The sequence below is a fragment of the Xiphophorus maculatus genome, chromosome 13 (assembly GCF_002775205.1).
Source record: "Xiphophorus maculatus strain JP 163 A chromosome 13, X_maculatus-5.0-male, whole genome shotgun sequence".
Lineage (NCBI taxonomy): Eukaryota > Metazoa > Chordata > Actinopteri > Cyprinodontiformes > Poeciliidae > Xiphophorus > Xiphophorus maculatus.
The window spans coordinates 22,137,675-22,389,249 of NC_036455.1; the positions used below are offsets into that span (position 1 = coordinate 22,137,675).

Here is a 251,575-nt window from a genome sequence, read left to right on the forward strand (position 1 = left end):
GCCTTGGAAGATATTTACAACTGCTAGCAAGAGCTTTGTCGCTAAGAAAAAAATGGCAGATATTTGAATCTCTGTGAGCAAATCTGGTAGAAACTTACCTCAAAAATAGCAGTATTTACATCAAAAAGTGGTAAAAAGTATTGATATAGGGTAGATTAATACACTTTCACTTTTCTTCCCCTTTTCATTTATATATTACTTTGCATTTGTGATTTTAACAAGGAGAAGCATAAGGGACGAGAAGCCTTTGAATGGTCATTCTTTCGTTTCAGTTTCAATCAAAAATTGAAAGTTTCCTTAATTTTGCACTTGTCTTTAATAGTTCTTTGTGCCAAAAGTCACCTGCTACCTTTCTAGCTGGTGATCTACTTCAGTGAGTCAGCTGGGGTATTACCTAGAAAAAGGGTCCAGTTTCCCTATGACTACATGGTCAGCTCAGGGACTGTACGAGTACACAGTTGCATCAGGGAAATATAACCTGGAAAGAAATTCGGAGGAACCTTTGAGTTATGGTGCTTCAGTGTGGTCTGCACGGCACACACAACCGCAGGATGGCACATCATTTCTACCTTCCCCTGCCGCAGCCCTGGAATCCAGGCTGTGTTATTCCCCTGGGTATACATAGACACGATGACTAAGAGTCCTTGAGACTGGTGACCTCACTCCTTTACTCTCCTTTTCTTTCTCAAAGTGAAGCTTGGAGTTGAGCCAGGCATCTGCTCTGATGCCCTACACAGAATAACAGCAATACGATACAGTGCACAGCGGATGAAGAAGGACGGAAGGAAAAAAAAGAGAAAATCAGGGACTCTCCATCTCCAGGGGGGGGAAACAGAACAATGAGGACAACAGATATATATCACAGCTTTCCGCTTTCACTTTCACTATGTTTGCCAAGGGCAAACAATTAGGTCATTTCAAAAGATAACAGGAGCAGTCAGTGGCAGATGCTCCTACGTTACTCACCAAAAATAAAACAACAGTTTGAAGTTGTTTAAAGGGATATTTTTAAAGGGTACATGGGGGAGTTATTTAACCCTCCTGTTATGTTTGTTTCTGATGTACAGCAATAATGTTTGTGGGTCAATTTGACCTGAGGAGTGTTTAATCATGCAATAGTGTCAGAAATCAAAAAAATTCCTCCAAAACATTTTTGTATATGATTGCTAACTCCAATGCTAACCATTTCAATCAATATTTGTGCAATGATGTTTATTTATTTTTCACATATAAAGGATCAAAAACGACAACTTACTCATTTACTCATTTTTTTAGTGGACATAAAAAATGTAAATTCCATTTTTTATGTCCACTAAAAAAAACCTACAAACAAAAAAAATCTATAATTTCCTTGAAATTGATCTTTTGTAAAAAAAAAAAAAAAAAACAAACAAAAAAAAACTTTTATATTACATTTTCAAATTTTTTTTAAGGGGTGATCTTTATAATTGACCTTGAGACACACATACTGTTCAGGGTCAAATTGACTCGCTGATTAAAATCAAGACAAATGAGTCATGCAGAGAGTATTTATGTTTTCCCCCACTTCTGCTGAGTGTCCACTCAGTGTGGGTGGAGTTGGTCCACAGGAACGTCAAAAGTTGTATGAACACCTGCTTTCTCGCAGTTTTCTAGTGAAGTCAAGAGAATAGTGAGAAAGTGGGCTTGTGTGTGTACATGTGTGCAGGCGTGTAGGTATGTAGGTGTGTGGTGTGTGTGTTGGGGTGTGTGTGTTGAAATATGGTTCATAGCTGAAAGGAAACATGTAGAATTGGACATTTTTTTTTTGTCTTCTTTACCCTTTAACTTGACTGCTGGGTCAAATTGACCCGAAGAGTATCTATGTAAAATGTAGACACAAGGGGGTGTTGCAAATGTGTAAAATGAGCCATTTTCAATTAATATGTATAGTGCACATATTAAGACAAATAGAAAATGTTTCATGCAAAAAAAAATACTACCAACTATTTTAAAAAAATAAATTAAACTTTAAAACAGATCAATTTGACTTGCAATATAACAGGAGGGTTCACATTGACTTTTATGAGCTTTATGTAATGCTATAATGTTATTCCTTCATCAAAATCATACCTGGACTGTTGCTTTGATTCTTTCATGCATTTTTGAGAAATCCTTTGATCTCCAGTGGGAGGTGCCTAGACGCTTACTCGAACATAAATCACGCAACTCCTCCTTTTAGCTGCAGTCTCTAAGCCGAGCTTCCTCCTCACAGAGCTCCCCTCCCAATCACCTTCCTCGTAGAGCTCCTCCAGACTAGCGGCAGCAGCAATTAGCAAACATCTGGTGGAACTGTGCATCTGCTGAGCTCATCATATAAACTGCTTCCCAGTCCTAAGAAAACGACATCAGGGAAACGCATTGTTGTGATGATGCGCTGACAAAATAGGAGCTTCTTAAAGAGCCAGAGGCCAATTTCAAGCTGTCAAATTGCAAAGTCAAATTTCTCATTAAAGCTATGTTTGATGCATACAGCATGACGAGGAAGTCATAGTACCAGGAGAAAACACACTCATGTTCTGTGAGAATAATGAAAACAACCGTGCCACCTTGCAGACCAAATTATACACAACGAAACTCCTGTAACGCTTCTAATCTCTATCATATTTATCTGATTTAGGGTTATTTAAGTTGGCTGAAATGTAATTTAGCGAACAGTGACTTAGCAACAAAGTCTTTAAAGGTGTGTCTGGCCTCAAGCCATTGCCCTCTTTGGTGTAGGATAGGAATGAAGGTATTTATTTAGTTAGTGAAATATTTATTGTATTCTCATAGGAAAAGGACAAAACCAATTGCACAAAACTATGTAAGCAATATTTGTCTCGAGACGATATGACATTTCTATGTATAATCAATGTAAAAGGTTATAATAAAATGCATGTGACACCTAACAATAAAAATCCTCAAAGCGTTCAGTCTGGAGATTGTGTGTTACTGATGACTGGAGCTACATTTTATGAGGGAAAGAGATAAAAAAACATGGCTCACTGTGGTCTTAGAGGGTAACTTATGTGCTGGCAGTCATGCTGGTGGTTGGGATAAGGGTAGGTGTGTTTAAACTGCTGTGCATATTTCTTTCCACCACACTGCCACGGATGGTCATCTTAACTGCAACGTTGTCATTGTCTGAACCGCGGGGTTTCCTAGGTTATGTCCAGGAAACAGCAAAACAATGTTTTCTTAAGCGTGTGATTTCAGGCATCAGACCTCAAAGGAAATTTTTGATGTTGAAACGACAAGCATTCCTGACTTTATCAACAAAAAAAGAGAAGTTTTTTTTTTAAATTGTGACCTTGTGGAATTACAAAATTGAACTTCAAATCAAATCTCTGTTAGGGTAATTCATATTCAATAGTGATTTGCTAATAACATTAAAAAATGAGGAAGAGAAGTTGACTCAGTTGTGTTTCAGAGTTTATTTTTAGACTTCAGCTGACAATAATAGTAGGTTAATTCCCTGGCGACTCGTCGTATGTTCGAATTCTTGTAATTGAAACCTCATGTTGCTGTCAAAAAAAATCAACATGCCATAAACTATTGATGAAAGTGAAAAAAAGGGACAGGAACTGGTTTTATCTATTGTCGCTAAAACAGCAGTCACAAGTCACTGTGGTTGTGGTTGCTTTCAATAGTTCAAGTAAAAATAAATTCTCATGCAAACGCTACCGCTGAGTTCACAGGGGGATTTTTTTATTTTTGTATTTTCTGTTCTTTATCAGAGCGTCAGCTTGTATTAATACTTTTTGAACTGACGTTTATCGGAAATTTCAATACACAATTTACAACTGTGGGACATTTTCAACTTGATTCTACTTCTCAGTGCAACAAACACACTTTTGACATAAATTTTTTTTGTATATGATTAGCTCAGTTTAGGTGTATATTTCTACATCTTTACCAGACCTGTCAGTTAATGTAAAGGCTATTGTGTATACTCTCTGAGATGTTGTTTATAATGCATCATGTTTCAGTGAGAACATTTGGTCGAATCGTGTTTATGTTTTGCAGATGCAGCATCCAAAAGGAAGGGTCAGCAGATATTATAAATTTTATATGGAAATTGTTGCAGCTGCATGATCCCAAAACAGACATAGTGATGACGAGGGCACCACATGACGAGTGAAGAATGAACTAAAAATATTCTTCAAACCAAAACATAGAAACAAAGCAATTGTGCTTTGAGGAAAGCAGCAGGTACTGCAGGGCAGCAAGCCACGCAGGCAAATACAAGGACACTGAGTTATTGCAGCAATGTAGTGACTTCAGCAAATTGCCAAATGGTTGCACATTAGTTGCTTTCATTTAGAAAAATACGGGCACCTCAACTTGCATTTTGTTAACTTCCCCATCAAACATTTTACTATTGAAAATAAATGATGAAACTTAAAATTTTGCAGCTTATAAGCACATTTTTGTTTTAAGATTAAGAATTTACTTAGACGTAAACTATTGAAACTACTTTGAATAATTAACTGCGCTTACTATAATGCTTGACATCCGTTAGATTGTACGTATGGTAGAATTAAAAAGATAGTTTGTATGAAGTGCCTTGAGACCATATTTGTTGTGAATTGGCTATGAATAAATAAACTGAAGTGAAATTGAAATGAACCAAAAGTGCATAGCACATTCATTATGTGATTATTAAATAGGCACTTTTGGCTTGGGTGCTGAAAATCATTTATCAGATCAATCTGATTTTCTAAGCCTCCTATCTGAAACTTGGCAGGAACGTATATGAAGTCTGAATTTCTACTGGAAACTTTGCCGCATGAAACTAAATCAAAGTTGCAGCTACAACCTATTTTTAGGATTTGATTTGGTTGGTATCTACCTACATACATAGCTATGGAACATATCTATTTGAGAGCATGTACATTGTGTATTTAAATGCATGAAATCTGTTTTTGGCTTTTCTTGATGTTAGTCGACTAAAGAAATGAAATGGCAAATTCAACCATTTTCCAAATTCTCCAATCTCCACAATGATGGAAATGACAAAATGTTGATAAATGACACAAAGTAACGATATAAAGCACATTTCTTTATCCTAATCTATCTGCTTTGACTGGATAACAAACAACCTTTGTTGACATTAAAAGCACATCATATTGGCTTTGATTCAAAGTAGGAAAAAAGGACTGAATCCTGTTGGATATGTTGAAATGAGTTAAGTATCCAAGATCAAGCTTATGTAATTATTCACTCATGTTAAGAAAAACGGTGGACTCAGTAAAAAAAAAAAAAAAAAGGCTCAGATGAGCTAATGGGGCTGACTTGTTACGTTTAAAGATTTCAGTTCTGCGTTCGGTTTCCACCGACGGAAATCTCTGACATGCAGAAGAATGCCATTTGAGGTTCTCCCCCTCAGGTGACACAAACCTAGACTGAAAAAAATAGGCTTCGTGGTAAAGAGTGGGAGGGAGATGATATTTTGATTTTCAAAGGGGATTTCAAACTACCGGTACTTTATAACACATATTGACATTTGCCACAGCAGGGGAACTGAGATTGCTGCGTCTGTAACGGAATCACAGTGAAAATGCCCGTCTTTAAAATTATATTTATACAAAACAATTGTTAAATGTTAAAGTCACTGTGTGTGCTTGCAGCTCTTAGATTGCATCTGTGTTTGGGAATCCCCATTAAGGTCATGTTTCACCTCTGACCCCTGCTTTGTCCCCACATCAGTTTAGCCAAAGAATGGGAATCCAAAGAGAGGTTGAGACTCTTGAAAACCACTGAGAAGAGGGAACTTTGAGGAGAGGTTTGGGGGAGGGAGAGCAGGAAAATCGGGCAGGTGTTTGGTTGAAAAGTGGGTAAGAACTACTGTGGTGGATATGTATATTTTTGTATGGGTGTATATTTGAATGTGTGGTTGGAAAGCGATGAAACCAGACCAGCGTGATGGAAAGTCAGGCCAACAGCTAAGACAAACACAAGGAGGGCAGAGTGAAAAGAGGTGAGGATGAGGGGGAGAGGAGTGATTACAATGGAGGAGTGTTTTGTGTCAGGTTTACATCGGCTGTCATTAGGATGCTGATACTGACCAGCATTGACAGAGGTAGGGATCTGTTTACACTAGAGTCCATTATCAAGTTTGCACAGCAGAGAATTCATCCATATTTTGCCCTCCAGCGCCCTCCACCCCCTGCCTCCCCCGTCATCCAGAAGAGGACAAAACCTGGTCTGGAATCCGGATAAAGACAGTCTGTGGATTTCACAGGGATCTTTCACACACTCGGAAAACAGTGTGCTGTGTGTTTTCTTCATTATCATAATTGAGAGTGACTGGTAGGACCGTGGACTGGGAGGTGTTCAGCTCTCCCCCAACCAAGTAATCCTCATTTGCCAAATGAATAATTGAGAGGAGAGGCGTATTAGGCTCTGCTCCAGACTCCTGAGGGGCAGATGGGGTCAAACATGGTAGATAAAGGCTGAGGGGTAAATGTGAAGCAAATTAAGTAGCTCTACCCAAGAGAAATGATCCCAAATAGCCAAAAAACAGAGGAGATCAAGCCCACTGATACTTGCTTCTAAGAGATACTATTCAAAGTTGTTTGGCAGTATAGAATATTTCAAGAATTCACCAGTATAGAATGAAATCAAAAAAATTAGATGTGTGAACACCATCAGACACAACTTACAGTAACTATGTTCTAGTCTTTGCCTTTATTTGTACTCAATGGACATAATATTTGCAATTAGCCATACAAGCTAATTGCATTTTACAACCCGATAGTGAAAGCATCTATACACTTAGGGACAATTGTATATACACACTTGTGCTTGTATTATTGGGAGGGTCTCGTTTCTATTTCCAGGGGTCATGTGGTAGGAGCAGAGGTATTTCCTGGACAGGTTGTCAGCCACATGAACGAGATACAAACTCCCATGAGTGCAAACTCAGGGTTTGCCACTGCTGCTGTCAGCCATATTGAATTTGGAGATTGGGGTTGGTGAGAAACAACCCTTTTCCATCTTCAATTCTGACTTCAGTGGGCTGTTCCTGTTTATTTTCCCAACTTTAATTTGTACAATGTTTTACTTCAAAACATGTGAACAACTTTTCCTAGTCTTTGCTATTTTTTAAGACCTCAGTTTTGAAAAATCGTTGCTTAAATTTGTCATTAGGGCTTTCCATGTCTAAAACAATGCCCAACTCTTCCAGACTGCATGAGTTATGAACAAATTCTGTGGTATTTAAAGTTTTGTGCTTTTTCCCAGTTATTTAGACAACTGGTGAGTTGTGACTCCCAGACAATAACAAGAATTGCAGGAAAAACAAGAAAATACAACAACAGGACAAATTTCCCTTGGTGGTGAATATATGTTTCCAGTGGAGATTGTGGTCTGGAACCAGACGCCTTGCAAATGTTTTACTCAGAAAAAAAAAAAGTCTTCACATCCTGCTTGCATGCATGACATTTTAAATATAAACGCACAATCGCTTATTGCATCACTTTTGTGAAAATGTACATTTGTAGACCTGACACCTGAGTCATTTCTTGTGCTCTCAGGAGACCCCTACTGGTTTTGGGACAGGGTGGCTAAGGTAATGATTAGCTTGCTTATGTCTAGGGCTGGCTGTGCCTGTTTTGTTGGGCATACTTATAAAAGAGTGGAGCACGATAATACCACGAGGCGGACAAGCTATTGTCCTCTTGTCTGTTTTGCTCTGCCTCCAAATGCTGTGTTGTTTCAGTGAGTATTTGGCTGGAGCTGAGCTGAAGAGGAGAGGTTACTCAGAGTCATTGGAATCCCCGCACAATAGACACAGACCCCCACCTCTTCTGCCTGGAACTCCAGGTTGTGAACCCCACTGCAAGAGCTCTGGCTACATCCTCCATCATTCATCCACCCACCAGGCTTTAGGCTCTCCCCTCCAACACAGGAGCTCTCAGTGCTGCTAAATGGCTCCCCTAAGAAGTAGCATAAACACCACCGTTCAGTCCAAGGCCACGGTTCACTCTGGAATGCACCACATCACAACTCCTCGTAGAAACCACTTTATCGCCTATCTCTCCCTCCCCTCTCTCTCTGCTCCCTCCCCTCTCGGAATAAACGCGTTGCCATGCCATCGGCAGTCAGTGCAGTGGTTAAAACGCGCTCGTTCTCCTGGATTTTAGTGCGTGATGTGTTCAGTCAGCAGCGTCGGAGTGCGCGGGCTGAGCTGAACGAAGCGGCTCCTTCGTTGTGCTTGTCCCCCGGGGGCCCCCGCTCCTGCACCCCCGCTGCGGACTGAGACTTCCACCGGGCAGCCGAGAGACAGACGCGACAGCAACACCTGGAAAATAGATGGAGGGACCTGAGCCGCAGCTGTCGCCGCAGTCCACCTTTCTCCCGTGGTCCGAGGGGGGAGGGCGCTTGTAAGCTCATTTGAGTCGGGGTTTGGGAATACCTTTCCGGGATTAGAAGGTTAGTGTGTGAAAGACAATGTCCCGCAGCTCGCTCTGGCAGTCCCGGCTATTGTTGGCGCGGCGGCGGACGCACAGAGCTCAGTGTCACCCGGTCCGCCCCCACCTCCACCTCCAGTAGCAGTTCAGGCTCTCGCGTCTCGGGCGTCCCGGAGTGTGAAGGATGACTTCCTGGCAACGCAGCCGTCCTCTGCGTGTCCTCCTGCTCTGCTGCGTGGCGTTCGTCGTCTGCGCAGAAGCCTCCAGCGGCGGTGAGTCGAGGCTCATTAAGAGCCAATTACATAATATCACAGCAATTAGTGCTGCCGTCTCAAACAGTCACTGCACAGCATCAAGTCTGGACGCCGTCTGTCATCTCTGTAGGGGAGTGATAAAACGTTCACATTTCTTAAAGATGTGAATTAAACACATTTTAATTCAATTCCATTCAATTTTGTATGTCAACAGATACAAGCTAAAGGTGCTTTACACTATTTCTCTTTTCTAGGTAGCCTAAGTTTACCAATACAGATAGTGCAATCTCAGAGTCAAGTTCATTTCCAGTTACATACAGGGCTATGTGATCTTAAATATTGTCCAGTATAATCAGATTCAGTTGCTTAAATAATGTCATTTGGTGAAAAGTTGTCCACGGAAATCTGAAACAGAACATACAAACTTAATACTGAAATATAGCAAAAATATGAAATAGAAAAAAAAAATCAGAATTAAACAGAGAACCCTTAAAATGTGTAAAGGAGTGCAAGTTAGCAAAAATTAAGCTGCTGCAATCACAATCAAGTTGAATCTAAGTAAAAACCCAACCGAGTCTCCACTGGACTCCTTTACTGCTGAGCAAGCATGTGGTGACAGTGGAAAGGAAGAAGCTCCTTTTAAAGGGAAGAAACATGCTGCAGAGTCAGACTCAAAATCAGCAGCCTTCTGCCCTGACTGAGTGACTGAGTGACTGGGTGTTGAGTGGAGACAACAGACACAGTAAAAGACAAACGCTCAGCAGTACCAATTCTGTGTTGTGTCTATGTTGAACAGAAAGAGAGGACATAGACGCGTTCACATTAGTTCCATCAGAAGCTTTATATACTGGAGAAAACACAGATAAACAGAGTAAAGCTGAGGCAGAAGTACTATATATGGTCAACATAGTTAATGGAAGCTTTTGCCCCTTCAGTGACTCTACAGAGATGTGATAAGAGAAAATCTTCTGTGAAAAGAAAAACAACTGCGAGAGGACATAAAGATAATGGCAGCAAATAGGATGAGAAACTCCAGCAATTACTGTTCATTTCTGAATGGAGTGGGCCAAGTCTGTCTAAATAAATTAAATGTACTGGTTTAAGTGTCAAAAATACTTCGAAATAGGTGACAGGTACACTGCTGGATGCTCAAACTGAACAGGGACAGTGTCTTGTCAAAGTTTAGTACAGTTTATTTCAGTTCTGACTGTGGGAGCTGACCAGGTCAAAATCCACACCCTAATAGGAACAAAAAAACACCTGGACATACGTAGAAAAAAAAATGGGTGGGTCAGATTTGTGTTACAAAAAATGGACTGTTATGAGACAAAATCGCTTGGCCTCAATAGACTTATTTCACCTGCTCACGGGCACCTGAGCGGAAATCCCCAAACTCTCAGCTGCAACAATCACATCGGCTTGAGGTGCACAAACAAAAGTCTGCCAGAAATTTAGGTCGTTATAGTTGTTAAAATAAAAGAAAAGCACCTTTCAGATTAGATTTTAAAGAAATGTATCAGCCAGGAAAAGCCTGATCTGCTTCGCTTCGCCATCCATCATTTTGGATGAACAGTTAAATCATTGAGGGGGGTTTAATTGCGGTCAAAGTGCCTAATTGGGTCAGAGCCTGTTAATGGGTCTGCTAGTGATGCTTGGAACCAACATTCTTTCTCTGTCCCACATTACGGCTCTGTAACTAACATAAATGGCTCTGGGAAATTGGATTTTAGTCGGTAAATTACTCTAATAAATCATTAACCCCACTACAGGAATGACGAGGTGAATGATGGGCCTTTCATCACTTTCTATTCCAACATGCCTGTTTTCTTTCTTTTTCCTTTCTTTCTTGTTTTCTTAAAACTACTGTCTAAAGTTACTTTGTGTGAGTGTGTGGGAACCACTCCAACAACTCCGGCACCTGTTCCCACACTGCTGTACACTTGCTAATTTGTGCTGAATGGCTCGGCGCGAGATGCCGAGTGGTTCTTCCCTCATCATGAGTGGATATGAGATCCTTCACGTCTGCACAGATTTCGCCGCATGACTAATGAGTATTGACTCGCACGTTTCCTTCATATGCTAATCGCACATTCTTCCCTGCTCCTTTTTGTTTCCGTCTATCCGCAGGAGCCAGAGCGTGTTGGTCGCCCAGCATCACCTCTTGCGCAGATTGCCTACAACGTGGACCACAATGTTCTTGGTGTTTCCAGGAGGTGGGAATGTGTACACAAGTGTGTGTGTGTGCTCTTGTCCGTAACAGACAAAACAGAAATAAAGCAAACAGTGGGAACGTGGCAGCCTTTCAGCAGCATTCCTTCAGATGACACGCACCAAAGCTTTCGTGGCATTCGCAAATGAGAATATAATGTGTATGTTTGAGCCCAAAGCGGTCTGCGTTGTGTGACCTGTGTGAGCGCGTCAGCCTCTGTGTGAACATTTTCTCCGAGACGGAGCCACACTCTGTCCGTGTGTTTAGTCTCCGTGCTCACGCATATCGCCGCATCTCCCCCTCTGTTTGTCTCTATCTGTCTTTTTCTGCCTCCCTGTCTTGTCTTTCTTGTAAAGAGCCCACCCCTGGATCAGCTTTGAGAAATTCCAAACCCTCTCAGTGCCACACCAGTTGCCACACACACACACACACACACACACACACACACACACACACACACACACACACACACACACACACACGTGCAGTGACATCACAGTAGAAGTATAATGTCAGCAAGTGTGTGTTTGGACGCTCCCATGCCAAATTTCTTCTGAATGCATGTTGTTGGGCCGAGTGCCTTCAAACATCATCTCCAAAACCTCCTACAAGCTCACACAGCCACGCTCAGACAAGCACTAAAAACAAAGCGTTAGCGGCTTTTATGTAAATCCAAATTTGTGTTTACGTAGGCAGTTACAACCCTAGCCCAGAGAGGAAAGTCCCAGGAAGTCCGTCAGAAACGTCTAGGTGTTAAAGAGCTGGTCAGTGATAGCTAAAAATAAACAGAAGCGAGTCTGGCTTTCAGGTTCAGCTCATGGCCATGAAGCTAGAAAGAGTCTCAACTCCTGTTGTAGACTGGCAGACGCTTCGCTCCGGTGGTTTTTTCTGTCTTGCATTAGTAGAAATCCCCCAGTAATTAAGCTGCTCCACTACACGCCTGCACAATCTTGTTGGTCTCGTCACACGCTTGAAATCAGACCCATGGGAGGTTAATAACTCACTGGGAACACACACACACACACAGCAGTGAGGTTTTACAACTGTGCTGCCACTGTACTGCATTTCCATGCCTCAGTCAACAAGTACGAAATATTAGTAACTCGTTCCAAAGCTACGAGTCGTGACACTGTTGGACTGTGCAGTCAAGACAACTAACAATTAACCTTTTTACTCAGTGTTTAGGTGGTCTCTCACCTTATTTTTTTTTTCAAAAGCTTAAATAATTGTTATATCTTTATGGAGACATGAGAGATTACATATTAACTGGCAGTACTTCAAGAGGGGAAATTTAAGGGCTTAAATAATGCATGGTCTGTGGTTTTCATGTCTAGTCTCTCTGTCTCAAATCAATACAAACAGAATGAAACGGCTCAAAATAGAAAATGAAACTAAGGTAAGTGATAGTAAAAGTGGTTTCAGTTTTCCATCACCAACGCACCTTGCAAACACCAAAGGTGAAGTGAAACCACATCCTGTTAACGGTGTGTTCCTGTGCCACTACTGCTATGAATGGGCGAGGAGTGAAACTGAGGAAAGACTGACAAAGAAAATGAAAACTGTTCCACCTCACTATGACAGCTTTTACTCCCGCTTAGTCAGATTAGCCCCACTAATACTGGACGTGGTTCTGTCAGTCCAGTCTTCCATCTTTGTATGTATCCATTGTCATGGATTATGTTAGATCCACTAGGAAAACCCAAACATAAATTTCTGCAGCAACTCGCTCCTGCTCATTAAAAGAGATAACAAGGCGTTCTTTGTTCTGAAAGATCTTTGCTTTTTGGCTTAGCTTGTTCTCCATCAGCAAATGTAATATTTACACATTGAATAGTCATACTGGATAAAAACTGAAACTTTTAAAAATCTTTTCACACATTTGACACCTAGGACTATCTGCACGGGGCTGAGCAGAGCCGTCGCTGCGATCTGCCGGACAACCTTCGCAGGAGAGGTTGCAGGCCTGAGTTCATGGAGCGGTCGGACGTCAAAGTGGAGGTCGATGCCACGCTGAACAGCACACAAGTGTCCCCACGGGAAATCAGCATCACCCTCCGGCCAGGTGCACAAGCTGAAACTCGGGATTTTGTGTCTCATTTAAACCGAAGTCACTTCACGGTTTTCTCACCATTTGTTGCTGTGTCTGTGTGTGTCCAGGTTCAGAGGCCAGTTTTGTTGTCGCCGTGAAACAACTGGAGCGCTATCCTGTAGATCTCTACTATCTGGTGGATGTATCAGCCTCCATGCAGGAAAACCTTGATCATGTAGGCTTGGCTGACTGTCAGTCGTTGTTTTATCGCTGCCCTTGGGTGGGAAAAAAATGATTCATCACTAAAATTTGATTTCAAAACTGAGTTTACACAAATTCCCTGAAAAATAAAAAAGAGGAACTAGGGGAAAAAAATATTGTTCTACTTCTTGTTCAAGCTTTTCCTTCCTCTTTGTCTACTTCATTTTTCTCTATTGTTCTTTTTGATCCAATAATATCTCCTTCCTTATTCGCTTACGCTCTTTTCCTTCATCTTTTCTGACCTGCAGCTCAAGACAGTGGGCGTCGCACTGTCCCTCCGGATGACGCAACACACCTCAGACCTTTGGCTAGGTTTTGGCTCATTCGTCGACAAACCTGTCTCCCCTTTCATGAGTGTCCATCCCTCCAAAATCGACAACCCGTGCAGGTACAGAGGAGAATGTGTCATTTGTCTTATATAGTAATGTCTCACTTCAAAATTTACCTCATTATCCCACATAGCAATCATATTTTCATGATAAAAGGAGAGTCATGCAAGGTATCCAGCTATTAATTCCTTGCACCAAATCTAGAGGTGCTCAAAATATAGATAAATATTTTTTTATTACAGTAGCGTAATCTCTCTCTGAAATATTTTGAAAAAGCACGTCTTAATTTGAGTACATTTGTTCAGTGGGAAAAGCATAAAGTGTTTGTGAAAGAGGCCAAATTCTCCTAATGAACTCAATTCTTTGATTGAGTTCAAATAAATTAAATATTTTATTATGTTCACAAGTAAATGTCAAATTAAAAATGTCATGTCAAGGCACTTTACTAGAAAAGAAACCTCCAAGTTATGAATAGTTTTACTGATAATCTTAACAAAATCATATTCAAACTAACCAAATCAAATCATATAGATGTTAGATCCAATGTCCCTGTTTTAATTCACTGATTAGGTTTTATTGATGGACACTGCGTTCCTAAAAGTTGTAAATAAAAACTTGTCTCATTGGGGTTTTTTTTGTTGTTTTTGTTTTTTTTTTTGCCAGTGATTACCACATCCGCTGTCGTCCAGCCCACGGTTTCCACCACGTCCTCAGCATGACCGGCAACATCAGCGAGTTCACGCGAGTGATGAAGCGCCAGCGCATCTCCGCGAACGTGGACACGCCGGAGGGAGGACTGGACGCCATGCTGCAGGCCGCTGTCTGCCAGGTGAATGACGCATTGAGCCACCCGTCTGACGCTGAGAATGGCATTTGTGCTGGAACAATTGGGAGCATTCTGACTCAGCGCTGCGTGTTGCTGCAGGAATCCCGTTTAAGTAATGACACCACTGCACACAGTCACCGAGGCTCACAAAACGACTGCAGGGGGGCTTTGAGTCACATCATGTGAATAGGGGCAGCAGAAGGCAAGATTTCAGTCACCTCGGTGGTGGTCACGTTCAGAAATAGACTCTCCATTACATCATGCATACTATAAACTCAGTGAGTTTCCCTAAATACACAAACGTGCACACATGGTCCCATTTTCTCACACTGTCTCTGATGATTCACAGACATGAAGAAGGAGCCACTCTGACTGATAAAGGGGGGAATTTCTGCTGCTTTTGCTTAAATTTGGCATTGCAGCGAGGCCCGATCATCGAGGAAACTAATGCAGTTCAGATGAATAAACTGCTTCAATATGCATTTTTTTCCTCGACCGCACTTGTAAATCCTTAAAATAAGAAGCCTGCAGAGTTTTCCACATCAGTTGCTGTGACTGTATCGATAAGGAGTGATTTAAGAGTTTTTAACAATGGGGGAAATTTTGAAACGGCTTTCCAGAAACAGAGTTGACGTAGATTTGTGGTGGTATTTGTCATAAAGCAATCACATTTCCAACAAAAAAAGTTGTGGTGCAGTGTGTCATAGCCCCCATACAATCATGTATATGAGTTATCTCACATCCAATGCAGAGATTTCCTCCAAAGAGTTCTTTAATTCTGGTGATGTGACTAAATAGGACCTCTTTTTCTTGTTCTATGGCAGCGTGCTGTTGGTTGGCGGCCAGAGGCAAAGCGCCTCTTGCTCCTGATGACAGATCAGCCGTCCCACCTCGCCCTGGACAGCAAGCTGGCGGGGATCGTAACTCCGCACGACGGCCGGTGTCACCTGGACAACAACGTTTACACTGGAAGCACAAAGATGGTGGGAACGTCATTTTTTTAAATCTGCAAATCTGTAAATCTGAATATTTGATTACGCTTTGCTTCACCAGGATCACGGGTAAACTCCATGCAAACATCTCCTTCACAGGACCATCCCAGTTTAGGTCTACTGTCTGACAAGCTGCTTGAAAACCATATCTACCCCATCTTTGCTGTGGAGAAGATGCAGTACCAGTGGTATGAGGTAATTAATGAATCAATACCATTTACTTGTTTTTATTTTGAAACAGAAACTTAAGAAAAAAATGCATGTGTGCATAATGAAGCACCTTTTCTCATTTGGATAAGAAATGACATCCAGCTATGTTTCCTTCTTTAGGAGTTGGTGAAGCTGCTGCCTGGAGCAATCCTGGGAAAGTTGGGCCTCTTTCAGGCACCGAACCTTATAGATCTGGTGGTAGATGCATACAAGGTAAAATCATCCACCTGTGGTTTCTCTTTAAAAATCCCTTTCTTCTTTCATTCATCAAAGGAAGATGCAAGTGCCATCGAGAAGAGCAAGAGCTTCACATTAGAAAAGCTTTTGTAATGCCTGTATTTTTTTCATCTATTCACATTTCAGAACTTGGGAAATCCGATAAAGGGAGAAGTTTGTGGTTTTGTCTGGGCAGATGAAACAGAAAATAAAATAAAAAATAAAAAGACATAAGAAGAAGACATGGTTAAAACATGGTTAAAACATGGTTGATGGGGTGTGCGTGTGTGTGAGTGAGAGTCTATTTGTGTGTGTGAGACTAGGAGGTTCAACTGCCAGTAGCCTCCGGGCTATAAGCTCGCCTGCGGCAAAGCAGGGCATTGTTTGCTCCGAGAATCTGTCGAATCCACAGATCTGGGTGTTCTGTGATGCATTCAGGCACACACACACACCTACACGCACCCACACACACACACACAAGCAGCGATGCCTGAACAGAAGCTTCCATTATAAAAGCTATCAGATCCCTACAGAAACCATGTGTCCTAATCTCGGACAGACACAAAGATGCTATTTTTAGCCCCACCTTCTTGTCCTCAGAAGTCTTTTAATGAGACGGAAAGCAAGGAAGGAAAAAATAAAAAGAAATAAGGAAGCTTTCACAGTTTGTTTCTTCTATCTTAACCTTGATTTAAATCATCAAATTAACTTTGATTGTTGAACTTAGGACCTTAACCTAATGCTGCCGGTTCATCTGTTTTTTGTTCTCCACAGAAACTGTTGTCTGAGGTGGCGGTGTCAGTGTCAGTGGAGGACAAGGCAGTCAGCAGGTACTGGGTGTCTGTTTCTCCTCTTTGTCCCCGCGGATCCACCGCCAAGGACCAGAGCTGCTCAGGGGTGCAGCCAGGCCAGACGGTAAACACAAAAAAACAAGCCATTATTGTGTAATTAAAGAAAAAAATTCTAAAAAGAGGCATCCGGAGAGTGCAGGAGACATATCGGATTACTTTGGCACATACAAACACATCACTGAGAGCTTTACGCGACAGAAGAGATTTGGTAAATAATCCGAATTGAGCGGATTATAGTATGTATTTAACAGGAAAACATTCCCATGTGATTCCATGACCTTTACTTTTCATAACCCTTACCTTGCTCAATATGAGAGCATTAATGTTGGCAGGTAGAGCATTTATTTATTTAGAAACAGACTCCTCTGGTTACCAGTTCCAACTCAGAAAGCTCCTTTCAGTACTCTACTACAGTAGCTTCTTGCTGCAGTAGTTTTGAATGCTACTGTCAGAAGAAAAAATACATTTTTTTTATATCCACTGAGAAATCTTCTGTTCTTCTACTTGCTCCCTAAGATTTGTTCCCACCAAAAGATTTGGTGTTCTCTGTCTAACACTGAGGTGCTTACTCACTGCCACATAATTACTCCTTTGTGCACAAATTAATGCCCTGCATTTTCATCCATGGGCGGATTACACTGTATTATGGAAAGTACCGACATTTACCAGAAGGTTGATGAAAATCAAGAGAGGTTGACTGTAGATTCAAATCTTTATGTATAGTCAACAGCAGTATAATTATTCTGAGTCTTACTGTTACTGTAGTTGGATTTTATTAAAGACTTCCAGTCAGTGAAGCATTAGTTGTACACTGTGCTAAACATCCTGTATTCAGAATTGTCTTCAGCCAAAATCAGCAAGGGAAAGTTTTGTGCTGTCCCGAATCAGCTTTTATATTAGCTTATTTGTTAACTGAACATTATACCTGATTGTAGACTTTAAAAAACAAAATAATTTGAGAATTTCCGTTTCATTACATAATTATTCCAGGCTTACAGTGAAACTGAATTGGTGTATAGGTGAACATGTTCACAATCGGAGTGCTAAGATGTTTAACCAATATATCATTCAACAAAACAACTTTATTCACAAAGATATTAAAGTTATAAGTCCCCAAATGCCTCGTTATGTATTATATGTTGTTATGTTGTCCAGAATTGTGTTGTATTACACCGATATAATATGGTGTCACATCATATCATAGCATATAGCATCATATCGTCATATTTTTATATGTCACAGTTTTATCACTTGTGTTGTATCTAGTGTGGGCTGCACAGTGGTGCAGGTGTTAGCACTGATGTATTGCCTAAAGAATATCCAGCAGCATTAATCTGTCCCATGCAGACATCTTTTGCCCACACTATTTGTGGAACACGCAGCTTATAAAATATAATCTGCATCAGCTTTTCTGCTCCTTCAGAGCATCAAGACATAAAAGAGTGTGCTGCCATAAAAGTTAAATTATTTGGTATGACCCCACAGCTCAATGTCTGCTTTTCTAAAGGATATTTTAAATCTATATTTTATTATTTTAATATACTGTTCTTTTAATGTTCCAAATAATTGACAAGTAAAGCCCCCTGTCATTGCATTTCAGCCTCTCTCTTGCCACAGTGAGCACAGATATTTTTGCTTGCCAGTTTGCACCTGCTTTTCAGACATGCTAAAATTAGGTGCAGAAGCAGCATTCACAATTTAGTTTATTTGTTGCACATGCTATTCTTCTCATTTTGCTGACGCAGTCCTGTCTGCGTGTTGTTTATAGATTTGGTTTGTGTGAGCTTTCAACCTTTAGAAACCCTTAGTCATTTTTCATGTATCCTCTGAATCATCAGCAGCCCCCAGATCAATCTATGCTTCTTCTCCTGTTCTGCGGTTTGTAAGTAAACTGACAGGGCGCACAGACCTTTGTTTATGATGCCTCTCTTAAAGTACTGCCAAGCTCTATATTGCTTCTGCCTTTTAGAATATTGAAAAACATACATAACTCCATTAGTGAGCAATCAGACACTTAAACGTCATTCAGAAGGTGTTGAGCCAGCAAATAGTAAATTGAGGGATGTTACTTTTTCCTGCAGGTCTACTTTAACATCACCGTTGGCCAACACTCCTGTACTGATGATGGTGAAGATGAAGATGTGAGAATGTTGGTGCATCCGGTGGGCTACAATGAGTCCACTGTCGTCAGTATCCGCTCTAAATGTCAGTGCAAATGCGGACCAACAGGTCATTGTGATGGCAACGACCAGTCACCCTGCAGGGGAAGCCACCACGGTGTCAGTCAAGAGCAGAGGCCAGATCACGGACATATGAAAGACTCGAGCTCAGATCCAAATAGAAATTGCAAAGCAGATGGGTCAAATGTGAACTGCAGCGGCAGGGGAGTGTGCGAGTGCGGAAAATGTGTGTGTGAGCAAAGCAGGCTTGGGACGGTATACGGGAAATACTGTGAAATGGATGACTTCTCCTGCCCATATGAGAAGGGACAGCTGTGTGGAGGTAAGGTTGAAAAACATTTCATTTCCAGTTGAATCACAAATACTTTAAGACGAGGCACTCCTCCTTTAATGCCTCTGAGTTCTTATTGAGACTCTTTTTTTTTTTTTCAATTTCAGGCCGAGGTGTGTGTGTGTCAGGCGAGTGTGTGTGCGAGGTCGGCTGGACAGGTGACAGTTGCAGCTGTCCCACCTCCAAAACCAGCTGTCAATCTGCAGACGGCATGCTTTGCAGTGGCTGTGGAGAGTGTGCGTGTGGCAAGTGTGTGTGTACTGATCCCCAACGATCTGGAGACTTCTGTGAGAGATGTCCTACCTGCCAAGTCATCCGAAAATCCTCCTGGTATTTAGTCAATTACTACTTAAATCCTAAATGCACAAAATAAACTCTTGTAGCATTTTTTTTTCAAACAGTTTTAGCATTGACTTGGTCATTTGTTTTGTCTGTTGTTTGTTTTTCTTTCTCTTAGTAAGAATGTGGACTGCCATCATTCTCAAGGTCTCTCCCAAAAAGAGGCAGAGCTATGCAACACCACCTGCTCTCTTCATATCGGCTCCAAAGCAGATTTTTCAGGTACAACAAGTAGAAACTTGGATTGTGAAGAAATGTTTAATGCCTACATGCTAACAAAAATGAACATATTTTAAGTTGAGATCAGTACCCATGGTTTTATTTAAAGGTGCAGCTCAGCACAGCAAAGAACTTATAATTTCCCCTCATATTTCTATAAATAGCTACAATAACCTAAGATGGGCTAAAAGAAGAAGTTAGTGCCACACAATAATTGTATTGCAAAGTTATGACAAAACTCAGATACATGTGGATTGGGTAGTTGTTACTCTGTACACATTAGGACATGTTTTTTTTTGTAGTTTGTTTTTAAGCTAGAGCACTGCAGTTTCAAGTTACAGTGTCAGCAGAACAATCCTAAAACTCTGAGGACTTCATGGACTTCAAGCTATTTAGTGTTCACCTCACGTGTTGTTGTGCTTATTGGCTTTTCTGAACACACAGCTCAGTGGGACGATGTTCTGGGTTTGACCTGGATAGAGCAGCATTGTTTTGTGTGCACACATTTCAAAAGATTTCCTATCTAACTGACCTTCCTCTTGATATTAGAAACAACAACAGATACGGTAGTGCATCTAGAGCTATTGAAAGATAGTCACAAAATTTGCACAAAGCTTCTGGACATACATGGACCATAAACAAAAAAAAATCTGTGATTAAGAATAAGCTATCATGCTGGAATTGAATTGAAGATAATGCTGGTGAGAAAAAGTATAATTCTTTGTATCGATTTCCCAAACCAAACCAAAATCAATCATTGTTTATTTGGACACAGAAGAAAGAGTTCTGCTGCAGATTTAATAAGTAAGGTTTTTATAGGCGTAACTGTGGCAACAATACCTTGTTGCCACGGTTATTCGTTATACCAACTTTCCCTAAAATAGAAAAAGCGAGAGCAAACATCCTTCCAGCAACATGACCCAAATCCGGAGGGAATAGCTCTTCAAAACACAATGCCTCGGGACAAAAAAATTTACGAACAAAAGTTTATGAAGAGAACGAATCAAAACTAACGTCACAGAGCCACTCCGACATCCTCCCACCATGAGCAGCGCAATCCTAGAGGCAATCTAGGCGCAGTCTTACTGGAGCAACTCTGGCTGCCCTTCACACTCGGAAGGATTTTATCGCAATTTGGAAAATAATGTAGAATCTATCTTTCTACAATGAAAAATATCTCTCCCAAGTGAAAAACATTCAAGGCAGCTGCCAGTCTTTCCAGAGGTGGATAGCCATACGAGTTCATCCAGAAGTCGAACAGTGGAATGGAAATAGACGTTACAAAAGAGCTGCGTGTCGGAGCATGAAATCCAAAACTGTACAGATGTTTGAGAGGTTTTACAGAAGAAAACAACCAGCCACACAGTTTAGGTTTTCCATTTGCTTTTACACCAGTTCTTTACATGGACAACACCAAATTAGAGATGTTTCTCCTCAACACAGAGTGCTAAGTTTAGCCTAAACACATCGCATCATCTCAGCACAAATGTGTGACGTCAGCTGCCAAGCACGGTGGTGGAAGAATGATAATTTGGGGCTCGCTTTGGTGCAGCGTGACCTAGATAATTTCAGATTTACCATTTGCAACTCTGAATTACATTTGGATTCAATTCAATTCAAAAATATGTTAATGATCCCAAGGTGATAATTAAAGATCATCACCAATCATGACTCCATTTATCATGCAAAGGCTTGTCACAATAATCAGTAAATCAATTAATGATAAATTAAAACAAGCTCAATAATTTCCATTGGCATGGTTTTTCGTTTCATTAAGAATTAATCATTCTTGCCTTAAAATCATCTTCTTTAAGGGATCATTAAAATATCTCTTTGGGACACTTTAATGTATCCCAACTATCTTTATTTAGTACCTCATGTAACACGAGGCACTGAAATTTTAAAATGAAAGAATGCTAAGTTAAGCTACATTTGCTAAAGAGGAGCTATTACCAGTATCTCCAGTATTTTCAAGATAGTGAAATCTATTGTTTATTTAGTTTTTCACAACTGTTGTCTTTTTCTAAGTTACTAGCAGCATTTTTATATACCAAGACTTTCAAATTGACTTCAGGCTTGTTCTTGGTCTGAATCTTTAACATGTCTGAGATTTGAATTTGCTCGGTAATGACAGCTGTCAGTGTCGGTTTCAGATCAACTCGCACTCCGGTCAGGCTCAGCTTCACATTAGCAAAAGACCAGAACAATGTAAACACACACACACATGCTTTCCTGCGAGGTCACTTCCGTTGCTACCACGGCTGCTTCAGTACACCCTGGTGGATTGGAGTCAGCAGGCCGGCTGTCAGTGCTACAGCTGTATTTTACATTTTCTTTCAGTTTCCAGCTCACTTTGTTAGTTTCTCATGCACAAACACTCACCTAATCTGTGCCGGTGTGCGCGCTCACACGATGTTGCACATCCAAGTGTTACAGTTCATCCCCGCCTTCCAAATTTTTGGAACAGGACTGTTCATTGTGCGCCCCCTCCCCGTCCCCCTCTTTTTCCCCAGCCCGACGGGACACTTTCTTCCCGTTCACACCCACTGCTCCCCGGGTGCAGCAGGAACCAGGTCTCTATGGAAACACAGTTACAAAATGTCAGAGCGCTCTTTGGACTCTTTGTTTGGAGCGATCAGCTCGTCATCCGCACATGCTCCCCAGCAGACACACGGCCAGCTAAATGTTCAGCAAAACACCACTGGCACAGCTGCCTCTGACTGAGCACTATGTGTGTGTGGGCGTGGGCGCGCATGTGTGTGTGTGTGGTTTTAGTTGTATATGGGTGTGTTTAGTGTATCCCTTTAGGATTTATTTCAGTTATTTGAAAGCTCACAAAAATGTACTAATTTAAATGCAAATTATTAATTTGTCTTCATAAAATGTATGATCCAGATGCACATATGTATGAATAGATGTGCTCTGGGATATTTATGTTGCATCTTATCAGGATAAGATCAATATAATGCAATTCTCCTGATACTTTTTCACACTGGCTTATAAAAATTATGCTTTTGCCTAGCAGACTCAGTTTTAACTTCTGCTCTAGATAATCAGAAACAGTGGAATACAAGGCCTTTTGTGTTCCTTATTTGTTAGACTTTCACAGCTAAGAACACTGAACCAGCTGTCTAGTATGGTGGTGGTAGATGATGCTTTGGGTCTGCTGAGCTAAGCATTTAAAAGGTTTTATGGAAAAGTCTGGAATAGAAAGTGGTTCAGAAATAGTGTCTTCTTTGGGATAAAAGGCATGAACTTTTTAAAAGCAGTGAAGAGGAAGAGGAAAATTTAACAACTTGATGTTTAATCACTCTTGGATTAATCACTTGTAGTTGTTATGGAGCAAAGAGGTTGTAAAGCATTAGAGAACTGAAGCTATTTTCAAATACAGCTTTTCTCAGAAGTATGATGAGGAATTTCTAACCTTATAGATATTATGAATCAAACAAGTTATGTAGCCACAAAGCACAATGCTGTCTGAAGTCTCAATAGTTTGAATGTCATATTGGTTTGGGGTTCAGTTTCAATGAGTTTTAAAAGCAACTAGTCCTTTACAAGTTTAAATTTCAGAGGTCTTTCTTTATCCAAACAAGTTTAAAAGTATATGTGCAGGCTCAAATGTATGCCTCTAATATTTGGATAAATGCCCCCCCAAGAAAGTTTTGGAAAAACCCCTCACCATTTCTCATTGTCCATACATTTGGAAAAGCAGTTAGGTCTGAACTATTCCAGTACTGTTACTTAGAGTTGCATTTTGCTTTTTCTATTCAAAAACTAGCTTTGGTGTGTATTTGGGATCGTTTTCCAGCTGAACACCGTGTTAAAGTTGACCGGAGGTTTGGCAACAGCCCAGAAGTCACTAAGGCTCAAACCTATCATAAACTGGAATATTCTGGATAAAAATATCCAGAATTATTCCAGAATGATTTCAGATACTTGTTGGTGGGTACAAAAAGTGTTTGTTTTCTCTTCAACTTGGAAAGGGACATTTAACCAAGTATTAGTTGGGGTGTTAATCCAATCCTTTTTGGATCAGTGAAAAAATCCAGCAGTAATTTAACCATGTGCACACTATTCTTGGTTGTAAAGTTCATCAAATAATCATGGAAAAAAAGTACACTATTAAAAGATCAAACTCAGTGAGATTCATTTCCAGAAATTGTAAGTATGTCTATACTGTAAGCATTTATAGGCCAATGAGGAATGCATTTCATTTCCATCTTTTTGCTAGTGCTAGATCTTTACAGTGAAGCCATTTGAATGTTAATGTGCTGGCGTGTCCCTCCACAGAGCGAGTCAGCAGCGGGCGGCTGGTGGGAACGTTCCTGTGTGTGTGCGCCCTGACGGTGCTGTGTGGGCTCGTGGTGGTGGCCCTGTCACGGTTGCTGCTACAGAGGAGAGTCATGCCACGAGGGGGCGCTGGTGCAGATTTAGGCTACCATTGCTCTGGAAAGGTTAGTCCTCAACTGTCATCTCATGAGCACCGCAGGATTTTAATTGAGGGGAAGCCCTATGTCCCTTGAGTCCTGAGAGGCGTAAGGGAGTCCTTCAATCCAGAGAAAATGTATGTTAACGAGTTTTTCTCTGCTGAAGACTGAGAAATTCGAGTCTGCTCTGTGGGGCACAGCTGTTTTTAACATTTCCTCCCAACTCCCTGCTCCACATCTAAAGTTCCCAGATTTTTGACCCTACACTGACATACAGCACCTTTGAGGAGCAAGGGTTTGAAGAAATATGGAGATGCAGAAGAGATGTGTTGTCAGGATGTATGGGCTAACATTGCTCAGCCTGGCTCAAGGGAGATTTGAATCATCATGTTTATACCTCATAACAAAACTGCAAAACAGTTTAACGGAACTCTCTGCTTTGGCCTTTAATGCATATACTTGTTTTGGTAATATTTGAAACCTCAATTTGTTATTTTAATGTTTAGTTGCTCTCAAGGGGAGTTTAATTCACAGCACTGATGGTGTGTTAAGATTTAGTCACTTCGATATTGTATAATACAGAAAATTGATATTCTGAAAGTTGCTCAAGTCCACTTCAATGAGGCTGCTGTTGAGTAGACAGAGAATCTACATCTCCTGTTTTTATTATTAGAAAAACATACGACAAAACCTCTGAAACGCAGACAGCAAAAGCTTCAAACAGGAAGCTAAAAAGGTTGTTTCATTATTTGCTCCATTTTGCATAACCTTTTGAGAGCAGTACAACACTGATAGAAAGCATCATGAAGAAATGACATTTGGTGGAATTGTTAAAGCAAAATCTCAAGACATCAGCCAGGAAGTGAAAACGTGGGCACAGATATGTCTTCAAAGAGGACAAGCATACTGCCAAATGAATTACAAAGCATCTTAAGAGAAACTCCGTTTTAGAATTGTCATCACAAATCCCTGATCTTTATATTTGTTGAAGGATTTGTGTGAACATAGCGGTCTACAAACTTGACCCTGCTGTACCACTTCTGACATGAGGAACGGGGCAACATTCCAACTATTGTGAGAAGTTTATAGAAAAATACCCAAAGTATTTGACCCAAGCCATGCAGTTTAAAAAGCGTTTCTACCAAATACCAAGTATGTTTTTGCAATCCTGTCAGACCTAAAAAATGAAAGCTGTAGTCTGATTTAAAATCAGTGAGAAAAAAAACTGGTTTTGTTTTTTAATGGAGTGTGTTGAAATATTTGACTACAACTGTATATTTTTACCAGGTAGTTATCTCTTAGTATTCTATATGCAATATAATACATATAATTAAAAAGTTAAGATTTTAGTAAATTTTTATGCTGGAATGGCTCAGTTGAGGTCCATTTATGGTAGAACTGATATTTATAGATGACCTTCATTCAATCTGACTGACCAGGAACAGTTTTGTACAACAGAACGGTCAAAGCAAATCTTGATATCTTGATGATTAAAGCTGGTAGAGACATTAATATGATGCTCAGGCTGTATATCAATCAATCAATCAATCAAATTTTATTTGTACAGCACATTTCAGCAGCAAGACATTTCAAAGTGCTTTACATCATTACAAACACAGAATCACAATGCAATATAGAATCAATCATTAAGTCAAGTTACATCAATAAATTTGTAATTGATTACATTTCAAATACAATTCTAACTAGGTGGGTTTTCAGTTGAGATTTAAAGGAAGTCGGTGTTTCAGCTGTTTTACAGTTTTCTGGAAGTTTGTTCCAAATTTGTGGTGCATAGATGCTGAAAGCTGCTTCTCCTCGTTTGGTTCTGGTTCTGGGGATGCAGAGCAGACCAGAACCGGAAGACCTGAGAGGTCTGGAAGGTTGATACAACAACAGCAGATCTTTAATGTATTGTGGTGCTAAGCCGTTCAGTGATTTGTAAACTAACAACAGTATTTTAAAGTCTATTCTTTGAGCTACAGGGAGCCAGTGTAGGGACTTTAAAACTGGTGTTATGTGCTCTATCTTCCTGGTTTTAGTGAGAACGCGAGCAGCAGCATTCTGGATCAGCTGCAGCTGTTTGATTGATTTGTTCGACAAACCTGTGAAGACGCTGTTGCAATAATCAATACGACTAAAGATGAACGCATGGATGAGTTTCTCTAGATCTTGCTGAGACATTAGTCCTTTAATCCTGGAAATGTTCTTCAGGTGATAGAAGGCCGACTTTGTGACTGTCTTTATGTGGCTCTGGAGGTTCAGGTCAGAGTCCATCACTACTCCCAGGTTTCGGGCCTGATCGCTGGTTTTCAGTTGTATATGGTGCATCTATAAAAGGGAGCTAAATACAAAAACACTATTCTGTTATTTCCATTTCACGATACTGAAGGTTGTGGTTGTACCGTAACGAAATGAAAATGTTTAAGGTTCACCAATACCTCTAAAAGGCACTGATTGTTTGCTGGAATGTGGGACTTTTGCTAACTGTGTGTTTCTGTCATCTGCCAGGATCGCTCATATTTTCCTACAACCAATGAGAAAACAGTGACCTACAGGAGGGACCGTCCGCCTGACCAACCCGTGGAGATGCACATACAGGTTCCCAAGATGCCTTTTGATGATCACTGGTAGTTCTAAGCAGGGCACAAATGTTGAAGTCTGAAGGAATGCGTCAAAGACAGAAAGAAGAACTGGACTAGAAACTTCTTTTCTGCTCCCTACACTCCCAGACATCAAGAAATCTGTATTTGAAGGACAAGGTGATGCTGAACTTGACCCCAAAACCTCAATGGAATTGGACTCTTTGAAATGAACTAGCCAAACCATGGGAGACTTTTTGACTACAGTGGCCAGTATCTTTTGAATCAAGATGAAACAAAGTCGCCCACCTCTTCTTCCTCTGCAGCATAAAGAGGCCACAGGGTAAAGAGGTATTGTGAAGGTTCCTCTTTTCTTAGATATGCAGAGCAACTTATCTATCATATGGATGAGTGAGAGAGAGTGTCTGTGTGTGTTGTGCCTCTGGTTGCGTTTGTGCTTTCTATTTATGATTTTATAATGTAACACTACATGTTTGAAGTTGATATTTGTTTTAGGAGGCAACATTCCGCCTCCACCGTCTCACTGTCTTTGTCTGCCCCCATGTGGTCAACTCCATGTACTACAACCTCTCTAAAAACACAATCGACCTCAGCTGCATTAACTGTTCTGCCAATGACTGTTCGCTTTTACTAACCCTTTTTTAGTCATATGTAATGGATGATTAATTTTGCTCTGTGTGTTGACCTGCTCTTTACAGGATAGATTTGCACTAGAAAGCTGCGTTATACTACTGAAAACTGTGGGCACTCTGGGACAGGAGAGCTGTGAACTTTGGGCATTAGAGGTCGTCTTTGTGCATTCAAAGCTGATGTAACAAATGCACCCCAACACTGGAACAAGAATGACTGAGATTTATATTTAAAATATGTGTAATCACAAAACAAAACGGTTATTTATAGCGATGTAACATCGGACACTTGAGCACGTGAGCTCTACATCACAGCCATACTTTCCTGCTCTTGCTGAAGATCTATTTTCCAAAACCTCTGGACAACTTGAGGCTTTAAGGTACGAATGGGCTCAGATGGCAATGAGGACAGCAGCGGAATCTATGTAAACTTTATGCACTAGTAGAGATTTCCTGAGACTTTTGCTTTTGCTCAATCCTACTCAAATTTCTAATTTTTCAAGTAGTTTTTTTGCACTGTTTTACGTTTTCTGAAAGTTTAAAACACTATTAACTATTTATTTTTGATCAAGTTATAGGAGATCAGGAGATCTGTAACTCATAATAGTGCTGCACAATAAGACAGATATTGTAGTTTTTTAAGTGAACTGCGGAAGGTTTCAGCAATAAGTAGCATTATTAATAATCTCATCTAATATGGTACTGAGTTTTTACATGAAAACAGCACTTTTTGTTTGGTAGATTTGTTGTAAGTTATTGTCTGTGACTGTTTTTACCACAATAAAATGTGCAAGATTTTGTGTAGTTATTACTTGAGTCATTGTATGTGTATGAAACAACATAGCCTTATATAAGTAAGTCTTTACCATTTAAATATCTGAATGTAAAATATAATAATAATGACCATCTTTTGATTTTAATGTTAGCATCCAAATCCAATGAAGTTTCTGTTAAAGTAGGTGTTTGATTACTGCAAAAAATAAAAATAAAAATTGCAAAAATGAGTACGGTAATTCTATTTGTTTTTCAAAATAAAACATGTCTGTTGAATTAACTTGTTCAAATTCTTTGTGAGAGGTGCAGGACACAAGTGGAATCATTTTACAGTCTTTATGAAGCAAAAGATCTGAATAAAAACTGCATGGCATATTATTATTAATATTTCTTTTCAAGATCTGCAAGGTAACCATAGTTCAAATTATGGAGAACAATATGTCTTGCCATCCAGACTTTGAATGGCATCTGAACACTGATGTATCAGAAACGATTAGAGGATGTCAACTCTGCGTTTTACACAACTGATGACACAGAGAGAGCAGAAACGTGGGAGAGAACTTCTGCTTCTTTTTGATAATTTTGTCTTTTATAAATCTGAACAAAAATTTGGCATGTGGGGTTCCTCATGGTGCCGTTGTAAGACCATTTCTATGCAATATCGACATGCTCCATCTAGTTTAGTGGTTTGCGAGCTGTGGCTCAAGTGGTTCTTAAAAATGTTTAAAAACAATTTTAAAAATTTGATTTTAGAAGCAGGTGTTTGCTTTTTATTGGTGGAAAAATTGCATTGAATGTCCACAACAGAATGCTACTAAAAGTACCAGTGATATTTTTATGTGTGCGTGCGTGCGTGGAGGTGTGCGTGTGTGTGTGTGATTATGGGCTAAAAACTGCGCATTTATGTTTTACATCACTTCCTATGACTAGCAACGCCTCATTAACGGAAATGCATCCTTCCTCTTATTTCTAAAATTTCATGTTGTTCTTTATTTTAAAGTCCAAAACTGGAAGTGAAATTGTATTTTTAAAACTTACAACAGCTGTCTTACACGAGAATTCTATAAAAAGAACAAGAAAGCAGATATCTTTTTATTTTTTTCAAAAGGTAATGTAACATTGCCAGTTCTAAACAAGTTTTATTGCTCGTTGGGTTGAAGAGGTTGCAACACAACCCTGCCTGACCTCAAGTTATGAAGTAGTACTACATTGTTCACATGCCTAAACTAATGAGGAAAGAAACTTTACACTTCTGTGCAGTCACAGAATCTGTTTGTTTTCATTGTCATGTAGTGGATAGATCAGAATATTCTAGAACTACTTAAAATTAATTTTATTGTCCCAGAATTTGTGACATTTGTCTCAGCTGGGACTAAAAGCTGCGTGGCATGAATGCAGGTGCTCAGATTTCAGCCTGCTGCAATCTCCGATTAAATGTGTGTCATTGGCACAAAAATAACACACATGAATTGGGCATATTATTTTTTGGTAATAAATAATAATAATAATAATCTCATTCACAGTACTGTTCCTGGCAAACACCAGGAAAACGAGTCGCATTATGAATGACATCAGTCTTTAACTCATTGTGTCTACAGGAAAAAAAACTTTTTTTTTTCTGTGCCATAATAAGACACAGAATATCTAAGACACAGATAGATTATAGATGATGTCAATAATCTATAAGGTACTTAATGAAATTGTGTCGAAATGCATCTTAGAGCTACTTAGGGATGATCCCATTCAACCTGCTTACTCAGTGTTCCCAAGACCAGAGCTAAACAAGACGAAGCAATATTAAGAGTTTTTTATGGTTCTCACTTTCACATCAAATTCTGCAGAGTTAAATCAACACTATGCCGAGTCTATTTGGTCCTTATCAGAATTGGTGTTAATTTAACTCTTACAGAGTTATTTCAACTATACTTATAACTCTTTCAAGTGTTAAAATCACTCATTTTCTTGGTGTAATAACTCTGAAAAGAGTTAAATTAACACCAATTCTGATAAGGACCACATAGACCCGGCATAGTGTTGATTTAACTCTGCAGAAAACCCTCCACAGTTTTTCAGTTCACTTCTGGACCTGAAAAACGGTGACGTCCAGAAATGTTTGGATTGAAAACATTATAACTAATTAGAAAATGTCGTCTATTTATTTGATCAGTTTTGATTATCATGTCTTATTATTATATCATTATACCTTAGATTTATTTTATACCTAACAAGTTTTTCTCAACTTTTTTCTTCATTTTTTCCCCAATGATGCACTTTAAATTGCCTTAAGAATACATCAAAAGCGTGCCTTTCCATAATTCAATTATATTGACTATACCATTCTGAACATATTAATAATACGATAAACAGTTCGACATAATAAATCTTGCAAATTTCTCCTGTTTTATTCATTTAACACCAGGTACAAGCAATGATAAATTATAACAATTTAGTTTTGCAAAGTAAGATATTTAAGAACATAAACTTAAATACGTGCGTACTTGTCAGATGCATCAGGCTGATTCAAAAGAATTATTGAATGTGAAAAGCACGTATAATAAATTAGGCGCATGTATCAAACGTGACCAAGAAACTGAAGAAAACATTTCTTTTAAGGCTGCGACGATCAGATGAGGTAAGGAAACAGTGTTCACACAACTGAAGTTAACCATAAAGTGCTAGTTCAGTCTTTCAGTGTCCAAAGAAAACCCGTTTCAGCCCTGCCGTCATCAAATTCCTACTCGTTGTGACTGTTTTTCCGCCGGTCTCTCGAGCTTATCGCCCTTTTCCAGGCCCGGTGATTCTCCCGGGCAACTAGAGGCGCCTCTGTCGGTGCCGCCGCTTCCGTTCTGGGACCCCGGGTCCACGCAGCCCTCGGAGCCCTCAGCACTGTGCGTCCTCAAGTGTTTGCTGAGATGGTCGGAGCGCATGAAGCGCTTCTGGCACATGTTGCACTCGAAGCGCTTCTCGCCGGTGTGCGTGCGCACGTGTCGCTGGAGCTCGTCCGAGCGCGTGAAGCGTTTCCCGCAGAAGAGCCAGTTGCAGACAAACGGCCGCTCCCCGGTGTGCCAGCGCAGGTGCGCCTTCAGGTGGGAGGTTTTGCCGTAAACTTTTCCACAGCCCGGGATGTGACAGCTGTGCACGCCCCTCCGCCGTGGACTCGAACCCCCCTGACCGAGGCTCTCTGCCTCCTGACAGTTTGGACAGTCGCAGGTAGCTCTACCAGCGTATTTGCGCGACGAAGACCGGGAGGGGCTGGGTAGAGGAACAGCAGGGGTCCCGGTCGAAGGAGGAGGAGGAGGAGGTGGTGGTCGTGCGCTCGTAGACTCCGTGTAGGCAGGTGGCCGGAAGCCGTCAAACATGTGCTGCGCGCCGGGGAGCAGGTGCTGAGACGCACCGGTGCTGAAGGCGGGGCTGTAGTCGTTACTGTAGCCGCTCAAGGCGCACTGTAACCCGGCTGAGTTCTGTGAGTCCACCCAGCTGGTGCCCGTGTCCCACCATACCGCAGGCCCGTTGCTGACCTCTCCAGCTGGCTTTCTCCAGGAATCGTAAGGATTCATCCTCTGGTAAATCCCTGCTATGCCTTCCACCGAGGGGGGAAATTTTGGCATGAACACCGGGCGCTGAGCGGACGCGGAGTCAGAAACATCGTAATCATAGGACGACACGGCGCTGTGGTAGAGCGAAAAATCACTCCCTGAAGAAGAGCTTGGAAGTGTCACTGAGAAGGCGCTGGAGGCCTCTGATGTCAGTCCTGCACCATTATTCCTGGGGATCCCAGAGGAAACTGCGATCGCGTTGCTGTTGGCCTGGAAAGTCTTTCTCCAGGGATGAAACCCTTTGGCGAATGCCGGGACTCCATCTGACACAGCAGGGGAGCAGGAAGGGGTCGGGTCCCCGATTCTACTGCAGGTGGCGGCCAGCATTGCCAGCGGGGTGCTGCCCAGCCTTGGTTCTTCCTGCAGTAAGAGGGGGGGGGGGGGGGGGAACAGCAAAACAACCTTTATGGTTAAAGTTTGATAGTCTTCTCTGCCTGAAAATGTAAACAGTTTTTTTGTGGCATATTTTTAATTGCAACAGGTTAAAGTGAGTTTTGACACTTAAATCAACAAAGAAAGGGGGTCAGATTTGGATACGAATAAAATGTTCCCTAACACTGAACAATATTTAAAAAAAAAATCACTGAGTTACACCAAGTAATATTGACTAAATGCTACATAAAAGATTTAGAAATTAAAAAAAAACAGCTTTTTTTCTGCAAATACACCGAACTTACGCCTAACAGTGCAGCCATAAACTGAGCGGTGATGCCTTCCTTTGACGGGGATCAATGTGTTTGTCTCTGAGTGTGTGTGTGGGTGTGTGTGTGTGTGTGTGTGTGTGCCCTGACTGGATCCAATCAGTCTGAGGTTTCGTCTCCGTTCCCTTTACCAGTTGTAGATCCTTTGCGCCTTTGAAGTGCCTTTGGGAACTCCCGGGCCAATCAGAGAGCAGCGCGAGCCGTCTCCAAACTGCGCGCTAACAGGCTCGACGTCATCATCAATCCGACAGAGTCAGCTCTCGCGAGCGAGTTCACTTCAGCAGCTTGAAGACAAAAAGTCCAGCGCATAAAGCTTGAAGACAGTGTTTATAAATATATATTTATGGCACTTGGCCAATTTTATTTTGTTTTGACATGTATATAAATTTTCCATAAAATATATCAGATTAGACAAAAGGGCATATTGCGTCTTAATTTCCCTCTGGGATTAAGAAAGCATTTTTGAAATGAAATGAATTAATGTCTACAATAAAGGGAAATAGATTGAGGTGTTATCGATGCAATTTATAATACGGAATAATTGATTTTGTTTAGCAATTTATGGTTTATTTCTAATTGATTTAACTGAGTAAAAAATGAATGCAAAACAATAATTCTGAGAATAAATGTACAATTTACTAGTAAAACAAAGCAGGACGAGTTTTGTGAAACAGCAATGAACCTTCACAATATTCGCTAAGCTTGTAGAAGTTGTAAGCTTTATTAAAAGTTTCGCTTTCATCTTTCCTCAGGTGGGATTGGGGGGACGTGACAAGCTGATCAACCAATCAGATGTGGATTTTGGGACTTATAAAGCTATATCGCAATAAATACCCTTTAAGGAAAATGTAATATTTTATCAGCATTCTTTCAACTCAAAGTGAAGAAATTTAAATGACCACTGTAGATACTGTTATTTATTATATTATTTCCCGTGATATTTGCTTTTCATTTGAATCATACAGATTATGTCACATTAGAGGTGGAAAAGTGTTTAAATGTTTTTAGTGCGTATTCTTTTCTTGAATTAAAAAAAAACCTGGTTTCCACAGAGGTCTGTAAACCTTTGAAATCCATTATGTACATCTGTATGTTTTAAGACACTTTCTAAATCTTAAATGATTCTTTTGTGTGTGTGTGTGTGTGTGTGTGTGTGTGTGTGTGTGTGTGTGTGTGTGTGTGTGTGTGTGTGTGTGCGTGCGTGTGCGTGTGCGTGTGGGTGTGTGCGTGTGTGTGTGTGTGTGTGTGCGTGTGCGTGTGTGTTTTTCCGTGTAGACTGGCTTTGTCAGAGAACGCTAAAACCTTTAGGCTTATACTTTTCTTTTCTTTTTTTTTTCCCGGATGTGAGGCCATGCAGAAGAAGAGGCTGATAAATGAGAGGCTGTGCCCATCCTGTCCCTGGGGCGTTTCCAGCCTGCCCTGGGGGAGGGAAGGAAGGACACCACCACTACCTCCGCAATTTCATCTCTTTTAACACCAAACAAATGTCTTTTAAACTACAACCCTTACTGTGCCTTTCTAAAGCTCAACTAGTCTGAGGATTTCATCTCACCTCTTGAGTGTGAATGAATAAATGGGAAATCCCATTCTTAAACTGAGCACAGTTGACTAAAATCTCCCAAAAACCCTGGGAAATCAGTGAAGTCAGCTGGTCTCATATACCCTGAATAAGTCAATTACTGTATATCTAAAGTACCAAACCACTCCTATGACCAGAAAGCTTACATGTTGTAGAGTCTAAGAGTAAATCTGAAAAATATTATTTAACAATTATCAAAAAATGGTCAAAAAAAAAGTTCAACAAATGATAATATAATTTAATGTTTGCAGCTATGTAGAAGCAATAATGCTACTGTACAGATGTCTACTTTTTTCTTTGCTACCAAGGAGGCAGAATGGGGCTCAGATGAAGACCATTGATTCAAATTCAGAAACAAAAAGCATTAGCAGAGTTTCAGAACAGAATTGGGCCTATTTGAGTTCACCATAAAATCACAAAACCAGCTCTAGAACTTGCCGGACCTAGCTGCATCTGGCCGGACACTCCCTCCAGCATGTCGGACCACACGCTGGTCTTGGCTGCTCTCTTTACATTTATACCCTAATATTCGTCAAGCACACATGCATGTTTACTGGACTGTCAAAAGAAAACCGCTCAAGCGCTCGGCTTGTCAATACCAGCAAAGTCACAACACATATTGATGGATTGCTCCATGCTGCAGAACCAACGAACCCAAGACCCAGTCCATCGTTTGTCTGTTGGTGACCCGTGCAGCAGAGCGTCGTTTATACACCGCATCCTACCTGAGTGTTATTTCTTACAATGTCTGTCTGTTTGTGATCACAATGTGCCCATCTTCTGCAAATTTATAGAGGAAGTTCATGCCTCTACTGGGACATCCTTAGTGGCACTGTTAACACTTGACCTCCATGCTTCCATTTTCCTATGTTTATGCCCACTCTACACAGTATGCTATCTCCAAATCCAAACAGAACAACAATGACAAAGTGGTGAAATTTTAGAGAACCACTAGGACTTGCACAAAAAGTCCTAATCCATAAAAAAGAGGGCTTAGACATTTTAAAAGCAGTGTAAAGTTGCACAGTACTGCACACGACGCAGTAAGTTGAGTCTTCGCAGGCATGTTTCTATAATATTCTGAACATTTACTGCAGATTTTACAATCTACCCAATCTAGCTATCAGAATGCAACAGATCATGGCTGAAAATGTAAAATTGAAAATAAGAGATTTTGAAAAATATTTTAAAGTCATTTCAACAAGGTCCATTATTCTGACAAAATGACTGGCATCTGCTGTCCTTCGCGGCCTGAGGCACGGCTGTGTGCACAGGTGGACTTTACAGTAGGCCATCCTCCCTTTAACCTGATCGCTATCCTCACACGCAAGCCCAACAGCTGTCCCTCTCTTTTAGAGGCATTCTTTTCCCACACTGAAAGTGTGTGTGAGACTGGGCATGTGTGCGCTTAAAGGGCACCCAATGAAACCCTGTCCAAAGCCTCAACCTGTTCCTTTTGGCGATGATAATGACCACATTATCACGCGCCATCGAACGTCGACAAAAAAAGATTGTTGGGAGCTTTCCAATCACTTTGTGGGCGCTGAGACAGAAAGAACAGAGAGAATAGAGTGAAATAAAGATCTGGCACTTCTCAGGGAGAGGGGTGGGTGAAGTATTTTATTTCCTCTTGCTGCTCCCCCCCTACTGTCCCAGTCCCTTGGGGTGCTTTCTGCAGCTACCGTGATCGGCTGTCCCGCTGAGACAATTAGCAGGAGAATTAGAAGAGTCAAAAGACAATCTGCTAAACCTGACATAAAAATATTCAGGGTGGCCAGGTGTTTGGCCAATCTGTCTGTGTTTGAGAAAGAAAAAAGGAAAGAGGGCAATACAGTACCTTGCAGAAGTATTCATACCCTGTTTCCACGTTGTCCCATTAGAAACCCAACCTCTGTATATTGTATTGGCATTTTATGTTCTACACCAACGCATAGCAGCGAATCAGAGTTCAAAATGTGAGGCATTCATTCTCTTTTCCTCCGACGCTCTTAATAAAAGTCCAGGGGAACTGATTGCTTTCAGAAGTTGGCTAATTAGTAAACAAAGTTCAGCTGTCTGAGCGGCTCGGAGGTATGTTAGAGAAAATTAGAGGACAAACGGCATCATGAAGACCAAGGAACACAGCTGACGGGTCAGGAGTCAAGTTGTTTAGAAGCAGGCTTAGCTGATGAAGGAATACTCAAAGCTTTGGACATGTGGTATGTTCTGCAGTCCTAAAATGCCACAACTGTAAACCTCCTGAGACAATGCCTTCTACCTAAACTGACGGGCCATGCAATAAAGACATTAATCACTGAAGCACACAAAGGACCCAGGCTAACTCTGCAGAGAGCCACAGCTCAGTTCTGTGAATGGAGAAAGAAAGAAATAGAACAACGGTCACAAAAACAATTTTCAGGCTGCCACGCAGCAAATAAGTAGAAAAAGGGGCTGCTGTCAGATAACCTTTGATATTTAACTTTATTTACAATACCTTATATGTTTCAGAAGACATATAGCATTGGTAGAAGCTGTGGAGATGCTTTTCTTCAGGGAATCTGGTCAACATTGACGGAGAAATAGATCTAAACACACGACAGTCCTAAAAGAAAATCTAAATGAGTTGGTCAGAAAGGTCAAAAATTGCAGCAAATTTAGAGCCTGGTATATCAGAGTCAATTCTGAATGGCCCGGTCAAAGTCCAGACCTAAAATAGGATTTGTGGCAAGACTGGAATATTGCTCTTAACGGATGCTTTTCACTGATGAATTACTGGAAGAAGTTTCCAAGTTTTCTCCAGTTGCTTGCGTGGGTTTTCTCCAAACACTCCAGGTTCCACCTGAAAACATGCCTGTTAGGGCAACCGGGCACTTTTGATTGCAGTTGCTTATCTTTTCTTTCTGTGTTGCCCTGTGTAGGAACTAGTGACATGTTCAGAGATTAAACTACCGCCGATCTAGTGGCTACTGGAGTTAGGCACCATTCCTCCCATGACCCCACAAGGAGCAAGAACATATAGGTTTTTTTTACAAAGACAAACATTTCAATCTCTGTTTTCAGAGGAATGAAGACTTGCAAATGTAGTCACAGCAAAAATCAGATAGACAGGCTGAATACAAATGCTCTGCACACGTCTACATCCACATATCAGATTCTCTCCACTTTGCAAGAATGCAACACTCTTTGTAGGCATCACATTAAAACATGACGAAATGTTGAAAAACTTCCAGGAGTCTGAACAGAATCTGTTCAGACCTCTTGTGACAGCCGTTGGGTGTGAAAACAAGTTTGAAGAGGTGCCTCCGGTTTATCTAATTTGTCTTTTCGTTCCCATAAACTTGTAAGACTTGAAACAAATTGATCTGGTTTAAGAGTTGAGGGAAGTCATCCAGGTGATGCTTGTGCCAGGATGTGCCTGAAGCCGCTCCTCCTTTGCTTCCTGTAATTACGGCTCTGCGAGGGCTTGTCCGCCTACGGTCAGGAAAGGGCTGATAGACGACTGTCGCAGTCGTTGCTCAGATCGAACCATGAGATTCCCATTTAGTTTGAAATCAAATGAATCTCTGCATAACGTTTTCTCTTATAAGTTCATGGTGTTAATTGCAGGAGCGCATTTATTTGCTCATATTTTGCTCTAAATCTGAGAAAGTTTCTGCTCACGGCACACACATGCAGGGGTCGTTTAGCACATTTCTTATTCGTCTATGAAGGCGGGAGGCCAGTTCAATCACTCTGCCGAACCGCTTCATTCACATTCATGTATGCAGCACATCCACCTGTGTACCAGCAGACGCAGCCAATCATATAAAAAGAGGAAAAAGCGCAGAGTTAAAAACCTGCAAATTTGGGGCTGGATGTGAATTCAAACTGCATTTCAACAGCAGTGGCACTTTTATCCCCCCCAACACACCAGCACACGCTTTGGTGTGGTGTTGATGGATGCTCTTGGTTTGTTAAGTCATACATCACAGAGGTCATTTAAGCTGCCAACACATCTGCTGTCTCTGCCCTCAGACGGAGAGGAAGAGGAGGAGTGAGGAGCGAGATTTATCAAGGCGGGGGGTAGAATTATGCGGGGCCGGAGAGAATGAGACTGTGATTAGTAAGTGGAGTGGATGAAAAGCTCTCATTCAGTTTCTGCCACACACACATACACTCCAACAACACATACACACAAACACGCAAACACATACACATTTGAGGTTCAGAGCTGTGTCTTTTCTAAGAGCATTTTCACCAAAAGCTGCTTACAATATGAGGTTGATCTTAGTGAGCATGGGACTTATTATTGAACAGTTGTTTTTATTTAATAACGCCACATCCTTTTGTACATTACCTCAGTTGCCTAACTGATAAAGAGCTATTGTTTCCTCTAAGTTAAGTTATTGTTTCCTCTAATGTGATCACATCTGAGAGGAGAAAGAGAAGTACTATGAAGAACGAATCAAAATTCTGCCAGTAACATCAACTTTTAAAATTCACGATCAAAGACAGAACATCATTGGCCGTAGTTCTGCCGTGTTTCCTCAAAACCTGGACGACTTGCTGTACAAAAGACAAATAAAGCAAAGAGAAGACAACGAGGAGGACTGAGACAGATAAAGAGATAAACTGGTGCCGTCATAAATTTATTGCCTGCAGTTTCTATAAACTTTTGAAGTTTTTTTAAATACTTTAACCTGCGCTGTTGTTCAACTCCAACCACCGAAGACAACAAGTTGCTCTAAACCCACATTCTAGGTAACTTGTACTGTCTCTTTCCCCTTGATTAAATCCTGCTCTGACCGTGATCTCTACACTGCTCTCCCCACACACGCCTGCTTGACTTCACACACACACACACACAGCTTTCAGAAGGCGAGATTAATTTACTGGTGTTCATTTTTCAGGGTTTTGTGTCTTCTCCGCGCTTAATGTAGGTGTGTCCACTGATTGATGCCCAGAAACCCAGGAGAATAATCGTACACTTCCAGGCGTCATTTTTCACTTTCAGAACTGATGAATGGACTCGGTGCGTCTGATGAGTGCTGCCTCGACGAACCAACAGGTTCACCTGTTGGTGTGTGCGTACCGGTCTTGCGTCGGGCCATCTGTTTGTGTGAGCAAGTAGTGATTGAACAGACCCCTCTGATAATCAGCAATGGAAAACTCTATTTTTTTGTGATTTAAAAGTAAATAAAGTAAGTAAAATAAGTTTTCAAAATCTTGTGACAACGTGTGTAGAAAAATTCAAGTAAGCAATTCTTCCCATTAAGTAACTGGATATGCTGTTACTTATATAGACTTCAGTAGGCAGTATAATGGCAGCCACGTACTTCTCACAGTAACTTTTCAAGCCTTCTTATTGAAAATTTATGATTATTTGCCAGAGCTCAAAATTTGATAGACATGTTGACACATTTTAGATGACGATTGAAAGCTTTTAAGCACAATTCTGTTACTATTTCTTAATGCTTGAGCTGCAACCGATTGCATGGTATCCAATTTACTTGCAGTAAAATCTTATAGGGTTTTTTAAAAGCTTTAAACGTGTATTTCTCAAAGTAAAGCTCTTTGAGAATGTTTAGAGTTCATTAAATGAAATCTAAAAAAAATAAGAAGACTCTTGGATTCATTTATCATCAGAATTTATGAAAGTACAGCTGAAGTTAGAAAAAAACAACCATCAATTTTAGACTTGAAGGCTGAGTTAAAAAAAAACACTTTTGAACTGGCTGGTGATGAGTCTTGATTTATGTTCCACCGAGAATCTCTGAAGTGAACTGAACTCTTTCTCTGCAAAAATTAACTCACACTCCAGACCGTTGAAGAATGGGAGAAAATACCAAAAAGAAGCAACACAAATCCCTTTATTATTACTAAATTAACTAAACTCATCTGGTTTAATGCAAAATCCTGTATAGTTCAGGTGGAGCAACATTATCATCAGCTACAGGAGGGAACAAAAAGTTAAAGTAATTTCTTTGACATGCATTCTGTCATTTAAATGCGGAGTTTATGCTATGTCCCTTGTTAACAGCTGTTCCTCCCTCTCAATGCGCTTCACCTCTCCACAATGCCTGTCCTAAAATTAAGCGGATGGGGGCGCGGAGGAGGTGAGGGGGTTAAGAAAAGCTGATGTTAAATTGACTGGAAAGAATCCTCTTGCATTTTTATGCTAATTGCCAGAGCAACAAATTGTTAATTTATTCCACAAAGAAACGCAAAACACCCCGAGATTGGGCTGAAAACAGGCACTTCTTTTTTATGTGCATGTGACAACCAAGTGTCTGAACGGACGAATATACACAAACCTAACTTTGCAGGTTTCTCAAACAGCGCAGGTTGGTTGAGGGCATTAAAATGCATTTGGTCAGTACGCATCCTCTAGTCTCTTTGAAGCTCTCTGTCTTTCCTCTGACTAACATGTAAATTCGGGCACATTCTCTGAGACCAGGCAGGTTCAGGTGGTTTCTGAGATGATTTCATGGTTGCTGTTTTTTTTTTTTTCCCTTCTCCTTCTGTTTTTTTATGGTTCCCGTCAAACATAAAACGTTTATTTCCCTGGCTAACCACACACACACACACACACACACACACATGCACTGCCTCTGGGGCTGTCATTGACATACACAGACAGCCAAAAACAAGAGGCTGGCGTCAGCTCTACCAGGTCTGCAAGTTGTGTCTTGTCTTGCCTGAACTACGCGCTCCCATGGTCACATACACACACTTATATAGTTATCTTGGATCTTTATAGTGTGCTGCACCCTCCACTTAGTGCTGGCAGTAAAGGTCTTCCTCTGCTTCATATAAGAGTACCATCTTCAAAGAGGTACATGCACGCACTGGGGCAACACACACCATAGATCCATGCAGACTTCTAAGCGGACTTAATCATTTCGCATTTAGCTTCAAAGAGACTGTTTGAACACATACTTGCTTGCAGTCTGAGAGCAGCGCAGCAGGGGTCCCGTCCTCTTTACCAGTCCTTTGGTTCATCTTAGTTCTGTGTCTTTGAGTTCAGATCTTAGATCTCTGAGTTTGGTTGTGTGCTTAAAAATCCTGAACCTATAGTGGACTACATGCAAGAAACGTAGCTAAGTGTTACTCAAAGAATAGGCATTGTGCTCTGTAATTCTCACATTTCAAACTGTTTAAGCTAAAGCTGAGACGACGAGTTAAATCACAGTTCACTTCCAGTTCAAGGTCCTTCCCCCCGCAACCTGTCCCATAGTACCTTTTTTCCATCCTCCCTCGTGACCTGTGACCTCTCAGTGTCATCAGGTGGACCACAGGTTCTCTGGTCCCTCTCCCTTAATGCTTCTGTCAGGCCTTAAGTGACAATTTGCATCTGTGCATAAAGGAGTAAAAGGAAACTATTTGACCTGAAAGTTGCTGATAAGAAATGGACATGGAGGCACACAGCTCTGCAGATGAATGAGTGGATGGGAGTGAATAACTCAGCAATGTGTCGCCAGCAGACACATTCTGTACATTCTGCCGGTTCACGGTGTTTCTTTGAAGGCTCGTTGTGAACAGCCGGACTTGTAATTACAGGCCATTCAGGAGTCACAGTTAATGTCAGACAGAGGCAGAGCAGTAAAATGTCGAAGTTAGCGCAACTTTAGGACACAACTTGGTGCTGATAACGAGGATTTTGAGATTAATCTATATCTAAGCCGGTCAGTTCTGAATGTAACTCATGTTTGAGTTTTGTATGGATCAAAGTGGTGTCATTAAAGATTCACTTTGATTAGTGGCACCCCAGAAGTGCAGTCCCCTACTCAAGTGTTGATGCTAGTCTGCACAGTATTTGGCTTTAGACTCTCAATGTGATTTACATTTGGACTAATCCTTTCAAACACACAAATCTGCTTTGAACTAACCCATTCCATTGCATCGCTTGAAGTGTGTTTAGGGTCGTTGTCATGCTGGAAAGTGAACTTCCACCCCAGTCACGTATCCTTGAGCCTTGTGGTAAAGTCCAAACTGGGTTGTTTTCAATTGTGTCTTTCTTGTTGACTCTCATCCACAAAAAAGAAATGGAGGAATGACAAGAAAAAAGTCATTATTAAAAAAAATGTTTAATAGAAATAGAAAGCAAACCTGGCAGAAAACTTGTTAGAGGTCGCTAAATAGCTAAGACTGGGGCATAACTTCCCATTTGGACAAATCAGTTACCATAAAACAACCAGAATTGCAATAGAAATGTTTAGATCAAAGAACACTACTGTGATGGAATGACCCAGTCAAAGTTCAGACTTTAATAAATTGAGAATCTGTGACAGGATTTGTAAATTGCTGTTCACAGATGCCATCAATCCAGTCAAACTGAGCTTGAGCTATCTCACAAAGAGGAATGGGAAAAATCTGAGCTTGCATATGTGCATCTGGAAGAAAAAACTTACAGCTGTCACTTCTATTTCATAGTTATTTGCTATTGTGTATTCGCAAATCAAATTAAAATCCCAATAACAAGGGCAAATATATTAGTGGTAATATGACAAAATGTGAAAAAAGGTTTAAGGGGTATGCAAACATAAAAAAGTTACATTCATTCTTTTTAATATTTTGCAAAGTACCCTGTAATCAATTGTAAATGCCAAATGAACACCAAAACATTCAGCGTACCCTTTCCTGACACAAATACTGATGTATGTAAAAGCATGTTGCAGCACTGTACTTGTAAATACGATATAACGGTGCAGAAATGTAAGCAAAAAATATGATCCAATGCAGGATGAGCTGTATAAATGACTGTCAGCGTACATGCCTGACATAAATCAAAATGTGATATGATTAATCATTGTTACGCAACTGGGAGGGACGGTAGGCGTTAAAATTTTTGCAACTCTCCACATTAAGCAGGAGTTTTATAGTGAACCAGTTTGTCGACTCGTGGCGTCAACATTTTAAGGAGGCAAGAAGGCTCAGGGTTGAATTTATTCACAATAACATCGGATTTATCCTGCTAATCTTTATCTTAATGCAGACTAGCATGGCATTTGAATATCATATAGGCAGAATACAAAATAGATAGTAAAAAAGTGAGAAACTGTTTTCCTAAAAGAGAAAACTATTTTTTCCCCTTGAGGACTAGACAAGATACCTTACACACCCTAAAGCTGGCACGGTGTCTAAGGAATGACAGCGGTTGTTTTCCACTTGATCCAGACAGCAGAAGACATCTGTTATCAGCTATCATTAAAGTGCGACTCTTTGTAGAGTTTCCTACGCTGTTTGTCTAATTTGTAGGAGACATGAGTGTGTAGCCACAGACAACTCACCGAATTGTTTCCACAAATTTATAGCTAAAGGAAACAAGTCAGCAGCTAAACATCCAAAGAGATGTCATGATGATGAGCCACAGCTGTGGAGTGACGCCACGTACTTTCAATCATGTTCAGTGGCACAAAGTGGTGCGTAAAGGGATGACTACTTATTATTAGTGTTCACATATTTATCTGCCTATCTGTCCATCTTTTGTCATAGTTTGTCTTTTATTGCTAAACGGGTATGGGAAAATGCTGTATATATATCTGTTAACACTTTTTTTTTTCTTTTGGCAACCTCCTTTCCTTCCACACACACACACACACACACACACACTTTCAAATGTGGCATGAACAACAGAAACAAGTGCCAAAAAATGAACACGTGGCAGCAGAAGTCATAAATCTCTTCATGTTTACAGCCTAACCTTTAGGAGACGGAGACTTTCTGACTCCAAGGCTTCAGGTGACAGACACACACCTACGCTTACGTGTGCCCAGAAAGTCTGAGGATAACACGCAACGAAGGACAAGTGGCACGCAAGCATGCAGCTGATTCACTGTTGCACGGGCTCATGCATTCATCTGTTTTATAGCCCTTACGTTGTCCCGCACACCTTCGAGATGTTGATTCACGAAAGAGCAAAATACAGCGTGAAGCAATCACCTTCCAATTCTGGGTGAAATCCATCGTCCTGAGGTGCTCAGTGTAGCTGGATTTGGTGCAAAGGTGGTGTCGTAATCCATTTTCAATAGAAATTTGCATGCATGTGTCACCAGCCTGAATATCATATTAACTTTTGGCTCTTAACGAGATGGTATGATGGTGAAGTAAAGAAGTTGGGAGGGTTTTAATGACAAAAACTAGTTGCACAAGATTGAATTAATTGTGGATTTTCTCTCATTCACATTCATTCTCACGTTTAGGCATGCAGCCCCTTTCATTTGAATTAAAGTGATTACACTTTCTGTAGCCATCAACAAAGCTCTAGGCCTAATTCTGCCTGGAGATTTGACGACTGTTCTTTAATTATCTAAAATGGGTTGAGGTCAGGAATTTTGGTGATGCCATTTAGAAAGTCTAATGAATACCTTCCCAAAGTAATTTCAATAAAAACTGTCTCGCTAAGATGAAAGGATATGTCCAGGGTCAAGTCTATTATACAGTAAACTGAAGAATGTTGCAACACTACTCTTTCTGGCTACGTTGAAGCACAAGTTCAACATCGACTTGGATTGATCTATCTACCTCCTTTCCAAAGAAAAAACATGGCTGGTAAAAGATAGATACTTTGCATTTCACCTGTTTTCCATTTTCAAAATTTTAAAGTAACAGTTTTGTGGGGAAAATGATTTTAAACATCTCACCAATAAAGTCAACAATATACATCAGTGGCCACATTTTAAGTAAAATTTATATAATTACTGTCATACTTTTGTTCTTTAAAATAATTTGACAGCAGTCACTGAAAGTTATGACTACTTAGCAAAAACGTATTATAATAAAGATTGTTTCAATTTTCCAAGTCCGAGTGTTTATTTTGTGAAGCAGGATATGATTTCCTAAAGCTCAAAGACAGAAGAAAGTAAAACATCAGACATCTGGAATACTAACAATATTTTTTTTGTGAACAATCCTTATTTTTCTGTTCCTTCATTGTAGTGATAGGTTGTTATAATTAGGTGAGTGTATCATTAATGTCATTTTTGTTTGGCACTGTGAATAATTTTTTTACTATTAAGATTATGAATCACACCGGTGTTTTTATGTGGTTATGATAAATTAACAAGTAAAAGTCCAAGTGAACAAATATGAAGATTTTGGCAGGTACAAGTGTGACAATATATGACAGCAATATTTTTGCATTTTATAGTCATCACATAATATATGTGATGACTAGGATTTGTATGCTGCTCCCATACACATTTCAAAGTTTGAACATACTGTACATCGTCTACTTTAGTGGACGTGTCAAAGATTATTTTAAATTTAAAAAAATATATATCCAAAGATTAAAAATAATTCTCATGTTTAATTTTTTAATCACCATGTTTACTAATAAATCAAATAGTGAACTTTTATGAATTAGTTGTTATTACACTGAATTTTCTACCAACAGAAGTGAGCGGAACGCTTGGGCCTGTAAGGTCAATGGCGCCATCTTGTGGCAGTCACAGCAAAACAACCAAACAAAAAAACTAAAAACGCTTTAATATGTTGCGTTAAAAGCTAAAGTAATAGGAACTTGACAATTATTGGTTTGTGGCGGACAAATCACAGGTTCCACTTAGATTTTCCTTACCTGTAAAACTACAACGTTACCTATTAAAACAGAGGTAAACATTCATGTGAACGTCTTGATTTAACGACGTTGCTGGAAATGAACCTCTCGTCTGTGCATTTCACTTGTCAGTATCAGAAGACGCAGCCGTCTGTTCACCACACCTCTTTCCATCACCGCCACCGTGCATGCAAACGCAGACGACACCCCTTCATCGGAAAAGACCACGTTGCCTAGCAACGCCCTGCCAAGTGGCCCAGGGGGCGGTGACGAGGCCCTCAGCTTCCGCAGTAATTACAGCGCATGTGTGTAAATGTATGTTTCTGGGCCACACCAGGTGTGTGTGTGTGTGTGTTGCTGTACTGTAGTTTCACTGTGAAACCATATTTAAACCGAACACACTGGAACACATTGAGAGATGGTGAGAATGTAAAGAGGAGACTTAGAAGCAGTGCCGTCTTTATGTTATACTTGACCGCCGTCTGCCTTTTTTAGACTTTTTGGAAAATCCACACATAAAAATGTAAGATGAACATATCAGTTAATGTAATAATGCGGATTTGATTCAAGATGTCTTCTCGAGAACGAGCCAGTACACTGGTTCTTTCTGGTTCACACTAATTATTTCTGCTTGGCAAACTTGGGCTGTTACTCTTCCTGGCTGAGATCAATGGTTTGGGAGAGGCTCTTGATCGTCCAACCCGATCCCACAACATGTTGACTGCTCCGCTATTCTGTGCTGAAGGTTTGAAATGCAATTTCCCTGTGGCAGCGCATCACGTTTGCTACTTGGAAATTTTGTTTCTGTTCCAGTTCTTCTGCTCATGTCCCACAGAAACCTCTCTGCGCTTCAGAAGAGGAAATGCCTTTTATAGCATGGATGTTGAAGGTCTACTAGTCAGCAAGAAACGGTTTTGAGGGACGCTGAGTCAGTGTAGGGTTAAAAAGAAAAAGATCTCACAAATTGATTATTGAGGTAGTCTTGAGATAAATCTAGAAGAAGGAGGTGCAAACCACAAATAAAGTCAAAATGCAATGTTTTGCTCATAAATGAAATGAGCTCTTGCTTAGAATTGCACAAAGTAAATGGCGATGTGGGAGGAAAATCTACTCAAAACAAAGTAGCTCTATGCTCAGTCTGATTGGACACCATTTTTTAAGTATTGTTCTAGATTGTCAGCTGGTTTTGGGTCTGAACGTTGACTGGCTCATTCTGACACATGCTTCGCTCTATTCTAAATCATTCCACTCTGACTGGATGGTGGAGAGTGAACTGCTTCCTCAGTCTCAAGTGTTTTGCTGTGCTTAACAGATTTTCTTGCAGAATTTCTATGAATATATTGCTCCCTCTGTCTCCCCCTGAATTCTGATGAGTCACCCTATTCCTGCTGAAGAAAAGCATGATGCTGCCACCACCATGCTTAACTGTGGGAGTGGTGTTCAGAGCCATATGGAAATCTCAGTTTTGGTCTCACCTGACAGGATCTCCTTCTTCCACATGTTTGATGCCTCCCGTGGCTTAATAACAAATTGTGGCCAGATTTGACAAGTGAAAGACTAACACCTGTCCTGTTCACAAATTTTCCCACCTGAGCTGCACATCTCTGCAGCTCCTCTAGAGTTACTACGGATCCTTTGGCTGCTTCTCATATTAACCCTCAGACTAAGTGCATGTCCTCACCTCAGATGTGTCAGACTTTAATTATTTCCAGAGGGTTCTACATACTGTTTACTAATTTGGCAAAAGAAAATCAATTGTGCTGCACTTTATTTAGGGGTGTAAGAGTGAGTGGAATCACATTTTTTTTATTGGTAAACAAAAAACAAAAATTACATATTTCTATTCCACTTCACAACACATCTCTGTGTTGGTCTATAAATTATGAAATCTCCAGAAAATGCATGAAGCCTCATGGATGAAGTGACTGAACTTAAAATAAGTACGGCGTTTATGAATAATTTGTGAGGCTCTGTAAGTAGGGGTATAAACCCGGGGTCTTCAAATCCAGGCCTCGAGGGCTGGTGTTATTGTTATGCAACTGTTAGATGTGTCCCATGTCCAACATGCCTGAATTAAATGGCTGAATTACTTCCTCAGTTTTGAGGTCACGTTTGCAAGAGTCCTAATGACCTCCTTATTTGACTCTGGTGTGTTGAAGCAGAAGCAGCAACTTTTCAAAATGTGTTCAACTTTATGCTCTCTTTTTTCACAAATGTTTGCCAAGTGACTGCTTGACTATAAAACAGGAAAGGGGCGATGACAAGATTTGTCTGTAAACTCGTTAAGAACTTTAGTGACACTGATCTTCTTTTCTAATATGGTGCTGTTTCACCGTCGTCTAAAGCGTCATCCTGAAACCAGCTCACACGCCTTCCTTTCCCGTTTGCCCAACCCCCCGCGCCATCAAACCTTCTCCCTCGCTCTCACCCCAACATGACTACAAGAACCAAAGCTCCTGAGCATCATGGGAGTTGTAGTTCCCGCCTCGCTAGCACGTTTGAGAAGGCGAGGCTTCAGCAAAATACAACTCCCATCTCGACCTTCGCACGCCGAGCCCCGTCGTCCAATCTGAATATGTGGGAGGAGCGCGTCCGCCCACAAAAGCCACAGCTATCTCCCCGTTATCGTACCCAATTGTGCACGAATTAAAGAGAATAGGCTGAAAATACAAACGCAGGTGGCGGCTCGTTTCAGGTACGCGGCGGACGGCGACGAGACGTCCGCGCGTCGTGTGTCGTCGGCGGAAGAAGCGGCGGGTGACAAGAGGCAGGAGCAGCGAGGAGGGTGTTGTCCTGGTGCTTAAATGGAAGTGGGTGGGCCTCCACGGTCACACACCGCCAACTTCTCTGTGGCCATCGTTCTGACAAGCACAAATTAGCTCGTTTATGGACTGCCTGTTCGGCGAGAGCGGCAGAAGACGGGGGCAGCGAGGAGTCCGAAGGTGCAAAGACGGTCACGGCGCGTGCTGTTGTACCCCTTATTTTCGGGGGGCTGCTTGATTGTGCCTCCGCTTGGCACCGCCCTTCCTGGCTGGTGGGTGGTTTCGTCAAACGGGCTGATCCGCGACGGCCCAGAGCCGAACATATAGGCCGTCCTCCGCCTCTGTACCCGGCCGGCCTTCTACCGTGAACTACACCCTCTCCCTCTCGGTATATTAATGCGTTATGAGTGGTAGGTACCCTCCCCCCTCTCCGTCTCCACCCCTCTCTCGTTTTCTCTCTCCGTCTGACAGTTAGAAGGCTCCATGCCCCCTTTGATATTGATGATGAGGTTACTGCTTTCTCTTTAGTCTTTATTGATCACCTTTGTTTAACTATATCTGCTTTCCGCTCTCGTTTTATTTACAGTCAACACTATCTATATTACTGTCTGCTTTTGCCCTGTGACTTTGTCCTGGAAGTGATCATAAATGAAAAACAGAATTTGTTCTGAAATAATACTTTCTTTTCCACAGACTCGAAGAAGGAATCATCTGGAACAGAAGGAGGGAAAGCATCTAAACGGGGCAAAAGTTCAGGATCGCAGGTAAAATGAAAACAAGATACTTTGTTTTAGTTCATTAGTTTTTTCTTTTTTGCATTGCCTGTAGGCCAAAAATGTTCTCATTCCCTCCCAGCCAGTCAGCCAGACACCTCTGGGGGCGTTTCTCTGGTGATTTCCACTTCCTGCTTCTGTGCAGCCCTGCTAAGAGCCAGCCCAAAGCCTCATGAATAAGCCTATATGACTGTCACACTCCAGCAGATCTGCTTTTGAATTTGTCTATTTGAATTATAGTCAAATTCAGTTCCACTCATAGTTTTATCTTAAACACCTGCAGTTTTTTCTTTTACTGTTTGGCTCTATAATTTCTATTTTAGCAAACCTGTAGAGGCTGCATACACATCCTACAGCCAGTAATGTCATGCACAACATTTGTTATGCATATGTTGTAAACTGTAGACAATCTAAGACTGTTTCCTTCTTTTTGTTAAGAGGTGTGTGACATTGAACATTTGCTCACGACCTATTTTTTATTTTTTTTTTCAAAAAAGGGAGGAGAGAGAAGGCAGCATTTTGTTTCCAGTGTTCTGAGAAAAGAGAAATGTGGTTCTCACATGCCCACCCACTCGCTTCCTGTAATACCGCCCACTTCCACTGACAGCTCTCTGTCTCTTTGCTTTCTTTATGTCTTTCTTTTTGTCAAACATATTTCCTCCATTCCTCATTATTCCATTAATCTTTCCTCTCTTGTTCCAATTGTTTAATTGGGTAACTGCTCGTAGTGATGATTTTGCACTCCTTACCTTTTTGCTTTATATATTTACACGATGTACTACAGTTTCTTTTGCAAAAGTATTCATTCCCTTTGAACTTTTTTACAGTGTGTCATGATAAAATCACAAACCTTATCGCATTTTATACGTTTTTTTTTTGTGACAAACCAGCACAAACTAGTCCATAATTGTGAAATGGAAGAAAATGATTTTAAAAATAGCTCAGTCAGATTGGATGGAGAGTGTCTGCAATTTAGGTCTGGACTTTGACTGGGTCATTCTGACACTTGATCTAAATCATTATGGTGTAGCTCTGGCTGCATGCTTGGCAGTTTTTGTCCTGCTAGTGAACCACTGTGTCCATCTCCAGTCTTTTGCAGCTTCTAAAATGTTTTCTTCCAGGATTGCCTTGCATTCAACTCCCACCATTTCTCAGTAAATTCTGAACAACCTCCCTCTTCCTACAGTAGAAAAGCATTCCCACTGCATAATGCTTCCACCACCGTGAATCACCATGTGGTTAGTTTTCCAGAGTTTGAATGGGCCTCTAGGATTAACGCTCTCCATGCCTGGCCTGTCAGTTTAGGTCGACGGCTGCATTTGTAGGACATTCAGAGTTTGTTTGGTATTGTTATAAAACCTAACACTGCTTTGAAACTCTCCATATTGTTACTCCCGACCTGTCTGCTGTGTTTTCTGGTTTTCATCCACTGCAAGAACACAAAGGCGTAAAGTATATGTGGTCTAGTTTCCAGTGCAAATATCTTGGTGCACTTAAAATAAGACAAGAATGACTTACAGCTAAATTTTCAGCACGATATAGGAGCTTATTTTAAGTATATAATTCATTGATATTGATGAAAAAGTTCTAGTTATAAGTGAAATAATATGACAGCGGAACTACTGCTTTTTCTGTGTGTCTTATTTCAAGTGTACTAAGATATTTGCTTTTTGTTCACTAATGTTGAAACTAGACCAAAACTACTTTACGGCTTTGTGTTTTTTGCAATGTGGTGCTTTTTGTTTAATATTTTTCTCTAACAAACCACTGAGGCCTCCATAGAAAGGCTTTTAAATAATAAACTAGGAAACTCTGGTTACTAATTAATTCCAGAGGCAATGTAGGTTTTATTTAGGGACATCATTTTTGAGTTTTTGCTTTTAAGTTGCGCCATCATCATTTGTCTGTGCCTTTAACAAGATCTCACCTTTTCATTACTTAAAGGATTCCTCTCAGCCGTCTCCGCTGGCTCTGCTAGCAGCCACCTGCAGTAAGATCGGAGGGCAGGGGGGAGCAGAGGGGTCCCAGGCCCAAGCAGGTGCCCAGCAGATCCAAGTCCAGGCCAGTCAGATCCAGCTCCAGGCGGGTCAGCTTCAGGGTCAGATCGTGTTGGACGCAGCCGGGGGCCAGGCCCTGGTGCCCCAGCAGCTAGAACTGATCCCTGCTCAGTTCACGGGGAACGGCTGGCAGATCATTACGACAGCGCCAACGATGGCCAAGGAGAACACCAGTCAGCCTGTTGCTGTGACGGTGGCTAGCACTCTGGCCAATGACAGCTCACCTGGAGGACGCAAGGTAAAGGTTATTGGGGGAATCGTGGCTTTGGCAAACTTGATTTTATGCTTCTGCGCCAGCATGCATTACAACTCGTCTCCTCTTTGGCAGCTGAAAACAACAAGTGGCACCAACAGTATCCCAGCCAATCAGCAGCAGCAATTCCAGATCATCCAGGTTCAGAACCTGCCCAATGCTGGAGGCGGCGTCCAGTATCAGGTCATCCCTCACCTGCAGACTGCTGATGGACAGCAGATCCACATCAACCCTCAGCCGGCCTCCATCGGGGCCCTGTCTGAGCAGGTCCAGCTCATCCAGACCCCAAACTCAGGCCAGGCCCAGGCCATTCTCCAACCAGCCAACCAGCAGGCTATTCTACCAAGCACAGCCAATCAGACGGTCCCGTTGCAGATCCGTCCCGCACAGACTTTTCCCATTCAGCTTCAGACGCTGCAGGGCTCCCAGACTCCCGTTATGACGACCGTACCCATAAACCTCGGTGGCATGACTCTGGCTTTGCCGGTAATCAACAACGTGGCGGGGAGTGGGGCAGTGCAGCTCATCCAATCGGCAGATGGCACGTTCTCTGTCGCTAACGGCAACCAACTGGTGACGACGACAATGCCGGGAGGAGTACCCACAGCACCCTGCGCCGGGTCGACGCCAATGGCAGCCGAAGGGGACGGTGCGTCAGACGGCGCTCAGGGGGTCGCGGTCGCACCTGACAGCACCCCCGATAACACCCAGGTACAGAGCAGCGAGGCGGACTCCCAGAGCCAGAACCAGGCCAACGGGCTCCAGAACCAGTCGGACGCGGCGGGAACCATCCAGCAGGTGATCGTGGGCCAGGTGGGACACCAGCTGGTGCAGCAGATCCAGCTGCAGCCCCCCGCTCAGAGTCAGGGTCAGACGCAGAACCAGCAGCAACCACAACACATTCAGACCCTCCAGCTGGCGCCTGGACAAACCCTGCAGCCCATTCAGGCCTTCCAGAACCCAGCGCAGGTTCTTATCCGCGCTCCCACCCTGTCCTCCTCTGGGCAGATCACCTGGCAGACCATCCAGCTGCCCGGCGGGGTCTCCTTGCAGGGCGGCCTGGGGGCGGCGGTGCCACAGCAGCTGACTCTGGCTCCGGTGGCCGGTGGGACAGCAGTAGGGGGCGGGGGACTGGTGTCCCTGAGTGGAGCCCCCCTGACGCTGAGCGCGGCCCAGATCAACCCGGGTTCAGGCGTCCAGACGGTCAGCATCGCTGGACTTGGCACTGCAGGGGTTCAGGTGCAGGGTGTTCCTCTCACCATCACTGGTCTGCAGGGTAAGACGTTATCGACTATGTATAATTTTCACATTTACAATTCAAAGCTGCTGTATTTGAGCTCGTTTGTTTCAGCCAATTTGCATTTGATGTAACTAAAACCATTTTGGATCTAGTTCTGCTTCCTCTGTTTTCTGGCCACAACAACGTGCTTATATTAAAAAAAACTACGCAATGTTTCAATCTCTCGTAGGTCAACCACAGAGTCAGGACGCGGTTAAAGTTCAGCCTTCTCCTGTGACGGTCACTGTCGGCAGCGTGGCCTCGGGTTCGTCAGTGAGTCCAGACCAGCTCGGCTCCGTTCAGAGTTCTTCGGACCAGGAGGGACCGCCCAGCAAGAGGCTACGTCGCGTTGCCTGTTCCTGTCCAAACTGCAGGGACGGAGAGGGAAGGTACAGATTAGAGCAACGCACCACAACACGCAGGAGCGGGTTGGACTTTATTATTTTTTTACTCAGCAATCTTTCTTAATTAAAAGACAGAAATATGACAGAATGAATGCCGTATGATGCAGAAGATAGAAAGTGAAGTGAATGCTGTCTTTCTGAACTTTTCACGTCAACACTTGTGACTCACAGACGGAACACGCTAACATATAATTTGAGTAATCCTGTAGGAAGTTTTTGTTTATTTTTTAGATGGTTTTTGTCTGGGGAAAAAGTTTATTAACAAAACTATTTGATCCACAAAATTAATGCTGGAACCCGTCATCATGCCGTGAGGACATGACAAACCAGAAAGTGGGTCAGATTTGATTGGAAGATTGATGGAGCTAAACATAAGAAGAAGAAAAAAACAACATTAATGCCACCAAGAGCTTTGATTAAACAACCAGGAATGATTTGAATGAAATGTGTTGGAGGGGTCCAGTCAAAGTCCAGACTCACAATAAATACAATAGAAAATTTGTGGAAAGAATTGAAAATTGCTGTTTATATATTGTCCAGTCTGTCTTAAGCTTGCTTGATTCTGTTGTAATTATAGCAAAGATATGCTAATTTGTGAAATTTCTTTCTTTCTTGATGGAGACAATGCATATTAATACATCAACCAAAATATACCAATTTGAGTTTTTTTAGACATGTCTCTCCTCTTTGCATTATGCTACCACAAAAATGTTAGGTATGGTACTATAAATATATTTGAATGACACCTTGAAAATACTGAAATTTTCTTGAAAGGTCTTGCTGTACACTGCAGTTAAACTGAATTCCCACCTTTCGTGTATCAAGGAACAGCGGAGACCCGACCAAGAAAAAGCAGCACATCTGCCACATGGAGGGCTGCGGGAAGGTGTACGGCAAGACGTCTCACCTGAGGGCCCACCTGCGCTGGCACACCGGCGAGAGGCCGTTTGTCTGTAACTGGATCTTCTGTGGGAAGAGGTTCACCCGTAGCGACGAGCTGCAGAGACACCGGAGAACACACACTGGTAGGCCAAACACACGAGCCTGGTCTGAAAGGAAGCGCTAAGGTCCGGTTGCAATTTTTGACACTGAACCCATTTCCTTTTGGAAAGCTAAAATCTAAAAGAGGTGGTAAATGTCTGGCAGAATAAACAGCAACATCTAAAAGAAAAAAATTCCAAGATGCTGGTTAGCAGCTGTGATTTAATCTAATTTCCTTTCATCTGCTGTGCTAAAGGAGAGAAGCGTTTCGAGTGTCCTGAATGCTCCAAGCGCTTCATGCGCAGCGACCACCTATCAAAGCACATCAAGACTCACCAGAACAAGAAGGGCGGCGCCGCCGTCGCCATAATCACCACTGACGACATGGAGGAGGACCCTCCCGAAGGTCTGGCAGAATCCCCCCAGATTGTCGCCGTTGGAACCCTCACGCGGGACTCTGAACCCGCTACGCCCACCACCTCCAACCACCTGGAGGAAGAAGAGGAGGAAGAGTTTGAATAGACAAATCGGAAGTTCCTGATATTTTTTTGTTGTTGTTGTTGTTGATTTTTGGAGGCGTTTGCAGGGACTTTTGCATAATTTTAAAATTGTTTTCTTATAAAAAGGAACTTAAAAGAGGATCATTTAATGGTCGTGAAGTGGACAAAAAATATATAGACAATACAATCTGAAGAAAACTAACATATAATGAAATATTAGTTTGGCTTTTATGTAATAATCTATAACATTTCCATGTGCATTGAGGGGACAGAATGTAAGTAAGATGAGCACAAGACAGGGGGACCTGAGGAAAGTAAAACCATCCAACAGTGAGAGGCATTTTCTTAACAAGAATCCAACTCTATGCACAAAGATGTGTTCCTGTTTCATACCTGTCTGACAGTGCTGAGGTCAATCATGGTACAGGACGGTTGCAGAGCGGCAACAGCGCAGGGGCAGTCTGGGACATTGTGTGTGTATGTCTGTGTGGATAAGTGTGATCCGTGCAGATGAGTGTGTGTGTGTGTTTGTGTTCCCGTTCTGCTCCAAAGATGATCTACCTATGGTGAGTTTTATTCAAGGTTCAGGTTCAGTCCTCAGATCAGATTCAGGTGTTGATTTGTTTGATTAGTCAACAAATTATTCTTAAAGAGGAAATTCTAAAAGAGAAGAAGAGTAGTGGGGGGAGAAAAAGCACATATAAAAAAAAAAGATTTATAAATAATGCATTCCTTATTGAAGCGCAGTGGCCATTAGAATACAAATAAAAGGTTTCTATAGAGAGAGAGAAAAAAACAATCTAGCTTTCTACAACTTTGTTTGTGTAGGGAAAGCAATACTTTAATGACAATCCTTGTGAAACCATGTTTACATTGTCAGGGCAAGTTTTCGTTGTTAATGCGATGAGCCAGTTTGTTTCGAGAATCAGAAAGGAAGTGCTGCCGTTTGAGCAAACCCGAGAGCTCGCAGTCGTCGGACGACTGGCTTTCGGCATCAGAGCTGCATCATCGGTTTTTACACAGCCTGGCGACGGTTTTCTCAGGCGGCAGCAACGTCACTGATGCTACTTGGTGCTTCTTGTGCTTTGGTGAACCACAGCGCAAGCAGCTGAAGTAGCTAAGAGCTACAGTTGAGTTAAGCTCTTTAGCAATGTGGATGTAATATTTTTTTGTTGATGTTGCTCTGTGTTAGTTCAGTGCGTACCTTCTTTGAATTAAAAAAAAAAAACAACAACCTTATTTTAAAGAATTTGAATTTTTTTTAAAGCCCCTTTTCAGGTGTGTGGACACAGGACCCCATTGTGTATGGCTAATTTATTATTTATCCTTTGATTTGTAATATTTGCCTTTTGCTGGACTTGTATTTGTGTGCGTTGGTTCTAAGGTTGTGTACAGCATGTTTCAGTTCTTGCCGTAGTGCTGCTTTTCTCTTCTTCAGTCTGCTCTTTAATTAATTTTTTTTTTCTTTGTGCCATAATGTGTTTTTGGGAGAAAAAAAAAAATAAGGAAAGCAAAAAAAAAAAAAAAATGTCTAAAGCTAAAAAGATTGATACCAAACAAATTTAGATGTTTTTAAAATCTTTTTTGTGTGACAACTAACTTTTATTTTCTATTTTGTAGTGACATCTCATTTGTAAAATCTTTTTCTAAAGATGTTTGTTCGTCTCCATGACATTTGATAATGGGTTTTTGCCAGGTTAGCCTTAAAGGCTCCAGTTTATTGATATTTTTAAAACTGGTTTGTACAAATGTGTTATGTCAGCAAAAAAAAAAAAAGAGACTGAAAAAGAGATAACTTCAAGCAGAAAACATGCTATGCCTGCTTAACACTTGACAATAAAGTGAGTCTTACATTTCTTCAGATGCTTGTGTGTCTGTATAAACAAAGGCTGGGAAACCTGTTTGCATCACAAAGACTTATTAAAAAAAACATTTATTTTATATTTTACTGTGTAAATGTACACTGAAAGTTTTAAAAGGTGTCAAACTTAAGGCGTGGAGGCCAGATTCGGCCCACCAAAACATTTTATGTGGCCATGTAGAGTCCAGATGGACACTTAAATAGAACCTTTAAGATAAGTTGCTTGCTGGGTTTTTTTTTTATCAAATCAATCAAAGCTATTTTTATCTATATACTGTCAAATTACACCAAAGTGGAAAATATCCAGTATCATTTAATTTTATCGAGTCATCAAATGCAGGCAGCTTTTTATTCAAATCTATCGGTAGTTTTATCAATACCATCTGCCGCAACCATTCCTTCGACGATGTTTGTGATCTTGATATGGCCCAAAAAGGAAAAGAAGCGCGACACTCCTGGACTAGAACATTTGTTCGACTACTCATGTAAATTCTTACTTTCATTTTTACTCTTCCAAAAAGGCCAGATCTGAGACGTGGCTCTTTGCTGCTCCTCCAAGGTTACCGTCAGCCTCTCGACAGTCAGTGAGTGACCTTGGCTCAGCCGCTCTGATTTTTGCTCCCCTGTTAGTTTAAGTTTGGAGTTCTGCAAGACTTTTTTTCCCAGAACTTTCCCAAAGCTTGAGATGTTGTATTACACAACCCTGGTTTAAACTTTTACACACTGTCCCCGACTTGTGTGATCTGTTCCTTGGTCTTTGTGGCGTTTGTTCACTAATGTCCTCCAACAAACATCTCAGGTATTCTTAGTTCAGATAAGTTAATGTGATATGAATTGCACACATCAGTTAAAAATCTTAAAGGTATAAGAGTAATGGGGTCTGAATGCAAATGTCTGTAAAATAAAAACTTCATGCTCCACTTTGGCCCTAAATTACTCATACTTCTGGTAGATTTTCTAATGGGACAGGCATATTTCAAAAGATAAAGTAAGATATAAAAAAATGTTTCAAATAAAAAAGTAATTATGGCTGGGCCACACCAAAACCTTAATAATATTTTCTGTCACAATAAACTACATTAATAATAAATAATGCTGGGCTATGTATAATATCAGGAAAAAATAAAGCCAGCACTGTTCTCCTTTTCACAAACTTTATTAAGATGTAAAAAGTAAACCAGTGGGAATGGTATAAAGTGTTACAAAGCTATTTGAATCAAAGCTTCATAGTTTTTGCTATAAAAAGGCACACTATAACATTTAGGTAAAAGAAAAAAAAAATCAAGTTTAGGAACATTTTTACAATTTAAAGGTCTGACATAAAGAACAAAAACATCCCTGCAACACAAACCAGGATATACATATAAAAAATATCTATAGTATGATACTCATTAAGGTGACATAAAAAAAAAAATTCCCAACAATGTTGTTTTGTCAAGTTGGATAAAAGGTCAGAAATGTGTTGGGGATTAAAATGTGCGTTAAAATATTTTTACAGTACGGTGAAGCACCAGAAGAGGTTTAGTTTTCTGGATTTCACTGCAGCTCCTTCTGGATACTGCAACAGAAAAAAAACAACATGAATTTCAACTGTGTGAACGTTTCTTACTAAAACTAACAAAACTTAGTTTTTTCCCCCTATGATCTAGATAAAAAATCATGCGATAATTAGCTTATTTTTCCTCAATGTTACAGCTCCACAGCCAAACAGTAGGTCCTTAAAATTGCTCCGACTAACAAATCAGGAGTTGATATGAATAATCCATGTCATCTTAACAAATACCATCTTTTTACATGTTAAACTGAGCGTGGAAACTTTGTGTACTTATCTCTAAGGACACAAATGCATAAACAGAAACAGGAAATGATCTCTAATAGAATCTCCTCTTTACGTGCTTAAAGCACACCAACAGAACGGATTTCTTTTTTTTTTATTCCTAAAACTTAAGTTTTAAACTTTTTTTTGCAACATAGCTGTTTTGGTTTGATTCTGTCCCTTTAACATTCAACCGCACAGTGAAAACGAGGAAGCTCACCTCTCCAAATACTCGTGGACGTTGTCGTGGCCGTTGTAGCGCGCCAGGGCCACCAGGGTCCCCGTGGCGCAGCGGCCCTCCTTCTTACGACACAAACTGCAGTTACACATTCCCCGGCAGATGGGACATGACCACGTCTGACAGAAATAGAAAACGGAAGTAGGGGACAGTTATTGTCTCGACTTACTCTCTAGTCTCTGTAGTACTGGTACTAGAGGTGTTTCATTCAGAAAAATATTACTGGAGGCCAATAAATATTCAACAAATGAGGTGCACCCTGTGTGGTTTATTAGGGAACATCCATTATATAATTTGACGACTCAATTCTTGTTTATAAAATTCAATAGAAGTACTTTTTTTTTCGTCATTTCATTTTAGGAAAAGCGTCTGCTGCGTGTGTAAACACTGACCGGGTCGAGCAGAACGGTGCACACGTCCTCTCCATAGCGATTCTTCAGGCAAGGGCCACAGAACTGACCTTTGACCCCCACACAGTAACCACTACGGCACACTGTCTTGGTGTCCAGAGTCTTCTGTCTGCACTGGTGGCATGAGCTTCCCTGAAAAGGGGGGCGTGAAGAAAGCGACTCAGGCGCTCTGCTGGTATCACGGAACAAATGGAGGCCAAAGGTGAAGGACGTGAAGCGACTCACATTGTCTTTGTCCCAGATCTTGTCTTTGCTGCGGTACGCGACGTTTTCCAGGTCCTCGTCCGTGATCTCGTCGACCGACTTCACCATGAACTGACTCTTCCTGGACTTGGGGCTTCTTTTCTTTTTCTTTCTCCCGTCTATACATTCCTCGTCCACCTGACCAGTGGGGAACACATCACAGGCCTCAAACAAGGTTACGCTAAACCTTTGAACTCGTTCTTTTTCAATGATTCGAAATCTCTGGGAATTGGCTAAAAGAACATCTGAATGGACCGTTTAACAGATTGCTTTTAGTAGGAAACTAAAACTAAACACTAGATACAAAGTGTATTCATTTGAATCCTGCTGCAAGAATAAAGTCTAACAAGAACATGCTCCTATGTTCTGCAGTATTCTTTTCAACCTTTTCTTAAAGCGCACCTCCATCAGTCTCCAGATGTCCAGAGTCCTTGGTTTTCTAATGCGAGCTGGCTCAGGCTTTTCCTCCACCCCAAAGTTCTCCGGAGGACGAGCCTTTCGCGACGGGTTCCTCCTCTCTGACCCTACATCGGACTTAAACTTGCGCTTCTGCGGCGACACCTTCTGCGATATCCTCTTCCTCTTCTGCAGAAAAACAGAGCAGTTTTTGTTTTGCTTCCTCTGGTTTCTTGATGATTTATTTCGTCTTAAACGAGGACATGGTGAGACCCTCAGGTCTTTAAAACCTAAGCTGCCACGTTGGTTATTTTAAATTGCACATTGCAAAGCTTACATTCCCCACACATACACCAATCAGTTTACTGATTATCACAACCCATTTCTGAAAATTTCAATAGTAACTTAATTTGTATTAGCAAATACAGTAAGTCTCAATTCTTTTCATCCAAGTCTCAAGTCGAGTCAAAGTCCTAGACTTTGGGAGGTATTATGCATTTTCCAGGTATTTGGTGCCATTTTATAGTAAAATCAAGTAACTATGATACCTTCAGTTGTTATACAAAATGATGTAAATATCTTAAATGAAATTTGACTTCACAATTTAACAACTTGAAACTGGCCTCTGTCTCTTTAAGAGACTCTTTGCGACACTCTGCCTTCAGTACATCGTCACAACAATGCCTCTCCATTATGCCGTTAACCGTTCATAGGCGCTTCAAGGATTTTTCAAACGCGCATAAAAGATTCAAAGTAACACTTCAGCTAGGTTTTTGATTATGGAAATCGGTGTACTCAGAACCTGAAAGAAAATTAAGACGTTTCCAATCATTTTTGAAGGCCTCCATTCATTTTGACTTGTTTGTGTTACTTGTTTGCACGAAACGCTCACCTGAGGCGTGTCCAGCGGAGTCAGGTCAGCGAGGGAGGTCAGACCAGCAAACAGCTTCGCGAGCTGGAAAAAAAAGAAAGAAAAAAAAATCACAGAAGAATGAATCAAGGATGAGTAACAAGTTAACTAGAAAAAATACAAAAATATTCCACTAAGACATTACCATGGCTTTGTTTTCCTGTATGTTGCGATCTCGTTTTGTCAGACTTTGGCACAGGACCTCCTCCTTCTCCTTCTCTTTCACCACCTCCACCTCCTCCTCCTTGTTGTTCACCTTCCGCGGCCTTCCTCTCCCTCTCTGAGGCGGGTCACTCCGTCTGATTGGCTTAGTAACATTTTCTTTATTCTGTTTTTTTGGGGAGGCAGGTTCTTTCTTGCCTGGAAACCTAGAGAGCAATTTTTAAATTTCGGCTAAGCCTATCAGTACCCTCTGCATTTTCTTTCTAGTTCAATCCTGACTGTTTAGTAATCTACAAATCCTCACCTAAGTGCCACTAACAGACTCCTCCTCTTTGGCTCAGGTGGCTCCTCGCCGTCCAAGTAGAAGCCTGTGTCTTTGTCGCTCTCCGACTCTGAGTCAACAACCTGAAGAAAAACCAAAAAGAATAAAAAAATAAATAATCAGGGCGTAAAGGATGGACTTTCACTTTGTGGTCAAACGCTTTGATTAAGAATATCCTACTTTGGTCTTTTGCTGCTTTTGGAAGCATCCTCTGTCCTCTTCTGCCTCATCCTCGCTGAATCCCTCAAACTCCTCCTCGCTGTCTGATTGGGTGAACAGATGAGCCAGCTCAGCAGTTATATACTTGGATTTGAAAGTTCGAGCCTGTTGGCAGACACACCCAGCATGAAAATAAATTGCTGTGTTTCCGTGGAAGGGCAAGGAAAAAGAAGTACACAACAGGTATTTATTTGTTCATTTCAAATGATAAATATGAGAACTGAACTTTTATAGAACAATATTTAGGCTTGCGTCCTCGGGATTCTTGAGCTATACACCAGAGGGAGACAAAGTCCATCTCTTAGCATGATCTGACACTAAATTAACTGTGTGCAGCTGGAAAAAGGAGAAGAATTCACGCCGGGATTAACAGAGCTGGAGCTGGCCGGATAAAACTTATCTTTCGGACTTTGAACGAGCAGCACCAGAGAAATCCTTATCGCTGCAGGTCGGCTGGGCCGCAGCTTGGCAGGACAAGTAAGAGCAGTGACAAGATGAAGTGAAAAAGGAAAAAGACACTTAACAATATTTCATTCCTACCAGCTTCACTTCCCCATAGTAAGAATCCTGTATATACAACGGTTTCTTGCCATGTAAATGGGTCATAACTCACCAAGTCCTCCACTTCAGAATTCTTTAAGCTTTTCTGTTTTACTCTAAAGAGTACAAACCAGCAACCACAAAGACCAGTGTTTTCATAATTTATGGCTTATCGTAAGGCCCTGCTAGGTTCAGTTAGGTAGTGTTACATGCACACTGCTGTGTTTGTAATTAATAAAGATATAGAAATACACTTTTTTATAAGATAGTGCAACACTGAATTTGTACATCATTCTTATGTATGTTTTTGTTTACATCTTGTCTGCGTTGTCGGACATTAACGATACCAGCTGGACCTTACTGAAAAATGAATGACTTTTTAGATGCAGTTGTTCACCTACAGGATAACATACTTCTTGTAAGCAAACAAAAAATAAGCACCAACGTACAACTGTTCCTGATGACATTACATAGGGCACAAGCCAACTAACTTACATTTTTTTGAGTAGACACATTTGCATTTGTTTTTCCCCTCTTTATTCAAATCTTTTCAATAAACTTCGTCCTTAAAGAGTGGTTAATTGTGTTCTGCACGGCTTCAGGAAAACATTTAAACCATACCTGACAACAAACAGTAGCATTTCCTTAAGAGTAAGAGGATTGGCTGGAATAAAGAGATTTAACCATCAAAGGTGTTCAGCAATTATTTAGAACAAGTCTGGGCGATGTGGCTCATTGAGTCCTAAAAACATTTTTCTTGCAAAACCACCAATGATAATAAACGATCATCTGGTAGACACACTTCTAATGGATCAGCATGCTGCAGTACAGCCCATTCATCACTATCTCTCCACTCAATATCAGCAGGAAGAAAATCACTCAGAAGCAGATGAGTTGTTTACAAATCCCTAGTGCCTCTTGTGGCGTCATCAATAAAAACAGCAGGATAAGTAGATGTTTTGTTTGAGATCACAGGTGAGAAATTTAATATTTTGTGAAATTAATATGCATGCAGCATTATCCAACTGTGATATAACTGCTAATGTAGATAGAAAGATAAGAGACAAAAAAAAAAAAAGGCAGTTCCTTTAAAATGCATGTTTGAAGTTCGAATACAACCTTTAAACATTAAACATAAGCGCCTTCATATAGATTTGCAAAACACTTTCTGGACTTTTATCTAAAGTGTAGTTGAAAACATATCACAGATTACTTGTTAACAGAAGTTAAAACAAGTACTAGCTTATTTACAACCACGATATCCAGGCCCGTTGTTGGAGGTGTGGTTAGAAAAGACAATATAAAACGGCTTGCATTTCGGTAAAGAAAAGAAAAACCCAATAACATGGCGGTTCGGGTACTTACATCTGACTTGAGGGTCATTTTTGGGGGTTATTCCTTTAGTTTAAAGTTTTCTGGAGAGAAAGTTTAAGGTCATGAAATGAAATCAATGAAAAAAGGTGGATTTAAAAGCGACCTGCTCAAGAGTGTCGCAGAAAATGGGGCTCGTGACGTCGACGTGCGCGCACGTAAAATTTACTTTTTGCACAGGAACGTCACTAACTTGCCAGCATATTTACAATTTCATAAGTAAGTAAAAATATTACTAAATTTCAGATACAGGCACAAATTCTCCAAGTCTGAAGAAGAAGTGAGTCCACAGATTCCCCTCCTAAACTCAGAATGGTTCGGTCCGACTTCGCGCGGAAACAGCACGTGGGGGTGGCCAGGATCCTCGGCCTAAACAACAGCTCGCGACTCCTTCACTTTCGTGATGGGATTTTCGGCTCCTTTTCGAGATGCGGCTCTAATGGCTCTTCTTACTGTGGAGAGCCGGCTCTTTCGGCTCCCAAACGGCTCCCCATATATATTTTTGACATTATTAATTAATTAATAGCTTAAACCTAATTTTATAATATTTTGTTTCATTATTGACATTGTTAAGCACTTATGATGAGTAAAAATGCCGCATAACAATGCTATAGCAATACCGATGCGTGTGATGTCTGCATGTGCCTGTGCAATGCTGACTTTGCACAGTCTGCACTCTGCCCTGGAGTTTGATGTAGCATTAAAATGAGTCCAAATCTTGCTCCGTTTTCTGTCACTCATTTATTTTCACCTATTCAGTTCTCACACTGACTCCCCTTTTTTCTGTGCTTCTTGACCGCTGAGTGAGTGTCTGTACATAAACACCTGCCGACGAACGCTATACAGCTTGGCCAATTGCCTGCCGTTTCCACAAAAAAAGTGGAGATAAACTTTTTTTTCAGTGTTTTCCCGCCACATTATTAATTGAAACTATGTGTGATTGGTCAGATGTGTGGAGCACACGCTTGACATGAGGGCAGTGGACCGACCGAGGAAAAAAACTCTCCGCTCTGGCACTGGCAGAAGAGCAAAACGCGCAAGGAGAGGGAGAAGGGGGCGGAGAAGGACGGGAGAGACAGCGAGGCACCGCAGGACAAAAAAAACGATGTGGGGAAAAACTATCGGCTCTGGCACTTGCAGAGCACAAGCACAACGACAGGGAGGCGGAGAGACAGCGATATACTGTAGAAAAAACCCGGCTCCCAAATAGGATCCTAAAACGGCTCCCATTGTGGAGCCGGTTCCAATCGTTCACTTCAAAGAGCCGGCTCTTAGAGCCGGATCGTTCGCGACCGACACATCACTACTGCACTTCTTTACTGTGTCACGTAAATGCGACCATGAACGCAACATTCTGTAAATCCATTGTCTATTTCCTAAGCCCCGCTTCTAGATACCTGAATGTTGAAACAACGTCAAGTCTATTTCTGTAGTGTTGAAAATGGATCAAAAATGTACCGCACACAGAGCAGAAAATCAGCCAGTACAAGTAATCAGACTTTACTTATTTTATTCTTTTTTAGCGCTAAAAAAGGAGACGCTTACCCTTACAGACTAGGTGTGAATGTGACCGAGTCTATACAGCATCTGATCAAAAACGGGAAGATTCGTTTACTATACTACGGATGCACCTGGTGGTCATCTGATGTCTTACGTCATTTTATCAACTAAGTTTCTATTTCCTGGGAGACGGGAGTCTGAGGAGTTTCTATAGATGTTACAATTACAAAGGGCCTTTGTGTGAGAATATGAGAATGCAGTGTGTGAAAGCATATGAATGTATTTGAGCTTGATAAGCGCCTCAACAGCTCCCCCTTTTGGTCTCAACGAGACCACACAAAACAAGAAAAATGGAAAATAACGAAAAGAATAAAAGAGGGGGGCTGTACATCCTCGAGTAGACACTGTCCCTTCCGGAAAACTTCCCCCTGAGGCTTCGTCCTCCCACATCCTCAACCAATGTCTTTATTTCATGTCATTTCATTTCATCACATATTTTGGGGGTAAAAACGGACAGGGCACCCCTGGCCTCTCAGGCGGTGGAAAAAATCACAATGTCCCCCTTACAATCTGGAGAAATGCACAAATAGAAACAAAATTTTGAAGGGTGTTGGGGTTTAGGGAAATGTTAGTCAACCACCCATGGCATGACTATGTCAGCTGTTTCTGTTTTATATATTATATTTATTTTCAATAAAATGTTATCCGTAGTCTTGTTTTGTCTTAATCATTTTTGTTGTCATTATTACTTCATATGTCTGATTTTTCATTATATTCATTCTGTAGTTACCTCAGGTCAACGCCATGCCACAGGAGGGTAATGAACTCAAAAGAGCAAAGTCTAAAATTTTGTGTTAGGTTTTGTATGTTTTTTTATTTTTTATTAGTATTTAAAAACAAGGTGAAAAGTCACAGCTACGAAGTTGTTAAGTTCTACAAAAGTGCTAAGTGAACAAAATGTTAGGATAGTGTGTGGAACTTATAGTGAAGTGTTAGGTTAAAATTATTTGTAAAGGCAGTGAAATGTTAGGTAGTATGCAAAAATGAACACATTGTTAGAAGACTAAAAGGTGAGATTTCTATGTAATATGTAAAAGTTAATGAACTACGAAAAGGATGCGAAGTTAATGAAATGGTAAGAAAAGCTTAGAATTCTGAGTATTGAAAGGCACAGAACAATGAACACATTCGTAAAACATCAAATCAATAAAGTAAATCAGGATTAAAGACAGTACACTCAAAATACACTGGCATGATTAAACTAGGATTAAAAGTAAGTAAAAATGTTTTCTGATCAAACTTTAATCATTGTAATGAAATCAAATCACTGCAGCCTCTCTATAGCGAGACCTATCAACGTCAAATCAGTTTCTGCGTGTGTCCAGATGTAGAGCCGGCGCGGTCGCTGGGAAACCCCGACATTGCCTGGAAGGCTTCAGTGTGGGATTTCGGCTGTAACTTGGTCCAACAATCGTGGAAGGCGCCCACAGTCTCACACCAAGGCACACCCAGAAAGGATTGGACTTCATTCTGCAAGAAAAAACACAACAAAAGCGAAATCAATGGATTATATAAAGAACATTAAAGTGAAGGAAAATTTTCTTTTGTCACTGGATACTAGTACTGCCCTTAAACTCTGGCAATCTGGAATTTCACGGTTCTTTCACGTCTCCGGGATAACATCTGATAGGCAGGTGGATTTCCATCACTACTGCTGCCTTTCTCTATGGTTGAGGTGATGCACCGCACCGCCAATGACCTCAGACAGGGGACACAGCAGCAACCACAGGTGATCAGGAGTGCAAGGAAAGTTGTCACAGAAAGGAGCAAAGAGATGATGATTTCTTTATATTTTCCAAACAGATCAGTGAACCACTTATCCAAGGGGTTTGAAACTCCAGAGTGCTCATGCATCGTTTTACTAAGGGCCCTAAGTCCTTCTAGCGCCTTGGTCACTGTTAATTTAGTTTGTGCACAAACTTTACCCAATTTTGTTTTTAAATTTTGATTCATTCGTTCTGCTTTGCCTTAGGATTCCGGGTGATAAACCGTACCGAACTTGTGTTTCAAACCAAGATGAGCTTCCACTGTTTGCAGGTCCTTGTTTCTGAAATGTGTTCCATTGTCTGATCTGATTTTTTTTTTTTTTTTTTTTTTCTGGAAAACCGTGCCTGGGGATGTAATGGTTGATCAGACATTTTATGACCGTTTTACTGTCTTCTCTCGCTGCTGGCCACGCTTCAGGCCATCCTGTGAAAGCATCAACACAAACCAACAAATATTTTTTGCCTTGCACCGTGTTTATCATGTCAGTGAAATCCAACACAACCTCTTTCCCTGGACATGTGAGTGGAAGAAACTGTCCCTGATGTGGCTTCAAAGTTTTCTTAGGGTTAACCTGTCCACACATTTCACAATTATTTACAAACTGTTTCACCATGTTGATCATTTGGGGTTGCCACCAGTCTTTAAGATTATACATCATCTGTTTAGTTCCCACATGTCCAACCCCATGAGCTTCAAGAAGCAGCTCTTGTTTTTTCCCAGGGGGCAGAATTAACCTGCCGTCTGGGCCCCTCCAGCATCCATTTGTTTCAGTGGCACCTCGTTGCTTCCACATGTTTTTCTCTTCAAGTGGCACCCCCTTTTGGCATCTTACCACCTCCTCCAGTGTGAGTTTGTCATGTAATTCCTCCTCCGAGGAACACACCATCATGAAGTCTTTGTATCCTGCAGCCACTTTTGCTGCTCTGTCGGCTGCCTGGTTGCCTTTAGCAACCAATGTGTCTGATAGGTCATGACCTTTACATTTTATGACTGCTACTCTTGCTGGTAACAGTAATGCTTCTGCCAATTCTTTTATCTCACGCTCATGTTTTATGGGCTGCCCACTTGCAGTCAAAAATCCTCCTCTCATCCATTGGCAAAGTTCCACATGGACTGTTCCCGCCACATAGGCTGAATCTGTGTATATGTTTGCCTGTAACCCTTGTGCGAGCTTTAACGCTTCCGCCACTGCTTTTATTTCTGCCCTCTGTGCAGATGCTGTTCCTTCCAGTCTTTCTGCTTTTCTTGTGAGAAAGCCTGCTTTTGTGCTTTCTACTACTGCAAAACCAGCTCTTAGTTCTTGTGTTTGGTGTCTGTAACAACAACCATCTGTGAAAAACTGTCTCACCTCTGGTCCAATCAAGGGAGTTGCTTCCAGGTCTGGTCTTACCTTTTCTGACTTTGCCACCAACTCTGCACACTCGTGTGGTTCTCCGTCTGCAAAACAGTCTGCCATATTTATGCCTTCATGAGTGAATGAAATGTTTGGAGCTTCCAGAATTTTGGAAAGCCTTTGTTGTCTCAACGCCGTCATGGTGAAACTCTGTGAGTTTACATATGCCACCACGCTGTGTGTAGTTAACACTTGCAGTGCATGTCCCATGACGATATGTGCGGTTTTTTGTATGAGTTTGGCTATCCCAGCTGCATGTTGCGTACATGGGGGATGCCTTTTTTCCATATTGTCCATCATTACAGATAAGTACATCAGTACTTTTCTCTCTCCCCCTTTTTTCTGGAACAAAACTCCGTTAACAGCCATTTTTGTTACAGAAACATCAAGAAAAAACGGCAAGGTGTAATCTGGGAGGGAGAGTTCCGCTGCCAATGCCATGTTTTGCTTTAATGAGATAAAAGCTTGTTCCGCCTCAGTTGTCCAAATGAGGGGATTGTTCAGATTTCGCATGCCTTGTTCTTTAACCAAGGCCCGAAGAGACTGAGTCAGGTCAGTGTAAGAGGGAATGTAGCTCCTGCTGTAGCCAGTTAACCCCAGAAAAGAGAGCATGTCTTTAACTTTGGAGGGTTTAGGATGTTGCAGAATGGACTGCTTGTGGGAAGGAGACATGCTAGTTGTGCCTGCAGAAATTATCCTGCCCAGAAAAGAAACCTGTTTTCTTGCAATCTGCAATTTATTTTTACTAACCTTGAAACCCGCCTGATGTAGGTGCTGCAAAACCAGGGAGGTCGCTTTAACGCAGGTCTCCGCGGTGGGGGCAGCCAGCAAAAGGTCGTCCACATATTGGATGAGGGTCGTTTGTGGAGGGAGAGGACAGTCCTGCAAAACATCCTTCAGAACCTGGTTAAACAGCCCTGGAGACAGGGCGAAACCTTGTGGCAGCCTGGTGTAACGCCACTGTTCTCCCCTGAAAGTGAATGAAAAGTAGTCCCTGCAGCTTTCAGCTAGTGGGACACAGAAAAATGCATTTGCCAGATCAATACAGCTATACCACTGCTGGCTAGGAGTCAAAGCAGCAATGGATACATATGGATTCGGAACTGCCACCGTTTTTGTTTTCAGAACTGCATTTACTGCTCTCAGGTCATGAGCCATTCTGTATTTGGCAGTACCTTTTTTCTGCACTGGCAAAATGGGTGTGTTCCAGTCAGACTTTGAGGGTTCCAGCACTCCAGCCTCAATCAGTCCTGTTATTGTCTCTGCGATGCCCTGTTCAGCTGCGGGTTTGTGTGGATACTGAGGAATCCAGAGGGGTCTCTCAGAGTCCACCTGAAATGAAATAGGAGAACAGGAAGCAAGCCCCACATCTGTAGGCGTTTCCGCCCAGAGAGATGTGGGCATGGATGTGATTAATTGAGCCGCTAAAGGGTGGTCTGATTTTTCCCTACCGTGATGTCTGGACACCTGTTCATGATGTAGCTCCACTGTTTCAGACCCTGAAAAGCTGATCTTATATGTGTCAAGAGAAGGGGAGAAAGACAAACCTGGCACTGCTGTCGCAATCCAATCTGTGGCTGCCAGGGAGCGTTTCATCATTGGGCCCAATTCTTTTGCTTGGTGCTCAGGGTGCAAACAGAGAGAGATGTGAGGCACAGCTTCATCAGATATTTGATAACATTCTGACTGTGTTTCTGTGAAAGAGACAGCAGCAGCTACACCAACTGGAGCTACATGAATATCTGAGATTTTTACCTCCCAGGTTGTTTCCTCCAAAGTGGAAAGGAAAGGTTCCTGGTACCATTCAGAGACGTCTCTGTCGTAGAACAGGGTCACGTGGGGGGGGATCCGGAGGAGAGACGTAGGAGCACAGACACAGGAGCCAAGGTTTCCAGTCCACAAACGTTGACATTAGACGGCTGGAGGGTAAGTTCGTTAAAAGGCCCCAATATATGTCTGCATACTCAGAAACAACTGGCTGCATGAGAAATTGTCCATCCGTGTGAAAGTTTGCACAAGGGAGGGACGTGCCATCGGGAAATGAAACAATTAATCCATTCACAGAGCACATAATTGTTGCTCCCAGTTTTATCAGTAAGTCTCTTCCTAGCAAATTGACGGGAGTTGTGGGAGAGCTCGAGCTGACAAAAGAATGTTGCAGGTGCTGATTGCCCAGTGTGAAGGTCAGAGGCTTAGTGAAAGGCAGACTCTGTTCAGTCCCTGAGAACCCAGTTAAAGATACAGTTTGTGACGTCAAACTGAGGGGAGAAACAAAGTTCAATGTGCTGTGTGTAGCACCTGTGTCCACCAGGAAGTGTGTTTCTCTCCCCTCCCGTGTTGCTGACAGCATGGGGTCTGCAGTTCCCATGCTGGGCTGTGGGTCTCCAGGGGCGTGTCACTACATGTTCTGTGTGGGCTCGTTATTCCCCTGAAAAGACTGTCCAGGTATAACATTGGGATTGTGGGGGATCATACCTGGTTCCCCGTGATTTGGTATGGCCCAGCAATGTTTTGCCCAGTGTCCAACACGTCCACATCGGTAGCATATGTCCTCCTGCTGTGGTCCCCTGATCCGCGCCCCACGACCCCTCCACGGAGCACTGCCCCCGTGACCGGCCAAACGCCTTCCCCGTCCACGAGGAAACGCTCTGTACCTGTTTTGAGGATATAAAACAGAAAAAACAGAAAGAGGAACCAGTCCTCCCCCAATCTGATTAGTGTTTTGCCAGGAAGTTGCATTTTGTGTGTGGGCTGCAGCACCTACAGCCACAACCATCACATGTTCTTTTTTATCTGTCTTCTTATTCAATTTTTGTTTTGCTTCCTGCAATTGGAGCTTCAACAGTTGAATTTCTAAATCCTTAGTGTCAGACTGCTTTTTCTTCAACTCATCTTGTGCCTTTAATAAGTGATGAAGCAGATGCCTCTCCCATCTGACGTACTCGCACCTTGTTAAATCTGGATTATTTCTCATAGATTGTACAACCTGTTCAGGAACACCTTTCAAGATTGCCTCTCTAAACATTTCAGTTAAGTTTGAGTGTGGGCCTTTTGGATTAATTGTAGTTTGTCCGAGCCAGGTTTCTGCAGTTTTATTTATGTATTCTTTAGGATCCATGCTGTAATCCCATTCAAACCTGGTGATGGGAGTGATTGTGGCCAGTGGAAACTGCCTTTTTATTTCCCGTGCCAAAGGTGTGATGAATTGATGTGCTGGAGTAGAATTACTTACATTTTGGGTCCCTGCTGCGTGTTCTATGTCTCTCATAACCATGCCAGACATAGCTCTGCTCATTATTGCTCTGAAATCTCCCAGTGCTAGAGTCATTCCAGAGGTCAGCAGGTCTAACTCTGCCAACCAAAGACTCCCACCAGCTTTAATGCTGGGCAGTTTATCGACTATTGCATCCCTGTCACCTAGAGGAAAGGGAACATATTTCTGACCCCCAGTACTGGTTTTCAAAAGAGGATAAGTCCCTGTGTTGCTCCCAACCAGGGCGTGCTGTCCTTCTGCTGTGTGAAGGCCTAAGCCACGCATGCTCTCTAGAGGGCACGAGATGTGATAGACCTCTCTCAGTTCATCAGTTTTATCTGTAAGGTTCTCCTCTGAAACCCACGTTCCATTCGCATGCATTTTAATTTGAACGTTTTTGGCTGAATTAGATTTTATCTCTCCTCTCTCCATCTGTTCTGCTCTGTCACACAGGTTCTGCAACCTCTGAGCAGATCTGACAAAGGTGTCATTTAACTGAGACCAAGCCATGGGATTTGGTGTGGACGGGGTCTGATCTAATATAGTCCAGTTCGGGGTTTCAGTCCCAGTGTGGACTTCGGGAGCGTTTTGTGGGGTAGCTGTCTCCCCCTCGACTGCTAAAATTCCCTGTGTAATGTTAACTATGTGATAAATGCCCTGGGAAGGCCGAGTTTCGTCTCCACTATATGGTGGAGGAAGTGAATTGTCTGTACTTATGTTTGTGTGTTCAGAGCTAGTGGCAACTTTTTGTTTTTTGTGTTCAAATGCATGTGAAAGTCCCTGCCAGAAAACCAAAAGTTCTTCCCTCTGCCTGAGTTCTCTCTCAGCATTCTGCTTGTTTGTTTTACAGCTTCTTTTAGTGAAAACTCCTGCTTCTCCTTCTTTTTTGCATAGTGTCTATCAAATGTTTTTTAGAATTGTTGATTCCCTGCAACAAATGTTTCCCCAGGGGCTGTCTGCTTAGCAAATCGCCTCCACCCATTTCAACCAGACCTTTTAATTTATTTTGTATTTTTTGTCCGTCCCCGTCCGTTTGGAATTCGTCATGTTCCCCCAGATAAGTTATTACTTCATCTATTTGCTCACTGAGCGCAATTCATGACCCGATGCCCCACTTTGGATCATATTTCTCCCTGTCGACCTCCTGCGCCATATTCAAACCCAGAGATCACCTCTCCTCTTTTCTGCCTTTTTTTACTGCCTCGCACTGCGGCGAGCCTCTGTCTCCCTTTTTTTTTTTTTTGCTCGCACAGCGGCGAGGAAATTACACACAGCAGAAAGATTTTTCTCGCGCGGCGGCGAGAAAATCAAAGACCACAGATGAAATAAAGAAACTTCCCACAGATTATAATTCCCGAATGTTTACCATGGTTTTAAAAGACATTGCCATAAACGAAGGAGAGTACATTTAAACACGCAAAGTCTGCTCAGCGGCAGACGTTTACATACACACAGCTGACACATACACAGAAATGGATCCACGCTTTTCAGCTCCTATGATGTCCTCTTTTTATTTTCACTTATTTTCTTCGCTTATTTCTCTGTAGAGGAACAGATCGCGATCATCCTTTATCTTATTCTCTTATCTTTTTTCCTATGGTGGACCCCTCTCAACACTTTTGTGTTTTTTGAGCAAGTCACAGATTGGCTAACGCGTTCTTTTAGGGGGCAGCACTCCCCAAGGATAGAACCGACAAAACCTAGTCTTTCCTTTTCCCGCGTCCAGGAAAAGTCGGAGACGACCAGTTCTCACTACAGAGCCAATCGACCTTTTACTTTGACTATTAACTGTTTTTTAAGTAACTTTAACCTTATCAATCAATCAATCAATCTTTATTTCTTTACTCCTATGAATAACTCGAAAGCCTTTAGACAAACAAATCAAAAGCAGTACGAACAACAGCTGACAATCGAACAATGGTTGACCAGTTCAGACAACTCAACACACAATATAACAGCAATCGATAGCTGGAATTCAGAGGTTTAAGAAGAATGCAACACCATCCACTGCTGATTTCTGGAATTTAGACAGTCCAACAGAAACAATGCTATGGTGTTTATTAAGGAAAATTTTCCTCACCTTTTATGTGGGCCCAACACCAGAACACTGCCTCCGTCAGGCTGCGCCGGAACGGCCTGTTCAATCTCTGCTCGTGTCTCAGCACAAAACCATCCTCTGCTACCAATTGTTGAAAATGGATCAAAAATGTACCGCACACAGAGCAGAAAATCAGCCAGTACAAGTAATCAGACTTTACTTATTTTATTCTTTTTTAGCGCTAAAAAAGGAGACGCTTACCCTTACAGACTAGGTGTGAATGTGACCGAGTCTATACAGCATCTGATCAAAAACGGGAAGATTCGTTTACTATACTACGGATGCACCTGGTGGTCATCTGATGTCTTACGTCATTTTATCAACTAAGTTTCTATTTCCTGGGAGACGGGAGTCTGAGGAGTTTCTATAGATGTTACAATTACAAAGGGCCTTTGTGTGAGAATATGAGAATGCAGTGTGTGAAAGCATATGAATGTATTTGAGCTTGATAAGCGCCTCAACAGTAGCACATTTAAAGCAAGTGAACGAAAGTACTTCACAAAGCATTGACAGTAATTTGTTTATTTAACATAGACTATTAAAAACAGAATAAAACTTAGTGATGCACTTAAATGCATCTGATCTACAGCCCATTACATGAAAGTTGTTTCATAAAAAGACAGATTGACTTTCTAACATGCGAAAGAAGATTGTTTCACCAGAAACTCATTTTAAGGAGTTTTAAGGAGCAAATTTATTGTTTTTCATTAAATCAAGAAGAAAATAATTTTCATACTTCACAATAAAATGTTGTTTAAAAAGCTACACCTTTTTTTTTTTTATCTTAAACCTTTGTATTAATATTTTCTGGTCAACACATTTAAATTAAAGCATCATAAAAAAAGACTTAGAATGATAAACAAAAAATCAAATTGAAAAAATAAGTAAAGAAAATTTGCCATGTTTCATTTCTCATGTCTAGCTTGATCACTTCTGATCAGATTCAGAATTTAATTCTCAGCAGTCATTGACAATATGGACGAAGTTTACAAACAAAAGAGTGTGCATCTGTGCACACTTTATCGTTCCATTTTCTGGCCGGGCCCGAATTTGTGTGCACACACGGTTCTGATCCTCCTGCGTTATTTGGCTCTCCTGTGTTCCAAAAGTTAAAGTTGAAAGTAGACCCGTCAGACCAGAAATATGTTCCATCCTTCTGAGCGTCAGAGAGTCCGATCCAGTTGACTCCCTGAGTGGGATCAAAGTTTTTGATCAGCAGTTTGACAAAGTTCTCTTCTTCCAGACTGTGGATGGACACCAGGTTGGCTCCTTGGTTCACACAGTGCTGCTCTGCATCAGCCCAGGTCTTCAAGGTGGCGACGTACTTGTAGCAGCGGCCATTGAAGCTGAACCAGAACGGGGGACAGCCGCCCCGCTGGAGCTTCATCTCCTGTTTGTCTGAAGGAGCCACAGCAGCCAGAGAGAGACCAAACAAGAAGAACAGCAATATCATCTTGGAGTCTAAAGTTTATGATTCTGAGAGATTTCTATGTATTGCTGGAGTTTATCTGCAGGGATGAATGAATGCTGAAGAGAGTTCTGGAGAGACAGGAGTTCACCTGGTTTCTTTTATATTCCTCAGAAAGGGCGTCTATCGTGTTGCTGTTAACGAGCTACTCTAATGTTTGTCTTGATTTCCCATGAGACTATCTTTTAAAAAAAAAACAAAAAAAACTCTTTGTCAGATTCCTTTCCATGGAAGTATTTTCTTATCATTGTGGTTGTGCACACAAAGATGTTTTCAACAATTAGATGCCCATAAAGTAGGTTACAGCAGATGGAGTTTGCATCAGATCATGCATCAGATCACAGTTCTCCTGTCTTGATTCCAGTATATTATTCCTCTCACCATTATAGTCTTTAGGCGTACACTGAAACCACCCAGATCCTTCAATGATTTAGAAATAATATCATCTTGAAAGTCCTTCTTTTCTTGAATATCAAGAAACTGGATACTGAAAGCTGATCCAGGATGTGAGAGACTATCATTACAGGAAAGTGTGACTGATGAAGGCTTGCATAAACGTAATAACCAGTTGACCGAACATTCTTGCAAAACAGATTTTTGATCTTAACGACCCCATTCCAGATTAAATAGTAAACCATTAAAGGTAAAAGGTAAAGATAATTTTATTTATATAGCACATTTTCAGCAACAAGGTAATACAAAGTGCTTTACATGATTTAAAAGGAAATACAAACAAAATAACAAACCAAAGGAAAGAGTAAAAGAAGAAAAAGAATATCTAAAGTATGTAAACTAGGTGCTCCTGTTCAGGGTTGCTAGATAATTATCCTCTGGTCTTGTTCCATTTCTGGGTTGGAAGAACAGGAGTCTAAAAATTAATCTAATAATGTTGATCCAAAGTACATAAACTAGGTGCCCCTATTTAGGGTTGATAGATAAGCATAAGTAAGTATCCTCTGGTCTAATTCCTCTTCTGGGTTGGAAGAAAGGGTTATGTCCTCATTTTATCATTTAAAAATTATGCAAATCAAATTTTTGAATAATTTCAGTAAGAATTGGGTATCTGATCATTTTCAAAACTCCTAATATTCTGTTTACAGTTTTGCTGCTAATAAAAAAAATCTGCTATCTTGTATGTTCTACATAAATTACAGTCCAAACTCAATTCTTGATCAAACCATTTGTCTAGAGAATAATCATTTCTAGAGAAACTGAAAACACCAGTATCAGAGAGACATTTGTTTTTAATTGTATAAAATGTTAGCAAGGAGTTAATTTTTGCATATGATCATTGTTATTGTTTTCATTCTTTTCTCTGCCCCTCAGCAACACTGATATAGAGGGAAAATAGAACATAAAAATTTGCAATAGTCTTATGCTCATCAACAGATTAGTGGGATAAGTCTCCATTAATTCTAAGCAACACAATAAAATATCTAAAACATTGTTAAATTGTCCCTAATAAAGAACCACACAGAGAAAGCATTTTAAATGTGGACTTTATCACAAAGATGTATTTTACATTAATGGTTGTATAAAAGTACATACAATCTACACAGTTATCAGAAAAAAAAAATCACATTTTCAAAGATATGTATTTCCATTGGGTTTTGTTGAAAAAAAAAGGTTGAATTTAAACTGCACAATCATCAAGAAATCCAACGCAATCATTTTTTTTTCTTTTAATTTTTTTTGTCTAGGAACAAACTGTGCGAGTTGCGCAGACAAAAGTTAATTTACCTGAGATCAAAAGGTCTTCCAGAAACCAACATCTGGGAAGGTGTAAAACGGAGTACAACACAGAATGTTGAAACCACTAACATTTAATTTCTAAGACATTTTTAATTAATAACATGTTTGTATTGAAGATTGTATTATCTCATTTTAAAACTACTAATTGTTAGGTTGGGGTTCTTTTTCCTGTTTTGCTTTTTTTTTCCTCTTCTGTTCTGTTCTGGCTTTTCTGGGAAGCTGCCATTTCCTTTCACAGCCACCAGATGTCACCATTGAGCGGAGCCCCTGGAGAAGTGTGGTGGCCAACCTGTAGACGCACCTGTGTCTAATTTTCGATAGCTGCGGAGGTGCTTCATAAAGACCGCCTAGCTGACACTCCAGTGCCTGAGTGTTTGCCTCATCTGGTAGACGTTTTCCTTAGAGAAAAGCCTCCTAGATTGATCTCGTGTTCTGATCGCTCCTTGTGTTCTTTCTGTCAGGATTCCTCGTGGCCATCCTGAGACCCCTCGAGGTGGACAAGCGTTCTCGTCTGGATTTCCCTTTGGTTTTTCTCCCGACGCCATTGGTGTTACCAATCGGCTACCCTCCCTCGTGTACTCACCTCCCTGGCCCCTTCCGGTGGTTTTCCTGCGCCTCACCACAGACTGGGCCTGCTGGCGCTTCATGTCCCGGGAGCTAATCATCGTAGTTCCCCGCTCGGAGGTCAGCCCGCTCCCCTCTTCAGCTACAAGGCTTACATGCTCGCTCTCCAACGGTAATCCATCTCTCCAGCCGCCGCCACCGACAAGACTTAGCTCCACCTTCAAGTAAGCACGCTCTGAAAGATTCTCGGAATTATTTCCTTAGATCTGTCCCGTGTCTCACCTCACCTTTCTCCTACAGTCCGACGACCAGTTTCCCCAAACCCCCCACTACCTCTACCCAAATAAATATAATTGTGATCATACCGCCTCTCAGTGTGTTCTTGCATGTGGGTAACCCGGCTAGCACCCAACATGACACTAATCTAGTAAATGATGAATGTATTTGAAAATTGTACTATCTGTGACTATATCAGAATCAAATGGAAATTGTTTGAATGAAAATGTTTTGTTTAGTATTAGAAAATTGCTCAGGATTTATGCAAAACTGGGGGTTTGTAAAGATAACCTTTCCTTGAACCAAAATTACTGGATTTAAGTTTATCCGGAGAATTTATGTGAGGAGAGATAATGGGAGAGACTTCGGATTTCACAGGCATCTGTGAAATCTTATCTTATGTTTTCTCTGTACTCAAAATGACCGTAGAACCACAGGGGGTCAGGACGCAGCTGTTGGCTCTTTCGTTTTACCAGAGAACAGATGGCCTTTTGATCTTTGGCGTAAATTAGGGGGAGTTCCAAGTTTCTCTGAGTGTCCAAGGTAGCTTCCAGTTGGTCAGCCAGAGGTACGCCTTAATGGAATATGTTAAACAGGAAAAACACACCCTTAGTATAAGACTTCGTGTACAGAACTAAAAATTCAGAGAGCTGCCACTATTTTGCTTTTTTCGCATCGCTCTCTCCAAAGACACGTCTTTGTTTTGTTTTTTTGTTTGTCATGTCTATCTTTGTCTGTATAAGGTAAAGAATGCATATCTCTGTTCCTCTGCAGCTTTGTTGTTTGATTCATGCGTTGCTTTGTATGGGATTAAATTCTGTGACGTCAACGCGCAGTAGTGTTTCCTTGTGGCTGCACGTCGCCCGCTGAGAGGACCCGGAAGTTTAAGGAAGAGAGCCAAACGTTTTGTCCAAAGTTAATTTATAAATTCTTAAGAGCTTGGGAGAAACGTGCTACAGTTGAACACATGAACCGAGACGGACATGTTGCCTAACTTTTTAGTAACGTTTCGGGTTGTTTGGACTCTGCTCATTTTCATGTTTGATAATATAGCAGCCGTTCAAGGTAAGGTTGGTGAAGAGTGTTTATTAAAGGACAACACTGTGGAATTCCCAGTACCAGTGTGGTTGTGAGTTTTTGACCTCCTGACGAGTCTGCCGCCTCCTCTCCTCCCTTAAACACAACCCAAGCGTTACAACTTCATACAAAGAAGATAATGAAACCATTGAAAACAGGGACTTTGAAACTTTTGTATATGTGATAAGATATTGTCAGAATAACATGTCAGGTTTTTTTAATGCCTAAGCCCAATTTTGAAAACAAAACCCATTTTTTCATAACACTTCACACATAAAATGATTTGCAAAATGACAAACTTCAGTTAAAACTTTTTTATTTCTTACAAAGCATATATTTCATGATTTAAATGCATCAGATTTTACATTCTTGCGCTCTTATCTCACAAAATCAATTTCTGAAAAAATACTTTCTATTTTTCTGCTGCTAAGAACAAGCTGTTCGAGATGCACATACAAAAGGAAGGTTAAGCAAGCACTCATGATCATTCCATACAGATTTGAACTGTCCACAGTTTTCTTTATCTTCATGATTGTCTGGCTGTGTTTCATTCCAATTGGAGAAAATATATTTAGACCCATCAGACCATATCCATGCTCCCTCATTGTAAACGTCAGTGAGTCCGATCCAGGTCCATCCTTGTGTAGGACCAAAGTTCTTGATCAGGTTATTGACAAAATGATTCTCGTCAGGGTGTGACACATGCAAGGTGAGCCAAGTTGCTTGCATCAAAGAAAAGCCTTGATAGATTCTTTACTTGGGAAACAATCTAGCATAAAACGACTTTTCATAAATGGCTTCGTGTTGTGGTGGCGTAAGGGATAGCGCGACCCACGTTTGGAGGACTTGAGTCCTTGACGTGGCTGTCGTGGGTTCGATTCTCGGACCCGGTGATATTTGCAGCATGTCTTCCCCCTTTCCTGTCAGCCTACTTTCATATATGGGACACTAGAGCCCACAAAAGAACCCCTGGAGGGGAGAAAAAAAAATGGCTTCAGACTTGTGCAGATTCCCCTATGTAGAGTCATGCATCTGTAATTCTCTTCCTGATATCTTGGCTTAAAGCTTTTGACTTTCTAGTAGTGTCAAAAAAGAAAGCAGTGTGTTTCAGATGTGATTTTAAAATGCACCCACAGGTGAGCCTCCATTTAACTCAAATGTAGCACTTTAGTTACATCAACCTATCAAAGATTTGTGGAAGAAAACCTGAAAGTTTTGACTAAAGTCATGCAGTTTAAAAGACAGTTATTCCTAATACTGACCAAAAGTGTGTAAACTTCTAAACAGAAAGGAAATGACAAAATAACTTGCTATATTTTCTGTAATGTAGCATATAAAAATGGTTTTGATAACTAACCTAAAACGAGAAATGTTTGATCTGATTTAACTTCAGACAGTGAGGAAAAAATTGTGCTTTTGTCTTTATGTATTGCGACAAGAGTCGGTAACTACGTAGAATGCTAAGTAACAAATGGGGTGTGAAGGAAGTGTACTTTAATATTATGTCCTGCAATCACTGGGAAAATTCCCAAGACTAAGGTAATACATATTATATGGCTTGAAGGAAGTGACCTAAATATGATTATTGTCCTGGGGAAAATCCCGAACTCCAAAGAGACTAGATAGTGTGAGAAGGAAGGCTTTACATGTTACAAGGAAGTGCGTGCATTTTTGCCCTTTTGTTTTTCTATATTTCTGTGGATCTTTTGTCCCGTAAAGATTTTATGATGTGGTTTCAATGCTTAACAGATTAGGCCTGCAAGATGGAAAAATCTATGACAGCGAATAAAAGAAAATAAGCAAATGCTATTAAATAACACACTTCTAACCTTTAGTATATTTCAAAGTGCATGATACTATTTAATTTGCTTCTATGTTTTCAATCAAAGCAATAGGTCTACAAGAAATACCACCAATCAAAGCAATTGTTTTAGAACATTTTTTTTGCTAAAACAGTTCCAGTGAATTGAAATAAATGCTATTTAGTCAGCATTTTGTAGATAGTGCCTGGCTCTGGCTCTACATATTCCACAGACTATTCTCAACTCTAAATCAACCAATCTGTCATGAGGAGAATAAAGATAATCAAACGCCAAAATGAAAAATGCAGTTTTTAATTACGTAAAATGTTAGCAAAAAGTATTTTTTGCATAATGATTACTGTTATTGCTTCAATTCTTTTTTCTGCCCCTCTCCCCACCAATGCTGATATCCATCCATCCATCCATTTTCTGTTCACCCTTGTCCCTAATGGGGTCGGGAGGGTTGCTGGTGCCAATCTCCAGCTACGTTCCAGGCGGGAGGCGGGGTACGCCCTGGACAGGTCGCCAGTCTGTCGCAATGCTGATATAGGAGGGAAATATAACATAAAAATACGCAATATCTTTATGCTCATCGATATATTAGTGGGATAAGCCTCCGCTGGTTCTAGAAACAGCCATATTAAAATATCTAAAACATTGTTATATTCTCCCTAATAAGAACCACACAGAAAAAGCATCTTAAGGTGGTTTATCACAAAGATGTATTTTACATTGATGGTTGTATGGGAGTATATACAATCTAGATAGCTATAAGAAAAAAAAATCACAGTCCTTTCCATTGGGTTTTGTTGGAAAAAAATTGGTTGAATTTAAAACGAACATTCAAGAAATGCAACACAATTAATTTATTTTCTTTAAATTTTTTTTGTAACTAGGGAGAAACTGTACGAGTTGCGCAGACAAAAGCTAACTGAGTGAAGCACAAACAATCATTGAAGTAAAAATTGCTTCCGTAGTTGGTGTGAACACAGTGTTCATTTCCACCATCAGGCTGTCCAGAAGTCCAAAGGGAAAATGTGTATTTAGACCCATTGGACCATATCCGTCCTCCTTCCCACGGTGCCACAGCGCACGGCATGTACACACAATGGGCTCTTTGCACCTGCCGCGCTGACGTCACAACCACATGTGCAAATGCGGCTCTCTTTTTTCCGCTTTGAGTTACCATGACAGCTAGAACAGACAAAGTCTTATTTCAGACGCAAATAAAACAATACTATGAACATTGCTGTCTTCCTAATATAATGGGCTTTTAAGTTTTCATGGATTTCCAAACGATCCTGAATTAAGAAGATAGTGGCTTGTAAATATGAGTCTATTAGTTAAAGCTAAGCCGCACAGCAAAGTTTACAGCCTTCACTCCGGATCAACTTCTTCAGCCTAAAGAAGATAAAGGAGCCTCCTGTGTTATTTCCATGAAATCACTTCTGTATTCAGCCTGAAAGAGAGTTTATGGGAACGAGAGAGCAGACCAGAGCCATACAGTCGAGCTACTGATCCACCTGTAAACACCGTCCTGCTTCACAAGAAACATGCAAAACTAATAAAGCGAAAGAACACGGAGACCTTAAGGAACACGGCCATATTTTTCTAAAAGCAACAACTCTGAACCTGACTACACCAGAGCTGCTCTACTGTTAAGCTATGGGGCTTGTTGTTTCTTCATGCTTCAGAAACAAAAAGCCTGAACCGTAAAATCCCCCGTTACTTTGTCTCTGACACTAACAACAATAAACACACGTTATATACTTGAAAACAAGGTAAAAACATTGTCCGTTAGAATGGATGAAAAATGTTTAGGTACTTAAATAGCACATTTTTACAAGAAAAATGTCTAGCATAAGCTAAAGCTAATGTTAGCCACAAAGTTTAATGAAAGTAAAACTCAGTATCTGTGTATAACGAGGCGAACATCTTAAATCCTTTCTCCAGCTTACTTGTCGGGGCTTCGGCTCGATGTGCATCATTAATTGTTACCTTGGACAAGCCCTGCAAATACCGAGTGTAAAGAGCCTTTTTCAATAGATCGGAAAAGATTGAGCCGCTTTTCCCCGAACGCGGAAGCTGAGGTACAAAGAGCCCATAGCATGCAATGATTGGCTACGTAGCATAAGTGAACCGTATCGTATTATTGGCTGGACACCTGAGACTCACCGAGTTAGGTCGTTATACGTTATTGGTCCATAGTTAAAACTGATGTCTGAGCTCAATGTATAGTTTACGTTGGATTTTATTTTATGCGTTGCATAGATTTTATTGTGCGCTGAGAATGTGCGAGCAATGCGCGATTGCGCAAGCGCGCAGCTTAGAGGGAACATTGCCGGGAAGTTATATTATCATCACGATTATGCAAATATAATTGAGGCCATAGATACCAACTGTGTGTTGTCTTTATTACTTTCTCTGGTAAGTCAGAACAAGTTTGTTGCACAGAAAAAAAATCTTAGTGTTAATAGTTAAACTGCAAAGTTCTCAGTGTGTTACATTGTCATTGTTTTGCATTCAACCAAACACTCCAGAATATTGTCTTCCTCATATTACATTGGAAGTTCATTCCGATGTAAGTTCAAAACAAGTTAATAATTTTATACTTTGAAACAGACATTTGCTATCATAATCTCTTTCAACACATTTGGTTTTTTGGAAATCGAAACATATTTCAGTCAAATTTCTTCAAAGCTTTATTTTTTCAGTTGATATTTCTGATAAGCACATGTAAGGAATAGCAATATCAGAAAACTGTGCAAGCTTCACCAAAAAAGGAGTATTTATAAAGAATGATAAGCAAAGGTCAAACATCATTTAAAAAAAAAAAACCCAATTACACAAAACCTTTTGCAAAAATGTTAATAATCATGTTAAGTTTGATGTTTTCTCATCAGCACATTTAAATCAACTGAGCAGATTCAGAATTACATTCTCAGCAAACCGGACGAGCTTTACAGACAGAGGAGTATTTGACTGTGCACACTTTATCATTCCATCCTTTCGATGGGCCATAGTTGGTGTGCACACACGCTTCAGATCCTCCTGAATTGTTTGGTTCTCCTGCATTCCACAGCTTGAAGTTGTATCTGGACCCATCAGACCAGAAATATGTTCCATCTTTCTGAGCGTCAGACAGTCCGATCCAGTTGGTTCCCTCAGCGTGATCAAAGTTTCTGATCAGCATTTTGACAAAGTTCTCTTCTTCCAGACTGTGGATGGACACCAGGTTGGCTCCTTGGTTCACGCAGTGCTGCTCTGCATCAGCCCAGGTCATCAAGGTGGCGACGTACTTGTAGCAGCGGCCATTGAAGCTGAACCAGAACGGGGGACAGCCGCCCCGCTGGAGCTTCATCTCCTGTTTGTCTGAAGGAGCCACTGCAGCCAGAGAGAGACCAAACAAGAAGAACAGCAATATCATCTTGGAGTCTGAAGTTGTTCTGAGAGATTTCTCGGTATTTGTTAGAGTTTATCTGCAGGGATGAATGCTGAAGAGAGTTCTGGATAGACAGGAGTTCACCTGGTTTCTTTTATATTGGTCAGAAAGGGCGTCTATCATGTTCCTGTTAATGAGCTACTTTAATGTTTGTTTTTATTTCCCATGAAACTATCTTTAAAAAAACTTTTTATAGGTTTCCTTTCCATGGAAGTATTATCTTATCATTGTGGTTGTGCACACAAAAATGTTTTCAAAAATCAAATGCCCATAAAGTGCAGCAGATGGAGTTTGCATCAGATCATGCATCAGGTCACGGTTCTCCTGTCTTCAGATGCAGCAGAAGAAGAAAAGCTGAAAGAGAAAAAAAAACAATGATATTAAAATTTTGGGAGCATCAGATGCTGATCCTGTCCCCCTTCGAAGAAGCAAAGTCTAACAAAGGAATTGTATAGATCATAAGGCAATGATGGCTCCAAGTAACAATTCTAGGTTGCATTCAACACTGGAATAATTCTCTTTGACTCATTCAAAGGAAAAAGAAACAAAATCAAGAGGTACAGCAATATATTCTTGGAGTTTGACATTTTTGATTTTGAGATATTTCTATGTTTTGCTGGAGTTTATCTGCAGGGATAAATGCTGAAGAGAATTATGGATAGACAGAAATATATATTTTCTCTTTTGTATTCCTCAGAAAGGAGATCTATTGTATTCCTGCTAATGAGCTACTATAATGTTTGTTTTGAATTCCCATAAATGTTCCTTCATAAAAACTCTTTATCTGTCTCCTTCCCTGGAAGTTATATTATCATCACGATTGTGCAAATATAATTGAGGATATAGATGCCAGCTGCTGGTTGTCTTTATTACTTTCTCCGGTAACTCAGAGCAAGTTTGAATACTAAAGAAGTAAATCAATTATACATGATATTAACATTACATTTATTCACTTTTTTTGTAACTGACATTTTGAAATTGTTTTTGAACTCCAAAAACTTCCTTCTGCACACTTTTCACAACTTTATTTTGAACTGAGTTCACAACATTTTATTTTTTTACAAATTAAATCTCAGGGGCGTGTGTTGGTATTGCAGATGTAAAGCGTAAGACTCCTATATGGAGGCCTCAGTATTTGACACAGCGGTCACAGATTTGAGTCCTGACTCATTGATGTTTGCTGTCTGTCTTTCCCATCATTTCATTATCAAATAAATTCCACTACAGCCAAAAAAAATTCTTAAAAAAATTTACGTCACACATTCGGCTGTTCGGCACATTTTTTGAGCACCAGATCCAGACATAATTAAAACTTTGGAAGCAACATCTGACTGTAGCACAAAGGGCTTGTGTTGATCATAAATAAATAAAGATAAAGTTAGTTCCACGCAACTGTTCTAAATTGCAACTCATTCATAATTTAAATAATAATTACTTGTAGTCTATATAATTATGTTCAGAATTGATTTTGTGGTCTGTTCTTGGAATGATCTCTTTCCTGACCTTCATCCTTTTGTGTTAGATTTACACAATAAAATGAAATAAGACTTCTGTTTGATTTTGCAGAATGTTTGGAGCAAATTTTCCTTCCCAAGTAGTTTGACAATGAAAGGGACTTGTCAACATGTGTACACATTTATTAATATAACACAAATAGCCTAAAAACATACTAAATAATATAATGAGCATCACAATGGCAAAAACAATTACAACAAAACAAAATCAAACAAACCAAAGAAACATTAAGCAAAAGTCTGTCTGAATAAAAATGTCTTTAGTTGTTCCTTAAAAGAGTCTGTATAGTGGGACAGAGTTTCAGAGCCTTTGAGCCATCGCCCGAAAAGCACAATCTCCACAGGTTAAATACAGGTTTGGGGTTCACTGAACAACATTTTCCATGAAGGCCTAAACCAGGGGTCTCAAACTCCAGTCCTCGAGGGCCGCAGATCTACAGTTTTTAGATGTGCCACAGGTACAAAAAAATGCTGGAATGAAATGGCTTAATTGCCTCCTGCTTGTGTAGATCAGTTCTCCCAGCCTTGCTAATGACCAAATTATTATATTCAGGTGTGGTGCAACAGAGGCACATCTAAAAGTTGCAGGACTGCGGCCCTCGAGGACTGGAGTTTGAGAACCCTGGCCTAGACAAAGCTAAAGGATACAAAAAGTCAAGAATGTATTTAGGTGCTTGGTCATGGATAGCCTTGAAAGTTAAAACTAAAACTTTAAAATTAGTCCTCAAGTGTACAGGAGGCCAGTGCATGGAGGCAAGAACAGGAGTAAAGTACTATCCATCTCTGTGTCTGTGGTCTGAAGGATTAATTTCTTACTTTCAAAATGTTATAGGTCGCTATATAAGTAAAGATCATTTATCATGATTAATTAGGCAACTCTGATCCAACAGACTTAAAATATCATATTTAGATCCACTGGACTGAACCCAAGCTCCTCTTTTGTAAAAATCTGTAACCTCAATCCATGTGAATTCTAAAGTTGCATGAAGTTCTCGATCAACAACTTAACAAAGTTGTTTTTCTCTAAACTGTGGAAGGACCAGAGTTTAGATTTATGGCTCGAGCCTCTTCTAAACGTTCAGGCAGGACCAGGTCAGAATTATTTGCTTGATGGTCAGGCTTTGGTGGCGTGTTTAATAAGCTTGTAAAACATATAGAACAGTAAGAACCAAATGAGAGTGCATGATTTAAAGTTGTGTTGATCTACTTATGACAGTGTAAATAGAGGAGTACATACTTTTACCTGTTGAGGATATAAAGAAAATAAGTAGGTGCAGAAGTTAATCCGATGGTAACAAGTGCAGCACACTGTGTGAAATTTAGACAGTGAAGAGCTTTTTAAAAAATTAACCTGTCTAAATGTCTTTATTAGATGAAAACATGGTTAAATATAAATATATATTTTAATTCAATGGCGGCTTTTGAATATTTCGTTAAACTGGTTCAGTTATTAATTTATCCCCTCCTACACTGATTTAAAAAGAAAATATTGCATAAAATTATGCAATATTTGTATGCAATTTAAATATTGCATAAATATTTGTATTGCAAAATATTGCATAAATATTGCAATATCTTCCAATATTTATGCAAAATATTGCAAAATATGTTATGCAATATTTTTCATTTTGCATTTGCTTACTGATTCGTGGGATAAGCCTCCATTGGTTCTAGAAGCAACTCTAATAAAATATTAGGCATTATAATATTCTTCCTAATATTTCCACAAAGAGGAAAGAATCAAAGAACAGAGAGAAAGCATTTTAAGTTGGATGTTAAAAGAGTTTATTACAATTATATATTTTACATTTATTGTTATATGACATACATATGGAAATACAATAGAAAATCACATTTCCATTCCTTTGTTGGCTTTTGTTGAAAACAAAACCAGTTGAATCTAAACAGAAAAATCATCAAGAAAAGCAACACTATTAAGATTAAGATTAAGATTTTTTCCTTTATAATTGTTATGTGTTTAGGGACAAACTGTACGAGTTGCACACACAGAAGCAAATCTATTTGAGCACACATGATCGTTCCAGTAAAAATTGTTTCCGTAGTTGGTGTGTCCACAGTGTTCATTTCCACCAGCATTGTCAGGCTGTCCAGAATTCCAAAGGGAAAATGTGTATTTAGACCCATCGGACCATATCCACCCTCCTTCCTTATGCATGTCAGTGAGTCCAATCCAGGTCCATGACTGAGTAGGATCAAAGTTCTTGATCAAAAAATTGACAAAATTGTGTTCATTTAGGCTGTGGATGGAAACCAGGTTGGCTCCTTCAGACACACAGTGGAGCTCTGCTTCTCCCCAGGTCACTCTTGAGCCAAAGTACTTGTAGCAGCGACCCTCGAAGCTGAACCAGAACAAGGGGCAGCCGCCACGCAGCAGCTTCAGTTTCTGTCCATTTGAAGGAGGCTCAGCAGCCAGAGCCAGACCAAACAGGAAGAGGAACCACATCATCTTGGAGCTCGATGTCTCTGAGGTGGAGGGATCTGAAGTTCTGGCTGGAGTTTTTCTGCAGTGATGGATGTTGAAGAGAGTTCTGGATAGACAGGAGTTCACCTGGTTTCTTTTATATTGGTCAGCGAGGGTGTCTATCATGTTCCTGTTAATGAGCTACTTTAATGTTTGTTTAGATTTCCCATAAAACTATCTTAAAAAGAACCTCTTTATAGGTTTCCTTTCCATGGAAGTATTATCTTATCGTTGTGGTTGTGCACACAAAAATGTTTTCAAAAATCAAATGCCCATAAATGGATGGAGTTTGCATCAGATCATGTATCAGGTCACAGTTCTCCTGTCTTCAGATGCAGCAGAAGAAGCAAAGTCTAACTATGAAACAAAGGAATTGCATAGATCATAAGGTAATAATGTCTCCAAGTAACAATTCTAGATTGCATTCAACACTGGAATTATTCTCTTTGACTCATTCAAAGAAAAAAAACAAAACAAAACAAAAAAACAAGAGGTACAGCAATATATTCTTGGAGTTTGACATTTTTGATTCTGAGAGATTTCTATGTTTTGCTGGAGTTTATCTGCAGGGATAAATGCTGAAGAGAATTATGGATAGACAGAAGTAAATCTTTTCTCTTTTGTATTCCTCAGAAAGGAGATCTATTGTATTCCTGCTAATGAGCTACTATAATGTTTGTTTTCAATTCCCATAAAAGTTCCTTCATAGAAACTCTTTATCTGTCTCCTTCCCTGGAAGTTATATTATCATCACGATTGTGCAAATATAATTGAGGATATAGATGCCAGCTGGTGGTTGTCTTTATTACTTTCCCCAGTAACTCAGAGCAAGTTTGAATACTAAAGAAGTAAATCAAATATGCTTGATATTAACATTACATTTATTCACTTTTTTTGTAACTGACGTTTTGAAATTGTTTTGGAACTCCAAAAACTTCCTTCTGCACACTTTTCACAACTTTATTTTGAACTGAGTTCACAACATTTTATTTTTTTACAAATTAAATCTCAGGGGCGTGTGTTGGTATTGCAGATGTAAAGCGTAAGACTCCTATATGGAGGCCTCAGTATTTGACACAGTGGTCACAGATTTGAGTCCTGACTCATTGATGTTTGCTGTCTGTCTTTCCCATCATTTCATTATCAAATAAATTCCAAAACAGCCAAAAAAAATCCATAAAAAATTTACGTCACACATTCAGCTGTTCGGCACATTTTTTGAGCACCAGATTCAGACATAATTAAAACTTTGGAAGCAACATCTGACTGTAGCACAAAGGGCTTGTGTTGATCATAAATTAATAAAGATAAAGTTAGTTCCACGCAACTGTTCTAAATTGCAACTCATTCATAATTTAAATAATAATTACTTGTAGTCTATATAATTATGTTCAGAATTGATTTTGTGGTCTGTTCTCAGAATAATCTCTTTCCTGACCTTCATTCTTTTGTGTTAGATTTACTAAATAAATGAAAATAAGACTTCTGTTTGATTTTGCAGAATGTTTGGAGCAAATTTTCCTTCCCAAGTAGTTTGACAATGAAAGGAACTTGTCAACATGTGTACACATTTATTAATATAACACAAATAGCCTAAAAACATACTAAATAATAAAAAATATGTTCTGGTCCAATAGACCAGAAATATGGTCCAATAGAAGTAATTTTCCAACAGAAAGCAATGTCTTGATTCTGCCTCGTGTTTACAGATTGCAATTTAAGTCAGTAAGTAAAATTTTATTTCTATATCACTTTTCACAAACATATACAGTAGATCACAATGAGCATCACAATGGCAAAAACAATTACAACAAAACAAAAACAAACAAACCAAAGAAACATTAAGCAAAAGTCTGTCTGAATAAAAATGTCTTTAGTTGTTCCTTAAAAGAGTCTGTGTAGTGGGACAGAGTTTCAGAGCCTTTGAGCCATCGCCCGAAAAGCACAACCTCCACAGGTTAAATACAGGTTTGGGGTTCACTGAACAACATTTGGCCTAGACAAAGCTAAATGATGCAAAAAATCAAGAATGTATTTAGGTGCTTGGTCATGGATAGCCTTGAAAGTTAAAACTAAAATTTTAAAATTAGTCCTCAAGTGTACAGGAGGCCAGTGCAAAAAGGCAAGAACAGGACTAATGTACTGAATGACTAATGTTCTGAAGAAGTAATTTCTTACTTTCAAAATGTTATAGGTCACAATATATGTAAAGATCATTTATCATGATTAATTAGGCAACTCTGATCCAACAGACTTAAAATATCATATTTAGATCCACTGGACTGAACCCAAGCTCCTCTTTTGTAAAAATCTGTGACTCCAATCCATGTGAATTCTAAAGTTGCATGAAGTTCTCGATCAAAAACTTCACAAAGTTGTTTTTCTCCAAACTGTGGAAGGACCAGAGTTTAGATTTATAAATATTAACCTGTCTAAATGTTTTTATTAGATGAAAACATGGTTAAATATAAATATATATTTTAATGAAAAACGTTTTACTTTAGACTTTTACAAAATGTCCAAGATGCAGCTTTTGAATATTTCTTTAAACTGGTTCAGTTATTAATTTATCCCCTCCTACACTGATTCAAAAAGAAAATATTGCATAAAATTATGTAATATTTGTATGCAATTTAAATATTGCATAAATATTTGTATTGCAAAATATTGCTTAAATATTGCAATATCCTCCAATATTTTTGCAAAATATTGCAAAATATGTTATGCAATATTTTTCATTTTGCATTTGCTTACTGATTCGTGGGATAAGCCTCTATTGGTTCTAGAAGCAACTCTAATAAAATATTAGGCATTATAATATTCTTCCTAATATTTCCACAAAGAGGAAAGAATCAAAGAACAGAGAGAAAGCATTTTAAGTTGGATGTTTGTTAGAAAAATTATCCTCCTGTTCAAGTTATGTTTTCATATTATTCTTTTTATATTATTACTCTCATATTATTCTTCTTTTTATATTTACTTAACTTCTCTTTTCTTTTGTAGTATATTATTAACTTTGTTTAGGATGTTTGCTTGGAAGCTAAAAACGTTAAACATTCATGTGTTATTAGTTCCATATGTAACTGATTAGTTGTGGTCAGCCACATGCCCTTATAAGGGCATGTCCATAGGAGGTTCCAGAATGTAAAGACGGTTGGTCAATTCTCTGTGTGACTGTGTGAAGAAGCCCAACCTCCTTTTTCTATACAATAAAGAGAAATGCAAAGAAAGAACTGGCAGAATTGAGTCCAGACAGTGTTTGACAGCGATTCGTCGCGTCTGTTCTCAATTCTCCTATTCTGCAGAAAAGAAATTAAAAGAAACCTAATCTCTGTCTCTGGCTGATTCTTTGCAGGTTATGACAAATAAACCTATCAATGTTAAAAGAGTTTATTACAATTATATATTTTACATTTATTGTTATATGACATACATATGGAAATACAATAGAAAATCACATTTTCATTCCTTTGTTGGCTTTTGTTGAAAAAAAAACCCAGTTGAATCTAAACAGAAAAATCATCAAGAAAAGCGACTATTAAGATTTTTTCCTTTTTAATTGTTATGTGTTTAGGGACAACCTGTACGAGTTGCACAGACAAAAGCTAACTGAGTGAAGCACAAACGATCATTGAAGTAAAAATTGTTTCCGTAGTTGGTGTGAACACAGTGTTCATTTCCACCATCATTGTCAGGCTGTCCAGAATTCCAAAGGGAAAATGTGTATTTAGACCCATCGGACCATATCCACCCTCCTTCCTTATGCATGTCAGTGAGTCCAATCCAGGTCCATGACTGAGTAGGATCAAAGTTCTTGATCAGAAAATTGACAAAATTGTGTTCATTTAGGCTGTGGATGGAAACCAGGTTGGCTCCTTCAGACACACACAGGAGCTCTGCTTCTCCCCAGGTCACTCTTGAGCCAAAGTACTTGTAGCAGCGACCCTCGAAGCTGAACCAGAACAAGGGGCAGCCGCCACGCAGCAGCTTCAGTTCCTGTCCATTTGAAGGAGGCTCAGCAGCCAGAGCCAGACCAAACAGGAAGAGGAACCACATCATCTTGGATCTCGATGTCTCTGAGGTGGAGGGATCTGAAGTTCTTGCTGGAGTTTTTCTGCAGTGATGGATGTTGAAGAGAATCCTGGAGAGACAAAAGGCAGACTGCTTCCTTATATAGCACCAAGAAAGGGCGTCTGCATTGTTATGTAATGGTTAAATGTTAATGCATCTATTAACATGCCCATCTGCACACAGCACCATAGTTTTTTGGACATTTTTTTAACAGTTCACCTGAAAACATGTTTAAATATATATTACAGATTTTGGGGTAACATTTTGACCGTAAAATCTCAGATTTGTTGATTAAAATAAATAGGAAATTATTTATATTCCATAAAGGTAAAAAAAATCAAAGCACTTTAATTATTATTTTTTTTATCATGTTGTGCTCATTCCATACAAAGTGACTTTAGTTTGGAAAAATGTGGAGAAATTTTCCTCAGAGTCAAACTAACCATTGGTCACTAAAAATAATACAAAATGTGTAACTATAAATTTGTATATGTTGACAAAATTATCAGTAACATTAATTTTGCTTAGAAAAAGTGCAGGTGTGCCAGACAGTTATTGCTCAATCATAATTTCTTTGTTCGGTTCCTGTAAATGCTGTTGATTTACCAGGCACCTTTATCGGTTCTGGTTTTAATGAGGATGTAAAGGTTCAAAAAGATGAGGTTGAGCCACATTAGACAGGTTAATAATGATTTAGTGGTTTTTTTGCCGCCTGTGAGACGCATAGCTTTATGTTGATGAGGGAAAGGTGGGGTTGAATGTCAGCCTGGGAGATTGATTAAAAAGGCTTCTTATCTTATTGGACAACAAATAACTTTATTTGCTGAATAAGAGCAATCAGTTCAACAATTACAACTACTCTGTGTATGTATTTAATGACAAAATTAAAATTGCAAATCAATTTATAAAGGTTTATTAAGCAAGTACTTTATAAAAATCAAAGAAAATATTATAGGAAACAAATAACAACCTCCAAAGCTATGTAGACCTATAGGGTGTTTTAATCTTTAGAGGTTTATATTAAGAGGTTAATATAAACCGTAGGAAAGATGTAATGTCAATCCAATCCTATACACTCTACCTGCCCAGGTAGCTGGGACATTTTTGTTGTTTCTGCTCCATTCTTGTGATCCTTGTCCCTCCCTTCTGTGTCCTTCTGCAGTTCCACAGAAATTGTCTCTTCTTCTTTCTCTTCACTCCGACTGGTATCATCCTGTCCCTCTTTTACAACTCAGTGACCTTGTCTGTCCCTTAATAGCAACAAGGATAAACTTTATAGTACTATTGCAAAGAATGAATGATGTTAGAACAGAAATACAACATAAAACTCAGCTTAGGAAAAGCACTAAACACACAGGAAATGGATTAATGACTTTATTTGTATTTCTTTTGAGCTGGTAAAAAATATACATCCATAGCTTATTAATATAAAACAAAGACAACTGTATAATCTGTATATTGAGATCTTATCAATTTTAATTGCGACACAGCCTTTCCCCTAAAATGTTAATAAGATGTTAAGCAGATTAATGTTATGCCATACGAACCTATAGCGTTACATTGCTGACATGCTGCCTTTAATATGTGTGACTTTAACATATCCAACACACAAACACACACAATGCCAAGCCTGGGCAGAGATGATAGAGACAGGCTGTTTTCGCTAACTTGCTGTAGTGTTGCTGCTTGGTCCCAGTCTGAGACTGACCCAGTTTGATATTTTATTGCCCGAAGTGCCAGATCAGCTGGGATGGTGACTGCAAAGACAGTAGTGACTTTTGTTTATGGGGTTCAAAAGAAAACAAAATCAGGAGATTCTGCAAATCTCCCGAATCCCCAGTGGCCAACCCACCATTCTTCTAGTTAAATTATTTTAGTACCAAATAAAGTACCAATCATACTCGGTGTGCTAATTACAGATGTACAATTTATATTTGTTTTAGTATAAAATAACTTACCTAACCTAAAAAGCATTGCAAATATTTTATTCTTATTAGGTGAATGTAGTTTGATGGATTAAAACTCAAATGATTTAAGATGTTTTTCTCATTCCTAATTAAACCTGTGAAACATGTCATCTCATCTCTATAATGGTCTTCTTAATAGTCCTCACTTCATACACAGATGGAGATAATGACATGATTAAAAACAAGGACATTGAAACGTTTGAAATAACATATTTAAAATTTGTTATTTTATTTTACAATGGTTATTACAAATGAAACTCTTTTCTTACAGATGAAGTGAAAAATCTTTTTCAGCCCAATTTATCAACTTTTGTTTAGAAGATCAAGCCTTTCATAAAGCTCTTATAAAAATCTTACAAAATTAGAGGATATAAAGACATGCTCATGGCAGCCAGGTTTTATAATTCTAAAAAACATATTGTTAGCTATTGCGAATCCAGGCGAGCTTTACAAACAGAGGAGTAGTTGTCTGTGCACACTTTATCGTTCCATCCCTTGGATGGGCCAGAGTTGGTGTGCACACAGGGTTCAGGTCCTTCGTTATTATTTGGTTCTCCTGCATTCCACAGCTTGAAGTTGAATCTGGACCCGTCAGACCAGAAATATGTTCCATCCTTCTGAGCGTCAGACAGTCCGATCCAGTTGGCTCCCTCAGCGTGATCAAAGTTTCTGATCAGCATTTTGACAAAGTTCTCTTCTGCCAGACTGTGGATGGACACCAGGTTGGCTCCTTGGGTCACACAGTGCTGCTCTGCATCAGCCCAGGTCATCAAGGTGGCGACGTACTTGTAGCAGCGCTCATTGAAGCTGAACCAGAACGGGGGACAGCCGCCCCGCTGGAGCTTCATCTCCTGTTTGTCTGAAGGAGCCACAGCAGCCAGAGAGAGACCAAACAAGAAGAACAGCAATATCACCTTGGAGTCTGAAGTTTATGATTCTGAGAGATTTCTATGTAGTGCTGGAGTTTATCTGCAGGGATGAATGCTGAAGAGAGTTCTGGAGAGACTGGAGTTCACCGGGTCTCTTTTATATTCCTCAGAAAGGGCGTCTATCATGTTCCTGTTAATGAGCTACTTTAGTTTTTGCTTTGATTTCCCATAAACGCTGTCCCTTATAGGAACTCTATTTTCTTAACACGGAATGATAATCGATGAATTTATTACGTTTATTTGCATAGTACGTTGAAGCAACAATGCAGTTCAAAGTGTTTTACATCATGAAAACACAAGAATAAAAGGTCATAAAAATATAGTCACCAATTGAGAAATTATGTAACAAACATTTATGCAATGTACCACAAAGTTGCATAATGTAGCAAACAATATGCATTTATGCAATGTAACAAACATTGCATAAATGTATGTTACACAAACATAAAGTTACATTTGTGTCTTAGAGTCAATGAAGTACTTATTAACTGGCCAGGACATTTAGTTTAATATTTAGAAATTATGTCACCAGACAGAGAAGAAGTACAAAGTTATATGCAAATCTGGTATTTTGAAGAAATAACTAAATAAGTATAAAATGAATTAAGGCAAAAGAAACCAATTATTTGAACATTTGTAAAAAGAAAAAAAAATAATAATTAAATGAAATAAAAAGATAAATGAATAAATAAAAAAAAAGTGTCCCAGACGGTTATTGCTCTATTTTAATTTCCTGGTTCTGTTCCTGTAAATTATTACTGAGGTTGTCTGAAAGTCTTTAAGTTAAAGATGCCACTGATATCAACACCAGCTGTGCTGGGAGTGTTAAAGGCTTGTTTCTTCTGTATCCTTCATACCACTTAGTAAGTCCATTAATATTCTGAGCACAAATACTCATAATTACACAGCAGCCATTTATGGGTCAAAAAGAGCACCAACTCACCTGTAGATGTCTCATAACTTAGACTGTATTCATTTTCAATGGAATTTTGAACGATGAAGCTGCATTTTAGAAACAAAAAAGACTTCAGCTGCCTGAAGTTTGAAAAAGACAAGGAGACGAGTTGCTTTGTGATTCACTTCTTTTCCATTTTACAACTGATAAATAACATACCAAACATAGGCATATTTACACATAAACAATATTACAATTGTACAAAGCCTTTTCCTTAAACTCTTACACTGTGAATTTTGTGATTTTTTTTTTTATCATGCAAACTGGTCTTGAACAACAGCTTAAAAAAAAAAAAAAAAACAGAACTGTACACTTCTATAACAGCGGCTAATAAAACACTGAATACAGCCTCCTGTTGTATTGCTGTCCGTTCAACGTTTGACAGACTTATTGCACTTCTGCTGCCCTCTAGTGGCTACATTACAGCACAAAACGCATTTGACCCCGGATGCTTCACACCTGCTCTCCTCAAAAAACTGTAGATGGCACAAAAACCAAAGACGTTTAGTCACTATAAATAAACACAGGTTTTTAATAAATAACCAACTTAACTTCTTTACACATGATCGGCAAAGGGTGTCTGTATGTACATCATGCACAACTCTATGCTAACCAAATAGAAAACATTTCAATGTTACTTTGAACTCAAACAAATGTGTGCTCTGATGTATAAACCTTAGCAACTATTCACTGTGAGAGCATTTTTACAACAAAGCTGTAATATTGTTAAAGAAGATTTAATTGTGATTATCATATAAAAAAGTTGACATCTCAAATTGATTAATCTCAGTAGACTAAGAGGTTGCTGGTACGCTGTTTAACAGGTTTCAGGCGTAACTATGCTGAATTTAAGACTGTAACATTTTTTGCTGTTATCCTGACCAACTTCTAAAAGAACAAATACAAACCAGCAGATTTACCGGAACAGTTTCAGTTTCCAAAAGTAAAACTTCTTAAACAACAAACATTTGAAAATCTGTCACTTTTATCGGCTCTAATCCTGTTAAGATAAAGTGTTTAAAGCTCTCAACAATGCTTCCAAGTGGATCCAAATCATAATGGTGACAGTCAGACTGAGAACTTTTCAGCTTGAAATATTTCTTCACACCATGAATGTAGAACACATTTGGCACAGTTTGGGTAAATGTCTCCTATTGATGTAACAACCATGAAAAAAAAAAAAGCTCTTTCTTTGAAATCCAAATAAACACCTGTAAGAGAATCTTCACAGTATTGCACTTTATCCCTAATTTAAACCTTATAAAAGTCCAAAAGAGGCAGCAAATGCTTATCTGAGTTAACATTTAGAATATCACAGCTGCACTGTTGCAAGGAAGTGACAAAAAGAGGGGTGAGGGGGAAACCAAAAGGCATTTACATAAATGTAGTAAAATAACCAATGAGCAACAAAAAGGATTTGTTGATTTCTAAGCATCAGTATATCAGACAATAGCTTTCTGCTTTCGTGCTGCATTTGTGTGCGGGCGTAAAATAGAAAATTTTATTATTTAGTCAGGCTTTCCCCCACAGTGACTTGGAAAAAAACAAATCTCAAAGTCATTTCCTTTGGTTCCATTAATCTGTCAGTATCCTGAATTAGTTCTCACAGTATAAATGAGATTGTTTCGAAACAAAACATTATTTTCAGTCAGTAGGTATTAATTATCCGTCTTCTTTCTATGAAAGTGAATCAGTGGAACAAAGCTGTTCTGTTGTGCTGCACTTCGAATAAAAGACATCGACACAATAAACCTTAAAGATATATATGTATATAAAAAAAAAAAGAAACATTGATCTCTGCTGGGACCGTTTCCATAGAGACCAGGTTCAATAGCACATCTCGACAGAAAGCATCTCTGCAGGGAGTCAGGTTGGCTTCACATGATCCAAGGAGCGAACGTCATGCTTGTAACGGGGCGAACAAAACAGGAGCTGCAGCGCAGCCGGGCTGCAACGCTCAAAAGAAACGCTTGGCACTGAAAACTGTCAGGTCCACAGTATGTACAAAGCTAACTAATCGTTTCTATTCACAATAAAACATCATAGAGATGAGAGCATGAGGGTTGTTTCAGGCTTTAAAACCCAGAACCAATTGGCTTTAGTTATTCCTGAACAATAACTAAAAAGCTTGCACAACTAAATAGCATGTCTATGAAAATAAGTGCGAGCTATGCAATAGAAATCATATTGGACAGTCTATGATGCACATTTAGCTTTTCCAAAAAAAAAAAAGAAAAGAAAATCTTAATGCTTTTGGGTTTGAAATGAAGACGCGGTTATCAAGTCTTTGTTGATGTTCAATGGGAGCAGCGAGATTTACAAAAATAAAGGAATATTCCACCTGATGAACAGGAAAATAACCAACCAAAGGCGAGAACAAAACAGAGGCCTAATCAGCCCAGCAGGAACTGTACAAACTAATCACAACCTCCTTGACGCTTCGCTCAGTTTCTCCATCTTCCTGCACGGATTCGGTTTCTGTAGAAGGTTCCCAGGGAATGTGTGGAGGTTAAAAACCCCTCACAAGCAAATGTTGAGTGTATGAAAGCCTTTTGAGAGAGGACCGTGTTGGATGACAGACTGGTGTCCATCTCACAGCACTGCTGGTTGTGTGATCTTGCTGCAGTGTACGTGTGACCGTTTGCTGTACAAAGCGTCCCCATTGTCACACAGACTGGCATTCCCGCTTATGCTTAAGCGCGCGGCTCCAGCTTGTGTGACAGTTCAAAGAGTGTCTGTTGATTGTCGATGATGTGCAGGTAGTGGACGCTCGCCCTCACCTCCGCGCTGTCCACTCCGATAACCTCATTGCCTAGGAGACAGACGGAGAACATGTGCTGAAGTCAAACACGAGTCTTTCCTGGAAGCCTTCCCACTGTGAAGCTCAACGGACATGTATAAAAATAAATAAATCGAAAACAAAAAGCCCGTGTAGAAACTGTTGCTTGGTAACTGAAAGAGAAAACCAAATCAGCTGACCCAGTACAGATGCAATGCTCTAACTGAGCTGCAGGTGGCAGCAGAACCCTTCCAATAATGAGTAGCATCAAAACATCACAAATTTAGACATTGCATTTCTCAAATTGACTTTACCTTTTATAAAACAGACATTATCCTAAATAACTAGAATAAAGATGCACAAGATTCTCATTCTTTGTTTTCTTATGAATGACTTTAAAGATTCACTGGTTTATATTGTATGCTTTACTGGTCTGTTCAGAGATGTATTCGTGTTCAACATAATCTATTAAATTACACTGTAACGCCTCCACTCCCTGTTGACTTTACATGCAAACATGCAACATAAAAAAAAAGTTATTTTGAGTGATCAAGGAAGCATTTTATGCAAACGTGCCAAAGGAAACATTTAGTTCCTGAAGTAGCTGTCATTGTGGAAAAACAAACAAACATTATGACTTTGATTCACTTTCTGATTTAAAAAAGAAAAAAGCTAAGCAGTGCTGCATGCTTGGTTGAAACCTGCTTCTTAAGAAGTGTTTGTTTTCCTTCTTTGTTGGACGTAGATCCACATACCAGACATTGACTTGACTCTTCCTCTGCCCAAAAACATCTGAGTACAGATATCTGTTTCACATCTTTTCTTTGTGTTGGTTCTCCAGACACTTCAGGTTTGGTAGATAAGAAACCAAAATGTTCTGACAATTTTCTCTCTGCACGATTCCATTTGAATCCAAAATCCTAATTAACTCTGGGTTTTTTTTCTTCTGTTTTCTATATCTATTTTGCCATTAAAACAAATACCCATAAATGCTGATACACACCTGGCTGGTCACTTTGGCAGTGGCGAATCATCCTCACCGTGTCTGCTATCATATGCTGTTGAAATGAGAGAGGATGTGTTCAAACACTAAAGCTTCATTATTAGCTGTGGAAAATAGAAGATCTTTTAAGGTAAATCCTACATATTCTGTCACCTACATTTCATTCATATCAAAGGAGGATTTAGTTGAAAATGTTTTCTGCAGAAAAACAATCTCCAGGACTTTCAATAAATAATCTGCTGTAATGTATGATTTAGATGTTTTAATCTGCAAAAACTTAATACTTCACTCACCAGCTTCTCAAAGTTAACCAGGTTGTCATGAAAGGTCTTATTTCCTTCATGGATGAAAGTGATATCTAAAAGCAGTGGAGAGGCATATTAAAGTTTAATTCAGTGTTGTTTTTAAAATCTATATTTATGTGTGAGTGAAGGATTTAGAGGATACCTTTTAGGAGAAGAGGCATGAAAGGGATCTTAGGAGGTTTCATCCTTTTGAAGGCCTCTCTATAAGCTTTGTGGTTCAGAGATGGATCCTGTGAAGAGCCAGAGGAAGAGAGAAATGCTTAAGAAGGCTTGAAAAGAAGGGGAGAAATTTAGGGATTTGTCTATCAAGAAAGAAAGAAAGAAAATTGCTGGAGCACATTTGAAGCTCTGCCTGCAACACTCTCTCTATTCTCACCGTGATGAGTTCCAACTCTGAGAACAACTTCTTGAACTTCCCTGGACATTTCTGAAAACAAGAGTATTTGAATGTAATAATCGCCCAGCGCAGAGTTTGCATCTAAATCAAAGTCCAGCAACACACATCCTTACCTCCCATGTCTGGTTTAGTCTGCTGACAGCCGCTGTGTTCAGACCCATTATAATGGCAAACGCAGAGTTCAGATTTCTTTGGGCTTTACAGCTACAAATCACAAAAAAAAATGGAAACAAAATCAGAATCTTGATGCTCCCAATTAGTTTTCCGTTTTTCATTTTGTGTCCACTCACTGAGCTGCGATCTTGATGAACTTCTTCAGCAGCTGCACTCTCTTATTAAGCGACACACACATGAGCACCTCGGACATGACCCACTGCTGGACCTCGTTACAGCGCTGGAGGAGGACAGAGAGCGCCGCCGTGTGGCTGGAGCCAGGAGCGCGACTCAGAGTGTAGTACACCAGCTCCTGCTGCATGACACATGGAAACATTTTTGGAAATAAATCACTTATGGAATCAAAAGGAGCTACGGCCAAAAAAAAGAAATATATATATATAAAAATCCTTATATTTCTTATGGATTTCAATGCAAGTTATAATCATCAAATCACAAATAAGAGTGACAAAATAAAAAGCTTTACTAAGTTTTCTTAACATACATAAACTATGCATGGTACTGGTTGCATTATGTATGGTGACTGTCAACTGAAATGGCAAACTTCACAATTTCTCCCTCAATATTATATTTGATACCAAAAAGTAAAAATATAATAAAATAGATACAATGATATTTTTTCTTCAAATAAATGTGCTTTGCTGTAGACGCAGGTCAAAAATGTTTCAAAGGTGTTAATTTACTAAGGACTGCAAGACAAAAGGAAATCCTACTATTGCAAAATTATTGCAGAATATTGCAATGAAAGCTAGGATAAGTCCGCAATATTCCCGGAAGTCTCTTTCTCTTCTGTCAAAACAAACCATTTGATAGCATTTTTTTTATCTTTAGTATCTTGGGAACTATTTTCTGTGTCAGCATCAACTGCAGTGAGACTTTATCCCGTCCACCATTTTTCCCATTGATATTTCTCACAAAGGTAAGAGCAGAAAAGCAGTATTTATTCAGTATTAGAGTCCAAGTGCTAAATTAATGCTAAATATGATACAGATGCAAGTTCACCGGCAGGTAGAAATGTCAACTTTATCATAATGACAGTCAATGTGAATGCATTGCTACCAATATCGTTACTGTAATATTCAACAATATTGCTGATTTCCTAATATTGTGCAGCCTTAAATAAATTCTGACAAAAAGTGTATGAGTTATTTTTCAGTAACAAGTTAAGTTCACAGTTGCAAACTCGATTGTGCGAGACTTGAAGTTATTTAAATTTTTGACACAATCTGATTTGAAATGCATTAAAATGTTTGAATGCAACTCATTTATGATTTTGTGTAGATACCTCATGGATAGATTTAAAGAGGCTCCAGTCCAGGTGTGTGAGCGCTGCAGCCACATCCCAGGTGTTGATGCCTAAGAGACGAACAGGCCTCCTACTCAACTCAGCGCAGTCCGTTAGCGGAGGCTGCAAATACAAGCACGGAAAACGTTTTTATAAAATCAAAGAAATGTCACACGCATAGACAATATTTTTATTTAAACTGCATTAAATATTATCTCCTCTTCTGAATAAATTATGTTTTAATAAAAGTGATCCTGATTACAATACTATAACATGAATTAAAGAAAAAAAATCTGAAGATTCATTCCCATGTCGGATTATAACATATTGTTGGTGACGTAACTAACAATACCTTAAGGAGAAAAAGTTCTTAGGAAGTGCATCACTATCTTGAGATTTGTCTCTACAGAGAAATTGATTCATGAATACAAAAGGATATTTACACACCAAGATCTCAGTGAGGTCCCTGTGACAGGCCACCAGCTTCCCCTGTGGGGTCAGAGACTCTGAATAGACACAGTCGCTGGGCTGCAACATCCTCCGCTCTGCAGAGACAAATAATTTAAAAATGATGATTATGATATTAAAATAATCTTAAAAAACTCAAGTTCTCTTTGGGCATGATCTAGGAATAGTTGATCACAAAGCATCCAGCAAATCATCACTAGGTCTGAAGTTACATAAGGTTTTATAAACTCTTGCATAAGTGAATGTCAGGAGAAACATTTATTTATTGAAAAACGGTGTGAATTCACTGTGTACCTCCAGTATGCGACACCACGGCCAGCACCATATCCTCCTCTGCTTTGTCCAGCTTCAGACCCAGAATCCGCAGAAGCTCCCGAGCCTCCAGAGCAGGGTGTGTGTGGACACTTAGGTAGGAGTCAGGACTCACGTATACGCAACATATCACTGGAAAATTAATTTAAATATTTACCATAAGGGAGAAAAAGCAAAAGGTTCAGGATCAAACACAAGCAAAGCTCAAAGAGGACAATTTGACTAGATTAATGTTAAGTACAAAATTGGAGACAAAGACGGAAACCGTCTGTGTGTAGGAAATTTACATAAATCAAAATTCTGTTATTATCCGTAATTATGTTGAGCTGTTTTGTATTTTTGTCGCACTCACCCTCTCTCTGGTCCGCTGGTGAATTGCGAAGCTGCAAACTGTTCTCCTTTACGCTGTGCTGGTACGCTTGCTTACTCTGACAGACAAAGAAGAGCAACCACTGAGTTTTAAAAATCTCTATATACGATGTGACTTCTTTTTAAAGACCTGTTTAACTCAGTGTGAATAATAAGTTTACCTTTACAAACTTTCAAATGTGAAACTGCTTACTTTACATACCTTTTGATTGGGAGGGCAGTTGTCCACTGTGCTACAAGAAAATAACACACACAGTAGTAAGCAGGAATTTAGCAACTAGATGCACAAACTTAAATCAATTCCATTTGATAAGAAGTGCTTACTGTCTGCGACGCAGAAGCTTATGAAACTCTTTTAGGTCTTTCTCCAGCGAGGGGAACTCGTACACATCCTCTAGAACGTAACTGTACAGCGTCTGACAGACAAAACAGAAAGATGATGATTAATGATGACAGCAGGACTTATTGAAGGAAGAGTTAGACTTTTTCAAAAGGGTTAGTATGATGCTGAGTAGTCAGGATTGTGAGGAAAAAAAACTCAACTTGCAACAAACTGACACCAAATGTGTTAGCTTTACATATTGAATCTTCCAGTAGGCATGGGATGGTTTATTGTAAGATATACTGAGGTTTTTTGCAGCTGCGAGACATTTTAATGTGAAATTAGTGAAAGTGTGAAAAACATATGTGAATGTTTATCAAGTAAAAGTCTTTTAGAGTATAAAAATCCTTTCAGACAGAATGAACTAATGATTTCAGTTAAAATCTTAAAGATTAACCCAGACTCTAAGTATTTTCGGAGCTTTTCCTGAACAGCATCTGCATAATTCAAAAAGTTATTTTCCTGATTGTTGAACTTTGATAGAAGCCAATGAATAATGTAGAACTATTTCAGCTTTTAAAAAAATCTAATTAAATAAAAGCAAACAAAGACACACATGAATACCAATTTTATGCGTTGTAAGTCCAAACCAACATGTCAACTAACAATACAAGCTTTCTAATTAGTGAGATTAGTCAGATGTTCAAGAAAATATCAGAATAAGAAACAGAAAAAAAAATCTAAATACCATTAAGCTCATCATTACCAGAGTCTGAGAAGCTGATTTAATAACCAATATGAGATGAAGCACATGCTCTTTAGCGCAGGCGTGTTCACATGTGTGTATGGTGTAGAATTAATAATAACCTTGTACAGCTCAACACACTCTCACACACACACCTCTTTATCACTGTCATTGACCCTCCGTGGCCCCGCAAATCCCAGCTTCCCTCTCATCCCTCTGTTACTAGGCAACTATCACCTGGGTTACGCACTCCATATAAAATGATACCCTTGCCAATCCTACCACTCTGGTTTCTATGGCAACCCGTTGGAGCGCAAAGGAGCAGTCAGTTTATGAAAGAACGAGCAAGTGGAGGGATGTGTGTTGGTTCGCCTTTGGATGTAACAGACTCTGTGTTCGCTGCCCTTCTGGGAGAACCCAAAAAAGTCCAGTCAGATTCTTCTGGTAAACTCACTTTTGACTTATTACAGCTAATAAATAAACCTGAGCTAATTATTTCCACCACTGATCAACAACTACAACTATAACCCTTCAATCCATGATGTTTTTATAGAGCCGGAAACATCAACATTTAACAACAAAAAGAGAATCCGATTCAGTAAAAAGTCATAGACAGAGCGCTGCCAGTCCTCAGTTGACCTTATCATAAAAAAGGACACCTTAGGATCAAAATGATGGTGTGTAAATAGAAACCCATTGACAAGCAAGTGTTAGAAGAGACTGCTACCTTCATGAAGCTCCTGACATGCTCCTCTTCCTTGAGGAAGTCCTTGTAAAGCCTGCTCCAGTGGGACACGAGCCGCAGTACTTTGCGTTTCCTAAAGAGGGCGTCTTTGCCTTCCTCCTGGCCCCTGCAGCGTGCGCTGCTATAAGTAAATGTGGTCAAGGAGACAACAAACCAAGAAGTAGAGTGTGAAGGGTTTGTGTGTGGGGTTTGCATGCTGTAAGGATATTGTCCCAGCAGCGCCTGACAGAGGTCATGAGTGGACATGAACACAAGGTAGGTCAGCAGGAAGTCGTCCAGCAGCATTTCTGAAACACAAAGCACATCATCATGAGTCATTTCAAATACCTCTGATATTACTTCCTTTATGCTATTAAATATTTAAAATAAACAACATCTGACTGAAGCTACCTGAAGCCCTTTGATTTGTTATATATTTTAGTTATAAACTGTAGCTATCAACTGAAAGAAAATGTTTTTAAACAACACCACATCTAAACTGGCTGTGATAGATCAGCTGCACGAAGTTACAGGCTTGTGCATGAACATCATAACCCATTAACTCAAGTGTTTTCATCACAGCACGGGTAGAGTAGAACAGATTGAAGTGCAAGTGGGATATCATGAGAGTGCGAGGCTCAGCAGGTGATCATTGGGTATGAATCAAATGGAAATGGCCCTCAGCGCCCATGGGTAATGAGCCATTGTTGTGGGGTAGGAGTACTCTGCGTGTTCATGTGTGTGTGGTGTCAAAGTGTTTTCCTGCGAAAGAAAAAATAAAAAATGTGACCCAAATGTGGCCACGTGAGGCAGAGAGCACAGAAATCAATTATAGAAGACCGAGCACAGGCCGTGGCATTAATATTTGATCAGCTGCCCTTCTTTTAGAAATAAAACTGCAACTTTTTAAGAAATATTTCAGGCACTTTTAGGGTCTGACAGGGCTCGTCAAATTTCAAAAGGCTGTTAACTTGCTTCACTGTTACTGTCTTTACTTTGCGATCGATAACACTATTTCTCCACCAGGTTTGTTCCTGCTCCAAGTCTCCCCGCTTGGCCTCTCCATCACATCTTCCAACACCCTCCCTTTCTCTCTTCATCCCCCGTTTTTCATTTTCCGCAACTTGCCGTTTATATTTCCTCCTACTACTCCTCTCCTCCTACGCTCACACTCTCTCAGCTCGGTGCGATGATAAATATCCATTTTCATCTTGAACATATGCCCCCCTGCGTTTGCCCGCTGGCATGCACAAAGTCAAACACATAGTTGCAGATGGCGCAGCGCACACACGCACTCTAATGAATAACTCATTCAGTTCTGACCTTGGGGACTTTATCTCTTGTGAGCAAGAAGGGAAAAAGGTGGATAAAATGTGTGTGCTGAACTAATCGTGGTAATCTGCTGCTTCTGTTTTTTTCCCCCCTTTGTGTGTTTTTTGTGTTCACAGCAATGGGGTGTTTAGGTAATCGCTCTCTCTCCATGAAAGCATGTTAGAGCACGTTCAACGCTGCACAGCTAAGCCAGTTAAAACAGCACACTGATGCTTGGCACCACCTCAGGGAGTCACGCACACAAACATACGAAACACCATATATGTACATGTTTCCTGCGGCTGCATGAGCGCACAGGACAGGCAAACATGGGCACAGTCTCAGACTCCTGCCTCTCTCTCTCCCCTTCTCTTTACGTTCCTTTACTCTCCTCCGTGAATAAATATTAGCCGGACTTCCTCGACAAAGCCCATCTCAGTTCTCTCCCACATTTATCTCGCCCTCTTTCTTCCTCTGCTTCCTGCAATTCAGTGAGATGGCTCCCTGTGGACTATTCGTAGCTGCTGATACTGAGGTCTGAGCTGATGCATAAAGACTCCTTGTCTTTAATGCAAAAACAAATCCTAACAGGCAGTGGGATAGCTTAATAATACCCAACTAATGTCCCTGATGTACTAAAGTAATAAAAGTAGAATTTAAGCACCTCTTGGCTCAAAGATGATGCTTACAGTGTTTTTTTTTTTTAAATAGACATTTCAAGAAGGTGTGCTGGAACAAATTTTCATAAATGCACATTTTTGTTTTACTTTGTGCAGAAATGTTAATTCCAAATTTAGATAGGTTACTGATAATCAGATTTGGAAATGTTGAAAAAATCTCAGACTTTCAATTTAGTTTGCATGCATAAAGCACTGCTATCAAACACAAAAAGACAGTATTACTGCACTGTACAATTTTTTTTCAAAAGTATTCACACCCATTAACACCCATAACTCTAACTTGGCTACAATTTAGAATAATCAAAAAAATGTATGTTTCTGGAGTGTGGCAGGAAGCCGTGCCCTGGACAGAATCCACACATGAACTGGGAGATTTTGTAAACTTTTTTATTAACCAAGAAAATCCCAATGAGATTAAAAATCTCCATAAAACTTCAAATTGGGATTCTACCCAAGACCTTCTTGCTCCAAGGCATCAGTGATATCAACTGCCCCACCATGTAGAAACTAAAATTTGTGCTATGGCACTGCTTTGAAAAAATAGCTTGTGCTCAATCAGTTGCAGAGTCTACATGAGAAGCAATTTTAATTGCTTAGTTTCAAATGAATTTAGGTCTGAAGTTTGATACGTGAAACAGATTTGATCAAAAACCTTTTCAGTGCAGCTGTGGCTGTATGTTAAGGTTCACAGTCCTGTGGAAAGTCAGATTCAGTATTTTCGCTCCATCCATTCTCCCATCAAAACTGCTGGGCTACACTGCCTCAGGTGAAATACACTATCCTCTCAACCTGATGCTGATAAAGTCCTGAAGTGTTGTTTTTCTAAAATATACCATGCTGTTCAAAATGTTCCCTTTTGGTCTGATTTGACCAGATCATATGTTTGCACTGCAGCTTACGGGGTTGCTCAATAGCAACTTTTTCTTCTTGCCACTGATCCATATGAAATTGCTGTCATTTCAGCAGATTGACGGACTTGAGTGGTGGATCTTTGCAGCTCTTCCAGACTTCACCTCTTCCTGCTTCTTGGAGTAATTATCTCCTAGATTACACGGATGGGTCTTGTAATGGTTGGTTTGCAGCTGTGTCATACTCCATTTTCAGATGATTAATTGAGCATTGTTTTGTGTAATCTTCAAAGCTTTGGATTATGTTTAATAACCCTGCTCTGTTTTAATCTTCTCCACAACCTCGTAATACAGTTTTTTAACTTCATTTCTTAAGTGAAAAAACTTCCAAAATTTTCACCAAACTGTCTGGTTTATACTAAGACTACATTACACACACAAATTGTTTTGAACAATTAGCTGACTCCTGGAGGCTACTGGTTATAATGGATTTTATTGAGAACTATCAGAGTAAGGGGGCTGATTAAAGATGCATGCTACACAGATTTTATTAAAAAGACCACAAGGAACACCAACAAATACCAGCTACAGCTAAAATAAGACATGAATCCAAAACATCTCTGAACATTACCTGCTGCAGAAATGTCTTGAGTGCCTTCAAACTGTTATTTCACGATCTCATTATGGCATTTAACCTCCTAAATGTTCCTCATATTTACAGGCAATCACATGGTTGAATGACTGCACCTGGATGGGCTGAGTCATGCAGCTACAATCACATAGAGGCTCTGACAGGAAGTGCACACCTCGTGGGTTTGAAGCCACTTGAGATTAGAGTAAAACTGAAAGCTGGACTGTGTTGGAACTTGTGCTGCACTGAAAAGTACATTCCTAGGAAGCACTGTGGTAAGAAGCTCCCTGGTATGTTTTTACAAAAACAAAGTCAGGTATGTGATCAGTGCAGTTTGATTATTTGTCTAAAAGTACTTATTGACTTCAGCCGTCACCTTTTAACATCCAAGTTTAGTTTTTTCTAACATTTCGAATCAATATTTTTACTGAGTGTATTTTGTAATACGGAATGTTTGGTGTGTGTTTTTAACCTTACCGCTCTCTCTGTTCTCCATCGCTCCTCTCTGATCGTCCAGTCGGAGGTCGCTGAGCAGATGCTCCAAGATCTTCAGCGGCGTTCCTGACACCACCACGTACCTGTAGGGCGAAGGACCGCAAAAGTCTTCTTCAAAAAGACTGGAGAACAAAGTGCGGTCACCTCCATCTCTCCATCTCCTCTCCTTCTCTTCCTCCTCCACATCTTCATCATCGATGTAAGGAAAATGGGGAACATCAAACGCACATGTGTCCGAAATGCCACAATCTCCATCCTCAGTGCCCCCCTCACAGTCGTCTTCGTCATTATCTTCATCGTCAACTATATCCTCCTCTGCCTGTGCTAGAGTAGCTATCTCAGAGTTCATCTTCATGTCTTATCGCATGCCAACAATCTGTCCTCCTCTAAGTTTTGCATCCCCAGGAGGGGAGGGGGTTCCTCCCTGGGGTTCAATGTCTTGCTGGCTGCTGCTGTCAGCTATAAACCTTTGAGATTAAAGCCCTCTCTCTGACAACTCCTACAGTAGCCCTGCGAGGGAACTGATTGTTACTGAGAATGCTTTGAATTGTGTACACACACACGCGCAGGCAGACTCGTAACCTGTCTGACACTCCCTGCTTTGTGCCTCAGGGTCTTGGCAGACACTGCAGAAAGAAATCAGCTTTGAATGTGCACACTATACGACCCTAAATAAATAGAATCTTGGTGTCATCTTGTTTCTCCCTTTCAGCTGAGAACAAAAAGCCGTTCTCTCCCTTCTGCTCCAAGCCAGAAGCTTAAGCATACATTATCTTGGTCACACACAAGTACAGTTTCAACAGCCCTGCTGCTATTTTGCACCTCTGTAAGTTGAGATCCCAAAGCAAAACGAGTAAAGTAGAGGGAGGAGTACTGTAATTATGTGTTTTTGTTGTTAATGTTAGTGTGAAGGTTTCTCATTATGAAGGGAGAGGGACAAACCTCTTATTGCAGTCGTCCTCTCTGGACACGCCCCCCGACGATGTAGGTGAGGGCCGGTCGGACGGCGACGTCACTGATGATGTTACTCTCCGCAACACCAACACGTCCCGTCCTCTCTCCTTCAGACAAATCTTCCCCACTGCTTCCTGGAGGGCACCAAAAAAAACAAAAAAAACAACACAGGCATGTCACAAAGTGAAGCAAGGACAAAAGTGCTAGAAGACTGAACACGCTTAATGTATAAATCACCAAGAATTCATAATGGATTCCAGTCTTAAATTTCAATACTGTAATCTACAGTGTTTCCTGATTATTTAGACAGTAATTGTTTCATATATACATATACATGTATACATATATGTAAACCATCCAGGACTGATGCAACCATGTGTGCAAACAGTACATACTAGCAGAGCACACAAAAGCCTGACATGTTGAAATTCCCGATGCAATTACATGTTTTGTCCACCAGGGTGCAGTGACAATTCTGAATATCAAGGAACATTCTGAACTATAATGAAAAGCAGCTTATAACCACTTTGGTAGGTCATAATAATTAAATCCTTGAAAGAAAAGATTTAATTGTGAAATAAAACTAACTCGAAAGACATGAAATAGTTATACAGTAAGTTCAAGCATATCAACACAGCCTCATCTGTCACTATCAAAGGGAAGCATTACCTTTCCTTTCTTTTAAAGGCGTGGTGGCGCTACATATTAAATTACACTGCAGGGAAAGCTAGCTATGTGGGCTGACACCTGAAATTATCTCATCCTCAAAAAAGGAGCAGCAGCGCTGAGAAATACACAGACACACGTTTGCCGTGACAGTCCAGCGAAATAGGAATAAGTCCCAGGTGAAGAGAAGAAGAAACAGCCTGAGGTGAGAAGTGAAAATGAAGACAAGAGATAGAGATCAAAGGCAGAGGAGAAGGAGCAGATGCTCACTGCAGTCTGTGTCGCAGCAAACGACACTGACATGAAGCTCCTGACATAAGGGTTGACTTTTTGTTTAGTTGGGTCATATGTAACAATAATAAACCTAATGATTTTGAGGTGAAAGTTGCTCTAAGGACTAACCTTTTTCAAGCCCTAACAATGCATTTATAAGTAACTGTGGTCAGATGTGGAAATTTCTTGAAATGATGACAGATTTCTCGATAACACTGAAAAAAAAAAAGAGACGTGCACCAGCTAGCAAACATAAACAAATCCACACACGCCATCTCTTTGACTGTCGGATAAAAGGGAGCGTCTGATCCTGAGAGGCAGCAGGTGGGACATGACTTAGGTCAGACAAAACAATATGCTCCTAGATTTCCTTGTGATTCCTAATGAGTCATTCTAGCAAAATGTGCTCCAGATGTTCAGCTGCTCCCAGATCCTCCTATCCAGGTGTGATACTGGTGGTTTTCAGCTGCATGGTGCATTTTCAAGGTGTTACAACCACAGAGTTCTGTGACAGACCACAACAAAGTATTTGCGAAATTCAATAAAAATACATTGATTTTTAAATATTTGAAATTATACTCTGATACCACTTAATAAAACACAATTCAAAAAATTTACCAAATTAGAAAATAGAGCCCACCTAGGAGTAATGCAAACTCAATATGAATCCTGTTGTTTTTTAACCATCTTAGAAGTTTGGTGGGGCAATTAGTGAACAAACAGTATCATGAAGACTGACTGTTCAGGAATGTAGTTTGTCCAGAAGCAGGGTTAAGTACCTCATCCTACCGGCACATTAACATTTGGCGGGAGGATGTTTTCATTTAAATACAACAGCTGTTTGTTTACAATAAATAAATGAGAATGAAATATGTTTAGTTTCTTGCCACCATGATTTTCATCCCCTTTCTGTCCTGCCTTGCTTTAAAAGCAGAATTTATCAAATAACTGCAATTCTACACATTTTTGATTAAATCACAGGAAACTCCGAAACATTAAAACATACTACAAATTACAATGTTACGTTGTGAATGTGATAAATTAAATTTCCGTTGCCGTTATCATCATCAAGTTGGAGCCTCAAGATTAGCATTGTTTGCCTGTGACAGCCAATTTAACGAGATGTGACACCGTTCAATTAATTACACTGGGGTCTGGCACCAACACCACACCCAACAGCTCAGATGTGATGTCAAGATATAACATTTACTAAGTGCTGCAGGGGATACATGCAATTAGACCACATTGCCTATGATTCAAAAACCACCCAACGTTATCAGCACTGGCTTCTTCCTGTCTCAAGGGTCAGATATCTAATAAAGGGAAAGCCAGCCAGAACTATAGACGTTATGTAACCAAGAACAAGCACTGTATAAACAAGGTAGAAGAAAATGTGCTGTGTTCCTTTACATCAATGCCAAGAAAAACAGCTCTAGGTTCAAAATAGAGCAATGGAGTGTTAAATACACATTCTGCATCCCCTTTTAAGATAACAATCTTCCAGAAACCAATTCAAAGTTAAGCACAATTATTACAATAATTGTTTCATAACAATAACCTCTGAAAACACTTCTCAATTTGAGCAAGGAGATCATGTTAACCTCAGAAAGGTTGCAAACCTTTAAAAAGGAAAAATATTCAGAGAAGGAACACAAATATTGTGAATGGGAGAGGCCATGAAGCTTATGTAACAAAAAATGAGAAAAGCAAGCAAGATGAAAGATGGGAGTCTGGAAGGTATTGTGAAAGTACACAAATGAGAATGGGAGTTAACAAGGACTTACTAATGACAACAAACAGAACACATTTAAATCTGATATACAATGTTCAATAAAGCTTTTTAATTTGTATATTAATTTGTTTTGATTTGCTAATTCCAACTTTTTTCTAAGGTCGACTAAAACCTCCAGCAGATTTTATATTGGTATTAGTATTGAAAGAATGAAGGATTAAACATTATAACTAGCAGGGTGTCAGACAAATTCAGTTTTAATTCAGTTAAATACAGTTTTCTTTCACAGATTTTGCCACATCTCTGTTTCACACATGGAAACTTTATGCTAAAGAACCTGGGGGTTTTGGAGCAGATAATAAGCCAACTAAAATATCCTCAACTCAAACTACAAGTAAAATGTTCATCTTAGGTGCATGGAAACAATAATAATAAAAAAATAACATGATGTATTTCACAGCCCACAATAAATCAGGATACTTTTCCATAGTTTTTCATGTTATTCATACAGTTTAACATCTTCCATATGTGCTCATATGATAACATTTCAAGAGAAAAGGTGAACTTCATGGAAACCTGAGAGGAAGTTTTCTCTTCCAGGGACTGGGCCCTATCTGTGCTGTGATAGAGCAGGGCACAATTCCAGGGAAAAATGGATATGAAAATGAAACCCAATCCTTTTAGGTCAGCGGCACAAAACAAAACAAACACTGTACTGTAATTCCCTCACCATGTGGGAAGTAACACCAGCACAACTGTGAATATACCTGAACTTATGAGTGCATCAGAAAGTCAGCGACCTTGTACTCAAGTAAACTTTGATGACCAAATAAAGCGATGTAAAAACTGAAGTCAGAAGAGACTAGAAGGCAGAGAGGCACTCGGCTCAGTCTACCGACACCAGTCATATCGCTATGGAAACAGCTCGCATTGGTTTGTCAGCGCTTATCCATCAAGAAAGCAAGGAAAACAAAATAATCTAGAAGGGAGAACAGCATCTGTTGTGAATAGAACTGATGGCTTAGTTTTGATTTCCATTCAATTCAGTGGCCTGGGATTATTTGATTCTGAAGAGCCTCGCTAAATTTGAATTAAAAGTTTCCTTTTACGGATACAGGTAAAAAAGATGTTTGAAATATAATTAGTGCACAAGGTAGAGTCTGACCTCTGCAGGCTTAACACCTGCTGTTGTTGATTAGCTAGTGTTTGAAATTAAGGAAGATGTACCAAAAAGTGTGATTCTAAGTATATACTCCAAATATAATTTTTTACATCATGGTCAAAGCACTTCTATGTCTTCTTCTGTCCTCACAGTGATCCCCTAAGAAGCCATTAGTAATGAAGTACAACAACTCAACACTTGATTTGAAAATATTTAATTAGAGACAAAAACTACCTTCACGAATAAATTAAATAATTAGTTTTTATAAGTTCAGGGAAGTCAGATCTTCAAGAATCTATCTAAATGGTTCTTGAATGTTTACATAAAATAACAATTCTAAAGTAACAGAGTTTAAAAATGAAAAAAGTGAGTAGAGCCCTCTTGAAATAAAAAAAAATGCAATGAGTGTTTATTTGATTGCCTTTATAGTTTTTTCAAGGGATGCACAATATGAGTGTAATGCAATAATGGCTTTTAATTCACAGCGTGTGCTGGAGGAATATATTTCAAGTGCTTGGAATTTCATTGCAAAAAGAGGAAAACATGGGTTAATTGTAACCAATATTATAATTCAACAACATCAATTGTTTTGCTTGTGCAGCCCTTTCTTTTAGCACAATTCTTAGTAAAGTACCTCTATGTTACATAGAGGTAATGTATACCTCTATGTATACATTACCTCTATGTTACATGAATCAGGATCAGGCTAAATAGATAAAGATTTCTAAGATGTTATTATGGACATTTCCCTTCAAGCAACACTGTACCACTTTTTTGAAACACTTCACTATACAAACTACTCTGATTTGCTGAAAAGAATCATCTTAAAATTACCATAGTTAACCTTTGAGATTTAGATGTTACATTCCCAATGAAAATAGTCCCACTTTACCAGTCTAGCAATGATAGCAAGGTTGCAGCCATAGGGAACTTCTTTGGCTTTGCATGCTTGGATGTGACATTATTGAACATATTTACTTTTGCATCGTTGCAAACAAAAAAAGTGAAACTGTGCACCAAGCAAAAACATTTCCACAGCTGGGCTTCAAACAAACACTAGCTAATCAACAACAAATCTTACAAGCAGTGTGTGATGTAAGGTGAAGTCAGGCTGCATCTGCTTCCCTTACTGCCTTTAGGTATACACTGTAGAGTGGGATTATAAGTTAGCTTCACTAACACCCCACTCATTATGAGCATCCACTGACTCAGTCTGCCACAGTGCCTGGGAGCACATGAACATACGCATAAAAGCTCTTACAAATGATTATAAGCTCCAGCCAGAACAGTGACACGCACACAAGTGAGCACAACTGAAAGACATACAAAGTTCCTGACAGCTTGTAATAAAAGCGTGAGCTCACATTGCAGCGAGCCATTATTAACACCCACCCTCAGACGAGCTGCAGTGGAGAAGTGGTGGTTGTTAAAAGTAATCTAAATAAAGCTAAGGCCAGATTATCTGCAGTGACAGTTCTAGCTGGTGTTTATGTCAGATCACAGTTCTGTCTTCATGAGTTATAGTCAGGTCAGAGCTGCAGGAAATGTGCACACTTGTGTGCTTGTGTATACCTTGGAGGCACAGAGGCACCAATCATGTTGATCAGGATTTACTCTCCTGATCCCTGACCCGAATCCATGACTAACACCTGTGATTGTGTTTCAGAGTGACGACAGTAGTGACAACATTACCCACATGACGTCCATTACGTCCCACTCATACTAACCATATAGCCACAAATTATTTTGCAGATTACATGTAGGAGTTTGCAAAGTGTCACCATTCATCATGAAGATGCATGGCGTTATTAGGCAAGTTATACTGCTGATATTAGATGACTCTATAAAACAGGTGCAATAGTTTCAAGACAATCCAAAATGTAATAAACTCAATCTGGATGCTAAACAATGGAAATATGACATTTTCAAGAAGAATACAAAAGTGTATAATTATTATGCAATAGTTAAATTACAAAATCCTTCAGCAAATTAAAGAAAAACTGAGCAAAATTGAACACATTTATTGTGTTCACTGACTTCAATTAACTATGCATAAAAGATAATCCCCATCATAACCACTCATGGAACCCAAATATGGTTTAAAGAGTTGTTCTGTCTCCTCTTTTTAAGTCTCACACTTTAAAATAGGGTTCAATTTAGCTGGCAAATTCAGAAGGACCTGGGAGTTCTCAATAAGATATAAGTCGGGTGAGGAAGACAGCCATGTTATTATTCCGCCAACTGGGAGGCCTTTATTGTATACCCATGATCGAACACTTGGCTGCTTGCAATGATGGAGTTCCCTGCATAAAAAACAATCCTCCTCAATGCTGTTGACCTTTCACAGTCTTAATGCAAAAATAAAGTATCCTCTAGAAGCAGATCGTAGATTTTGAAATTTAATACTATCTTCACGTCAAAATGGTCCAACTACACCTCTCTTAATAATAGCCACCCAAACCTTTAGAAGAATCAATTTCTAATCCAGCTGCTCCATCAAGACTTGTTCTTTATACATTTGCCCATAAAATCTGTCTTTAGATCATTTTTGGTTCTGTCTTGACATTTCATCCTATTTAGTTTGGTGATGGTCTTGTTTCAGCTTCTCTCATCTGGTCCAAGTCCCTGTGCTCTAAATGTCTTATGTTTCTACAGTTTTGGAATATTACAACACCAGAAGATAAAGGGGTTCCTGGTTTATCACACTTCGTTTTCTTCTCTACATATATTTTACATTTGCAACAAAAATATACATTTCTCAGTTATTTTGGCATAGTAGTATTTAAAGAGTTATTTCAAAATGAAATTACCTTATTATTGTGCATAACTTATGTTTCTTAGTATATAAATATACATCCAGCATGTGTAGCTTAAGAGTTGGACAATATGCAACAGTAAAAAGAAGAAACAAATGATGTCAAAATACTTCCTTTCTAGATAGTAATGCACAAATTGTAATGTCTGGACAGCATTTTATGATAATAAAGTGTATATAGTAAAACTCTTCTAACCGCTTGGTTCCTGTCAGGTAGACGGTAGTTGTGGTTCTGCAGCAGTCGGCAGCCATCTTTTGCCAGCCGCTGGACGGCCTCCAGACCCAACCGACTGGTGAGCTCCTCTCGGCCACAAACGGTCCCCATCCCACCGCCGCCGCCACTTCCATTCCCGTCCCGCAAAGCACACATCCCGCCCAGCTGCAACACAGGAGGCATGAAGACATATCTCAAACCGCAGTCCCAAGACATCCTGGAAAAGTCTGAAAAGCCGAGGTCACAGCAGATCAATGAATTTCTCCACAGAGCATAATCCAGAAATGATGAAAGGAGAAATTTGTGTCCACGTTACAATGATGAAAAGAAATAGTAATCCTGGGTGTCTCTAGGTTATCTTGTTCTCCCTATTATTCCTCTCCGTCTCTAATTCTTTCAATCTTTTAGAGGCTGTAATTCTTTTTATCTGTTGCACCTCTTTGTGTCAGACTAGCTGCTCCGTGTCAGAGGATCTGGCGGCAAAAAGAGTGAGTGTGTGTGATTAGTAGTAAGTGGGCGGGAGGGGTGTCTGTGTGAGAAGGTAGTGTGTGTTGTGTCTGTCTCCTCCCTTTTGTAGTCAGGCTATTAAAAAAGCCCAAGCAGGGATATCAAAGAGTAATGTCTTAAAAAGGAAAATGACACGAAAATGATTAGAAAGCTTATTTCAAACAAAAGAGCAGAGAGATGGTAGGAGAACTGTTGCTTTTTTCCGTGTCTGCATGCATTCCCTTGGGTGCAGCTCGTGTGATGGTTATCACCTGTGGCGGCCAGCTTGGGCTGTTTATTTTCCTTGGAAGAGAGACAGAGCGGCTTGTTTCGTTTGGCTGAGAGTCGGGCAACCCTTCCTGTAAGCTCAACTATCCCACGGTACCACGCTCTAGCAGAGGGTAACGCACACACACACACGCACGCACACTAAACACCATTTGTTTACTAGGAAAGCCTCCCTCCAGCCCCCGAACCCAATGGCAACTCTTATCTTGTGGAATACCCACGTACACACAGTGATATAAAACCACCGCCACTTGTCCCTCTCTGCTTCCTGTAGACCTGCTGTAGCCTTCCTGTCCAAGACATAAATTTACATCGCTCTCCCCTATTGTGTCAAATGTTTTTTTCAAATCAAGAAATCCCAAAACATCAATAGATTTAAGCTGATGAACTAAAAGTAAATGAGACTCCAGGAAACTTTAGTTGTTTTGCAGTTTAAAAGCTTTGGATTCAAAATGGTATCCTGGACATTTTGTAGTTGCTTCATTGTCCTAGTTATTTATTGATACATATGATCGACTATGGGAGTGGGTATAACTACCTCTGTTGCATGAATATTAGCAGAGGGACTGGGGGATCAATTCAACAGCCAGTGTCAGGCAAACAAGATTAATGTGATTTTAAAATGTATTAGTGGCTGGATGGTCTGTCGTTCTCTGATAAACATGAAGTGCTTTGCATTCATATCACTTAGACTCTGCTTCATTTTGTCGCCTTGCAATCACAAATTCCAATATCACTAGGCTTGAATGTGACAAATGCCAAGTAGTAGGTAATTTTCAACTGTAAGATTTGAATTTGCATTTCTTTATAAAAGAAAAGAAATCCATTGTTAAAAGCTGGAAAGTCTCATACGCTGCTTGCTACACAGCAACCATCTGAAACAAGGTGTTCAGGCAAGATGAAACAAAATTTTAACTTTCTAGCCAATATGCAAATTGCTGTGTGGCACAAAACTAGCATTGTACATCACATTTAAAGCACCATCTACATGATGAGACATGGTGGTGGCAGCATTGTGGCGTGGGGATGCTTTTCTTCAGTAGGTAAAGGAAAGTTGTGACGCTTTAAAGATGGAATATAGATTGAGACGCTGCTGGACAGGACACGTTTAAAAAATAAATAAAGAATAAAAGCTTGTAAGCTGAATATAGCTATGTACAAGGCAATCCTGGAAGGAGCCCTGCTACAGACTGCAAAAGAGATGAGGTGAAATAGGCAAAATATCAAAATAGTCCAAACTCAAATCTGCTTAGGAATCTGAGGGAAGAAAACTGATTTTCACAGATTTTCTCCATCTAATCTGATTAACTGCACGTTACTTTGTACAGAAGAATACAATGAAAACTTGTTACTCTAACAGAATAAGTTAGACTTCCTACTCAGTGAACTGGATGCACAACAGTTAATAATTTTGCAAGACAATGTAGATAAATACACTTATTCATAGACGGTGGGCATGAACAACCATTTCAAAATATCTAAATTTTTTAACCCGTTAAGAAATGTGGACAATCCTGTAAAATGCTAAAAAGCCTCCCTGCCAACCCTTTAAATCTTAAATCTGCCAACGGGATACTATAATTATGGGCTTAACTGTGAATTATTTCAAAGTTTTCATCTATTGTACAGAAGTTATTTCTTCAAAATCCATTTTGCTCTTTTCTTTTTCAGTTTGCTAAGCCCAGATCTGTTGTTGGCTGGGGTATGGGAAACTACAGTAGATTACAGATGCACCTTTGTAATATAATAACAGCTCATTTTAAAATAATAACCTTTGCAGGTGAAACCAAAATAAAACACATGAACTGGAACTATTTATGCTAACTAGGAAATAACTCATGTAAACGACTGAAATATAAAACACTATATGTGTGTGTGGGTGCTCTTTTCCCCACCTTCCCTGGTCTCAGTGATGTGATGAGAGAACAAATAATTGATGGAGAGAAAAAGGTTTTGACTGTACAGACATGGGATGAGGAAACACATGGGCCTTACTCTGCACTCTTCTCCGACCCCTGAGTTTTCAGAGTTCAGTCATGTGTGTACCTCCACATAAATAAAACTTGAACTCGAATGACCTTTAAAGGAAACCAAGTAGTCAGCACCACCTATTCATTTTAAGTATGGTGCAACGTCTATGCAGTTTGTGTTATTGCTTATGGATTGTGGTCTGTGTATGTGCAGCAGCAATATATGTAGGAAGTGAGGAATATAGTAGGATACTACAATCTCTTTGCAATACAGCAGCAAAATAGCAGAAAAAAATGAAACAGAGTGCAACTTAAACAAACTAGCAGCAGTTGCAATTTATAAGTGTATTATGCTGCAAATTAATCTTTCATGATTGACCTTTCCAAAGATTAAAATTGTTTGAATGCGGGAGTAAAAAATACAAATCATCAAGTGACTGCAAACTGAAACAGCAAGGTCAAGAGTAGAGCTGCATCAGTCAGTCAACTAGAGATCAGCATCTGTGTATTTAGTTTCTGCCATTTATTTTAAAAAGAAACAGTAGAAACTACCACAATCAAAGAACCCACAACACGTTTCTATTTTGTGTATCATTACACAAAAGAAAGAAAAAAAATCAGATTTGGTTGGAAAAGGAATCAGTCGGTCAGAGCTAAAAGAAATCGGTATCAGCTGGTAAAAGCCTGCTGTACTAGAAATACATTGAGATTAAAGATTGTGTATAAATAATATATATATTATATAAAATGCCATTTGTATTAGTGGGTATATTACCGGGCTGCTCTCCTCACTGGGGGTGCTGGATTCCTGGCGGCTTGTTTCAGTTGTGTCAGAGTCCTGCTCTGATACTGCAAACAAACAAAAGCGTATTGCGGATTATTGTTTGTTACATAAGTGTATGGTTTCACGGTAAATCCAAATAATTCCTACTAACAATGCTTCAAGGAACCGCTTGAACCACAGCATTACTTACAAGCTTTGCGAGTCTTTCTAGCGAGAGCAGCTGCCAACTCGCTTTGTACCTGTTTAAAACAACAACAAAAAAAGAGGGACAAGTTAAAAAATACAAAGTAAATCTGTCAATCATTCCAAGTTTGTTTCAGTTTTGCCACATATTTATCTTGTATTTTCATTCTGGGTGCCACTGACCGTGGAAGTCAGCCTCTCCAGAGCTTTCATCTGAAGAATCTCACTGCAGATGTCCCTGTTACCTTCAGAGTCTTCCTCTGACCTTAAAGAAACAGACAGAGCTTTATTTGCAACTGTTTAATATTCTAATCAAACAGCCCTCAGGTGTAAAACTTCCCTACAGACGTGCCTCTGCAGCCTCTCTGCGCTGCCCCCTGGCACTGTGTGAACAGAACTACATCTTACATAATCTTGAAAATCTCTGGATATTTGAATCCATGGACAGAAAAAAAATTACACATGTTAAATATTGTACATGCCTTTATTTAAAAAAATTTAAATTAAATTAACCATTTTAATTATGCAGCTGCTCCACATAAATGTTGATGTCTTGTTTCTCACAACACAATATAGAACATTATAAAATAATGGTCCAGGTGCACAAATTAATGGAAAAAAGTTAAAGATCACATTTTTTAAAAAATTGACACAAATTTAAATGTGATGGTTTTCTGCATTTTAGCACTGATAATGCAAATAGTTTTTTAAATGACTAATGAATGACATTCCCCACCGCATTTCAGTCTCTGGAAGCCGAAGCATCTGTTTTAAGAAGTTTGCTTCTGGTACGTCTATTTTTCATTTATATGGCGGCATGTAAAAAAGCTCCACACACACCCTCAGTGGATGTAAGCGTAGCAATGCAGCAGCTGCGCGCACATGTACGTGGATGTCTAAATCTTGAGTATTTTCCTAAGTCTGTGTGCATTCATGAATATATTAGTGTTTGTCCTCATCAGTGTGCATGTCAGACAGTGTTTGTGTTTGGGGCAAACTTTGCATTATTCTAACAGCAAAGATAAAAGCTTTGCATAGAGGGTCTTGAGCAGCAACAGACGGCACCCGAGGGTTCCTCATCCAACATAAACTCTAAGAAAACTAAAGCCGGGGGTTGGTTTCTGATGCATTGCCTCACCCCCACACATCCACACACACACATACAAAGTAAAAACCCTGAAGCATGTATGCACACACAGGCTCGTCTCCATTTGCATACAATTTGGATTGCATCCACGTTTCCCAGTGAAACTTGTTGTAGAGGAAAGAAGATGAAACCTGGGATGACTTTATGTGTGTATATGTGTGTACAGTGTGATCTGATAAAGTGGAATGATAGATGAAGAAGCCAGGGAGTAGGTGATAACACAATAGCCTTCAGCATGACACAGCAGCTCTAGAGCTCCAGAACAGATATATACACAGGCAGGTGGATTGCTGGATGCCTTGAAGGAGTGTGAAAATACTGTATGTTTACTGCCATTCTCATATTGTAGGGGAAAAATGCGTTTAACTCTTAAATATGGCAAAACAGATATGCTTACTAAATATTCAAGTCCATTTGCAAGACAAAAAAAAGCTATCTAAATCATCACGCTAAATTTATTCTCTTTGGGATCATTAAGTTTTATTTTCAGCCAGTGTTCAGCTGGTAATTTGGTGACTCAGTGTGAGCCTGAAGGTACCAGCCTGGAGCCTGGAGGCGAAGCACAGTAGGAGGTGTGTCACCAGACATTAAGCGGCGCAGGGAAATAACAGGATCTGTGCCTGGACCACCTCCTCGTTCAAAGCCCATCAAGAGCTTCGTGATGCAAAGAATTGCATAAATTACCTCAAATCATTCTTTATTCAAATTCCTTAAGCAAGAAAAATGTACATTTTCAGCCTTAAGGAAGACATGAAAGCTATGCTGTAATGCAGAGAGTCTTATTTATTGGTGTAGGATGTTAGATGACTGGTGTGTTTCAGGACTTGACTATGCCCTTTTCCATCCAAAAGAGAAATGAACTGGCTGAAGCCAGAATGCAATGCAAAGTGGGCGACAACATTCCTCCTCCCAAGCAAAGGTATCATATTTTAGCTTCTGGCAATTCTGTTCATCCTGCATTTCAAAGACAGGAAAAACAGCTGCTTAGTTGTTGATTATTCCCAACTCAAACGGTTTACTACATATAGCATAAGGAGGGTAATAAAGTATTTTGTTTTCTATAGTGAGCTGTGAGGGAATTTTTTGTTCCTTTTCCTTTAATGTTTAAAGCAGCTGAAGTAGCCAAAGATTTAATGAAAGATGCAGGTACTAGGATTAAAATATTAACGTTGCCCGTTTCATAACGAGTTCATAGCCTGATCAGCAAACTTTAACAAACACAGCCTCCTACTGCAGTTGGCAGAACATCTAAGAATTAAACATTAATGTTGTCTCTCGTTGCACCGTTCCTTTAAATGTACTTTACACACACATTTCTCTTGAACTCCAAGTGCTAAATTAAAGCTGCACTTAAATTTTCATACATAAGAGATGCATGAAGCTAAGTTGCGTGAACTTAGATGAAATGTAAATTTTGATGATATACTGTATTTTCAAAGAAAAATAAGAGGGTTTTATAGGAAACACTACTTTCTGATGCTAAATGATTTGCTAAATCTTTCATATGAAGTAAATAATAACTCAAATATAATGACCAATGTACACATGATGCAAAAACGTAACTTCATAAAAGACTATAAAACTCATGTCATCAATTATGAAGCATGGCATGCTTTGTTTCAACTCATGCAAGAATCAAAGTAATGCTACCCTCCTTAGGTAAAACACACAGGGAACAAAAATTAATAAAGAATGGAAATAATTAACAAGAATGACAGTCCAACGGAGGAGACAAGAGAAGCATGAGGAGCAATTATGTCTGGTTGCTGAATGCCTGATGATTTTCTGGTACATCAAGTCTTTTGGACCTGCATGGCGGTTATGTAATTTTGGCTTTTTTCCAATGTAGCTTGAAACATTTTAGCTGAAGAAAGGCGAACAGGAGGAAAGCTGTGAGATGGTTGTCTGCAGAGAAATGGAATCAAACAGTATGAAAGTTAGATTTATTACTAGATTTCTATCTAACGAAAAGAAGAAACTCTAAGGGTCAAATTTAATTTGAAGCAAATAGATGATTTTTTGCCAAAAGAGCAGTGTGAATGTTAACTGAAACATCCCATTTTTTTTCCAACCACATGTTTCAGTGTATATTATTTGGACCAATACAAAGTATTGCATGAATATGAAGCTGGAGGAAAAAAAAAGATGGAAACATGTAAGAAACTGCAATGTTAAAAGATGATTTCCATCCAGTCTTACTGAGCATGAGTTTTTGCCTAGGTTAGAATAGTCTAAAATGTCAATCTCAAGACATGCAAAGCTGGTAGAAGTATGTAAATTGAAGCAAACTCATTTCTTTAACCGAGGAGTGCTTGTCTCTGATTTATTTCCTCAGTCACTTAAGTTGCTTGTCAAGCATGACGGATACCTCTGGAAGTGATGCTGTTCTGTTCATAAATGAATGACTGATTATGGTTAAAAATATCAAATTTGAAAGATCTTCAGACAGCAATAAGAAATATTTGTGTAAATTAGTTTAGGAAAATTTCTAGCTTATTGGAATCATACTATAAAGAGGAATGATTGAAGACTTTTGCACAGCACTGAAGCCATGAAAATTCATTGTTTTTTAGCATTTTACTGTCAAAACATGACAAGTTGCAAAATTCAATCAGACATAAAGTGGCTCTGATGTTTTCCACGCATTAGTCTGAACCCTGCTGACTTGTGCAAGCAGTGAAATAAAGTAAATCAGAGTGCATGTCAACTACTATATTGCATACAAAGGTACTGATCCAAAACACAGAGCCATGTTCGCTTTGATACACAAGATTTACCACAAATATGACATTTGGGTTTGTTTCGTCAGACTCTCTGCATGGTGTCTGTACATGCGCTCTTTGAAGCTGACATACAGAAGAATACATTGACGTTTCCATCTCTTCGCTCTCCATATATACACTTCAGTTTCATTACCCGCACATACAAATCTCACTTTATTTCTCTGAGTGACAGATTGAGTTCAGTGGCGGGCTCAGCAGGAAGTCGACTTACAGGCGCAGCAAAGCAGGGAACTCTGAGTGACACAACTCAAAGCGTGTGAGTGGGAGTGCCCTGGAGACCAGCTCATGTATGTTGACTGATCACATCATGTGCCACTTTTTGTATATATGTGCCCTTCCTCTATAGATGTGGTTGTGTAAGTGCAAACAAATATCCCTCAAAGGAGGCAGAGGATGTAAAACACTGAACAGAGATTAGGTTCTCTCAGGGACTTTAAGAGGATCTTTGGTAGGGTGACTTTTATATTCCAAGGACAGAATTGCACACACAGCAGCATTTTTTTTTCTTTTTTACTGCAAATCAAACTGACAAATGACCTTCATCACAAATCAAAACTTGAAGCTTGTCACTTGGGGCTTGTATAAAGAAGCAATGAGCTTTCCACTTCAGGTCAGTGGAGACCATCTATGGCTCCAGGGTTCTTACATTTTTCATTCAAAATTTAGAAGTTCCCAGACTCAGACTTGTTGATTCTTTTATTATTTTTTTGGGTCACTTGATGTTGAGACATTTTGAATGGAGTCAAAAAGAGTTAGTCTAGATTTACCGAACATGTTTGCAACTTTCTGTATGCCACAGTCACCGTGAAAAATCACAGACTCTTTAGAAAAGATTCTTATGAAGGAAACAGTGACGTCTTTAAAGCTTCTTGCTGTAATTCCAGTAAATAACAATTTCACATTTAATTTAATTAGCTTGCGCTATTGGCTCGTCAATCGTATGTAATCTAGATTATTTAAAATGATCTAATTTAGAGTCAGAAATTCCTCATTAACTGACTGCTTTAAGATTTATTTGTTTCATTATGACTTAAAAACATCATGGCATGCTCTCCATCCCTCAGCATTTAGCCCTAAAAATTCAGCATCAATTGATCCTAATACTAACTGTGTAGAAGTGTTAGAAACACTTGCCTCAATGGCAAGACTTGCAATTAAAAAGTAATGAACTCCCAGACAGTTCTCAGTACCAACAGGCTTCCTTCTGTGCTTAAAATACTAGGAAAATGACCATAAAACTGTGTTTCCACAAAGTTCTGCTGTATGAGACAACTTTGTTTAGATGATCCTGTGTCCAGAAACATAGCATTTTTTCTCAAATCTTTTCGATGGCTTTAAATGTAAAGATAAGAAATATAACAATTATCTTTTAGAGAATGGAATAGGGAGAAAAGTCTGGAAAAAACTGCGAGTTTCTGGAAAAAATAGATGCATAGAACCAACAACGACCTTTATAACAATCCACATCTCAGTTCTATTAGATAAACATAATAAATAACATTCTCCTGTACATTTATTTATTACTTACGGGCTATTGGCCCCACCACCAGAGCGAAACTGGACATATGGAGCAAGCTGTAGGAGGAGTTTCACAGCTTCTGGCCACTCCCCCTCATTGGAGCGAAACTCGCAGGAAGCAGAGTCACACTCTTCAAAACTGAACTGGTAGTAAGTGTTAGAGTCCGAAAACACCACCCGTTGGTCCACTGGAAATAATTAAATAAAAACAGAAAACAGCAGTGAGAAGCAGTAGGGTTAGTCATTAATTAGGGTAAAATCATGCTGTTGAAAAAATATAAAAAATGTTGCTTTCAATACTGTTGTCAAAAACTAATACAGATATGAGGTTAGTTATGCCACTAAAGATTCAAGTTTTGTGCTTGTGTGTAAAGAATGGACTTCCTGTAGAATCTTCCTTCGATGTAGCATCACATAGAAGGAAAGTGACAGCAATGAATCTAATTGACAAGTAGAAAGTCATTCCAGAAGACATGATACAACAACTTTTTGGGTGAATTTACAAATGTGCAGATATGTTGTGAATTAGTCTGTTTTTTTGTTTTTTTTTCCAACAAAAAAACTCGATGACAAAACCATAACAAAACCTTCAAAGTTAGCTATGACACTGTCAAGTGACAGAAAAAGAAACCAGCAAGAGTCAAAACATTAAAAAACCCTTCAGCATGAGGCTGTCTTGGTATGCAGCAGAGGCAGAAGGATAAACAAGGTAAAAGATTCAAACACTAGATATTCAGAAGAATCTGTGATACAATGATGTGAAATTTAAGAAAAAAAGCATGATTCTTTCCTCATCGTGGCTACAGCTTGTGCTAAAGAAGAAAAGCACTCAGCATGAGCTAAACAGCCGCAAGAAAAGAACTGAAGTGAGGCAGACTTCAATGCTAATAAGGAAAACAAGCTTCAGTGGCTATGGGTTGCACGATAAAAACCAAGGGCTGGGTGGGTGAATGTTATAGGATTCTGTGAGTCATTGAGATAACAGAAATAAAACACTGGCTTCCCTGTTCTATGATAATATCTATGGATCCCCCTGCATCCCATCAAACATGATGAGGTCTACACACTGCAAGGCTGATTTCTAACAAAACCAACCAACAGGGATGACGTGTTGATTGTGTAACTTTATTGGAACTTTTTAGGCCACATCCATTATCTTTCAATTTTATCAGCCACCCAAACATTTACACAGTCCTCTTGGGTAGCTAATTTAATAAGATGGATTTTATTCAAGCTATAACAAAAGCAAGTCTGAGGATCTAAATCTAGACAAATACAGATTAACACTTAAAATAGGTTTTATTAACCATTACAAAATGGAAAGAGTTGGTTTCTAATGCTGACAGAAAGCAAAATCCCACTGTTAAACAGTGGATCTTTGCACCAGACCAATGAACTTTACCTGAGCAGGAGCAATCATTCTTTTCTGCAGAATAATGAAACAATACAGGAAAATGGGGCTCTGATATATGTGGCTGTAATTCCCAGTTTCAATGTGACAGATCTGCACTAAATTCAAGCTCATGTGCTGAGCAGGTGAATGAGGCAGCAAATGAAGCTCTCCTTTCTGCTGAAAATAACCGAGTTAAGCACTTGTATCTTTAGAGATGTGCTGATGTCGCTGGTAGGTGGCTATAAATTTGGAAGCACAGTTCTAGCTATCTGCTTGTGTGTGTGTGTGTGTGTGTGTGTGTGTGTGTGTGTGTGTGTGTGTGTGTGTGTGTGTGTGTGTGTGTGTGTGTGTGTGGGAGGGGGAGTGCGTGTGTGTTACCAGACAGCAGGACTCCCAGTTCCAGCAGCACCTGCCAGACACGCACAGCAGTAGTCCGACAGCGCACGTACACGCACTGCTCACACAGCCACTGCACCAGCTCCACTCCCACATAGCTGCGCCTGTTAAAAGCAGATGCATATATGACCACTCTATCGCACAAGTAGGGCCATATAATGTCATGATGCTCACATACTTTTATTGCATGAAAGCTCTTTTTTTTTTTTAAATCAATACCCATTGATTATTCATTAGCTCTGTATAAGGGTTTTCCTCAGAAACAGCAAATGTTTTTCCTCTACTTCCCCATGAAGATAAAGTCTCTGTGTCGGTGTGGCTGTATTTACAGCATTTACAGTTCCGGTATCTATTACAAAAATAATTTGTTTTCTTTTTAAGGACCTGGATGTTCTGTATGTATGTACAATTCCATAAAGTGACTGTATTCCCAAAATATTTGTGCTCCACATCTACATTCCTCTTTGTCCATTGTCCTGCATGAACAACCAGACTGACCAATTAAAATGGGGCTCTCCAGTGACTGGTGAGTCGGTCTACATGCTTCGCTGAATTCATCGATCCAGCTCTGCATACAAACAGGCAGAGACGGGCGTACCGTATGATTCTGGCCAGGTGGATCTTATCTTTGGCTGGGTACGGTCCATGAGAGAGGAAGGCATTCCTCACAGATCGACCGGCACATGGAAAACTCTGGGAGCAAGACTGAAACAAACATGTACAAATTAGCAAACAAACACATTTTCTTTAAACAAGCTAGAGTGCTTAAAAACTGCAAATAAAAAATAAATAAAACAAGAGCTGCAGAATTTGTTAAACACATAATTATTTACAGATGGATATCAGATTGTAGGAAGCTAATGTGGTTATGTGCCACTGTCATTGACCGGCTCACAAGGACAGCTCGATTTCTTTCCCCCCTGAGGAATCAACCATTGACTATGTCTACAAACTCTGCAATACTCCCGCTGTCTATGCCATCATAAACACATCTGTATTTCAATTAAACTGTTTACATGGCTGCTGGCACTGTTCTGCTTCTCAGGTCTTCTACTGTACATGAATCAGAGCAGAGCATACTGCCTAAGTAAAGAGGCTTCACACATTATATTAAAACATCAAATGCTTTCTGTGAAATCTTTCACATGCTGCAAGCTGGTTTACACATAATAAAAATCAATAGGTTGCACATGTATTAGCTTAGAGGTCCAACAATAGCGTGTTGGTCCTCTAGGGGCATGAACTCCAACAAACCGGCACCCAAAGGTGAACAGCAGGTCCTAAAAGTCCTATTACCTGGAAGGTGAGGCATCCATGAATCTGACTCTTTTTGAACAGAACATCCCCAAAACTGCTAAGTAGGATTGATATCTGGGGAAGTTGTATGCCTAGGTCAACCTCACAGAAATTCTTGCTGTGTACTTTATGAGTTCTGCTTTGGTTCAAGAGTAGCTCCAACTAAAGGTTGTTTATATTTGCATCGAATTTTAGGTAAGTGGTACATGTCAAGGTGGCATCAACAAGGATGGCAAAACCCGATGTTTCTCAGCTGAAAATTGCTGGTTATTTGGTGGTGGACAAGAATCAGGTTCTGTATACCCATAACAGTCTGCAACAAACTGCAATGCCTCCTGTTTTGTGACTTTTATTCTCTGTAAAAACTGAAAATCTGACGTTTCACCAGGTGAAAGGTCTTGCCCACAGGCAACATAAGAGGTGGACGGAGCAGAAATCCAACTTGCAACCCAACAATTGCAGGACAAACTCCTACCACCATTGGTGCCATCATCCCATAACATTAAAACAGACAAACATCAGTAACTGTGGTTTTTCATTCTGACAAGATATAGGAACTATTCTATCTGAAACTCACTCAGCCATATGATAGTAATAAAAAAACATTGAAGAAATTTACCAGAGTGAAAATGCCAAGGTCACCAGGAGGCCTTTCCATGCTGTGCACAACAACATCCCAAAAAAGGAGCTAACTGAATCTACAAGCTTCAGTTGGCAAATTAAATGCTAAAGGTTCATAACAGCAGGTTTAGAAAAGTTGCCAGAACTAGGAAGAAAGTCTATTCTCTCTATTCTAAAGAAGATGGTTCATGACTTGGCATATTGACCCAAATGATTAGCATTCACCCTGCAGCAATGCCTTCAAGCTTTGCAATTACTAGCCTGAGCATAAACTCCCATATAGTTTAAAAAACTGCAAAGTTAAATGTGAGCCCTGAAAGCTAAAACCACATCTACTGGCTACTGCAACATTCCAGAATATACCAGCATATCCACAAAAAAATGCCTAAACAGAATATAAGTGAGGTGTTGAAGAGCCGAGTCAAAATTACCACCATCACGAAGTATTGTGGAGGAATAAAAAAGGAACCTGCATCTACAAATTCATGTAAACAATAATGAACTGATGAAGAGCTGTGAAAAAAACCCTGACCTAAAGTTTTACAAAAAGAATGTAAGCGACTCATATGGTCATAGAGTAGCAGATAGCCTGACTAATTTACCAGTTAATACGAGTCTTTTGGGTTGTGCATGGTTGCTCAGTTGTCATAGCTAATTGCATCAGTGAAGCCATCACAGAAAGCACACTTGATGCATTTTGCAGAAGGTGTCCCCACATTCCTTTAGTTACAAGTCACAGCGTTTGCTCTGTAGCATTTATTTTTCCTGAAGCGGCAAGTTTGATTATAAAAAAAAAACATTTGAGCAATGTGATAGTTTCCTTATTCTTAATTCTAACATGTGATATGTATGCACCACATGATTTGAGGAAATTTGTAGTTATTTGTGCTGTAATTTCTTTCTGAGTTTTGGTTAGATACTATTTGTATTCTAATACAAAAGGAAGTCAAACTCGCAGTGAACAATATAGGTTTCAGATGTGGAAAAGCATTTAAAGGAAATATATAAAAATGGGTCAAATGTAATTGCAGTGTAACCTGTAGTGTTAACTAGCTACAAAATGTTGTTAGTCAATATTTCACCCTCATCTTTTATTTGTGTAGAAGGAAATAGGACGGTAACAAAAAATGCAAAAACATCTCTAATGATAATGGTATTTGGTTTGGTATTTGGTCCAAGCTCCTGTTGAGACCTGGTGGTTCCACATGGAGAAATGAGAATGAAGAAAAAGTGTGATATCACCTTTTAGACATAGATCTATGGTTTAACAAGAGTTACAAAAGCATTTCTCAAATTTCAAACATCATTCAATCTAATCTGAATAAGTGGTTCAAAAGTCAGATCCAGTGACTTCATTGGAATCCCCCCAGACTGTAACAGAAACCTGACAAGAGATCCCAACAGCGAACATCCTCTTGTGTGGGTGGCAATGTAATGTTCACATAATTTTAAAAGATACAATTTTAAAAATGTAATTATTTGGCAAATTTATTCTTCATACACTTGCCCGGGATGTGGGTTAATGTTTTAACCATTTTGTTTAAACCTTCAGAGATGAAGGACAATAATCTAATATTTGAGCTCTAAGGCGTTTTGCATAGTGCACTGCTTAAAATATTCCCAAAGCCAAATTACATGATCACATGAGGCCCGTGTCAGCAGTGAAAGTGACTTGGACAATGTTCAAGGTAATATCCCCACTGATGTCATTTGTGAATAAATAAACACTTCATTGTGCTGAACAGAGAAAACTAGAAAGTAATGATGTCATTTATTTATACTCGTGTTCTTTCTCCCTACCTTGTGTACTGCAGACCCGGTGCTTGGTCCAGGGATAGTGTCGGGTGATTGCTGTTGAAACAAAACACAAGCCATCAGAGCCAACTCACACAAGATATAACACACACACACACACCCACACACCCCTACACACATGGTAAACACACTAAACAAACAAGTCTGAGAAGGGGATGACTGGTTTTATTATTCTGAAAACATTAGTCAGGTTTGTTTGAACTCGCAGCAGAAGTAAGCGAGGGAGCAGATCCACACATTAATGCAGGACGTGTTATCATGAAACACTTTTATCAAACTTAAAGAAAATGTGATGGTATCATCTGCAAGTTTTGTCAGGGGACTGTACCAGTCATAAACTCAAGCAAACCATTTATGCCATTTACTTTATATATTCTCATGTGCCTCCTTCACAAGTAAAACTTGTATTTGACAATTCATTCATCATCAACAAAAACCAACCATCAGTGTAATGGTCACATTTTACAGACAACCCACAATAGATATCTTCTCTCTTAATAACACCATTCTTTCCCCCAGGTGTATCCACTTCTCCTCTACTTCCCCTATCAGGAAATAAACCCTTAATCTTTATGGATCATTGTGGTGCCAGTGCAGGAAGATGAGTGTAGACACGGCACGGAAAGACTGGTTATAAACCAGATTAACAATGATCAGGATTGTCAAGTAAATAGAGGGGGAGATGACTCACAAAGAGTGTTTAAACATTTAAAGACTATAATAACATGACAAAACGTCACCTTTGAAAGAAGAATTTAACATTTTCTTTACAGGTGTGAAGAGGTTCTCTGTTCATGATATTAACTGCAAAAATATTAATGTAGATGTACAAACAGCACAAAAATAACAAAAATGAACTCCTGATGAAAATTGATAATCATCAGGGCAAGAAAAAAAAAGTAATTTAAGAAATAAAAACATTTACCCTTTCTGTTCAACTGAATGCCTTCCACACTGGTTCAGGTTGTACTGGTTTACTTTATCAAACAGCAAAGTTGTCAAAGCAACAAAATGAGAGCAAATGTTATCATGTTGAGAAATGTCCATAAAACGTGTGAAGCATCACTGTAAACATAAACTGGTTGCATATTAATCTTTATGCCAACACACCTTAAAATCACAACTGATGTCATAAAGGGATTTCCACCATTTATGCTTTTCTGACCAATGTTCTCACCAATCAAACAGAACATTGTAAGATGTGGGTTAATGTAGCAAAGGCTATTGACTACAGCATCATAAATGCAACATTAGCATTTTAATATTTGGAAGCAAAACTATATTTAGTCTACTTCTACAGCCCCAGTGAAATCTAAACCTGCTTTATGTCTAATAATAACTTTTCCCAGAACTTTATTAGAAATATTATTTTTGAGTACGTTGAAGATTATAAGGGGTTTTTAGTGGAGAAACAAGAATTGAGTGTGGCTCATTGTGGGGACATTAGATGACATTCTCTTCAGAATACAAGGGATATTGTTCAGAGAGGCTAACTACAGTATACTTTAAGTAAACTTTATGCAGGAGAGTTGCCCAAGCTTTGCAATTTGCTGATGTGTGTACACATTTGTTACACCCTGTATTAATTCATCTACTTTCATTCAGCCAGCTGAAGCAAAAGTGCAGAGGTTTTCGATAGATTACATAAACCACATTTTTGACTGGGTACATATATTGTCAATCTTGTAATGGATTGTAATTTGAACCTCTTTAGTTCAAATGTCACCCTCTGTTTGCTTTCCAACAACGTAAGACAGCATGAGAAATATGTAAACGAATGGTGCATTGTAAATTTGGCTAATTAAAATTAGATACTAAACAATGTAATGATGATTGAGAGCGAATACGCATGCAATGCCAAACATTGGCACAACGAATACGCCAACTGGTTTATTCCACACTAAACTGAGCTCGGCATTCTTACCTAGCAAATTATTAGAATGAAATGATCCAGTTTAAATTTTTGTGAAAATGAATTTGAAGGTGGCTTTTGTAAAGTGTGAAAATGGACAACATTGAATTTACAAACATTTTAAATTTGATGCAGGGGTCCTAACTCCAGCAGTCAGTGGAGCCAAGCTGGGCACCATTAATACAGCATTTGCAGGACCTTTTGACTTTTAAAATACTTAAATATGATACATCATCAAAATCAAACCATGTTCTTGTGCTCACATCCCCAACATCTGCACTCTTGGAGAGAATATTGCCTACAAGTAAAAATAGAATAAACCACATAAAGAACACCTCCTTAAAATATTGAAAAATGTAGTATATTAATGGACATAGCTGGAGCAAGGGGGCAAAATGTGCATGTTGCACTCCAGGGTAATGCCACCTAGACATATATACGCTGTAAGTCCATTAGGATGATGATCACGTTTCCAGTTGAGTTTATTGGACAGAGACAGATAAGCAGCTCTGGCAGTCAGAGTTTAACAGGTTTGTGAGCTGACTCAGTGAAACATGAATACTCGTGGGGTTATAGCTGTTATAGGAGTCTGTGCTAGTAACTGCTGCTGCCCTTCTACTTTTTATACCCACCGACTAAAAAATGACAAACGCGTGCAGGTAGATAAAATGAACAAATGAAAAGCACTTTAATGAACATGAATGATGGATGTAGATTAAAAAAATGAGTTGAGGCGCTAGAGGGGAGAAAAAAAAGTAAAAGGCTAGACAACTCACAACAATTTATGAATAAATAAGTGGATGTGTATGACAGATGGAGAGGAGGAGAGATGAGGAGGTGAGAAGCAGAAAGATCATTGTAATTATGAAGGAAGCGAGAGAAAGAAAGATGGAGAGGGCAAGTTGTTCAACAGAGGATTTGAGTTGCAGGGAAATGAGACAGAGAGATGATTAGAGGGATGGAGATCAGTCTGGGTGATCCTCATTACAGCAATGACACTATTTGGAATGCCCCATGCTCACACACACAAGCCAAAAGATAAAAACCATACACATCTCCATTATTCTTCATCGTATTGCAGTAAAAAAAAAACAACAATAAAAAACAAAGATCTTTATTTACTTTGTCACCAAAAATTTGACAAATTAGACCAGCGTAGATTTTAGGAATCCCTAAATAACTAATTTTGGCTCAAAAGAAAATTCTCCAAAATATAGTTCTTATCTTGTTTGCTAAATGCATGAATATTATCTGCGCTAAATATTTTGCACTCTTAACCATGCAAAAGCAGGGATTTGATCACTTTCAGCCTGGCAGGCAAAGAGCACCCCAGGAAGTCTTTAGCTAGCTGATTAGACGTATCCAACTACACGGGTGTTATTGATTCAGAACGTGGCAAAACAAAGCTTTAGGTGTGCTTCCAGACACACACAGCCAATGCAGACATCTTCTGTCAAATTGATTCCATTTTACAACTGCAGTTTTTTTCCTTAGTAAAATATTTGCCATAATCCATCAATGAATTGCAGTTGTTCTTCTGTCAGGCAAATGTTTAGTAGTAGATCCTTCTGATTCAAAATCTCTTGTTTCTGCTGTCATCTTCACAATTTAACAATAATTTCACTAATCAGAAGAAGATACATAATCAAAACAAATTATGTACAGATTATGCTCAGCCAGAGTGTTCCCCACAAACTGAACAGTTGTGAACCGTTGACATGATCATGGACGCCAAAGCTCAATGATGCATGGATGAACTGAAGGTTAACCCGTGTGAACTGGACCTAAGAGCAATGGAAGAAGACTTAAATCACATGGATGGCCAAATGTTTGCACTGTTTACCTGTAGAAACACATCCCACCAGGATGCACAATCGTAAAAAAGTCAAGCTGTCAGTGACACTGCAACTCTTTGACCAATGAACCTTAGGTCTCCTATTCACATGGACACTTCAAATAGGAAGTCTTGCAAGATTGATAGAGACAGTATATTCCCTGTTGGCTGTAACCTCTTTCAGAAGGATAAGGCTCCCTGCGATAAAGCAAAGATGATTTGGGAATGTTTGAAGACCACAACAAAGAGTTTGCGGAGATGACTTCTCTCCTTCAACTAAATTCCCCAGATGACAATCCAATCGAGCATCCATAGGATGTGCTAGGAAAACAGATTTGATCAGAACATTTTAGAAGGTGTTTTAAAGGGTTCTGTGGAGTCCATGCCTCAAAAGAAAAAGAAAGAAACCCATAAAGGATGTTTTGGCAGATGTGATCATAATTCAATACCTTATTGATGTATGCATCAATGTATAAATGTTTTTTCCCTCATTTTAATTGAAAACACCCACCACTATCAAGGAACCTGGAGCACCTTGGTTTATCTGTGATGAAATTTAATCTTAAAAAGTCTGTTTTAAAAATTGTAATTAAAAAATCTGATGTAATGCTGAAGTTATGAAGATCGCTTTGTGGCTGTAAAGATGCCAAGTCAGTGTTGATGCAGTACAAATGCAGCATTTGGACCAGGGGTTTAACAGAGAACACCAGCCAGTCATGCACATAGACAAAATAAAACATTTTCTATCTCTTCCTCTCGCTCCATGTCTCTCCCTTGTTTTTGATTCTCTATCGTGTCTCGTAATCTCTGTCTGTTTTTCTGGTTATAACACAGATCTTTCAAGGGTTCTTTGTTTATCCAGTGTCATCTCTTCTCACAGACACGGTCGGGAATCGCTCCAGCACCAGAGGTGTTTCATTCATACTGTATCACACATCAAGATGGAGTTCTGCCGCTATGTTCCTGTGAGTCTTGACGTTTGTGCATCACTTCCTCTGCAGAAAAACACTTCCATGTGACAAGGAGTGAGGACTAATGTCATTGCAGCTTTGAAGAGCGAAGAGAAGAAAGAGAAGAGCAGAGAAGAAAGAAAAGCAGAGAAGAGAAAAGAGAAGTGCACATGCTGACACACTTATCAATGCAATGACTTCAAAGTGCATATACAGAGAGTGAGAGAGAGCAGGAGCAGCGAGGTCATTATCTGCAAAAAATGGATTACTCTCAGATTAGATTGCTGAGCACAGTGAAGAGCTGGAACACGCTATGCTTGGTGAGCCCCCTCTCGCACACTCCAGTACACATCCAAGCTAAGCTCCTGTCGACTCCTCGACACGTTCGCCTCTCAGGGAAGTCAAAATGGAGTCATCAAAGGAGACAAAGGCAGCAAATGCATTCAAACTCTCCAAAGCATGAGCTTTGGCTTGTCCAAACAAGTCTTAAGATAAATCCTGTTATTAGTATTAAATTATTTTATGCTATTTTTGTTCGGTCTAGACAGTAATGAGCATATCCACCTCTAATAATTGCATCAAGAAATAAAAGCGGACCAAAATGTAAGACACGGTAACAGTTGGGGAGTAAAAACTTTGGACAGTTTGTTTACTTTTATGACAAACATGCTAAATTTTTAAACTCTGAAGAGCTTTAGTTCAGTTCAGTTAAGGTTTATTTGAGTTCCAGGGGGCAATTAATGATACAGCAAGTAAAAATGGAAAACAGTGATAAAAAATACTAAGAAATTCTGAAAAAAAAAACAATGAATTATTCAACTAACCCCTCTCAGTTTGGGTTATTTTACTATTGAATGTTGAATTGAATTCTTTAGCTTTCAGAAACATTTAGATGAAAATGTACATCATTGGTAAAGCCTGGAATTCTGAAAAACATGGAAAAAACTAAAATAGTTTAACAAGTTTCCTATAAAATTTTATTTCTTTAATATTACGGTTCTCTTGGTGCATTTAAGGATAACTAAGATATTTCAAATAACAAATTTAACATTACAGATTGGCTTTGTTGTACTAAGACAAATGTTATGCAAACCGTATTAATCTTTGAGTGACTGGTAAAACTGCTACCATTTTCTGATCTCTTACAGGAAATGTGTCATTTTCAAACAAATTTGGTTGGGAAAATCACAGGCAGTCATGATGAGGGAATGAAAAGAGCACTAGCTATCACTCTTATTAAGGAAATGTTTTTTATAAAGATACAGATGCCAAGCTACAAACAGCATGACTAGTATAAAGCATCCAATTATTGCCTCTAGCAAAGTAGATAACCCAACTAAAAAGACAGTTACTATCTTTTTTGCAATATTTGTCACATTGAAACTGTAAAAGAAATATACAATTTTATTTTGGAAATAATTAAATTAAATAATTTACATATAAGTAATGAAGTAATTTTCCACATTTTTATTTAATTAAGATGGTGTATTTTGGCCGATTCAGGAATCTCAAACCAGCTCATGCCTAAATGCTTTCTGTGGAAAGTTGATGGCAAGAAATTGGATCTTAAAAACTGTTGTGTTTTAAAACAGACCCAAGGCAATCACATAATCAGTATTATCGGTTAAACAATAAACCCATGTTTATGTCAAAGTATGTGTGGCCCTTTAAATCCTTCTCCTGTCTCGTGAATATATTTGCTTATTTACTCCCCCAACATAAATGCAGTCTAAATTTTAAATGAGAATAAATGACCCTAAGCTATTCCACTTGGCACTAAAGTTGCCTTCAAAGGAGTTTGTAATAATGTGAGTTTAACTACTTCTTTCTTCTTTGTTTTATCAGGAATGCCACAAACATCGGCATTGTTATGTAACTTTTCCATTTCATAATTGTCCTTCTGGCTTGAAATATATTCTGTGTGCATAAAGATTGGAGCTTTGTATACGTTTCTTCTTAACGAGACTTTTTTTCCCCAACTCATATCGTCATATTTCTTATTTTATGTATATATAATGCAGTTAGAGAAGAGAAATATTTATGGCAGAGGCCAAATCACATCCGAAGCTACTGTTCGCAGCATTTATATTGTAGAAATTAGATCAGCTCCTGAGGAATATCAACAACCACTCACAGAGGGAGTTTTAGAAAGGGAGGGGAGCATTTTAGAAAAGCATCAACAATCACAGGCAATCAACTTTACATTTGAAATTGGCCATAAGTCAATGTGTTTGCATGACAGAGTTTTCATTAAGGTTTCAATCAACAAGAAATATCAAGTAATTCACATCCATGAGTGCATTTAGGTATTGAACACGAGCCATTTACTGGTGAGCGAATTACAACATCCAGGTTGGAACATGTCAAAAATCCTGTATAACGAGGATTTCTTGATCTGATCCCAAGAATTGGTGTATATTGAAGAAAAAAATCTTTATTGTATCACCCGCTTAAACTCACGGGTATTCAGCTTGTGAATTTAGATAATTTTTTTTATTTTCAAAAACCTACTGACTTGTACTGTCTTGGAATACACAAAGAAGGAGAGACATTCATGTGAACAACTTAAAGTTGATCCAAAACTTTGAACCATGAGCTGAATCATCTTAATTGTATCTAGTTCTTTTAAAATGTGAACTTGCCCAACAACTATTTTTAGATGAATAATTGAAATGTAATCACTGATCAATCAAAGCACCAAGACTTCACTAGAGTAAAGTGAACACTGACAGTAAATCTTTGTTTCTTCTGATCCTTGAAACGCCTCTGAGCTCACAGCAGATCCCTCCTTCAGCAGCAGAAACATGGAAAGAACCTGGAAATGATTAACTCAGTTGTCAAAATTTCCCATACATGCGATCTAATAGAGCATTTCTGATCCATAGGGCATTAACCCTGAAATCCACAAGACCCACAGGATTCTCTACAAACATCCCAATGCCAAGCCCCAAAATCTAAACTCGCTTGATGTTTTATCGTGTCTGTCTCAATGTTTCACAAATACCTCAGAGAAACAGCGACGGGCATAGACAACAATACAGATGTAGTTTAAATATTGTGAATATTCACCATAACATGCACAAAAACTATTCAAATTCACCTTTACTACTATTATTTAACAAAGTATTTGGATCTAAATGCACTTAATTCCAATAAAAGATACTGCAATAAAATACGTTTCAGAGAGATCCATCTCACACCACATGCATAGCAATGCATCCAATTTTTTTCTTTTTTTTTCCTGCTTCAGTTAAAAAACGAGACGCAGTGTTTTCTGTAAAAGTATTCTTCCATTTTGTTAAATCAAAACCCGTCAAGAAAAAAAAAACAGTTAAGAACTAGAAACTGCAACAAATGAATGGAAATTTAACCAGATCCAAGGCAGAGTAACATGGTAAATGTGGTAAAAGTTAAAAACTATGTGTTATCAATTCTTTATGCTTCTTTCACACTGCAGACACTGAAAGAAGCAATAAGAGGAGCAACAGTGCAAGTTAAAACAATGTGAGACAGGATTCTCCAAGGTGAGGCTGCTGGAGGCTAGACTCTGAGGCAATTGATGGCGTTAGTGCAACGCAGCAGTTTCTATTCACTCCGGATTTTTTATGTGATGTGAGAAACTGCTCATGTCAAAAATTCTGCATTAATAAGTAACAGAAAAAAAATGTGTGGTTTTGGGAAAGGTAACCAGGTAAAAAAAATCTAAATTCATTTTAGAGTAAATCTTTATTAGATTCTCAAGGATTTTTTTTACTGCTATCTCCGTCTTTTTATTGTTTTTTTGTTATACTTACATTGTGTGCACAAGCTATTGTGAGTGAATGGAAGAAACTGGTGGAATCTAGTGAGAACCAGTCTGCAGTGAACAGTCACATATTTGCTCTAATTTTGTCCGTCTCATTGCATAACTCACAAAATAAAAAAAACTAAACAGAAATTTTAATCTACTTGATCTTTCTGTTTGCTTTCCTTCAAATGCAGCAATTTAAAAAACAGAAAACAAAATGTTTCAGAAAAGTGCTCAGGCTTTTTGCAAGAATAAATAAATTTTTAAATACTTTTAAAGATTTTCTGGCACCACTGGCCTTTATTCACAGCAGTCAGTCAGGAAACAGGCTGATTGAGAATTGGTGAAAAAATACAAAGAGGAATCGAACCCTTGATAGCTGTGTTGAGTACTACTAGTCATATTGACTAATTTTATGTTAAAAATTTGTATGTATTTTGGATTTTAATATAATAATTTGGATAAGCTTGCAATTCTTTCATTTTTTGTTGGATTAAAAACTATTACATCTACCTTGCTTCAGCCCATTTCCACCACATTTGTAATAGTGCTTAGAAAAATACATATAAATATCAAGATCAGTCAAAATCATAATCTGCAGGTCCACCTCAAAGAAAAAACTAAATCCGCACTGGCTAGAAAAAGCCAATCAGTTCATCATTAATTATAGATTATACAATTAAAACCCTAAAGAAACCCCTTGTGCTACTTTCCATGTTTCAAATAACATTTTAATTTGGTTCCATGCATGTTTTATTCACCTCTGTGTCAAGGTCCAATATCAGTGAATAATTAGGCAAGAAGATTTCTATCACATTAACCATTAACAGGACACGGAGTGGCCTCACTCTGTAGTTCATTTGCACATCACTTAAAATTACCAGATGTAACATGACACAAACTGCTCTTCTCAGTGGTCCTATGTGGCTTTAACACAAGAAAAGCTGCATATTTTTAGCACATCTGGCTCCAGCGGGACAGGAAGTCCTGGCACACCACCGATGATTTTCACAAAGGGAACCGGGGACGAGTATTTGAGTGACCACCGCTGACGACAAGGATGAGCAGAGCGGGCACTCAGAGCAGGCACTTGGCATGTCGGGTGCTTTTTGTTGGACACAGCAAGGCTCAGAATAAGCTTCACTGGCCGATCTTTAACAAAGAGAAGCAAAAAGCTGTTGACCGATCAATTAAACAACTGGTATTGTTTAAGAAATACTGAATTTGAGAAGTGAGTCCGACAGGACAAAAAAAGCTTTCAAGGCTGTCTGGCACTAGGAATGGACCTGTTACAAGTCTGGAGGTACACAAAGGCTTTAAAAAGTTAAGTATCAAAGCAGCTATTGTTCCTATGGTTTAATGCACTTTTTATAAAGATGCCACAGAAAGTGCAGGGGGGATGTGAGTTTTATTCTGACAGCAGTATAAGTTAAGAAAGTGATGCCCTACCCCTACAGTTGCTCTTAGATAAATTTTGTGTGGTAAGGACTTCAAAACCACAATTCCATTTATTATTGGTGTTTATTCTGTTTCAGTCTATGAATCAAAATTTGTATTAATCTTAATAAAAACATATTATGCTATTTTGTAGCAGTAGAAATAAGTAATTTTAGTACTTTCAATCATCGTTTGAATATGAAGTCTGGTACTTTTACTCAACGTTTGTCTGTCTTTGAAAATACATCAGGTCATGTCAATTATGCACCACTAAGCCCACCTTTATTTTGCAGCTTATTTTTCATTCCCATAGATGTGGTATGCACAAAACTGTGAATCTTGAAACAAGAAAAGAAAATTCTTGATATGCCCTTCAGAATCAAAATTCATTTCAAATTTACATCAAGACTTTTGTTTTACTTCCAATTCAAATTAGCCTATTCTTATACCGGGACTGCAATAATGTGCTGTCATTATGAGCTCCATTTCATTGTCAGTCTTTACCACTGTTATTTTAGGCCACAGCTCTGACATTTTGACATGTCATCTAAGACTTTCACTATCTCAATGGAATCCCTTTTCCAATAATGTCATAAATAAACTGACAGATATTTAAAAAATACAGTTTGATTAGAAAAAAGAAAGAACACTGAGGATTTGAGTGAGAAATGTCATTACCACAGGTACTTTTAATGTGACTGTGAATGATGGTGGGGGTGCTGTTGCCCTGACTACGGGACTGTGAAGGTATGGTGTCCAAAAGCTATTCTGGTCATTATGGATATAGTAGGTAACAAGCACAGTTGCGCGCACACACATTTATATATATATAAAAAAGCTTGCCTCTGCGACATCTATCCCTGTGGGAAAATGAAAAACACCTGAGTCGTGACGAGCTTACAAAACGGCCTCAGAGCACAAAGTGGAGTCATGCAACCTGGCAGTTAAAAGATAACACAGCTAGTAACGCTCATCAAACACGGAAGGACGGACAGTCATTCAGTGGTCTGTTCGAAATACTCACGCTCTTTTTCCGCAGGTGCAGTCCGTGCTTGAGCAGCCCCGGCAGATCCCGAATTTTGTGTTTGAGCTGCGCTTGGTCCCGTGCGCTCCTGTTCCACCGCAAGCCCGCGAGCAAGCCGTCCTCTGCGGGCTCCGAGTCCTCCATGGTTCACCCCCCTTCTTCTCCTCCTCTGACTGCGTGTCCTCGAGCTGCCTGCCGCCTGCCTCACTGCCTCCACTCCCGGTGTCTCTGCCTAGTGTATCCTCAGGAGGCGCACCGCTGCCCGCGTCCGTTCGCCATTTCCCCCCTGTTCCTCGCGCTTACGCTCGCCGACCCGCATCTGCATCCAGACCGCGCGCGGCGCGGTTAACAACCTACCGAATGTGTTCCGCAGCACGCGACGCCGCCTGCTCCACCCAGTGGCTCGCGCGTCCCGCTGCTCCGTAGCCTACTACCAGGTTGACGTGTGCGCTGTCCAGGGAGGGGAGGGGAGTTACAGGTGCATCGACACATTGCATCACTTCCACCTTTCATTCACTGACGGTCAAACCAAGGAAAAGCAACAAACGGACTGTGATCACCTATAGTCATCACTCGGTGTTAGTACTAGTTTATTTTCAAATCAATGCTTGTTTTTCCTGTGCGTTTGTCTCAAAAGTTGTAAAACAATACAAAGGATCATGTTTGGGGGAATGGAGGGGGAAAAAACAGAAGACAGATCTTCGTGAGGCTACGTCACCACATTACCTGGGTCAAATTTCTAAAAGTAAACAAAGGGACAGTCTCTGTCGTTATGTGTGTGTGTGAGACAGATAATTTTTCAGGCTTCAAGCTTAGTTTTGTTCTGACAGTGTTGGGAATGTTGTTTAGTCTGAGGCAGGTGCGCAAAATGAAATATGAGCGGTCTAAATCCTTTCTTTTGTTGCTTGGTGTAGATGAAACAGTCTATGTAGTGTGGCTGCCAAATGACTGTAAATGTTCTTAATCCCTAAAGTCGGCATCAGACAAAAGCTAGTCTTTAAAAGTCCTTCTTTGGAAGCTTAGTACAATTACACAGGAGAGTCTGTAATATAAGCTTAAATATGGGCCAGTATGGAAACCTGGTGAAAGGTTCAAGATATCATGGCCATTGGGACTGCAGATGAAATTTAGCCTTTTGACTAATTCTGGCTCTTTTTAACTCATGAATTGTCATGTGTTTTATTAATCATATTCAACTGTCCTCTTTCAAATAAATAAATCAAATATCAGTCAACTAAATAGTAAGAAATGTTACTGATCCATATACAATGTGCAGGAATGCAACATGAAGCAGAGTAAGTAATATAGCAGTTGTATTGTTTTGGCTTTGGAAATGTAACCATTTCTTTTAAGCAGTTACGATTTACTGCTTTGCAAGATTAAGTCTGGATTCATTGTAATCACTAAAAATGCAGGGTTTCCTCTGTGATAGGCGATGAACTTACTCCTCTTAAAAAATAGCAAGTTCACAAAACATTGAGCAATGTACAGAGTATTATTCTTCATGCTTCAAAATGCCTCTTGCTTCTTTGGCTGTTTGTCATCACAATTATTACTTGACTGAGTAAAACCCATGTCAATGTCTTTATAACTTCTGCATATTTCACATGTGATATTGAATGTATCAGATTATGAACCATTACTCTTTTTTTCCATTTTTTTGTTCACATCCAAATACTGCAGGTTGATCTTTTTTTCATCTGTCTAAAGAAAGATGCTTTACATCTTCTCTGTTTGACTACATATATTTTGATTACTTGTGCCTTTTAGCGAAACACTTTTGCACTTCTCAAGTCGTCAGTCCAAAAGGCCTTTTCATACAACAGTCCTACACTTTTGGTGCAAGACTTGGAGCCCCCAACTTTGTGATGATATGTTATTAAATAAAGATTATCAGAATTGTGGACATCTACTATCGAGCTTATCTCTAAGATGCTAAGGATCTATTGGGACTTCAGGTTTAACCTTTAATCTTCCCAATGCATCTTGATCCCATAACATAAGCAAAACTGATATAGCAGGAAGCTATCTTTTGCTTGGCTTGAACGTGTTTTCTAGAAGCAACTTCAGACTGAACCCTGTAGTCCTGCCCCTCCTTCTATTCATTGACACTTAACTGAAGTAATTGGTGAAATATCCCATCAAGTAATGGAAGTCATCATCAGTTCTTAGTGATTGCCATGTAAAGATGTCTGACTCATTGTGACTGGAAGTGTCATGTGGACAATAGTAAATATATTTTTTTTGACAATACGTTTGTTATTTAATTATAAAGATACATTAAATGAGCTCCTCCATGGGCTGCCACCTTATCGTGGTGGAGGGGTTTGAGTGTCCCAATGATCCTAGGAGCTATGCTGTCTGGGGCTTCATGCCCCTGGTAGGGTCACCCAAGGCAGACAGGTCCTAGGTGAGGGACCAGACAAAGAGCAGCCCGAAGACCCCTTATGATGGACAAGAACTTTGGACTTGGTGTTCCCTCGCCCGGACGCGGGTCACCGGGGCCCCACTCTGGAGCCAGGCCTGGAGGGGGGGCACGATGGCGAGCGTCTGGTGGCCGGGCTTTTACCCATGGAGCCCGGCCGGGCTCAGCCCGAAGAGGAAACATGGGCCCCCCCTCCCATGGGCCCACCACCCGTGGGAGGGGCCAAAGGGGTCGGGTGCAGTGTGGGATGGGTGGCAGCAGAGGGAGGGGACCCTGGCGGTCCGATCCTCGCAGGCACGTGCAGAGGGGGGGTCTGGGGGTGCTTGAGCACCTGCCCTTTTTGCTCCTTGCCCTAAAGTGCCCTTTTGGTCCAATTTTTTATTTTTTTTTAAAGTTAATTTCCCAAGCCCTCCTCTGATATGTACTAAAATTATTATTTTTTGTTGTTGTTGTTTTTATTTAAAGAAAAACAACATAATAAGCCCTTCGGGTCACCTTGTTACCTTTGACCTTTTGTCCGTGACGCATGACGCAGCTGCCTCCCGCTCAGTCAGTGAGACTGCGCAGTAGCTTACTGCGGAGCTCAACGTGGAGGAGGAAGGAAGGAAAAGTAAGGAAAAACTGTTCTTATCTATCGATTCAGTATTTTATCATACAGACATTAGGCTGTTGTTGTTGTCCTATTAGCTAGCTGTTAGCTAACGAGTTTGGTAGCAAAGCAAGATAACTAAAAAGCTTCTTCCCTGTATCGCTAATGATAGCGGTCATTCTTCAGTATTGCTGATGGGGCCACATCAACGATCCAAAACCGATCATCTCTCTATAATGAATATATGTCCGATTATCTAATTTCCTTTGCTGCATAATGTATATTAATTGCATTTATTCTGGCATTAGGTTAATGTATCTTGAAGGGGAATAGAATTTACAAAACTGCTTGAATTATAATGATTTATGTACCGGTCCGTCGTGGTGAAGAGAGAGCTGAGCCAAAAAGCGAAGCTCTCGATTTACCGGTCAATCTACGTTCCCACCCTCATCTATGGTCATGAGCTTTGGGTCATGACCGAAAGAACGAGATCGCGGATACAAGCGGCCGAAATGGGTTTTCTCCGTAGGGTGGCTGGGCTCTCCCTTAGAGATAGGGTGAGAAGCTCAGTCATCCGGGAGGGACTCAGAGTAGAGCCGCTGCTCCTTCACATCGAGAGGAGCCAGTTGAGGTGGCTCGGGCATCTGGTCAGGATGCCTCCTGGACGCCTCCCTGGTGAGGTGTTCCGGGCACGTCCCACCGGGAGGAGGCCCCGGGGAAGACCCAGGACACGCTGGAGGGACTATGTCTCTCGGCTGGCCTGGGAACGCCTCGGGATTCCCCCGGAGGAGCTAGAAGAAGTGGCTGGGGAGAGGGAAGTCTGGGCCTCCCTTCTGAAGCTGCTACCCCCGCGACCCGACCTCGGATAAGCGGAAGAAGATGGATGGATGGATGGACATTAAATGAGAAAATATTTGTGATTATGCTGTTTGGTTTTTAAGTCTCCCAGTATGCCCTCCTTCTACTCCACAGAAGCAGCTGGAAAACCTTAACCACTTACAAATATATAGTTAATGTCTAAGAATAAAGAATGAGGGGTGAAAATGGGATTCAGCCAAAAGGTTTTGGTTTTCTTTTTGGTGTTCTTGGAATCATCCACCTTACTCGTGTTGGTGTCTTGGCTCTTTTAAGTTTACAGAATGTTTCCTGCCTTTTATGTACAACAGGCAATTTATTTCTGCATCTGCAATACATGTTGTTTTTGTAGCCAAAGAGCTCACTCGGATGAAAGTTCATAGTTCATATTTGGAAATATCTTCAGAACGTTTATCATCTTCCATGAAGAAGAGATTGGTGAAAACTGGTAATGGTTTGTTAAACAACGTCTGATTTAATTGTTAAATCACCATTGTTACTAATCCTAAATTAGCAGCTGAGACTTGACACTAAAATGTCAGATTTTTTCATAGCTGTAAGTAAACTTGGCTGGTAAACTGCTAAAATATGGAATGTCTCCGTGTTTAAATACATATCAAAGTAACACAGAGTGGAAAAACCTTTGAACTGCATTGGCCACACATTTTCTACTGTAAAAGATTGATTGCTATTACACATTTTCTCCAGCAGAGAGCACTTAAAAGTCAGTCTAGAAAATATCAACTCAAGGATATACATTCATCACTGTTCATGGCTGTGTTTTTATTTGCTTAGCATCAACATAAATTCATTATCTAGTAGGCTAATTTGGCAATTTCTTCTAAGTAACAATGATGATTAATGTCTAGAATACACAGATCAGCATAAGGCAAAAACTAACATGAGGCCTGTAGTGAACTACATGAACTATGAGTGATGTTTTTCTGGGCAAGACTTAGGGAAAATATATTAAACCTATCTGCATGACAGCTGTGAAAAGAATCTAAAAAATTTGCTTATTTGTGTACAGTATATGTTTTTTGGGGGTTTTTTTTTGCAATTCCTGTAATCAATCACAGAGAGATAAGCAATTACACATGGTCTACCAGATGACAATGACTGATCAACTGTGATTAATATTAACTGTGCAGTTTCTCTTCCTGTATGTGATGCACATCTCGAGTGGTGTACTTATATTACTTGTCATTCCATCCTTACAGTAAAATTGTTAAAATTATAAATATTTTATTAAACAGCCATCTATGGTCTTGTGATGTGAAGGTAACCAAGGGAAACCCCATCATCGTTCACCCCAGCGACCATCGCCAATTCATTCTAGGGAATCTTCATGGATTTCAGACAAAAATGGATGCATAGCCCTTCCAGTGAGTTCAAGGTCTGCCTTGGTGTCTCCTCCGAGTAGACACTGATTACAGCCGAGCTACTTCATTTAAATGTTTTCTTGGCAGAGGAGTAGCATTTATACTCCAAACTTTCTCTAGAGAATGGAGCTCCATGCCTCATCTCTCAGCACCAACCCTGTGAACCTATGAAGGAAGTTTAGTTCAGCCATTTTTATCCTGGATCCATTTTTATCCTTGACCATCTTGAGTCAAGAACCGTCTTGACCCAACCATGATAGTAGGGTGGCAAGAACCGTCTTGAGTCAAGACCTTTAGACTCTGCATATGAATCCTATAAAAAAAAAAAAAAGAATCTATGACAAGGAGCAGCTGTGTCAGAATCCGGCCTGTATTGGGAACAAACCCGATCGAAAGCCGAACTGCTTATTCTCAAGCCGAGGTTCAAAAATAAGTAGTAGCCTTCTTTCCAATACTCAAGGGAAAACTTTTCCCCGAAGGATGAGAAGTGTGATCCCTTGACACTTTGAACACAATCTCTGGCCCATTTTTATCCCATTTAACAGAAATTCATTATGTTTTTCTAAACTGCTGCTGTATACACTTCCTATCAATAACGGTGACCTATGTACCGTAATACCTAGCTCCGTGATCCAATTCTGTAACAATATACATTTTAAGAATATAGTAGATCACGTATTGATTAAAACTTCATGCATATTCATGTGTAACTGAAACCATAACCTTATTTTTCTCTCTGTGAATTCAATGTCCAGGTTCTTGAAACTACCACAAATCTACCAGTAGCTAAAAAGCTATTGTGTCCTGCCTGAATACCACCCTATTACACTGACCCTCATAATAACGAAATGTTTTGAGCAGCTTCTTAAATCTCGCATCACAGTCAGACTCTCTGCATTGCTGGATCTGTACAACTTGACATTGCGGCAGCCGTTACACAAAGGATGCAATATCCACCCTGCACACAGTACTTAATCATCCGGACAAAAAAAAAAAAAAAAAAAAAGAACACATGCCTGTACATTGATTTTAGCTTTCTGTTTAATACTGTCTTTCTCCAGAGACTCAAAGAGAAATTTCTATTTAGCCAAAAATATATTACCTGTCACATTAAGCATCCTGAATCATCCCACAGTGAGTCCATTTTAAATAAGACGTTTGAATCTCTATCATGGTTGGGTAAACTCCAAGGTCGTGCGCTCAGTCCATTGATGTTCAGACTGCTAATGCATGACTGTGATTACACATCCACACCTGAGGAAAACCTTATTGTTACCTTTGCAGGTGGTCTGCAAAGGTAACAAAGCAAGAAGCAATGAATCTGTTTTTGGAAGGACTGGATAACCCAGAGCACCATTTATATAAGAACCACCTCTGCAACTGGTGCAAAGAGAATACATGGTGCATCGCACAAGTAAATTGCAATAATGTGATTTGATAATCTTGTCAGTTTATATTATTTGACCTCTTTATTGGTTAGAATAAAGTGTATTTTTACTCTTAGCTGAATTGTGATTGAGTAGCTGTACTTTTCCTGCATCGTAGTCAATGTAAATGGAAGCTGCTGTTCATTATGTTTCTGCACCATCTTTTTTGTGTGTTTAAACAGAGAACAAAATATGGATAAATAGTAAAATACAACACTGCTTGGTCTAATAAGAACTTTCTGATTACTGAATAATTTAATTAAAGAATTCCCTCCGATAAGATATGAAAGAGAATTCATTTAAGCTCAGTAGATATGCGAGGGTCTGAGCCCGATATTCCCAGACGACATAAAGTCAAGCAGAGTTCAGTCTGAGTGCGGCTGGTTCAGTTGGATAAGTCGAGTGTCGGATCTGGCTTTTGATAGGGTTTGTAATTTGGGATGATTGGCTCTCTTTCAGATACTCGGATTATAGCAGCACTATTTCAACAAATTATAGTGAGGCGGTATGTGCTGGAGTGGCTGTCAAATGAATAATACATGAACGGAAAGAAACACCATTTTAACACAACACAAGTAAAATGTAAGTTTTATATTCAAGACTCAGAAGTGAAACAGTAAAAGCCTTGCCTATATTTGAGATACTGTTTTTACATTTTCTATGGCAATTTATATACATTACTTAGACCTTATTTGCTAATCAAATGTCATTTTCTTGTAATGTGGTCATATGCTCTGTATGGATGTAAATCAAGTGTTATTTCAAAGCAAAAGTGTCTAACCAAGGTTAACAAATGGGGTGGATTATATTGCAGAAGCCACTACTTACAGTAAAAGCAAATCGGTGTCAAAGTCAGATGGATCAAATCAAAGTGAACATTTTACACAAACCCATGTTATATTATCTATAGACTTTTAAGATGTGGAATCCATCAATAAGGCCACATTAGTCGCTCCCAAATAAATTGCATAGAAAAGACTTTTCAAGAAGATGCATTTAAGAAAAAAAAAGATCTTATCAAGGGGGTTTTAAAAGGCGACCATGTGCCTGGGTGTAAAATCACAGTAAACTGGTTTCAGAGAGTGTCCCCTGAGATTTTCAGATGACATCAAAGCAAAGGCTGCGTAATATGGTCATCTCCATATGGACAAAATTACTACGGGGGAGGAGTTTGCATGCGTAAAATCCTTTTTTGGGAAAAGGGGGTATTCCCTCTTATTTAGCTTGTTTGTGTAATACCGGGAGAGACCTAAACCTAATGTCTAGACCAAAGAAAATGTTTTTACTACCTCAGAACCTCTGAACTGGGTTTTTCTCATTTGCATCATGTTATTCAATAGCGATTCAGCAAGCCTAATTTAACGACCCTGATACTAAATCTAAACCTTCATCCTCCAGCTTTATAAAAAAAACCCCATCTCACTCTCTCATTAAGTTCCTTTTCAAATCAGCTACGACTTGAAAAGAGGAAGTGAGAGGTTTCATAGTGATTTTTACTTATGTAAAAAAAAACGTACTTTTTCTCCCACCAAGTTAAAGGAGACGCATGTTAACGAGAAGCCAGTTTTCAAAGGAATATGGAACAAAACTTCAAGAGCTCTTGTATAAACCCAAAGAGAGTTGCAAATTCCTCCTCTGAAGACCAGAATCAACCTAAAAGTGAAAGAAGGAAGTGAGGAAAGCACTGTCTAACGTAGCAAAATTGCTGAAGATGCAAAAGAAGAGCAGGGAACTTTCTTTCTCTTTTGTGTGTGTTCTGTCTGGACGATGATGAAATATGCTGCTGGGGGTGTCCCTGGGGAGCACCCTGAAACTAGCCCACGGCACAAGCACACACAAGTCACACATGCACACGCAGCAAATTCAAATACACACGACAAGAGGGGGGGGGAAAAAGCATTGTTCGCATGCAGTGCAGGGCTATACGGTGCATGATGGTTATAAGATGAGGCAGTGAGAGAAGAATGAGATTTTAGGGGAGGGGCGGGAATAAAGGAGGGGATGGGAAAAGAAAGCAAAAGAGAGACAATAAACTATTTCCCGTGTGGGAACAGCCTTTCGTCAACTGTCACCACATGCACAAATATACAGTACACACTCTGCTCTCGGTTTTTCTGCCTGCCCTGCATTTAAATGCAGCAGGCAAGCACACATTGGTCTGACGTCCCTTTTTATCTTTCACTCTCACTCACATTCTGGGCTCTCTTCAAACAAATGCAGTCCTGATTAAATATTGAAGAGAGCCCACAGCGAACTGAGCAGAGATACAATTCCTCTCGTCACTTATGGAACGGCGCGTGCAGTGGGGGTTAAAACAAAAAGAGAGGAAGATGGAAGAGAAGAACACACTGACCCGAGAAAAAAAGGCACAAACGGTAGCGGTGGATGAAGAGGATGGGAGAGGAGGAGGAAGATGAGATGGGAGACGGGCTGAGGAACTGCGCGATAATGAACGACAGGAGAGAAGAAGATGAGGCAGAATCAGGAAAAAGGAAAGAGATGAGCAACTGTCATGTTAGAGTGAGAAGTGAGGCCACATATTCCACACAGACAGATTTGAATCCTCCTTGTCAAACTCGCTCACAAATCTTATCCCAGATAATAAAAAGAACCTCCACTCAAAAGCATTTTTTTTTTTTACCCAACACAGCTGCTTGGAATTGGTATCTAAATACAGTAGCAATTCTTGCTTCATGCTATTTTAAATCTCAGCTGGCAATATGCTGCTTTGTAAAGTGCAAGGTGTGCACATAAAATGCCTAGTAAAAGTGATTATTCCTCTTAAACATTTTTACGCTTCGTATTACAGACACAAACTCCAGTGGCTAAAAACAAAAGAGTCATGGTTTTCAAAGATTTTTACAAACAAAAATCTGACAAACGTGGCATGCAATTATATTGAATCCCCTTACTTTGATACCTCTAGATAAAATATAGTGTAGCCAATTGCTTTCAGAAGTTAAACAATTGCCTTCAGATTTAATAACTGAGTCTACCCGTTAATATAATAGAGTTAGTTAGATTGGACTCAGTAGATTAATATCACTTTTTTTAGATGCCTGTAAGTGCCACCTTCAGGTCAATGATATAATCAGAATGATATAATCAGAATGATATAATCAGCCTAAAATTTCAAAACATATTTTAAAGAAACTAAATAGTACAATGAGTTTAATACTGATGAGCAAATGGTTTCATGAAAGCTGAGCTTCTCAACGAATTACGAACCCATTTAAATGCAAATCACTACATTGCAATGACATGTTCCACAAGCTACCTCTGATCGTTGTGAAAGTTATAAATCATTGGAGTGTGTGCAAGAAGACATTTGCATTTTTTGCCTGAGGACATCACCTCGCAGACAGGAATCAGTCCCTCTCGTCAGAATTTAAGCATGATTGCCACCTAGCTGCAACTTCCAAGAACTGCAGGCTGAGCACCTAATGATCAAAGTCTCTTTTCCAGTTTAAAAAGCCATAGATAGCATTGTTTTATACTAAACATCAAAGCCTTAGTGATTTGGTGCATAAAAGAGCTCTTAAATGAAAGTGGTTAAATGAAAGAAGTCCTTGTATGTGATGCAAATGTAAGCATGCATTGTTTTTGCCGTTATTTTTTTCTACGCTTGCTGTTTATGAAAAAAAAATAGAGATAGCTTAAATACATTTGTAGAAGTAGACATCTACACAAACTGATCATTCTTTACTCCGTTGTACAATGTGTGATGTAACAAGATGCTAAACTTCCCTAAGTTTCATTTATGCAAAACTGGTAAAAGAGGATTTTACCAATTTAGTCCCTAAATTTGGTTTTCCAGGGTTGTCCTTAAGACTTGTCAGGGCTTGTCTGGACAAGTTCATAAGTTAGAAAGCTGTAACTTTTCTCCTTATGGTGGTGGTGATTTCTACTGGGAGTAACAAATAATTTCCCCTTAAAAAATTTGCTAATTTTTTTTGTTAGAATTTTTCTACTTGAGCCAAATAACTGTCTAAATTCTCTCAAAGTCAGAGGTCCTGTTAAAATGTATTTAAAACGTAGGACCATGATGTCACAATTGGTGATATTTATGACAAGCTAAGCTAAGTTCTTCCTCAAATATACAGCTCCTTGAACTAAAAATGTATAAAGGGAAGTGACTGACAGGGATTGCTGATGTAAGCGTGATGTGTGAGCATGCTGAAATGCACAGCTTTATTATTATTTCAAATTTTAAAGTAGGCCTTTTTTGGAGGCTTAAACATACCAAAAGCCTCAACATATTTAGCACACACGTTACAGCTGGACAAAATTTAAATATATTAAGGGTTGAAAAAAATATATATATTCAAAAATTTCTATCTGCAGTGTCCCCCGAAACTGCAGCTCATTAGTACAGTTTTACCACAGGCGTTAAAAATTGGCATACATTTTTGATGTTTGCATGATGGGGAAAAAAAACAACAGCATTTTGGAGGGTTTCCTTAAATCTGGGGTGTTGAACTCATTTTCATTTTGGGCCATGTTAAGATCATGAATGTTCTCAAAGGGCCAATTCTGTCAGAGAATATTGATAAAACTACCCACTAAACTGTTACAATATGAATAAATGGCTATATCTGCAAATGATAAGTACTTCTTATTGTTAAATAGTACTGAATATCTTTTTACATTGATGCAATAATTACATTGAGGCAATAATTACATTGAGGCAGTAATTAAATAAAAAAAAAACTATGATTCCCCTCCCCTCCCTCTTTGTCATCAGTTGCCACAGGGAATGTTCTTTTTTCTTTTCTTAAGAAGCAAATTTAAGTGTTAGAGTACTCAGTACACACTTAGTGACTAAAAAGCCTCTGTATTAAGTTAATGCATGTCTGTCAAACATGATGTTTATGCATGTGGTGTGTCTGTCCGTTGGATTACAGAAAATTGTTTCTTTCTGTTTATGATTTTCTGTCTATTAATCCAAACACAACATTGTGAAAACGCTTGAAAAAAGTACAGAGATCAATTGCAATGAAGCTTTTACATGCCCAATGGGCTTAAAGTGACTAAGTTAATTCATATTTTATAAAATTTTCTGTGGCTCAGTATGGAATTAAAAAAAAGGTACAGCTACAACTAATTTCATTCTCCCTTCTCTTATTTGCTATGATTCAAACACATTCAGTAGAAGGGTGACTGAAGGAAGAAAAGGAAATCAAAAATGAGAATGGGGCAAATTGAGCAACTTAATGAAAGTCTCACATGGTTCACATTTAGCTGAATGTACAGTAGAGCTCAAGTACACAGTACAAATTTATAGAACTATGCATGTAACCTTGTTTGTGTTTTCTTAGACGTAGATGTTAGAAAACTTTATTTGAGTGAGTGCTAATTTATGGTAGATGGTTTATGGCCTGTACGTCCATAGCAAAAGACATGGCACTGTAAATGTAGCCACAAGGTTCATCTAAAGGCTGGAGAAATCTGCAGATAATATGCAAAGATGAATAGTATTACTCACCATTTTTGGGAGAATACTCTTTGACCCATTTAGATATGATTCATATGCCCCTCATGATGAAAGTATCTGGGAGTATGTTGCTACATAAACATTGACAGACGTCCAAATAATATCTGTGCACGTATGGATTTAACACCAGAAAATTCTCTGCAAGGGAAGCATTCTTATATCTTGAATATAGCATCTGAGGACAGCAAAGAGGAAGCAAGATTTATGGAAAAAAGTATGTCATGGGAATCACAGTTTATCTCACACAGTAATTTATTTTGTGATAAGAGGCAGCAACACGCAGGTAATATCATTACACACCCATGCATTAAATGCCTGGGAAGAGTAATTTCTGCATGCACAAGTCGCTCTCTTAAGTCTCTCCTCTGGAAGTGGCAGTAAAACCTTTGGTCTTCACGTTCAAAAACATCACTGCTGCGGCTCATGAATGAAAAATCAACAGGTTAGTGTAATACCACATATGTAGAAATGGAAGTAATGTGTGTCTTTGTTTGATTAAGTTGTCAGTTTTGCCTCAATTTAAAACATTTGCTTCTTTGTGTTTGCTGTAATACTGCTATGTCTATGCGATGTGTTTCTGTAGCTCTTTGACTGCTTTTAGTTTCTTAAATTCACCTAGGGTTCAGTACAGTTGGCATATCTGTTATTATTTTTACTTTACTTTATAAGTTTAAAGGAACAAATCACGAGTATTAATAAATACCATAGATTTTAACATTTATTGTCTAAGGTTATTTCCAATACCTGTCCTTTGATGAGCTTTTGATTACATATGACCTAATGCTAAAATGTGAATGAATTTGCGTTTTAACAAACAAGGTCATTCTGTATTTGTTGGTTCTTGGTTTTAACCAGAACTCATACAAAGACTCAAACTTCATTCCAATTAGGCTCATTCAATAATTTTCCTATACAGCTAAAAGGAGCAATATTCAGCTAAAATGCTTTTGTGCTCACCACTGCATCAAACAAAGCATGAAGAAATTGGAAGTTCCTGTAAATTATTTTCAGTTACACAGAATATTTAGATGCTTTCACTTGTTTTTCATCAGAATACGGAGCTGCTTTTACATTTTTCCAAGATCTGTTGAAAACTAGTATCCATGTTCCCAAATGCATATTGAAAACTGTTCAAAGACGACCTTTACTATTTCCCCGAGTCTTACAAGGCACCGAAACGTTTCCCAAAAACCACCAGGTACCTAAACCAAAACCTAGAAAACAAGTAAGGAATGATTCAGAAATGTGTAAGACGACACAGAGTTACATAACATTGGTCTAAGAGTTAAAGTGTTAAACAAATGTACATTGAGTTCAGAACAAACGTCTATATGTTAGAGCATATCACTATTTGATCACTGAAACCCAAACGCAGGATTCAAAATGAAACAACTCCTTCAGTTTCACTAAACCTTTAGTTTTTTCCAGAAAAAAGGCATAAAATAAGCAGAAACGTTGTTTGCATTATGAATGGGTTTATTTTGTCAAAATTCAGTTAAAACAGCAAGCCTGATGGTGGTTTGAGGACGAGGATGTTGAAGATCGGCACTTCCCAGTAATTGCCCCACTGCCCCATAATCACCAATTTATTCTGAAGTCTCAAACACCACAGCGAAAAATACCAGAATAATTCCCTGTTCAAAATGCAAACCCACTCTTGCAATCAACAGGATATTTAGTATTTTGTCTTTCTTGGACCCTCTACAGAGAGTAAATTCTCTGAATAGTCTCACCAGTGGGGAAGGAGAAAACAAATATGAGAATTCCAGAATAAAAACTGAGGCACTGCAAGTGTATCTTAATAAACTGACAAATAATTGAACAGTTAATATATTGCATGAGTGTTGCTTGTGTACTTTTGTTTTCTTCCACACTTTATCCTTCCACTCAAAGATCAGTTTTTATGTGGACATTCTGTTAGGATGGGATTTGTGTTTATTAAAAAGCATCAAATCTTTGAAATCTAAATTTAAGCTGCTTTAGGGCGAGTTTGTCGGACCTATGCGATGCTTTCACGCATGGGAAAATGCCGAGTCAGATTTATTTCTGTTCTTGTGTTGTGTGCAGCAAGTATATGACATTACACAATTGGCGCCAGCTGTAATCTGGGAGGGAAACGATACATGCTTAGCGATGAGAGATAAAGGTCCCAAGAAAAATGACAGGAGAGAAATCAGAGAAGCAGCCAAGAAGCCCATAGTAACTTTGGGGGAGCTGCGAAGGCCCACAGCTCAGCTGGGAGAGTCGAGAAAACTGCTAGTTGTGCAATACAAAACTGGGGAATTTATGGAAGAGCAGCAGGATTTTTTTTTTAATGGCCATGTAGGAGGCTGTTCAGATGGAACCAAAAATGAATATTTTGGCCTACACGCAAGACATAATTTGTAAAAGAAAACACGGCATCCCCACAGGAAACACTGTGGTGACAACATGTAGTAGGGGATGTTTCCCTCAGAAGCCACGGTGATGCTGGTTTTAAATGTGCAAAACTGGAAGAAACGCACCAAAGAAGAGCTGCAAGGGGAAGTACAAGGGAAGGCTGATGACCCAGAGAAATCAATATATGTTCATGTCATGTTTGTGGATTATTTATTTTGTTTTGTCTTATTTAAAAAAAATCAAATAAATAAACAGTTGTAGTGTCTTTACATTTCCACAATTACACAGTACCTTGTGTTTTGCAATCACATGAAGTTTCATTGAAAATGTTGAGGTTTTTGTATTTATTACCTGCCATATTGTTTCAGAAGAAATCAACTTTTTAAAGGTTGTTGCATACGGGATTAAAACTGAAATTTTTTTAAACTACCGGCTGTCCTCAGAAATCCTTCCCATTAGACTAATTAAATAAATTTGTGTTTAGAACTTGTTCATATTCTACAATAACTAAAAGTGAACTTTTTCTAACATCCCTATGTGGGATGGAAGTGTTTTTAAATAAACTCTATAGAAACTCATAAAAGTCCTTTTATTGAACAGAGTTGAAAATGTATATCTTAGCTTCTGACCACAGTGATGAATAAGATCTAGATTGTGTCATTTGAGTCCCCTTACGTCAAAACCTCAGATGTATTTAAATTCATTATGCTAATTTTGTTGAGTCCAAAATGTTTCCTTTTTTACTCTGTGGGCTTACTAATATCCAGAACCCTTTGGAATATAACTTACCTCACAGGGGAAGACTGGATGTCCATTAAACAGCAGAGTAGAAATTATTAGAAAACTATGAAGATGTTGTGTTTGAAAAGATTTCCCAGTTGTATTTTAGGGCTGAAAATAACTTTGGGATTTCCTTGATTCCTTTGAGCGTGTGGGTGTTTGAGATGAATGGTTTTCCCAGGGCCAGATTTACAAGGTTGTGGGCCTGTGGGCTGGAAACTGTTTTGGTGCCCTATTTATTAAATAATAGTGCCAACACTAATGGAAATCACAGTACATTACATACATAACCAGGTATAAACCGATGATACCAACTGATGATGGTATGTCCTTTGCCCAGTAGCTCAGTTTTGTTCCACAAAATAAAAACATAAAAATCACTATAATGTTATAATTTTGAAATATTTCAGTATTGTTTATATTCATAAAAATCCCAAAATATGCTTACAACTCACCTGATAGAGCCTATGACTCTTATATGAAGTATAAAGTTTGTAAAACACAAATTCAGAATTTTTTTTTATTATTATTTAGCCCTGTAAGTCTTTTATAAAGTCTGACCCAGGGTTTTCCAACAATTAGATTAACAACAATTCTTATTATTTTTAATAGTTATAATAACGTATCAATCAAATGTATTTATTTTTGTTTAGTGTTTCCTCTTAATGGTTCAAGCAGCAATTACAAAAAAAAAAAAGCAGCAATAGTAAAAATGTATAGTTTCTGGGTTTCCACCGCGTACTCACTTTGAGGACAATCCTCATTAAAATATGTCATTATGAATAGTCACAGTTATGCAAATTTGTCGTATGGAGGCAGTCCAGTTGGAAAATCCCTCGCCTCTGCAGGATATAAAATGAGGGCCCGTCTCCAGGACGGGGCATCTCATTCAGGGTCCGACAGCAACGAGGAAACCCACTCAGAGCTTCCCAGCAGCGCGTCATGTACTCCAAATTCAGTAAGTCATTTGCAGCCGGAACTGCTGCGAGCAGCTTCCTGTATGTGGGCCTCTTCTCTTCCTCTTTTCATTCATTCATGGTTTAACTCTCTGGCCCTCAGATCTACAACTGCTCGCCGCCCTGATGCTGGCAGCAGCCCTGCCTCTCTGCGTCCCTGGAGCTCCTCTGGAAGGAGCCGTCACCGACCTCCCTCCAGAAGAGAGCTCAGGCGAGGGAGAGAAGGAGCTCCAGACGAAGCCGTGCCCGATTGATCCTTTTAATATCACGGAGACTTTGGCGCAGATCCTTAAAGTCACCAAAGGCCATAGAGAAGAGGTGAGATCTCTCTTTCTTAAGTTATTTGAATTTATTTAGCTCATTTTAAAACATCTTCTTTTTTTATGATCATTGTGTGTCACTGTTTGCTTTTGTCAGTTTAAGAATGAATTCCGTGGAAATGTTGATTACAACTCACTGAACAGGACCTTAATCCCAGTTAAATTCCCAAAGTCCAAGGTGAGTCAGATCCCCTTTATCCTTTTACTCTGATGCTTCTCATGAAGTGGACATCTGACGGCGCCTTCTGTGACTTTCCAGGAGGCTCGCCTCCAGCAGCTGGCTCAGGATCTGACGACGTACTCGGTTCTCCTGAAACACGTCGACAAGGAGTACCCCGGCAAGTTCATCGTGACTGAACTGAAAGCGACCCTCCCTCGGCTGATCACAAAGGTCAAGCGAACGGTGAGTCCTCAGCTAAAAGTGCAGAGCTGTCCATCTCAGTCAATTCTGATAAGGCCTTGAAATAAAGCAACAGAATTACCACAAATAAATCGCGATTAAAAGGCTTACACGTGACCCACTTGTAAGGTGGTCATGTGGAGTTGCAGTAAGTGGAAAAGAATTTATGAAAATCAAAATATTCAAGCACCTACAAAGTAAATCATATTACACTGGGCGGTTTAGATAAACAAGTTCTTAGTATATTCTTTTACAAGCTGTAAAGCAGGGCGGTTTTAAGGCAATATGCAGCCCTAAATAACATTTGATTTGCTGATGCAATCAGATATCGGCACAAGTCACTATTACACTCTTTAAATAACCAAACATGAATGTTTTATATATTTAACACAGTAGCACTAGCTACTGTGCTTAGAAAAAAAATAGTAAAGTTCAAAATGTGAAATTTTACATTTTGTTTTGCTGGTTTAAAGCAAATGTTTAAAGCATCTAAAAACATATTACACTTGTATTGACTTGAAATGTTTCTGTTTGTGTCGTACAGCTGCATGCCAGTAGATGACAGTGTTAGTGAAAGTGTTGATTTATTACAGTAATTTAGTTCAAAAAGTAAAGCTCCTCCTGTACAGGCTACGCTGGTTGTCCATAAAAAGTCACAGCCACGCATTTTAATGGAAAGTGGAAGGACAGAGACATGTTTTCTTCTGCATTGCGCCCACGCACTTGCAGATACCTCCATAACCTCTTGGCATTTCTGTCCCGCAGATGAGAAATGCTGACCGTGTTGTGGCTCTGACCGGCAGCCAGGAGCTGCAGCTGCTTAAGGAGCTCGAAAGCCTCGATTCGTACCACAGGAAGATGATGGCGCACAGCATCCTTAGCTCAATCCATGATTTCCTAGTTGAGTGGAAAAGGGAGCTGACTAAAAGGCAGATGCGAAAAACACAGATTAGTAATCTCAACGAGACGGAGGCAGACTAGCGTCTTTTAGGAAGGAACAGCTCAGGTACACTCCTGTTTTTCTCAGGAGTGTGAGTAATCTACTGGATCAAATAATGCAGCCCTCAGGGGCTATATAGTCAAACATTTATTCAGAGAATATTTAACATATTTATATTAAATTAAACACTGTATTTATTGGAGAAGCCATAATTATTGAATACATTTTGTATTTTATTGTGAGTTCTTGTTAAATTCCTTTATTGTTAGTTGACAGCAATTTATTTTGTTTTACATTTATGTATTTATGCGAACAGAATTTCTGTGCAAGAATTACTATTTGAATTCATGTTGGAATTTTTTTTTTTTACATGCAGAAATAAAGAATGTTATTATTAATACATAAGAATCATGTTTCTTCATATTAACCTCCCCCCCAGAATATTTTGTTTATTTCACACATTATATGAAACTGTCCAAAATTTGCCAATCATGCTTGCTCAGCAGAAGCAGAGCAATATGAAAAAGGAGAAAATTATACATATGGACACAAATATATACATACACCCACACTCACATTTGGATGAGGTTGCAGATAGATCACAAACTTTTTGCAGCCATTAGCAAGCTTTCTGGATAATTCTGGGTTGATATTTTATCAAGACTTCTAGTCTGTTAATTTCAGCCAAAAAATGTGGATGTAGTTCAAGATAGGCCCTACATCGGTGATACTGGCCTCAGCATAACGCTGCCACCACCATGTTGAGCTATAAAACTTCGAGTTTAATGTCCTGGGGTGTAACAATCTTATTTTAACTACTTCAAACATGTACATCACAACAGCTAATCTTTACCTCGTCTAATTATTAAACTTCTTTCTGAAAGGTATTCTGCTTCCTCGTGCCACTTTCAGTCGAGCATCAAAAGTGCTGGTTTTGGGACAGAGGCTCGTCTTTTGGTCAGCAGCCTCTCCGTTTAAGCTGATGTTACTTTGGATGGTGACTCTGGAGTTCGTGCAGCTTTTTAAATTGGAGACATTTAGCCAAAATATTAGGGCATATTTTGAGATTGTGTGCAACATGTTGGTCTTGTGTGAGTCGGAGAAACTAATTGTTGATTTTAAAACTTGAGTCGCATTCAGACCGAAGAAATTAAAATTATACTTGTCTTGTTGTCTTACATGTGACAACTAGATAGTTGATTTCTTGATTTAAACACCACATGAATCACATTCCTTTGACATTTTATTGTCTTTTAAATTATTAACAAAAAAAAAGTAAACCGGGGTACTTCTGTACACCCAAATCAAAACATAAAACATTGGGAATACGCTAGGCAATCTAATTTAGAGATATGGGAGTCCAGAGAGTCAGTACAATATATTTCTGCACTTTGAACATCACAGCTGTCAGACATTAGGGTTTACAGAGAGCAAGGAGAGTGATGAAGCCTGTTTCTTGGTCTTTTAAAAGAGCTTCACATTGTCTCGATGAGAGGAGGGGTTTGGCCGAATGAAGGTGTTCCTCAACCCCAGAGCAAACTAGAGGAAATCAAAAAAATAAATGTTAGGAAAAAAATCTAATATCTGGCTTCCCCCCCCCAAAATTCAGGTTAGAAACCTGGGTTTCTAGCCCGCAGCTTCACAGATCCTCCACCATGCTTTTAACAGTGGTCATGAGGTTCTTTTTAAAATATTCGTCATTGGTTGTACAAGAGACCCACTTGGCAGTGTTTGTAGCTAGAAAATATTTCTGGAGAAAACAACCAATAGTTATCTCTTTCAACCAAAGCAAACTTGAGAGTTTAAGTCTCAGCTGAGATTTTTTACCCTAAAAAAAAAAAAAAAAATGTAGTTGGCATTAAGGATATAGAATTAGCTCAATCTAGCTCATTTTCCTAAACTAAGTCATCATTTAGTCAGCAAAAACATTTTACTAGGTTACAGAAATCCACATTTGTCCAGTTTGCTTCTACAAAAATAAAGACAGACACCTTATTATAGGAGACTATAGTTTAAACTCGAGGTTTAATGCACCAGTTGCGGCATAGGAAAAGTCAACCAGTGTGAAATCACACTTCACTCGTGGAAATACAACTGGTATCGATGACTCAGTCCACAATACAATTTCCTAATAGAAATGAGTTTCCATTTAAATGAGTAACTTTTGGGCAAATCACACCAGCGAACTCTGTCTGACTTAGTTTCTGTGGTTTCAACTCAAATATGCGTGGAGCAGATGACAGAATTTAGAACTGGGTTAAGCACATGAAAACCGGTTCTTATTTATTCCGAGTTATCATCAAATTAGAAGACAATCGATTATTTGGATAGAAAAACATTGGTCATGAAGCCAACTACAAAGAAATGCATCGTTTTTTTTTTTCTTCCATCGTTCAAAACGGGGATAATTGTTTTGGAATATTTACTTGCATAAAAAACATGAGGAGCCACTTTGTGGCAATAAAAGTTTTAAAGCGCTATAAACCTTTGGGAAGCCTTGAATATAAGGTTAAGAAGCTGACTGTAAAAAGGCAAGAAGTTATAATTAATATAAATTTAAGTTACATAAAACGTTTTATTTTACATGTGAAATCTCAAAACTGACTCTTGCAGAAGTGGAAGTTCCAAAATGTCCAAAAGTCTAAATAAACCCAGCATAATGTTTTTAGAAGAAAGTGAAGCCCGTCGGATCACATTCAGTTCCTTTTTTAACGAGGCATCTTCTTCCCCCCCGCCCCCCCCCCGACCCAAAAAATATATATATTGCAACAGTTACATCTTCTCAGAGTCCAGATGGTTTCATTTCAGTAAAAACATGTCAGCATCAAACCTCTTAAGAAAAAAAATTCTTACCTCAGCAGTGTAGGTTCAGGCATGCCTGGATCTGCTCCTCGTTTGAAACCTGCCACACAGAAGATTTTAAGACACTTACTTCAATGTTATAATAAAAAGAAAGTCTGGAGATTAATCAGAGGGATTACTATATTTCTAAAATGTATACAAAATCAGCAGAGGTTATTACATACGGGGGGAAAAAAGCAACAGAAGCATCTCCATCATTTTCTAAATAATTCTCATCTCAGTCATTTGTTCCAAAGCGTCAACCTCAGTGCAACAGATTCTTTGGAAACAGAAAACTAAAAACAGCTACACTTTACTTTAGGGAAAGAACTATCCTCACTGGAGTTTCAGCGACCAGCTTTTTTATATTTGGCTCACTGATGAGCAACCGAAACTGCTTTCGCTGATACATTAAAGTATAACAAGTTGTTTCTATTAATCCGTACTGTGATAGTGTGAAAATGATAAGCTTGAAATACCATTTAAGAGTTAGAAATGTGCTGCTTTTGGCAGCAAGATGTCAAAGAATCATTCCAGACAGCTTTTGCTGTTTAATGAATATTTCTAGACTCACCATGTTGCACGGAGGGTTAAACAGAGGTACATACTGATTGTTAAATTTCCATAAGTATGCGTTATTTGTTAACTCAAGTCATTTTGGCTTTTTGATTCTACTTTTTGTGGGATGGAAAACACTGGGTTTTTAAATCGCTGAAATGGTTAAACTACTTAATTATAGTTCTACATAAATTTCCATGCCTCTTTTTTTCCATATTTTGTTGTGTTTTATTGTGTAAACAATTAGAAAAAAAAAGCAGAATCTCATCATGAAGTGTAAGGAAAATAGACACAAGACTGAGCATTCTTTGTTTCAAATAAAGATCTGAAAAGTGTGGCAGGAGTTGATATTTTCCAGAGCCAACCCCAAACCTTCGCAGCTCGTTCCCCATTCACAGAACAGCGACATTTATATATACTTCAATATAAAACCACAATTTGCTTCCACTTTACAAGTGTGTATCACTTTGTGCTGGCCTATCACATAAAATCCCAACAAAATACAGAACCACGTCACAAGTAGGCTTGTAACAATTTAAATGAGGGGGAGGAGGGGAACCTAAACCAGAGAAGAGACCTGTGTGACTTAAAAAAAAGAAAGTGTGACATCAGCACTGGTGATTCCGATATGCTGAAGTCAGAGAAGATCCTGACACAGATGGCTAGAGGATGTGTGGTCACTCATGCAAAAGATTCAAGTTCCCCATTAGTAGTCTCCACAGCACGTCTATGCAAAGTTATCAAGTTTCCCATCGTTGCTGCTGATCTAAAATCAGGTAATTTTTTTAAACCCCCTTTAGGAACTACAGTCTGATGGGGTCCCTTACACTTTTCGGGTCAGAAAAAAAGTGGTTTGTTCATAAAACTGCGTCGGTCACCATACTGGAAAGTCACAATAAAACAATAAATACGTCACATTAAAAAAAAAAGAAGAAGAAAGAAAGAAACAGGGAAATCAACAGCGCCTCTCGGTGAAAAGCTAGCATGCAAGGCTAATTAGCCGACATTAGCCATGCATGTCTCATTTTTCCCCTCCTCCGCCTTCATTTGTTTTAATACTAACCGAGGTAAAGCACGGTCGGAATGAAGCCCCATCGGATGACGAACTGGCTGCACTGGAACAGCTGCTGCAGCCGCTGTTTGGTCTCCTTGCTCAGTTTAGCCATGTGTTTGTCCCGACAGCGAAGATCCCAATGCTTCTACAACGGACAGGAAAAAGGAAGACACGTAGAGGAAAAAGAAACTAGCCGACGGTTTCTGACTTCCTGCTGCTGCCCCCTTGTGGTTTGAAGCGTTACTGGAACTCCTGTTAAAACAGAGCACATATCGGAGGTCAACATTTGCTCATGACTCATAAATTTGCAAAACGTAAACAGTATTGGGACAGCATTTGCACTGTTTGTGATAGTATTGGCCTCTTATTTATTCAAGTACCTTTTTTTTGTCACATACTTGCTTTTTACCCACTTTTTATTTATCAAGAGTATAAAATAGGTGTTTCTGACAAGAGGTTTTGTACATTTGTTCCGTCAATAATTGCACATTAAATGTTTAACATAAACAATAATATTTTTATGTTTACTAATAAACACGTTTGTTTTTTTTGTTCAATGTATGAAAACCAGATAAGTAGTGCATTCATGGTAGAAAAAGATATTCACCAGTATTTGTGGGTTGCTTCATTGGACAATTATTTTGACATCTATTTCAATCTGCCGTTTTCTCCAAATTCTATACTTTCAAGAAACAGAATTTGGAAACGTGACTAGTACTTGCCCTGAAAACATCTTATTTTTTTATTCTGAAGTCGTGAGTTTCAAGTTGAAAATAAATAAATAAAATAAATAAATAAAATTCAAAGAAAAAAAAAATCAATTGAAGCCCCTGAAGTCAATTCTTAGAGTCAGGAATAAGTCAGCAGTGCCATGTGTATGAAATACGTTGAAATGTGCATATATAGTATTCGCATCTGTATCCCAATATGATTTACATGTTCTACTTTCCAAGTCAAATATGCAGCATAGGTTCACCAAAAACGTTTTAGCAAATTTTACATGGCTTTGCAGCATCCACTAAGTATCTAACAGAATTTTTCAGATTTTATAAAAAAGGGTTCAGAAAGGCAGAAAGGACTTCTGGCACTCTGTAGCCAGTTTTGTGATCTTGGGGTGCCAACTCTCACTACTCTGCAGAGAGACTTAAGACTTCATTTTTATCGTCTTGCACTCCTCAGATAAATCTCTCTCCATATTGAGTGTGCCTACACTTGAAAATGAAATAATTTTTTTCCACAGAGTTATTATAATGCAGCTTGGACACTTTATCATTATCAAAGGTCTGAATAATACGAATGCCCCCTAGTGGAAGAAGAGAAACATCTCAGAGCACACCAGTGAAATATAGAAACACTTTATTTCCAGAAGTTGTAGCAATGAGTTATTTTCAGACATAGAAAGGCAAATATAACCAACTTTAGTTAAACAGTATGATGTACAAGGATAGCTTAACCATTTTACTGTAAACCCACATACAAAAAAAACATGATTGGTATCATCCCACCAAGCTATAGACACTCAACAGCTATAGTAAACAGACCAAGGATGGAGCAGCATGACGGCTTGATTTAGAACATCAATTGTAGCAGATGGTTGGAGTTTTAATCATTTCTTGGTATTAACATGTCTTTTGACATGTGGATGAGGTAACAAACAAGAGGAGAGGCAGGAATTACATCACCGTAGTACTACAAACATCTGACATGACTGGGTTAGAACATGTGCCCCCATATTGCTTGAACACTTACAGTTTAGGGATAATTAGAAATAACTTTTGTTGAATCTAACCAACTTGCTGCCGTATGGAGTTGTTGCATCACACAAAAGTTGGGAAGGAGTCTGAAAGGAGCAAAAAAGCATGTCCCCTTGGGGAAAAATACAATTTAAGAGTCAAAAACTCTTGTTCGTATGAAAAATACCAAAGTTCATTACAACCGATTAGCTCTTCTTTGTGCAAAATTCAGTACTCAATCATTCATATTCATCGCCCTCAAGGACGTAAATCATCTTTGTCATTTTTAAGAAGTCGGATCGAAAGTGTTGTCATTTATGACACGGCATGTGAAGAAGGTGCTAAAGGAGCAATGAGGAAGGAAAGTATTGCTTCTCCGTCGCGGTGAGAATACTGTGTGATTGTAAACAGAAGAGCTGATTCTATTCATACTGGTTGATTATTCAGTGGCTTGCGGTTCAGGAAGAATCAAGAAGCACGTTTAAAACTGCTGTCCAATGAGGTCGGAGTGATCAGCCCAAAAACATTAAAAAAATACTTAATAGAAGTGTTCTGTATTGCTATGGGAAGGGAATTACTAGTAATATAAAAGTAGTAGAAACACATATTTCGACTAAGATAATCACACTTTACTCACTGTACCAATCAGCAGCCGTTTTCTACAAAAAAACAAAAACATACACACACATGCTCGCACATACAGTACACCTGCCCACAGACACAAAGAGCATGGGTGGAAAACTGGGCAACAAACGCAGGTTTAATAACTTCTTAAACAGGTTTTCTTTTTAGTGATCGTTTTAAGTGCATCTATTTATGAGGGCAGACTTATGACCTGCCTTGACTTCAACTCAAAAATAACAATAAAACAAAACAAAATAAAAACAAGAAACCTGAAAGTGGTACACCCGATGCCCTCCCTCCATCATTCACTGAGCTGCTCTGGATGTCGGACTGAAGCGAGACGACAAGCCGGTTTACAGCACACAGAGTCGGAAACGCCTAAAATGAAGTGACGGAGGAAAACACGCAGGGGGAGTTTTTCTTCACACTTTTGTGGTCGAATGCAGTTGGCATGGCTTGGAGTTCCAGATCACAGGTACAGGGTCACAAGATTGCAGGATCAGAGATGAGGGTTCGTTTGAGTAAAAGCGTCTTAAAGGGTTCATAGGTCGGGGCTGAAGTGAACGCTAATGCTTGGGGAGCACGGGGCGTGGTTCGGCTTAGGACTCAGGTACCCCATCCTGTCCTCATGCAGGCTGCAGGGGAAGCAGCCCACCTCGGAGGCCGGGTGGTTGGGAGCAGGGTTGCTGCTGGTAACGAGCTCGAAGGAACGAGAGAAAACGGCGCTGGCAGTGCGAGTCAGACTTGTGAGGGCGCCCGCCCTGGGCACCGACTGGCTGGAAGTGAGCGTCAGCCGCTTGCTGGACAGGTCTGAGTTCTCGCTGGCAGCCCGCCCCGTTGTCAGGGCGTTGCACTCCTTGTCCTTGCTGCTGCGCCCGTTGAGCCGAACCTTCTTCAATGCTTTAGCTCCCAGGTTCAGTGTGGTGGTGCTGCTGCTGATAGTGATGGCGGGAGGGTTCATGTCGGGAACCACTGCTCCCGGCCAAACCCCTTCGTCCAGCTCGGCTATGTCCATCAACTCGTCCGGGGAACCCAGATCCACTGCGTCTGTGAGGCAGACGGAGGAAAAGAAAACAAAACAAACTTCATCACTCCACCACTTCATTTTAGGCGTTTCCGACTCACGTTACAAACAGGTGCAGGATAAAGGTTAATCAGCCTCATCTGCTGTCCAGCTTATTTAATCGATGAAGAATAAATGGATTCCAAATAAACAGATTAATTACTTCTTAAAAGACTAAATTGGCTGAATGTCAGATGAGGTTTACTACCAACCAGAAGGTGGCGCCTTTACACTGTAATGTCATCTTAAAAATAATATTTTGCCACCAAGCAAAAGATTATTAGTTAAAGTCCAGCACACATTAGAATAAGGAGCAGAGGTGTGAGATCACAGCTAATAATCTAGTTTTAAAGGAGTGCATGTTTTGTTCCAAAGGAAAGCAGGAATAGTGTTTAAAAGCAAAAAAAATCACAAAGGGAAAGTTGATGAAAGCAAATAAAAAGGACAATTTAAAAAAAAAAAACAAACAACTTCTTCCCTTCGTTTGATGAACTAAAAACTCTCACACTAACACTATTTTCTGCTTTCTGTAAAACATGAAATCAGACCCATGTGAAGGGCAGCATGTTCACAACTACAGATCAGAGCTGTTGCTATCATGACAACAATGCGAGTACAGAGCAGATAAAACAGACGGATAGGAAGGTTCTGCTGAAGTCCTCCAGATTCAGCTCGCCCAGAGCAGGTCAGGAGATATTTGTCTTTAATTAAATTTAAGTTCAAGACCTGCATATCCTTCCTTAGCTCCTAACTACAAGTCAGAAGCAAACAATCTGCTTCCAGTTGCAACCCAGGATTAATGTGTTGAGGTGTTTTGGCCTTCCGTGTACCTTTGCCTTTTGCCTGGTAGAAAACAAAAACTTTTCGGGAGCCTTCTAGAGATCCTCTAAGCTCACTCCTTCAAGTGAAGGATTACTCTCATTTTTCTGATATAAGGAAAGAAAAACATACTCATTGATAAGCCTACCTTACAGTGCCTTGTAAAAGTATTCATACTCCTTGAATGTGTTGACATTGTGTAGCGCAACAACCACACAACATAATGTATTTTCTCAGATAAACGCAAAGCAGAATATAACTGGGAAGAGGAAGACGTAGCCATGCATGAAATCTATTCAGTTTCTCTCTCTCTGCTAAAAAAAAAAAAAAACATCCCCAAATCATAATGGATCTTACCAGAGGGGCTGTGTTTCATTGGCTGATGCCCATTCTACATGGTCACGTGCGTGGCCGTCTCACAAACAGACGCTTCCCGTTCGCCAAGTACATCATAATGGCAGAACTGATGCAACTTCTACACCTTGAAGCCTGTCTGCTACACAGTCTTACGTTAGCTAAACAGATCAATATGCAATGTGTGCTGTAGCTGACATACACTAAAGATTTTATTTTAGCAGAAAAAGCTTTGGACTAAACTGTTACTCGTGTTAGCCACGTTAGCACCAAGTACAGCTAGTCAATCAACCATCGCTGTGTTCAGGGAAGCGCTGATTAATAATCGAGAAATAAATATCAAGCCTGGAAACTTGACACCGTAACAGACTGAATGTTATGTTTTTAACGTAATCTTTGCTCATCTTGCGGGGCGCAGGCGGTTGCCAAGGTAACAGGTGTGCTTAAACTACAAAGAGAGAGAGAGTAAAAAGGTAGGAGTGGTTTTGAGTTGATCACCTGTTCGGGTTATTTTACCTTTGTTTACCTTTGCTGTGGCGCATTACAGCCGCTGCAGTTTCTAAACGTTGGACTAATTACCTCGTTCCTTTGTGAGTTTACGTCATTCACAACAAACATCAAATAGAACAAATATATTTCATAAAATTTTAACAAACAAATGGCTTCTACCGCGATAATTATGTGAAATTAAATTAATTATATCCCAACTTCAGAAGATTTGCCTTTACCTTTACAGAGCTCTTTGGTTCCTCCTATCAGTCTGTAGCTTCTCATATTGACGTCATCAAACCAAATGTCAGATCTACCATAACTGACTGACACCTGCTGGCCTCAGGTTTGCAACCAGCTTGTGACTGAGAAACCAGTAACCTCCTCCCAGATGATGACATGAACTTGTTAGTTCCTCTGTCCATTTAGTAGCTGATATATTGTGAAAATCTGGTAGAAATGATGCACTAATCGAGTCATGTTTACATAGAAACAACCACCGCGAGGCTTTGCTTGTGAGACTTGCGGTCACGTGGGTCGGTTGTGGGCGGAGCTTGGTAAGCTCCATGCTGCCACTACCCTGTTTCACAATGAGGATGATACTTTAAGAGTATTTAGACTGTCTGTTTTTCTGCTTATTGCTTGCCAAACCTATCAGTTCCCATTAATACCAAACTGTTTTTGTGATGGATTAAATAGTTCTTTGTGAAATGCACAAGACTTGGGAAATGTAGTCCTGACTAGTCTACTGCGTTTCCTAGCCTTCATTGTTCTTCCCAAACAAAAATCTGATGCGTTCAAAGAACTTCTGGACAATTCATGAGGCTAAACACAAATACATGCTACACTTCCCGATTTTATTTGTAAAAAAATAAAAAATTGAACACTATACATTTCAACTTCGCAATTATATGCCACTGTGTGTTGAATAAAATATTTTAGTTTGTGGTTGTGACATAAACAGGTTTAATTGTATAAAACCTTTTACAAGGCACTGTCTATCTCAACCAATAAAAAAAAAAATCACCTTTATTTTATGTACTTTTTAAAAAGTATGATCTGAAAAGGCACCAAAAGACATTTTTAGGAGGTTATTAAAATTATTCAGAGAGGTTGTAAATAACTAACTGGACTTAAGGGGAGTCATGGAGGCTGGTCTTAATAATGAAGCTGAACCCACACAGGAGAGCGTGAATAAATGAAATGACGATCGATACCGACTGACAGATGAGAGAAATAAGTGCATTTAGGTGAAGAGAGGGTGGTGGAGCCCAGCGCGAAAGGTAAAGGGGAAAGTCATCATGCAGCGTTTTCAGACCACTCCCCCACACATTGGTTACCTAGGTTACCCCTGGAGTGGGGCTAGGGAGAAGAAAGGTTGGGTCTCAGTACTGGCTCCTCCCTGCGGAGGCCGACCCAGAACCCTCATTCTCCACCATTCGCCTCACAGACTTCTGCCTCCTGACCTCCTGACTCCGACTTCCGGAGTCGTGACCTCGGGAGTCCGTGCTGACCTCGGGAGAGGCCCCCAACGAGTCGTCGAGGTGGTTGCGTCCATCGGAGCGTGGCCGCAGGGAGTCTCCATTGACCATTCGCTCGCCGCTCACGCCAGTCACACTGATCTCGGGGACGGCCACGCCCCCCGGTGTTGAGTCACCGTCTACACTCACCTCCTGGGTCTCTGGTGGCAGGGAGTATGGAGGGGTGGGGGGGCAGGACAGTACATAAACAAACCACACATGCAAACACAGATGGAAAGATGCATTTCATGCACATAGATAAAAACATAACAAAACAAACAAAAATAAAAGACAGTCATGTGCACAGACACACACAACCACAGAAACACAAAACAAACAAAAAGGTAATAAATTTAACAGACATAAATAAAAACGTTACTGATCAAAACATAACATAAAGTACATGCTGTGTGGAGATGAAGAGGACCACACTAACTGAATGGATTTGCAGTCTGCAGTATTTCCCAAACATTCAATCATCCTTTCCTCCGTCATCTGAACATACATAAGCTGCTTGTATGCTCCTGTTAGAAGCGCAGACGGCACAAGATAAAACCCGCTCATTAAAACAGCAGAAGGCTGTAATTTACCTGATGGATGTGTGTTCTGGGAGAAGAGAGGAAATCTCTCCCCCAAAACTAAAACACATTTTGCCCCCAAGAGAGCTGAAACCTTCAACATACAGAACAAACGCGTGACTTGCTTCGCACTGCAAACATGGACATGCATCTTTCTAAATCAGAAGATAAAAAAAATAAATAAAAAATGGAGTAGATCCTATTAAACTGATAGATGATCTACAGTTTTAAGGTTGGTCACTACCAACCTTGCTTATAATAGTGACCATAAATGAAATGGGTGGTTGAATAATGACATTTTGCCCTCTCCTTTGGTGTGGAACGGTCCACAAAGATACGTTTCTTAGAAAATGCTGAGAAAAAAAAAAGTCTAGAAGAGAACTTTTCTCTCCTTCACCTCAGTTTTCCCTTTCCCCCCCCCATTCTTTTTCTTCTGTGTGCGTGTGTGTGTGCATCTCACCGTTTCTCTTCCAGCGGTGTCCTCTTATAGAGAGGGAGGTGACAGCATTGCGGGAGATCCTGGAGGCGGTGGGCGTAATCTCCACTTGGATACCCCGACCGCCCTCCTTGTTTTTCAGTGCTGCGCTGTCTAGTGAAGACTTGATGGCATTACCCACCTGCAGATTTAAAAAAAAAAAAAAAGCATGTTCATACAAATAATTTCTGACGATGACAGTTTGAGCTCTGGACAGTTTACAAAGAGTCCTTCTGTTTGTTTTCTAGGAATTATTCATGATTCTTTTGTCCTTGTGTAGCTCTATTGATCAGCTGCTGTAATCCCCAAATTAATGATTGCTGAAGTAAAACAGAGCATTGCCTTAGACCAATATTCACACTCATTACACCTACAATTGTTCTAATTTAAACAACAGACATCAGTGAATTTTAAATAGGCTTTCAGTTGAGGCAGACACCGGCAGAGGAGTTCTTCTTCATTTAATCGAGTCAAGACTACACAACCTACTGAAGTAAAACAATTAAAGAACAAAACAGAATACCAGAGTTATACCAGGGACATCAGATGCACAAAAGACAAAGAGGATTTTGGGTGTCACAACTCCTTGCATAACAAAAATCTGCTCACACTTAAAAATTCTTATGTGGCAATTGCAAAGTGATCATGTAACAACTGAGAGCGTATCATGGGGTAGAAAGCATTACGATTGGAACAACACGTCTTTTGTGTGCAATTGGTCCCGTGAAGAATATGTCACAGTTTTACGCTGAGCTTGGGGGCCACTGTGTAAGTTCCAAATACAAGCGCGTGTGTGTGCGTTTGTGATAAATATCCAAAGACTGTACTCAAAGTCTCAGACTTTTCTATTCACGTAAACACTCTTTCTATAAATGTGCATCGAGATGTTGTGTTTTGATTGTGCCGGAGTCGTGCACCTTGACTCGTGTAGTAATATTGTGAGCTTACTAGATTCAATCCTCTACTCCCTGGGCCTCAAGGATTACAGCTTAACTGAGCAGAAGGGAAAGCATGTAAATAATCTAGTGGGATTACACTGTGCTCACAGTTGCAGACACACCGGAGACCAACAGGAAGCAGCATACAATACCAGACACAAATCAAGACTGAGGCCAGCACGTGCGCCTTTATCAGGGTTTTCTCTCACGCGCGCAGAAAGGTTTGAGAACAAGCGCAGAGGAAGGGGAAATGAATTAAACGATGCACCCACCAAGAGAGCCTCAGGAAATAACTCCAGCTGGGCTCGATACAGGACGTCATCCAGCGCTTTGGATCCCAGCTCACCTTCACCATTGCACCTGTTCAACAGGAGAAACAAACGAGTTCACAAATAAACAAGAGTCTCATTAGATCAGAAAATACAATATAGGCCATTTTTCCTCACATTTTATAAATGTTGCTCTTGAAAAGAAAGCAGAACAAGAACTGCACTAAAGTACATATACAGAAACTTATTTCAAACACTACAGCAAACCAAGAGCAGCTAGAAAGCGTAAAACCTTAACTGAAGATAAACTGAATTACCTTACTAACATTCTGTATTTTAAAGCAATACAATGTAACGCAGAAGAAATTGATTCTCACATAAATGTTTGAAATTAAGACATATTTTGTTCAAAAAGAAAAAAAATAGATTAATCACAAATGACAGTGGGGACATGTTGCAGCGTAGTCTTGTGCAAAAGTCTAAAGTTATTACTTTACTTTTGCTTTAAAGAAACAACACTTTGTTGTTTTAGTAGTAACATGGCTATCCAACTAACATGTCTGTTTAAATTAGTTATAAGTTAATAGAATGGATTAAAAAAATGTTGCTCTAAGTAAAGCTACTTTAATAGATTACAGTCTTGCTTCATGTAAGCAAAATGCACAAATAAATCATTAAGTAATAATGCCTTTGTGCAATATTGAGCATGCTGTGGAAAAATTAGGAACTGAAACCCTCAAATCTCCCTGCATAGTTGTGGTTAAATTATGTGTCAAATACTCACAAGGCATAGTGGATTCCTGTTATGAGCTGAACCAAAAACTCTGATGTGACCGTGAGTCGTGTGCTGATGCCTTTATAGCGTCTCATCTGTTGCCGCTGGTAGCCACATATACTCACCCTGGAGCGGAAAAGCAATTATTATTAAACACAATGGAGCAGCTTGCAACATGGGAAGCCAAACAATGACTCCATAGGGGCCACTTGATTACAGGTACTTTATGACTGCTTACTTCCCCACGGTGAGCCAATATGAAACTAAATGTCAGCCCAACATAAACAGTAACAAATACGATAGCAAGAATGAACTTATTAAAATTTTACAATAAATAATTCATTGGTCGCACATGGGTTTCACACAAACCAGAACGAAAACCTAGGTAGGCTTAACCTTCTTGTGCACAACTATCAAATAGCAAAGGGGAAATCCAAGCTGATGACTCCTCGTCAGACCAGTGCTCCGCTGCATCTGGCAGCTTAATAAAATCACTGTGCCTGGATGTGTGCTCATGGCAGCTCACAGCCAAATAGTGGTATCTTAGATCTCGCTGGCATCTAAGGCCATAAGAGGATCAGATCAGCGACTGCTTGCAAACTAGTGCGGACGTGTTGACATTAACTATGATGAATCCAAGATTATAAATGGCCTGTGTTTGCAACATTTGATAAGAGAAGCAAGCAAACACTACATTACATTAAGAGCTTTAGAGTGTCTGTTTCTCTTACCTGGAGCTAAGCTGACAGAGGGACTGCAGGGAGGTGGGGGTCATGTAGCTGAGAGCTGCGTTGTAGCACAGCAGCAGGAAGGTCAGCACCTCAAATCTCATTATCAGAAAACAAAACAGAACATTACAGTCAAGTGCATCGTGAGATGACTCACCAAAATATCAAACATTACTGCAGACTCTCAACTGTACTTCCACCTGTTTGCTAATTAACAAAATAACAAAAGGCCTTGCAAAACTGATCATGTCCCTTAAGCCTTTTAATGGACTCTATTGGGATTAAATGTAACAGAACATGTCTTGTACTTTCAGAGTCAGAGGAAAAGGGGACATAGTTTCTACAGATGAAAATATATTCAGCTTTCCTGAGTAATACTTTTTCAAAACACTTCGTTCGGCAATTACAGCTGCAAGTCTTTTGAATAATTCCTCTACCAAGGCTCTCTATTTTTCAAAAGAAGAAAAAAACAAAATAAAAAGCACAGTAAAATTGGCTGGATATCAGCTGTGATCAGCTCTTTTCTAGTCTCTCCAAAGATGCTGAATTAGATGAGGAAGAGTTAAGTTTCTGCCACAAAGCATTTTTTTATGTCGACCAAAATGTTTCACTGTGGTCTCATCTGACCAGAGCAGCTTGTGACGGAAAGTTTTTCTTTTGTTGTTTTTTTTTTAACATACAGTCTCATGACTGTGTACACTTATTGTTAGGTTATGTTCTACAATGCTATGAAATAATGCTTTTTTCTAAAATGCTTAGGGACTTTAGCAGAATAAGCTTATCTGAGTCGTCACTCTGAAGAGATGTTGCTTTGTTTACCTACATAGGAACAGATAAACAGAGTCTAGTTCTCTTTAAAGTCAGTCTTGTGCATATTTTTAGACTTATTCTGTCCTTGGGTATAAACAGACATTTATAACTGTGCAAGTCAAAGATGACATCAACATAGCTTTTTGCTTTGACCTGGATACCCATGTTAGAGTTGTTCACTCATCTTGTGGAAGATTCATAGTAAACCTGAGTGAGCGCTTTTCACCTTTAACAGTGCTCGGTTAAGTCCTTTTTTTTTTCTCCCCACAAATTTCTCCACATGTTTTCTGTAGTGCCTACAGAGCTTCTGTCAAACTTCTAATCATTTGCTTTCATTAACGAGCTTCAGCTTGTCACCATTACACCACGTCAAATTTGTAGGGTGCAAGACTAATGACTATTCTGTCAGTAGATCTCTGCAGCTCTTGCAGAGTTACTATGGAGCCTGTAGGAGGGGCAGCGAAAAATGAAGTCTGTATTGCAATGCAGAGATGCAGCAATTGAAAATTCAACTATCAAGTGTCAACACTCAGTTATCTTGATGTTAATTTGGGATAATGCAAAATGTGGAACTTCAAAGCGCATTTATAGTAAACACATAAAGGTCACATGCACCAAACTCGGCACAGGTGAAAACTAAAAGGCAATATTTTGAAATAAGACACACACAAGAAACCATATTATATGGATTTTGCTACTTGTCACCTTAAACCGTAGAAGCACAGAGATGGCAATGTAAAAGCTCACCCGTAACTCGGTGTAGTTGAAGCTAATCGCAAAGTTCAGAGCAACTTTTACCACTGAGGATCCGCGACCATTCAGAGAATTTGCTTTATGGCGCTCTACTTTAATCTAAACATGCAATCTACAGCAGATTTCAAGCAACTGTGATCCCCACCCTCAACACCACCATAACGAAGTGACAATGTCAGAAATGGCAAAGGTTAGCTCTGTGGACAACCACAGAATCTCATCTCGGTGGTGCATTTTGAATAAAATTTTCATCTGCAATGGACAATTTTGCAAGGCAATGCAAGGACAAGTTTTGTCGCTTTTAATTAAAAGCATGAGATTAAACACAGTCCAACTAGACTGAAATAGAGAGAGAGATAAAAAAAAAGACAGAAAGAAACCGAGTAGATTTCCTTCAGGCGAACATGACCGATTGAGATTATTTAAAGTTGCATTAATTTAGGAAATCCTTAAGGCAACATAACTTCAGATAAAACGAAGCAAAGACAACTGCCAAAGGCAATCACTGAGTCAAGTACATCATGAATAAAATAATTTGTTATGGCAGCACGTCAACACACTACCACCACACCACGATGTGTCTTCAACAATATATTTGAGGGAGTCTAATATTCAAGTTGAAATTCATAACTTACAATGACGCTGAACTGCTTTTTGTCAGACCTTTGTGGTTGCTACTATTTCAGTTTCGCGTTGACGTTAGCTACAGTTTATTACCGTCATCATCCTACCAGGAAAGTCAAATTTAAAATTTCCGCTGTTCAGCGTTTCTCAATAATCTGCCCACCAGGAAAGTAAAACAGTGACTAAAACACTCCTCCTACCTGTTTTGTGCTGTAAACGTCTCTCTCTGGAGGTGTGGCCCACTATACACAACCCTGCTCAGCCCGTGATTGGCTAAAGCTCCTTCTGTAAGAGCTATGGAGCCGATGGCTGATGGCTAGAAGCAAAATGAAGAAGTTTAAAATGCAAGAAAATTTAAATAAATTGAGGATTTCTTTCTTTTTTGCAAGTTTGAGTGTGGAACGTACCTCATGATATACCGAGGGTTTGGAGAGGGAAGGGACGGTGAAAGACAATATTTTACTTTGCCCATCTTTATCAACTATTTCCTGTGAAAAAGAAAGATAGGAAAAGAAACAAATAGTTCTGTGAGTAAAAAAAATAAACACGCATGGTTTTCACTAAAGTGAAGCTTTGATCACTTAAGGCCCACCCACTTGCCATGTGTGGACGTTTGCACGTAGACCACAGGGTCTTATTTCCCCACAAGCTCTGTTGGAGTGTGAATACTTATTTGTGTGAACACACACACACAATCAAAAACCCCAGGGCTTTAATGTCCCCTGTGTGCCTCTGAATGTCAAACAGATTATTAGAAGCCAGTCAACGTGCTGACTGAGTGACAGCTGACCTATTCTGGTATTCAGAGAGGAAATGAGGAGATGCTGCACTTTGCTGATGGAGCACTTAGAGTCAAAGTGGAACAATTTTAATAATAAAAGTGCTACAATATCTGTGAAATAATTAAGGGTGTTTATAAGTTGCAAGCTGATTGTGTTTCAGTTCCTCTATTTCTCACCCTAACTTCCCGTCACCCCCAATGCTTAACTTTCTAATAATGCAAGAAAAAAAAAATTTAAAGTTATGATTCTACCATAACCTGAGTATTTCAGCATATATTTAACCTGAACCGCAATAAAGATTTGGGAAATCAAAAGATATGGTTTATTTGCTCTCATCGCAAGGGAAACATTTAATCAATATTCAATAAGACCTGCTCCTCCCAGGAGCTCATTCTTTCTCTTACCAGGTTGTAAATGCCCAGCAGCAATGCCTCAATGCAGCCGGACGTGTGGGGGTCTCTGGCAGCGCTGGCAGACAGGAGGCTCCACAGGAGCTCTGGCAGGAACTGCAGCGTGAAACGCTGCAGCTGTGGCACGCCACTCCGGTAAAACTCAAACAACTGGTGACAAACTGGCTCCAGCAGCTGAAGAAGGACAAAAAAAAAAAAAAACATGACTAAAAGTTGTGGAAATGGTAAAAATACTCAACGGTAATGCATGTTTTTGTGATTTAGGTCTAGAAATAGAACTTGTATGTTTCCAAATTAAAAGTTGTCACTCCAAACAGATTAAATTTGTTAAAAAGTGTGTGTACATACGTCACTGTAGTTTTCTCGTATGACCTTGTAGAGTGCTGGTATCAGAGAGCCTTTCTCTTTGAGTGAGGCGGCATAGGTGGCGATGGCACTGTCTGGGAGGGTCTGAAATAACAAACACAGAGAAGTTTGCAACACTGCTTTAATAGTTTAGTATTTTCATTAATTATGTAGATTTCTTTTTCAAATTTCATACAATATTTTATTGTCTTTCCTAAAAACTTTAAATCATACCCTACTTCAATTGATTTTGATTCTAATCCCAGGATGAGATACAGAATGTGACTCTTAGTGAGAGTAGAAATAACACCTGTAGATGTTATTTCTTGTTGCCACAAAACCACATTTCCTCACCATAGATTATGTGTAGACTAGTAGCAAGTAACAACTGACACATAGTTAGTGCAAAATGTCCAGTGACAGATAGTTCCTAAAAAACAACAAACATCTGCAAAAGTCAACAGCCATGAGATTCCATTAGAGCAAATAAATATTTTTATACAAGTTCTCACATTTGGAACTTAACAGTTAAGAAATATTGCATCCCTTATAGTCTTTTGTGATATCACTCTAACAATGATACTCCCATTTTTCTATTTAATAGAGTATAGTTAACTGCAGCCCTGCTCATAAATTATTAAACTTTAAGCAACATCTTGCATTAAAAGTACCGTCAGTGGTTAGGTTCAAAACAAACATGGTTTCCGATTCTACCCTGCTGCTCTTCCTGTTTGGTGTGCACCACTTTTACTCTGAAAGTTTAAAAAAAAAAAAAATTTAATGTGTGCGACCATTCAAACCACCATAAGATCCTGGATGTCTGATTTATGAACTACACACCACATGTGGGTAAAGAGGCCAGAAATGCCAAGCATAAATTCCTAATAGGTCAACAATGTCTGCAAGAAGTTGGTTTTTACAAGTGGATCTCTGACAAACAAGGCCAAGTTTTATTTTGGTACCACATATAGTAAACAAGATGGTAAAAAAAATTTCACAAAGTTGCGTTTTATTTTTATGAACTGTTGCGTCTTAATGAGCGTAAAAAGTGACATCATGGGCAACAAGAAATTGGAACTGATGGCCAATAAGTGGCATTTTGACTCCTTTTTACAACTTGCTCCAACATATTTAGCATTAAATGTAGTTCATTAATAACACTGCTTATTTGCTTTCGGAGGACAATAGATTTATCTTTATATATTTACACTAAAACTCATCTTTTGCTTCATGTACCAGGTGAGTCCTCGTGTTTTGAGTGGGAGTGCAGCAATTCTCTGGGAACAAAGCACTTCACGGAGCGCGTTTGTTTTTGAGAGTGAAATAAATTCTGCCAGTAAGAAGGAGCAGCAGAAACGTCTCGCATGCAGATGATGGGTGAAGGACGTTTCAGACTTCGTACTCAGAATAAAGTCCTACCTTAAATTCGGACAGCCATTCCTCCACCACTCCTTGGTCCATTGCCAACATGTTCCCTCATCTGCAGTGGAGTCGCTTCTACCTAAGAAAGACAAAAATACAGATTAAATACACAAACTATTTATACATAGATATGGTTCGTATTGATTCACACACACACACACATGGAGGAATCTTCTATTATTCAACATCCTCCTGATAAAAATACTCAAATAAAAATAGCAAACAGTGAATGTACATGCTTGGGGGCTGCACCACTTCAAAGAAGTACAAGTCTCTCCATCCTTTTGCTTTTCTCTTGCCTGCCTCTCATCCCTCTCCAGACAAACACCTCTGCAACGAGCACCTTCTCAACTTAGGCTTGTAAATCTAACATCACCCACACAGAATACCCTGGCTGACACCACTGCTGAGAGAAATAAAAAAAAATGTTGCTGTACAGGTTGGATGTCTATAAAGAGAGAAAATGTGGATGCTATGTGTCAATTTATATATTTTTATCTGAAAGAAATCCCACTCTTTTCATCTCTACTTAAAGCCCCATCATTATTTTCTGCTACATTGAAAAAGGCACTTAGAGTTTCTGCACAAAACATCCCCCCAGTGCATTTATGGTGTGTGCATCAAGCTTAGTTTTAAAAGAAACACCATTAAGCACTCTTCCTCTGCACGACTCTACATAAGTGAGTTTCCCCCTTAAATGTAATTTTTAAAATGAGAAATGAAGCTTTGTAGTGTTTCAGTCAAACTTGTCACAGCCAGCAATAAAAAAAATAAATAAATAAAAAACTAAAATGATGACGACATAGCAGAATTTCTTTACAGGTTAACAGCTGTTCAGTTTGGTTGCTTAAAACTCAATGATGTAACAAAATTAAGATTGATAGAGGATATTCATAATGCATGAGGTGTTCCTCTGGCTAAAATAATTTATTAATCAACTCAGTGCACTGGCAGATTCCCAAATGAAGTAATCTGTAGATGTTGTTTACAGAGGAACAAAACAAAAGTCTGCACCTTCACTTTTTGTGGTACAATTTATTATTTTTGATAAGTATCCACTGGAATATGGATTATATGTCATCACTTTATTTTAGGCTATAAAATAAAGAAAAACATAAAACAGTTGCAACAGTGGAGCCTGAAAATATAAAGCAAATCCACCCATCACCTTTAAAAAGATAATGCTGTTTGTACAGAGTAATTAACAGAAATGTACAGTATTTACATAATAAGCAAGTGAAAATACAAACCAAAGCATACCAAAATGCTACAAACATACCAGCGTAGGCTAACAGAAGAGTCTTCTTATCCGAAGCTACCACAAATTCAGTTTCAGAGTATAAATACAAAGATTTAAACCCAAAACCCATAACATGATCTATTCCTTTTACTCTAAACAAAAAATCAATTCTTAATGCCGCTTACACAACACACTAATATTACAATTATAAGATCATCCATCACATTTACAATACACAGACATAAATGAGAGAAAAAAGGTTATAGGGGAGTGTGTTTGCCAGTTTAGCTTAATTTAAGGGAATTTAAATTAAATTAGATAAGAAATAAGACACTGCCACTCAAAAAAGTAGCTTGTTTTAAAAGATTAGCATCTTAGTCTAAGTTTCTAACTGAACATAATTACTGCACAGGATGTCATCACTCTAGTCATTCTAGAGTAACAGTGGGAGTCCAAGTTGGTCAAAAATAGCCAGGCTACCTTCTCATGTTGCTACCATGTAGTCTGTTTCTAAAACTACATGCTGAACCAGCCTCTTAGCATTCTAACTGTACTATGAAAGCATAAAGTTTAATACTAGTAATGGGCAGCAATCTCCTAGATTCCATGATATGACTTTTAAAAAAGCCAATTATCTTTCTTGTACATGAGAGGAATGTGGAAGAGTGCCCATTACTGCCAGAACAGGTCAGGCAGGGGTGGACTGGAGCAATCCTGTTACAAAAACTTAAAAAAAACAAACTCTGGTGACTTGTGAACTTTTTCTGATGTCTCATCTATAGCACTTTAAATGTGAGGAATAATTTCTGTAGCAAATATTAGATATTTTGAGTAAAACAAAATTTAAGTTTTGAGATAAGTGGGTCACGCATAGTGTTTAATTAATAAGTCAAATTTTTGTGTAAATATCAACATACCACAAATTTTTTGTACTTTTGACTCAAGGTGATCTGAATAAGAGAAATTCATGTTCAATTCAAATTTAAATAGAAAATAGTGGTATTCAGATGAAAGGTATTGGTTAAATCCAAATGCTGATGGCATAACAAATCATGAAAAAGGTATCCAATATTTTTTTAAAGTGTGAGCTAAAGACAAGGAAACTTATTTTAAGTACAGGGACAACTCTGCCCCTTGGATGAATTATCTGTTTTTATTCAAGGCTGTATCGTGCCTGTGTCTTGTCTAAGCTATGCAATAACAAGCACAAGGCTAAATTAGCAGCTGAATGCAGCAACCAAGACCATGTTTGGTGTGTCTGGTGATGCAGTCACAGAGAAAGCAAGTGGGAGGAAAAAGTCCTTCGATGTAAAAACATGTGGAGAAAAGGAAACGTTCTTAGATTGAGACAAGAGATGGGATAATTGTTGGGGACAGGTCTTTAGCTCCCTCTCTTTTATTCACAGCAGTCAAACATAGTCAAGACATTGACAAAGTTGAACCTTACAGATTTTTCACATTTCAGCTCATCTATAATCAAACTGTGGAACAATAATCTCTCATATTGAAGAAGTGAATCCAGAAAAATCATTGAACAGTACAGATTCAGAAGTTTACAAAACAGAAATTATGAAAAATCCCATTATCCTCCAACTCTCCACCTTTCCTTCACTCCTACTGCCCTTTGGTGCATCCTTCAAAACATAATTTCTCCTTCTACATCTTCCCTGCCTCTGGATGTAGTTTTTTTTAAATAAATCCATCTTGTTTGGTTTTACATGTGTTTTTCTGCCACATGGGTTCCTCCACTGCGGCCAGGTGTCTATTTATGGACTGTACCAATGACAGGAATGACAAAGGGGGAGGGGAGCCAGTGACTCATGAAATGAGGAAGAATTAAAAATCGGAATAGCCTCCTTTTAGAGAAATTAAGTCCTTTGTGGCAGCCTGTTGTTCCGTTCTTTCACACAGACACATTCAACAAAGAAAATGTTGTTTTCTATGGCCAGCATATGCGTTTTAATAAAGGCTGTGATTAAACTGTGGATGAGTCAGTCTTGTAAGAGGAAGAATTTTCCTCCTCCAAAGTGACCCATTAACTTTGTCCGGGCTGACGTCTGGGGCATGTAATTTCAATCAACTGTACCCAGAAAAAGGCTACATACAGCAGCTGCCCATTGTGCTGCCAAATGGTGAGATTAACTTCCTACTGAAGCTCCAGGCAGAAACTGATGCAAAGTCAGTGATAAGGGCAAAGAGGAAGTACAAAGCAAAAAAATAAAAATAAAAAATCTGACAAATCAATTGTCCAACATAACAGTTACAACAAAACAAAAGATGTATACTTACTTAGCGTCAATAAGAATGGACATTAGAAAAGAAAAACTCTTAAAAGTACCTGCTAGTTGTTGTGATACATTTTGACTTCAGAGTTGTTTTTTTACAAGCAAGAAAAATAGAAAAGCATAAGTATTTTAAAGAGTGTTCAGATCATCAAGAGTCAGATCATCAAAACTGCAGCTCTTGCGGGATGTTCCCAGTCAACTACTGGTCAAGGGAACTCATTGATGCCTCAGTGGGGAGTGAATGCTAGCCCATGTGGTCCCATCTAACAAGTAGCTGAAATTGGTAGAGAAGTCCATTCTGGTTCTGATAAAGAGAAGTCAGAATGCACATTGCACTGTAGTCTAAGTATGAGTCTTCTCAGTCAACAGCAGTTAGGGCAGGAATGCTGACCCTTCTCAGTCAATGAGAACTTCAGCAATGAACACACGAGCATCGGGGCGCAATGTGAAAAGTAAGTCTGTTTTGATAAATTATGTTTTCTTTTACGTCGCCAAAACATTTCTGAAGTGAAACTGTATTCTTTGATGGGTGTGGCATCTTACAAACCGGATAATGAGACATGCCACAAAGCCAAACTTGTTCAGGAACAGTTAAAAGACCACAACAAATTTGAGTTTGAGGTGTTGAACTGGCCTCCAAATTCCCCATTTCTCAATCGAATCGAGCCTCTGTGGTATGTGCTGAGCAAACAGGTTTGATCCCACCTCACATCTTACAGGACCTTCAGGATCTGCAGCTACAGCTTGGCGTCAGACATCACAGCATACCTTCAAGGGTCTAGTGGAGTCTACGCCTCAATTGTCAGGGCTGTTTTGGCAACAAGGGAACCAACACCCTATTAGGTCATTGACCATTCTCTTTTGGTCTACTCAGTGTGTAATGTTAATGGGCAATGTGCTGTTAACACTAAAGAATTATTCGGAATACAAAAATGTTTCATGCTGTGAAAAGTCAAAATGTCAGCTTTGGGTTTTATTAACATCCCTGAATGAAAGCAATATAAAAACATTCACTTCATTATGAAACATAAATTACATGTTAGCTCTCTAAAGTAAAAGTTGAATTGTACATTTGAGCAACTAATCTTTCACACCTGGCTAAATGACCTGCCCCGAACCCTAAGAGTGATCAATATTGACTAGACAAAAATTCATCCCTAGGAATGAAAATCTATTTTAATGAAAAGAAAAACAGCGCTAAGATTTCTGAGCTCTTGGGAATTTCTACAGATTGATGCAAAACGATCTTGTGGAGGAAAACAGAAAACTAATCATGCTGGGAGAACTCTGCAGCATGTAATTATGTTTATAGGGGCATCTTCATCGCTCATCTTTGTCTGCTGAACTGATTATGTCAGAAGTCAATATTTATTGGGAGAGCATCCCTGAACAACTCAGACAACAGGTGGTGAGGTAATTCTGTGTTCATGCAGAGCAACCAGATAACACACACACAGTTCACAGCTGAGCAGACTTGAGAAGCAGGAGCAAGAGAGTGTCCAAGTTATGAATAAGTGGAATAGGAAACAGATGAAAGGATGAGCTGGCAGGCAGTACAGAAGGGGTGTATAAGGTCAGTTCTCAAAGGCTGGTATCTGGAATGTTCTGTTATTTTTCCTCCTTTATCACATCTGATTCAAGTGAGAGTTCATTAGCAGACTTCTGCAGAACTTTATGGTATGCTGGGGAGGAAGTTGAACATCTGAATCAGCTGTTTTGAACCAGAGACGGATCTAAAACTGGCAGGACACCACGGACCCATGAGGATCAGAGCTGAACACCCAGTTCAGGATGATGAATAAAACAAACACCTATAAGATGAACAAAGTTGGAGATATACAGAGCTAATAGAAACTTTAAACTTTTTTATAGTTTCAAGTGACTTTACTAGATTTCAATATATCAAAATTTGAATCAACAGATCAAACTACAAAGAAATCTGATTGGTGCATCTCTATTTAGGAACGCTTTTAATTAAAATACAGATTATTTGACTTTTTTTGCACTGTGATGTAGATATGAAAAAAAAAAAACTGCACTCGTTACCTTTTTCACACAGCTGTGGTAAATATGTAAATGCAGAAGCTACCACAAAACTCAGTCTCCCAGCTCTGCTGTTGAACCACATTTTTTTGCTGTTCCTTGCAAAAGAGCAAGTTGGTGTGTGGAACGACTCAAGAGGTGGATAACTCAATAGGAGTGAGGCACTGGAGTAAATAAATCAGAGAGTTCATTAGGTTTCAATCTGTGCTGGCCGGCTGGCAGTCTTTCAGCCTCTGGGAAACAAAAAAGAAACCAGAAGAATCTTTCGACACACACACCTCCATAAAACCCAGAACAGCTCAAACAAAGTAAGTTCTGCTCCAGCCGGGCAAAGTTCTGCTGAAATCAGCCACTTGCCATGGGGTGATGAAGAGCGTTTTATGCATTGCAGAAGTGTGTGTGTCGCAAGTGCGTTTACTCAGTGCTCAGTTTGACGAAACCTGTTCCTGTGAAGCTCGCTGAAGTTGACAACTCACTCCCTCTGAACTTCCACCTACACCACAGACTTAAACTCTGACACAGCAGACGCTGTGTACTGCCCAGTCCAAATGAGCTTATTTTTAACTCCTTCTTGAAGACCTCTTTCGACACAGTCTCCTGTAAGTTTACATTCCTGATCCCCGTTGTTGCGGTTGAACGTTCTGGCAAACACACCCACAAGCTGACACACGATACTCCTGTATTAAGCTCATATGGAAAATTACAGATGCTTAAGTGAACTGCAGTGAGTCTCAGAGAGAATGATTTAGAAGGACATCCACTCTCATTTACAAACCCCTCCCAACTGATTACCTCATTTCCAATTGCACACATATGTTCCTTCTGGTTTTTGTTTTTTTGAGGAAGAGACTGGACCATTAAGAACGGAGGCTCGACAAGTGGGAAGACAGACAGAATGACGAACTGGGTGGTTTTTGTGAGCCACCAGCCGCCCAGGCAGCTTTTTCCTGTGGTACAGGCTGCAGCTGCATTGAGCGACCGGTTAGTGTGAGATAATCACAATGACTCCTCCAATGTGAAACCTTTAGAATAAATTATACATGACTTGCATTCTTTGATTGAGCTCCAATATCAGATCTGTTACTATAATTAAATATGATCCAATCAGAAGTCTCAGCAACTCAATGGAAATGTTTTAACCCAAAAGGTACAAAGTTGGGGTGTGACAGTGATTACATGACTCTGTTCATGCATGCCCCAACCTCACCTGCTCACCATTCCAGCTCTGCCAGGAGCTCCTAACAACACCCAAAGAGTGTTATTTTGACATCCCTCTTTTGCTTCTGTCTACTCCAGTGTTGTTTATTTGGACTATCATGACCTGCGGACAGTCTTGCTGCATCACTGCCTCCCACCATGCTCCCCCACACCCCCAAGGTCTTTCACAACAGTAGGTAGCTTTACGCTGAGAGAAACTGTTGAGAGCCGGGACGATACTTCAGTTTTTATTCTCTTCTTCAAACAATAATGCATGACAGAAAACCGCCTGCAGCAAACATGACAACGGTTCTCTGGGTTGTGTCTGCTTCAGCGCTGAGGGACACGGAGCAATCTGACAGAGAGGAATCCTCTTAAAGCAGCCCACACTCTCTTCTACTTTGCCTCAAAGCCAGCGATGCGTCTTCATCCCATCAATTCTCCGTCTCCCTGCGGCAAGTGCGCTGGAGGATACATCGAGCAACAGCTCCTAGAGTGTTTCTCCACTCGTTTCCCCTCCGTGTGTCCCAGCTTGCTCGTCACAGTTTGATAACTTACCCAATGTGAAAATGCGAACCTAAATTTAAATGCTCTTAAGATGTCTGCTGGATCATAGCGCTCAAAATACAGCGCTCAAAATACAGCTGCACAATTTACATCGTCACGACAATATGTAATATGGAAACTGCGAGGAATTGCTTGGATGCAATATCTTTGGAGACAAGCATTAAAAGCATAAAACTCTGCTTGTTGGTAACATAATTGGCCACTTGGTACTGGATGAACTTTCAATATCTTTTGCTCAGTATTGGCAATACTGTTATGGCAAAATTAAACAATATTTCAATTTCATGTCTTCCAGCTCTGCACACACAAAAAAATTGAACTTTTACTGAGAAAATGAGTCTCGCTCTGCCACCTGTGCAAATACAAGGAGAACTGCTCAGTGTGAGACAATATTGCACTAACCTTCTGGCTCTGGTGCATATTAGTGATGCTAGATGACAGAAAAGCCTGCACTATCTTCCAGCTCCATAACCTCAGGACTTTGTTGTCACAAGGCATTAATAGGCCTGGCACATGGATGCCACTTTAAATGAACACATTCCTTCAGCAAGCCAACAGTGGGCAGTCACCTCCTTAACTAAAGGCAAAAAAAAAAAAAAAATTTAACCTCAACGATGCTCACATGACAGAAAGCAATAACTTCTGATTAAAGTTACAAAGAGAATCTAACAATCTAGTTCATGCATTTTAACTATTGTAATTATTTGTATTAGGTCAGACTCAATTTAAAGCAGTACAAGCCATTGACTGCTGCAGCAATAGTTCTGTTGAGAATCAAAGGAGATATCATATTTGTCCCCATCCAATCCAAATTTGAACTTTAAATTTTATTATCAAGTATAATGCCCTCAATAGTCAAGCTCCAAACCTATATTAAAGATCAGATTGTTCTAAAATGGATAGCATATCTACAGGCAAATGGGATGGAAATCTAAAGGCTCTTTTTTTTCTGTGAAACCAACCGCGGTTATGTCTGCTATCTGGGCACTCCTCTGGTTAACTCTCTTTCAGACAAAGCCATTAACACTGTTAATGATATCATCAAATGTCTTCCTGTGTGTTAACCCCAAATTGCTTGGAGCAGATGAGCTCTTAAAGCGAGACTTGCTCACATGGAGGTTTCGTCTTGTTAAAAAGGAGTTGCTCCCCTCCACTTTTGACCCCTGGCTTGTTCACAAGGACAGACTTCTGCAAAGACGTCGACTAAATGCAGTCAGCTGTCTGCCCTTCCTTAGATAGAAAATGATAAACTGATTTGACTGAGACACAACTGGGATGGAACTACACTGTATGTAGGAGGACTTAAATGTGATCATACGATCTAATTGTAAAAGAAACCAATTTTGCCATCTGAGGAAATGAATACCAAGGCATATGAGGTGATACACATCTACAGAAAACCCAACAGTCAAGAGTAGGGAAAAGCCACGTCACATGACAGATTATTAGAAATATTCTAACAACGCATTATCCAACATCCCAATCTGCTGGGGTGTTTTTTCCACTTCCCTTTCAAACAAGAAGCAAAAACACCTGAAGAATCTTAATAGGTCCACACCCTGATACACACGGCTACAGCTAATCAGCCAAGTACAAAGTCTCACTCTTTAAACAGATAGATACTTTCTATTTCTCTGGCAGAAAATTTACAACTGAAAGACGAATCCTGTAGTTTACCCATTACTTTTAATGTTTAACAATGCTAACTGTTCGGTTTAGTTTACTACTGTCTCGTTCGTTATTGAGCTCCGTAAACCTTGTACTAAACTACAATTTTCTCCCCAAAATAAACTTGTCGGCTAGTACTAAATAAGACCAACGCTTATAGTTGTTGTTGATATCGCATTTCTTAGGCGGTGACTCCCAGAGAGTGTAAATTAATCCCCCGCCGCCTCTCTGTCACGGCTTACTGAATGACTTCGAGCTGTCACCCCGGCTGCTGCATCCACATTAGCAACTCGGCTAGCTCGGATACGGCGCCGCGCCGAGTGAAATTCAGAAAGTTACTCCACACTTACTGGCATGCTACCCGTCAGGTTCCCGGTGTTATTGTCCTTCGTCGGCCCAAAGATTTCAGTAAAAGGCTAACTGGTTGCTAGTCCATAAATCTCCTTAATAATTCAACACCATCAGCTGCTTCCATCTTCGTTACTTTCTCCGGTCAGACTACCACCAACGGAGAAGACGCAAGTTCCACTGAGTGACAGATGTGTTAGCCAATCAGAGAGCAGGAGGTCAATTGTAACCACGCCTTCAAATATGGCGTTCAATCAAATTATTCTATAAGGCGCAAAGTGATCATTTCCATGGTCAAGCTAGGTTGCCGATGTCGTTCTTTGGTCTTTGACAGCCAAGTGATCTACTGAATATGAACAATATTCATCAGAGATAATAAAATATTTTATGCAACATATCAAGTCCCGAGTACTTAGTGAGCAAACTGTAAAAATTTAGCGACTTTATCTGAAAATCTCTGTTGTACAGTAAACTGGCATACTTAAAGCTACTTCTTGCATAACTTTATATGTTTTCATTAAAATGCATTCTCTACCTCGTCATCGTTTACCATAATTGTTTCACATTTGATGGGAGACTCATGAAATCTAAATGCAAAACGGCTGCTCTGTGTATTTATAGCAAACAATGCAAGGGCATTTTGACACGAATTTATAACACCGTGGATTTTTCAAGCATTAATCATCGCGATGACCATGTGTTTGTTTGCTTTCATGTTAATAACAATGGCAAATCTGCGATTTTTAATCAGTTAATACGGGGTAAGCTGCAAATCTGCTCCCACTGAATGTCTCATAAAAAATACATTTCGCACAAACAAATAGTAAAATATTTCTTCTTAGTCACAGAAAACATTTTTCATGTCATTAGTTGTGTAAGCACACGTGTAGCAGTTCTTTTTGGGGGAAATAAATGAAACCACAAATATCAACATATTTATTATAAAATAAATGGATTAAGAAAATCGACATTTTATTAATCCAGACGGTGAAGTCTAAAAATGTGACAAAGACCAAGCTGTAAGGTGACTCTCTACTGCCCCCTTCTGTTTTTTATACTTATATGCTCAAGAAAATTGATCACAGGTAGGTTATTGAGAGGCATAAGATATGTAGATAAGTTGAAAATATGTGGTCTAAAAAATATGTGGACCTCGGATTTTCTCATAATTATACTATACCAGAAATATTGAAAACAAAAATTACATCAAAAACGCATAAAGCAATCTATAAGTGATAGAAAAAAGAAAATAACCACCACATAAGTTAATATATTTCTGTATTTGCCCTCTTCAGGCTGTCCTCACTGTGACCCTCGAAGGATATTCATGTGTAGGCAATGGATGGATAAATGAATTTCTGTATTCTTGTATCAACTTATTTTTGGTCAAATAGAAAAAGCACCATATACACAATTGCATTTTTACATGTTAAGATTTACACTTCCAAGTTTACTGTGTTGTTTTTACTATTTTCATTGTTGTTTATTGTAGTGTTATCAATAGTGCTGTTGTTCTGTGTTTATCTGTATGCTTACATTTGACAATCACTTTTGTTGCTATCAAAAATGTTTTGGGCATTGAGGGGCAAAAAAAAAGCACACAAGATGTGTAAAAGGCCTGCAAGAAATAAAACAGGTGCAATTAAAATCAAAACGAGGTACTGAACAGCGCTTTTGTCAGTTGCAGTAAGTTAATTTTAAGATATTTAGGGCCATTATTATTTAAATTTAAGACCAACATGATTCGTGTAAAGAGGAGGGAAAAAAGAAATGAACATTTTAAAAATACAATGTGACTAAAAGTGTGTCCTCATTTTTATTATTTCACTTGTGTTATTTATTTATTTATTTTTTTGCCACTGTCTTTTTTTTTTTTTGCTCTGTATTTACTTTTATTTCAGTTTTGTTTTGGTTTCAATTTTAGGCCTTGGGAAATCTTCAAATGGCCAGATATTATTTAACAGATTCAAACATCAATTAAATAAGCTAACAAATAATCTGAGTCCATAAGGCAACTACAAAAACCAACAAACTGCCTAGATAATATGTAGTTTTGAAGTGAAAGAAATTTGCCATAATTGATGAAAAAGTAAACATTTCAATAGATAATTGACTAGGTATAGTGATGTACGGCTGAGAACATTGTCTGGTGGTATTTTTAAAGTCTGAAACTTACCTCGACTCTGTGAGTACTTTGCTGATAATAAATTTGGCCACCGCCGTTAGTTTTTGTAAAAGAAGAAGAAGAAGAAGAAGAAGAAGAAGAAGAAGAAGAAGAAGAAGAAGAAAAAAGACTTGTAACGTTCATTGCTATCATCTAGTTTCCCACATGCAAAATGTTTTTGTTTATCTGCTTTATGAACATTTAAAAGAAAAATTTTAATTCAAGATCTTCCATCAAGCATGGCACAACAGGTCACAAAGGTAGAAAATTTCTAAAGCTTGTAATTCAACTGTTCCAGATAATAACATATATCATAAAGATAGGTGATTTTTTTTTTCATTTAAATGAACTATTTAAAAGATGTGGGGAATTATACAGCAATCCCTGCTATCTGTGCAGCTTCAGTGTAAACTTCATCTGCCTGTTTCTTGTATCTCTGTGATAACTCTTTAGCCCTTCTCACTTCCTTGATATTCTCTTCCAGGTTGTCATTCAGTCTCCCTTGTTCTTGGTAAGTTTCTGCTGCTCCCTTCACTTGCTCAACCATTTGACTGTCGCTCCGGAGCAGCCAGTCTATGAGCTGTAGGAGTTTGGCACCCTTTGAGACAGTGGCTTTAGCGCTGCCTGAAATACCCCTAAACTCATTCTGGACTCTCTGCAGACTTGGAGGCAGTGGTTCCTCCTCAGTTTCTCCCTCTGGGCCCACAGGATCCAATATGAGAGAGAAGTCATAGCCCTTCATCTTCAAAGACACCCTGTATGTAGTCTCTGATGACAGAAAGGTGGACAGAAATTAAATCAACCAACAGAAAAAAGAACCACCTGCTTATCATGCTGCTTTAAACAAAAATGGTTTGCTGCTCACCCTGCTCCTTCCTTATCGTCCCTATGCACTCAGCAAAAGCCAGGTTATCAACGTCTGTACTGTCGCAGCTCTGTTTCAACCTTCTGATGTGTCCAACCAGGGCTTCATAGTGTTCCTGCTGCTCATTGAATATCTCTGCCATGTCAGTAAATCTCTGATCCAACTCTGGCACATTCACCCGTCTCATCACCAGCTTTCCACTCCTTTTCACTGTCGGCGCATCTGGACATTGCACAAAAGACAGCAGACAAAAAGAAAAGCATGAAGTAGAAGAAGATTCTGGAATTCGTACAACATTTCAGCGCAGATATGAAACGCAGACATGGTTTACCATTGTGAGCTGAGGGCGGCCGTCTGGCTGATTCAGCTTCAGTCACTTCAGATGGAGATCCAGGCTGCAACAAAGGCTGCCTCTGAAACAAGAGAGAGAGTCCTCTCATATTTATACACACACAGTGTTGGCCTCGTTTAATTAATCCCCAGTAAAGATGTGTTAAGAGATTTAAAATATATATTTTATTGCTGTAGCATAAAACTTATGCTGAACATTTTAGAAAACTCCAACAATTAATATTAAATACACTTCAAGTGTATTTAAATCAGTGGAAAAATCAGTGCAAAAAAATGTCATGTGTTTTTAACAAACTCACCAGTAGCAAAAAAAAAAGTTTGTGTCATATAGTGCTAATTTTTTACCAAGGATGTCAATAAATGTGCCTGATACTGTAACAATTGAGCAAAACAATAAGGACAGCAAAACCTTTGATCGTGCTTCAAAAATACAAAAGAAGTTGAGATATAAAGGGAGTTTTGTTTACAGCCTCTCAACCAAAATAAAAATAAAAATGATCTTCTATAAACCTACATAGACGTGCTATATAGTTGTACAAATAACACGTTCGAGAAAACTACTGAAGCTAGACAGAGCTCTCCATTTGTTTCATTTTACCCGCGAGAAGGTATAGAAACCTCGGTGCGATGTATCGACAGCATACCTCGCTGAGACTGTCGCTGGAGACGCAGCAACAGCAGAGGAGACGGAGCATTTTCACCAGCTTAGTGTCCTTTGGCTTGTTTTTAGGTCACTTATTGTGTTGTTGAAGTTTTTGTCGTCCACATTCCACATGACGTCAGTGTCACGCGGGCCATGAAAAAAAAAATCTTCCGTGCTACGCTTGAACATTGTGACAAAGGTGTGATAAAGCTCGACAGGAGGAACTACAGGTGAGCGTCAGGTGACGCGCACACACACACACACACACACACGCACACACGCACACGCACACACACACACACACACACACACACACACACACACACACACACACACACACACACACACACACACACACACACACACACACACACAATGTAAAAGCACTGAAGGCCTGATACTTGCATTTGCACCGACGGATATGTGACTACCAAAATGGCAGTCTATTCCAAACTGTTGCGTGGTTGCATTTCATGGATTTTATTGGTAAATGTAGCTAAATTTATACAATTAATAAACTTGAAAAAAACAAACAAAATAAATACACAGACACAACAAACAAATTTAATCGTCATACAAACAATTAGGTTCCAAAAGGTAAAGAAAATGTAAGAATTTCTTTAAACAACTGCTTTGTCCAATACGGAAACTGTTACAAGAACGTACCAACCTAATTTTGCCCCTATCAGTTATCAATAACTGAAGCTGTTTTTTTTTTTTTAAAAAAAACCGCATCTGTGAAAATCAGAGTTGGATGAGGACTCACGTTTATTTGATTACTTTGTGAAGAAATGTTTTCCAAAGCTTCCTCTTAAAAGTTGCACTATTTTTTTTTCCACGTCAACAATTTGGGAGGCTTATGTAAGTCCATGTAAGTTTCTCTAAGGGCAGTAAATCTTCAACTTTTTAAAATTTAAACGTCTGTATATAATTCTATTTCAATTATCACACAAATATTTGTTGTTCTTCTTAAACTCAACCGAAGGGGGGCAGCATAATGCCTTCTCTGGAACTTCTATGCAGCCTCGGGGATGGAGAAGAAGACGTCAAAAAAGAGGGGAGATGCGAAGCTAAGCTGAACACTATCTTACTAAATTAATGTTCAGTCTCCCATAAGTGTCTAGTTTCTGTCCTAGTCGCCCCATTAAGAAAAGTGACATCTGACATTCGTTTTTAAATGTAAAAATTGAAAACAAGTTGTTGTCTTTGTTAGCACGAACAACGCTACTGGTTGCTGAGCGACAACAAAAGCCACACACCGCTGGCAGTGAGCCTACTATTGCTTTACGTGAACTAGTCGGTCAAATACCTGCCTGACATGACGGGCGTAGCGTCTCCGGAAAAGGCAGCAAGCTCCAAGAAGAAAAGCGAGAGGAAGTGTGCCTCCAAAGAAGAATACAGGCAGCTGTCCGGCATCATGGCAGGCATGAACATTCTGAGAAAGCAGGTGCAAAGATTTGTTTTAAACTGGCTTTAAATGGGAGATGTGTGTGTTTAATATATGTTACCACCCAATTGTGTTTGGTGTTTACCTCCAGGGTACACTCTGTGATGTGACCCTGGTGGTTCAGGGGAAACACTTTCCTGCCCACAGAGTGGTCCTCGCTGCTGCCAGCCACTTCTTCAGCCTCATGTTCACCAGTAAACCTCACACACGGACACATACAAAAAAAATGTTCATGTTGAGATGGATGGATGGATGGCTTTCAAAGAGTGGCAAAAAATGAACAAATCTCAGATTCTGCACCACATCATTGTAAATTATGTTTAAAGTTACAATCAAGATCTTTCTGTAAGATCACTCAAATTTACTTTAAATATAGATTGTCAGATGGTTAGTGTGATTCCTGTGTAAATATGCACAAGAAGCAACATTTTTCTTTCTTTCTTAAATTCACCTTTTAAAAATGTTGTGCATTTTTAAACCCTCCAATGAAAGTCTATGCTTAGTACATCTAATTTATAAAAAACACAATGTTTGGTTTGGTTTTCTTTTGCATTACTTACTTTCTCGTCCAGCCAGAATGATGGAATCAATGTCTCATGAGGTGGAACTGAGGAGTGCTGAGCCTGAGATCATTGAGCTGTTGATTGAATTCATTTACACAGCAAGGTAAGGTTCTGCCATAAAATGTCTTGTCATGCTTTGTCATATATATGTAGTTTGCGGTTCCCTTTCAGTCGATCCACTCAGTACAACACTCATAGAGATATAACGCCCCCACGTGGCCTTATTTAAGACACCTTTAATCACACCTGTTGGACAATGATGGGTGATAATGGGTGGCAGGCCCCACCTGGATATAAATAACCTATCATCACTGACGGCTCTAAACGGGATTTGATATCTCAAAAGAAATGGCATAACATTGCTTGAAGGACCTGCATAAACAAACAGGGGGGCACTCATTCACCTGCCTTGCTGGAGCTATGTGTTGTACCTCGTTCCTCTTCTTTAGGGAACAGTGGTTATATTCATAACATAACATTTTATTAAAATAAGTCGAAATGTTTCTAAATGAGGTTTATGTTCTGCGACATTTTTGTGTGTTTTTGTTTCCCCTCGTGCCAAGTGACACGTCTTTGTGTGTCAGAATCTCTGTGAACAGCACCAACGTTCAGTCGTTGCTGGATGCAGCCAACCAGTACCAGATTGAGCCCGTGAAGAAGATGTGTGTGGAGTTTCTTAAAGGACAGATCGACGCCACAAACTGCCTGGGTACATGCTTGAAATACAAACCCAGTTCCAACAAATTACAGAGATTAGTTGTATTTACTAGTTTTTCTTTCTGTCCTTCTGCAGGTATCTCAGCCTTAGCAGACTGTATGGACTGTCCTGAGCTGAAGGCTGCAGCAGAGGACTTTTTCCAGCTCCACTTTACAGAAGTCTATAAACTGGATGAGTTCTTGCAGCTGGATGTTACACAGCTCACATATTTGCTCCACCAGGACAAGCTCACTGTTCGTGCTGAGGCTCAGGTACGCACAAATTTAATTTGTATATTGAACGTGGTAACTTTGTTTTACTGATGTGCTTTTTTTCGTACCTTTGTGTTTAGATTTATGACGCGGCAGTGCGCTGGCTGAAATATGACGTGTGCAACAGAAAGCAGTACATGGTGGAGGTGCTGGGGTGTGTTCGCTTCCCTCTGGTCTCCAAAGCCTTCCTGTCAAAGACCGTGCAGGCAGAGCCGCTCATCCAGGACAACCCACAGTGCCTCAAGATGGTCATCAGTGAGTAGGAAGAAAACAGGGGTTTGCTGTGCATATTAGTAATCTTGTTAAAAGAAATCATGAATTATAGATTATAAAATCTCCTAAGAGGTAAACTAAAGAGCATTTACATTAAGATAAGCATTTTATTCAGAAGAATAACTTTGGTTGACATCAGCATCCCACTTCTTTTCTCCAAGGTGGGATGCGTTACCATCTATTGTCTCTGGAGGACCGAGAAGACCTGGGAGAGAGCAGCCGGCCACGGCGCAAGAAGCACGACTATCGCATCGCCTTGTTTGGAGGCTCGCAGCCTCAATCCTGCCGCTACTTCAACCCCAAGGTATTAGGGATATATATGAAAACACATCTGAGCACGAGTGCTATGATGTTGGTGCAGAAGCATTTGCTAGGTACATCCTTCAAATCATTTGAGCATCTCTATAAAATCATGTTTCTTGAAGTGTGGTGAAGTGTCGGTGTTTTCCATGCAGGACTCCACCTGGACAGACATCCGCTGCCCCTTTGAGAAACGCCGCGATGCCACCGCCGTCTTCTGGGACAACGTGGTGTACATCCTGGGGGGCTCACAGCTGTTCCCTATCAAGCGAATGGACTGCTACAATGTTCTGAAAGACAGCTGGTATTCCAAGTTAGGTCCACCCACTCCACGCGACAGCCTGGCCGCTTGTGCTTCTCAGGGCAAGATCTACACATCGGGCGGATCAGAAGTGGGTAAGCATTAAGATCCCAGATAAAAACCTTTCAGACGTTAAGACTGAGTTATTTTTATTTCTACTAATGGGGATGCAGACAGTAAAATGCTCTGGTTTAGTTGAAGTTGTTGTATGTGTGAGGTTTGTGGTCATTGGATTTCAGCATTGTTTGAATGTGTGTGTCTGCAGGCAGCTCAGTTTTGGACCTTTTTGAATGTTACGACACAAGGACAGAATCATGGCTGGTGAAGACCAGCATGCTGTTGGCCCGCTGCAGCCACGGCTCCGTTGAAGCCAACGGACTCATTTATGTTTGTGGGGGAACGGTGGGCAATAACGTCTCTGGGAGGATCCTCAACAACTGTGAGGTGTACGACCCCAGCACACAGCAGTGAGTACAGTGTGACTGAGGATGGATAGGGAGTGTGGTGAAAATATTAAATTAATCAGTGACAGTGAAGCTCTGAGAGTTTAGTGAGGTTTAATTAATTGCTGGTAAAAGGAGAGGATCGCCCCACAACACGGAGAGTTGTGCAGCGGGCCAAGACTGGATCTGCTTAACCTTCATATATTTGACACAAACAAAGATCCTGTCATTCAAGTTCAATCCAAAGATTGTGTAAGGCTGTAATAAACCCACTTTGTGCAGTAAAAAGAAGATTGCTAATTCAGAGGGGGAGGGAAATTTCCATGACTGTCTTTGTAGTCGGTGGAAAAACTAAGTATCCAAATGTGCTTGATTAACTCAACTTCCCTATAAAAAACAGAGGGTTTAGAACCATGGACTGCTTTCTCCTGATAATGTGGCTCAAAATTAGTTTATTCCTCCTTAATTTGTGTTTATTCTGAGGTTAACAGGGTGGATGATTTACACCTTCATTTTTATCTGTCTAACATGAATTGGTTAAATCGGATGTGATAGTTTGCCCACAGACACAACAGAATGACATTTTGGCATACTCCTACAGATATTTCCCTAAATTCATGTAAATTTTAGATATTTACTTTATTTTATTCATATAATAGCGCAAATAATTAGTGGGTCAAATTCCTTTAGTTTACTAATCAGTTACAATTACTGCTTCCTCATATCTATAAATCTTGGCAGCAGAAAGAGCAGTTAGTCAGTAGAGTTTGATATAGCAGTAAATTAGACCTCCATTAGGTTCAAAGGCAATGCATACTCTGAACACAGATAATTATGCTTTTACTAGAGGTGGCAAGAACAAAGTTCTTTCTGGCCAGGTCATTTGTTATGTCACAAAAACTCCTGTGAAGTCCTTAAAAGTCACTTTTATTACAGCATCTGTAAATAACAGTTGTCAAACATTGCACCATAAAAATGTCTCCTCAGACAGTGTGTCAAGAAAAAGCTCTACGAAACAGAATGACAACCATTTTGTTCTTGCAGCCCTGGGAGAGAGAAGGTGTTTCAAGTGTTTGAAAATTACATTTGAATCACATTTAAAAAGTACATCCTACATCCTCAGAAGTCCAAGAAAAACTATAATTTAACTTGATGCAGAGTAGACTTGAGGATTTTTTTATTTATCCAGTACACTTCAGAAAGGCTTTCTGAAACCAGTAGCTCTTAGAATAAAACAAGCAGCTGTTGTCCAGCTGGTAACTATTTTCTCCTAAACCCTAATTGCACATTTCAGATGGCGAGAGCTGTGTGGGATGAGAGAGGCCAGGAAGAACCATGGACTGGTGGTCGTCAACAACAGGATCTATGCTGTGGGAGGACAGGGGCCTTTGGGTAACTGCGACCACCACAGGGACCAGTACGGATTGGTAAACTGTACATCAGGGCAGCTGCTATACAAGGATGTTTTTGTGTTCTTGAAGGTGGACTGGATTCAGTGGAATATTATGACATTGCCAGCAACGAGTGGCGAGCTGCCTCACCAATGCCATGGAGGGGCGTGACGGTAAAGTGTGCAGCTGTTGGTGATGCAATCTATGTGCTGGCAGGCTTCCAGGGGGTGGGACGGCTCGGGCACGTCCTGGAGTACCACACTGAAACCGACAGGTTGGTATTTTAGCTTGCTTTCCAGAAATTCTAACTACTGTTTAAGTTTTCTTTTTTTTGCTCTGAGATTTATGCGTGAAAGCACGACTCGATTATCTTTATTTCGAAGCAGCCACATATGCACATTCTATCTTGGATTTTTCAGATCCTTAACTGATTCAAATCGTACTCATCTATTTCTGCTGTCAGGTGGGTGACGTGCAGCAAAGTGCGAGCGTTCCCCGTCACCAGCTGCCTGATCTGTGTGGTCGACACGTGTGGAGTGAACGAAGATGAAGATATGGACCTCATAGACTCTCAGCCGCATGCCGCGTCCTCTTCCTCAGCCCCAACCTCATCCCCCTCATAGTAAAAGAATCTTATCTAGTGTATTTTAATTTTCGAATGTATGTTTACAGCTTTGAAAGAAACCGATTTGACTCACAAAATGCAGTGTTTTTCTTTTTTTGTTGTTGTTTTTTTCCCCAGAAAGATCCTGCTTTGATAGCTCACTATTGTAAGAATGTTCTCTTACAGACATGTTTTTACTACATTATTTAATCTTTAACTTATATTCACTTTAAAACTGCAGTTGGTTTTATGTTACATGTTGCATTTTTCTTTTATTTCAACCAAAAGCTTTAGTGCCACCTTTATGCTTTATAAATAATACCACATACAGGCCTTTGAAGAAAATGTGTAAACATTTTATTTTCAGCTGTAGTTACAAGTAAAACAGTGGGAATAAAAATAGGAATGTAAATTCTGTACTGCTCTCATATACATTTTTAATACATAATTGTAGACAGGACCACATAAATTGATGTTGAAGAAATAATGTCATAAAAAATATGTAAAAAATTATTGCGTATTCATAAATCGTAGAAGTCATAATAGTGGTGGTCATCTTGCCCCTTTGCCATTTTTTTAAAACTTTTGCAGCTTTCATACCAGTCGTGCGTCAAATCATACCCACTGTGACCGCTGATGATTTTAAAGTAATTCACTATAATCTGCTCTGCCTACAGCAGGTCAGTAATACTTATTTTTATTTGCCATATTTCATAATAAATGACTCCCAAAGTAGGAGCACCAGAAACACGGTAAAATCATAATAGGACCATGTTGTAAAATTTCTGAAAAATGTAAAATCCTGTTTGAGATTTGAGCATTTTATACAAGTCAATGGGTTTAAAACGGAAAATTGATCAGGAGTCGTTCCCTTTAGCTGCCACTTAACACTGCTTGCTTGTTGATATTTTCAAGAGTTAGAACACAAAAAATTTACTTTTATTTTAACGGAAGTTTTTTTTCTCTCTAAATTTTGACCAATAACATGTAAAAAAACAAAAAAAACAATTCAGGACTCCCATCATTGCCAAAACTGTTTGGTAGTTTGTCACATTTTACAGCACTGCATTTGGTCTAAAGAAATTAAAGTTCATAAATCAGTAGAAAAATAACATTTTTTTTTGTTTAGCCGTAGAATATTTTTTTCAATCCAAGAAATGCACAATTAAAATTTCCTCGTTATCCACTCGTCAGCTCTGTTTGACAATTCCCATAACTTCCAAAATTTTTTGTTTCTAAATGCCTCGTACACGCTTCAGTCTAGTTGAGTAAAAATCAGTGGTTTTGACGCAAAAATTGAGAAAATCTTGAATGCTAGTATTTTCTATTTTTGGATTCAGAACAACTGTGTCTGCTGAAGAACATGGAGCACATTTTTCTCTTCTTAGGCGTTCTTTGAATAAATAACCCAAATCACCAGCTTAGTCCTCAAATAAAACTCAAAATCCTCATCGGCCAGACAAAGCCTGATTGGCCCATTTCTAGTTCATACCTATTGGCATCGCTTTTATTACCTTTGTAATAAAAACACTATTCTTTTACATTCAGTGTTTAGTCCTTAAGTAAACATGACTGGGTAAATATAATTAGTCTATTTATTAAAAAATGCTTGTAAAATGATGCATATGATTTGAAACAGCTGATCAGAGAAGTTTACACACCACATTTTAGATGGCTGCTTCAAACTTAAATTACAAGCACCTGCATACCACTGGAAGAGGTTAAAATAGTGCGAAGCATGATAGTAAAGATTAAAAATATTATTCTCCTCCAAAGAATAACCTTGGATCATAGCGTTCTAGATCTGTGCATTTCTCACTGCCTCTCTACCAATCATCCTCCTCTTCTTCCTCACTCATAAGGAGAGCAAACCTGTTATTTATCTCCTCTGAAACCCTCCCTCTACCCTGAGATTGTCCTCTTCCGCCTCTCCCTCTCTTCCCTCTGCCTCTACCTCTCTTCTTCTTGCCTGATCCGAAGCTGGAGGGGTTTGCCTTGAGGCTGCAGTGCTTCACAGCATCCAGCAGGCAGAAACAGAGCTGTCCAGATAAAGATCCACCAGGCAGTAACGACTCCACAGGCCAGCCTCCTTTCAGGTACCTGAAGAGGCCGTGTACCAAGGTACCGCTGAACAACCTAAGCAAGAAAGGTTTTATTTTTAATTACAGGAAATCTAGCTCATACCTCAACAGGTGGTTGAATATGTAAAAAATGTTTTAATCCTCTTACAATGTCACGTTGGGCTCGGGCAGCGGCACCAGCAGCAGCTGATTCAGGCACAGGGCACTCCAGAGGCAGGACTGCCATTGGCTGAGGCAGTGGGCCGCCCCGACGTCCACTCCTCGTCTTTCACCAGGTCTCACCCGCTGACGATCTAGTGCTGACAGAAAACCTCGCTCGGCGGCCCAGTTTAGCTGTGGGGCTAGAACGTTTCACCTGTTAAGAGGCGTATCTCTGACTTGACGAACTGCATATTTTCAAATCAACTAACCAACGGGTATCTTGCGTGGCGCTCCAGGCTGATTGTTCAATGTCAACTCTCCGTAAATCATGCCTATCACTAAAGCCTGCAGCAGGGGCTTTGAAGGTGCTGGTGTGGCCTCACGCAACCAGAATCCAGTCACTGCAACAGCAAGCTGCAGATGGAGAGGAACTGGAGCCAGGGCCGACTGCGTCACACCTAAGACTTCCAACAGGACACCAAGGCGCACTGCAGCAGGAGCCTGGATATGACATGTATTGAAAAACAACCATAGTCAAACAAGAACCAGTTCAACAAACAAACCCAAGGTCATATCAATGTGGATTTTTCTTATTTCATCAATCAAAAGTTAAGATTTTTTAGGCTGCTAATGAGTCAAGCAGAGCAAACATTTTCAACAAAGTCAAATCATTCAAACTGGAACAGACCTGTACTCAAATCTGTATGCGCAGAGGATTAAAATAATGCTTTTTTTTAAATTTACTGTATAATTAATTATTTTACAATTGAAATCAATATTTTAAAGAGTTTAAACTCTTCAAAATCCAAAAGATTTGCAAAAGCACCCTCAAACCTTTTCACAATACAATCACACAATTCTATTCAGTTTTGTTCCCTGCATTTGGACTTGTGATGCCATCAACAATGGACTGACCTTAAAATGTTAGTTATTAACTTTTTTAATAGTCTTGCCCTGCCTTATTTAATGGTTCTCTTCAACCTTCCTACTAAAGGGACTGAAGTCAACCAGCTATTTTGTCTAAGATGTTCCAAGTTCCAAATGGGAATATAAAGATGACTGAGTTTTTGCATTAGCAGAAACATGGAACGGTTTGCCTTTTTATACAAGCAATGGTCAATTTTGTAAAAATATTAAGACATCTTGTATGATTTCCTTCCACTTTGACAGTTTGCACCAACTAGTTAATGAATGTCCTGCAATACAGTTAACACAAAATGTGTTTACCTGACTGAGCCCATCCAGATGTATATGGTTCCAAAGGATGACTGGTTCCACTTGCTTTTTGCTTAGGTTTAGGTCCAAACGGTCATACTCTTCCACGAAAATTGGAGAACCAGAGCCATGTGATTGTGTTTGTACTGGAGCTGCATTGAACAGGTGTTCTGACCCCTGCTGGCCCCTGCCTCCACCACCTCTTCCTCTTCCTCTGTCACTTCTTGTTCCCTGCATTTGGACTTGTCCTGCCTTTGCTAGTTTTGCGCCACTAACTGGGCTTGCAGCTTTTTGCAGTAAAATCCCATACACAGCCTGACGTATTGGTCTAGAACTACAGTGGCTGCTGGCTAGTCTGTTATTTTCCACCTGCGGGATGAGAAGGACCCTCTGCATGACAAAAGCATCAAGCACCATAGGAGACAGCTGTCCCCGTGCTGCAGCCAGAGACAAGCACTCTGGCAGCTGTGCCAGACCAGATGTCTTCCCCCTCTGAGCTAATGTACCTTCAGAGAACCATGGAGCAAGAGAGCTTTGAGTCTTGATGTTGTACTCTTGCATAGCAGCCAACAGCTGGGAGCTGAGCCCACCTCCCTGTCCTCTCCCGCCTGCCCCAGCCGCTCCATCCATTAACCTGCTAACCTCCTTCAGTGCCTCCGTCACATTTGGAAACGATGACAGCCAGATAAGGATGCCCTCAACACGAGAAGCAGGTGCCTTCCCCCTGCCTCGGCCACCGCCTCTTCCTAATGCACTCACGTCTATGAGAGCAAGGAGGGTCTCAGTCTCTTTTGGAGCACCATAGTCATTACCAGTTAGGACTGCACATAAAGGCAGCAACTCGCGATTCATGCCCCCAAACCAGCGGCACAGATTGTTAGTGGTGTAACATCGGGATGGGATGTAGCGCTGAGAAGCTTTTCCGTTAAGATTGGTCCACTGGAAAAAATGAAGTGGCAGATAACCAGCTGACATAAATAAACAAAAAGAGAAAACAAGGGGACATAAATTGCAGGGAAAACAACAAAGTGCAAGTTACTAGAAAGGGTTATTTGAATCATCAACAATGTAGGAACACTTTCTCTTCTGTCACACACCTGGAAGGTCAAATATGTAAAAGTCGCTGTCATTTGTCAGCACTGGACAGTTCCACTGCCGCGCCAAGCAGGCAATCTCCCAGTCTGCCTCTGCTGGACACTGTACCAGCGGGATTCCTCTTTGATTTAGGACCTGAATGAAGACTTTCCTTACGAGGATTGGGAGAACAGAGCCATTGCGACCATGACAGATGCTGTCTGCCTCCTTTATCTTGGACTGCAGACGCTGACGCAGAGTAGCGAACTTCTTGTCACTTGGGTCCACCCCTTAATATGATAAAAAAAATTGCCTTAATAAAGTCTGTTGGCGCAAAGTCCTTTTTATCATTCAGTCATACCTATCGAGTCTAGGGTTAGGAGAGACAGTAGTTGCCAGGTGCAGTGTGTGTTTTCACACACTCCCAAGCAGAAATAATTTTAGTAGTGTCCTTCAAGAAGCAATTGTTGTCTCCTACCAATTTGAAGCATTATAAGGCGGTGCAATTTGAAGTACGATGTTCTAAGACAAGATTGTACACGAGGAAACATTTGGGAGAGACGAAAGTCTCACCGATTGGTAAATTCACCCTAATATCAGACAGTGTAATGCTCTGACAAAGAGCATTCATTACAAGACCATCAAATAAAGTTCATGGCAAGATAATTAGAATATGACTGAACAAACATAACTTATTACAAATGCTACCAGAAGACAGGACTTTCCCTCTAAGAGGAAAAATTTTGAATTACAGAAAACCAAACACATCACATCCGTGCAAACATAGTAAGCCACCTATTATTTATCATGGAGGGATGATTATTTGAGCTCATACCATTCCAATGATTTAAAGTATTTTTCACCAGCTACCAGAAAAAGAGACAGGTAATTTGTAGGCATATTCCACTACATTACATTGAAAGGGCGATCAAATAAGCTGCGTTTTGGAGCGTTCGACAGTATCACGTCAATTGAGCTGAAAGAAATGACCGCAACTGTATCCTTACCCCCATCCAGCAACACATAGGGCTCGATGTTACAAGTTTCCAAAGCAGATAGGAATTCGTTGAGAAAGCAGGCGAACGCATCGTAGTCCCCCCCATGCTGCTGATCAAATCCGTAGCTGAAATACAGGCGGAAATATAGACTGCAGCCGTCAATAACCAGACGACTATCCCTGAACTTCACATCCTGAAGGAAGTTTCTGTTGGACTCCACATATGTAGTCAACCCCTGAACACCCATGACATCCCAGTGCCTGCAAGATGAAGATTAGAGCAAAACATGTAGACGACAGTGGGAACAATGTTGCATGGGCAAAGATCAATGCAGGACAATAACAACTAGTTATTAAGCATGGCAGAATATACTAAGGTTTTGTTTTCTCTTGTTACCTTTCCGGTTGTTTTCACGAATTATGACACAATAATATTAACTACAGCGATATAATGCACATACACTAAGCAAGTAATTTATACTTACTAAGCTGTCATACACACTGCAAGTAGGAAGTTAGGAGCATGTGTCGCTTCACTTGTTTTCTTGAAACGCGAACTTACTTCCTTGTTGGTTACATTTCAAAATAAAGGTGTAGTCTGTTATAAATCTGTTGAGATTTTCATTCTTCATTCTCCAAACAAATTTTGAAAGAAAAATAACACACTAATATATAAAAAAACTTGAAAAACAGATCGTCTATGGAACGCTAATTCTTTACAAAAACGTACCAGTTATTTCACTACGGTAGAGCTGCAATCTCGCGAGAGAACACGAGAACGCAAACCGCTAGCAACCGCGCTAGCCAATTTCGTTTTTTCGTGTTTGAAAATTTATACCGTACTGCAGTGGCTACAATGTCCGGAGGAACAAACCTCGGCTTTCCGGGGATAAACCAAGCGTTGGCACATCGCAAAAAAGACAGTAGTCCCTCTGCTCGGTTCTGGGAGAGTCCGGACACTTTAACCCAGCTGGAGGTGGTCCGACAGTGGATCGGGAAGCACTACAAAAAGGTAGCTAGGTGGAACCGCTAGCCGCCCCCTGCTAGTAGTAACCCTGTAGACACACTGTAAACAAATCTTTCCTGCTAAATAGCTTCACATGGGGATGCTCAGTTTTTCGTTTAAAGATTACAGAGCTGCACCGCTTTAACGTTTAGCAAAAAGTAGAAAAAATAGCGACCAGCTGTGCAACTAAGTGTAGGATTATGTTCATTGTTTAATTTCTTCCGACAAATTGGGAATATTGCTTGTAAAGTGTAATAAATTAACTTTTTTGTTCTATTTACCAAAACCATTAATGGAACAATGCCTTCTTCTCCTCTCAAAATCTGTTTTTGTGTGTTAGTATGTGCTGGTGGATGCTCCATCTTGTCAGGTCCTGGCTGCAGTCACCTTGCAGCTTCTCCAGTTCCAGGAGGATGCCTTTGGCAGACAAGCTCCCAACCCTGCGCTTACAAAGCTTCCAGTGAGTATCCCAGTACTGTTTCTTCTGACTGTTGTCTAACAAACCTCCCACACCAGTGGTACTTTTGCTGCCTGTCTTGCTACCTAAAATTTATGCTGGTATTGCTAGTTGCTATGTAAATATCAACAAATTAACGGTGATGTAGAAGTAATAAGCACCTACAGGCTAAAAGATGAGATGTTCAAGCATGCTGATTTATCCTTTGTACATTGTTTATATTATTTTCTGGTGTCTTTTTTTAAAATTCCTATTTTCATTTATTTAGGTTCTGGTTCAACCAAAATAAGCCAACTGTTATAAAACAGGAGTAATGTGCAGCCTGATCAAACTAAAATAACTAAGTGTCCCCCTGTTATTAGATGTTCTATAGTAGAGCCACCTTGCTACAATTCACTGCATTAGTCTGGTAACAGAATATGGGAAATTTCTTCAAATTGTTGGTTGTCAAAGCTGCTACTAATTGGCACACAGTCAGTACAGTATGTCATGTTGCAGACAGCTCCATTTTGTATCCAAAGTTTCATCGGGTACAGAATGACAAACTAATCAGCGCTTGTTTCCTCGATGGTTAGAACAAAATCTTTGCCGTTCCCATTAGAAATGAACATTTCTAATGGAAACTTCTGTTAACTTCTTTTAAAATTTTCAACATAAAACTTAAAGACTTCATCATCAGAGTAAATGATAAGCATTTTCTGAAACTGGGTAGCTAATTTGATCCTTTCTTCAGGCACATTGCTTCCTGGACTTGCAACCAGGCGGTGGACTCTGCCACATCCTCGGCACTGCTTACAAATTCAAGGTTGAACAGGGCTGGTGGGTAACAAGCATCCTGCACTTTTGCTCCTTCATATCCATCTCTTTGCCAGACAGAGATGTTTGATGTTATTCCTTGCTTATCTTCACATAGGAGAAGGTTTGACCTGCAGAATCCATCAAGAACTGAGAGAAACGTCGAGATGTTTGGTGTGATTGAAAAAGCTTTAATCCAGGTATCAAATCTGCAGATGTGTAAGAAACACAGACATTTATACAAATGATTTTATATTAAACAATTGTGAACCTTTTGTGTCATCAGAACAACTGTGTCTCCATCCCTGTGGTATTTATTGACCCTACTGTTGACCTGGAGCTGTCCAGCAGACTCACTGGCATCATCATCAAACACAAGGTAAAGCGGTTCAAATTGTAAAGTAAAGGAGAAAATATTTTCTTACATGTTGAAAAGAGATTATATTCCTTGTGAGGATATATCAGCACTGTTTAGGTCTGATATGAGTGACTTTGCTCTCCATAGGGTGCAATTACTGAGGACAGTATAATGGCCACTCATCACATATACGGCTCACTTGCTTCTACAGAGGAGGGTCAGTAAATCTTCATATATCTTTGCTTTGTAACATATGACCATTTTCTAAACTTTTTTTACTCAATTTTCCGCTCACATTTATTCTCAGATGAGTGGATGCGTCCTGTTATGCGAAAGGATAAACACGTTTTGGTCCACTGGGGCATGCACCCTGACAGGTAATGGAAGAGAATACATTTCTAAGCATAAATGACTTCATGAGGCATTATTTGTAAAATGTGCTCAAACAAAAAGGTTGCACACAGCAGGTTTTGTGGACCCACTGCCATATTCACTTGACTCTTAAAGAATGTAATTCTATTTAACAGTTATGACAGCTGGCTGTCCTCAAGTGATGTGGAAGGAGACGTCGAAGACGTGCCGCACGTCGAGAGGCCATGGAGGGTTAGTTGGACATTATACACAGAAATGAAAAATGTTGACAAAGCTTTGTCACTATGTGTGCTTAAAGACTAGTTTTGAGCTCTGCAGAATGTTAACCTTCACATTAAAACGTTTAAGTGGAATAAGTGAAATATTAACAGAATAGCTGAAGAAGCTAAGGGTGTAGCAGGCAATCGCGAAACAAATCTATAGAAATCTCTGCCTGAGATCTGTAGCTGCTAACATGCTAACAGCTCAAATTCTAGGCAGTAGAGAGGATATTTAATAGTAACATGTCCTAGATGGTGGCAGAGATGACATTGGAAAATAGGATTTATCCTAAATAATGAGCTAATAACTTGTGATCTACCCTTTATTTTATGCATTCCTCTGTTCATGAGAATTTAAAAAAAGATTTGTGTGTGTCTGTGTGCTCTAGGTTCATGCTGGTTGGGTTCTGGACACAGACGTGTTTAATGAGTGGATGAATGAGGAGGACTATTGTGTAAATGAGAGGAATCTGCCGTTCATCCTTCGACAGCGAATCCACCTACAAGAAGATCAGGTTTGTCTGAATTTGTTCGCGTTTAATGTTGTGTTTAGTTGGATCCAAAACGTTGTGAAAACAACATGAAAAACACAATTATGAGTGTTATAAATCAATTATGGCAATTAAAAATATTTATTTTTTATGTTCTCAGTGTTTTATTTTGATTTCAATTATTTTCATCCTATGAAATTGTTAATGCTTTTGTCAAACTAGGCTGCACTCCTGATTTAAGTTTTCTGCGTCTACCTTATTGTTTTCTCACAGGACTCCAAGTCCACTCCATTCAAAAAGAGAAGACGCTCACCCTCCCCTTCCACTGATGGCAGAAAAAAAGGAAAGAAAGGGTAATTGTTAACTGTATCTTTCAAACGTGCATGTGTTTTTGGTTGGCAACTACAAACTAAGTTGTCAGATTTAATATGTGTATGTGCGTGTGTGTGCTGACACAGGAGAAGGCGTGGCCAACAGGAAGAGGAGCCAGAAGAAGACCTGACCAAAGACATGGAGGACCCAACGCCTGTGCCAAATATGGAAGTAGTCACTCTCCCCAAGAATGGTAAAACTCCTAAAACAGCATCCATATCTAGTAAAAATATCTAAAATTGTGATTTTAGATATTTAATCTAATTTTGTTTTCAATTTATTCTCAACTTGTGTAGTGAACCTAAAGAAAGATAGTGAGAATACGCCAGTGAAGGGAGGCATCATGGCTGACCTTGGTAAGGTTGCACGTGCTACAGTAAATGTTCCTGAAAAAACTTTAAACACAAAAAATTGAAACATTGACGTACTATTATGTGCACACATTTATTGTTCATTCTTGATTTTATTTCAGATGATCAGGAAGATGACTTTCCCGGAAGGGTAAATATTATTTTGTTTCTCTTTTACAGTGTTAATAGTATCTTGTGTGTGTAATACAAAACTTTTATAACAGAGAAGAGGATGGAATATTCTTGAAAAATAAAAGTAATATATTTATGTGAAATAATGTGTCTAGGAAGAAGATGAGGGAAGAAGTGAGATCCCTCGCTTATCAGAGGGAGAGGACAATATCACTGAACAAACTCATCATATCATAATCCCAAGCTACACATCATGGTTCAATTATAACAGGTAAACAATACACCGACTTTTAACTGTTTAGCTTTTAATTACGTCAGCATCATAAATTCATGGTTTCTAAAAATATCCATGTAAATGTTCTCCAGCATTCACTCGATAGAGAAACGTGCTCTTCCTGAATTCTTCAACGGAAAGAACAAATCGAAAACTCCTGAAATGTGAGTGCCTCTCACCCATCTTCGTGCAATGCTACAATGATGGCGAAGTTTATATTAGGTTTGATTGTCCCTTGTGCATTTTAGCTTCCTGGCGTATCGTAACTTCATGATCGACACGTACCGACTCAATCCCCAGGACTACCTCAGCTCAACGTCCTGCAGGCGCAACCTCACTGGAGACGTCTGTGCCCTTATAAGGTAGGGTTTTGTATGAGGGTGAAGTCCTGCGGTGGCGTCTGTGCTTCAATAAAATGTTATTTGTGTCCAGGGTTCATGCCTTTTTAGAACAGTGGGGTTTGATCAACTACCAAGTGGATGCAGAGAGCCGACCCCTCCCTATGGGACCTCCTCCAACCCCTCATTTCAACGTCCTGGCCGACACGCCATCCGGACTGGCACCCCTGCAGCACAAACCCCTTCAGGTCAGCTCTGTTGCTCTTACGTAGGACTCGCATCTCCAGATTTTCTTTTGGAGATTTCATTCTAATGAATGTTGTTCTCGCAGGTGTCCGCCTCACAGCACATGTTGAATTTCCCAGAGAAGAGCAGAGAGAAACCTTTGGACTACCAGAACTTTGGTCTGCGCACCGACATCTATGCCAGGAAACACCCAAAGGTCCACCTCAGGACACAAATTGTATAAAAAAGAACTTATAATGCAGACCAACAGAAGTTGGTGCTTAGTTGTGAAATACAAGAATAATAAAAAACCTATTTTGACATTCTTTTTTTAGAAATGAAATCTGAAATGTGTGTTTTTCTATTAGTCTCTTCAGTCAATACTCGGTAGAAAAATAACCAACTATATATTATCAAACGCTATAAATTTAAGTCTGAAACTTTTTGCTATGTCTTTTTTATAGACTAAAGGAGCAAATGCAGGACGAGAATGGACAGAGCAGGAGACATTGTTACTGTTGGAGGTGAGACTGAAAAGTTGTATTTCTTTATACTCCATTGTGGAGCCAGACTTTATAAATGGTTTAAATCTACATTTTAAATGTTTATCTTTTACTGCTTTTTCAATTTTTTTCCCCTGTTCAGTACATGTCATCTGACACAGAAATATGTCTTGTCTTTCAACCATGCCACCTGTCAGGCCTTAGAAGTGTACAGGGACGACTGGAACAAAGTATCAGAGCACGTGGGCTCCAGAACGCAGGATGAATGCATCCTACACTTTCTACGTTTGCCCATCGAGGACCCTTACCTGGAGGACTCGTCGGCCTCTCTGGGGCCGCTGGCGTATCAGCCTGTGCCTTTTAGCCAATCGGAAAACCCCGTCATGAGCACCGTGGCCTTCCTGGCGTCTGTGGTAGATCCGCGTGTGGCGTCAGCCGCAGCGAAGGCGGCGCTGGGTGAGAATCGATTGAGTCGGTGTGAGGTGTTAATCTTCGGGTAAGGTGTTTTGACTTGTTTTTTTTTTTTTCTTTTTTCAGAGGAGTTCTCCAGAGCACAGGAAGACTCGCTGTATAAAACCTCTGATCCATCCAACCATCCAGAACAAACAGGTAAAACAACAAACATAAATTGCTCCAGAATGTCTGGCTGAATCCTGCATGTGTTATTGATCACTTTCTTTGTCGAATAGATGCAGCGGAAGCGGAAAGTCTTGACTCCAGCTCCCATCAGGTAGAAAGAGGAAAATTATTGAGAGCGTTCACCGATGATGTCGGGTGTTTCTTCTTGTTTCAATTTGCACGTGTTGCAGGTTCCTGTGAGGCTAGACGGAGTCAAGATGGAGCCTGGTGTGCCAAAAGTGGACGGAGATCAAGTTAAAAGAGAACATAGTGAAAGTATTCTGACGGAGGAGGGTGATGGTATGTTTGTGTGTGTGTATAATGAGAACTTTTCAAAATACTCTCGAGTATCTGTGTAAGATTAACTGTGTAATTGATTTGTGTTCTAGTCAGGGGGGAGGATGGTGAGAACAGGGGAGAAGGGGACGATGGGACGAGAGGGATGGAGCTGGACCTGGTGGAGGGAAGCGTTCCCATGGCAGCAGCAGCAGCTCTGTCATCTGCTGCCTCAAAGGCCAAGGTGAAACTCACCCTCTCCAATCACATGAATATTTAAGGAGGAAACAGTAGTTCTAGTCTCTTAGAACTCACCTTGTATGCATCTAAAAAAAAATAATGGAGGAACCACACACTGAAATCTGCCTCAGCCACTTATCGAGTTCTTCTCTTTGTTCTCTCTATTATTTGTTGACATCTACTATAAATTGTTGTTTGTCTCTTAAAGGTTGTGTTTTTCCCTCTTGATTTTGTTTCTTGTAGCACTTAGCAGCAGTAGAAGAGAGGAAGATCAAGTCTCTGGTGGCTCTACTGGTGGAGACGCAGATGAAGAAGCTGGAGATCAAACTGAGACATTTTGAAGAGCTGGAAACCATCATGGACAGAGAGAAGGAGGCTGTGAGTATATATATGCTTCATTGTTGCCCAAATTTGAAACTCTAAGCCTCTTGCACATTTAACTTCTGTAAAGTGAGATAAAGTTTACATCTGTGACTTTTTTAGTGTATAAAAGGCTCTTGAATTTGATCCAAGTGTTTTAATATCTTGATAACGTCTCCCGGATTCTATATTGTCAACCTGTTTGTGGAGATATCTGCCATAAATTAATCTCAAACTTTGAGGAATTTTCATTCAAGTGAAGCACGCAGTAATTAAACTTTTACATGTCGGCATGTGTGTGTGTGTGTGGTGCAGCTGGAACAGCAGCGCCAACAGCTGCTGACAGAGAGGCAGACTTTCCATACTGAGCAGCTGCAACAGGCAGAGATGAAGGTTCGCCAGCAGAGGGAGCAGCAGGGCCAGCCGGGTTACACAATGCAACATTCAGGTCTGAACCAAATACACAACTATCATTTGAAAGATGACATTTTTTTACACTTATCCTCACACTAATGTCCCTAGTTCTCTTTACTATGTCATTGCTTTTTGGTCCTATGTGTTCAGTATTGATACTTTGGTCTTACATTCTTCAGGCCAGCCTGTGGCCAACAGGATGGTACCTGGAGGAAACGGTCAGACGATGGCCCCTCGTCTCCCCGGAGCTCCAAATGGGATGTGTGAGTATTTTCCAACGTTGCCGCGGGGTTTCACGTGCTGCTGTTATTTTCATTTACTTAAAGCTCTTAGAGTACTTACTGAAACTGTCTGATCTGTCTCAGACCCGTCGTCACAGCCTGATGGGATAGCGTCTGCTCAGCCCACTCCTCCGTCATCCAGTCACAGCTGAACTGACCAGCATACAAGACGCACATAAAAGAAGTCTGCTTTAATAAAGAAGGATGACTAGATTAAGTGTTCAAGTCAATTGTTGGTAGTCCATTGATTCTAGACTGAAAACTTTGTGAGCACATAAACCCAGCTGATGTGTGTTTGGTCATCAGTTGAGTTTGTCTTATATTTGTGAAATAATTGTTCTCTGGCATCAAGAGTTGAGAAACTCGACTCATTAAAGTTGCTTTTTTTAATGAATCTTTGTGTGTGCATCTCTGTGTTCACAAGAAAATCACTTGAATTTGGAGAGTTCAGAAATCCATTCTAACTGCATAATGACAGTCTAAACTTTAGCCACTCCATTAATTCTTTACAAATTTTAGTACTTGTTTTTGAAACATCAGTTGCTAATTTAAAAATGTTTCGAAAAGCATACAAGAGCTTGCTTTTGTTTTCAGTCAGTAGCACTCCAGCCTGTCATGACGACTACTTAATTTATATTCATTCTTAAGAAATGTTTAATAAATCAAAGGGTGAAATGTTTCACTGCTGTTAAAGAAAATACAAGTAAAAAATTGAATGACTCAATAGGCTACTATTTCAGAAATTGTAAAATATTGTGGGTACAGAAACTTAGGTTATGACACGTGGCTCTGCAACCCATCATTAAAATATAGAAAAGTTTCTGCACAGACCCACAGCTCAGGTGGAGGGGGATCTGTGGACAGGAGGAATATATCTAGATTTTTTTTATGGAGGAATGGACAGATGAAAACCATAAAGACTTCTGGTTGCAGTTTGAAGGGTACAAAATCAACGTGGACAAACATGTTCTGGTCAGATGATGCCAAAATAAACTATTTGGCTTACATTTAATTGTTATGTAGTAGTTGATGTCCTTGTATGTGTGAGACAATCATGTTCCTGCGCAGGTGTTCGCAATCATTAGCTGCTCACCGTCACTCTGACCCTGGTAATTGGAGGCATCATTGGCTGGATGAGAGCTGTCTGAGACTGGGTTCCTCAGATCTGGGCCTGGAAGGTTCCTGGTTCAACACACTTCAGTCAAATAGCCTAATTACACCCGCAGTATGTAGGCAAGTTCTCAAGGATCTATCTTTCAGTTTTCTGATTTGAAAAAGATGTTTGAGCTCCTTCAGCTTAGCCTTGTTAGAAAAGACATGGGAGGTTTTCAAACCCACATCCCACACTGAACTCTAATTCCGACAAATTTAGATTTCTTACAAATGTTAACAAGGATTTAACAGGACTTATAATTATTCATCAGCAAGAAGCACTGTTCCACTAAGGTAATAAGTATTTATTTTAATATGGTGTGCTTCCAATGGCAGTGTAAAAATTGGTGGCTTTTTTTTTTTTAGCTAGGTAATATTTTGTCAGGTACTCTGGACAGATATGATTAAAATAATCTGACCTTCAGTAAGTCTTTTTACATGGAAGATCAGTAGCACATTCCTGGTCTTGGTCAAAAACTATGAAGGTGGGTTAAAATTCAAAATAGTTTTATATTGCACTGAACCTTTTGAAATTGGAGTTATTTTGAAATGGTGGAAGTTCACTTTAGAACCAGCTTCTCTTTAGCAGTCGGCATCATTCACAGGAATGAACAAATCTGGTTCCAAAGTTTAACACAATACCTTTTAACTGAACCGTTTTTCCGTTTTCTTATCTAACATTATCCAAATTGATTAGATTATCTGTATTACAAAGTCTCTGTTCAGAATGTAAAATATTTGGTTTTTTTTGTTTTCTGTGAATAGTTTTAGATAAATGCATCTGCTAAAATCCTTCTGCTTCTGCAAGTCACTCGGGTAAAGAGGGGTTGTAAAGCTGTTTAAATGTTGGAGGATTTTTTCCCGCCAAGGTGAATATTGGATAAATCCCAAAGCTTTGTGTTTGCTACTTCAAGAGGTACTATAGAAAATGCTTTTTATTCAATATCTTCTAGTTTAAGTATATCTTAATTGGCTTGGATGTTTTTTTTTTTCTGTAAAGTAGCTTGTATTTTGATGCTGAGCCAATGAAAGCCCAGTATTTCTGCACAAACAATTCTTCTGTTTCACAGGTGAAATGGAGATTATGGAAGTAATAAACGTTGCAGCTGATGTTGTGATGGCTTCCATTACAGTCGCTCAAGCTATAATTAATTCAGCGCCCAGCAGAGAATGCAACATTGAGATCACAAATTTCTCAGACCGCTACGTTCTCAAGAATCCCGGGTAAGGAGCTTTCTGTTGCAACTTCTGGCATTGATTGTCTCACTGCATAAGCTGATCAGCTTTATTGTCGACCAGGATGTTCCTCTGCAGAGGAGTTTGTGTTAAACCTCTGCCAACAAGAATTCTGCCATCTGGATGTGGAGGTGCGTTTTTTGCCAAGACGCCGCGGACACGATTTGGATTTTCTGGCGTCACCACCTATGACCTTCTCAACAGCTCCACTGGAAAAATCACTGAGCAAATGGCCTTGTTTCTCAAGGTTCCTTATGATCTGAACTTTAAGGCAAATGTATACGCAGTGGGAGTTTTTGATGTTTGCAAGGGATGTAATGTAAATCTCCATGAAGAAATGGCAAATAAAACAGACGTAACGTTTATTAGAGGCAATGCCAAGGGCCCCTCCTTGACTCATAAAAGCAAAGATGTAACCATAAGTGCTACAATGTCAGAGAGCTATTCTTCTGTGATAAAGGTGAACTTGAGTGACAACTAACTCTTTTGTTTTTTTAAAATACCGTACGGTTATCAGTTATAGATTAAGGTTAAACGGGTGAAACACCACACCAAACATTAAGTTGCTTACTTTTAACATTGGTGGGACTTTGAAATAGGACAAAGATGAAGACTTACGCATGCCAATATCTCTAACATGTTCATTAAAGGGTTTTATTTTTCAGCATAATTGCAAGTTCTGTAACTGAACCTGAGTTTTTTTTTGTAATTATTTTCTAACTTTAAATTTTATGACTTACCTGTCAAAATGTTTATATATATATATATATTATTTTTTTAATCAAAATGACTGACTTGCCCTTCCTACATAAAATAAAGGGACATTTAAGGGCACCACTATTACTATGTGCTGTGTTTTTGTTTTGTGAGTTGATCCTTTAGAAAAAGCTAAATTACCTGATCTACCGTCTGCCACAGTAATTTCTCTCCACACTTCTCAACATGAAAGAGAAATCCTCTGTATTTTATTTTTTGCTTTTTTTAAATTTCTTAATTTAAAAAAAGATGCTTCTTTTTGGATAGCAATCATAGCATGTTTTCTCTCTGAAGTATCTTGCAAAAGTGTCAAAACCTCTAGAACATTTTTACTTTTATTCTATTATTTAAACAGGAAAGTAAGGATTCTAATATTTTCAGTAAAAATGTATAATGTATTCAAGTTTAACTCGGTGTCCCACCAAATAAGATAACTATCTTTAAGATAGCTTCATTTTGATTCTTAGAACAATCCTCAAGACTTTTCACCTTTTTTGTCATTTGAAATTGCCTAAAAGACTAAATAATCCAAGTAATCCCATATAATCTAAAGACGCAGCTCAAGTCGTACTTTTCTTTAAATGGCACAGCATTAAATATCAAATCAGGTTTCGGCTTTCTTTGGTATGACTGCATTCCCTCACTGTTAAAATTATAACCAAACATTAAATGACTTGATATTTTTAAGTCTCTACATTAATCTTTGGTGCCTATACACATTAGAAACAAAATCACAACAATGAGAACTATGCAATCCTCTTTTTTCATGGAGTATAGTACTCCAGTTTATTGTATTAATATTTTATTATTCTTTTCATCGTTCTCTACCTATCATCTTTGAGCTCATCAGCTTCCCCTTCAGGTGCCTATAATTGCAAGCTGTGTCCAATCACCTGGACTTTACCAACCTATTTTGGTAGGTTAGTAAAGTCCTACCAAACTGTGGGAAAACTCAGTGGCTGTGATCAACACACTGCAGAAGACGGGTTGTCCAACAGGCGCTGTATATGGTTGCAGCTGCATAAGGTACAACATAGAACATCAAATTGTTTGGAGGTTATTCTTACTGTACAAAGAGATTGATCCAGGTTGAAAGACAAACATTGAAAGGAAAATATTTGTCTGTGTTCCACTTCTAGAGTAATCTTTGAAAACTCTTTACTTGTTTCAGAGTCTGCAGTGGTTGAATGTCAGAGGAAAGATCACTATCTGAGGGACTTGCTAACACCAGCATAGTGTGTAGGTTAAAAGTTCTCTTAATGTTTTAAAACTCCTATGGACCATAAACCATAATATGAGAGCAAAATTAAGTTTAGATCCATTTGAAACTTTTTATCTTTTTTAAATACATTTTACTTCACTTCAGGCTGACATCATCCAGGGAAATGTACACCTACAATGCAAAAATAATTGTATGGAAACAAATACTTGCTGCTGGTAACATGCCTACTTGAAGTCCCTCAAGTGGTTACTGAATAAACTTGAATTTTATGACAAAACCAAATCATAAAAGTAAAAATCTAACTAAATTATTAGTCAAAATAATGGATGTCCCCCAAACTCCCTAATGTTTTTTTAAGCAACCTGTCCTTGGTATGCTTTTATATTGTAATGTAGATAGTTGTAAAGTTTATCCTTTTGCTGTGATTCAATTGGCATGCTGTAAGATGACATTTAAAATGTCCATATAATGCAGTGTATCTAATGCTTCATCAAGGTCTGATGATTCAAACACCCTGAAAGCACACCGATAAAAGGTCCTCAAGGGATAAGGGTTAGATCTTTTGTTTTGCTAATCAGTAAAACCAAATCTACTGTGAAAATGAATCAATGTCTTTAACTGCTGTGGCTTCCAGTACATTGCTTTCTTGACCCTGTTAATGAAGGTACATCCTCTGTATCTCGGTCGTCTCCAGTACACCAGCTCTGTTAAGGGCCAGCACTCATTACGAGAAATGGAGATTGTGGAAGCAATAAATTTTGGAGCAGACCTTAGCAGCGACTGCAGCTATACATCAATCCCCACCACGTCGACAGTGCACCATCCACATCGTCAATTTTTCAGATCGCTACACTCTTGAAAATCCTAGGTATGTAACTTCCATCATGTGTTTGTACGATGTTTTGCCTTACTTTGGAAACTAACCCCAACTCTGAACTGACCAGGACATACGCGTGCTGGGGAAGCTGTGCTGATCCTCTGCCTCCTAGAATTTTGCCGACTTCTTCTGGAAGCGCAGTGTTCGCCAAAACACCTCGCACTGGACGTGGCTTTTCAGGCATCTCAATCTATGATCTCTGTGATAACGCCACAATGGTTGCCTCTGAGCAAATGACTGTCGTGTTCAAGGTGCCATATGACTTGAATTTCAAGGCAAACGAGTATGCACTAGGAGTCTTTGACGTCAACCAGAAGTTTAATAAATATGTCTTTGAACATATGGATAAGGAAATGACAGTGACTAAAGGCCAAGCAAAGGGCCCCTCTCTGATTCACAAGAGCCAGAGTGTTACTATGAGAGCCACAATGTCAGATTGTATTGATCCTGTCATAAAGGTGCATGTAAGTGACAACTAACAGCCATAATATTTATTTGGATTTTACTTGAATATGAGCAATAAAGTGGTGATTGTGACTGAAAGAATGATGAACAAGTTTTCTCTTTTCTTATTTTAGTCTTAGTTTCAATCAATCAAATTTTATTTGTATAGCACATTTCAGCAGCAAGGCATTTCAAAGTGCTTAGAGAGGTTTAAGGAGAAGTCTGATTCTAGTAAGCAGATTCTACTTCCAGAGCCAGAAAAGTGAGAAAGGAGGCAGAAGTTAAAATGATAGGGAAAACTGTGAAGTGCTTCACACATTGGTTTCCCAAAACGTGATTATGAACTTTTGCCTGGTACATCTCGTGTGTCTGGACATCATTTAAAAAGTGCATTTATTTCAATTGTAAACTTGTACAGATTCATTGCACACACGGATACATCCACAAGCCTATTGTGTAAGTAGTGCTGTTGATGTCCATTAATCACTTTGTGATGGCCACTTCCAAGAGGCTAAAGTTTAAATATTTTCAAAGCGGTTTCTTTAACATGAGTTCATTTTCTGCTGGTGGTTCAGTCAACAGATCTGAACTTCCAAAAGTGTTCAACAGAGCACTTTTGGAATGTGGTGGAACTTCAGATTTGTGTCATAAATTTGCTGGAATCTTAAAATGGGAGAAAATATGTAAGACTTTTTTTTTTGACATCTTGATGAATTACCATCAGATGTGGCAGTTCTGGAGAAGACGGGTGATGGTTCCAAAAAAATAAAAAAGTAGTGCTTAGTGAGTGAATACGAAAACAAACAAATAAAAACTTCTCCCGGACTTTTGCATCAGTTTAGTATTGAGTTTTGAAGGGGAGTTCAATGTGCGCATTTAGTGCGCCATCTCGTGGTGACATATCTTTCAGCCTCCTGTTCAGCTGCTTCTAATTGCCGGCTGATTGCGATCAGCTAGAGGCTTTTAATTAGACCACGCTGCAGTCTTGTTTTTGTCTACCTCGTTTACCCCCATTGGGTGTTGCTTGGATGTCTTGAGCCTTTTCCAGCAATCAAAGGATAAATCGTGTTACGTCACAGTCAGTCTGCAAGTAGGCTACAAGAATTGTACCGTTGGATGGGGAAAAAAATAATTGTCCTCTGTTATCTGTTGAAGCCATCAGGGGAACATTAAAAACTGGTAGACACTATTGCCAAACAAGATTTACCTGCAGTATAAACACAAATTTTATTGCATCTGTGTGTTTTACTCAGTAACCACTTTCTTAATTTACCACTGGACAGAAGAACAGATTTCTCCGTCCTTGTTTTGGTATAAACTAGAATATTTAGAGATTTTAAAACGTGATAGTTTAGGAATGCCTCGCAGTTCAGATCCCACAGTAACTTTCTAGTTTTTATGTTCAGATGTATGCCTTCTCTACTTATTTTTATGCTGTCATCAACTTGCCAAGTGGGTTTTATTTGTGTCTGAACAGGTAGTTTGAAGAGGACATGGCGTTTTTAGATGCAGTAAGTGTGGGAGCAGAAATCTTGCAAGGCACTGTGGAAGTCGGGGGTGCCATAAGAAGAATGTTACCAGTCCGCCAATGTAAGATTGACGTCACAAACAACTCCAGTCGATACGTCCTTCACAATCCTAGGTAAACTTTCTATAGTTTTCAAGTGGTCTTCGTTTGATGGTGATCCTTATTCCTCTTACTTTTACTCCACTAGGACGTACACTCTTGGGGGAGCATACGCAGATCCCTTATCTCCTAGAATCAAACCATCCTCCTCTGGAGCTGCAGTTGTGTCGAAGACTCTCTACACAGGGCGTGGCTTCTCCGGTGTCTTCACCTATGATCTCCTTGACAGCTCCACTAGACAACCAAGCGAACGCCTGGCCGTCTTCTTTAAGGTGCCGTATGACTTAAACATAAGGAAAAATGAGTATGCAGTGGGACTGTTGGATGTTGCCAGAGAGTGTGACGAAAATCTTTATAAACACATGGCCACAGATTTGACAGTCGTCAGAGGCCAAGCAAAGGGTCCCTCACTGACTTTCACAGGCAAAGATGTCACAATCAGGGCCACAATGTCAGAAAACCATGCGCCTGTGATAAAGGTTGACTTGGATGATGACTAAAGAACTTTGTTTTTGAACATTTTAAGTGTTAAAATTAGATTCTTTTTCTTTTAATCTTTGACCTGTGAACCAGTAGCAATAAAGACAACAGCAGATTCAGAAAGTCTGTGAAATAAACCACCATAATTTGTCTTTCTTGACGAGGTGCAGAGTGCAGCTTTTGAATCATTTTTAGGGTGCTTGAATTGCATATACCTGACACTAAAATGCTTATGTAATTACTTTAATTCAACGTTAGAACAGAGTAAAATGACAGCACTGAAAACCTGTCACTGCTTGGTTAAACATTTTGTTTGGTAATATTCGTTCTAAGCACTAGAGGTCACTGTTATTGAAATTTTTAATTGCAATTCAATGTTGTACCCTTTTGAGGATTTACTATTTATCTTTGTTCTTATACCTCCTTTTACGACATCTTTTTTGTTTTTACTTTAAAAAGCTAAAAGGATTTTTAAAGACCTTTTAGCAATGATACAAAAAATCATTTTGTATCAAAAGATCAAACTTCCATTCTCTTACAACTTTGTAACTGGTTTTACTATTAATGAAGTACATTTTGGAGTGTTATGTTTGCAAGTTTACTCAACTGTACAGTTTGCAAATTACTCCTGTTGATTCCACATCAAGGGTCTGGAGGTCCTAGCATTGAGAATAGGGACGAACTCATCTGAAACGGTATTTGTGGTTTTATATGTTTCATTGCCAAAAATAAAGTTTGTAAAAGCTGCATGGAATCTGCTTTTTCTACTCCCTCCCCCATCTCTGCCAAAAAGGGAAGCACATTCTATGCAGAGCCTTAAAAAGTGAACATATTTTCAACAAAATTCTTTTGCACACGATCTACCTGCTGCAGTGTTGTGTTGTTTGTCTAATTTTCTTTTACTTTTACAAGGGTGTCAGGAATAAGACTTCCTTTTATTTTTAAGCAACTTTATTTTAAATGACAATTTTTCTTTTACTTTGCATTTGTATTTACTTGGATAGGTTTATCTTTAGTTGGAACATTGCGGGGAATAAGATGATATCTTGACAAATCACTTAAAGAGCAAAGGGGTAACTAAGACTGTGAACCAATTTCTGCAGCAGGTTTGATGTGAATAAAGTTGAAACTGCTAAGACGAAATTACATTTTGCCCAGATAATGTAAAAACTGGAGGTTATAAGAGATTGGAAGATCTCAAATCTCCTACATTACGAATGCTGCATTTTTACTCTATAATCTGGTAATTGTTAGGTTAGCACAATAATTACTATATATCTGGTAATTGTTTGGTTAGGGTAAGGGCTAAGAATAGGCTACAGAAATACATGGAATCAATGCAAAGTCCTTGTAAAGATAGAGAAACATAATGTGTGTGTGCCGCGTATTTGATGCATTGTGGGGACCATTTTCCAGACGCATATTACGTTGTGGGCACTCACTGTTTCTTCCCCAAAAGGAGAACTGCTGTTTTTGGGTTAAGGTGGGAACTGAGTTTTGTTCGGGTTAAGTGGGTAAGTCTACGCGAAGATACTGTGTGTAGCCCACAATTCACACAGTTCAAACCAATAACACTCTTATGTAACTGATTTGAACTTGACCTGATGATGAATTTAGGACTAAAGTTACATTTAACATGATCTTTTAAGATTAGATGATATTATGATTACAGGTATTGTGTTCTTCCAACTTGCATTGATTACAAAGTCCAGAATAGTAATGCAAGTTATAAACTGGAACCAAAAGTTTTATATTTGTCAGTCTTTAGCTTGTTCTCTAATAAATGTTAGTTTAAAAAAAATAGATTACTATCAAAAAGCTTTCTCTTAGAATAGCTAAGTCAATCTTTCAATGATTTACTAGCTGTTGTGCAAACTCTGTCAGTAATTAAGTATAGCAAACAAAACCTTAGCCATCAATGTTGGAATTTCAGCAACACATTCCAAGATGACAGCTTAATCAAACTGCTCCTCCAGTTCTGTAGGGCCAAATTCATTTAACTTCTAGATATTTCTTTCTGTCAACACACATGAAACACATAAGTCACTGACAGGACTGGAGAGCCTGAGAGCAAGTGCAGCTCTTTAGGTCAAACGGAACAAGACAGCTGCTTTCTCCGAATATGTGGGATTGTTGGGGCGGGCTTAAGTAATTATACCAGGATAACCTGTAGTTACATTTGGATTGTTGGCACATCAAAAACGACTGAAATTTGACACACCTGCCTTAAGTGTTTCCCACAATCACTAAAGACCAGTGTTAATGGATATTTTGAAATACCTGCAAGCAGATTGTTGGCCCAAGCTAATGTATTCACACCAGGTTGCTGATGCACCTTGTGCACGAGGTAGATGATAGGAGAGCAAAGTTGAAGGTATACGAGACTGTTCCAAGTTGTTCTTTGTGTCTCATGTGTCAATAAAAACCCCTGAAGGCGGAGCCAAGAAGGCATTCTGAGCAAACAGGGGAACCACCTCACTGAGTCCTTTAAATGTGGAGAAGTGACAAACTCCAAGATCCCCCAAAAAATATGTTCATAAATCCACGTGTTGTGATCAAATAGGCCAAATGGATTATCTCAGGCATTATCAGAGCTGTAGAGTTACAAAGCCATCCGTGTCCAAGAGATAAGCGTCATGAAAACCTGTAAAAGATGGAGGTCACTGGAAAAAAAAAAGAAAGTTCAGATGCTTTTAAGGATTCCTCCGTGTACCAACATTTGAACCAGTAAAAAATTGACCTAAAAAAAAATGCCAATGTGATGATTTTTTTTCAGACACTGGGAAATTCCATAAAATAGTCATACAGTCACATCAGAGCAAATTAGATCTGGTATGACAGCTAAAAAATGTAAGAAGTATATAGTTTATCCTCTTTGACTATTAATATTTTTAGCAGCTCAACCTTCACAAATTTCTAAATTCTTGTGATACATCACTAATATTAACACATTAATGTTATATAAACAATGTATCTGTTCATTGTTGAGTGCGGCCTGTTTCAATTTATTTCACCTTTTTTTTAAATGATTAAAAATCTAACCTCAGCAAGCAAACAATTCACAATTTCTTGATGTGTTGCAAGATATGTGTGAACATAGTCCTTGTTATGCAGAAAGAAGGTTTCACCCGTTTATACTGGAGGAATTTTGGACGTCCTGTGCACCTCTTACTGTTCAACATGGGAACAGGAAGCAAATCATGTGGCCCGAGCGCCACATGCTAAGGGACAGACACACACATAAAGCTTGACGTCACCTAAGGTGTGTTTTTCTTCCCCTCTGGGTCCCATCCATCTGCTCAGCCCCATGAAAAGAGCCCTTCTTGTTCTTCATGTTTATGTCTGGTTGTCATCATTATTATTTTTTGCAAAGCAAAAAATACAATAAAATAACCAGACATGAATATTGGCTATATTGTAAAAAATGTGAAAAGTTAAACATCGAATATGTATATCCATATGACATACGGGGTGTGTAGGCGTGTGTGGGTGTGTGTGTGTGTGTGTGTATGTTTGCAGGGATGGTAGGTGGAAGCGGGAACAATTTTGTTCTGCTCTGTTTGGCAGTACATCAGTGTGTTTTTTTGTGTGTATTTTGTCAGACTGCACCATTCTTCTGCTCCCCCTCTTCAACACTCACCCATCTATTTTCATCCTCCAAAACTCTCTGTCTCCCCCGTTTTGTGACAGTACCTGCTCTCTCCCATCATAGCACTCGTGGTTGGAAAAAGAAAATGCTCTCTGGTTTGTTTAAAGTATAGGAATATGAAGTAAAAAACACAAATTCTTGATGCTGTAGAATATGAAATCAAATGAGGCGAAAGAGCAGGTATAATACATAAAAAGGTTTTAAAATGAATTCATCTTTTTTTTCCCCAGTTGTATAATCTGTCACTGAGACTATCTTGAAACCTTTTAATTTTACAACATTTCTAAAGTTGAAAACAAAAAAATATTTTATTATATATTTGTGATTATGTAGGATCAAAGTTATTCATACCACTCCTGTTTATATTTGAACAACAACCTTCTGCCAGCATAATGGCATAAATATTTTCAATACTGTTTCACAAGGTTGAAGCAGATTTAAATCACTCACCTTTGCACAATTTTTCCTACTTCATCCAGAGTCCTGGGTCCTCTCTTTTGTGTTCTGCTCTACAGCTCACATCACAAGGTTTGTGTGGGCTTTTGTTTTGATGACTGGGAAGCCCCATAAAACTGCTAAAATGTACCTCAACAACGCTCTCAGCCCCTGTAGAGGATAAACAGATCCACACAGTAGATCTTCCACCAATTAAGAAGCATTTGGTAATGTTTTTAATGTGTTTTTCCATAAAATCCTGTCATTTGTTTCAGTCCAAACAACCCAAATTGTTTGTCAAAAACCTCTATCTAAAGGCAAATTCTTTGTGTGTGTAAGCACGGGCTGATTGGACCATACTGAAACATGACAATATTAGTTCAGTTGAGCAAGAGTGTTTCACTTAGAGAAATAGTTTTCACCAGAGTTTAATAAAAGACAATATTGTGATATTTTGTACACTTTCTACTCAGAACACAGGAAGAAGAATAACCGAAAAGGAAAAAAAAAGTGATTTCCTATAAAAAAAAAAAAAAAATCTATTTAGTTTTTATGTTCAAGTACTACTGAGATGTTCTAGCGGTCAGTTCAGAGTGTACCCCTGACTCTTGTCCAATGATGTTTGGAGATAAGCACCTCCTGCAAGTCAGACCTCTCCATCAGTTCCCATTGCCTGTTAATATGTTACCCTGTTGATCTCATCAGTGTAAATTCATGTAAATTTGTAAATTTCTTGCGTTTCCGTGTGGCTTTGAAGACTGGGAGCATGCTTCGGTTTGTTCACCACATCCTGGTTATGCCATGGAATCTCAAGCCACCGTGTACACAAAGACTAAATAAGAGGATATGCTGAACCTACTCACTTGAAGTACTTGCTGTCACAGGTAAGGGAGAAAACAAACCAATATTTTACCAACACCTATCTGCCTGTCTACCCACAATCCTCACATTGTCAGTCGAGCCACCTACCAACAACTAAAAAGAAACAAAACAAAACAACTCTTACTTCTTACTATTTCCTACTTCAGCCATTTCGACATTTCAAGTCGTCTTCTGCCGCCTGAACACTGACAAGAAAATCAGGCAAACAATTAAATAATTCTTTTCATTTACCACTTGAGTGTCAGTAATACTTCCTTCCTGCTTCCAAACAAGAATTGACCTCGTTTGTGTGTGAAAAATCAAGACTCGTTATTTTCATCTTGTGGCAGTAAACCGTTTAAACTGCCATTAGAGTCTCTAAGTGTTTCATATGATTGAGCCATAAACCTTTGCAAAACATGACACTCTCATCTGGCCAAGGCACACAACAATAAAAAAACTGCTAAAACTATATCTAAATTAAAACAGTCGTTGCGGGTCCTAATAATTGTGCTTCCGGGGAGTTTATAAAATGCAATTATTTCTTAACATGAAATTTCTTGTCACCTAAAAGAATGTATTAGACTGAAAGCGTGCCTTTTCTAAAAAAAAAAATAAAAAAATAAGTGTGAGATTATACAGCAGAAATAAAATATCTATCTTTAGGCTTTGTTACACATCTTTACCAAGGATGCACGCAAATATCTCTGTATAGCAGTGGTTTATCTCAATTCAATTCCAGATTCAATTACCGATAAAAATGGTAGAGCAACTAATTCACTGAAATCAATGCAGTCAATCCTAATTATTTCATAATGTTTCTTACATAATCCAATTTAGGAGGGGAATGGGATGACAGCCCTCTGCAGGCTATTCTTGTTTGCTGGATTAGTGCCAGTGAACTGTGATTATACCCGCTTAGGGTGATAAAAGGAACAGATAAGGAAATGTGATTGAATAAAATATATATCAGCTGACATCGATATAGAGCAAAAGCTTACATACATAAAGAAATTTTTTCCTTCGCTGTTTTACTTAGTATTTGTAAATTTCAAGCTAGTAGTAGTTCTTGCATGCATGATGCCTCTCCTTCTTCGTTCTGCTGCCCCACACATACCCAAACACACACCCACTCCCACATACAAACCGACAGACAAAACTGTTTATTTTTCTGAACACAGGCAAGAAAATCTCTTCTCAGTGTAAAATAAGCCAGTTTAGCTTTGATCAGTTGAAATGCAAAATATTTTGTACTGGACATGGTCATGTGCAGTTCAAATATCATATTTAGTAAAACCTCCAAGTAGGTCTTTAACGTAGCACTGGATGATAAGCCGGAATCAGACTCCAGATTCAGTTTTGTCAGCCACCGTGGCGGTGTAATATTTTCTTGCACTAACAGAAGAAAATTTGCACAGAGGTGGATATCCCACTGACTGACATGTGCATACACAATGCATATTATTTTGGTGCAATTGACAGAATTTTCTTCTTTTCCTTTAACAGCCTGGGAAGACAGCCATATCCCCTACATCACAAACCGCCATTGACTGGTGTATTGGTCATTGTGTTGTGTGTCGTAAAGTCCTGCTATTCAGGGAGCCCTAAGCAGACATCAAGTTCGCATTTACCTCAAGCCTGTCCTGCATGACAAAGTGATTAAGGAGCAGATGTCATTGTCTCGAGTCTATAGCATAACATAAAGAGGATTATCCAGTCCTGCGCCTGTACACACCAATTTCTGCTGGCAGTTATAGGCGGCATGCACCCAATAACCTACTGACACATAAACGCCACCCAAAGTGGGGGCCCACATAATGCTCTCTCATGCATCTGAGCTGGGGTGTAAAATGGAGCATATTGACGTGCAATTGACAGCAGACGCCGCGTAAATCCCCACGTTCACTCCCATTCTACACGAACCGCATAACGGCATTTACCGTGTGGGTGTGTGACGATGTGTGTGTGAGTGTGTGTACGCTGGCACTTTGACACCGGAACCCATTCTGCGCGCGCTGTTCCGTTCAGACAGGCAGACAGGCAAGCAAACACGAGAGACTCGTGTCATTAAAATCTCGTCTACGGACCCCTCCGTTGGTCGCGCGCGTCATTACGCTACAACTACAACTCCTGGCGGCGCTGCTGCTGTCTGTCTGTCTGTCTGTCGACCGAACCCCAAAGGCGCACCGCGAAGCACGAGGAACGCGCGCGCAAAAAGGTGCGAGAGGGACAGGCCAGCCGCTTGGGGACAATGGGACCGTCCCCTCGCTGTTAAGCCCAGCAGAAGGCGGCATGACCAAAACGGAGCAGATTTGAACTTTGACAGGATCCGCTTTGATCTGGATTAATTGCGGCCGCATCTGACCGGTGTGAAGAAGGGGACAAGATCAGATCAGATCTCTTTTTTTTAATTATTATTATTATCAGCGTGTCAAGGGAAAAGCTAACCCACACTATGGCTCGTGGAGACAGTCGACTGGAGACCTGGCAGGTGCTGCTGACCATCTCCATGTTCATCATCCCTCTGTGTGCACATAACGGTAAGACCACCGCTCCACCGGAGACCCACCCTGCGCGTGTGCCCGGCAATGTAGTTCGGTCATTTGTGCAAGACAGCGCGCACGTGCGTGGATCAAATCACACCTGCACTTGGACGAGGATTTAATGAAACGTGGAAAATGTCCAGATAGAGATGTTCAGCTAAATATTTATTTTTCATCAACCACATGGACACAGGCTTTGCATTGATTTACTAATATGTTGTAATAGTGCAGTACTGCTATTATATTTCATTAATTCGTTTCATTAAAGGTAGCAAGAGGGATGTGTATAATTAGGAGGAGGACATGCAGGTGTATCATTTCTGTTTCACTGGCTATTTTTTTTTACCCTGTAGTATTCTTAATTATAGGTTAAGAATACTATAGGTTCTTAATGATAGGTTTAAGCTTCATTGCTAGATGCAATTGTCACTGTTGAATAGTTAGAGCATATAAAAAGAAAAACATACATGGTAGTATAATATATAGGCTATGCCATTATATTCTTTTTCTAATCCAAAATCCTCGTTTAAATAGCAAAACATTGAAATATATTAAATTAATGAATTCCATCTTTATAAGTGATTTATGCTTATAGATGATAAGAGTTGAAGCGGTTCATCCCCAGACAAAGGCCGGATTAGGTGCTCTGTAGTCGGTCTACATGAAGCCCATTGTGCCGCAAAATGCAGTAAATTCCTCCAGACATTAGAGGGGGGCGGGCGGGTGGGGGTCACAGGACAAGCCCAATCTGCCCCCCTCCTTCTTTTAATTTCGTCTTTCCGTTTCCAACATATACAGAAAAATCCCAGCAGACTCCTGGAAATAAAGGAAGAAAAATCTTTCGGGCGTAAAAAAAAAAAACAAACAAAAAAAAAACGAGCGCCGCTGCTGCCCAGCAACAGGGTGGCTCGTGCACGTACGTGGGGTCGCTGGGGTTCACGCGGGAACGCGTAGACTGTACCCCGCGCCTCCCATTCCTCGTCGCATCCCTCGGCCTCAATGTGTAACCAGGCGTTAATGCTGTGACATATTGACCAGGAAATAGGCACGCAGGCCTGGAGCCCTCCCTCTTGTGATTTAGAGCACAGCGACCACGTGGGAAGGGGGATGTGATCAATTAGGACCATGAGGTCAGGTGTATCATTTCAATTTGACTGGCCTGGTGGAACAGTTTTATCTATTGGTAAAATTTCTATAATATAAATCTATCTATCTATCTATCTATCTATCTATCTATCTATCTATCTATCTATCTATCTATCTATCTATCTATCTATCTATCTATCTATCTATCTATCTATCTATCTATCTAGCTATTAGAATTTTGTTTAGGGTGTCTAGCATTTCAATGTGAAAGCTAAGGATTATAAAGTGAAGCTGATTGGTCCTGGAAACTGAAACTAGCTGATGGTTCGGTGCTGCGGCCTGCTAAGACCTGGATTTACATCTGATGTCTTAAAAATGTCTACAATTTCAAAACTTCATTGTGGTTTGTATAAATATTACTTTTAAGCCATCATTATGCTTGTATTGAGCAGTAATTTTCACAGATGCAAACAATCATAGGTAGGCGTTGTCACACTACAAATGATCTTCAAATGCATTATTCTATTCTATTCTATTCTATTCTATTCTATTCATTAACTATTTACCTAATTAATTGCTTAAGCTTCTATGATTGCAATTGCTCCTTTGGAAATGTTTCTGTGAGGAATTAATCAACATCCTTTCAAAGACCTAATCGGGTAAAAGGCTAATAAATCCATAAGTGCATAGCAATGGGCTTTTGCTGATGCAGTCATGGAAAATGACGTGGACCGATTCCAGACTCTTGGGTGCACTGTCATGCGAATGTGTGTGTACTAACTCAGAGACTACATACTGTGAGGTCCATCTGCCCTGCAGCCCTAGAAAGCTCATGATATGTCAGAATAGATCAGCTTGTCTCCATCTTTCACACCAAAACACACTGAAGGAGGTGAGGTCAGGATGGTATTTATAGCTTAACAAGCAGCGAGAAATCCACAAGAGATGATGGATAGAGTCATTTTATTATGCCTGAAACAAAAATGCTGAATAAATTATGATTGCATTCTCAATTTTTAATTTGAGTCTTTTCACCCATCTTGAATATTTTGGCGTTTTTAGTTTGCAACTTTGCAGCTGTGTCTCTTTACCACCATGTTTTTCCCCCATGTTTAAAATCGGTGTAACTCCTTCAAGTCTCCCCCCGAAACAATGACCTCAGGTAGAACTTGTTACCATGGTGACTTGCTCAATGCAGTGCCAGAGGTTGCAAGCTGACTGTCAGTTAAAAGCACAAATCACAGCCTGGAAAAAGCAGATGTCACATAGCAAAAGCAGAGAGTTGTGCGTTCAGTTGGAGCATCTTGTAATCTCCTCATGTTCCCCTTTTACTCTTGGACTCTCTACAAAGACTTCCAGCCGCTAACAGGATGCAGCTTCGCCTAAGTCTCAACAGAGCAAATTGGCAGATTGAGCCCTTAAGTGAGAGCTGAATCGGCTGCAGCCAGTTTGAGTCGGCGGGGAATGTCTCTTCCTACAAAAGAGAAGAAAAAAACCATAAGTTTTCAGATTCATTCCAAATCCTTCTTTTCCCAGAGATGGAGCTGGCATCCAGCACCTACCGACTGGCTGAGCAGTTGATTGAAAATCAGGGAAGAGAAAGAGCACTAACACTGGATTCTCTGTTTCCACTGCAATTCCCTCGCCCTGCTCCTCCTTTCAACACAGCACCTCTTTACATCTCACCATGGCAACTGTGCTCCACGAGTGTGTGCGAGTGAGGTGAATCTCATGGCTTCTCAGCCGCCACTGGTCTTCGTGACTCGAGGCACGTTCGGATGGTTTTTGTTTGAGGTCTGAATAAAGAGCCATGTATTGAAAGGTGCCACCTCTTTTTGAACCGAGGAATTTGAGGGTGGCATTGGAAGACAAACCATCCAGCAAACCTTTTGGCTAGGTTTAGCTGTATCTGTAGCTATAGGCCAAAAGAAAAGTGAAAAGAAATGACAGACCACTGTGGGAACATATAAAAGTATTCCTAGAAAAAAAAGACGTTAATGGCTGGTACTTAAAAAACACTTTTCTAGTCTTACAGGCCACTTATATGGCTTTTTTACACAACAAGCCACTAGCCAAGGGGCGATGTGACAAAATTTTAATATGCCCTACTACATCAGTAGATGTCTCTTAGAAAGTTTTTGTAGATTTTTACACTTAAATGTAATTTGAGTGCTGTTACCATGAAATATCAAGATCTTTTACTTCATTGGGTATTTGTACCCCTGTTGTCTGAGTGCTTCTCCCCAGATTGCAAAGTGCAGATGAGCCTGACCAGTCAGTCTCTAACCCACAGCTCTAAATCCTGATTTAATCCTCAACAAGTCTCAGTCACCCGAGAACGTTTGTCAGTCATTTACTGTAACAAATCCTGTATCACCACATGCACACTTCCATCTTCAACTTTTGCTTTTATTTCTATAAAGATCTTATTTGATTCCTATGAGATATTTCCAGTTTTTTAGTATGCATCTCTCATTAAGAAAACTACAGATTTATCAAAGGTGACGGTGTGATTGTGGTATATACTGCTAGGAAATGAGCCTGGGAAAACTTTCAGACATTTCCTCTGAGTGGTGTAAAGAGACACTAACATTACTTATGCACAAAGCAGAGTTGGAAACCTGGGAATTCTCAATTTGCCTTTAGGTAAGATGCAAGATAACAACAGCATAACTCAAAGCACGCCCTCTCACAGTCATGCTGACAGCGACTGTTAAACTCAGTCATTGATTTTATTCTGAATTGTCAGCTTGAGTGTCAGGTTGTATATGTGATCTTGTCATAATGCAGATGCAGCAGCAGTACCTGCCACCCCTGGCATAAAGTATGTTAAAAGGAATAGTATACAGTATCTACACTGAACAATAATCCACCTTTTAGAAATGCCATGTTAAGAAGCTAATAAATTAGGGTTTTTAAGCAGAAATACAAGAATAACTCTTATTAGCATCCCAAACAATTCTTATAAAATAAATATAAGTGTAATTTAAGACAACATTTTTGATTCATGATGGACTTTCACTTTTGCCTGGCCATTACCTTACTACATGATTCCATTCAATTCTCCTGCAAAGCATAGAATAAGGGAGTGGTTTCTACCCAGCTACCATTGGGTATTAATATGCTTTATCTCTAAGTCCATGATCAAAAATATAAAAGAAAAAGAAGCATTACATTCTAGCAGAGTTGTGGCCTATATTAAAATAGCTACTTTTATACATCTCATTATTTTGATCAAGAAAAAATAACTGTGGCAACTGTGACAAATAAGAGAGAACAAATAGGAGAGAACTGGGCTTGTCTTACCACCAGAATAAGATTTTGAGGCGACTAAGTCTCCATGGCAACTAGTAGAAGCTATGACTTGTCCTACTCTCACTAATGTGAATGAAGTGAGTTGGCTAAGTTTGCCAAATGCTACCAGGGGTTTTAACTGGACATGTGTGCTTGAGGCTTTGATATCTGGCCAGGCAAGAATTGACCTTTGAAGCAACAACCATCTCAGGTAGGTGTAATGTGAAAGAAAGAAAGAAGATGTGAAAAAGCTCTATATCACCATGGTTACGAATGGCATAGAATCAATGATTCCGTGATCTGTGGAAAATTTCATCAAACTCTTTGAAATACCAGAAGATTTCAAAGAAAGATTCAGTGGCTTCTGACCAAAACACAAAATGGATTGTCTTTGGGAGTTTCTGCAAGATAACAGCTTTCATCAGACACGAGGCGCTAAAGCAAACTCCTTGCATTGTCAAGCCTACGGCAGATATAAACTATCATGACTACCAAGAGCTCAGAGTTTTGTTTTGCTTGTGCAAGAATAAGGAATCACAATACTAATAATCTTTGCAGTAAAAAATATTCCTTGCTGTTTCTGATTGACAGGGCGGCATTCGCTGGCCAGACGTCATCCTCACCACAACCACTCATCCGTCCACAAAGAGGCCTTGGACACCAGGATGGTTCTCAGTGATGACTCAGCAGAGAGAGAGCACCTGATCGGAGCAGGAATCGGTGCCCGACTCCCACTCAGCTCCACCAGGCATCACCATTCTCACAAACGCCACTACTTGGATTTTGTAGAGGAGGACCAACACGGGGAGGAGTTTACAGCCGGAGGGGCGGGGCCAGACCATCCCGGGAACCCGTTATCTGATGACGTTATCACGGTGGCGTTTCACAGTCCGGCGCCAGATGTTGTGCCCGCCGACGTCACTCTGGATTGGGCAAAAACCCCCAAAGCTCAAAAGCAGAGAGGTGGAGAACCTAATAAATATTCCCTGACTGAATACTACGACTACCTGTCTTCTGACAACGACGTCTCAGCAGTAGACACGACCCCAGAACCCGAACCCACCCCTTCACCTCCACCTGACATGGAGGATGAGAATCCGCTCCTGGCAGGTTCTCCGGTGATCCGCAAAAACTCAAGGCCAAACACCAGTGGTGGGTCATCTTTGCCAGCTCCTCCTATGCAGGGACCAGACAACAACAACGGAATGGGTGTAGGTGGGGCTGTGGGTGCAGATGGCTGCAGGCTGGGCTTTGTGCTGTCCGGACCAGGAGTTTGTGTGTCTCAGTGCGACATTGAACAAAACTTTTGCTTCAACGGAGGGGTGTGCACCGTGGTGGCAGGAATGGGTGCCTTCTGCAGGTGAGAAACGTGATAAGGCTTCAGGTCAACTTCATTTTGTCGCTTTTTGTTTAGCGTATTGCAAGCACAGCATTGCCATGAGGCTGATAACTGGCCGCTCTGATTTGGATAAAAAACATTCCCCTTATTAATTTGGCTTATGGCAATCATTCCCAAATGTTTTGTCCTCTGACACAAAAGGAAAGATTAAGGGAACTACATGCAAGCACACAAACACACACAAACACACCCACGCCTACACACACCCACACGCATGCACACAGACAGAAGGCTGGCTTAATGTGTCATGTGGGTTCGTCAAGATCACAGCAGGGTCCCCAATGGATTAGCTCTGTTTTTTGAGGTAAGAGATGTAGAGAGCACATGGCAGTTGCCTGCTCAAAGAAGTGTGAGGAAAATGACAACAGAAAAATGCACAAGCCTACACACACACACAGTATCCTCGCATGCACAATGCCAACACACAACGAAGACCGGACGCATCATGTTGCAACCATCTGCCCCATCTGCAGTTTGACCGTCAGCTTGGAGACAAACTGTTGCTCATCCTGTCCTATGCATGATCTGAAGCATATGCCCAAATACATACGTACACTGGCACCTTATACATATATGTGCTGTCAGTTGCACAGGTAGAACAGGTTAAGGCTAAAATACAAGCATGTATGCATGCACATGCTCTGATCCTTTGATCTTATTAGAAGCAAGGCTGCTTGCTGGACAGCCTCCAGGTTGCACCACATAATGTGCAAGTACTATTGTTGCAAGTACTGTTGTTTATGCACTCCTGTTTTAAAAATGTTGCACATCTTGCAGTCTACCTTGCAAAAGTATCTGTACCACTTGAGTTCTTCCAGATTTGATCACATTGCGTCAAAATTTTATATATTTTATGAGGATTTAATTTGATAGGTAGGAAGCATCGCATAATTCTGATTTGTAAGGGTGGTGATCAAAACAGTGTACTGTTTACTGTTTTCAGACGCCCTTCACTATTAAAGAAAACCAGTGCAACCTCTTGATTTTGGTCCACTTCTATTCCACTATGAATCTAGCAGATGAGCGAAGGCCTCAGAGGTCTGTTGGAAAAACTGGCACCGCACACCATTCTGAACAACATGAAACATGGTGGTGGCACCGCCAATCTGCTGTTTTCCTGAAGCAGGAACAGCAAAATAAGTCAAATTTGATGGTGGAAAAATAGATGGAGGTAAATACTGACATATATTGACTTACATATGTTCAAAAATGATTGGGATGTTTTCAGTCAGTCGCACAGGCAGAACAGATTAACGGAAAAATAGAACATATGCTTTAAGATACTCTGATCTTGTAATAAAGAGGCAAAGCCAAAAACTGTTATTTTCCTTCAACTGTATAATTACTCTCTACGAGGTGCTGTTTAAAAATCTTGATGAAAATGTTAATGTTTGTTGTTGTAACGCCACAACATTAATATATAAAAGTCTGTGTGGTTTGAATACACATACACTTTAAATCTGCCAATGCCATGAGCTCATAGCCTTTGAATACTGACTCAATGACAGCAGGTGTCATTATCTACAAGGTCAAAGTGGTGATAGTATTTACAAGGCTAATTTAGCATTTAGTACTAAGTGGGGCTTATTGTCTGCTTTGTGTATCATATTTGTTCTTCCCTCCATCCCTTTGTGTCCAGGTGTAACATACAGGACTACATCTGGAATAAAGGCCTGCGCTGTGAATGGGCCGTCACAGAGTTCCAGGTGCTGTGCGTTGTGGTGGCCGTGGCCTGTTTCGTCTTCCTCCTGCTCTTCATGATCATCGTGTTCTTCGCCAAGAGCCTATACCGCCTCAAAAACGAGAACATGCGCCTTCGCAAACGCAGGTGTGTGTGTGTGTGTGCGTGTGTTTGTGTGTGTGTGTGTGTGTGTGTGTGCTCGATCCCCCTTTGCATTCCACAGTGTTGTTCAATTTTCTTTTTACTGTGACTCATATTGCAGCGAAGGGAGAAACAAAAACCCACTTCTGTAAATATTTATATCACGCCTGTGTCCCTCATTGCGTTCCCGCAGTAAGTACCGCCCCCAGAGCAGCGAGCCACAGACGGACGGCCTCTCGGTTTCGACAACAGCTGACGGGTCGCAGCCAAATGTAAGGAAACTGTGTGACACCCCTCCGCCTGCCCCCCAAGCTCATACTCACAACCTGGCGTACTATGACAACATTATCTGTCAGGTATGCCTCCACTCTCCTCCTGTTTGCTCTTGTCCCTTTGTTTTCAGTATTTACAGTCTGTCTCTCTTTAACTTTACCTTTTGTTCTCGCTTCTTCCTTATTATGTTCTCTCCTATGCCCCCAAGCCAGCTTAAACAATTTGCTCTATGCTATGAATCTGTCTTGTTCTGCTGCCATGTGCATGTATGCGTGTGTGTGTGTGTGTGTGTGTGAGAGAGAGAGAAATTTTGCCATCTGTCAGTTTAACTCCAAACCGTCAGCTAAATCAGAAGATTGTCATTAGGATGTTCACTTGCAGATAGTTTGTGTAGCATGCTTGTGTTTAACCATTTTCACACCCACCAATCACCTCTCAGAGGCCATCAACAACCAGCAATCCCTGGGAGTATGGCCACAGAAAGCCTTATAACCACCTCCAGGTAAGCCCAGTGGAGAAGTCTGCGTTGCCTCCCCTCCCCTCCCTATCCTTGTTGGAAGCCCACCCACTGTGCAATTACTAGCTGTCAATTTTGCTGAAAACCTTACTTCCAACATTTCTCTCCTGAATCCAATCCGATGCACGCACCAGGTGAAATGACAAATGGCCGAGCTCTCGCGAGGCAGGCATTTGTTCACATGTGTTCTGCAGTGGCCTCTGCAGTATGATTAAACACTAGGCTGCCTCATTTGTTTCCTTTCTCACCCGTGTCTCTACAGCTTCCCGAGGTGCTCGGCGAGGCAAGAGCGCCTCCATTTCCCTCAACACAGCACATGCAGCCATTTTAGCTCCTTGTGCAGCTCTTCTCTATATCTTTTCTGAAACATATTTAGGGCTTCTATGATGTTATGTACCAAACTGCTCTGTAGCAGCACATAAATAGGTGCAAATGACAGCCCATTAATTACTGTCTCAATGGAGGGACTAAGGGGGGGGCTTATTGTCTGCTTTGAGTGCACAAATCTTTGTTGTTCATGCAAAACAGCGCAGTTGGGTACGTATAAGATCGTTTCACTCAGTCTACAGATACCAGCAAAGATCGGTGTTCTGTATGACCCAGAGTAGAAATAAAGCTTTCAACTTTTAAAACCTTTCATCTGTCATGCTAAGGCGTACTTAGTGAGTTGTGTCCAGTAGCAGTTAAGCGTGACCGATCAATGGTGCCCTATTTACTGCCTGCTGTGACGTTGACCTTCAAATGTCCATGACACTCCAATAAATGACACGCTTGAACATTTACACACGGACACATAAACAAATGCATAAACACCCAAACAACACAGCCACATCTCTTTGACTGATAATAAAGTCTGCTTAACTCAAATGTTGGAATTTAAACACTGATGGATTTATTTATTTATTTTTGATAAGTCCTGCACCTGCAGTGAAAAAACCTAAGCGAACAATTGTGACTTTTCTTTTTTTCAACCTTAGTCTGTGCTTTCAGCTCTGTTAACGCTTCCCTGCAGCGATTATAGATGAGTTTCCGTGACTACCGGATGCTCTAAATGTCAGGGCTAGAGGCTAAAAAGCCACGGCAAGCTCATAGTCTGGACTGCATTTTCGGAAATGTCATAAAACTAATGGGTAGTTTTTATAAACCAGAGGCATTACATAAGAAGGTACTGTGTCAGCCCACATGATAACTTTTAAAGATATCATATAAACCTCTTTTGAGCTCCCACTCTCCATTAAACATTTTTCTTCATCCAATGTAAATGCAGAAGATAAGTTGCCAGTAATTATATTTACTCAGTCCAACAACTCTTCATAATTGCTTGCGGTGGTTCCTTTCCTCAAGCCTCTCCTCCGTCGCTTGTTGACGTGGTCATGAAACTTATCTTGAACCTAAAAATCAACACATTCTCCTATCCAAATACTGGCGCTTGCTGAAAGCCTACTATAAAAACATTTTATAAAGCCACACTTAAATGTTTCAGATCATCAAACATATCTTCTGTCACGCACACACACACAAAAGAATAAAAATCAGAGAGAATGAAAAAACAGTTTTCACATAATGAAAAGCTGAATGAGGCATTTGCAATAAGTTCCAGTGTTTAGGCCACTCCTAATCAATTCTGTCTCTTGAACTGGTGTTGTTCTGCTGCATAACATTGATGGCTTTCACTTCCTGGTCATTTCCCCTTTCTGGTAGAAAGCTCCCGGGTGGTCTAGAATAAAATAAAAATTGTTAAACAGTTTAAAATGCAAATATCTATAGTTTTGAAGACCAATAAAAGCAATTTAACGTTGATTCTAAAATGCACCAAATTGTGGAGACATTAAAATCTGCATGTGTTATGGGAACTTGCTTTCTAGTCTCCATTTCCATTTCTACAGACATTACTAGACTGTTTTTGTCAACGTTTTACTTTTAGTTCAGTTAGAAGCAGTCACTTTTCATAAATTTCTAGGAGATAAAATTATTCTGCAAAGTAAACAAGACCTCAGCTATACCCCTGTAAATTGCTCTGTTTGGTCTTGGTGAGACGTGCAGGTTTTATTACACACGGACATCTCTCGTTTTGCACGAGAAAGTATTTGTCTGTTGAATTAAGCGTCATTTTATTTGCCACATCTCATTCATAGCTGAACAGGAATTGACTCTCTCTGCAGGATGAGCCGCAGAAGAAGGAGAACCAAGCCAAATCCCCCCAGCCTAAAGAGGAGGGGTCTATGAACATCCTGAACTCCCACTCCCCCAAGCATGAGAACAACCGCCCTGCCTCTGTCGTCCACGGCCACACCCCCAACAACACGGAGGAAAACACAGAGGTAAACATGCTCCAGAACAACCTGGTGTAACATCAGCGCCTGATCAAGTGTGCAGCGGTTGAATCAGACCAAAATATTTTACAGTGCACACACAGAGGTTTTTGGAAGAAAAAATAAAATAAAATAAAAGTTTACACCTTGCTAAGTAAGATTTTCTAAAAGGAACTAATAAGATCTAAAGTTAAAAGTGAGCACAACACATATTTATAGTTCCAACGCGAGAAGCACAATAGTTCTGTTTACGAGGCTGCCATGCTCACATCGATTACACAGTGGCGCCGCCGCCTCCTTTTCTCCTTCTATCTGCCTTTAATGCTGGACTAAAATCTCTGGCTCGGACCAACTACTGACTGACTGTTCTCTCTACTGATGCTTTGCCTTGGTCTTTTGACCAATGAACTTCTGCATTGTCTTTTCTCCTGTTTCCCTGAGCTTCCCCTCTCTCTGCCTTTCCCCCTCTGCCTCAGCCTTTCCCCCACCTAACTGTGTCTCTCTGCCCGCATGCATTGATGTTATCAGCGAAAATGTGTCTGAAAAACGTACAATTTGAAAAAAAAAGAAGAAGAAGAAAATGTGTGGAAATAAAGTGAATCTGTATTTGCAAACTATTAATGTTCAGCATTGCTAAAATAAGTTGATATGTCTAGATTACCTGAGGATAAAGTAATTGCTTAGAGTTGATATTTGAATCTATATGCATATATTACAAGCGCTGTGTCTTGGTTTTCAATGTGTTTTGCTATCTTTAATGTACTTGATATTCTTTTCTACCTTTTTGGCTATTCATGGAGGGTTACAGTTCACAGTTGTTGGAATAAATCTTTTTAATTTTACCCAGCTTGTCCCCGTGTGTTGCTATAAGCTCCACCTCCCCCGGCCCCAGACGCTGCCTTCCTCTTTTGCTCTTTTCTCCTTTTTCTTTTTCTGCTTGTCTGCACACAATGAAGCTTAGTACTGCCAAACCAAATAATGACTGAATGCATGGCTGACCCTACTTTTATGCTGCAGTAGGCTGCTCCTCACAGATTACGCAGCAGAAATACAATAGTGAGTGTGAACCTATTCAGAACCGTGGACAGCTCCTAGAGTGTGACTCTATTAGGAACTCCCATGAAAACCTTTCCTCTTCTTTCTTTACATTCCTAACTATAAACTGCAGTTTCAGTCAGAAGATTGCACGCTTTCATAATGGGCATAAAGGTTTGGTTAATTTGGGGCTGGTAGTGATGCATCTGAATACTTTTCCAAAGCCGAATGATCACACAACAAACGGCTTCAATGTTTTGTTTTGGCCTGTAGAGGTCCATATTACAGAGGTTCTGACTGAAGACTCTGACTGAAGACAATGTGCTTTCATATAACAGCTTTATGAAGAGGATTTCTGGGGTCATCAGTAATGTTCTTTATTTTTATCAAGATTTCCTCTTTGCACAATAAGCGGCAGATGTTCCACAGAACAGAACCACTCTCTCTTTATCAGCTTGTTTAGCCCTCTTTAAGTCACTGACTCTAATGCTTTAACTCCAGCAAATGATGGCAGGAGAGATTGCACTCCCCACAAAAGACTTATGGCGCTCTCATTGACAGAATTGGCAGCAAGTTGGGTTTTTAAGTATAGCCTGCCAATTAACTATTCCAGATGTTTTATATTAGTCTACAGCGAAGTGACTTTATATCAACATTGAGCTTAAGAGAGCAAACCAAGTAACAACCTCTTTTTCCATTATCAGCACTTTCAGGTTTGACTGAAACTTCGAGCTTCCCACATGTGAAAACCAAATTGTTTATTTATTTATTTATTTATTTATTTATTTATTTATTTATTTATTTTATTTTTTTGAGAAAGCACAAAGACAAAGAGTGAGATATTTGGCCAATGTGAAGCTTTCATAGCATAAAACACAGTACAGTAATGCGTGGCGGTGCAGTATTATGGTATGGGTGGGATGGTGCTATTCACACATTGCGCAAAGTGAATGTAATAATTAAAGACCAATTCCAAACTATTCAACTTCATCTTGAATTAATGGTTAGAGAGCAGAGACATGGAGTCAGTTGGATATTTAAGCCAAACAATAGCTGATACCAAACACACATTCAAATGCATAAATACTTTGCTAATCCCAAAGGACAATAAAAGTTGTAGCTCATATTATTCAAGGTAATTTAAAGAGATGTTGTTGATTCTGTGGACAGGAAGGATCTCCTGTAGCGGTCTGTATTACAGCAAATTTGAAGAAGCCTCTGAATAAAGACACTGTCTTTGTATGACATTGTCATGCAGAGGATGTCCAAGGTTGCCAACAATTTTCTTGATTTTATATAAAATCCCTCTTTGCATCATCATCATCTCCAGAGGTTCCACAGTAGTCCTCAGAACAGAACCAACCTTCTTCATCAGATTACTGGACCTTTTTAGGTCCCTGGCTCCGATGCTGCTTCCCCAACAGATGATGGCAGAAGACATAACACTCTCGACAAAAGACTTATACAAGGTATGCAGCATCTTGCTGCAAACACTGAAGGATCTTCCTCAAGAAGTCCAGTCTGCTCCGTCCTTTCTTTTAGACAGCTTCACTGTTGAGTCTCCAGTTCAGTCTGGAAGAATCCAGCAAGAATTCTGCCAAAAGCTTGTTGATGGGTATAGAAATCATGCAGTTTCTCTGCAGCCTACTACTACTTATTTTAGCAGGTTGGAACAATATTATTGATCTTAAGAATCATTGAAGCTGTTTGTTGTATAACTACTTCCTAAAAAAGTCATGTATGTCAAACTTCTAACCAGAACTGCGTATGCTTATTTAATCCTCTGTTAGCACATTTCAATCAAAGTGTGCTAACAGTGCTAATGTGTGTTCCTTTCTTAATGCTAAATAGAGAAACCTTGATTTGAGTCATCGGAAGGTCTAATGATTTGTTTTGTTCTGTAGTAAACCTGCAATATTAGATAATGGGTGTCCTGCTTAAGCACAAAACAACCTCCTCTGTGAAATTCAAGCTATTTATCTACAGCAGCATTTCCACCTCATTTTGATAAATCCGTTCTGGATTAATAGAACTTACTAGAAGATGCAAAATCCCATCTAATGTAGGAAACATCATAAAATATGATTGTCAATTAAACATTATTTTCTAGCCTTGGTAAGAAGGTTTTCTTTATTTTATAAAAGCCTAAGGAACACCATGTTAGTGACATGGTGTTAGTGACAGAAATAATATTAATTCTATTCTTGAATCATCCTGTGTATCTACTTCCCAGCCTAGGTGATGGTGTTTGTTACCAGGTTATAATCTCCTCTGATTCATCCATGTTGCCATCTGGTGGTATGCTTAAGTAATACTTGCAGTTCAAACTCCTGTATATTAGGATTCATTTATGGATATATGATATATAACTTCCAAATTCCCACTTATTAACTGTTTGGCTTAAAGAAATCTTAAGTGTTGCTTTCAAAATTTAGCCAATGAAATTCTGAAGGGAAACATCACTTAAAGCTGATAGTGTGCAAGGAGGCTGTTGCCGTTCACCTCGCAGTCACACAGTAGTTTTTAGAAATAAAACTTAGCTTTTCCCTGGCATCACTTGCTCTTCACGGAGTTCTGATTCTTCTCAGCCAAACTTTACTGATTTAAAATTACACAATTACATTCAGTCCTCCATCTTTTCTCTTTTTAGTTCTGCACTAAGGAACTGTGTCACATGATCAATCCACCCCTGTTTTTTTTTTGTTTGTTTTAGTCCTTATTTTATCTTTTTTTTTTTTTTTTTTTTTTTTACTTTCCCTACATTGTTGCATCCTATTTTTTTTCCTTATCATATTTCCTCATCAGGATGGAGTCACCATTGGCCTGGAAGTGCTACTACCCAAAGAGGCCAAGCTGCACCAGGAGGTCAGCCCACCACTTCAGTATGATGTCTTCCTTTACAAAGTTGCCAACAATGGAGACTCCACCTCTCACAGCCAAGGAGCTCCCTCTAACTCCCCCGTCTCTCAACCCGTTCCTAAATCTCCCAAAACACCCAAATCACCTAAAGTCACCACGGGTGCCGTATCGGGGAGGCACTCCTCACCCAGCCGTCACTCCTTATCTGGTCGCCACCCGTCGCCCAGTCGTCACCCAGCACCTGGGTGTTATTCCTCCCCCGCCTGTCACCCTAATTCCCCCCACGCTTCCTCCCAACAGAAATGTCTTCCAGGCCTCTCCGCTACCCCTCCTCAGCAGCGCAGCCCCCGAGGTGGAGCTCCCAACTCGGAGCGCTCTGCGAGGTGGAGAGACCACCAGAGCGGACCCATTCACTCATCTCCCTCTTCACCTCATCTCACCCAGCTGCCTCCATCACCATCCAGAGCAAAGTGCAGCGCAGTCAGCACCCGCTCCCTGCCGCCTCTCTCCTGACCAAATGTTTCCTCTGCCCAACCCCCAACAACTGCACATCCAAACACACAAAAATATGTCTTAATCCAATCCGTGTGGTCCAGTTTTGTACTAGCTTTTTGTAGATGTTTTCTCATACCCATCTGTGCGCTCTCAACCCACACATTTTATTACTCAGAGGAAAACGGGCCGCACCAGGTCCACCGGACCGGAGCTAGAAGTGCTAGAATTCATGGATGCACAAAACTACAAATCATTCTGTTGTCACTGCAGCCTCAGATATTATCTTTGATGTAAATAACAAGCTTCCTAAACTCAGGTTTAAGACACCTCAGATACAACTCCCGTATATAGCGCGGTGCCAACGTCAGCAGAAACTGAGGGCGTAGCTCAGAAAAACTTAATACTGTTATCATTGTTTTATATGAATCTTTTGCTAAAAATTTTGTTTTTGTGTTTCTAATCTTAAATAAATAATAAAGAGAGAACATCAAGCCGTTGTGTTGTTTTATTCAGACAAGAGAAAAGGCAGAGCTGACGATCTGAAGACCTCTGCTTCCACCCTGTGGACAATGTAGGCATTGCGACAGAAGGCTTAGTAATTCTGTTGTACCTTAAATTTGGTTTCCATCAGGTAAATCTTTTGCTAGCGTTTTTTTTTTAAATAAGACGGTTTGATTTTGCTACATTAGAATCTCATTGAAAAGGTTACATTTCAGTAATTTCATGAAAGAGGTGAAACTCAAATTCTGACTTAATCACGCACATTCACAATTCAAAAAGCACTTTCTCTGACAGAAAAGGCCTGAGTAGAATAGACATGGATGTTTTATTGCATAAGCACTGGATTCCTGGAAGCAGGATGGACAATGTGATTTAGACACTTTGCTAAAGGCACCATAATTAGAGATCTGGAAGCAAACTGGGATCAACCACAGGTGACATAAAGATCACATCGACACCAAGAAGATTAAATGAGACAAGACAAACAAACAAAATGAGAAGAGGGGTCAGAAAACGTAGGGATTAAAAGCCCACAAAAGGGCAATAGCACAAAAATGATTTCAAATCTTTTATCCTATCAGCTGATGTGCCAGCCCCAGATGGTGGAAAACAACATTTGCGAGGACAAACAATGTTAATTGTATCATTTTCCTCACACATTAGTGGAGAAATTACAGTAGTTATCTATTTTTATGTGTTGTGACCAAACAGCTAACTGCAGTATTTCGTCAAAAAAAAAATAAATAAAAGTTTGCAGTGACAGTCACTGGTAAATCTTTCGGAACATCTTTTTTTTTAATCTATCAGAAACCATGTAAAAGCCAGTCAATATTGGCCTGACAGAAGGACAGTCATATGAAATGCTCTGAAGTTCACAGACTCTGTAAAAAAGTAAGCTTTGACCTCCCTCTGGGGGTCAAAGCTGCACTCGTTCAGCCTGCAGCTTTGCGCTTTAGTCTGGCAATGCAGAGCCACATTAAAACTGATTAATTAGATGTCAAAATACACCAGCAGAGTATTTTACATGTCTTTATCATTGCTATAATTATGCTTGAAAACTATTAATAAATCAAGGCTGCTTCAAATCTTCAATCACTTTGTCATGTATGTCAGTGTCAATTTATTTATAAAGCACTTCAAGAACAGCTATTAAGTGCACCAAAGTGCTGCACAGTATTCTTAAGACCACAGAAAAAAACCCATATAAGAATAAAACACAACAGATTAAACAGACAGTACAAGTAGATTACAAAGTCAAGGCTTAAATAAAGTGTTCAAGACTATTGGCAGATCTAACGGTGAAGGGTAAGTTATTACACAAATTAGGAGGAGTGACGGCAAGTCGCTGGTCTGAATTAGTTGTATGGTGTAATGGTTTGCACTCTGACCTTTGAAACAAGTGATTTGAGTTCAAGTCTGAGTCGGACCTTCTGACAGTGCACATAACCTTTTGCACAAGGCAACATTTTCCATACAGTAGCTGTTCTCAGTCTCTTCAGTCTGCTAAAGGAAAGACGTTGACATGGTTTTAGTCTAGCTGTTGAGATTTAGCTCTTGATCATCCTGCTTGAGCTTTTAGGGGGAGGGGGGGGGACTCATGGCTTGTTTTGTTGACCTCATGAGGCTTTGCAAAATTTCCCCTCATTATAAAGGTGGACAAGAAAGTTGTGTCTTGAAATGAGAAAATGCAAGAGGACATGTTCAAGTAAAGAAAATAAAAAGATGCAAGAAGAGAAAAAAAATAAATAAATAAAATTAATTGATTGATTAATGTAACGCCAACATTTTGGAACGTTTTAAATCAAACTCCTCAGAGGAATATCCCGTTTCAAGTGTCCAATCTGCCTGATGTGCATTTGGAAGTCAGTCTGCTGATTCTCTGCAGATCACTCCTTAGTGCAGCTAAGGAGTGATCTGCAGAGTGCAGCTAAGGAGTGATCTTGAGCCTCTTAGTGTGTTTTAAATCAGCTGTTACCATTCACTGCGTTACAGCATGCTTGCACCATGACCGTTTACAAAAAAAAAAAAAAAAAAAAAACTAAATAAAACTTTGCAATGCTTTCATGTCTCACTGAGAGGATCTGATGAAATATTGGAGCAGCAACATTGTTGTTCACAAATCCATCAGTTGTTTTTTGGAGCGAAATCACCTAAGAGTTTAGTTATTCTAAAGATGAACTCCAAATTAATTATTAGCTTAATGACTGCAGAACCTTACACCATTTCCATACAGCCTAGTCCTTTGTGATGTTACCTCGCGCGACCCGCCCTCCCGCTCCGTCGCTCTGTCTGTGCAGCTTTCACAGGAACCTCTCAGTGGCGGTGTTACTCCACAGTTTGAGCTTGCACTCCTTTGGCGGAAGAATATAACATAACCCTCAGGCACTTTGAAACCACTGATCTGCATCCTCATTAGCATTCCCTCTGTGTGGACTGAGGTAACGTGTGCTGATTCAACATGATGCAGTGATAATAGATTTTGTTATCACATAGATATCTGGGCGATCTTTGATGATCCCCGGTGTGTTTAAAGATCAGATTAAAGCTGGTGCGGTGTGTAAGTCTGCGTGTGTGTGTGTGTGTATGAGTCCTCCAATCCAAGCAGGGCTGAACAGATGATACGTCTGCAAGCTGAACAGATGATTGTGTATTTTCATACGTGTGAACCACTCAAGTGTGCTGCCTTTTAGAGATGTCATTACTGCCTCCTCATGACAAGCTGTAAAGTATTTTTGCTGACCCAAAACAGATGGAATTGTTTTTTTCCAGCTTTGCTCCCACTCCGCCCACCCTTCTGTCTGTAGCTCATCCAATGCACACACACACACACACACACACACGCATGCACACGCATGCAAACAGAGGCACGCTCCCGTCCCCTGAGACGCCTTCATGGCAGATGAATATTCTTATAATTAGTGGAAAACACACAGAGCGGAAGACTGACTGTTTCTCAAACATTTTAAGCCTTTTTTTGTTTTTTACTATGCTTTTCTGTGTCTAATCTCGACAAATAGTGTCGTGCATGACTACTCATACCCCTTTGAACTTTTTAGCCTTTTGTCACTTTCTCACCACAAACCTCAATGATTTTATGTAACAGAGCAAACACAGAGTGGTGTATAATTTGTATTCAGCCTCCATGAGTCAATACTTTCTAAAACTAACCATTTGCTGCAATAACAGCTTTGTGTTGTTGGCATATTGTCTTCACAAGTTTGCACATATTGAGAGTCGGAATTTGGCACATCTTTCTGTACAAGCTCTCTGAAATGAAGTCAAAATGGGAAGAGGGCTTCTGTGAATGACAGCTTTTAAGATGTTTTCAGAGATCCTCAGTTTGATTTAGCTCTGGCTGTGTTTAAAGTTGTTTTCCCACCACTTTTGTAAAGTCTTTTTCAACCCCTAACATGCTTTTTTTCTAAAGTGCCTTGTATTAAGCTCCATTTATCCTCTGTTTGAATCTTACAGTTTCCCTCTTCCTGCTTAAGAGAAGTGTCCCCCCCATAGCATGACGCTGCTTGGTTATGATGTCTTCAGGGTGTTGTGTAGTGTGACTTTCAGCCACATAAATAACCCTTCTAATACAAATAAACTATTGACATATGAGGATTACTGAAGGCAAATTTTATTTAGTATTTAGAGTTTTATTTAGGGGTATCAAAAGTGGATGTTCTTGCATGAACATTGCCCTGGGCAAAGGCAAAGGTTATTTTGTTTTCATCCGGTTCGCATTCACTTTCTTTCTAATGTCGCCATGCGTAACTGCCCATATGACCCAATTACAAAACTACCATTGCATATAAGAGGAAAGGAGAATAACCGCTAGTGCATGCCACACTTTTCAGATCTTTATATCGCTTCACTTCACAATGACACTTCTGTGTTTGTCTATCACATTGAATCCCACCAATATACATTGAAATGTGTGTTTGTAGAGCGACAAAATGTGATAAAAGCGTCGTTGAGACACAACATGAAACAGAAACAACTATTTTCATGTTGTGAAAACTCTTTTTTTGTGCTTTAGCCTCCACCATAATACCAGACCTCCTGCTCAGTCTTCCTTCCTCATCTCTTTTGATGTTGCCTCCTTTGTGCCCTCCAGTTTCTCTGAGTCAGACTGAATGGCATGCTGTTCAGGAGCTGTCACTTCGGCTTCATTTGTGGGTGTACAAAGAATCATTTCACTTAAACAGCATACACAAAAATAATCTACTGTTAACTTTCTGAATGTAGTAATTCAATTCAAAAATGTTGAGAAGTAAGAAAAGCAACGTGTCATTTTTTTCTGGCCGATCAGGTAGATGACAGACTGAACAGACTACAGTTGTTGGAGAAACAAGATCTGATTTTGAAATTGACTTTTCGTTTTTCAAAAAATATTGCTCTTTTAAGTTTTGCTTTTCTGCTGAAGTACCGACACATATATTACTCCTTTGCAGACAAAAAAATGTAATGTAAGAATGTAATACATTTTTTTTTTAAATGTTCACTTCCAAGTTTGTTGGCTGAAATCTTTGGAGACGTGCAAAAATTGTCCATGTTTCTAATAGCATGGACAATGTTATAAGAAACATTTTTGCTTCGCGCAAAAATGAAGCTTTTTTTTTCACACACTTGCTTCACTTTATTGTTTTTGTCTTATTGAGGGCCTATATGTAGGATTTTCCAAAATGCCAAGGACAGGTATTTCTAAAATGTCCTTGGCAGGTCTAAAATACTGACTGGAGCACAATATTTCTTCAGGAGTTCTTTTTACCTGTGAGATCACTGGAAAAAAAATATCTAGCCTTTATCTAAGGGGTGTTTTTTTTTTTTTTTGGACAGCAAAGACTTTTTTATGGTGCATTCCTGATGCAGGTTAAAGGGTTACTATCTCTATCTGACTGCAAACACCAAACTCTGTCAGCTTCTAAATCTGCCCAGACTTATATTACATTTGCGTTTTTTGCTATTTGGTTTTAAATCAAACACTCTCCCCCACGGCCGAAGTTCTACAAAAGCAGGCAGAACTAAAACAAGTATCACTTGTAGCAGAGTTTCTTTACAGCAGTGACTCATTTCAAGTTGAAGATTTTTTTTTTTATTATTTCATGCCAGACTCGTGGGCATACAGAACCATTTATTTATTTATTTTTTTTACGTCAAAGGCTTTAGAAAAGTCTGGATTTTGACATGATGACACAGGAAGGTTCAATATAAAAGAGAACAGCAGGGTTATAAATCAGAATATGAAATGTTTGTGTGTGTGGTCATGCAACTTTTTATATGTCTGTTCCCCTCTAGTTAAATATACAGAATACATTGTGGTTTAGTATGTATACTGTGTCTTTATGTGAATTTCATAGATAAAAATATCAATATTTTATTAAATTATAGCAACAGAGCTACGTATATGATACTGGATTTCTTTTACAATGTCAATATTATTGTTAAATATTACAACGATGGTATCAATTGCAGTAAATCCATATTTTTCTCATTCCTCCCTGGGAACCTTACTCTGAAAATTGGTGTTTGTTGGGTCTTTCAGGAGGATAATGATGCAAAACATACAGTCAATAAAAATAAAAAAATCTGATGTGGATGTGGACCTTTTCGTGTTGCTGTGTTCTATAACAAACAATAAAACAAACACACAAAAAATCCAAGCCTAATACAATTGCACCACTTGACTGCTTGAAGAATGTAATTTCAAATTATTATTTTTTTTAATGTTCATTTCCACGTTTGTTGTTGGAAAAGTTGAATGAAAGGTGCCTCAAAGTTGGGGCTGTGATTGGGAAAGTCAAACGTTTGTCAACAACGTTGATCTCAAAATCCAATATGGCTGCCTTGCATATAGAATTCAGTGGCAGGCACGCATCCAAAGTGATGATTTGCACTTCATTTTTTATTTCATCAAATGCTTCAAAATATAGAGCAATAGAGGTTATTATGCAACCTTGCTAAAGCGTAGTCTCCCTAGTGACTGAACACTCCAATTAGCAAACCCCACTAGTTTTCCAACATGCAATTCATTTTGGGAATTTCTGAACATTTTCTACCCTACCATTTCTCCTTTGACCAGTAAACGTATCTACAGATGCTTGATAGATCTACATTGTTCATCCTGCAAACAATTAATATTAGATTTTATTCTGAGTTCCACTAACAGCAACCAAAGGATCACCGGCGACACCTGCAACTGAGTTTAAGATGCTTTTGCTAAAGCAAGATGCTAAAGACATACAGTACAGACCAAAAGTTTGGACACACCTTTTAATTCAATGAGGTTCCTTTATTTTCATGACTATTGACATTGTAGATTCACACTGAAGGCATCAAAACTATGGATAACACATGTGGAAATATGCACTAAACAAAAAAGTGTAAAACAACTGAAAATACCCCTTATATTCTAGTTTCTTCAAAGTAGCAACCTTTTGCTGTGATTACTGATTTGCACACACTCTGCGTTTTCTTGATGAGCTTCAAGAGGTCGTCACCTGAAATGGTTTTCACTTCATAGGTGTGCCCTGTCAGGTTAATAAGTGGGATTTCTTGCCTTATAAATAGTCATGAAAATAAAGAAAACCTATTGAATTAGAAAGGTGTGTCCAAACTTTTGGTCTGTACTGTATATGAGACAGAATTCTGTTGTTTTTTTACCATTTCAACAGTTTCTATTAATTTCACTCCAAACACTGACTGCTATCCTGTTCTTTCAATGTTTCCAGTGAGCTGGATGTGGACACAGTTCCTAAGACACTTTAGGATGACAGAAGCAGACGGAGGAACTGACAAAGGAGTTAAGTTGTGTTGCCCCTGTGATCGGGTCAAAGAAACAACATCGTTCTGAGTAAAATATTTCTGCTGTGTCCCTTTCCGACAGGCAACAGAGGCTGCCATTTCTCTCTTCAAAGCCACCATGACTTGACGAAAACAGTAATTTCACTTCACAGCAAACGAAAATTGCCATCCAAGTGCTGCCTGAACCACTTTGTGTGAGTCGCTGTGAAAAACAGAATTCAAAACTACCTCGGGTTTTTTTTTTTTTTTTTCTTCCTTTTGTTGTTTTTCCGCCAAAGAATAAGCAAATATGTCTGATGATCTCATCTCCTCAATTCTTATCTTTTAGTTTGTCTGATGCCTGAACTCGGCATGCAGTCTCTTCTCGCTAATTAAAGTGCTATCCAAGTTTCAGCTGAATCTAAGCATTCTTAGGGAGAGAGGAGAGTGGGGATTACTTGGGAGTGTTTGAGAGAGAAGGTCGGCCTGTTCCGACATGATGGATCTACTGCTCCACTTCTGCTGGCTCAACACATGAGAGATCTGATTTCAATTAGCAAAGAGGACACACACATCTCATCCCCCAATAGCAGCACACACACTCTGCCTTACTGTCACACTCTAACTTATTGTGACTATCTCTAAATCAGAGATTTAATTAATTATTTTCTTTTTTTCTATTACCTGCAGAAGCTCTGTCCAGGGCTTGTCAGCACTTACACTGACAGTTGCAACCTTCTTTTTGGGTTTATACAAGAGTTGGTGAACCGATAAGCTGACCCGCATCTACACAAATACGCACACAAACGCGTGTGTACGTGTGTGCCTGGCAGCATGAATTATTGAGTGTGTTATTTGAGGGACAGCTGGCTCCGGAGCACATTAACTGCCTCAGTCATACAGCGACGGCAGAGGAGTGAGAGGACGCCAAGAAAATCTCACTCAGACTTGTATCATTAAGCAATTGCGCCACAAAGTGTTTGTGTAAGCGCTTGAGTCAATTAATCCGAGGAACTGAAAAAAATTCTTCTATTTTTCTCTTTTTGCAGCAACAGACGATGAAATTCTTCGCCTTTATTTGCTGTCC

General features: G+C 39.6%; 18 protein-coding genes and 2 long non-coding RNA genes across 23 annotated transcripts; 8 read left to right on the forward strand and 12 right to left on the reverse strand.

Moving 5' to 3' along the window:
- The first annotated feature begins 6,688 nt into the window (after positions 1 to 6,688).
- On the forward strand, positions 6,689 to 28,124 carry itgb8 (integrin subunit beta 8). The gene is made up of 15 exons (XM_023345364.1): positions 6,689 to 8,686; positions 10,796 to 10,881; positions 12,768 to 12,939; positions 13,035 to 13,141; positions 13,416 to 13,555; positions 14,160 to 14,325; positions 15,147 to 15,305; positions 15,414 to 15,509; positions 15,645 to 15,737; positions 16,515 to 16,655; positions 18,673 to 19,093; positions 19,210 to 19,432; positions 19,560 to 19,663; positions 23,951 to 24,114; positions 26,596 to 28,124. The coding sequence occupies exons 1-15, from the start codon at positions 8,599 to 8,601 to the stop codon at positions 26,716 to 26,718; spliced, it is 2,283 nt and encodes a 760-aa protein (XP_023201132.1). The 5' UTR covers positions 6,689 to 8,598; the 3' UTR covers positions 26,719 to 28,124.
- A 2,341-nt stretch (positions 28,125 to 30,465) lies between these two features.
- sp8 (Sp8 transcription factor) lies at positions 30,466 to 33,408 on the reverse strand. Its single transcript, XM_005802735.3, has 2 exons — positions 32,364 to 33,408; positions 30,466 to 32,046 (listed from the first exon to the last, which is right to left on the reverse strand). The coding sequence occupies exons 1-2, from the start codon at positions 32,379 to 32,381 to the stop codon at positions 30,817 to 30,819; spliced, it is 1,248 nt and encodes a 415-aa protein (XP_005802792.2). The 5' UTR covers positions 32,382 to 33,408; the 3' UTR covers positions 30,466 to 30,816.
- A 14,647-nt stretch (positions 33,409 to 48,055) lies between these two features.
- Positions 48,056 to 56,351, forward strand: sp4 (Sp4 transcription factor). The gene is made up of 7 exons (XM_014470124.2): positions 48,056 to 48,653; positions 48,937 to 49,007; positions 50,961 to 51,311; positions 51,402 to 52,602; positions 52,796 to 52,994; positions 53,835 to 54,034; positions 54,247 to 56,351. Exons 1-7 carry the CDS (start codon positions 48,647 to 48,649, stop codon positions 54,510 to 54,512), a joined length of 2,295 nt encoding a protein of 764 aa, XP_014325610.1. The 5' UTR covers positions 48,056 to 48,646; the 3' UTR covers positions 54,513 to 56,351.
- A 1,140-nt stretch (positions 56,352 to 57,491) lies between these two features.
- cdca7l (cell division cycle associated 7 like) lies at positions 57,492 to 63,301 on the reverse strand. The gene is made up of 10 exons (XM_014470126.2): positions 62,973 to 63,301; positions 61,029 to 61,172; positions 60,831 to 60,931; positions 60,510 to 60,732; positions 60,347 to 60,409; positions 59,461 to 59,643; positions 59,041 to 59,196; positions 58,798 to 58,947; positions 58,388 to 58,524; positions 57,492 to 57,909 (listed from the first exon to the last, which is right to left on the reverse strand). Exons 1-10 carry the CDS (start codon positions 62,988 to 62,990, stop codon positions 57,888 to 57,890), a joined length of 1,197 nt encoding a protein of 398 aa, XP_014325612.1. The 5' UTR covers positions 62,991 to 63,301; the 3' UTR covers positions 57,492 to 57,887.
- A 3,312-nt stretch (positions 63,302 to 66,613) lies between these two features.
- LOC111610504 (ladderlectin-like) lies at positions 66,614 to 74,607 on the reverse strand. The gene has a single exon (XM_023344810.1). The coding sequence runs from the start codon at positions 74,500 to 74,502 to the stop codon at positions 74,014 to 74,016; it is 489 nt and encodes a 162-aa protein (XP_023200578.1). The 5' UTR covers positions 74,503 to 74,607; the 3' UTR covers positions 66,614 to 74,013.
- A 7,782-nt stretch (positions 74,608 to 82,389) lies between these two features.
- On the reverse strand, positions 82,390 to 83,788 carry LOC102217019 (lactose-binding lectin l-2-like). Its single transcript, XM_005802686.2, has one exon. The coding sequence runs from the start codon at positions 83,413 to 83,415 to the stop codon at positions 82,930 to 82,932; it is 486 nt and encodes a 161-aa protein (XP_005802743.1). The 5' UTR covers positions 83,416 to 83,788; the 3' UTR covers positions 82,390 to 82,929.
- Positions 83,789 to 86,819: 3,031 nt separating this feature from the next.
- Positions 86,820 to 87,463, reverse strand: LOC102228548 (lactose-binding lectin l-2-like). The gene has a single exon (XM_023344811.1). It carries the CDS (start codon positions 87,409 to 87,411, stop codon positions 86,923 to 86,925), a length of 489 nt encoding a protein of 162 aa, XP_023200579.1. The 5' UTR covers positions 87,412 to 87,463; the 3' UTR covers positions 86,820 to 86,922.
- Positions 87,464 to 90,996: 3,533 nt separating this feature from the next.
- On the reverse strand, positions 90,997 to 91,485 carry LOC102228292 (lactose-binding lectin l-2-like). Its single transcript, XM_005802732.2, has one exon. It carries the CDS (start codon positions 91,483 to 91,485, stop codon positions 90,997 to 90,999), a length of 489 nt encoding a protein of 162 aa, XP_005802789.2.
- A 2,289-nt stretch (positions 91,486 to 93,774) lies between these two features.
- Positions 93,775 to 94,390, reverse strand: LOC102228041 (ladderlectin-like; the record flags this gene model as incomplete). Its single annotated transcript, XM_023345378.1, has 1 exon — positions 93,775 to 94,390. A coding segment is annotated over one exon (501 nt), but the record flags the coding sequence as incomplete, so codon positions are not given.
- A 1,067-nt stretch (positions 94,391 to 95,457) lies between these two features.
- On the reverse strand, positions 95,458 to 142,241 carry LOC102216758 (rap guanine nucleotide exchange factor 5). The gene is made up of 26 exons (XM_005802685.2): positions 141,637 to 142,241; positions 130,678 to 130,728; positions 127,559 to 127,665; positions 126,943 to 127,064; positions 125,182 to 125,359; positions 119,907 to 119,988; positions 119,731 to 119,779; positions 119,532 to 119,605; positions 115,995 to 116,177; positions 109,139 to 109,284; positions 108,179 to 108,279; positions 104,461 to 104,539; positions 104,235 to 104,379; positions 102,765 to 102,856; positions 102,643 to 102,673; positions 102,424 to 102,499; positions 102,054 to 102,203; positions 101,739 to 101,836; positions 101,292 to 101,414; positions 100,123 to 100,301; positions 99,946 to 100,036; positions 99,812 to 99,862; positions 99,578 to 99,665; positions 99,424 to 99,488; positions 99,131 to 99,185; positions 95,458 to 98,160 (listed from the first exon to the last, which is right to left on the reverse strand). Exons 1-26 carry the CDS (start codon positions 141,778 to 141,780, stop codon positions 98,042 to 98,044), a joined length of 2,679 nt encoding a protein of 892 aa, XP_005802742.1. The 5' UTR covers positions 141,781 to 142,241; the 3' UTR covers positions 95,458 to 98,041.
- Positions 142,242 to 157,768: 15,527 nt separating this feature from the next.
- Positions 157,769 to 160,955, forward strand: LOC102227782 (interleukin-6-like). Its single transcript, XM_023344457.1, has 5 exons — positions 157,769 to 157,925; positions 158,027 to 158,241; positions 158,341 to 158,421; positions 158,503 to 158,646; positions 159,409 to 160,955. The coding sequence occupies exons 1-5, from the start codon at positions 157,910 to 157,912 to the stop codon at positions 159,622 to 159,624; spliced, it is 672 nt and encodes a 223-aa protein (XP_023200225.1). The 5' UTR covers positions 157,769 to 157,909; the 3' UTR covers positions 159,625 to 160,955.
- On the reverse strand, positions 160,814 to 164,213 carry tomm7 (translocase of outer mitochondrial membrane 7). Its single transcript, XM_023344458.1, has 3 exons — positions 164,046 to 164,213; positions 162,437 to 162,485; positions 160,814 to 161,122 (listed from the first exon to the last, which is right to left on the reverse strand). The coding sequence occupies exons 1-3, from the start codon at positions 164,146 to 164,148 to the stop codon at positions 161,107 to 161,109; spliced, it is 168 nt and encodes a 55-aa protein (XP_023200226.1). The 5' UTR covers positions 164,149 to 164,213; the 3' UTR covers positions 160,814 to 161,106.
- A 1,162-nt stretch (positions 164,214 to 165,375) lies between these two features.
- Positions 165,376 to 189,065, reverse strand: fam126a (family with sequence similarity 126 member A). Of its 2 annotated transcripts, XM_023345001.1 has the most exons (12): positions 188,898 to 189,065; positions 179,545 to 179,626; positions 178,129 to 178,230; positions 177,775 to 177,954; positions 176,996 to 177,076; positions 176,789 to 176,904; positions 174,405 to 174,500; positions 173,683 to 173,799; positions 172,902 to 172,989; positions 171,677 to 171,833; positions 170,459 to 170,799; positions 167,354 to 167,440 (listed from the first exon to the last, which is right to left on the reverse strand). In XM_023345001.1, the coding sequence occupies exons 2-11, from the start codon at positions 179,593 to 179,595 to the stop codon at positions 170,504 to 170,506; spliced, it is 1,284 nt and encodes a 427-aa protein (XP_023200769.1). In that variant the 5' UTR covers positions 179,596 to 179,626; positions 188,898 to 189,065; the 3' UTR covers positions 167,354 to 167,440; positions 170,459 to 170,503. The 2 variants fall into 2 exon arrangements, with proteins under 2 accessions (XP_005814718.1, XP_023200769.1); XM_005814661.3 differs by lacking the exon at positions 170,459 to 170,799 and having other exon boundaries at positions 165,376 to 167,440.
- Positions 189,066 to 190,756: 1,691 nt separating this feature from the next.
- On the reverse strand, positions 190,757 to 193,074 carry LOC111610577. The gene is made up of 4 exons (XM_023345224.1): positions 192,920 to 193,074; positions 192,256 to 192,337; positions 191,925 to 192,146; positions 190,757 to 191,827 (listed from the first exon to the last, which is right to left on the reverse strand). The coding sequence occupies exons 1-4, from the start codon at positions 192,968 to 192,970 to the stop codon at positions 191,430 to 191,432; spliced, it is 753 nt and encodes a 250-aa protein (XP_023200992.1). The 5' UTR covers positions 192,971 to 193,074; the 3' UTR covers positions 190,757 to 191,429.
- Positions 193,075 to 193,944: 870 nt separating this feature from the next.
- klhl7 (kelch like family member 7) lies at positions 193,945 to 199,520 on the forward strand. The gene is made up of 12 exons (XM_023344847.1): positions 193,945 to 194,365; positions 194,457 to 194,559; positions 194,938 to 195,031; positions 195,513 to 195,637; positions 195,722 to 195,897; positions 195,978 to 196,152; positions 196,332 to 196,474; positions 196,626 to 196,866; positions 197,037 to 197,238; positions 198,509 to 198,606; positions 198,696 to 198,879; positions 199,069 to 199,520. The coding sequence occupies exons 1-12, from the start codon at positions 194,237 to 194,239 to the stop codon at positions 199,226 to 199,228; spliced, it is 1,830 nt and encodes a 609-aa protein (XP_023200615.1). The 5' UTR covers positions 193,945 to 194,236; the 3' UTR covers positions 199,229 to 199,520.
- A 27-nt stretch (positions 199,521 to 199,547) lies between these two features.
- LOC102217813 (protein asteroid homolog 1-like) lies at positions 199,548 to 205,671 on the reverse strand. Of its 2 annotated transcripts, none has more exons than XM_023344846.1 (7): positions 205,592 to 205,671; positions 204,728 to 204,978; positions 203,744 to 204,010; positions 202,659 to 203,614; positions 201,701 to 201,932; positions 201,439 to 201,631; positions 199,548 to 201,345 (listed from the first exon to the last, which is right to left on the reverse strand). In XM_023344846.1, exons 2-7 carry the CDS (start codon positions 204,963 to 204,965, stop codon positions 201,036 to 201,038), a joined length of 2,196 nt encoding a protein of 731 aa, XP_023200614.1. In that variant the 5' UTR covers positions 204,966 to 204,978; positions 205,592 to 205,671; the 3' UTR covers positions 199,548 to 201,035. The 2 variants fall into 2 exon arrangements, with proteins under 2 accessions (XP_023200614.1, XP_005814720.1); XM_005814663.2 differs by lacking the exon at positions 205,592 to 205,671 and adding an exon at positions 205,203 to 205,326.
- Positions 205,483 to 213,233, forward strand: LOC102217562 (SWI/SNF complex subunit SMARCC1-like). The gene is made up of 28 exons (XM_014474780.2): positions 205,483 to 205,729; positions 206,064 to 206,183; positions 206,914 to 206,999; positions 207,094 to 207,175; positions 207,262 to 207,354; positions 207,481 to 207,550; positions 207,641 to 207,710; positions 207,861 to 207,936; positions 208,355 to 208,480; positions 208,730 to 208,809; positions 208,915 to 209,021; positions 209,125 to 209,184; positions 209,301 to 209,329; positions 209,466 to 209,581; positions 209,677 to 209,748; positions 209,833 to 209,946; positions 210,017 to 210,170; positions 210,254 to 210,364; positions 210,612 to 210,671; positions 210,848 to 211,106; positions 211,188 to 211,259; positions 211,340 to 211,380; positions 211,460 to 211,568; positions 211,658 to 211,788; positions 212,028 to 212,162; positions 212,460 to 212,592; positions 212,738 to 212,821; positions 212,924 to 213,233. The coding sequence occupies exons 1-28, from the start codon at positions 205,574 to 205,576 to the stop codon at positions 212,989 to 212,991; spliced, it is 2,814 nt and encodes a 937-aa protein (XP_014330266.1). The 5' UTR covers positions 205,483 to 205,573; the 3' UTR covers positions 212,992 to 213,233.
- A 666-nt stretch (positions 213,234 to 213,899) lies between these two features.
- On the forward strand, positions 213,900 to 215,907 carry LOC111610630. The gene is made up of 3 exons (XR_002753737.1): positions 213,900 to 214,285; positions 215,062 to 215,215; positions 215,291 to 215,907. It is a non-coding gene; the product is annotated as an uncharacterized LOC111610630 (long non-coding RNA).
- A 1,042-nt stretch (positions 215,908 to 216,949) lies between these two features.
- Positions 216,950 to 218,619, forward strand: LOC111610652. The gene is made up of 3 exons (XR_002753747.1): positions 216,950 to 217,009; positions 217,900 to 218,073; positions 218,150 to 218,619. It is a non-coding gene; the product is annotated as an uncharacterized LOC111610652 (long non-coding RNA).
- An 8,891-nt stretch (positions 218,620 to 227,510) lies between these two features.
- Positions 227,511 to 239,666, forward strand: LOC102234163 (chondroitin sulfate proteoglycan 5-like). 2 transcript variants are annotated; one of them, XM_023345340.1, is made up of 5 exons: positions 227,511 to 228,118; positions 233,093 to 233,861; positions 235,540 to 235,728; positions 235,916 to 235,994; positions 238,675 to 239,666. In XM_023345340.1, exons 1-5 carry the CDS (start codon positions 228,034 to 228,036, stop codon positions 238,861 to 238,863), a joined length of 1,311 nt encoding a protein of 436 aa, XP_023201108.1. In that variant the 5' UTR covers positions 227,511 to 228,033; the 3' UTR covers positions 238,864 to 239,666. The 2 variants fall into 2 exon arrangements, with proteins under 2 accessions (XP_023201108.1, XP_014331601.2); XM_014476115.2 differs by having other exon boundaries at positions 227,513 to 228,118; positions 235,916 to 236,078.
- Positions 239,667 to 251,575: the final 11,909 nt, after the last annotated feature.

Bases quoted from the DNA above. Each gene is read 5' to 3' on its own strand.
- itgb8 (XM_023345364.1), top strand. From the start codon at position 8,599: ATGACTTCCTGGCAACGCAGCCGTCCTCTGCGTGTCCTCCTGCTCTGC. The intron at 15,306-15,413 runs GTGGGAACGTCA...TCTCCTTCACAG, and splicing joins ACACTGGAAGCACAAAGATG to GACCATCCCAGTTTAGGTCT. The intron at 19,094-19,209 runs GTAAGGTTGAAA...TTTCAATTTCAG, and splicing joins GAAGGGACAGCTGTGTGGAG to GCCGAGGTGTGTGTGTGTCA.
- sp4 (XM_014470124.2), top strand. The intron at 49,008-50,960 runs GTAAAATGAAAA...CATTACTTAAAG, and splicing joins GCAAAAGTTCAGGATCGCAG to GATTCCTCTCAGCCGTCTCC. The intron at 52,603-52,795 runs GTAAGACGTTAT...AATCTCTCGTAG, and splicing joins CACCATCACTGGTCTGCAGG to GTCAACCACAGAGTCAGGAC.
- cdca7l (XM_014470126.2), bottom strand. The intron at 58,948-59,040 runs GTGAGTCGCTTC...CCCCCTTTTCAG, and splicing joins AGATCTGGGACAAAGACAAT to GGAAGCTCATGCCACCAGTG. The intron at 58,525-58,797 runs GTCAGTGTTTAC...TATTTCTGTCAG, and splicing joins GCACCGTTCTGCTCGACCCG to ACGTGGTCATGTCCCATCTG.
- LOC111610504 (XM_023344810.1), bottom strand. From the start codon at position 74,502: ATGATATTGCTGTTCTTCTTGTTTGGTCTCTCTCTGGCTGCTGTGGCT.
- LOC102217019 (XM_005802686.2), bottom strand. From the start codon at position 83,415: ATGATATTGCTGTTCTTCTTGTTTGGTCTCTCTCTGGCTGCAGTGGCT.
- LOC102228548 (XM_023344811.1), bottom strand. From the start codon at position 87,411: ATGATGTGGTTCCTCTTCCTGTTTGGTCTGGCTCTGGCTGCTGAGCCT.
- LOC102228292 (XM_005802732.2), bottom strand. From the start codon at position 91,485: ATGATGTGGTTCCTCTTCCTGTTTGGTCTGGCTCTGGCTGCTGAGCCT.
- LOC102216758 (XM_005802685.2), bottom strand. From the start codon at position 141,780: ATGGAGGACTCGGAGCCCGCAGAGGACGGCTTGCTCGCGGGCTTGCGG. The intron at 101,837-102,053 runs GTACACAGTGAA...TTGTCTCTGCAG, and splicing joins CGTGGTGTCGCATACTGGAG to AGCGGAGGATGTTGCAGCCC. The intron at 98,161-99,130 runs GTGTGTATCAGC...TCTGTCTCCTAG, and splicing joins CTGCCAAAGTGACCAGCCAG to GCAATGAGGTTATCGGAGTG.
- LOC102227782 (XM_023344457.1), top strand. The intron at 158,242-158,340 runs GTGAGATCTCTC...TGCTTTTGTCAG, and splicing joins CCAAAGGCCATAGAGAAGAG to TTTAAGAATGAATTCCGTGG. The intron at 158,647-159,408 runs GTGAGTCCTCAG...TCTGTCCCGCAG, and splicing joins TCACAAAGGTCAAGCGAACG to ATGAGAAATGCTGACCGTGT.
- tomm7 (XM_023344458.1), bottom strand. From the start codon at position 164,148: ATGGCTAAACTGAGCAAGGAGACCAAACAGCGGCTGCAGCAGCTGTTC. The intron at 162,486-164,045 runs GTTAGTATTAAA...TCTGTGTGGCAG, and splicing joins TCCGACCGTGCTTTACCTCG to GTTTCAAACGAGGAGCAGAT.
- fam126a (XM_005814661.3), bottom strand. From the start codon at position 179,595: ATGTTGGCAATGGACCAAGGAGTGGTGGAGGAATGGCTGTCCGAATTT. The intron at 178,231-179,544 runs GTAGGACTTTAT...TTGTTATTTCAG, and splicing joins AATGGCTGTCCGAATTTAAG to ACCCTCCCAGACAGTGCCAT. The intron at 176,905-176,995 runs GTACGTTCCACA...TTTTGCTTCTAG, and splicing joins AACCCTCGGTATATCATGAG to CCATCAGCCATCGGCTCCAT.
- LOC111610577 (XM_023345224.1), bottom strand. From the start codon at position 192,970: ATGCTCCGTCTCCTCTGCTGTTGCTGCGTCTCCAGCGACAGTCTCAGC. The intron at 192,338-192,919 runs GTATGCTGTCGA...CTCTTGTTTCAG, and splicing joins CCAGCGACAGTCTCAGCGAG to AGGCAGCCTTTGTTGCAGCC. The intron at 192,147-192,255 runs GTAAACCATGTC...TGCAATGTCCAG, and splicing joins GCCGCCCTCAGCTCACAATG to ATGCGCCGACAGTGAAAAGG.
- klhl7 (XM_023344847.1), top strand. From the start codon at position 194,237: ATGACGGGCGTAGCGTCTCCGGAAAAGGCAGCAAGCTCCAAGAAGAAA. The intron at 194,366-194,456 runs GTGCAAAGATTT...GTTTACCTCCAG, and splicing joins TGAACATTCTGAGAAAGCAG to GGTACACTCTGTGATGTGAC. The intron at 198,607-198,695 runs GTAACTGCGACC...GTGTTCTTGAAG, and splicing joins GGGAGGACAGGGGCCTTTGG to GTGGACTGGATTCAGTGGAA.
- LOC102217813 (XM_023344846.1), bottom strand. From the start codon at position 204,965: ATGGGTGTTCAGGGGTTGACTACATATGTGGAGTCCAACAGAAACTTC. The intron at 203,615-203,743 runs GTGTGTGACAGA...TATTTATGTCAG, and splicing joins TTACATATTTGACCTTCCAG to CTGGTTATCTGCCACTTCAT. The intron at 201,346-201,438 runs GTAAGAGGATTA...TTTCTTGCTTAG, and splicing joins CCCGAGCCCAACGTGACATT to GTTGTTCAGCGGTACCTTGG.
- LOC102217562 (XM_014474780.2), top strand. From the start codon at position 205,574: ATGTCCGGAGGAACAAACCTCGGCTTTCCGGGGATAAACCAAGCGTTG. The intron at 207,176-207,261 runs GTATCAAATCTG...TTGTGTCATCAG, and splicing joins TTGAAAAAGCTTTAATCCAG to AACAACTGTGTCTCCATCCC. The intron at 209,330-209,465 runs GTAAATATTATT...TAATGTGTCTAG, and splicing joins AAGATGACTTTCCCGGAAGG to GAAGAAGATGAGGGAAGAAG.
- LOC102234163 (XM_014476115.2), top strand. From the start codon at position 228,034: ATGGCTCGTGGAGACAGTCGACTGGAGACCTGGCAGGTGCTGCTGACC. The intron at 228,119-233,092 runs GTAAGACCACCG...TCTGATTGACAG, and splicing joins CCCTCTGTGTGCACATAACG to GGCGGCATTCGCTGGCCAGA. The intron at 236,079-238,674 runs GTATGCCTCCAC...CTCTCTCTGCAG, and splicing joins ATGACAACATTATCTGTCAG to GATGAGCCGCAGAAGAAGGA.